General features: G+C 36.9%; 1 protein-coding gene across 2 annotated transcripts; it reads right to left on the reverse strand.

Moving 5' to 3' along the window:
* Positions 1-6,625: 6,625 nt before the first annotated feature.
* On the reverse strand, positions 6,626-232,535 carry LOC108280992 (metabotropic glutamate receptor 7). 2 transcript variants are annotated; one of them, XM_017496509.3, is made up of 10 exons: positions 231,000-232,535; positions 152,278-152,494; positions 104,982-105,117; positions 104,528-104,682; positions 89,980-90,117; positions 73,744-73,944; positions 65,713-65,852; positions 45,793-46,728; positions 19,066-19,312; positions 6,626-7,381 (listed from the first exon to the last, which is right to left on the reverse strand). In XM_017496509.3, exons 1-10 carry the CDS (start codon positions 231,483-231,485, stop codon positions 7,332-7,334), a joined length of 2,706 nt encoding a protein of 901 aa, XP_017351998.1. In that variant the 5' UTR covers positions 231,486-232,535; the 3' UTR covers positions 6,626-7,331. The 2 variants fall into 2 exon arrangements, with proteins under 2 accessions (XP_017351998.1, XP_047005325.1); XM_047149369.2 differs by lacking the exon at positions 6,626-7,381 and adding an exon at positions 18,421-18,636.
* Between the last annotated feature and the right edge of the window lie 55,823 nt (positions 232,536-288,358).

Consider the following 288,358-nt stretch of genomic DNA (forward strand, 5'->3'; position numbering starts at 1 on the left):
CAGACTTTATGAATTTGGATAAATATATAGTCTATAGGTTTCAGATAAACTCCTGCACTCCAACATTAGTACAATACCCATACGCCTTGTCCCGTCCCAGGGAAACTGAGCACTTCAGCCTGCATTGAAGCTAAACTGAAATACATCATGCTGGTTATTACTTGCTAGAAAACAACAAAGCTGTGAGGTGGCAACTTTTTTCAGGACCTTGAATAGAAAAGGCATATGACAATCATATGATATGCATATTTCACAAAAACTTCTGGAGCACCCATGGGTAACAAGTGAGTAACTGCAAAAAGAATTAGCACATTATTGATAATTGTATAACTGCTTTTCATTTCACTGTCGTCTTTTTTTTTTTTAATTCTGTGTTGTAATCCTCTCTTTCTTTGGCTGGATGTGATGGTGTGACAGTGAAATTCAAATGTTTTAGAGGCATAATTTCTAAATATATAAATTAAATTTTGCATCCAAGCCAGATGAATCCCAAGCCAATTAGTCTCACAGAAAGAGAGATTGTGAATTTATCTACATGACTTTATCTGTAGGGAAGGATAAGTGCGAGACACACACACACACACACACACACACACACACACACACAGAGAGAGAGAGAGAGAGAGAGAGAGAGAGAGACAGTGAGTGCGTGGGTGCTGTTTCCTCACAATGACTCGTGACTGCCTCCACTTTTATGCCCCCTACCAGACATTTAAATGCACACAGTCTTTGCCACTGAGGCTATTGCAGCTCCAGTAATGTTTGCTCAGAATTCCACTCGTCCTATACATTTATACTCACAGCTCTTCATTAAAAAGTACTATACCTTAGGAGAGTCTGAGGTCTACTCTACTAGTGGAGAGCCTTGAACATTCCATTTACCAGACGCTAAACTGAGACACCACGGTTGTCCAAACAACTGAAGATTACATTGGATTGTTAGATAATCACCACAGTGCAACAGACAGAGCAAGCAGGGAAATAAAACCCTGTCTCATTATGCAAGGTCAGTTTCTTTCAAATGCAGTGTTAAATCCTCAAATGAAATGTGTTGCACTTTAACAATAATGTTAGATTGAACGTGGCTGACACACAGTTGCAGAGTCCTTCAAAAAAAGATTGTTGAAAGATGTGGCCATAAACAAACCTAGTGTATATTTGACATAACAATGGGACTGAATACAAGAAATGCAAGAAACAGAAAAGCGAGGACAAAATAAATAATTGCACATATTATGTATTTATTATTATTTATACAGCTACCTAGTTGCCTGTTCACAAATGTATGCATTTTGTATACTACTACAACTACTACTACTACTACTACTACTACTACTACTACTACTACTAATAATAATAATAATAATAATAGTAATAACATACTACACTACTTCAGACTGAGTAGAACATTGATAATCACATATGAACGTGATGTTCAGATGCCCACATACTTTGGCTAATTAGTATAACTTCTGTATAGTTTTATTTGATCAAATATACACACACTTACTAAAATATGAATATGAATGAGAAGCTGTTGCTGGAGAAACGTACATGTCTTTAGCAGCAATGACTGGTGAATAGTTGTGAGTATATACTCTGAGAATGTGTTGCATTAAGAATAACACACCATGTTGAAGCAATAAACAAGTTAGTAATGTCAGGTTGCTGCCACTGTTGCTAAGCAACAGTGAACAGACTAGGAGCTAGTGATAAGTGAAATAATTAGTAGTATTTTTGTGTGAGGACTTTAAACACTAGCACTTGCCTTTAAGCCCAAAAGGAAATTGGGGGAAGAAAATGCGGACTTCAGGAATCAAATAGGGTTTTATTTTTCCGTTGCTGTCAGATGTAATGCAACCCCAATTCCAAAAAAGTTGGGACACTGTATAAAATGTAAATAAATGTAAATAAAAACTGAATGCAATGATTTGCAAATCTAATAAGCCCATATGTTATTCACAATAGAACATAGAAAACATACCAAATGTTTAAACGTTGGAAATGTACCCTTTTTAAGGTATAAATAAGATCCTTTTGAATTTTATGGCCACAACACGTTTCAAAAAAGTTGGGATGGGGCAACTAAAGGCTTGAATAGTAAGTGTTACTAAAAAGAAACAGCTGGAGGTAGGGGTGGGATATATTGGTGAACATGTTATTCACTTCACCGGTCAGTCATTTTAATGTTATGGCTGATTGTTGTATTTGCATGACAAGCATTGAAATAAACATCTGATAGGAGTCTACATTATATTATCTATCAACAGTCTAGTATATTGCCAGTACATTGCTGTATGAATAGACTAAGTTGTCATTATCATATTAATCACTGCAAATTTGATTTAAATTAAAAACATGGCTTCCACCCTTATTATTCGATCAACTTACAAAATGGCACTTGATCTAGCACATCCTGTTATTCTGAGTTATGTTTATTTCATATTGATCCTATTTAAATGGTGTACATATGTGCGTTGTTAAGTTACAATGGTGCAGAACATAACTTAAACAAATAGTGACTATTTTTCTATGTGACTGGGTTGATTACTCAACATTTGTCACTTGTTAATGGATTAAAAGTGCACATTCAGGGCGACTACTGGTATTATGGTATGTTTTATGACATTACCTAAAGTCATGACCTTTTCCCACTGGTTGTCCTATATGATGACTGATTTACAATCAACAATCTGTTTTTTGTTTTTTTTTTAACCGCTGTGCAAGGATCCTCAGAGTGTGTTTAGTGACTATTCTCTGAAATTAGTGACCTTATTCTCCTCAATAAGTATGAAGTGATCAATAACACACCTTCATGAATATTCCCTGTCCTTGACATTTCATTTTGGTGATTGTGGATGAATAGAGGTTATGTAATCACCCCATTTTCATCAGTATGATTTTCTGAAGCACAAAAGGGAGACATAGACTTGTTCACCTATAAGTCTGATAGCTACTTACATCCAGGCAGGATGGAGTTAATTTTGTTGTAGTGCTGCCAGAAAAACCTGAGCAGAAATGTCAAATACTTACTTAGCATGCAGGTGAAAGAGATCAATGCACCTTTCATAGGCTCCCCACTATAACCTGAGCCTCCTTCACAAGTTAATGGAAAGGCCAAAACATGAACAAAAATGTCCTGGGCAGGGTTAATAACTTGCTTCCTGTGGATAGAACAAATTGAGGTTTATTGACACCTGCTATTTCTTTTTTGATAGAGGCAAGAGACCTCATCAAATCAGGGGCACAACTATTTGTGACCAACTGTGCAATTTTTCTTATTCATGGACTTTCATAATAGTGTTGTTTCCACTGGGCTGAAATATTGGCTCTCTTCTGACATATGCAGTAATTTTATTGATTTGGTATTGTCTTCAGTCAGTCTCAAACTCAGGCCTGATATGTATAATGCCTGGGTCTAGGGTGGAATTTGCATTTTTAACCAGCACTTTATAATCAGATAGGCCTATTTTACCACTGGAACACTCTGAAAGCCAAACTAATAGTTGTTTTCTCAATCTAGCCAGTATGAGCAATAGTGACATAATACACTATGTATTAAGCAATTTGAACTAGGATTCAAGAAGTTTACCAGGCTTTAGCTTGGTGATCAAATTGGTATTGGTACAGAAGGATGTCCTTTATACCCAACAATGACTTTGCATCTTGCATTTGTACTCACTTTGATTAACTTTATTTGTTTATTTTTTAAATTTACATGAATCTGTGAATAATTGTATACTTTACACATACAGTATACATTTATCCACAAATATACATTACCAGACCTGTGTAAATAATGATATGCTGTGTGAGCTAAGGTATTATTGTAAATGTGTAAGCTAAGGTATGATTTTGATTGTTTAAACAAAAATGAATAGTTAGAACCAAGCTAAGAAATCATATAGTAAAATTTCTGTGCATCCTATGTTCATAATGCTTTATTTATTAATTCGTTTATGAAAAAAAAATAAGAAAAAAACAACAACTGTACAATACTGGCTGGCATAACTGTTCAAAATTAGTTATAGTTAAGTTATATATGTGTGTTTATAACTTTACAAGGGCAGGTTTATATAATTGTATTAAAATTGTAAAAAATAAATAAATAAAATAAAATAAAATAAAATTCTGATTTCAGTTTCCATAACAGCACAACTCAGACATTAGTGCTGGCTGTAAGTTGAATCACAGGTTTATATTAATCTGTTTATTTTATTATGATGTGCTTGTCTTATTACGTTATAGTTTCTATAGTAGAAACTTAAACAAGCACTTATTATGGTGGATGCTCCGCAACATTAAATTGAACTATAAATAGATAAAAAGTATGTCATTCAATATTAAATTCAACAATAAAAATGTAATTATTAGCAACTTGCTGTGGTATAAAAGGAATAAAACATTTCAGGATGTGTTGTTACAGGAAAATGTTATTTTGCTGTAATGTTATGTTATTATATATATGAAAATGTTATTATATAAATAGTTATATAACAGGGACTCATGCTTCATGGGAGGCCTCACTACACCACCCTACTATTGATTATTTTCATATAAAAGCACACCCTAAAATGCATTATTCCTTACATAACAAGGATCCAAACCGCTTATTATCAATTACTGTATACTGGATTTTAAGTATACTGGCAGGCACTGTAAGGTGTTATAGGCACAGTGGTGGGGGGCAGTGGTGGCTTAGTGGTTAAGGCTCTGGGTTACTGATTGGAAGGTTGGGGGTTCATGGCTGACCCTGTGCTCTGACCCCATCCTGACAGGCTGGGGTATGCGAAGAAAACAATTTCACTGTGCTCTACTGTATATGTGACCAATAAAGACTCATTATTAATATAAATCCATCTATAATCAATTATGAATACACATACAATAATGCTCATTTCCTTGAGTGACATTTGTACTCCTGCTTAACAAAAGAACAAAGCCATGGGACATAAAGCCACATGGTTGTTTGGCATCTGGGGGCAAGTCAGCAGTTTTAAAGTTTCTTTTGCAAACTATGCAGGTTTATACAGTATGCATACTATGAAACCTCTGAGATACTTTGTTCCTTCTGACAACATCCCATTGGCCTTGACAGAAAGACAAGCCTGTCATTGTGTGATGAGGGGAGAAGAAGAACCGTATACAGTTTTCTGCCGAGTGTGCATGCTGTCATTCATACACAGGGTCATGCGTGCTAATACCTTGCCAATCAATGACAACTTTGATGGCCTTTATTGTAATGCAGGACACGACTTCTAAGAAATTTGGTGGAAAAGATTTTTTCTGTATTATCTTGAGATAAATGTATAGAAAGAGCTTTTTGAGGCATTAGTTTATATTGAGGCTGAATGTTCTAGTTTATCAAGAGACACCTTTGTGGATTCATTTGATATATATATATATATATATATATATATATATATATATATATATATATATATATATATATATATATATATATATATATATATATATATATATAACAACTATCAAACCTAACTCGGACCTCGAATCCTGGTACATTTCCTCCCTTGGTCCAGCAGGTGAGAACACACCAATAACAACTTTGTGAGGAGCAAATGACCATCTGAGAGTGTCTCAGTGAGGTGGCCGATCTCCAGTTCCAAGCAAGCTCGACTGCAATTAAATTTCAGACTGAAAGCAATTTGAATCCAATTCATCCAGACTCCAGGAAGTGAACCAAAAATGCCATGTATTTTGTGTTGTGGCCTTTTCACCTTTTTTCTAACCAATGAATCAAAGAGTTTGGTGAGTAAGTTTTCAGCCCTTCATGCCCCTACAGCTAACCTGTTTATGATTTTTGGTTTGTTTAATTAATGTACAATATGAAACTAAACAAAGGGTGTGAAACCATTCTTAGAAGTGGCACCATTTGTAAAAATCACCTCTCAAAATACAAATGAAAGTAAATAACCACATTTTTTGTGAATTAAAAAATAAAAATAACCCAACAGTTTTATTTCATGTCAATACATTCTTGGACAACACCACAGTAAAGTTGCATGAGTGGCCAAACTGAAATGTCTCCCACAATATTAGCACATAAGCAGCAAGGGCAACATGAATATACTTAGTACAAACAGTATAAAACATACATGCTTTTTATTTCATTTTAAATCTTTTTTTCTTCATTTTTTAAATATATATTCATGTTCATCTTTTTTTTTTTCCACAATTTCTCCATATATTGCGGGGCAGTTAGAAATTCCCAAACAAATTAAAGCCATATTCTGCCTTGAGTGGGTGGAAGTCTGAGAAAAAAAAATAATTAAAGGAAGGCAAAATAAAAGCAAAAGTAACAGTTTTCTTGAGAGCAGGCCAACACTAATTGCCTTCTTATGGTGAAATATTTAGTTTACTTCAACATCAAACATATCAGGCATGCATTGACATGACAACTGCTACGTAAACACCTTTTGAAACCTGGAACACTTGCAGTCTGTTGAATTTTTCTAACATAAGATCCAATGTGGCATTTATCCTCTCAAAGTCACTGAAAAACACAGTCGATGGTCTACAAACCCTCACAACATACCGTTTATAAAATGTGAAGCAAACAAGGAGAGAGAAACAAAGGGTTCAAGGATCTCACACACAATAATTGGGGAAAATCTCAATGAGAAGAATATGGCTTTAATATAATGTGCATCCAAGAGGCAAGGAAAAAGAAGAAAACTTAAAACTGCAAAACAAAAACGTCCAACATCAAAGGTAAGAGGAATGCTAAAGGACTACACAACCTTGCACGGTGGAAGTTTGCAAAAGTTGCAGTTTGGAAGTCCATTTTAAAGCCCTGGGCCTTGCCATCCTTCACCGTGCTCTCATAGAGTCCTTAAGAGTGCTTATTACAGAAATTATAACAACAAATGCCTTCAGGAAGGTTGTTCAGGTTGTTTAGGGCCAGAGCTCAGAGCTGCCTTGTACAGTACAGATCAACTGAGAGCTGAAATTTGTGCCATTACTTGTTACATCATTCTCTGTCCATTCAATAGGTCTCCTCTGGTGAGAAAAAAGGAAAACAAACAAAAAGAACATTCAAAATAAATAAATGTCAATTTTTTTGTGGGGGAAGAAATCAGCATCTTGATTGTGGTTCTCCATCTTTTACTCTTGTTCACATCCCACGAAATCGTCCATTATCCTGTGCTATGGGTGCAGTACAGTGAAGCTCAGATGTGAGCTCACAGTACGCCAAAGAAACAGAAAAATCCTTCCTCCCTCCAACCCGGGGTCTATTTTTTTTTGCCAAAAAAATGGCAAAAGACCATGTCTTCTCGCTGATTGCTTCCCTCTGGTTATGGAGGTCCTTAGATCACAAGGTCATTGTAGCTCACATACTTTTTCTTTGCAGCCGGACCTGGCAAGGTAGACAGATTAAAAAAGTGAGTTTTCACCTGAGACTTTGAGTTATGTATTTCCCTGCAGAACTTTTACAACGTATTCCATGTTCAGACTTCGACTACAACAGTATCACAACTTCATAACAATTATTAAGAACCTGTATGGAGAGCTATAAATCGTAATGGTTAGAATGAGGGACAAGGTTTGCTCATATGAAGAAAAAAAATCCATTAAAAGCATAGGGACAAATTTCTAAATAAAATTATTATTATTATTATTATTATTATTATTATTATTATTATTATTATTATTATTACCAAGAGTTTTACTGTTACCTCACCCACTACCTTCATAAGGATTTCATAACAAATGAATAAGCACTAAGTACCATCTTTATAAGAAGAGAATGCATGAGAATACATGATCTTATGTTCATATTACCAAGATGACATGCCACCACAATGCTAGTAATACTTTACGAGAAACCTGTGTCATAAGACTGACATAACAATGGCATGAACACCTAATAGCATATACCCAGTAATACAACAGTGTCATGTTTCCATAATCAGTTATGTTTTGATGTTTGATGATCTGACAGTTGTAGGCTACATACTTCATAACATGTCATAACAAAACAATATAACAACTTATGTCAAATAAAAAAATCCCCAATGGCACTCTCAACAGTATATATATAATAAGAAAATTACACGTCATTACAAGTCATCTATGATGCTGCCAAAGGCGTGGCAATAGTATGCATTGAACAAGTCATGATACAATGCATGCCATTTTAAACAAGACCCTTTTTTTAAATTATGCACATTAAGTCATATTTCTTAAAAGATCACTACATCTTATGTTATGACACTTGTCATAATATCTGTCATAAAGCATAGACAAACTAGAGTGCACTAGAGAATGTGATATAAGCTGTCATGCAATCTAACATTGTGCCAGCATAAAATCAAGCAAATACAGCTCAAGAGCTAACTTCAGTTAATGTTCACATCAAACATCAAAATGTGGAAAAAAATGTGATCTCAAAGGCCTTGACCATGTCATGGATGTTGGTGCCAGATGGGCTGGTTTGAGTATTTCATTTGGAATAACTGCTGACCTCCTGGGATTTTCACACACAATAGTCTACACAGAATAGTGCGAAAAACAAACAAACAAAAAAATTCAGCAAGAGGCATTTTTGCTGTTGATGAGAGAGGTCTGAATAGAATGGCCTGATTGTTTCAAGCAGACAGGAATGCTACAACTCAAATAATCACTCTTTACATCCGTACTAAGCAGAAAAGCATCTCAGAATGCACAAAACATCAAACTTTAAGCCGGATGGGCTATAACAGAACCAGACCACATTGGGTTTCCCTCCTATTAACAAATAACCAGATTCTGAGGTTACAGTGGCACAGGATCATCAATGATTGGAAAAAAACGTCACCTGGTCTAGCGGACCTCGATTTCTGTGGTGACATGTAGACAATAGAGTCTGAACATGTGTGTATCCGCTCCCATTCATAACAGGGCATCTTTTAACATGTTATAAAAGATCTCGTGATATGTGGTAAGTATTGACATAAACTGTTCATATAGTCATATGCAATATGGTAATATGGATAGTTGATATTAAGTCTTTTGTCTTTTATCTCCTTTGCTTTTGGATATAAAATGTGCTACATAAATACACTTAACTTCACTATACAACTGTTATATGAAGCTAAATCTAAAAAAAGTACCAGTCAACATTGTGCACAATGCCCTCCTGAACAGTTTAGAAATGCAAAATGGAATCTAATAATATAATTATAAATATTTTTTAGAAAAATAAATAACTGAAGGGTATCCCAAACGTCTCCATAAATTACAAGTTAAGAAATTAATAAAAAATTATTATTTTTTTTTAGCAAAATGTTAGATTTATTTAGAAAACATCATCTATAGGATTGCCATTTCTTTGTAAAGACACACAGAGTCATCTCTCCCAGCTTTGGCAACAATGTCGTGTGATGTGCTCGCCATGTTTCCTGTTAAAATCCATCGCAACCTTGCGACAGCTTCCCGATCCAACCATGAGAATGATTTCAATACGTTATTCTTTTCTCAACAGCATTCTTAAAGGCTATCTAAACAGAAAAAAAAAACATAATATAAATTAACTATGAACAATTTTGGAAGACATTTTGATAAAAAGTGTTAATTTCCCCTATGTATGGAGACTTTTGGGGCAGCCTTGTCGATTTATTTCTGCATTTATATTACACAAGAGAGAATTGTTTTAAAGATCCTTAACAGTCATACCTTTTTTGACTTAGAATTAGTGCATATTTATTAACATCCCATAATAACAGATTTAATTCCAACATCATGTTTATTTTTCCGTGACACTTTTTTTTTTTACTCCTTTGAAAGTCAAAGTAGTTACAAACCTTTCAAATTAAAGGTCAAGCACTGAGGAGATCATAGTGACCTTTAAGATTTGGCTACTCATCATGATTTGAAAATAATGTCACATTCCTAAATACAGGCTTCTGAAAGATGTGTCCATGATGAAGTCTAGGTTTAATAAGGCATTGTCGGTATTAAATACATAAAACACAAGGATTAATTCAAAATTCGGACGAGGTAAGGGCAACTTAACCTAGTCCCTTTTCCTGTGTAAGATTAAAAAAAATAAAAAGTAGAAAGAGTATATGTGCATAATGTTTTGTCCTGTGAACCAAATGTCTGGAAGTGGTTTAGAGTCTTCAGTCTGAAAAAATATGTTCTTATGCTTACACTTCTACTTCTTGTGGCACTCTACTCCTGATTAAGCCTTTAAACATAGCAGTTTTCAGTTGATCTCTTTCAATCACAATGTCTATATCACAGTAGTCCATGGTAGTATGTGTGTGTCTGTGGGGGGGGTAAATAAATAAATAAATAAATGGAAGAGTGGAAAAGAGAGAGTGACCCCTGTTTAAGATCTCATTTTGCCAGACAGCAGCGGCGCCCGACACAATCACAGCATTCCTGGACCTAATGAATGTTCAGCAGGGGAGAAGAAAGCCATTATCTCTTGCTTGACCTAAAGCAGGACATCTGTAAAGTAAGAGGCACTATAAATTTTTTAATGCCTCTCATCTTTTTTCTTCTATCCCCTTAAGTGAGATAGGAAAAGTTCTGGCTAACTAGAGGCAGCTGTGGCTAAATGGGAATAGCTAAACTTGTTTTAATCAATTTTAATCCATTTATTTATTTATTTTAAATGAAATTCTTAACAGCTTGCTACATTACCCATAATGCCATTTGACTATCTTCTGGGATTTAACCCTCGCTTCATTTCTACTTAAAGAGAGTGATGCAGCAGTGCTTTAGTCCTTTAGCTCTCTCACCTGCTCATCTGTACACTCTGCTCAAACATATCAACATTACTGCTTATACCTTCAGGACCATCACTCACATCATCATAGATCACTAACTAGCTGAACACTAGCTGAATTTTTTAATTCAAAATATAGAACCAACCATCAAAATAGCAGCAGAATTACTAAATACATCAAAAATTATTTAAATATAAACATTTTTAATGTGTTTTAGAGTGGCATTTTTTAAACAGTTCATCACAGTTTCACTTTCAGTTTGTGTTTGACCCCTAAAGTGTTTTTTGGGTTGTCCTATTAAAGATTCTATCTCATTTAACCAACTTAAATAACCTTACTGTATTTATAGCCCTGAACTAATCCTTAATGATTAAGCATTAAAAGGTAACTGTTGTCACCATTCAGTCACATTAGTTGTTTATCCAGAACATTTATAAGCAAGCAATTTAATGTTACTGGACTTTCACAGATGCTCTACGTAGAACCCCAAAAACTTACAATAGTGTGTTTCCCTACACACTCCAAAGATGGAGTGTGTTCAAGTAGAGGCCCTTTACGAAGCTAAGAAACCCCAATGATCCAAAATACCCCCCCCCACACACACACCCCACCCACCCAAAAAAAAAAAAACCTTGAAGGTCCAGCTCCATGAGACGTGCAACTAATATGAATACAAACCTAGCACAGTCACTTTTTATACTCTATAGAATATACATATACAAGTTAAATGTTAATGGATTCTAGGAGAGATGACCTTTCAACAAAGTAATCGGACCCCTAATTTAGCTTGATGGTTTATGTCCTAATCATATAAAATTAAACAATACTGTACATCTTGAAACAAATTAAATCTGAAAGAGTAAAAGTTCATTTTAAACTAAATCCAAATTTTAAAAAAAACTCCCTTATACAGAGAAGTAACGAGAACGATGACCGTTTCTTAAAGAAAAAGCTTAAACTTGTTTCTTGCATTAGGCCCGTCATCCCTGTCAGCGTCTGTAATGAAACTTGCATAGTAAATGGCCTTAAATTTGCATGTGCCAGCAGGATTGATGGGAATGATCAGAATAATTATACTATGTACTGACAGCACCATCACTTGTGCTTTTTATCATTACAGCCCATTCACTTAAGTGTCAAAGCATTCCAGGGTTCAGCATATTTGCATACATACAGTACATATCATACTAAATTAAATATAATTTAGACATTGAAGGCCATGTTGACGTGAGAAACGAGGGAGAGGTACAAATGGGGGACATCTTGCATAGATAATTTATGGGTCTAATGGAATTGTGAGAGCTGAGCTTTGGGATACAGTGCTATTCGGAGATGTGCTACATTACAATGCCCCACATCCTGATTTCTTCTGGTTTTGTGTAAATCTCATACTAAATAGTTTCAAAAATGAAAACAAAATCTAAGATAAAACAAAGGAAACCTGAGTAAACACAAATACAGTTTTTAAATGATAATGTTATTTATTGAAGCAAAAAAACTTATCCAATACCAACTGGGCCTGTGTGAAAATGTATTTGTCCCTATAGTTACTATTTTTCCCCAAATCTATGAAGCTTCATAATGGGGTTCAGCTGGACTAGACACAACCAGGCCTGATTACTGCAAGCCCTGTTCAATCAAATCAAAATTTAAATAAAACTTTTTCAGCATCCCGAAGTTGGTTAAAACATTTTACTCAGTAACATACTATGCCAAAGTCGAAAGAAATTCCAAAAATGATGAGGAAGAAGGGAAGGGTTACAAAGCTATTTCAAAGGCTCTGGGACTCCAAAGAACCACAGTGAGAGCCATTATCTCCAAATGGAAAAAAACTTGGTAAACTAGTGAACTCTCCCAGAAGTGGCCGACCTTCTAAAATTCCTCCAAGAATGACATCAAAGGACCTACAGGCCTCTCTTGCATCAGTAAAGGTCACTGTTCATGACTCCACTATCAGAAAGACACTGGGAAAAAATGGCATCCATGGAAGAGTGGTGAAGTGAAAACCACTGCTAACCCAGAAGAACATTAAGCCCCTCAGAATTTTTCCAAACACACCTTTATGATTTTCAAACCTTTTGGGAGAATGTTCTGTGGACTGATGAGTTGAAAGTGGAAGTGTATGGAAGACAGGGGTCCCGCTACAGATGGTGTAAACCAAACGCAGAATTCCACAAATAGAACATCATACCTACAGTCAAGCATGGTGGTGGAAGTGTGATGGTGTGGGGATGCTTTGCTGCTTCAGGGCCGGGGCAACTTGCAATAATTGAGGGAAACATGAATTCTGTTCTCTACCAGAAAATCCTAAAGGAGGATGCCTGGTCTTCAGTCCGTAAGTTGAAACTCAAATGCAAATGGATTATGCAGCAACACAATGATCCAAAGCATAGGAGTGAGTCCTAGTCCTAGAAGTAAGTGAAAGACTGATCTCCAGTTTGGTTACAGTTATTGCTACTAAAGGTGGCACAACCAAATTTTAAGTTTAAGGGGGCAATTAGTTTTTCACCTGGGTAATAAGTGTTGGAGATCTTCTTTTTTTTATTCAATAAAACAACTAACTAAATAAATAAAAACTGTATTGTGTGTTTGCCTTTGTTTTATGTTATATTACGGTTGAAGATTGCCTTTGTTTTATGTTGTATTACGTTTGAAGATCTAAAAGTATTTAGTATGATAGATCTCATAGAAAAAAAAAAAGAAAAAAAAACACAAAAGTCTTTACTTTTTCAAATACTTCCAATACATTCATAGAACTGTACAGTAAATTACCAAAAGTTTGTGGACACCTGATTAACATATCCATATGTGGGTATGCCCTAAACTGTTACTACAAAGTTGGAACAAATAGTTGTCTAGGATGTCTTTGTATAATTTCCTTTCACTGGAACTAAGGGGCACAAACATTTTCCAGCACATATTCCCAGAAAAGTGGAGGTTATTATAACAACAAAGGGAGACTAAATGTGGAATGGCATGTTCAAAAAGCACATATGGGCATGATTGTCAGGTGTTCAAAAACTGTTGGTTATATAGTGTATAACTTGGGATGCAGCAATACCATGTATGAGTACATGTTTTTGGTACTCAGCAGTCCAGATACCAAAATGAGTAACCTACTTCATATTAACCAATCAGGGGCGTCATGGAACATTTTTAGCTCTTTTTATGTTTCACCAGTTTAAATAGTGGCCATGAAATCTCTGAGCATGTTCATGCACTTAGGCTAACAGGCGTTTTTTTTGTTTTTGTTTTTGTTTTTTTAAGTGTTAGCTAATTAACTGAATAAAATGAATTTGCTAGCTACATTAGTTACATATCTAGGGTTGAGAAGTGTTGCAATAGAAAGTGCTTTTTTTTGTTTTTGTTTCACTTCTGTACAACTGTAAGTTAAGGAAGTTTTAATTGTTTTCATTGCTGAGTGTCAAGAACAACATACTGGGTAAGGCTGTTATTTTCACTCACCTAGCACTGTTCGTAGTCTTTTTTCTGACCTAGCTAGCATTTGCTGCGGCATTGGTTGCTGCCTTGTGCTGCTGGCCATGAGCTGAATTTAAGAGGTTGAGTCAGGCTACATGTATTATATTATGATGCTGTAGTTCCTCCCAGTGATATTTTCACAGAGCACAGTTTGCAGTCTGCTTTGCTTTGATCGTCATCATTAATTCTGAAATATGTATGTCCAGATCACTGTCATTTAGTATTATATGTTCATTAGCATGGCTATGCACTCTAGTCTTACATCACATAGTATCACATTATTGAATGCTGGTATCAAAGTATTATTTACGAGTATGAGTGTAAGTAAACGAGCAGCAATTCCTGATACTGATCAGTAGCAATATATCCCTAGCTTACTATAACACATTCATGTAAAATTTTTAGTTCTTAGAACCCATTTTGCTGTAGGTCTTGTACAAAGTATGACCTTGATTTGTACATAATGAGAATTTTGATGTCATTACTTGCAGGCACAACACTAAACATATACACTCCAATCCCCAAGATGTTCCATCAGGTGATTTAATAAATAAATAAATAAATAAATACATAAATAAATAAATAAGCAGCTGTCTGGCCTACAGCTGGGAGTCAGGCTTGGGACTCAGCCTTGTCTTGACCTGCCTATGGCCATAAGTCCCCAAGGATGTAATTGGCCTCATTTCCACTGGAAAAATAGACCCTAAGGTGCCTCTCTCCTTCACAACAAGATGCCAGGTAAGTGGATGTGTGCATTGTTTAGTGGAAAATCAAATCGTTTGCGTCAAGATCCAACTGAAAATGAAAAAAAAAAAAAAATGCTGAAGATGACTTGATTTGTTATCCTAAAGTTAAATGTTTTGTGTACAACACCAGAAAACCAACAATAGATTTCCAGCCCTCTGCACAGAATGTAAAACTTGAATATGATTAATTTTTTTTTTCTCTACTGCTTGAAGGCGCAGGAAGATTGTCATCGGGCCTTGGGGTGAAACTTTTTGAAGGCATGATGAATGACTAGGAAAGTCCTATTAGCACTTCCTTCACGTCCTTTCCTCTAGCTTTTAAAGTGGAGCAAGGTCATAATGAAAAAAAGAGGAGAAGATTAATTTGGTCTTACCTTATAAATTATGAGAATTAGCCTGTTGGGGGAAAAAATGGATTTGGTGAGCTCTCTTACTAAAGGCCTGAGGAAAGCAAGACAAGTGAGTCTAAATGGCCTAACTAGTTATGCCATTTTAAAATTGCATTTTAATTTCAGGCAAGACTTGTAATGGAGGCTTCATTACCTCCAATATACTGTTGTATATGAGTATAATGTAAGAGAAGAAACAAATGCAGTGGGTTAAGCAAGCCATTTTTCTTGATATGGTCAAACAGATACTCACTTGGTCTCCAAAATATGACATGCCTAAGGTATCTAGATTTCAAATAGCAGATCCATTTTTCTTCATAATATTACATTGAGAAAATTACAGTATTTTCAAATGTATTCATGCTCACATATTTTGGTTATTAAAAAGGCTAACTTTGTTATAATTACTACCATCCTAAATATGCAAATTTGCCTAAAAATAAAAGAAGCTTGCCAGAAACCAGTTAGCAATATTATTTGTGTAATGCTAACTAGCACCTATCAGACACACACACACACACACACACACACACACACACACACATTATTATCTTTTATATTTGTTTCAGTCTTGAATGTCTTACTGTTCAGATGTCTGAAAACTTTGGTAACACTTTCTATTTCATTAACACACTGTATTCTGTAACTCGATCATAACACATTATAATGCATTCACAAAGCATTATACACAATGTTATAACTCTATGAAAATGTGTTACTTTGTAGGGATGCTTATTATGCATTATGATTGTTAACATAATGTATTATAAGTAGTGTATCAAACACATAACACTAAAAGCAAATAGGTTTCAGTTTCACAGTCTGTCATTCATTGTTTTTGCTCTATGTCTATTAATCACTGCAGTACAGTCAACTTTATTATTCAATGTTTAAAGTGTCATTTTGGGCTTAATTCAACAGGGAGAAGTGTAATAATGTAAATGGTATAGGTGTATTAATCCTTTTAACAATATGTCTCACTTTACTACTACTACTTTATTACTAAATTTCACAAATAGAACTTACTATAATATTATAAAATGGCTGTCAATAATTTACACATACTGATATTTAATAACAAGTACATAAATTCTGTTAGGTTATGCTTGCAAATACAATGAAAAAAATATAATGCATTCATAACATAATGTATACATGTGTAATGTATAACACATTATACAAAGGTCTGTCTGAAAACTAGATTCTCATTGGCTAAGGTGTACGTTCAAACCATCGAATGCACAGGTAGTTCCAGTCAGTTTAATCAACATTCTAAATTAATGTGCTGCCTATAAACAATTGTAACCATAATAACATACAGTTACAGTTGCATGCAATAGTTAAACTCACAGCTTCATTATTAGTAGAGACCCAGTCCCAAACCACAGACCCAGGTAATTCACAGGTGCACAATCTCTCTCCCTCCCTCTCTAATAACTATTTATCAATTGTGGAATGCACACCTAGCCATGGATTATCCCTTACATGTGTAATAGACATTGCTATAATGTGCATTTTCATAAATAATTATAACAATATGTATAACAATGTATAACACCCTTATACATGCATTATGACATGCTATGTATGTCTTTATAGATAAGACCTTAATGGAAACTGGTACTGAAATTTATTATCGGTTTTTCAGAGGAAACTATCCAGTTTCGCACAACAGATTCTGTTCAGAGTCAGTGGTTGACCAGTTCCAATAGTTTAGGAATGAATTTGCTAAAATGGCTAAGCAGAATGTTTAAATTCCAAGCAGAAAGGTTATATTCAGAAAGATTATGTACAGAAAGATTAAAAAGCGAGAGAAATTGTAGGCTAGTTTGTTCAGGCTATGTCCCAATCTGTATACTTCTATACCAAATAGCATGTCAGAATAGTATGCCATGATAGCTAATGATACTAGTAGGTTTCTCCTTTTTTATATACTAATTGCTACAGTAGTATATGAGAAATAGTATATCCAAAAAGTAGCGTAAGCCACCTCCCAGGATATAGGCCTAGTTATTATAGGCATGGAAACCTTAGGCTGACAAAATATAATTTTTTATGTACTTTTAATTTTTTTAATTTTTTTTTTTACAATAATTACTTGTCATACTGTACAAGATGATCCCAGTATAATCTAACCAAGTTCTATAACATCCTGTATGATACCATGTTCTCTGTGTCAGATTATATGATGAAGATCCTCTGTCAATAGACCTGTGATTAAAAAAAAAAAAAAATGACTACGTTCTGCTTACGTCAGTCTGAATGATCTGGGATTGTCCAGAATATGGGCTTGCATAAATAAACATTCAAGTATATTTTTCTGCCCATTAGCATGTTTTGTTTACATTTCCAATGCCACTACGATATTTGTAGCTGTTCCAGGAGTTGAGTTTTGCATAATCCTGTACGGTCCTCCTATTGGAGGCTTTTGGATGAGTGTCATAGCAGTTTTGAGATTTTAATAAAATCTCACTGCCAGAACTTTGTTGTCAAATGTCTGTGGCTGCAATGAGAGTGAGTATTTATAGATCATAATGTAAACCCAAATTTAGTCCTTGCAAGTTCCTTGTTTTCAAGACGAGAGACAATGAGAAGCATTCTAAAGTCAGCTGTGATTAGTGCTAGTTCACTGTCAGCTTGGTGTGTCACAGCCCAAAGGCTTCATATTCATAAAAAAAATAATAAATCTGGATATGAACATGTAAAAGGCAATATCAGGTTCTCAGTGAATCTCCAAAATGACTCACACCTAACTTCACATCAAATAACAGAGCCATTTTCTTGATAATATACTGAGAAAATTACAGAGGTCCTATCTTCCTAAATGTACGTTTTGTTTTCCAATGGGGTAGTTAAACTTGGGATAATTATTACGAATCCAAATATCAAACATGCCAAATAAAGAATAACAGCTTGCTTGTGTGTGTGTGTGTGTGTGTGTGTGTGTAAAAAAAAATTCACAGGAGAATGGGAATCCTTCATCGGTCACCCTTGGTTCTTTGTGTCGTGACTTTATTGATTCAGAAAAATTAACAACATTCAGTTGGATTCGATTGGGAAAAAAAATCAATTGGAAAATTGGTTTAAGCCTAGACTACTTGTTTAAATGGGAGCACTTGTTTGGAGCCATTTTTGATGTTTCGGTGATCAAGTGGTTCCTCTGCAGGAGAGCAACAGGGGGATGGGGAATCAATTTAGTAACCTTGCTGCTTCAAGTATAGCTGATATACTTAAGAGTCAACCCTGTAGACATAAAGCCCTTCTAGACTGCTGAAAATGCACCTGAAAATGGATAATAAGGAGTCATTATTCAATTAAATAACCTGTTGATTTCAAATATAAGCCAAGAACAGGGGGTGTAGCAGAAGGTGGATTTAATCTCCTTACATTTCTAGCTTTATTGCAGAAATCAGCTGGAGAACAATGTGAGCAATTGCTTATGGAACATAATTTTTATCACTTCATTCTAGACAAGATAGACATACAGTATTTTACTGACACCTACACACGTATGGCAGAAACTCTCAGTAGATCATCATCTGCTTACAACCACACCAAATATCGTGACTTACACCCGACTGACTAGGATTACTCATACCTTTCCTCCCACTATGAACTGGTAAAAATAACAAAGGTTTAACTTTTTGTCATTAGCAAGTGTGCGTCATTGGAGGTAAACTAACGGCACATTTTAAACGGTGTGTTACTTACTGTTTGGGTCGACGCTTTCACACAGCTCTGTCTTGGCCTCGCCATTTGGCCGGTCGCTGGGTTTGTGCGAGAGGCGTGATGACATGGTGGCTGCCGTCACTACTGCTTTGAAGCTGCGCTTGCGTTTCTGGACGTTTAGTTCCGGGTGGAAGATGATCACGTACACCTTGGGCATGTAGAGCATACCCAGAGCCACCGAGGCGCTCAGGTTCATGGAGATGGTCAGTGTGGTGGTCTGGATGTACAGCTGAGGAACAATGTGGGGGGAAAAAACAGGATCTTCAGTATTTATCCATAATACAGTATAGTTAACTAATCTGGTTCTAGTATTGGATGTAGCTTTGTTGTTGTAATATTTACTTTCATGAACATGGAGTGAATGTTTAACAGGAAAATTAACATGGAAAATTTTGCCAAATTTTTTCTTCTGTGGTGTCCAGGTTGGTGTCTAGAGAGGAATCTAGGTTAGGACTTCACAAGTTAGAATACTGTATGCTTCTAATTGACAAAAATGCAACATAACTATAAAGTGCTTACAAAATCAACCAGTCATGTTTTGATTTGCAGTGGGTGAGACAATTTTGTCAGAAAAGCATGTCTGATTGTAATCTTTACATTCAGAAGAATGGAGTATGAATACATTCTTCATAAATGAACAGAAAACGTGTTCTAAACAAAAAACAAATACAGATACAAATTGAAGGTGTATTTTTTTTTCTTTACACAAGGTTCAAAAAGTCATGCAAGTGGGAAGTTTTCCATTTCATGTGGGTGAGCTGTCAGAGATGAAGTTCATTGAGACCAGCGCTGGACAACAAAAGACCGCATTGGCATACACCAATGCATTTGCAGCATTCATTCAATCATCCTTAGTAACTGCCTGGTCAGGGTCAGGGTGGTTTAAATTAGGCTACAGATTGTTTATAATTTGGGAAATTGAACCAAATAAATTAGTTAGGACGTGGGCAGATGCAAACAAAATGAATACATGCATGCAGCTCTCAAAAAACAAAACAAAACCAAACAAAAAACACCTATCCAGTTTAAAATATGCCAACTTCTGGGTTAAATTCAAATACCGAAAAAGATATGAATATTTGGAACACTAAACAGCTACAAATAGTTGCATTGCATTGCACCGCCTTATTCCCCAGTTTTACTTCCCCAGGAATCAAGGGATTTTTTTAAAAGCTCCTTTATTTTTTCACATACTTGTAATATTTATATACTTATCTATTTATATATTTATAGACTTATCTGCAGCAGTAAAATTGCTTACCATGGAAAAAAATACACATTTTTTTCTAAAGCATGACTCATAATGTATCTTAAACAAGATTACTTCCTTCCTCAAGATAAACCATTATCTATCTATGAAGAATTGTCCTCACTGTGGTTTCTTGCTATGTGTCTTAGCCTTACTTAATTAGGCTTAAGCAAATGCTCAAATACTCGAGAAAACCATGGTAATCAACTTTACTGCCTTGAGCTACATGTACAACATGCTGAATGATTAAGGTCAGCTTAAGGAGGACCAATCGCGTGGCTCTAAGCAGTGCAGTGATGCTAATCTAAAGGTATATCTTTCCTCTTCTTTGTTTCATAAAAGATGTGTTTAACCTCTACTTCTGAGTTAAGATACTAAATAGTCAAGTATCTGTGGAGCTTTGTGTCACACCCCATTAGCATGTTAATCACACTACAATCACAGGTTGCATGTAGCATTGTAGAAAACTAGAGCTCTTGGTGAGTAACAAATCACATAGTTCAACCGTGTCTAATTAAAGGGAAAAACTGTGAATATATACATGGGTGTCAGTTTAATTTATCAACGTGCAAATTACAGTAATCTGTTAATATGGGCCTTCTAAGGATTTGTGCAATTTTTAGTTCATTTTTCCCCAACCATATTGTCTGCAAGAGTTGCAGAAATAGCCTCATTTCCTTTTAGAGTTTTAGCTGGAAGCTAAACAGTAATAATTTTGACTTGGCATAAAAGAAAATTAGCCAATTAAGGTTCTTCTTTTATAGTGTCTTTTGGGGTGTAATGTGATGACACTATTTGCATCACTTGAGTGTTCCAAATATCCATACCAACATCTGTATTCAGTTTTAAACCCGTAGTAGGTGTGGCTACACCACTGAAAACGTTTATTTTCACCATAGTGAAATAAACCAATCATGTTTTGATTTCCACTGTGTAAGACAATTTTATTAGGAAAAGTATGACTTACTGTAAAGCTTGAGATCTAGCATAACTATAAGCTAGCCTTCAATTGCACAAACACATATTTTACATATTTGCTGTTACAGTGTGAACTTTTAAAAACATTTTTAAATATGAGAACATCAACAAACTAGCTAACTATATTATCATTGCAGCATTACCATACATCTCATTTCTGTAGTGAGGACAGATAAATTTGGTTGTGATTTGCTGTTGATGGAAAAAAAATCCAGCTAATTATGAATAGCTAATTGGCACCAGGTTTTCTTTTAGTTTTACTAGTGGTTTGTCAGTTATTAGTTAGTGTCTGTTTGTGCGTGGGTTGATTTTGAAGTGGTAGCATATTATATGGAGATGATCCATACTGCAATTCATTTGAAATTGTTTTCTTAGTGGAATATAATGTGATATAATATACCTGGATATTCAGCCAAATTTCGTAAAGGACCAGTTGCATAAAATTTCTTGCTTACAAAGGTCTGGATTAAATGGCAACAGCAGTTAACTTTTAGTGCTTAACCATTAGCCGTTAGTTTATGGTTTGTTTCACACTGGTGCTTCACATTATCACTTTTGACAAGTGCAATGGAATGTGAACATATCCATCCATTTATTTTCTGTACCACTTATCCAAGACAAGGTCGCAGGGGAGCCTGGAGCCTATCTCAGAGGAGTCGGGGCACAAGGCGGGGAATACCCTGGATGGGGTGAAAATCCATCGCAGTGCACAATCGCACATAATCACATACCCATTCACACACTACGGACAATTTAGAGCATATCAGCAATGTATATATATAATACTTGGTCCCCAGATTGATACTGTGCTTGAGTTACTGTCTGTATGAGGTTTCACATGTTCTCCCAATGTCCACATGGGTTTCCTTCAGGTTCTCTGATTTCATCCCACCTCCAAAAAACATGCTGGCTGGGGGATTGGTGACTCTTGTGAACGTGAATGTTTGTACCCTGGGATGGTCCCATCCTGGGTCGATTCTCATCGGGCATAGTGTTCCTAGGATAGACTTGGATTCACCATGACCCTGTCCAGGATAAATTGTTACCTAAATATGAATGAATTAATATTTTATATAGAGAATAAAAGCCACAAGTTATTTTCAGCTGTTAATAAAATGACAATTCCAACACAAAAAGGCATGGCTTGACAAGCAGAAGCTTGATAAGCTTAATTATTCAAGAATGCTTTAATTGAGGGTTGTCAATGTCAAAAAGCTATTTGTCTGATAGGAGTGAAGATGAAGCCTGGTCTTGTGATCCAATTAGATCAAAATATTTTACTACAGCTCAGAGTTCCACTTTCATTTTATACAGAAAGATGAAATTTTGCTGTCATGTTTTTATATTTGCCATAATTTTCCATACCGCTTGTACCACACAGGGTTGTGGGGGAGCCTAGAGCCTATTCCAGGGAACTCGGGGGCACGAGGTGGGGGACACCCTTGATGGGGTGCCTACTCATCACAGGGCACAATCGCACACACATTCACTAACCTTTTCACATAGTATGGATAGTTTACAGATGCCAGTCAGCCTACAATGTATGTGTTTGGACTGGAGGAGAAAACCAGAATACCCAGAGGAAATCCCCAAAGCACAGGGAGAACATGCAAACTCCACACACACAGGGCAGAGGTGGACATTGACATACTTTTTTTTTTTAATCAAAATTACTTAATAGACCGGAAGCATTTATCCCAAGCATACAGCTTATAGTCAAGGGTTAGGAATCTTGCTCAAAAGCCTGACAATGGTTCCCTGAAAGTCTTGTGAGTTGAAGCAACAATCATCTACCAATTTGTTATGTGATGTTGGCTAGAAAATATAGAGAAAAAGCTACAGAGAAACATGGTTAACCATAGAGTATGTGTTTACCAATGACAAATCAAATTGTTTATTCAAATTGTTAGGATCATAGCATAAAAAAGTTTACACATTACCAGTTTAGATTATGGCATGCTGCAATCTGAAGAGTCAACCTGCCATTTCTTTTACATCATGAAGCTTTGATACCTCTGAACAATAAATTGCTTGACTATAAATAACATATCCCAGTTGGCATCCTCAGAATTCTTTGGTTTGTCTATCTGATGGAGCTTAAAAGTTCAATATAGAACCCTTGAATAGAGGGCTTCCCTTTCCTAACCCTAGGTATACTTAAGCAATATTGGAATACTTAGGTATCCTTACGGCTCATGCCTGCAGTGAACTGCAGTCGTGCTGATATTCAGTATAACAATATCAACTGTGATATTGCTTTTATACAGTTCTATAAACAATAAATTAATATTGAGATATTGAGTAAGTGACATTTTGGACACAATATAGCCAAATGTTCTGTTTATTTTTGTTCCCACTAGTGAAAACAGATCCCGTAGACACGACACTCCCTTCATAGCACATCGACTACATGGCTAGCTCATTCACATTGATTTGTACATTCCCATTAAAGGTTCTCCTGCTAAAATTGGCATCCTTTCTTCCTTTTTATCTTCATCTGAAGAGCTTTCATATTTTAAGTCTTATAACTTATATTCCTGAAAAGTATCATTTGCCATGTCTCTGATGATATTACTAACACTACTATAGTAATGGTTTCAATATAGGAAATGGAATTTTACATGGCAAACACAGTAGAGCAGAGTTATACACACAGTGAAATGTCCCAGTGCGGTTACAGGAAATATAGGCACTCTTGGAATGCTGCTCGACCAATCAGATTAGTGGACCGGAATTAACTGTGGTATAAAGGCTCAATAGGTTATTAAGTTTTCCCTATATTGCTGCTGTTCATCCTTTGTTGAGTCTGTTGTCCTGGGCTTTTTTTTTTATTATTTTTTTTATATAGCTTATAGTGTTGATTAATGCAAACACCACATCTTCCTGTTATGTTTGTTTGAAACACTTCAATAAGATATGTGGGCTGGGGGGGAAGACACACTAATAATTAATTAGACAAGTTCCAGCATTAATAAATGTGAGCTGTACTCATAATTCAACTGGCAGTAAGTGTAAGGAAATATGAGAAGATTGAAGTTGTGCATGAGTTAATACCAATTGTAGATGTTAGACTTGCCATCATTAAAATTGGAAGGGATTTTTTGGTGCAATCCAGGTATAATACATTTGCTAGATCCACAATAGGCTTAAGTTTAGGTTAATGCTAATCTGATGCTGATCTGCTGAATAAATTTAAAAGTAAATCAAAAATGTACAGTCTCCCAGTGTATAGCAACATGTAATCACAACCAATCCAAGATTAACAATGAGCCAATGTTCCACTGTCCCTCTAATAACCATATACAATGCCTTGCATAAGTATTAGAATTTTTCCCAATTTTGTAGTGTTACAACCTGTTTAATTGGGAACATGTGAGTGACAGTCGTGCCACATTCTTTTCTTTTTTTTTAAATAATGGATTTACTAGAACTCTGTGAGATATTCAAAGTTTGGGATATATTTTTATAACCAGTACTTGATTGATACTTTTCCAGAACTTTGTCCCTGACTTGTTTTGATAACTCTTTGGTCTTCTTGTCTGCTAGGTATGTTTAACAAATTCTGTGGCCTTCGGGGAACAAGAGCATATACTGAGATCATGTGGCCCTTATAAATTGGCTTCATTCAACTAATAATGCGACTTCTGATGGAACCTGGCTGCATCAAGATTAATTTAGGGATTTTGTAGAAATGTGGGGGTGAATACTTATGCAATCATATAATTTATGATGATTTATTTGCAAATAATTTCCCTAATTATACTGACGCTCCCTCACTTCAATATTATGGGCTGTTTAATCCTATTTCTAGATTGTCTTATTCCATTAGCAAATCATTTTGCTTATTTCAAGAGTTTCGTTCTAGAAAGAAGCAAAATTATCTGCCAATAGTATAAGACAAATCTAAGCTTGGAGTTTGTAAATATGTATAGGAATAGCTTAATACTTTGTTATATACAGTAGTAAACTCATAATGAGGAATATTAGATAACGTTTCATTTATTCAAGATATCTTCACTTGCAAATGTATAATTTTTGCAGTACCTAGTAGCACTACAAAATGTGTTCAAAGCTTAAGCTCAAGCAGGTGAAAACGTACGAAGAACCCCTTAAAGGAATTTTAAAGAACCTTGTTTTTTTTAAGAGTGTACGACCAAAGTCAGGGTAGCATTTCCAACAAAATCTGTCAAGCTATCCTTGAAAATTTGTCGACTGTTGACAGTTTGACAAAATGTGAAATGGCTAGTTTTCTACTGCAATAAACATAAACATTGGTGTTTAAAAATGGGTTTCCCTTCAACGATTTTTGTCATGCAGTATGTGATGCTCTTCAATATCTACATCTAGATGTATAATGCTCAAAGTCTCTCATTTCTTCTCCAAGTTCTGTCAGTTGGACAGATGAGTTAGAATGATATGTGGGCTGAATTTTGTGAAGCGATATCTCCCTTTTCCTCTAACCCACTTTGACTTTGAAACATAAACAAAATACCAGCCTCTTATTATTTTATTTTATTATTTTTTTTGCCAAGCAACACATATGGAAAGCAAACAGAATCTGCTATACACAACACATCTGTACACACACCCACGGCTGAGTCGAGCACCAATCCAAAGAAGGTATGAACACTTAGTGAAAAAAGAAGGAGACGGGAGCTGGCATACAGCTATGTGGTACCTTCAGTCACTCTGGATAAAAGTGACAGCTTTGTCGTTGCTTAGAGAGTACATCTTAATTGGAGGAAGTAGATGAGATATATGCATGAAACTAAAAAAAAAACCCAGCTTGCTTGCAGTAGTATTATGTCAGGCTTTTTCGATTTTCTTTTCTTTTCTGTCAGATATTTTCCCCCAGTGAGCTGACTCTGCATAGAAAAGAATCGACTAGCTAAGATGTAAACTTGTGGTTTTTACATTTATGGCATTGGCCAGATGTCTTATCCAGAGCAACTTATATTTATCTCATTTATACATTTCAGCAGTTGAAGGTTAAGGGCATTGCTCAGGGACCCAGCAGTGGCAGTGCTGGGATTTGAACTCACAACCTTCCGATCAGAAATCCAAGGTCAGAAGGTGTTGATTCATTTTCTATAACAATATCTCAGATCATAGTGCCGGCTGGAATTCAAATCAAAGGTGTGTAGAATTGCGCTTTGACTAATACGTCATCGTTTCTATAGTAACATCTAATGAAGTGGGGCATGTAGAGTGACAATTCACATAATATATAAACCTAAAAATGCATGAAATAAAAATGGGTTAATTAAGAAAAATGTATAATCATTGATACTGAAGGAGTCTCCAGTGTCAGCGTTTTATAACAGCAAGTATTGTGCTGTCTGGTTTCTTGGTTTCTTGACAAGGTGCTTTTTTTGTCTTATTATCTTCAAGACAGAGAGAGAAAAACAGAAAAGCTGTTTATAGCTGCTATAACATCATTTTAAATGATAACTATATAATAGATAAAGTTTTGCTGAGATTCCGCAACATTAAATGTATAGTAAGAATAAATGAATAAAAAGTGTGATGTATCATTTTTTAAAATAAAGTAACAAATACTGTCACTAATGGCAAACTGCTGTGTGTAAGTATATAAAACATGATCAGGAGTTGCTGTTATTGCAAAATGAATATGAGTCATAATGAATTAACTACTTTTATAAGGACTATTTCACCTCATGGTCTTTTCCATTTCCAATCTTTAATGTATTTTATCCAGTAGTTACATGCAAATTAATTAAGATAATACAAGACTGAAGCGTGGAAGCTGTGAGGTTAAGGTTATACCTTCAAAGAACTATTGAAAAATTTAAGCTATATTAAAGCAGGATTCATAGAAAGGTCCACTTCAGAATTCCTTGCTAGTCAAATACTGTATTCAAATATTTAAATCCTTCACAGTAACTGAATCCGTTCTCACTGAGGCACGGCGCATGCCTGAATCCTTCGTGGTTTTGATATAACCCCTAAATGATGCAAATGCAATTAGCAGTAATGCCGTTCCTATCGCTGTGGCTGGATGGATAAAACTCTTATCATGAAAGTACTCATACAATGAGCCAGAACAAATTAAACTTGTGCACTCCGGGACTGCGAGGTCATGCGCTTATGAGGCGTTCGTTTAAGAGTAACTATGCATTATGCTGCATTCACACCAAGAAATATATTCAGTGAAAATTACTCTGCAGAATGAGTTACACAGGTCAGCAAATTGGCTGAGCTGCCACAGCAAGCACGGCTTTCGGTTTTTATTGCAATATCACACATGGGTTATTTTCATTTATTCAGCTTGGTAGGGAGTCACCAAGGCTGTATGACAATGTTATTGCAGGAGGGACTGATCCTGTGCTTATAAACAACATCATCAAACGCTAAACTATCTGTAATGTTCGCTGCGCCATTTCTGAGATGGTAGCCGCATTTATAAGCTGTTTTCCACAGAGAGGTGTTTGTGGAAAAAAAGGTATGTTATCTATAATTGTTGTGGTGTATAAAGAAATTCATCAAAAGAACTCTCCTGTTTTCATCACTCCTACTCCAGCCCAGTTTGGACCACACCCTCTGATTACCATTCGTATTATTTGGTTGTAATTGTTGCACTGAAAACATACTGACTGCATCATGTCTTTGCAATGTGTGTAACAAGCTATTTTAATTAGCATTTCTCCGTGATTAGCTGTCTCTGCTCTTCCTATAACTATCTTGCATTGGTCAACTCTCGGATAAGACATTTTGCAGCATTTGTAGAGTGATAAGTAAGGAATTAAACACTTTGGGGTGTACTTTTATAGGAAAATAATCAACATTATGGTGGTATGATGGCATTTACTGTTACCACCCCAAATTTGAAGTGCATTCTTTTCCTCTTATAATACAGCAATTTGCTAACGATTACATTACTTTTATTATCTTATTATTGTATTAATGACATATCATAAATTGTATCCATTTATAGCTATGTTTAATGTTGTGGAATGTCTAGAAAGCAAATTTGGTCCTGTTATCACTTACATTATACAAGCTATAAACAGTTGTTTACCTCATCAGACTCTTTGTCGTGGCTCTGAGAAACGACAAAACACAGAGTTATCTATTCAGAAGACTTTCCTTTGTTGGAAAATCCAAAGTAATACCTTTACCTCTAACTGAAACTGGAGACCCCTTCAAAAAAATCCTAAATAAACATGTCCACACAGAAAATCTCAATCACTAACTAAAAAAAACCCCCAAAAAACGAGAGCTGGCGGTAAAGAAAACTAATCAGCCCAATCAGAATCAGAAACAAAGTCAACATTGCTGTAATATAAGTGTAGATTATTATCTGCTTGACAACAATAGATGGAAATGGAAATGCTTCAGGTCCATGTTATAATCTGTGTTTTTTTTGTCTTTTTTCTAATTTTAACCTGTTTGGTGTTGCTGCTTTTTTTGTTTAATTTTTTTTTTTTTTTTTTTTCCCTATTATTGGTTTGTGTATTCTAACCCTGTCTGCATACTCTAACCTCTGATAATCCTTGGATAAGATGTAATATATTGACACGACACATATGTCTAGCTGCCTCAGGCTCTCGCATGCAACAGCAGTCTTATTTAATGAAAAGCTGGTGTAGCAAAAACATGTCAGTACACCACAGCACTATAGCATAGCAGCCCAGGAGGGAATACAGCATGCAGACTTCCATGCTTTATTACTGCACACTTTGTGACTGTTTTTTGTTCCTTATGGCCATATGGTGGCATGTGCATCATGTAGATGATGATTCGCTCTGTCTGTGCTTGAGAGTGTGTGCTCTAAGCAGTCTGATAAAAATGCAAGACCTGCAGAAATCATAGCACCTGTGGTCAGTGACCTAAATAAACGCTGTCGACTACAGATGATGACAAACACGTGGCTGAAACGCACAGCTGCACATGCAAATGCACTGAAATGAGCTTTTCATAATAAATACTGTATACGTCTCAATTTGCAAATGGCAGCCGTTCTGTGGTTTACGGTGATTTACTGTGTGTGTGCACTGCAGCCCACCAACATGGAACCAGTCAAATATTCTAAATGGAATATAATTCAGTGCTCAACTTACCAGAAAAAAAAACCCTAAAGAGGAACAGTGCATCGTGAGGGTGGAGTTAGGGGGTATAAATCCTCAATACATTTTCACTTTAGTCTTATCACAAATCCCTAGCATACAGTAGAAACCATAGTGTGTGCATATGTACAGGGTTTTACGGTAGCCACCTGATTATGAACCTGTACCTCTGGAGAATTGGTCAGAAGTACAGAGTTAACTACTAAACTGTCTCCGAATTTCAGTGCATTTAGGATAAAATGAACAAATTAAAAGGGAAAAAAGGCAAAACCAGTAATTTGTATTCATAGACGAACCATTCAGAAGCGGGGGCCGGGATTATGCAAATGAAAGCATAAAAGAAACATAATGAGATTTATGGATACTGCCTGCACCTGCCTAGGGTATGATTGTGCGATTATATCCAAATCGTTCGAAAAGAGGGGGGTAAAAAAAATCTAACATCAAGCACTCACACTGTTTTGAAAGCATATCTGGGAAAAGGCGATGAGCTGATGGAACAGAAGCAAAAACATCTATTTGAGCTTCAAACGACACAGCAGTGGAGTCCATTAGGCGACCTTAGCGGTGCTGAAATGATAACTGTGGAAGCTAACACTTTTCCATCTCCCGTGTAAGAAGTGGAAGAGATCATTTTAGCTTCATTATATTCGCTTTTTATTATCATATAATTTATATCCACCGTAAACCAAAGAGTTGCCCTATGGCTTCAATGGCATTTACTCATAAATATGCCACTAAAATGATAATTGTGGTGATTGGCAAGTAACACTTGCAGGACAAATGTTAATAAACATAGGACTTGTATGTTATTGAAATGTGAAGCTTCATTTGAAAACTTACCAAACATACCACCAGTTGTTTAACAAATAAGTTAGGCACTTTGTGTTCCTTTTGAAATCCCCTTTAGCATCAAATGTTGACTAGCACCACACTATCACCACAGGGTTGGAGAGTAGCTTGCTACAAATAGCAACACTACATGCTCAACTACCATTCAAATTCCAAAGTATCTTCCCAAACACTGCAGATAACTTATGGAGTTAACTTTATAAATACAAAAGAAGTACTTATTTATACAACATATAACTACTAGTTTTTAAGGTGATCAGAAAAATAGTGCTAAATTTAAAGGAATTAAAGGAAAAGGTCAGTCTTATTAAGGTGTTGGGCCACCACGAGCAACTAGAGCAGCATCAGCGAAATGGTGACATTAATTTCATCCCCATCAAACCATTCACTAAAACATTGTGGCCTGTGGATGGGGGTTGGGTCACCATGGAAGACACCACTCCCATCAAGACAGAAATGTTTCATCATAAGATAAAGGCAAATAGTTAGATATGACCTGGTTATGGAATTTCCTATACATTTTAAGGACAAATTCAACATATAATACACTAGACATATATTAACATAGCAGAATCCAGGGTAGTATGCATACTCCGCATGTGATGTCTGGCTATTAAATATGATATTAAAATTATTTAATAAAATTCTAACCTTGGATTTGACTCCATCACGCTCCCTATTTCACTAATAAAAGTGAACTACTTCATGATAATTACTACCACCCAAGACTCAATCAATTCAATTTACAACTGATCCATTACCACTGCATCTTATTTCAGTAACAGGGTTGAACGAAATTTAATTTAAGTCTTTTAAGAGCTTTTTAATATCAGGTGTGATGCAATTGAAGACCATTAGTGAACCAGTGATAAAGTTGGCCATATGTTGCCTGGAGATTATGTCAACAATGGAGATGTGAATCCAAATAGCATTAGTGGCATAGGCACAGGCAAAGTAGCTCATCTTAGCTTCAGTGTTACTTTTACTACCACAAAATGTGCTAATTTGCACAATGTTTTCCACATTTGACAATGTCATTCTAATGCATTATCATTTCAATAGTAACAAGTTAAACAAAACAAAACGTGTGCAATTACTGAATGGTGAGGTTTTCTTTAAGGAAATGTTTATTTAGTGTTTTTTAGAAGGAGTCTCCATTATTGTTGAGAGATTTCAACTGAGAATGTCCAGACTGGTTCGAGCTGACAGAAAGGCTACAGTAACTCAGATAACCACTCTGTAAAATAGTGATGAGTATAAAAAAATATCTCAGAATGCACAACACATCGAACCTTGAGGTGTATGGGCTACAACAGCAGAAGACCATGTCGGGTTCCACTTCTGTCTGCCAAGAACAGAAAGCTGAGGCTGCAGTGGGCACAGGCTTACCAAAACTGGACAGGTGAAGATTTCTGCTGAGGGACACAGATGGTAGGATCAGAATTTGGTGCCAACAGCATGAATCCATGGCCCCAACCTGCCTTGTGTCAACAGTCCAGGCTGGTCGAGATGGTGTAATGGTATGGGGAATGTTTTCTTAGCACACTTTGGGCCTGTTAATACCAATCAATCATTGCTTGAATGCCACTGCCTATTTGAGTATTGTTGCTGACCATGTGTATCCCTTCATCACCACAATTTACCCATTTTCTGATGGCTACTTACAGCATGATAATGCACCACCTCAAAGCAAAATTCATCTCAAACTGGTTTCATGAACATGACAATGAGTTTCATGTTCTTCAGTGGTCTTCCCAGTCACCATATCTGAATTCAATTGAACACCTTTTGGGGTATGGTAGAACAGAAGAAAGTACACAGCTTCTCCTTACAACGTCTGTGACATAACTGCTAAACTATGACATATTTCCATACATGCAATTGGTTAAATAGTGTTCTATTAGTGTTTACAACAGTTAAGGAAAATCAGCTCCAAGTGCAGTTGGGCAAACGCACACACACATTTGCTCTTGAGCTGTATGAAATGTAGGTCACTTTAAGGGAATAAATAGGAAAAGCCCAAAAACAGAGAAACATAAAACAACATGAAACTCAGCTGTTTTTGCAGTACAGTATATTGTCACCGCTCTTCCATTTCCTTTATGCTTCAAGTGACAGCATGAACAACCTAGAAATCCAAGCATAGGCACATCATTTGTTGTGTTCTTGGACATCTGTGTTATTTTAAACTAAAATATGAAGCACTTTTGTCTGAACTCACATCTTCATAAATACAAATAAGCTTGTTTTGTTGGAGAAAATGCAGGTGGAATTTTTTTTTAATGCTTTGACATGCTCGAGCATTTCAGGTGCAGCGGCTTTAACAAAAGAAATGTGGAGCTGATGAATTTGGGTGGTGTTTTCTAAGGTCGCCAGCTTTTTGGTAACAGCAGTGACTTCTGTATTTATCTGGTTCAATAACACATAAATGCAGATGCAAAGAATCAAAAAGAGTATTCATGTAAAGATGATGGGCTTGCTAGAGAAATCCATAAATAAGCTTGGCTTGTGAAAAAGAACTCTGCAGTGAGCAAGCACTGAGTTTAAGCTCTCTAAGATTCATTTCAAATCAGTTCTCTTTCATTTTAAAACACTTGTAAAACATTGTTAACTGTCAGAGAGGTTTGAGACTGCCATTCGTAAACTCACACTATTGAAAACGGGCCACAGATACAACCTTGAAGTAGATCATTACTTGTCGAATATTAGGGCCACTTTTTAAATTGTGTTTTATACCACAGTGCTGCTGAGTTCACAGCTATCAAACAAAATTTATAGTCAAAGAATACAAAATTGCAAGCTTAAAATATGTGCTATATCTTTATAGCACCTGTAAAAGGACTATTTAGGGAATAGACAGAGAGACACTTAAGAAATAATCTCCCCTACCTGATACTGTTAAGTTTATATATATATATATCTATATATATATATATATATATATATATATATATATATATATATATATATATATATATAAACTTAACAGTATCAGGTAGGGGAGATTATTTCTTAAGTGTCTCTCTGTCTATTCCCTAAATAGTATTCCCTCATATATATATATATATATATATATATATATATATATATATATATATATATATATATATATATATATATATATATATGAGGGGTCTCCAGTGTCACTACTTTGTAACAGTCTAAAGTTCTCTGACATGTAAAAGTCTTCAGGCTGCATATTTTGCCTTATTATCTTCAAGATATATATAAAGAAACGCTGGTGAAAGGAATTGCCGTTTCTGGTTAATATAATGCAGGGGTAACAGGAGCTAACTAGTTTTGTGGACATTCTGCAATGATACATATAAACAAATAAAAAGAATGATGTGTCATTACAAAGAACTTTTGACAATTTGCTGTGGTATCTGAGGAATAAAACTCTTCATGATGTACTGTTATTAGAAAATAATCAACTGCAGAAGAAAGCAAATCAGCTTAACAAACCTTAAATGACCAAATTGACCTGCTGTAGTAGGAGCTGAATCGAAAGGTTAGACAGAGAAATCGAACCAGCTTCACAAAACCATGGGAAGTCTTGCCAGAGGCACTTTAACTGTAAGAAGTATAAGTCTGAGGAATTACTGTTTTTTTTCATGAATTATATAGAAGTCAATTATTGTTTTTTTCTAATATTCTTTTAAATAAGGTTTATACATTGTACATTCTATAGTAACAGATCATTCACAAAGACTTGTACAGTGGACGAGCCACATAAATGGATAAAAAATAGTTATGTAATGTTTATGGAAGGAGTCTCCAGTGTCAGCTTTAAAGCTAATCTTTTTTTTAATAGGAAAAGAGGAAGAAAATGCCAATTTTACTGAACCAGTTTTATTAAAACATTTGTATATGAGCGTTTCCTCACACAAGGTATATAAAGGTTAAAGTTGATTTTCTAAACTAAATGTCACACATTTCAGTGTTGTAGTGGTTCCAGAAAGTTCTTATTGAATATCAGAAATCTATAATTAGCACTATAGATGGAGTATGCCATTGTCTGCTTAGCATAATCTCACAACTACCAGTGATAACAGGCATTTTCTGACGGCGAATTAAATCAACAGTATTTATATTGGATTGAGGGAAGTTACAGAGCATTCCAAATTACTCTCGCTTATTTGTCAGTTACACGCCATGTCAAGAAAGTGCCATTTGTGACAGCCTGAGATAGGTATTATTTCATATTAATATCCAAGACAAGCGTCCTTCACCTTACGCAGTGATGTAATATTTGAAACTGGCATTTGGGAAATACATACGTGAAAATGAGCATGCACGCAATTGCATAGTTGAATAGGCTGTCAGAGGAGCTGTCAGTTACTTTAACCTAACACAGGGAGATCGCAGTGGTCTCAGAGCGATCGCAATCATGTTCCCAGTGACATATATTGCTTCTCTGCTTAACTATTATGCAGGACGATACGTGTTTCAGATTTAGAAATGCAGATGGGGCTGAGTCATCACATAGCAGCAAAAACAATTTATTATAAGCTGTCAAGAAAGGAGGCTTGTCAACAATGGTGAAAATTAATTTTGTATTCAGCAGTGCTCTGGTTAAAAAAAATTGGGGGGGACTCATTATATTTAGTGTATTCCTCCGTTAAAGTAATAGTTCAGCCAATTGATACAGACTTTCCCTTAAGACAAAATGTATTTGATTAGATAAGACATGTTTTCTGTACCAATTAAGTAGATTATAGCTACCAGTTCAAACACATGCCTGAATAGACATGATCTGTTGGACAACTCATTAGCCTGGGAGCCCTGGACAAGCATACCTTGTGTTTAGGTTATTGGTTTAATTTGTAGTTCTCAGATGGACAAGTAGGTTCAGCAACCAGACAATGAAAATAAACACCAATTCCTTTCAGACTTTTACAAAACATAAATTTTCATTCCAAATCCCAGAGGCCTGTTTCACGAAGTCCGTCTCGGTAGCTACCCAGGTAAGTTTGTGTTTAGTTTGAGCAAATGCTGTTTAATCTGTATCAACAAGGTGGATTGGTTTTTAGTGGGTTTCATCAACATGGTAACGTACATTACACAGATAATCTGCTCCGGAGTAGGTTTTTTCTCTGTGAGAAAACTCAAACCCAACTTGGACCAATCAGCTGTGAGCAAAGTGATATAAATCTGATGCATCAAAGTTAACCCCTTAGTGTTTGTAGCGAAGGTTTTACTGTTTGTGGGGAATCCTGTGGAGCTCAGAGCGCAAATAATAATAAGGACACTTCGAAGGGAAATCATTTTTAGAGGGACGGACACAATCCCCTGGCTTTCCCCAATAACCATCTGTATGAATTTCGGCAGATGAAAATCAAAAGTTGGGCATCCCAGGCGAATTACACATTTTGTTGAGCTTTGAAGTGAAAAGACCTAAACCGAACCTCTGCAGCAAGCTTTTCATCAAATGCTGCTCCTTTTTTCTCCAAATATACCTTTGCTGATGTTGGCTAGAAAGTTTCCTTTTAACTTCATTAGTCCACAGCACTTGTTTAGCCAAAATGCTTATGCTTATCTAGATGTTGACTGCATCCGAAATCACGTACTGTGACAATACCTACTGTATTCGATTCAGCACCTACTTCTTGTTTATTGACACAGTACGTACTGATCAGTATATGTGTGTAGTATGAATATAATCCGGACATACTATATCCGCCATGTTGGCATTGTCATATGACCCACGACATCATCATAACCCCAAAACTTAAAGAGCCTGCCAAATTAGAGGTTTTTTCTCTTTGATACTTAAACAAGTTAAGTATCAACAATTTACTCAGGTGTTGGTAAACAAGTATGGTTTAACCGCATGGAACAAGGAACAACCTTAACACCTGTAGCACTTACACTTAAAAAGAGCCGACACACTGTCTTCTATCATTTTTTATTCTGACAGCTCTTTCGTGCCAGTCCCTTTGCCTCATGGAATAGTGCAGTGTCCATTGGTTCCATGCTACAGACTCTCTGTGGAAGCAGTAGGTCATCCAGGCATTTCTCACCTATTGTTTTATGAATACTGAGAATTCAGACATACTTCTCCTTTGGCGCACTGCTTTTCACCAACTGTGTAGTAGGGTAGTAGTGATATTAGGATGCAGCCGTTGTTTTTGTGATGAGCTCTCAGGTAAACTGAGCTGATGATTCTTCCATGCAAATTATATTGCTGCAAGCAACACTGCAGAGTAGAATTGTACACCACCACTCCTGTGTGAACTAAATCTTCCTGCAGGTCCTGAGTGTCATTTGGGACTTTTGCTTTACATTTCCTTTCAGCACACAAGCAGTTCTATCTGAAAATTTTCTTGGTTTTCCAGCGCTTGCCTTGATTTCCACAGTTCCCCTTAGCTGCCATTTGTTAGTGACATTTTGGCCAGTGGAAATTGCAAACTGGAAGTGCTTTGCGATCTTTTTATAGGCTTCCTCTGCTTTGTAAGCATCAATTAGCTTCTTTTCAGATCAGTCAGCTGCTTAGGCAAGCCCATGGTTAGCATAAAGTTTGACGAGACAGATAAGTTATTACATCCTGGCAATATTACTCCTGACAATTCTTGATCTGGCTAATGAGTCCTAATGTGTCAGTTAAGGCCTAATGAGTTGATTAATTTCTGAGACTTTACATCTGGAAGGGTGAGCAAACTTTTGCACATGCCACAATTACTATTTTATTTTTTCCTGTTTAAAAAAAAAGTAATTAGATTTGCAATTACATTTACAACAAATATAGTTTGGTGCAGAGGTCGTTTGTGTTTCTTTTCCCTTCAAATATCAAAAACACGTAATTTGGCTAGGGGTGCCCAACCTTTTGCATAAAGCTTTATGTAAATCTCTTTTAGATTACTTGAGTTACTTACTGGTAGATGCTATCTCTTACATGTTAGCAACATTATCTGTGTAGCTAAAAAGGAAAATTAAAGAAACATTGTACACCAAACATGACTTTGCTAATTGATTAATTGACTTGGCAGAATTGAGAAAAATGTATAAAGTTAATATTTTTTGGACGGTCTATCCCTTTAGTGTTAATAGAAGTCCCATGGACTTCTATTAACAATATATATTGTTATACATATAGAATATACATGGATAATATATGTCACTGAAGCTGAATGCTGTTGTATGGTATGCCGTCAGGGTGATGCTTATTTGTGTGCTAAACATATCCAGTATAGTATGCATATGGTACATATCAAATAATCCACATCAGAAATATCAATAATGTACCCTTACTCACAAACACCACTGACATATATTACAGCTCAGTACCTCTGTTGCTATTTGCTCCTATAATATATGTACCAGACAGGTACACTAGGCTTATTGACTTATTAGGTAATGTAAACCTTCTGAGCTGTCAAAAAGAACATCTATAAATTCCCCTGCTGCTGGATTCCCTGCTGAGAGATAAGATAATTTACCATTTAAAGCCTGGGTCCCTACAATATCATCCCTGACTGGTTTAGTGATTAATGGCATGGGCAAATATAGCCAGGCTATTAGTCTCATGTGGGGAAAAAAAATAGGCCCAGGCATGAGATGTCCTCGGGAATAGAGCTATGGAAGGTGAAAAGGAGAAAGGGTTAATATATATCTGTACTCAAATCAGAGCGAGAGGAATACCAGCTGCTTCTATTCCTCCACTGCGATATTACCAAGCGACAGGTGTTCCATATCGAAATGTCTCCGAGCTCACAGTAAATCATGAGAAACCGCCCTGCCTCATCACAATAATGCACATGTACTATATTACCTAATGGATATATTTAACAATTTGTGCTGATGAACGCTTTTCATTAACCAAAAATGACTAGTAAATGCTTTTACTGTATCTACACCTGAACAGCTTTCAAAAACATATACAGTATATCAATTTACTTACAATGTTTAACATCTCCGTATAATATATGTGCGGTTGTCTGAGATGTTACTGTAGCTGAATTTTGGCAGAATTTCATCAAAATCTTTTTGGTTTGTTTTGTTGTTTTATTTTTTGAAAAAAAAAAGTGTTATATTGTTATTTTAACTTAATATAGACCACAATAACAAGATATTAAGCCATGAATATTTAACACCCCACAATCAATTAATGAGACAAACATTAAATAATAGCTTATAAATCTTGCTGCTTGTTTAGTTGAAAATGAATAAAGGTTGAATAAAAGTTGAAATCATGAGATATTATATTGAAATAATGATGTAATTACATTGCACTTCAACCTTTTTCATATCTTGTAGTTCAGACCATCCATATTTTCAGAACTCTACTTATCTTCTAAATATATTTCTTTTTATTTACTTTATAATCTCACCTATGCTTACTGCCTACAGAGGTCACATGATGTAAATAAGAAGTCTACAGACGGTCTGTCTGCCTAATGCAGAGATTTCAAACCCAGTGAATGTCATGTTTTGATCAAGTTTCTTGCTCTGAACCATAGTGCACTTATCCCTAATAGATTCAGCTTGTAAATGGAATAAACACCAGCTATTCATTTTTGTTGAAATGGGGGGGGGGGGGTTAATTTGAAAACAAAAATGGAAATATAACCAACAGAACAAAACTCACTGAGCCAACCAGCAATTATTTCACCACAAAATAGTAATGGTGAACAATGATTATTAAAGTCAAGAGCAATGACTAGCCTCTTGTTTATCAAATGCTTTTTAGATTTTGCTTTATTGCATATCAAATGAACTGCAAATTAACCCTCTACTGCATGAATTATTACATTTACATAAAAAAACAAAGTTTTATGGATTTGTATTACTTGAATTAGTTATAAGTAATATAATTATATTTAAAAATGTGAGAAAAAATTAATGGGGATGGGGGTTAGATGGTAAGTAATGTGCAATGGTGGAAAGTATAATATAGTCAAAAACTATGAGTGTAAATAACACAAAATATATGAGATTACAACTCCAATTACTGCAATTTCCAGATAATAATTGCAGTTGGTTTTTTTTTTTTTTTTCTTTTTTTTTTTTGCTTGTTTTTTTTTTTTTGCCACTTAGTAAGCATGTAAAAATTATATCTTCTAGAAAGGAATTACAGTTGTAAAAAGTATGTGGATGGATTTACTCACTCAAAATACATACAAAATGAGATCCAAACATGTTTTGGGCGTTTGGATCCAATGATCTTTTTAATTCGTTTGCATCTCTTGAATGCTTACTTTAGAAAACAAGGTACAGTTGCAAAATATCTGAAATTACAAGAGTTTTTCTTACTTTGATTAGAGAAGCCTAGTGTCTTTTTTTTTTTATGCTATGTAGGCCTGTTTCAATTCATGAACACACATACCGCAGTTCCATTATCAGATGTTCTTGCCATACGACAATAATTACATTTTACCATTTAACAAAATACTTAATATATATAAAACTGCTTAAATGACAAAAGCTAAATGTTAACTGCTCAGATAGTGTTTCAACATTTTCCATTGAGTAGTTTCCAATTTTGAGAGCCCTCCAATGATGACCTTCACCATCTCATGTGACTGCAGAAAAGGAAGTACAAACAGCACTTCCTGGTCATGTGAAATGGCACTTTTTGTTATGCCAAAGTCCAGTTGCCTAGGAAAATGGTAATTTGCATTATTGCCTATCAAATAAGTTGAGATAAATTAATAGTTTCCATGTGGCAACAACATGCAGTAAAGGGTTAAATGAATAAATAGTGTTTGGTTTTTAACAATCAGTTTGCTGGTGGCTTTCAGTGGAATTGAAATGGAAATGCATTTTTTTTTTTCCTTTTTCAACTTTGAAGGTAAGCATACTTTAAAATGCTACAACTTTACTTGAGGAAAGTCTTTAGTTTTCAGAAATATATATTGTCAATAAGATGTCAACATTTGAACATTTAAAGGGATTTCCTAGACCTCTACACAAATAGTCTCAAATTAGACAAAGGGGTATAAGGGGAGGGATCTCTGAGCTCCGTAGCTTCATCCCATTAAAGCTCATCCAACCTTTACCATCATGTCAATAACACTAGTTTAGTGAATGCAGCTACATTGCTACATATCAGTATCAGTCATGCAACATTAAATAGTTGTAGATAAAAGGGAAACATGTTCCCACTGTACTACAGTCGTCTTTTGCCACATACTGCCACGTCAGCTGCCCTGCTGTTCCTGAACTGAACAGGTGTTGGAAGAGAACTGCAGCAGACTGCAAAGAAGCGCTAGCATACTTTTCACATTCATAATATCAGGGCAGGTGGCAGCGCTTTATGTATTGTTGTAATTATTCAAGCCGGAAAGAATCCACATGCTGCAAATTTCTGTTATGTGCTTAAACATTGGATGGACTTGCAGCCTCAAGCATCCACATACAAATCCTTTGCATCCACAGTGCCTTAATGCAAATATGCAATAAACAGCAAAAACAAATGCACACAACTTTTATTACCAGTGTTCATGTGAAGTACTCCTAAAATGTGGTCAGGAAAGACCTAAGAAATGTTCTGAATTAATCAGACCAATCCCACGCTGTGCATTTTGTATGTAGCCACATTCAAGCTCATTGTTGTTATTGATATCCATCCATCCATCCATTTTCCATACTGCTTATCCTACACAGGGTCGCGGGGAGCCTGGAGCCTATCCTAGGGAACTCATTGCACAAGGCAGGGGACACCCTGGATGGGGAGCCAAGCCATCACAGGCCACACACATTCACACACCCATTTACACTATGGACAATTTGGAAATGACAATCAGCCTACAGTGAATGTCCTTTGAGCACGAAACCAGAGTACCCAGAGGAAACCCAGAAGCACAGGAAGAATATTCCAAGGTGCGAGGCAAACATATTAAACACTCAGCCACTGTGCCCATATACTACTACTTCTTCTTATTGTTGTTGTTCCATGCTGTAATCTCCAGTTCCATCATCATAGTACCTGAGTGCAGCTCCACTTAGTACAGTATCATAAAGTAAAGCTGGAAAAAACTCCACCCACCCAGGCCTGTAATTACAGATTTTGATAGCTGGGTCGATACCACCATTAAAAACATCTCAAATTGCCCTTAATAACAGTCCTCTGAGTTGTGTTCTAGGCTGCACATGGAGCTATTACTTTTTCCATTACATGTTGAGACTGGCTAGGGATAAATTTCTTGTTTATCTTCCCTGACATGTGCTGGGCCTGTGGTGCACAGATATATTGAGGTGAAGTCAATATTTTGTTGATGGAAACTGGTGGGACATGTTGGTGGGACATGGCTAGCCTTGGAGACTGAGAAATCCCTTGTGCTTTTGTGATGACTCACCCTGCCACACACACACACACACACACACACACACACACACACACACACACACACACCCATATACCCACACACACGCACACTCATTACAACCCCTGCAGCCAGTGTGAAACAGTTTAGAATCATTTGTATTCAGGTCTACACTAGCCAGGTAAGGAGTGACACACAGTGCAAACCTGGCTCTAACAATTCCACTCGGCTCGGCTGCTTTGCTGACGTCAGGCCTTCACACACTGCTGCTCTCAGCTACAGATGAGCCTGTGTTCCTCTAATGAGCTTGGCCATCATCTCCCAGGACTCTGTATCATCCTTCCTTCATTTCACTCCATGTTAGCCATACTGTGGATAACAATGCTAGTAACTAATTACTAGTAATGAAAAACATTTATTTATTTATTTTTTCCTGTTATGTTATGTTTTGGTCCCACATGTCGTCCTGGAGGGAACAGTCACTGCAAATCAATCTAAAGATTTTCTGACTGATCACCTTTATTCTAAGATGAAATTTCTATCCTAGTGAGAGTGGCCCACATCCACAGGGCACAAGGGCTCACTGAATGGTGGAATGGTGGAATTTGATGAGGATGAAAATGATGTGAATCATATGCTATGGCCTTCGCACCCAGTCAGGAGCTTTTGGAGAGCTGTGTTAGATATTGTTCTCCAGCACCATCATCATAACACCAACTGAGAGAATGTCTCTTGGAAAAGCAGCGTTCATCGCTCAAATACAGTTCCAGAGACTTGTAGAATCTTTGCTAAATGGCTTTGATGTTGTTTCGGTGCCTTGTGCTGGAAGGCCCAACACCTCATCAAACCATGTTTTATTGTTCTTCTATTCTTAAACATCTACCTCTTTTTTTTTTAGGTTTGACCAAAGCAAATTTAACAAATGGACAAAAATTAAAAAATTACTAAGTAGAGATACAATATAAAGAGTAGTGACAAACTACAAAACCAGTATTATCAGTATTATCAAATCTCCTGAGCTGTGTTTAGCATCAGCTCTGTGCCTTCATTACATTAAAGCTCATCCAGCCTTTACTGTCATCTCAATAATTCTACCTTAGAGAATGCAGCTACAGTAAACATTGCCTTGTAGCAGTACATTAAATAATTGTAGTCAAAAAAAGGAAACAAGATCCCACTGATCCCACAGTTGTGTTTTGCCACCTACAGTCAGTTGACCACATTACCGATGTTCATGCCCCACTGTGTCTGAGCTGAACATGTGTTGGAAGAAAACCACAACAGACTGCAAAGAAATACTGGCATGTGTTTCACATTCAGAATATTAAAGCAGGTGGCAGAGCTTCTGTTTTTGTTCTCATTTTTCAAGCAGGAAAGAATTCACTTGTTTCTAATTTCTTAAACTCAGGGTTGACTAATTAAACCCCTATGCAATCACTTCTATTTCAAGATATTATGTCATTATTTCAACTTACAATCTAATTTTCTGACTTACTTTGTTATAACATGATGGTGTTCTAAGATGAGTTATCTAATTATTTCCAGATTCTATGCAATTATTTAATATCTCATTAATTTGACAGTATGCCATCATTTTAACTTGGTATCTCATTATTCTGAATTAATTGCCTACTTAGCGTGGCTCAAGGTCCCTTTCCGGAACCTTCACACTAACTGTTCCTCAGTGGTGGAATGAACTTCCAACCTCAATCCGGACCGCAGAATCTGTCACTATATTCAAAAAACAGCTAAAGACCCACCTCTTCCGTGAGCACGTAACTAACCCCTAAAACGCCAACCCCACATTATCTTTAAAAAATAAATAAATAAATAAACTTTCTCTGGCTCTTACACCTCTACTCTGCACACTTTGCTTTTCTAGAACTCAGTTATAAATCTATGTAAATGGTAGCACTACTTGTATTGTTCTCCGATTGATATATCGCTTTGCTTATATTTCCTCATTTGTAAGTCGCTTTGGATAAAATTGTCTGCTAAATGAATAAATGTAATGTAATGTAATAACCCATTATTTCAAGATAGCATGTCTTTATTTAACTTAATATCTTATTGTTCTGACATTATAACTTTCTATTTCAAGTTGTGTCATTATTTTGATATAAAATCCCACTATTTTGGCTTTAAATTGTTACGTCAAGTTACTAAATCAAAATAATATGATGGTTTCACGTTATCTTGTTACTTAAAGATATTTTGTTATTAGTTAGTTTTATCGCATTATGTAAAATTAGGAATTCAAGATATTTAGTCCAAATACTAATATATTAAGTGAAAATAACAACATAATTCAGTATTTGAAATAATGAGTCATTACGTTGAAGTAATGAGATAGTAAGTCAAAAAGGACATAACATATCAATATATCTATTTTTTCCACAACTTGGGGCATGTAAAAATAACAGTAAGCAGTCCATTTGTGTTAGTTTGAACTAAATAAACTATTAACTGATTTGTTGTTTTCTGTTATGAGAATATGTTGTAATATTTTTTCAAATGACTTTTACCCCAATCAATTAGCCTACTAGCCCTCCTAGTAACGATAATAGAGAAACAATTATTGTATGTATTATTGTGATTATTATATGATATGCTGTACTGCAGGCATTCATGTTTCCATGAGTGAGTAGAAGCACTAAAATGTATATAGTTCGGAAGTAGTATAATGAAGTACAATGGAATGCAGCATCACTCTCATAAATTATAGTACCAGTATTTCAAGACATGTCCTAAATATTACTCAAAAATATAAAAAAATCCTGAATGTTAGTTCATGGTTTGTCCAGTCCATTATTGTATTCTGGATCACTATTGCATTCAATGTGCCACATGCACTGAAATCATTTCCTTTTCAGCCTGGTACTTTAAGTAATTGCTTTTCATTCTGGCTATCTGCATGATAAAAAACAAAACAAAACAAAAGAGCAAATGTCCTCATGATTATGAAACAGAAAAGGCTGTATGTGTGTGTGTGTGTGTGTGTGTGTGTGTGTGTGTGTGTGTGTGTGTGTGATCCTTTAAACCGAGTCATCATTACCATTCTGCCCTTCCAGCCTACGAGAACGCTACTCTTTCCCATATCCAACAACAATTTATCCTTTCCTATGAAAGGGATGAAAAATGGATGGATGGTTTAGAGGTGCAAATGCCAGAGTCTAGATTGCCCATAGCTAGCAAACAGGTATTACAATACAGAACCATTACAACAACATTCTGCAAATGGATTTGAAATGGAGCTGAACGTGTGATACATGTGGAAGGCTACTTGCCTTAGAGAAAATGACAGCAACGGGGATATTCAGACAAAAATACTTCCATAAGGATGACATAAAGATATGTTGTTGTTTTTTTCCCTTCCATGGTGTAGTACTGTATAAATAAAACAAATCGACTTGGCTGTCTCTGTGAAAGGTGTATGTGTATCACCTGGGAGAAGAAGGCCTTTCATTCTGTCAGGACATCATCAGCTTCAGCCAAAACAAATATCTTACCCAATGTATGAACAAAGCCTTTATCCAAACCTTCTATCTACAGCTTGACTACCTTGGAACATCTAACGTAAATGGAAATGAAATGAAATGAAAGTTTGTGGACAGTAGCTAACAGTATCTCAGTTAATGGACACTAGCTAAGATACTCTCAGGATCTAGCTAACATGATCTTGGTTGCTGGATAGTAGCTAACAGGATCTCAGTTACTGGACACTAGCTAACAGGATCTCAGCATCTAGAACTGAGGAACCATGTTTTAAAAGGATGTGGCTTTGTTAAACTGATGTTGTTCTGAAACTAGATACTGAAAGCATATATAATTTTTGTTTTTTTTCAGGGTGCTGGTGGATCTAGATCTTGGGAGCACTGGTTACAAGGTAGGAATAAACCCTGGATAGGACTCCAGACCACCATGCATACACAGATTTGCCCAGTCATTCACACTAAATGACAATATAGCATAGCTAATCCATTTACCAGCATGTTTTAGGAGGAAACCAGAGAACCCAGAGAAGATCCACATGGACACAGAGACAATATTTAAAACTCCACACTGACAGCAATCCGAAGTCAGGATTGAGCCCTGGATCTAGCTGTAGGACAGCAACGCTATCTCCTGGACCACTATGCCGTGTTTTATTTGTGTTTTTACAATAAAACCTGTCCTGCCAGCTGCATTGATTCCTAGTTGGGACTTTTAAGTGAAATCCTTGTTTGCCTACATCTGTAAGAGTCGTTTAGTAAAATAACAAAAAATATATATGGTTTACCTTCTCTGCAGACTGAGCTGTTCCAAAGAAAATAGGAATGAAGGCCAGCCAAACGATACAGGTGGTGTACATGGTGAAGCCAATGGGCTTGGCCTCATTGAAGTTCTCGGGAACTCCTCGTGTCTTGATGGCATAAACCGTACATGTGACCATGAGCAAAATACTGTATCCCAGTGAGCAAATTATTTGTAAATCTGTGATATCACATTTGAGCACACCCCGAGCCTTGTCTGGATTGATGGTTTTCTGTTCATCATAATCAATTATTGTGTTTGGCGGATCCACTCCAAACCATATGAAGACTCCTAGAAGCTGCACTGAAATTAAGCTTGATGTTATTGCCAACTGGGATGTTGGACTGATCAGTCTAGGTGGTGTCACCGACTTCTTCCCCTCTTCAAAGATGCGGTAAATTCGATTTGTCTTGGTTAGCAGTGCGGCATAGCTGATGCACATCCCCAAGCCTAGGAAGATGCGTCTGAAGGAGCAGACAGCTGCATCAGGTTTTGCAATCATCACAAAGGTTATGATGTAGCAAAGGAAGATCCCTGTCAGGAGCACATAGCTGAGCTCCCGTCCTGAAGCCCGCACGATGGGTGTGTCGTTGTAGCGGATGAATGTAGCCATGACGAAGATGGTGGCCACGATGCCAAGCATTGCCAAGAAGACAGGGATGACTGCCCAGGGAGAGTGCCACTCCAGCTTGACGATGGGGATAGGCTGGCACCCAGTTCGGTTGGCATTGGGCCGCATGTTGTAGGAGCACAGCTTGCACGTTGTTTCATCATATTGGTACTGGTAGCCGTCACAGGGCTCGCAATGCCAGCAGCAAGGCATCCCTTTTACTGTCTTCTTCCTTTGGCCAGTTTTACACGGTAGGCTGCAGATGGACCCAGGAATTTCTACATCACCACTGGGCCACTGCATGTCCTCCATCTGGAAGAGATCAGCAAAAACATGCACTTAATATTGTTTATATGAACTCAATAATGCATATACAACCCGCCTATTTGAACCTGCTTTCTGAGAAAACTCTTTCGTTGAGTGGTTCTACACTGGATCTATGACAATTCCAGCACATGAAACCCTGGAGAATCCTTTTCTAAGAGTGTATGGATATTTGGGCTCCTGGTCAGGGTGTAAATTTTGGAACATCTGCCATTTTATAAACTTAGTTAGAGGTTTTTTTTTTTGTTTGTTTGTTTTTTCAAAACCTGCTTTAGAAGCAACAGCAGGAGCTGGGACTTGTTTCTCACTTGCTGCAACACCTTTTTTCCTCATTTATGCTTACCATTCTGAAATTAGAAGAATGCAAAAATGAGTCTGATCACATAAAAATCATTACAGTAGGGCAAATAATGATGACTGACCAATGTATACCAACACTGCAGATGCACATGAGTTTTATGAAGGTTATTAAAAGACTTTTTTTTCAGATTTGTTTGTTTTCGGTGCACAATTGGAATTTTTTTTTTAGACTCTGTCCTGTCTTTTTCTTTCTAATCTGATTGCAAAGTGATTTTGAAATATTTTCTGCAGTCTTTTCAAGCTCTATCTCCATGGAGAAGGTGCTGATTTTAATTTAACGGTTTTAATTAAAACTTCCAACAATGAGGTGGTGAGAGAAATCAAACGTAGAGAAGTCATTAACTAAATAGTGCTTCTGATTGACTGATAAAGTTTAAGAAAAAAATACATAAGAAATGAGAACGAGGTGCATGGAAAGATGATGTGGCATTTAAGAGAATTTTGTTTTTTTTAAAAAGAAGAAAAAAATAACCAAATCTCCATTCAGATTATGGTTTTGGAGTAAACAACCAAAATAATCTGATCAATATTTGGTTCAATATTAAGCACAATAGCAAATTCATCCTGGTTGTATAAACAGGTGATTGGTACTGGAAGCTAAGCAGTAATAATTACAGCCCTAGAAACCTATTATTGGCCACTTCTATTGTCAGCCAGTGTTTGTTATGGCAAGTTTCTCAGCATTTCCTTGGCAACAGCGTGAATGGAAGAGTGACACCTGGAGCAGGAGGAAAGAAAAGCCAGATCACATGGGCTGACACACACAGTCGGCTGCTTGATTGGATACGGCCAAGCATTCCAGTGTGTGAACAAAAGAAGAGACTCGGTGCACTCTTCTAATCTAGCACAGCCACACATCTGGGATCAGAGGTAGACAGAAATACGGCAAGAGGCTGGACACGTCTTTTATGAGTCACCCAGATCTTACTTGTCTGAAAGGTCCGCTATAGTGCTTCTATTGCTTTTTGGGTATCTGTGTTTCTGGCCGTTTTTCTACAGAAATCAAATCCATTATTCACACAACCTGCAATGCCCATTACACACATAAGCACACACTTGAAAACAAATGCAAAACTGCTTTTAATTATGCATAAACTCACCACATCAATGGTGAACAGAAGAAAAAAAAAATCCAAGCTGGTGATTATAAGGATTTTTGCTAATTGCCTTTGAAACCATATCCACACCATAAGCCTTGGAATTCATAAACACTTAAGACTCTTTTAAATTGATTTTAACTGTCTTTTAAGGTTATTTAAGATTACTTGTTACACTGTACAAGATTATACCAATACAATAAACTAAAAATCTTGGCTAAATTCTAAAACACACTGAAGAATTCCTGATAGTGTCATCAGATTATACAATGAAGATCCTCAAACAATAGACCTGCGATTAAAGAAATTTACTATGTTCTGCTTCCGTCATGAATCTGGGCTTGCATGGAAGATTTGGCTGCATGAACAGAAACAAGCCCTCGATATAATATTACCAATGTTATGCTTAGACAAAGACAATTTAAACAAAACATGAAGAAAAGGAGTTTGGAAAATTTCTTGTAAATTGCACGTGTATGACATCATATTATGCCTTTTAAGACTTTCAGTCTCACCTCACAAAGAGAAGAAGCATTTAATTGTCACATATACATTACAGCACAATTAAATTATTTTCTTTCATATCCCATCTGGTTAGGAAGTTGAGGTCAGAGCCATGATATGGCACCCCTGAAGCAGATAGTATTAAAGACCTTGCTCAAGGGCCCAACAGTGGCAGCTTGGCTGACCTTCTGATCAGTAACCAAGAGACTTATAAAAACAATCTTTGACTAAGAATGAATGAATGAATGATCTGAAAAACAAACAAACAAATGAATAAATAAGCAATCGAAAGGTAAACAAAAATCCATTGGATTCCTTCTGCAACAGTTTCACTTAGGGCACAAGCTCTTGAATGGAACTAAAGTAGCTTGTGCTGTCAAGTGCACAAATTCCACAAAGGCTACAAATCTAGCCTGACCTGACATACACGGAGTGGCATTTGGGGTCAGGGGAAATGGCCAGGAGACTAGACTGAAAACTCTGACTAACTCCTCCATTGCAGACACCACTAGAGCAGGAGTGGATTACTTGTGCTCCAGTAGCAGATTGCTTCTGCTACAGCCAAAAAGTTTAACGATTTTGCAGATTAGTCTTTGGTGCACTATATTTATGAATACAAATGAGACACAGCCTACAATATTCATGCTAGAGGTTCTTACATATTAAATTCTTTATCGTTCCTCATTCACTGGAAAACTGTTCTAATGTGAGTGGTATTACTGTATATTTAACCTTTGTGTTCATATTTTGCATTAAATATGCTGTTTGACACACATGATTTATTTATTTTTTTATTTATTTTTTGACTAGAGGTCAGAGTCAGGAAATTACTCAGAAAAGCACTTCGAGTAAAATGCATAATTTAGGATTGAAAGGAGAGTATGATTATATATATATAATTTTAAAAAATATGTTCTGGTTTTATTGCTGACATAGGTCAATTGGGCATGAGTGTAAGACTGTGCATGACTTTTGTTTCCCCATATGAGTTCCTGCAATTGATGTTCATGCTTCATCAGGTCCAGTTCTGCACCACTGGTGGTGCTCTCTCTGTTTGAAGCAGATGAAAGAGGGCATGGCACTCCATCCTCAATCATTATGCTCACAGCTTCCATCTCTTATCAGGACTGCCCAGGTTTTATGCTTTTATTGGCACCATTTAATGTCAGGTGCTCTTGCCAATAAATTATCTCTCCTGTCTGGCTAGCATCACAGGTGAGGTGGAAATTTAAATGCAATTAATACTGAGGTTAATCCAAGTGGGCCACGCCTAGTCGATTAGCAAATGTATAATTTCCTAGAGAGCATTCAACAAGTAATGTAGAGTTCTAATGGGTACAGAACTGTGCCAGATGTTTTAAATTACAGGCACATTTCACATGGCACTTCTTAATATTTGCTTTTTTTCACATATAGCTTACCACTTGATGTGCACAAACACTTGTCAATCATGATCGTGTGTATTTTAAGAAGCTGCTGCTTATGGAAAGTCACAAATGTTTCACATTTTATATATATATATATATATATATATATATATATATATATATATATATATATATATATATATATATATATAATTTTACTTGCGATTATCTGAGTAATATCTGATAATATAAAGAAAAAAATATGATTACATGCAAAATGTATGTAACTTCCATAAATCCTGTAAATGATATGTGAACAATAAAATCAAATGGCATATATGAACATCAAATAATCTGTCTTTCTCTCTCTCGCTCTCGCTCTCTCTGTCTCTGTCAAGCTACACATGCTACCCCTGAGATACCAGTGATCCTGACCACTGCTGCTCTCCAGACCTGCCTGATCCATCCTGATGCCCTACTTCTGGTTGGAGTTCTCATCACTTGGAAACTACTGGCTGCTGCTGAGGATGGCCACACATGGTCAGCCTAAAGATACACTTAGAAACCATGAAAATGGCTTTGGACTGCAATTGATACAGTTTTGTTACATTGGTTTAAGACTACAATTCCCATGATACCTTTCGGACTGCAACTGCCATGAACAGTTTTGCACTCAAGTCTCTATCAGTGAACAGATGATAATGTCATGAAAATAGACTTTAAGTTAAACCTATAATGAAGTTCCTGGTTACACAATTGTACTTTTTGACTTTATAGAACACAGTTATAAGGGAATTGCACTATCCAGTGTCACCCAGATGAGGATGGATTCCTTTCTGGTTCCTCTCAAGGTTTCTTCCTCATATAGTCTCAGGAAGTTTTTCCTTGTCACCATCACCTCTGGCTTGCTTATTAGGGATACATTTACAAATTAAAAATTGTGTGACGATGTCCATTGGTAAAAGTGCTATACAAAGAAAATTGAATTGAAATTGAACTCAGTACGAAGGATGGAAATATCCAGTATTTCATTAATCCTGCTTGACATCTAAAAGGAATACTGGTACCTCATCTACTGTTGTATAGCAGTTAGTGTTAAACAGTACAGAGCTTTTTATCACTGGACCTTTTCCCAGAATAATCAGGCCCTCGGATACATAGTGTTCCTGCTTTTTATTTATAACTTCTAACAAATATTTGGCCTCTATCACATGGGTTTCTAAAAAGTTATTGGACACACATACAACTTAGCACAACAGTGGCACAGGTGCCAGATGGTGTTCGTTTGATTTAGAGTGTGAATAAATCCTGAAAAACAAAGTGTGCAAAAATAGGGAGGAAAAGGTGGAAGAGATAAAGTACTTGTAACAGACAGGTTCACTAATAACCACCTCAGTCTTTTTGGCAAATTGCTTGCTGTTGTTTATAGCTCTGTAGCTGGCTAAATACTTTTGGAATGAGGCCATATTATTCCAGGTCCATTCACTAGGGCCACTATTTATAGAAAACAATTAACTGCTACATATTTACTTTCTTTCTGCCAGCATTAATCTTACATAATATTGTAATGTTGGTTAAAAAACCCAGGTAATATTTTTCATTAGATAGTTATTATGAAATGGCATTATGCTGATTCCACTTAGACATTTTTCCATTTTTACAAATCATAAGATTACATTTGATGATAAATTTGCTCCTTTCAAGCATTTTTTCTCCAAAGATGTGGAATTATTCGCTACTTAATCTCACACCCAAGGACAAAGGATTGGCCTCTTATTCGAGCTTAGACAAAGCTTCCAGTTTACAGATGTTTCTTTAACACACGTTAATCAATATAATTCACCAATCCATCCATCCATTTTCCATATCACTTATCCTACACAGGGTCGGGAGTCCCAGGAAACTCGGATACAAGGTGGGGGTCACCCTGGGCGGGGTGCCACCCCATCGCAGGGCACAATCACATACATTCATACACTACAGACAATTTGGAAATGCTAATCAGCCTACAATGCCTGTCTTTGGACTGGGGGAAGAAACCAGAGTACTCGGAGGAAACCCCTGAACCACGCTGAGAACTTGCATGTTTTCCACACACACGGGGGATCCGAACCCCCAACCCCAGAGGTGCGAGGCAACCATGCTTACAACTAAACCACCATGCCCCCCAATACAATTCAATCAAGTGAATTCAGATTTTTAAGTATTAGGCATAGCAGGCAAATACAGTGGGGGAAATAAGTATTAAACAAATCAACATTTTTTTCATTGAACATATTTCCAATGAGGGTATTCACATGAAATTTTCACCAGACTTTGGTATTAACTCAAGAAATCTACACATATAAAGAAATCCAAACATTAAAGTCCATAAATGAAGTTGTGTTATAAAATGGAATGACACTGGAAAAAAGTATTGAACCCACTAACTGAAATTTAATTAATATTTAGTGGAGAAGCCTTTGTTTGTAATGACAGCTTTAAGAAGCTTCCTGTATGAAGAAATTAATGGGCCGCAGTATTCAGGTGTGATTTTGACCCATTCTTCTAAACTGTCATGTATCAAAAGAAGGAACTCTGACTACAGTTCCCAGCAGCCACCGCATCAATGGCACATGACCACCTGCACCTGAATCATGTTTCTGTTAACGAGCACTCATGTATATAGCCACTGTTTGCACTGCATTCCTTGTCTTACATTTGTCTTTCTATACCTTTGTCTCTGCTGCTGTGTTTTGGTCTTTGGTCTTTGGTCTTTGGTTTGTGTTTAGTCTTTGCCCCTATGTCATAGTGTCTCTTGTATTTTGTTTGTTTCTTTATACAATGTTTGAAATTCTGCAGCTGCATCTGTCTCAACCTCAATATGTGACATAAACATATTGTCTTTATGTCTTGTTCAATTGGATTCAAGTCGGGTGATTGACTGGGCCATTCTAACACCTTTTTTTTTCTTCTCTGAAACCAATTGAGAGTTTCCTTTGCTGCATGCTTTCGATCGTTGTCCTGCTGGAAGTCCACCCACATCTCATCTTCATCATCCTGGTGGATGACAGCATATTCTTCTCAAGAATCTCCTGGTAAAGGGCTCCATTCATCGTTCCTTCAATTATATGAAGTCTGCCAGTACCATGTGATAAACAGCCCCACACCATGATGCTTCCACCTCCAAACTTCACTGTGGGTGTAGTGTTTTTAGGGTGATGTGCAGTGCCTTTTCTTCTCCAAACATGGTGTGTAGTATGACAGCCCAAAAGTTCAATTTTTCTCTTGTCTGACCAGACTACACTCTCCAAGTATTTCATAGGCTTGTCCAAATGAGTTGTATCAAACTTTAAATAAGCTTCGACATGCCTTTTCTTTAGTAATGGAGTCCTGTGGGGTGAGCAGTGGAGTGCACTGCCTATTGTTTTCTCAGTGACTAAGGCACCTGCTGCCTCCAAGTGTTTCTGGAGCTCTTTCTGAGTGGTCCTTGGCTTCTTGGGCTACTCTTATGACTATTCTTCTGACTCCCTGGTCAGAAAGCTTGTGAGGAGCTGCTGTGCGTGACCAATTGATGCTGGAGTGATGTTGCTTCCACTTGTGGATAATGACCCCAACAATAAGGTTGTGAAGGTCTTGGGAGAGCTCTTTGCTTTAACCCATCAAGATGTTTCTTGTATGACACCTTGGTAATAAAAAGTCTTTTTTATAAACCATCAATTTACTAACCCAGCAGATATTCATTTGCACAGATAGGAGGTATAATTACTTATGGATTTCAGCTGGTTCCTATTTCCCCCAGTGTATGTAGCACCAATTTCTTTGGACTTTTTATTCCTGGCTTTTCAGCCACAAACCCCAAGCCAAATGCACATTTGAATATATAGTTTATCATGTTTACTATAGTATGTGTCCTGGTATGAAAACTGCAAATGGAAATTCATTTATTATTTTTAAGTTACTAAATTTTAGATGAAACTCGATTCATGCAACTGATTAATTAATCTTTAACTATAACATTATACAGTGATAACAGTTTTCAGAAAAGATGACACCAATTCCTGGCTTAACATAATGTATAGTGATAATAAAACCACAGATCTTCAGGCACATATCATGTACCCCTGTTGGTCTGCAGGTCCCTCTTTCAGTATTGGTCCTTGACACAAGCCAGCTGTTGCCTCTTTTAGCGTTATTAACTCCACACTATCAAGGATTTCACAGCTCTGTGCCGTCTGCTGAGTCTAGTTGCTTGGAAACCAAGATTAACCCCCCTTCCCTCCTGACTCATCCATCTCTTATACCACACACACAAATGAACATGCCGTGGTCAGAGTGGTTTTGGGTCAGTAGATAGTAAATCATTTGGCTGCAAAGAGTTGTATTGGTGAACGTGTGACCAAAATTTAGGTGTCTCATGCATGCTGGTGGAAAGAGCTGGGAAAAGAGCCATGCAGATATGCACATTTGAGCTTGATATATGCTCCCTAAAGCAATTTTCCTACCAGCTGTTAAGGTGTGGTTCATTATTTGGATTTTGGAGGCCTCCGTACGCTTGTCCTTAATACTCATCATGAAGCGCAGTGCTGAAATCTGAACAAGATTAACGGCAGTGTTGCTATGGATACCAAGCGAGATCCATCTCTTTGGCCTTGATGGTATTCCTTTACTTTTTTTAAACCTCCTCCACATTTCACATGGTACAGACTGTGGCAAAATTCCATCTGCTGAGCTCCCTTGCAACACTGTACTAGCTTCCCTACTCCTTTTTCTCAGAAATAGATTCTGCACTGCTGACTGCCTTCAGGCCTCCGTGCTAATAAGAGGCGTAGTGATGTATGTCTCTTCTTTTTTCCCCTTCCCTCCTCCCATCAACATGAAGCATAAACATGGTTATTATAGATCGGCAAAGTGATGGGGATGTTCGGAATTGTCAAACACAGTAACTGTCAGGGGCTTGTCACACAGTGAGCATTCAGTCGTCAGTCATGTCATAAATTCAATCTGACACTCAGTACATGCTTGGCTGCTTTCTTGTATGAGTGTTTGCGACAGTAATTAACTATTCAGGGGAAAAAATGCCTCTTTAAGAAGATCCCGTGGAGACTACTGCAATGGAATGTACACAGCAAGCAAATTACTGTCAAACAGGAAGTGACTGACGAGGGTAGATTAGGCGGTAAGGAAATGAACCAGCAATGTTAATGAATGCTTACATGTACATGTCTGAACCTAAGAAACAGCTTTAGCAAAGGTTTTGTGCCTCAAATAATCTTCGTCAGAATTTTGAGAGAACAGGATTCTTTTTTTTTTTTTAGAAGGAAGTCATTTTCTCATGTATAAAACTTGAAATTAGCTTGTCGTCGTCTTGGATCCATGAATACAAAATGTACACCCTGAAACCCTCGGAAACACAGCTTGTCTGCAAACAACTTGTCATAGCTGCAAGCCCAAACAAATAACAGGGGACTGAACTGAAATAAATTTATTCGCTGTTAATGTGACTTCTTTTAGTCACTTTGAAAAGTACTACAACAACAATAACAACAACAAATCTGGGTATGATATGACTTCTGATTGCTTTAATTAGTCATGAAGCACCAGCACAATCTTTAAAAAGTGTTAAATACATGAAATTATCCCGGAAACTCAAGAATTTACAGTCCACTCAAACATTCCAAGAAAGTGAATAATTGCCCCCTAATATGGATTTAGGGAACCACTCGAATGATGTGCTAATTAAAATGAGCAATGGGTGCCTGGTTTTATGTGTTATGTATTATGCTCGATGTTCAATATGTGCAAACACAGCAATGGAGTTATATTAGCTTCATTGAGACCTTTTATATATTACTGCATGTTTTTCTCAGAACACGTGCTCATAGAAAAAGAATAAATATGATGTGTGTGAAGATTATATTCACTGATCAACATTAAAACCACTGACAGGTGACGTGAATAACATTGATTATCGTATTACAATGACACCTGTCAAGGGATGGGATACATTAGGCAGCAAGTGAACAGTCATTTCACAAAGTTGATATGTTGGAAGCAGGAAAAATAGGCAAGCGTAAGGATCTGAGGAACGACAACAGGTGAACCAGTGACAGGATCATGATGCCTAAGACTTATTGATGCACATGGGGAGCGAAGGCTAGCCCGTCTGGTCCGATCCTACAGAAGAACTACTGTAGCACAAATTGCTGAAAAAGTTCATGCTGGCTATGATAGAAAGGTGTCAGCATACACAGCAGACAAGTCAAAATGTCCATGCTGTCTCCTGTCCACCACAGAAAGCACCTACAATAGGCACATGAGCACATGAGCATCAGAACTGGACCATGAAGCAATAGAAGAAGGTGGCTTGGTCTGATGCATCATGTAATCTTTTACATCATGTGAATGGCCTGGTGTGTGTGCGTCGCTTACCTGGGGAAGAGATGGCACCAATATGCACTATGGGAAGAAGGCATGTTCCGTTGGGAAACATTGGGTCCTTGACACGTGCCGCCTAAACATTGTTGCAGATCAAGTACACCCCTTCATGGCAACGGTATTCCCTAATGGCAGTGGCCTCTTTCAGCAGGATAATGTACCCTGACACACTGCAAAAATTGTTCAGGAATGGTTTGAGGAACATAACAAAGAGTTCAAGGTGTTGACTCAGCCTCCACATTCCCCAGATTGCAATCCAATCAAGCATCTGTGGGATGTGCTGGAAAACAAGTCCAAGGATCTGCTGCTAACGTCTTTGTGCCAGATGCCACAGCACACTTTCAGAGGTCTTGTGGAGTCCATGTCTCTAACCAGGCAGTAACTAAGGCTGAATTCTGTTATGTTTATGTTAGTAATTATATATATTAAAAAAAAAAAATCATAATAATAACCCATCTCCTATTCGAATCTGTGTTTGTATTTGTTTAGAAGACATTTTCTGTTTATTCTGAATGATTACGAAGTGTAATCAGTTACAGCCCCGGTGTGCATTCATGGTCAGTCATCTCTTGCTGGTGATAATGATATGACCATCTTAAAGGTCATGTCTCTATAGGTTTCCATTTGACTTCTCATGAGTCTGACATATGATTGAAATAAAGTAAGTAAGTACTGTAGTTGTTAAATATGATCTTGCACACCTGCCTCATTTCATGGATAATTTGCCTGATGTGAAACCAATTAACAAATAAATAAATAAATAAAATAAAAAAGCAGGCATTTTAGTGTTTAGTGTGAGCAATGCTCCCCTATTTTAAATTTCAAGACGTTTCTTTTTATAAAATGCAACTTCTCACGAACTGCGTTAGCTGTTTAATTATTAAAGTCTCTGCAGCAAGATGAAAACACATCAGAACATCTTGCACATCTGCGGCTGCTATTAAGCATCCCAATGAATTCTGTAACAACACAACTCGCCATTAGTCACCGTATATTTCTCAAGGGAATGGATTCACTGCTGGCTTTCATCATGAACCCAGTAAGCAAACGAGAGCAACCCGACAACCATGCAGTTATCTTTGAATGTGCCTAGAGGAGCCAGTAGGGTTGTTTTTATTTATTTATTTATTTATTTTATTCCTCTGTTGCTGACACTCCAAGCACAGCTCATTACAATGTGACCTTCCATGGCTATCTGTGCTCGAGAGTCCAGGGACAATTTTCTGCAGCTGAGGAGAGGCATAAAAATGCCAACACCAAAGTCTGCACACGTTTCGAGCGTTGCCTGAGTGTTGGCTGAACTCTCTTGCCATTTTGTAGATTTACTCGGCAGGGGGAAAAGGAATGCGTGATGCACAAATGACATTTGCTGTGGGAGCTGGGGGCGATCCTTGAACATGCCTCCTCATCTGTGACTCAATAGCATCTAGGAGACGTGAATCTTCTCTCTCCCTCTTTCTCTCTCTATCTCTCTTATGCTACTTACTGTGCCACACAGTGCCTGATTCCCACAAAGCAAACCAAATCAATTTATGATGTTGCCGAGGCCTTGGGAAGATCTAGCTTCTGTCAAATGATACACTTGTGCGAGAGAATGTATTAATTGTGAACCCCGGGTAAAATAGGAGCAGTTTACCTGGGGTTTAGAATGACCCAGGGTTAACTATTTAAAGTGTGAAAAGCCATAAAGGGCCAGAAATGCAGTACAAATTCATAAATGTTAAGTAGTTAACCCTTTAACAGGCACAGAATGAAAGGCTTGTGCAAGCAAGTATTTTTAGGTCATTTCTTACTTATTGGACATAATTTCACAGATTTTTTTTTCTAATTCACCCATAAGTTTAGGAGTTATGGACGTCCCCCAGCTGGTTAAATTGCCTTTTTAAGGTAATAGTGAAAGTGCCTATAGAACACAATATTTTCCTTTTTACAGCTATAAATTGAATGAATTTTGATAGCTTACATATGAAGAAAAAATGTCTCCCACACATGACAATGACAGATGACCATGACTATCACCTTCTATAAGACTATTGCCCTCTAGACAAATACAACAAAATAAGGTCAATGCTTACATGTTTTTTACACGTGCTTTCTGCTTCTTCCTCATCATTTCTGGAGTTTCTTTCAACTTTGGCATAGTGTGTTACTGCGTAAGACCTTTTAACTAAATTCATTTATGTGTTCATTTGATTGAACTGGCTTTTCAGTAATCAGGCCTGGTTGTGTCTAGTCCAGCTGAACCCCATTATGAATGTAGTTTCATGGGCAAATACATTTACACACAGGTACAACTGGTATTGGATATCTATTTTGCTTCAATAAATAACATTATATCATTTAAAAACTATTTTGTGTTTACTCAGGTTGCCTTTGTGTTATCTTAGATTTTGTTTTAATTTCTGAAACAATTTAGCATGAGACATACACAAAAACAGAAGAAATCAGGGTGGGGAAAATACTTTTTCTCATCTCTCTCTCTCACACTAATATATATATATATATATATATATATATATATATATATATATATATATATATATATATATATATATATATATATATGTATGTATGTATGTGTATATGTATGTATGTGTATATGTATGTATGTGTATATATATATATATATATATATATATATATATATATATATATATATATATATATATATATATATATATAACAGTGCAGTATAAAGTCAAATTCGTTTGACATATAATAACCCTTTACAATAGTAACTGTAGTCAAGGCTCAAGGAATCACAATTCCCATAACTGCTAAATCGTTATTATGTAGACAGTGGACCAGCACACAATGAATGAGAATTTACCTTGTTTAAGCTAAAGGTCAATCTATATTGACATGCCTGCTAGTCCAGACAGCAAACATTGGATTTTATTTACTTTCATATCATTTCTTGCAGACAGAATTATGCATCTCTTCATTCTTGCTTTCGAAGGTAGTGCAACACTGATTAAATGCCCAATAACTAAGTCCATGTTATGCACAATGTATGCATTTCAATTTGTATGACTTAGTAAAGCCTCAGTAAAAAGTAATTAGCCAGTGCTTCCTGAGGATATTATAGCTGTCTTGAAATGTTTGCTAACTGAACATAAGTTATGGGTCTACAAAATATAATTCAAATATAATCCAATTCAAATCTAATTCGTTTGTTTATAGAAGATACCAAGGATACAAATCTTTACTGTTATATTATGGAGTAAAACAGGACAATCAGGATGATGTTACAACAACAACAACAAATAAAATCTAGCTTGTCTAAAGAAAATTATACAGTAAAGCATTCATATCCTACAGAGCTCCTGAATTTGTGTAATGGTGAGTCAATAATGTGAACCTTGATTCATATTGTAAATGTGGTTTCAAATTGTAAAATTTGTACAAGTTAATCTCAAATTTAAAATGTGTATTTATTTCAATTACATGCTCAAATGTAATTAAACTGCCGTAAAACTTGGATTATTTCATAGTAATCACTTGAAAGGAAGCAATACACAAGTCAGTGAAATAAGACACATAACACTAGCCATTCAATTTAGGCAAAAGCAGGAAGAGTTTGTGTGTATTTGTGGTAGCTGGTGAGCTGCAGTGGCTGAGCTGTATTACTGGAAGATTTATCACACATGCTTAGAAGGCTCTCTTTCATCACTTAGTCACCATTTTATCCTTTTCAGCTCTGAGTGAGCTGAAGTGAGCTTTGAGTTTTATAGAGTTTTATGGGTGTCTCTAAATATTAATCAGTTGTGCATTGAACACACTTGGTAGTTTATAGTTGATTCCCAGTCATTAATATATGCACAAAAATGAAGAAAATCAACACACTGTATAAGTATGAAGAAATTCAGTTTTACTAAAACATTTGTAAATCCAGTGGGCCTACAAAGACACTACAAAATCACACACAACTTTACTGATTATTGATGCTTGCTAAGTGGGGTATATTGTCTACCTAAAAATACTTATCAGCAATATAATCAGATTGGAGCTGTGATGTAATTTGAATCATAGTTTAATCAAATTCCACTTTCAGATTAGGATACACTTCGTACCTCTTTTATATATGGAGTGACATAAAACTATGTGCTAAGGAAGAAAAGTGAACTTCAAAATGGCTGTTGCTACTACTGCTTTTAGCTCTGTATCATCCTTTTGTCAATCTTTATATCAGTGTATCATACTGTGTCATAAGCCACAAACGCTTAAATCTATTATTTAATCTATTTTAGATGTTTAAACAACTTAATATTGTTTAAAGCAGGATTTTATGATACTAAACTGATATCTAAAAGCTTTTGTTACTTGTTAGCTATAGTACTGCTTAATTAGCTGCAGTACAAAACTAAAGTACCATACTTTAGACAGAAACAACTGAACAAGTAAATTTGTCAACTGAACAAGTAAATTTGTCAACTGAACAAGTAAATTTGGGTTAAAAAATAGTTTTTCAATTTATATTTGTCCTGGCTGTTACTTTAGCAGCAGTATCTGCTACCTTTTTTAGCATATCATTCTTATTTCAACCTTAGCAAAGCAGCAAGTTAGCTGCTAGTGCTTAAGAGACAATCTTAGTGGCCAAGCTCAATATATATAACGTATATTCCCTAATTCTAGCAATATAAATGGATAAAAAGTGGCACTATTAATTCCTCCTGATTGTAAATACCCCAGCTTTCCTGAAAGCTCATATTTGACTGATCTGAGGGAGGAATCCATTGCAGCATCTGTTGATTTGATGACCTAGCTCAACCTGACATGATTTGAGTCATGTTGAAATGCATTACAGTGCACTGTGTTGCACAGGAGATTTACACTCTATTTGTATTTGACAGAGAGGCAAACATGAACCTCTTTCCTGTATCTGTTCTTTGTCAACTGAATGACAGCATTGCCTGGTATTAATCTGGAAGTGTGTATGATCCAGAACATGAGGCAGGGCAGAACTGCGACATGCCTGCTCTCTTAATAATTAGCAATTTGATGCATCTGCTGGTGATTAAAACTCCCAAGGTGTGATGTTCTGCATAAAGATTTCACAAAGATATGGAATTAGCAATAACTCTAAAACTTACAATTATTATAAGATAATGATCAGTGATCTGAATTCTCGATTCCAATTAGCCAGAAGCTGTTGATTAAATTCCTATAATATCAGCTCTGACATTAAATAAAATCTCACATTTATAGTAATGTGCTAGTCATAATACATTGTTGTTTCTATAGCAACGACTCATTAACAGGCACTGTATGTACACAGGTATGGTGGATGATCTACATAATCAAAACCTAGTTATAAATGTTAAAATAAATAAATAAATAAATAAAAACATTGTTATTTAACAAGGAATTATAAAACATATAATTGCTGACATGGTCAAACCTCCTGTAAGAATTTATATAATATTTATGGAAGGAGTCTCCAGCGTCAGCATTTGTAACAATCAGTAAGTTTTCTGGAAGTCTTTCACACTTTTTTGTTTTTCAGTAATATGGCAAGCTGTGTTTTTTTTTCTCTCCTATTAATTTCAAGACACAGAGAAAAGAGAGGCTGGTGGAATGACTCTTTCTAGCTGCTATAATTTAAGTGATGAAACTAGCTTGTTTCATGGATGTTCTACAACATTAGATGTATGTAACTATAAATGGTTAAAAGTATGTCATCCGTTAATAAATTAACAAATTGGGGAGGCTGTGGCTCAGGTGGTAGAGCGGGTTGTCCACTAATCATAGGGTTGACTGTTTGATTCCCGGCCCGCATGAGTCCACATGCTGAAGTGTCCTTGGGCAAGACACTGAACACCAAGTTGCTCACGATAGCAAGTTAGTGCTTTGCATGGCAGCTCTGCTGCCATTGGTGTGTGGGTGAATGAGACACAGTGTAAAGCACTATATAAGTGCACCATTTAAAATGTTAATAGTTGGCAAGTTGCTATGATGTCAAAAACATTTAAAGACATGCTGTAACAGGAATATAATCAACTTCAGGGTGGTCATAGACTTCATTTCATGTCTGGCTGAATCATACCACCCCTTTATTGACAATTTTGGTGATAAATGTTGCAGCACGTGTCTTTGGACTGGGGGAGGAAACCCCCGAAGCACAGAGAGAACATGTAAAATCTACACACACAGGGTGGAGGCAGAATTCAAACCCCCAACCCCAGAGGTGCTTGGCAATAATGCAATAATCAGAAAAATCTATCCTAAATGCATCATCATACTCCATGAAAAAATTGGTAAGATTATTTTGGGCTTCATACAAAAAGGTGTAATCACTAACCCTACTCCTAAGCCAGACCCAACATTCCTTAGACTTGTCACAATTCTGAAATATTGTGAAATGATAAATTACCATGCAAACAATTGTGATAAATGATTTATTTGTCTGTTCTTTTGCCTCTTTTATATGCCAAGTAGTAGTGTAATAACGCACATGCACTTCTTCAACAGCCATTTTCATTGAACATGTACATAAAAATCAATTTGTTTGCATAATTATATAAAACCTATTATTGAAAAACAGTGTATTACTAAACAATAATCCTTGCATTTCAGAAAAAAAACTGTCAATGAATAATGCATTATGGCAAAAACAAGCCATATTTGTGTTATCTCTAAGTTTTAGCAAGAGTGGCCAAAATTTTGCTGAGTTACATGACAAATCATAGCTGCAGTCCATAAATCAAAGCCTTAGCCCAAGAATAATAATAGGATGGTGTTGAAATTTTATTTCATCCATTAAATCATTGCAAATGAACCCTGTTTACTAACACATTCTTTTTGACAGCTAATTGCAGCGAATCTAAATGAAGCAAATCTGCATTCGCGGTTATGCACTTTGGATCTCAATCAGTATGGAAAAGTAATGGCACAGTTCATTATAAAAGATTTGGCTGTGCTTACTGAGGATCTCACAGACCATCTTGAAATGCTTGATGAATTTTAATAGCCAGAGGAGAACGAACACTCATCACTGTATCAAATAAAGACCGCAAAGCTCCCACATATGGTGCATATTATGGGTAATTAAAGTGAATTATTTAGTGCTTGGACCCATCAGGAGAGAGAAATGTCATTGCTTAATTTATGGCTGGTATTGATTTATTTTACTTTAATGCAAATCTGTTCACAGTAATGCAATGAATCCACACACTTAAGACTTAAGAATTCTCGATTCTGATTGGTCAGAAGGTGTTGATTCATTTTCTGTAACAGCATCTCTGGTGGTAATCATGCAGTTGTTATAATAGCATATGTTTTCATTTTTGTAGTAACAAATGATTTGCAGGGTGTTGTTTGTTGAACAAATTAAAAATATACTGATATGCTGAAGCATTCTGTAAGGAGTGTCCAGTGTCAGCACTTAACAGTAACAGTACGTTTTCAGGCATGGAAAAGTCTTTAGGGGGGCATGGTGTCTTAGTGGTTAGCACATTTGCCTTGAACCTCTGGGGCTGGTGGTTCGAATCCCACCTTTTCCCTGTGTGTGTAGAGTTTGCTTATTCTCCCCATGCTTTGGAGGTTTCCTCTGGGTCCTTTGGTTTCCTCCCCCAGTCCAAAGACATGCACTATAGGATGATTTCCAAATTGTCTGTAGTGTGTGAATGTGTGTGATTGTGTGCCCTGCAATGGGCTGGCACCCTGTCCAGGGTGTCCCCCGCCCTGAACCCTGAGTTCCCTGGGATAGGCTCTAGGCTTCCCTGTGACCCTGTGTAGGATAAGCAGTATAGAAAATGGATGTTATAGGTTATAGGTTGTTGATTATTTATTGTGTAACAACACATTCCATTATGTTTTATTCTTTACTTAGCAGTCTATTCACTAAGGTAAAGTCAACTGGGAAACAAATAGCATATTAGCCATATCATATTAATGCTCTCCAACCTGTTTACCTGTTCAAGATATTTATCTCTTTGTTACTGAAATTGCATTTCCTCTTTAATCTTGAGTTTAAAGAGTTTAAACAGCTCGGAGATTAACCATTTCGACTATGTCACGGCGGCTTCTGAAGTGCAGTTTGCTTGTCACCGAGTACATTTAGTAGGCATAGTTTGAACAGTAATTTGAACATTCAAACAGTAAAATGCATTGCAAATACTTTTTGCGACTGCTGCACCTTCTCTGGTTAGCTTTTCTTTTTAAATTAGAATAGAATATAGTAGAATATCTTTATTCTCATTGCTCAAGTACAATGAAATTGAATTGCAACTTACTTACTAGATGCTAGTAGTATACGTTAACAAATCTACAATACAGTGATGAGAGTTGATTTATATATACACACACCAAGCACTTTATAAAGAACACTCATTCATGCATTTATCTAATCTGCCAATCGTGTGGGGGCAATGCATAAAATCTTGTAGATACAGGTCAGCAGCTTTGGGTAATGTTCACAACAACCATCAGACTGGAGAAAAACTGTGATCTCAGTGATTTTGACCTAGGAATGATTATTGGTGCCAGCTGGGCTGGTTTCAGTATTTCTGCTGATATGACTGCTGATCTCGTGTGATTTTAACACACACAACAGTCTTTAGACTTTACTCAGAATGGTGCAATAAAGAAAAAAACATCAGTGGGCAGCAATTCTGCAGACGATTGAATGCTACAGTCTATTGATGATTGTTGATGACCATGTGCATCCCTTCATGGTCACAATTTACCCATCTTCTAATGCCTACTTCCAGAAATGATAATGCACCATGTCACAAAGCATACTGGTTTCATGAACATAACGAGTTCAGTGTTCTTCAGTGGTCTTCCCAGTCACTACTCTGAATCTAATAGATCACCTTTGGGATGTGGTAGAATGTGAGATTCACAGCATGAAAGTGCACCTGAAAATCTGCTGGAACTGAGTGACGCAATCATGTCAACATGGAGAAGAATCTCCAAGGAATGTTTCCAACATCTTGTGGAATCCACGTCATGAAGAATTGAAGCTGTTCTGAGAGCAAAGGGAAGTCCTACTGTACGCAGGGTTAGTATAGTGTTCCTAATAAAGTGCTCTGTCAGTGTATATTCTAACAAATAGTGTGTACTCCTGTATGGCAATGCAAACTGTAGAAGTCTAAGCAGTACTTCTGTTTTTATAATTCTAGTGCAATAGCTTTAGATGTGCAATGTAACAACAGTATCTCTAGCAATACTAGAAGGTTGAGATCATTTTCAAAGTGCAAACTACCTCAATTGAGTGTACTTACGTTAAGCTGGAGCGATTCTGTCCACTGTCCGATCACTCTATAACCCGGAGAGCTGTTATTGTTGATCTGGTATTGAAAGAGATCATAGCGGCCTGGTGCGTCTCCGTTCTGGTTGAAGGTCACAGAAGTTCCAGCACTTCCTGAAGGAAAAAAAAAATCAAAAGGCAACATAGATTCATTTGAATGATAATGATTATCACGGTGTGAATTCAGCACGGAAGATTAGACTTAAATGAGAAAGTATGGAGACCTAATTGAGCAGGAAAATTTATATGTGACCCACGCTGTTCTGTTTTCACATTCCGTCACATCCTTTTACAGAAAATCACAAAAACACTTTTCTCAGCAGAGAAAGGGATAGAGCCGAAATCTGCACTCTTTGATCTTTCCTTGTTCTGTTATTGCTAGGCTATTATACAAGCTACTGCTAGCTCAAAAGACATCCATTGACAATTCTCAATAGAAAAATGTCCTTTTGTTGTGGTTAGGAATAAAAGGAGCATACAGCCCTTGGGTGAGGAGTTTGGGCCTGACACTTATTCAGGTCCCTTGTCTGCTTCTTCGGAAGAGCTGTTGGTTTGGAACAAAATGAATGACAATGATAAGGTCACTCTTTGTTTCTTCAGCTGAATACGGAAGAATGTTTCTCTTTTGCACTCTTTATTAGTTGCACCTGTAGAAGTGTGAACACTGTACAGAGTTTGCAGCTTCCTTGGATGTTAAGTTCACAGCAACAGAGCCTTAGAGGCATTTTTTTATGGACCAAAAAAAGATTAATTTAACTTATCTCTAACTATGAGTGATGCAGCGGTGCTTTAGTCCTTTAGTCTGCCCAGCTACTGTATCTCACCTCTATATCTCTACACTGATCATACTAGCTTCCAATGCTTCGACTTTCATTCTAACACCACCATCAACACTATCGTCATCTTGTACATTGCTAACTACCGAGTCGACTCTTTGCACAACTGCACTCTTTAACTTCATTGCATTCTGAACTACTGAGTAGAACATTTGCATCAACATCTCCACTATGTCTACATTGGATTTCTCATTGATATGAAATTGAAGGTTGCTGGAAAATGGTGAGAAAATGAGAAAAGAAACTCTTGTGCTTTTGTTTTTAGGAGCTAATAGCAAAACCTAATGGCTAGTCCTACGAAACTCCGTTGCAATTGTGCTAGCAATAACATTGTCCCCTGTGATATCAGTGTGACACACAGATACTAAGCTTTCACAAAAATAATGAAAATACAGCCCCAAAAAACAAATTAACACCAGATTTGCTTACCATATCACAAATATTCTCATATAAATATAACGTTTCAAGGTTGCATTTTCCTTTACATTTTACAGCATTACTTATTTAGCGATTAAATTATATAGACTAATAATGAAGTTTATAAAGATTTGGCCATATACTACAAAAGGTTCTTTTGGTTGCCTAAAGAGGTATTTTGGTTTCCTAAGGGGAATTTCTAAAGGGGATTTTTTTTTTTTTTAACAAAGAACATTTTCTGGCACCTTTCTTTTAAAGAATATATTTACAGATACCATTTTGAGTGAGATAGACTTCCACGACTTTTATCTGCATAAGCCTTGTGCAAATTACAAAAGCAAATGTTGGACATCAAACATGTCTTGGCTGTTTGACTACATTTGGGAAAAGTAAGATTTGTGTAAATTTGTTTTTTTCACCAAAGCTTTCCTTTAATGAGCTGTACAAGCTGACAAATCTCTCACTATTCATGCTTCTCCACCTGCTCTGTTAGCCAAAGAATGTGACAGTCTATCCCTGTCTTATCACAGCAGCCACTGTTGGATGTGTCGACCATTTCCCAAAAAGGCAGTGCAGAAAAAGAATGTATAGCAACATTTTTTTTTTCCTCTTTGGAAAATGCTATCAGGGATTACAATAAAAATAAATAAATAAATAAACCCACGAGGGCCAAGAAGTGAGCGATTAAGGCGTGATTCTGAATCGCTACACTAGAATGAAATGGCTGTGCCACACTGAGCCATGAGGGCTGGGCAATCTGCTGCTGAGCTTTTTGCACTTCATTATCCCCGCGCCGTAGTGCCACCTGCTGCAGTTTCGGCTTTTAGTCAGAGAACCTGCGGCAAGAGAAAATGGATGCATAGAGTATCTCGCTCCTCTCAAACACTCAAAAGAGTCAGAGTGACACAGAGTCAGCAAAGAGGTAACTATTCTTCTCAAGAACTCTTTGTCAGCAATCATGCAGCTAAATTGCAGCTTCAAAGCTATTCACGACTTCCCTGTTAACTAGCCTGGTTACGTGGAACATCGCGAACAGTGAAGGTGCAATTTAGCTGCGTGATTGCTGTGAGGGAGAGATATTCATATTACATTAGAACAGGCTCTAAGAGAGAGAGAGAGAGAGAGACCATGAGCCATGAGAAGAGGAATAGTGGAAGCAGTGAGCATTTCTGTCACATAAACTATAGAGCCGAAAGAGAGCAAAGTTCATGCAACTTTATAGTTTGAGAAAGAAAGAAAGAAAAACTATTGAAATAGAGAAATTTTGTGATATTTGATTCTAGAACAGTGAAACTAAGTCATGTTCTTCTTCTTCTCCTGCTTCTTCTTCGTATTATTTCTTCTTCTTCTTCTTCTTCTACTTCTTCTTATTATTATTATTTTTATTAATAATATTATTATTAGGGGCATGGTGGCTGAGTGGTGGGATGTTCGAATACCGCCTCTGCCCTGTGTGTAAGAAGTTTGCATGTTCTCCCTGTGCTTCGGGGGTTTCTTCTGAGTACTCCAGTTTCCTCCACCAGTAGGGTTAGGATTAGGGACAGACAGACAGAGAGATGGGGAGAGAGAGAGAGAGAGAGAGAGTTTCTGTGAGAGTTTCTATGTATTGTTTCTGTGACCACATATTAAGATTTTAAGATGTTAATCTTGCAGTAGATATTTGTTTTAGCGTTGGACCTTCTAGGTTTATTAGTATGCACTGAGTTTCCCCAGTTATTTCATGATCTCGCTCGCGGCTACAGTTTTGAACAACCCTTTGAAAGCTGAGTAAAACCGACAGTAGGCCAACTTCAAGAGAATGATTTTTCTTCACATGTATGTGCTGGAGCATTTCATCACTTAAGAGCAAATAACTCACAGTTATAAATAGAAATGCAGCATTTCAGAAATGAAAGTTGTTGCTAGACAGTTTTTATTTCTGAAACGGTCATTGTCAATGATAAAGAACTGGATGCAGATGTTTGTGAAATTGATCAATTTGACTAGCTAGCTGCATTACTATCGTAGCTCCAATGCAAATTTAGAGAATCCAATAATGGGCACCGAACATTGATTAGTCGATTGACAGCATTTGGTAAAAAAAAAAAATTGTGAATATAAGTTTTCATTTGGTATCTCTTAATTTAATGAAAATGTATCATTGAATTTGCTGAATCAATTGAATCCTCAAATCTAGCAAACATGCATAAGTTATATAGACAGTATTAGCAAAACATCTTTAACAGGTTATATCAGGTCATGTCATTCTTGCATACCGTATGTAAGATGTTATTAATCTGTTATCTAGACAATCTTCACATAAGATGTCACCATGATTTTCTGTCATTTTCAAGATGTTACTGTAATTTTCCAATGTGGTTTATGAGTGATTTGAGTGAATTATTTTATGGGAGCGAAACTTGTGTGCAAAGCAGTCCTGCTCTTGGTTTATGCTATCAGGCAGTACAAAAACTACTATAAAAACTATAAATAACAAAATAAATCATCTGATCGTTACACCTCTATTGCCTATGCTTTGTTTTCCCTCATTAGTTTGTGTATTCACTGCACACCTTCTGTATTTCCATTGCTAAGGGGGAATTGGAGGGAAATGGGCGTGGGGGGTTATGTAGGATAAGTCCCGAGTATGTAGGATAAGTGGGATGGTGTCGACATACTGAATATAGTGGAAATGCATTTGCCAATTCTGAGCTGTGTTATTCCTGTATTTTCTTTTATTAAATTCTGATAAAACAGAGATATTGCTAATTGGCCCAAAACTGTACACAAAAGCTCTTAGAATACAATCTATATTTAGAAGGTTACTTGTAAGGTTACTTCATCCACTACAGTTAAAGACGTGGGTGTTATATTAGACATTTGAAAATCATATTTCCCAGGTAACAAAAACAGTCTTCTTCCACCTGAGAAATATTGCCAAGCTACATAACATCTTATCTGTTTCTGATGCAGAAAAACTAGTTCATGCATTCATGAACTCAAGAGTAGATTATTGTAATGTACTGCTACGTGGTTGTCCTGCATCCTCAGTTAACAAGCTACAGTTAGTCCAATATCCAGCTGCTAGAGTTCTTACCAGATCACAAAAATATGAACACATTACCCCAATTTTATCATCTCTACACTTGTTACCTGTTAAATTCCATATTGATTATAAAATACTGCTACTCACCTATAAAGCCCTAAACGCCCAAGCTCCTTTATATTTAACCAGTCTTCTATCATGTTACAATCATTCACGCTCTTAAAGGTCGCAAAACTCTGGACTTTTGGTAATACCGAGGATATCAAAGTCTACCAAAGGACGTAGAGCTTTTTCAAATTTAGCTCCTAAACCTTCCTGATAATGTTCGGGGTTCAGACACACTCTCTCAGTTTAAATCTGGATTAAAAACACATTTCTTTAACCTAGCCTTCACATAACGCATCAACCTTGTTATGCAGTCATCTCTGATAAACCGATAACAATTGTGCATGGTTATTTCTGCCTGAAATTCAGTGAACAGCAGCCATGCTAATCCTTCTCCATTTGATTCCTGTTCCTACCTCAGGATGCCTATCCTCAGGATGCCTATCCTGAGGTAATCAGTGAATGTGCCAGCTCAGGACCAGCCTCTACGAAGATTCCAGATGACGCCAACGCCTGCGAAGACTTTGGACTATACCAACACTACACGTGTTTATCCTGGGATAGCAGTGGGCCTGAACTGTTCTTCTCTCCGGGCCGGCCTGGTCCATCCTGGTGTCCTGTTTGTGGAGTTCTCATAGCTTGGAGGCCAGTCACTTCTGCTGAGGATGACCCCATATGCACAGCTTAGAGACACTTGGAAGCTGTGGAGATGGCATTGGACTGCTATTGATGCAAGAAGTTTTGGTGTGGTGTCTTTTTGCACCTGGGTCTCCATCAGTGCACAGTGCATGATTTCAGCAGAATAGACTTCATGGTGAGTCTGTGGTGAATCACCTGATTACATAGCTGCACTTTTATTTTATTAAGCATATACATATTATTTTATATGTAGCACACAGTTATAAAAGGGATTTATTTATAATTACACTATCCGTTGTTACCCAGATGAGGATGGGTTCCCTTCTGAGTCTCGTTCCGCTCATGGTTTCTTCTTCATATCATCTCATGGAGTTTTGCCTGTCCACCATCGCTGTCACCTCTGGCTTGCTCATTAGGGAGAAATTTATCGATTTAAAATTTAGTTTGGAAATTTATATATTTCTGTAAAGCTGCTTTGTGACAATGTCAACTGTAAAAAGCGCTATACAAATAAAACTGAATTGAATCGAAGTAGTGTTCCTAGTTCCTATTTACAGTATGAGTATGGATCACCCTAGAATGTATTTTTCTCTGTTATCCAAACTTTGCTTTGGAATATGAATATGATTGTTGCAAATACTCAAATAATTGTTACAGGTCCAAATCATAAGAAAATAAATGCTGAATTACAGTTTGTAGTTTTTCCTCACAACTTTATCCATACATAATTTCTTGCTTGTTTGCGGCCTAATTTTTTGTTAGATGAGATTGTTCATGTGTGTTATTGCGCTCCATTCTGTGTATTTGACACTTACTGCGGTGTTAATTTCTTTTGCTGGTATATACTGCGTTCAAATCCTTTTACAATCCTAATCTATGGGTTAAGATATTCAGTCTAATGTGTTGTTTATACAGGTCTAAAGCCTGCAGTGTTCTTGTATTCCCTCTAGCCCTGGGTAAACCATCACTCATAAAGATCATATGCGTGGTTCAGGAAATGAGACCGGGACGGTCGAGACACAATCAATACATTCGGATTTATTTGTTGGTACAACTAATTGAAGATGTCTGTGCTTAACAGACTGTTGAAAAGCAAATGAACACCATTGAGAATTTGGTGAATTATATTAAAAGATCTGTTCCAGGTAGGAAATCACATGTCATAGCAAAAATAACAATCGTTTACACTTACTTTGATGTATCAGAGTTGTACTTTAATCTGAGCTTTGGTGACAAAATATGAAGTGTTATATTCTAGCAGGATTTTGCTTCATTCTTTATTCGGAACATGAACTATAAGTAACTTAGGCCCATACCACAGTGGAGTTAAGTGCATGTAATCAAGAGTTAATACCAAAATTTAACTACAATATGTGAAATTGTCCTCATTTTTTGCTCTTGTTTATGTTAATCTTCATGCATCGTATTCCTAAATCATGGTTCTGGTCTTTGTAGTGTTTATGTTGTTTGTTTCTTTTTATTAATAATTTAATTGCATTTACATCTGCCTCACTTTGCTCCACCTTAGAATAGCAAATTAAAAGTGTGCTATAATGTGCACTTATTATGATTTAATATTGCCAGGTTTCCACAACATGTTGGCCATGTAGAATATCTAATTCAAGACTTGATATCATCTAATTCATATATCAACATTTTTCATTTTTCATTCTTGTGGTGATCTGGATGGTACTGAAAACCCCCGTCTCAGACACATGTAGTGAACTATACACGACTTTTGGATTGATGTTGCCAATGCTAAATATGGCCTTTACAGTGACTGCTTGAGTGAATAGGTGTGTTCGACTCCATGTGACGCTGAAGCAGTGCTGCCGGTTAGAATTTTTGTCCGACTTGAGACGGCGCTGACTCCACGTCACTGTGACGTATGGCATGAAAGTACTGCGATAGCGAAAGGAGAGCAGCCGGCTCCCTCAGCCAGCGCAGCTTCTCCAGAGCGGCTTCACGATTGGCCAGACTCACATGCTTTTCATGTTTATTCTGACATCTTCAGTTCTGATAAGGCTCACTGATCCGTATTTTTCTAACAGTAAAACCCTTTTCATGTAATCCTAATGCTATATTGTGTCATGTTTATCAAAATAAATCTGATGAAAAATATAGACCCCAATTTATTGCTTTCTAAATAATACAGGCTTATGTTGAACTTTCTTCTTGTACATACAGGCACTGTATTAACTTAACCTATTCAGTGAAAAGTGTTTCTGGTTGCTACATGTAAATTTCGGATGTCTGTTTATCTGAGAAATATTACATCTTATCCACTTCATCTGCAATAAAGAAAGCATCCACCGAACAAGCGTCACTACAGGAAGAAGAAAGTGTCCGACATGTCGGCTCCATTTTCAACTTATCTCCTGACTGCTCCTGACAATTCTCGCCGCTCAGTTATATCCACAGCTGAACAGTATTATCTATTAACTATTATCTATTAACTATTATCTATCTATTCTATTATCTTGTGTAACATGTCACTAAGCAAGAGCAGCGTTCATTGGGCTACATGCCAATTACATAAGCATGTTCTGACAATTGATATGAACCTACATAAACAATTAAGTCTTACTCCAATAGTGGCCAACTGTAACAAAGCGTACTTCCATACAGTGATAACATGATGCTTAATTGAGGCTTCTTATTTTGCTTTAAAGGTTTGTCTATTTTTGCAGGTTACCAGACAAAATATTTTCTATGACAAAAATACTTTATCTACATAGATCTGCTGCCCAACTGTAGCACATCTATGTGCTGTAATAACAGCAGCAAAAAAAAACCGCGGCAATAGCAAAGATAATGCTTCACTGGGCAAATTTGATTCAAAACATTTTGATTCAAAACATGTATTCGAGATTATGAGGCTGACTTGTGATGAACTAAAGCACTCATTAGAGTATCCTCAGCTTTTGTTCCTGTCTCACCACATGAAGTTCCTTGTACCATGGAGATTTTTTAATTCACTTACCGTTGAAGTTGATGTTGCGGATGTATTTGAGTAGCTTCTTGCCACCGGCAGCTTCCATCTCAGAGCAGACGCCCGACTGCTCAGGACACAAATCTTTGTGCATGTTGTGTAGCGCATGTGCCATGGCGTACACCGCATCGATTACAAACTGCACCTTCCCCTCCTGCTCGTACTTGGAGTCGATCCCTATCCGTTCCTGCCCTAAAGGGTAAAAAGAAACAAAAACTTAATTATTCAGATTTCTGTATATTTTTAATATCTGATTTATATATATATATATATATATATATATATATATATATATATATATATATATATATATATATATATTTAACTGTAGTAACAAAAATATAAAGGCTCAACAGATTTCAGTGTTTTTGTCCACTCACAACCACCACATTATCTGAAACTTCAGAATCGTGTCATGTCGTATATCCTTGAAAACCTGTTTCCTGATATACATCAATTTCCTTTTGTAAACCCCACTAATGAGCTTTAACAACAGTTTTATTTTTCCTCAAAAGCAGTTTCTAGATAACCTGCATTCATATTTTTTTATATTATATTTTTATAATAACTATTTAGAAGGATATTGCAGATGAATTTCTGAAAATCTTTCTACTTGTGGATTTATGTTAATTTTACACTATAGATGGCATAAAATATTTTATAACAATGTATATACAGCATTTACTTGGTTACATAATAAAGAAATGATTTGCGAACAAAGTTTTCTGAAATGTTTTTCACAGTGAAATGAATAAAATAATAATTCTGCCAACATCAAAAGACAACATTTTTGGTTTTATTAAGTAGGCAATTGTATGCAAATTTAATTTGACTGAGCCTCAATTACATAAATACATACCAGCAATCAATTGGCAAAGATTAATTGTATTATCTGTTGCTTCAAAAAAAAAAAAAAAAAAAATTCCATAAGCTCTTTGTGCATAAGGCAACATGAAACTTAATATAAATGCCCTTCATAACAACTGACAGAAAAGTACACACATATTTATAATCAAGGTTACGTATTCTTGTTTTCAGTGTCTTCATGTGTCCATTCTCATCAACCCAAGGTAACCCAAGGTGGTCTGTGATCCTGCTATAACAAACTAGCTAACCAAAATCCATAGCATGTCAGCTCCATTGAAGATCTTTTGGGCCAGAAAGTGGGCCATTCGATTAAAATTAGTCATTAACCCATTATATTATAAAGCTTAAATAGAACTTACAGAGAGTGGTGCAAAATAAGTGGTACAGACAGTGGTACAGGAGTGGCAGTCTTGTGGGTTGAAATGCCTTGTTGATGAAACCAGAGGAGAATGGCCAGACTGGTTCAAGCTGACAGGAAGGCTATAGTAACTCAAAATATCCACTCTTTACAACCATGGTAAGCAGAAAAGCATCTCAAAATGCACAGTAACTTTAGGTGGATGGCCCACCACAACAGAAGACCACATCAATTTCCAGTCCTGTCAGCCAACTGGAATCTCAGGCTACAGTGGGCACATGCTCACACACTGTGGTCAGTGCGTGTATAATTGTATTTGATGGCACATAAGCAAAATACCAAAATATGGCAAAAACTGGTCCCTGCTCACCACTCATCAGGAAGTTTTAAATATTCACTAAGATCTGGTTGGTGTATCAGATAAGATCTAAAGTGTTGAGAAGTCTCAGTAGGTTTGGGCTATTATCTATGACACGATCAAAAAGAACCACCAGAAGAACTGAAGCTTATCGGGACTTAATTAAAATGCTTTTAATCTTCCCCAGTTGCACACTTCTCTTCCCCCAGTGTTGCACTGATACCGAGACCGTTATTGTGTTATTCACAAAAGGCTTTTTCAAACAGCACAATTTCTTATCATGATCTATTTATTATTATCATTTTTTGATTTTCTTTTACGTCTGCCTGTACCACGGGGTGCCAGTAACTGAAGGAACGCACACACTAACGCTTGTTAGATTCTATTAACTGATATTTCCTCTAATCTCCAAATATTTCTATGTAGGTCACTTCTATGTGGCATATAAATGAACCACATGTCTAAGGGTAAAGACTTGTGTGTGTGTGTGTGTGTGTGTGTGTGTGTGTGTGTGTGTGTGTGTGTTTTTTAAACTTTTTTTTTTTTCAAAACACGTTTCCTATTGACAGATGAAAAGGAATAGCTATCACTGCAAATTGCACCCTTAGGGAGATTAGAGCAAGAGTGCCCATAGCACAGTCGAGGTATAACACTGCTTCCCAGCACAAAATCGCACCTTTTTATTATTATTTTTTTATTTTATTTTATTTTTTGTAATTTTCTTTCCAAGCTTCTGAAAATTAGTGGCAGTGCAGTCCTGCTTTAACACCGCTTGCCCTCCGAAGTCTCCCTAGCCTCCTAGGGGATTCTTGCCAGCTGGCCTACAGTAAAGAGACTTCCCCTAAGCATATGCCAGGCAACTTAATCACTGCATCTGAACTCCGAATACTGCCGCAGAGATGCTATCATAGGGCAAGGTTAAGTCCTGTGGTGAATCATATGCTGGATCCTGACAGCACCATAAAGCTGAGGACATGCACTTTGATATGGGCTACTCGTCAGGGAAGTTCTGTGGACTAGACATGAAAGATGCCTGCAGAAAACGGATCCAGCAGGTGAGTCACAGGTTACTGGCAGCGAAGGGAAGACTGGAAAATGTCAGTACTTCTCAAATTCCCTTTAAGAAAAGAAAGAAAAAAAAAAAAGGAAATGCCACTCTCATCTGTTGGAGAATTTTCTAATCCAATAAGACCAAATTATTATTGGTATAAACAGATAATATATTCTAAACAGATAGAAATATGGATAAAAATAGGAGGCACACTATGTGTTCTTGTCAGAAAGAATTACAGAGCATCTGGTTGTGACTAGAGGTTGTATTTCTGCTGGGGACCCAACAAAAAAGTAGCACAAGTGGGAGGTTTTCATTTTCATAGAGGTGCAAGCAAGCAGTCAGATATGAGGCCTGCAGGAAAAACAAAATCACACATTTATACCTTTTATCCTTAGTAACTACATGGTCTGGGTTACGGTGGTTTAAATTAGGCTACTATTGTGCTTATATCTTGGGAAATAGTACCAACTAAATTTGTTAGAAAATATCACAGATAGGTTCAAAAAATAATAATTGTGCAAATGAGATTAAAATTCCTGCACATATTTCTGGTTGAGACCAATTATGAACTGGAGTGATGTATCTGAAGTTGAGGAACTGTCAGAGCCTGAATTCAAATACCTTGCTGACAGTTCTGGATTTTTCCAGGGTTTTCAGTGGTATTGTGGTACAGTTTATAAGGTAAATAGTGTAAAAACAAACGAAGAAAAACCCTCTGGTTTAGGCCATGCTCACTAAGGGATTCAATCTGAATACAGATAGGGCTATTTGGAGCTATAAAAAGACACAGATACAGATAGTGACACTGTGTTACACCCTTAATACACAGTATGAGTGTGTCCAGCGCCATACTTCAATTATGCATACATTTGCAAAACAATCCCCTTTCAAGTCCCCATGAAATCAAAATATAAGTTTTGTGGCTTTTAGTATGAATATTTTAGGCTTAAGGTTATCAATAAGCTAGTGTGCACCAAAACAATGACAAAATTTGCATATTTAAGATATATGCATTCAAAATGTACAGTCTCTCTCTACAACCGATGTGAATCATCAGATTTTCTGTCCAATCAAATGCTCTCTATAATCTGAAGTATCCCGCCCTCAACGTTATAAAAATCACCTTACTGAAGTCGCTGTTGTTGAGGAAGAGAAAACATATCAGCAAGCATGGGTCGTAAATGTCTTTGGCTGTTTTTTCATAGTACTAACTTTCAAGAACAGCTTTTGCACAGGCTTTGAGTTAAACTGAACACTATTGGTTATATATGTATATATATATATTGGTTATTGGCTCAATATGTCCTGTTCTGAGCTCCTGTTTCAGTAGAAATCACGTCAACACACGTCAACAAAAAAGGTATAAGATTTTAGAAAGCCACAAGATGGAAATTCAGTAGGACAGAATTTAAATTCAATTGATCCTAAGAAATATAAAAATTATGCTGAATCCACAATAAATCCAGGAGCTGCCAGGAATCCACAAATATCCTTCCATATAATGTTAATACTTACAGTACAGTTTGTTGGGATTAATTTCACCTCTGTGGCCAGGTGCACCGTAATGGGTGTGGGGGGTGGGTGGGGGTAGATGGGGGGTTGATTAGGACGATTCTAAGGGCTCTGGTCAGACAGGGGGCTCAGCAGAACCCTATAATTTCCTGTATGATGTTGGTTTTTAAATGGCCTCTTTGCACAATAATCTATTAAGAAGTACACTACAGTGAATGCTCTGAGACTGTGCCAAGTGTGTGTGTGTGTCCCCTCAAGATGTTCGCGGATTATTCAGAAACGTGGCACTTCACAGTTGTGAGTCGTTACATGCATCAGGTAGATATAAATCTGCTTTAACTATCCCAAGTGAATTTATGTGAGAGGTGTTGTAATGATGTCTGATTCGTGAGTGAATCGTTTGCTTGAATTGGTTCATTTCAATGAACCAATGAAATGAATCATGTGATAAATCATGTTGATAAAAATCATGTTGATAAATCATGTTGATAAATCATGTTGATCAGGTGAATCATGTTGATAAAACCTGTCTGAATGATTCATTCATCAATAGAAACGATTTGATTTTCGAGTGAAAATCACTGATTCAATGGTCCTGTAATTCTTTTAGCTAATTTCTGCATTTCTTTCTGGAGCTGCTGGTGTGCGAAACTTATTATTCACTCAATGTATAATAATAATAATAATAATAATAATAATAATAATAATAATAATAATAATAAAGTTCATTGTTCTTGGTACTTGGGGAATAAGAAATTACAAGTTGACAGCTTACAAAGACATCCAGACAGTTTCTGTAGTGTCTGTGTATGAGAGAGAGAGAGAGAGAGAGAGAGAGAGAGAGAGAGAGAGAGAGAGAGAGAGAGTAAAATGGTGTTAATTACTTGTACTGTATATATATATATTTATTTGTATATAGTTATAAATGCATAATTTCAGTTAATTTAATAAACTGTTCACATTTATTTATTTATAGTCTCTTATTGAATATGCAATAATTGTCATGCTTATTGAAAATGATTGTTTTTACACATGGCAATAAGAAAAGATCATTCGGGGGTGGGGGCTTGGGGCCCAGAGTACAAATTAGCCAGTGGGCCTAGAAACCCTAGCGGTGCCCTGTCTGTGGCATCAACCAAAATTGGTTCTTCTATGGCATCACTACAAAGAACACTTTAAGCATCTCGATTTTGATGAATATGAGTGCTATATTTTCACAATTTTTAAAATTTCTTAAACTTGTAATAGTTCAAGAAGATACCTGTCTCCAAAATATAGGGTGTCTAAATGAATGCGCGTAACTCAACCTGTATCTCTAAAAACATCGATTTTGTCTTGCTTTAATGAGTGTTCTAAATCATGAATGGCTGTGGTGAGGTTATTATTATTGTTGTTGCTGTTATTGTTGTTTATTATAATAGCATGCTAGTTCTAATACATTTTCATTTCCATAGCAACAACTCATCTACATGGACTTAAATTTAATTTAAACATAATTTAAGGCTAATAAGAAACAAATTCTAAAAATAAATAAATAAATAAAATAAAAACCCTGTTGCTATTGCAAAAAGAATTTTCTATTTAGTATAATCATTGTTAATTAATGTTGAATTTTCTGTAAGGACAAGTTTATTTAACATTTCTGGAAGGAGTCTCCAGTGTCAGCACTTTGTAAATAGTCAGTTTTCCACCGCATTAAATTCTTCAGAAAAGATGTTTCCAAAACATTAAATGGCTAAAAAGTATGAATTTTTTAAATAAGTTTAAAAAACGTAATCATTGGCAAATTGCTGTCATATAAAGGGGAATAAATGACTTTGGGATGTGTTGTTATTGGTAAATAATTCCCATAACTTCAGGGCAGGAACAGCATCGCACCATTATTGATTGATTATTAGTGATCACTAGTTTGTTTTACAGGCCTGTCTCTTTAACAGACTGAACTACTATAGAGTCAGAAATAATTCATATATGTTGATTTGCTGCTGAACGCCTGAAGCAAATCTGCCTCCAAATTCTGCTTTTGTTCGGAAACAATTCGATGTGACTGTTTGCAACTATCATGCCGCACTGTCCACAAAACAAAATGTGCATCTGTAGTCAGTTCTCCATTCACCAGTGTTCTATTGATCTCAAAAATACCCGCAAGGCCTGTTAAAGCTAATTAGCAACTACTGCTGTGCTAAGTGGGAAAACTATAAAAGTGAAGAAAATCTCCCTTAAAAGTGGAGTGAAACGTGACTAAGTATCTTTCGTAGATGATATTACATACATGCTGTCAAACATGTAATGATCAAGCTTTGTTCAGTTAACTGTGACTTTGATCTTTGCTTGCTGAGGGGAAAACAAAGCAGGAGAACGGGGGTGTTTTCTTCATAGAAATATACAGAGAAATGTTTGTCATGCTCATTATACTAATTAGATAAAGCAGTACAAGGCGTCAGTGAAAATGGAAGTGATCTTCGTGTCTGGGTTATAAAGATAAACACCATGTAATTATGATGAATAGATGGATTTGAAGACACTGACAAGTAACTGAATGAGGCTCAAAATGGCTGGGGAAAAAGAAGTTTGCTTCATTTTCTACCCAGAATTCCAGGCTAGATCTTTTTTTTTTGTCACTATCTTCAATCTAACAGTTGATGTGATCATGTAAGCTAAGCTTTTCATCCATATGGTTTATAAGACCATACCAACAAGCCATCTGTTACAAAAACTCTTTCTTTCCATCTAAAATGCCACAATCTGAGGCAAACAATGATTTTAATAGAAATGTGCAGAAGCAGATGTTTTTCCACTTGGCTGATGTATAACAGTGACCCCATGAAACAAATGTATGCTACAAAACAAAATATAAAAGTCAGTAGACATACAAGTGTTTATGAATGTTGTTATATTGAATGGCAGACATTACACATATCAATACTCGAGGCCGCCTCACAAAATTGGCTCTCGTAAATCTTAATCCTGAAGTTTTTTTCATAGCAGTGAAATATTGGATGGCAAAGAATAAAAGGCCATTTATACACAGAATGTCGGACAACAAGAGATTCCACAGTAAATAAGTCTCAGGTTATAGTTCTTACATAATTACTGTATATGGTAATGTAGTCTGAGTATATACACAATATAGCTAAAAGTTTGTGGACACATGACCATCACACCCGAATGAATTCCTTCCCCCAGCTGTTACCATAAATTTTGAAGTATTACAATTTCTCTACACTGGAACTAAGAGGCCCAAACCTGTTGCAGCATGACCCCTATGGACAAAGCTCCAGAAGACATGGTTTGCCAAGGTTTGAATAGAAGAACTTGAGCAGCCTCCGCAGAGCCCTGAACTCAACCCCACTGAACACCTTTGGGCTTTCACCTGACATCAGTGCCTGACTTCACTAAGCTCTTACGGCTGAATGAGGGTGAATCCCCACAGCCACGCTCCAAGATCTCGTGGAAAGCCTTCACAGAAGAGTGGATGATATTACAACAGCAAAGTGGGACTAAATAAAAGAGGAAAATGTCCAGGCTGGTTCAAGATGACAGGAGGGATGTTAAGGTAACTGAAATAACCACTCTTTACAACTGTGGTGAGCAGAAAAGCATCTCAGAGCAAACAAAACATAGAAACGTTGAGGTGGATGGGCTCCACTCCAGGTTCCACTTGTGTCAGCCAAGAACAAGACTCTGAGATTACAGTGGGAACAGGCTCACTAAAACTTTACAGAAAAAGGCCAGATGATGTTTTTTCCTATCTTGAACTGTCCAGTTTCAGTAATTCTGTGCCCACTATACTATAACTCTTAGCACTCAGATATTACATGAATATGAAATGGAGTAGGAATAAATAAACAAACACAACTGGCGTTCTTATATGACTCTATTTTATAGTTTATGCAAATGACCCACATAATGAATCTCCTAAGATGCAACTTTCCAGTCTTTGCTTTGAGTTGTATTATTCTGATGTGCATAGCAATAAATTTGCATATATAAATATATATAATAGAGGACAAATGCTAGGATTCAAACAAAAAATAATAATAATAAAATAAAAAGGAGAATAATTAATATAAAATAATGCATATAATGCAATGAAAATAATGAATTCTGTGCCAGTACTTGATGTCTCTAAAATCTCAACATATATAAGTCATGCATGTGGAGTCTTTAAGCTGGTTTTATGAGTATTCTAATTACTGATATAAAATCTGTACTGAGGGAAGGATTATGATTGATGGCTTTAGCACATAAAGATGGGTAGATCAATAAATAAATGTAATCCAGCACTGAATACAAATGACATGCCTAAACTTGCAATCAGGGATGTAATCGTTTATGTTATATACATGCATAATTAATTCTATTTGCAATTAATGTTAGCTTAACTTCTAATCTAACTGATTTATTTGGTTTCCATATACATTGCTATAGATTACAGACTGGCTGTTGGTTAGCAGACATAAATCTTTGTAACAATTGCCAAATTATTATTACATTGTTATCATATTATTATATTATTATTACTACATTACTTTATGTTGGCTATTTCCATGTACAGCAGATATATATATATATATATATATTGTATAAGAAGTCTCCACACCCTTATTATAATTGTAGGTTTTTGTGATGTAAAAAAAATAAATAAATTAAACCATTGTTATTATTATAGCAACCAGTAGGATTGTGAAAAACAAATATAAATATTTTAAGGGAGGTGGGGGACTTTTACAACATCCTGACTGCACACGTGTGTACACCCTACTATAATGGGGCATGTGACTGCGCTCAGAATTAGCCAATAACATTTTAACTCATGTTCAAAAGTAATTAGCATACAGCTATCATCACTGAAGTGATTCTGATTAACCCTAAATAAAATCACACCATGTTTTAATTATCATAATTACACGATTCCAAATTGTAAAAAGCATCCATGTCCTTGTAGAACTCATAATTACAACTCAAAATTACAAATTTTCTGAGGGCTCCAACTTCTACCACCTGACCACTGCAACGTCATGCAGAAACACTCAAAATGGTAACGGCTTCATCAGTAAAATGTAGTTAAGTAGTTATCTCGTAATATTTCTGTGTAATAATACATAAAATGAACTATTATTAATGTCTTAATAACGGAAGATTAATTTGAAAAATAAACAAAAGACATACAATATAATTTAATGTAGCTAGCACAAAGTTGGAGTTGTTGTTAAAGTTTGCAACAACACATTACCAATGCCTGCGTTATTAATAAACAAAATGTTATTATTACCTGATGCGCTTTCTGTGTTCTTCAATATTTAGCAATAGCTTAAAAATGTGATTGAATGTTGTAATTAGGTATTTTGCAGTTGTCCACAACATCATCTCACACAGATACATTTTTGCATATAGAAACGCATAATTCTGAGTCAGAGGATGTGAACAGCTCAGAGTAGAATGTCCGAGTTGTCATCTAGTAATTACGGTATTTCTGACGTGGCGTAAACGCAGAAAAAGACCAGCTGTTTCTGTATGATTTTCTTGACATCTTCATGATTTCATTTGACTGCTGAAGCCATGGTCTGCAAGGAGCTTATAAAGCATGTATGGGATCTCATTTTCAAAAGGTATCGATCTGGAGAATTTCCAAAACATTACCATGGAACACTGTGAAGTTAATTTTAAAAATGAAGAAAATGGGGCACCACACTAACATTACCAAGAACAGGACGTCCCTCCAATATTGATGAAAGGACAAGAAGAAATCTTATCAAGCAAAAGATACAACCAGGTACTCTGTTATTTTTCTTTCTTTCATCACAAAAACCTGATATTTTAACAGAGGTGTGTAGACTTTTTAGATCCATTGTAGCGCTATAAAAATCACCTATAAATATCCTTCATATTCTTGTAGCCTGAGAACTATTTTGCTCATAAAGCTGGCCTTGTACTGCAGTATGTTTTAAATGGGAACACCTAAAAATTGTGAAATGAGTGAATTTCATTGAGCTCAATATCTTTTAATCATACATCCCATTACAATATAGCGTTTCCCCATCAGGACGGGTTCCAAACCAGAACATTTTAAGCCAAGAACTCTTACAGAACCCTTGGAAATCAATTTTTTCTAAAATTGTACGAGTTTGCATCAGACTTCTCTCATCACAGGAACAGAACAGCCTTTCATAAATGTCAAATCTGAACATATTGGGAGGAAAATCATACAGTAGATGAGCAGAAAGCAACCTTCAGTGCCATCCTGATTCCTGAAGCAAAACAAACTACAATATATTCTCCATCAAAACACTTATCTCTGCTGCAGCCCTTTACATCCTCCTAATGTTGACTGCATTAACACAAATTTTACTTGACCTTATTCCTATAATACAAACGACAAAATAAAAATACATCTAAAGATGTTTGCAAAGTTTTTTTTTTCTCCCATTTAATAAACTTTTTGGAATCAAATCGATTCCTCTAAATGCAGCCTGCACAAGTTGTGTTAAACGCAGAGTTCATGTGTATTGACAACTTCCTAATTTTCTCTCTCTGGGATGCTGATAAAAAACAAAACAACCACAGAATGGACAGAAACAATAGACCATGGATCTGTGCACTGATTAAGATCATCCAGTTTCTTATTCATTTGCCACAGCATCCCTGCTACAACAAGAAGTCACATGGAATTACAAGACACAAACCCTTTTAATATATTGTAGATTTACATTAAATAAACACCTCATGTTCTTTTCCATAAACTAATCCAGCTGCACCGATCTGCGAATGCTTATATGAACTTATATCTTATATGATTAGTGGACTTGTTTAAAGTAGAATGTGTCATAATTAAACGGCTTAGTCATTTATATGTAAATATTGCTAATTTATCAATTGATCAAAGTTATTTCCATTGTCTACATTGCCTTTCCATCAGCAAATCAATAAAACTTTTTTGCATTAAGTCCCTCCAATAGAAACCTGGCTATTTTTTTTTTTTTTACTAACACTTCAAGCTTGGTACACTTTGAAATAGTTTATTGGAAAACCTGGGCTGATTTGAAGGGCTCTGTATTCTGATTTCCTCTGATTAAGGTCAAAATTACCGTAACGGCAAACTGGAACAGCAACTTGCCAGCACTGAAGCTGGAGGAAGACACCAGAAGTCTGGAGAGATCAGTCCGTGCAAATTCTCCCTAACAATCTCGTTACCTCTTATTAGCAGGGAGGAGCAGAAAACAATCCAAGCATGCAATCATCCGTGCGCTGGCATGCATCCAACGAGAACAAAACAACAAAGATCATGAATTCAACAGATTTTCCACCCTGGACCTATTAGATACGTTCTAGAACCCCAGGTAGTTTAAAACTTGGAATAAAGTTACATAAAATGCTTAAATGTTGCAAAACAAAAAACAAAAACAAAAACAAAAAAAAAACTTGCAAAGAAAAGTTGGTGTACTGATAAATTTAACTTCAGTCAGGAAGTTTTTAATGAACACTCAGTACACAGACTTTGATACCTTGAAAATAAAAGTTCTGATTTACTAAGATCACAAATAACAAACATAAATTTGTGTATGCAGTGGGATTCTCAAGTTCCCGCTTGCACAAATATTAAAAATGCTCGCTCCCAATAATTTTTTTATTGGGTCCCACAGGACCTCAGTCCTGATCCACACCTCTACTGTGATCTCTGTGAGAAGATGCAATTTAAATGAAGTCTCTACACTGAATAGTTTGTAAATTATTAAGCAATACGTAAGACACGATCTTTCATAATTAATATTTTGTCATAAATTATTAACTTAGTCAATTTCTCAGATCAATGCCAAGTGCCAGATCACCAGTTAGCAAATTCTAACAACTCTTATCGTTTTTGATTAACAGTGTTAAGATTTTAGGGTCAAGTATTCCTTTAAAAATTCCTGTTTCTATGCCCTTTGCTCTACAAGGGCAGCTTATGCCCCTTAACACACCATGTTATCCTCGCGACAGCAGCATGTGCCATCCCTCTTGTCGCACATTCGATCCCTTGATGTGTGGAAATTGGCTCTCACACTGACAGGGTCTCTGGGCAGATCTACAAAGCAGAGGTGCTGATGGCAATGCCAGCTGTTGTGCAGCATGTCACTTCCTCTTCCAATCTTGAAATCAATCTTGCTGACCTCCAGAGTCTCTGCTAATCACAGCGCAGAGATAAATGCATTGTAATGTGGTGTTAGCAATGCAATCAAACACAAGGTTCTGCAGCCTTCTCAGGTTTGAGTAACAATGTGCTGCAATGAAGATGTGGAAAAGGACTTGTGTTGCGTTGAATTGCATATTTAATATCAAAGTATGGTAATGAGGCATTGTAGAGAAGTAAGATTAAGTATTAAGATTTACTGAGAACATCTTCCTTTATAGTTTCCTTTGTCAGTCTTTTTCTGTAGAATAATACTTTCCAGTATTATATAAAATAAGCAGCACTTCTTGGAAAATAAAACCACCCATAAAAAAAAGCAATTTAAGTATCTACTTTTTATCACTATTGGGGAAAAAAGTGCCGTTATCTTAGCACTGCTAAGATATCAACCTGCTTCCTGGATTTAGATACTGAAATACTTGTAAATATAAACTCTAGTTTTATTTAAGTCATGACCCTGATCAGGAGATTGCATGGGAAAAGGAAAAAGAATTCAGTGTTTTCTAGTATTTCTAAGGCTAGTGAACCATCAACACAACCATAATTGACCTCCTTCACAGGGCACGGTATGGACATGTCCAAATTGCTGCAAAATAGAAGGCAATAGAGATTCTTCCTAGAAATTTCCCTCTAGAAGTTTCTTGGCATGACTGTCTATAATTAATATCATTCGTAATATACTGTAATTGCACTTGCTTGCTGAGATTCTAGGTTTCTTTTTGAAACCTAATTTTTGTGTCAAATATGATAGTGTCATTGCATTTTGGACTTACATAACAGTACTGATGCTCATGTGCCCATTGTAGGTGCTTTCGGTGGTAGACAGGGGTTAGCATGGGTACTCTGGCTGTGATGCACTGTGTTTTGACACCTTTCTATCATAGCCAGCATTAACCTTTTCAGCAGTTTGTGCTACAGTAGCTCTTCTGTGGGATAAGACCAGATGGGCAAGCCTTCACTCCCCTCGCGCATCAATGTGCCTTGGGCACCATGTCCACCTGTCGCCGGTTCACCGGTTGTCCTTCATTGGACCACTTTTGGTAGGTACCTTACCTATCCACTGCATACCGGGAACACCCCACAAGATCTGCCGTTTTGGAGATGCTCTGACCCAGTCGTCTAGCCATTACAACTTCTCAAAGTCACTCAGATCCTTATGCTTACCCATTTTTCCTGATTCCAACACATCAACTTTGAGAACTTTTGAGACTGTTCACTTGCTGCCTAATATATCTCACCCCTTGACAGGTGCTACTGTAGCGAGATAATCTATGTTATTCATGTCACATGTCAGTGGTTTTAATGTTATGGCTGTTTTCCCTAGCATTATCTAAAACAGTTACAGAATAATAGCTTAAAAATACTAACAATATATGCTTCTAGCGATAGATGCAATGTGCACTTGACAAAGTCAACTATATCTGCAATTATATGACATATCATTAAATGTGTAGTTCATTCATTCAGTAACCTTCAGAAAGCAATTTTTCCTGGTCAGGTTCATGGCGGATCCAGAGTCTACTCCAGGTTCACTGAGCATGAGACAGGGATACAACATGAATGGGAAGCCAGCCCATCAAAAGGGACCATGCACACATTCATACCTAGGGGCAATTGAGAGTAGCTAATCCACTTATTGGTATGTTTTTGGGAGGCGAGAGAAGACCAGAAGAACCCCATGCAGACACTGGGAGAACTCCACACACGGGAAACGCCACACACATGGTAACCCAAGAGCAGGATCAAACCGGAGACCCTGGAGCTATGAGGAGGCAACACTACACGCCGCACCACCATGCCTTCCTAAAAGTGTAATTTTATTCCAAAATATTTTTGGAAAGCACTTTGTTAGCACTGAACCAAGGCTTTCAACCCAGGTGCACATTACACTGAGCTTGTATTTTTTTCGCGTGCTTAGATTCTTTCAGCCTTCTGATGAATAATCTTGAGTTTCACTTGAGATTCTCGCTGCGTATCGTGCTGTCAGACTCGTCCTACGCTGGGTTTTGTGGAAGTCAGTCAGCCTGAAATAGCAGCAATGGGTTGAGCAGTACTCATTATGTAATTGAGGGCTTTATTTCAAAGATGGAGCTGCTTTGTATTCAAATATGCATCTCTAGCAGGATAAAAGCAACGGGCCTTGCACAGTTTTGATGCTTTTTTGATGGGGAGACAAAAAGCGAGAAACATTCAAGGGCCTTGCATTCTCTTGCGCAATTATCAGGGTTGACAGGCAGGCAAGACATGATGTGAAGCATAGAGTGGATCCTCATGTTGTATACCAGGTTGCTAGTTTCTCATGATGTATTAGGTAGGGTTGACTGTAAAAGTTTTCATATCCTTTAGATAAAAAAGAAATATATCATTTATACTAACAAGAAGATTTTTAATGTTTCGCAGATATTTCATGTTACAAAAACGGTTCAATTTTGTCTGTTAAGATAACAATAGTGTGGGTTAATGTGGGTTTCCTCTGGGTTCTCTAATTTCCTCACAGCTCCCAAGAATATGCCAGTGGATTGTCTGTGCTATATAGGTGTGAATGAGTGTGTGAATGTGTGTGTGTGTGTATACACAGTTCCCGTCAGTGGACTGGTTTTCCAATCAAAGTGTATTCCCACCTCATGCTTAGTGTTTCCAAGATAGGGTCCAGATCCACTCAACTGACCGTCCCCTCTCACCATAGCCCACCACTCCATAAATTGACCAAGACTGAGATGCTGTCTTTATTAATGCACTCCTAATATCACTTTTTAACAATTTGGCAACATGCTTTACTAAACTCCTGGATCTCCTGGATGATAGTCCTTTGTGTACTTGAAAAATCCTAAAAGTACAATAAAAAGTTCCAATAATAACTAAAAATGTGTACTTTAATGAAATATATGCACGTCACACATAGAAATATTTGGTCAGTGATGTGTTAGAATGCTGACTGTTCCTATGTCTAATCCACTACTGTGACAACACAGAGCTCATTTTCTAAACTAAATCTCATCAAGCACTAGGAGCAGCATAGGACAGGAGACACCAATTTTTTTTTTTTGTAAGAGCCAAGAATTTGCACATGAATTTGGCATAATTGAGAGCTGTCAGCCAATAAAACACGAGTGTTTCCACATATATTCCTGTAAACACCTTCTGATTGGTCCCGCCTCCGTTCACTGAAGATATAAAATTAAAACACTGTTGACTTTTTTTACTGACATTCAGTTAAGTAGTGACAAACCGCTCCAAATGGATAATTATTCACGGCTAAATAAAGAAAAAATCTTTTTATGCCAGGTTATGCCCCTGGCAGCTGCGTAAAAAGTGATATATTTTAAAAATACCTTTTACTTAATATTGTTTTCTTAACAATAAATTTGTAGTGCAAGTAATGTAATTTTATTGACATCAATAACTGTAATCAAGTTACATAAATTTAAAATGTAATTTAACAAATAACATTACTGCGATATCAGAAAAAGTAATTTGAATATTGTAACATGTTATACCCAACTCTGGTAATGAAATAATTAATGTTATTCACATCACCTGTCAGTGATTTTAATGTTATGGCTGATCAGTGTATATACATTGCAATGTTATGACATACTAAATAGGTGTATATACATACATGTACAACATTTCCAGAATAATTGCTGTCACAGCAACAACTAGCAATGCTGGAAATGAGAAGTCCCTAAATCTGGTCATAGTGGATCTACTATTATATGAGAAACACATACAAGTGTGGGTCTCTATTTCATTTTGTACCTTAAACACCCTCAGAACTCGAAGGAATGTTGGTTATGAAATGTTATGATCATCAATGAATTTGGAATATCAACTGTTTTCACCTCATACACAATCAATCAGTAGCACCTTAGTCCTACTATATACAGAGTAAGCGATATGTACCATACCTGTGCACTTTCTACTGGTGTCTTCTTTCTTGGAGGAGCTCATGAGCTTGCAGTTGAAGTTCTCTTCCCAGTACTCTGCAAACCACACATTCCTTCTGTTGTTCTCCAGCGTACGGGATGTAAAGTAGGTGTCAAACCCTGAAACACAGCACAGACCTTGGTGATTCCATGATTGGTCCACTGATATTACATTTACAAATATGTATATAAAGTAAAAGGTAAAATACATTTTAAACATAGGAAAAGTGTTCTTCACAGCAACTTGTGGGCATGTTTCAGATAAATAACTTAAAGTATTAATAAAGTAGCATTTGTGCCTGTCCCAGCTCACTATAACCACATATCCATGAAATAAAATACTTGTGTGAATCCATTTAACATTTTATAATTTAGTCATCCTTATCAATAAGTTGTAATAAAAAATAAATAAATAATAATAATAAAATGTTTTAGTGTCCACCAACATTCATTCAACCCTGTTACCTGAACTCATTTACCCTATGACATATTTGGACTATTCCAAGTTCAACAGGAAGTTGATTCATATTTCCTGAAGGTATATTTCACAAGAAAAAGGAAATCCTCAAATTTTTTCTCCCCTGTATTTTCAGAGATATTGCAATGTTTAATGATGACATCAACCATGTTAGAAAAATAGTGATTGAAAATAAATATATGCATGTATTTTGAGTTTTCTAATTCTATAGAAAAAATGGCTAAATGCATACTGTCTTAGATTCAAGGTAAAAAAAAAAAAAGGTACAAAACAAGGTTTAATTTTTAATAAATACAACATCTAAACGGTACTCACCCAATTCTTCACCCATTCTATATTCTGAGTCTACATGTGAACTTCCTATAACCCCTGAGGCAGTTGAATGAAAAATCAAAACTTCTACATTTAAAAAAAAAAAAAAAAAAAAAAAAAAAAAACACCATGACAAGCAGATTGCTAATCCTCATTATGCTTCTGCTCAGGTTTGTTAAAACATTTTACTGATTGCTTACTGTGCTGCACATACTTTTAAATTTATACGATTGCTTACTCATTTGCATGTCAAATAAACCCATTACCAAAAGTTTAAGCCTTCTAACTTTGTGACCGCACTTGTGTGACAGATAGCACTGCAGTATTATTACATCATCAAGAAGCTGAATCTTGTCTCATCAGTTTCGTCACTGTATTGTCTATCAGACCCAAACCACATTTTCTGCACCCTGAGCATAAATTGCAAAGGCAGCAACCTCAGGCCCAGGTTGCTTCAGTTTTGGAAAATAAATGTGGGGGAATTCAAAGCTGATACGGATTATCAGCAACACTGCTGCAACAGCAGTGCCCAGAGCTTGTCTCCAGCTTTAGTGAGGAAAAAAGCATGAGCCTGACCCTGTGCTACAGACTCGGAGCTGCACAATACCAGCGTATCAAGCACACCCACACAACGTGCCCCTAGCAGCTTCTGTTGAGGACATCAAACATCCCTTCCCTAGCAACAGCAAGCCTGTATCACTGAGATGCCTAGGCTTCACCCACACAGGGCAAATATTCAGTTACAAAAAACAACCGAATCATTAAGATACACTGTAAATGGCAATGTTTAGTCAGGTATTACTAGGGCAGTTCACTCTTGACTCATTAAAATGACATTTTCTCTTTTACTTCTCATTGTAGAAGTGTTCTCTGGTGAAGTAACAAAAAAACAAGTGGATGTATTTACTATATTACATGAGAAACTGAGCATGAGATAATTTACTTTTCTAGGTTTACACATGCCGGGGGTTCTTAAACTGTTCATGGCCAGGTACTGTTTTAACTATAAAGTAAATCCCATAGACTCCCTTTCTACATAATACAACTATTCAAATATTAGGCTCATGATTCAAATGTGTGCAATAATATTTTGCCTCTTTATTGGAGGTTTTTATTCCCAAACTTTTCAGTAACACATTAGATCCAAAAGGTGCATGTTTTTGAGTTATTGAAGTTTGGATTAAAACCATTCAATACAAGAACTATAAAAATTAAATCATGTAATATCTTTGATAATGGGGTGTTTTCATTTTGAGTACTATAACAAAATAGTATTGTAAAAAAAAAAAAAGTTAAATTGAGTTATAAATAAATAAAAACATAAATAAATAAATAACAATCATGGACCTCTGGATATGGTCCTGGCATAATCTTAAATAAATAAGTAAGTAAATAAATAGCCCACCTTGCTACCTAATTTACTAACAGCTTCTAGAGGTTTGCGTCTTTCACATGACCTAAATAGATTGGCTTGTCCATTTTGCATGTGTGCTTCAATGAATATGTAATTCGTGGCCTAAAATACAGGTCAGTGCAAGTAGATGAAATTAAATCTGCAATTTGATTTACCAGACCTGAAAGTCATTTCTTTGGGAATGCTGATTGGATGTATGCAAATTAATATGACCCAAAGGCAGTATTTTATAATTATATATATATATATATATATATATATATATATATATATATATATATATATATATATAGTGCATCCGGAAAGTATTCACAGCGCTTCACTTTTCCCACATTTTGTTATGTTACAGCCTTATTCCAAAATGGATTAAATTCATATTTTCCTCAAAATTCTATAAACAATACCCACAATGACAACGTGAAAGAAGTTTGTTTGAAATCTTTGCAAATTTAATTGCAAATTAAAAATAAAAAAATAAAAAAAAAGCACATGTATATAAGTATTCACAGCCTTTGCCATACCACTCAAAATTGAGCTCAGGTGCATCCTGTTTCCATTGATCATCCTTGAGATGTTTCTACAACTTGATTGGAGTCCACCTGTGGTAAATTCAGATGATTGGACATGATTTGGAAAGGCACACACCTGTCTATATACATCATATATATATATCATATAAACTAAGCAAGAAAATCCTGGGAAGAAAACTAAATTTCCCATAGGTATGGAGACTTTTGGGATACCCTGTATTTCAGTATAAAACTGTGAGAGACGATATGGTAGCTACAGACAAATGTATTAATGTTACATTGACTGTATGTCAGGAGAGATCATTGATTTAGACCTCAATTTGGCCATCAGCTAATATTAGAGCTAAAGTATTAGAGTGATGATAAGCTGTGTGAATGCTTAACTCAGTTGCTTTTTTCAAGTGAAAGGCAGCTTGAAGAAATGAGCTGTGTTTAAAAGGGACGATTTTCTCAGCATTTGTCTATTTACAGGCGGAAACAAGGATTCAGATCCTGTGGACTCATTAGATTCATTCATGCACTGCATTTATAGGATTAAACATTTCACTTACAGCTCAGATAGACACTTAAAATAATAATCACTTAACTTCAGAAGATTTTAAGACAATTAAAAGGAAATATGGGCAAATTTTGAATAATTCAATTTCTCATTCAGCAGAAACTCATCCAGCAGAAACTCATCCACTCTCATCCAGTCAGCAGAAACATGGACGGGCAAGACATTAGCTAGCTGAATGCGAAAGACTAGCTTTTTATTTTTGGTAGTCTTTGCCTTATGTGTTAAATATATCTAGGTGCTGCTACAGTTTATAGGTAATGCTAAGTATAATGGATAATGTGTAAGAGGCATCTGATTATTTAGCTAAAACATGCATGATTTAACATGGTTTAGCTAACCACTTGCTCTAGCAAGCTGCTGGAACCTCAACAGCATCTGATTAAGTTAGCAAGTTTAGCTAGCCTGCTAACATTTCCTTGCTTTATACACTGTGGTGGTACTCACTTCAGCATCAGTCACTTGGTTAATTAACATGTCATGTCAAATATCGACACACAAAGTAATTTGTAAAAGTAATTACATGAGTAGATTTTCACCAGATTTATTTACTCTTACTTGATCGCCACTTTAACTCCTATTTACATGAATTATTACTACACTAGCAGTACTTTTAGTCACGTCAGTGTGTTTAGTACTCTTTCCATGACTAGTTTTGAGTGTCAATGTCTGTTCAAAGTCACTTTTTTTGTTGCAGAAAACTAACAGAAAATAACAGAAAATACTGCAGAAAACAGTGAGAGTTTTTTTTTTTTTTGGATGTTTACAGTCATTGCTGCAGCTGTTCCACCATTTGTGAAGCTCAGCAATTAACAGGCGACTCTGTATTTGCTCCAGAATGGCAGCCAAAAGTTGTCCTTGCCACTCAGCAATGACACACACTTATAAATATTAACACTGTATCTAAAATAGGAACCTGACCCCATTTATATTAGTGGAAATGCACGAGGGAGCAGGGTTTAGCCATACAGGCCTGGTTAAAAAAAAAAAAAAGTTATACAAATGGCATGTGAAAAAGATCCATCACTGCTCATGTTCCCATTCATAATTTAGCACCTTAATGTATTTCCATGGCTTTGAGATGTAGTTGATGTATCCCCCCCCCCCCCACACACACACACACACACACACACTCCTATAGAATGGCTCTTGAGTGAAGTGGCTCCTCTCTAATGACAGGCTCTATCATGAAATCTCTTATAAATGAAATTGTTAGCTGTCATGCTAAAAGCTCCAAGCACATAAAAGCTCCTTGGCAAGTAGAGTCTCCTAAAATTTTGAAGCAACAGCCTGACCTGCGATTTACATCCGTCTGAGTCAGTAAACACCTCCGTAAACAGAGCTGCTGTCACGCCAATGTGACTTCATACTCCAGGAACTCCAATATCAAATCGTAGCATTCTGTAAAAGCCTCAGTGACACTTCCTGGTCTTGTCAATCCAGTTCACTCTGTTAATTCAACAAATCTTTTCAGGTTTAATGCACTTACTGTATGAGGCCCAGGAAAGCGCTTGCCATAAAATAAAACCTCAAGAGCAGTATAACAGTCAGGTAAATCGTAGATCAAACAAAGTTGATCTATCATATAATATAACCCACTTCCCTTACCCAGGGTGTCTCCAGATATCCTTAAATAAAATTTAATACATTTTAAGACTCGTTATTTTCAAGTCCACTGACAACCACAGCAGGTTGGTTACATCTGAATATGATTCACAGTTGCTGTGAATCAACCTAAAGCACAGAAGAAGTCTACTGGATGGAGACTGGCAGGAGTCACAGCCAATCTTTAGACTTTTTCTTCCTAAACGATAAATCCAGAGTTTCCCCACTCGTAATGATGACTCTGTGGTGGCGTTCATGTGCATTCAACTTGTAAATATAATTTTTGAACACACCATAATCTCTTAAAATGTAGTTTACATTTTTCTACCAGATGGGACAAAATGTATGTAATTTTTAAACAAGTTAAGACTTTATAAGTACACACAGCCCCCCGTCCTATCATGACTGACAACCCATATAGCAGATGGTTCTGGGTTCATCTGTGGTTTAGCAAATAATGCTGAGTTATACCTATGGCAAGTATATTGTGGGCCAAAAGTGGTTCAGCTATAATCAGCCACATTTGAGTTTTCAGTGCAATTGGAATCTGGACTGAAAATAGCCCAAATCCATCCAACCATATAGATTTTTTAATTTCGGGCTGGAAGTGTATGGACTGCACGTTCTAGTCCATATCATGCCTGAGGTATTTTCTCATTTAGGTTGTTCTGACAGCTGGATCTGGATGTGTTCATCAAAGGCATTCTGTGGTGTTTTGTGGTCCAGATAAAAGTCTGGTTATGGCTCTGTGTGGGAAATGTAGCTATTAATATGGTTCTTAAATATACAGGAAAAAGCTTTAGGATGTGCACCTGAATAATTTCAGGGTATCAGTGGGGTTTCAGTGGTTTAGACTAAATGACTAAAAGGTTATTAGTTCAAATCCCAGGGTTGCCAGAAAACCTGTGGGGGTTCTTGTGCAAGACTCTTAACACTTACTTTGAACTGTATTCTGCCTTATGTTTAAGTCATGTTAATTCATCACTTTCCCAGAAGCATCAGTTGAAAGATCATCATTTCTCTCTCTCTCTCTCTCTCTCTCTCTCTCTCTAATACTCTGGTTAAGTGTGGGAAACCCAAAGTATCCTCACACAAAATTTGTGCAACAGCTTAATTGTTTTCATATGAATGATGTTGTTTGAAAGGATATAGTCTGAAACCTGCCACTCCCAATCAGAGTTCAAAGCTATATGAGCTGAATTCTAAACTGAAACAGTTGAATCGAACTGCAGTGGCAGTTTACATTTTAAAACATAACAAAATCCAGAGAGTTGCATCATTCACTATCCAGCTATTATACCAGTCCATGTATGAAACCTTATGTGACAATGTCTGGGCTTAATGACACTTCAAATAAAGTGACTAAGCCTGCAATGATGCACCGGATTTTTAAAAAATAGCAACAAGCCATGTAATGCCATGATGTGATAGCCTGAAATTAGGCTCATAGCTTCAGGAGGGAAAAGCAAAGCAAACAGGCCATGAAAATGACCAGCACTCATGTGTGTAGGCATCACTCTGGATCTCCGTCTCATTCGACGCACTCATGGCACTCAATTCTTGCAAAGCCAGCTCATAACAGATGGAAAAAGGAACATCACACCTTTAGATTGATCATGCTGAAGCAGTCATCAGAGCAGTACTGATTAGGAAACACACGATGATTAATAACAGCAGGTGAGCTGCTTGTACAATTTCACAGAGGAATCTTTTAAAAACAAATAAGACATTGCTCTTGAGAACACATCAAAACTGGAGAGGGTCATCTCAGATGTGAGAAAGACTGGAAAATATGTTGATTAATGTTACTCTTATGAAGGAGAGAAGGATTTCAAGGAGAAAGGCCTCTCGGTGTAGTTTATTGCTGTCGTTAAAGCATTTCTCTCAGTCTCCTAACTCAAATAGAATGTACGACACAAAATTCTACCTGTTTCCCATTTATACAACCAGACTCAAAGTCCTACAGTACTGTGAAAAAGTATTTGTTTCTGCTTTCTTCGGGTTTTGTGTATATCTCATACAAAATTGTTTCAGAAATAAAACCTAAATCTAAGATAAACAAAAGCAACCTGAGTAAACACAAAATACAATTTTTAAATGATAATGTTATTTATTGAAGCAAAAACGTTATCTAATGCCAACCGGTCCTGTGTCACAATGTATTTGCCCCCATAGTTACTAATTCCCCAAATCTATGAAACTGCATTCATAATAGGGTTCAGCTTGACTAGACGCAACCAGGCCTGATTACTGCCAGCCCTTTTCAATCAAATCAACACTTAAACAGAACTTTTTTAACGCTATGAAGCTTGTCAAAATGTCTTATCCAGTTGCACACTATGCCATAATTAAAAGAAATTCCAGAAATGAGGAGGAAGAACGTGATTGAAATACATCAGTCCGGGAAGGGTTACAAAGCTATTTCAAAGGCTCTGGAACTCCAAAGAACCACAGTGAGAGCCATTATCTCCAAATGGAAAAACTCAGCACAGTAGTGAATCTTCCCAGAAGTGGCCGACCTTCCAAAATTCCTCCAAGAGCACAGTAACTACTGATCTAGGAAGTCACAAAAAAGCCAAGCACAACTTCAAAGTAACCACAGGCCTATTTTGCATCAATAAAGGTCACTGTTCATGATTCCACTATCAGAAAGACACTGGGCAAAAATGACATCTGTGGAAGAGTGGCGAGGTGAAAACCACTGCTAACCCAGAAGAACATTGAGGCTCATCTGAATTTTGCCAAAACACATCTTGATGATCCTCAAACCTTTTGGGAGAATGTTCTGTGGACTGATGAGTCAAAAGTGGAACTGTTTGGAAAACAGGGGTCCCGTCACATCTGGCGTAAACCACACAATTCCACAAAAAAACCCCACAGAATTCCACAAAAAGAACATCAGATCTACAGTCAAGCATGGTGGTGGAAGTGTGATGGTGTGGGGATGCTTTGCTGCTTCAGGGCCTGGGCAACTTGGAATAAATTGAGAGAAACATGAATTCTGTTCTGTACCAAAAAATCCCAAAGGAGAATGTCTGGTCTTCACTCCGTAAGTTGAAACTCAAGTGCAACTGGATTATGCAGCAATGATCCAAAGCATAGGAGTAAATCCTAGTGCTAGAAGTAAGTGAAGGACTGATCTCCAGTTATCAGAAGCATTTGGCTGGAGTTATTGCTGCTTAAGGTGGCACAAACAGATTTTAAGTTTAAGGAGGCAATAATTTTTTCACATGGGTGACAGGCGCTGGATCTCTTTTTTGCTTCAATAAAATAAATAAATAAAACGGTACTGTGTGTTTATTAAGGTTGTCTTTGTTTTATGTTGTACTTTGTTTAAAGATCTAAAACTATTTAGTATGAGATATACACACAATTAAAAGAAATCAGGATGGGGCAAATTCTTTTTCACAGGACTGTATGTAATTTAAAATAGGTTTTACTAGCTTTTTTGTTAGGTTAGATGGGATTTTTCTTCAAGATTTTTAGATGTAGATGTATAATTAAGCAATTAATTACAGCCATAATGTAGCTAGAGGTGAGCTTATGGCACTAAGTCCGGAAGTATGGAAGAAAATGAATAACACCTAGGAAATTTAACACAAAGGAAAATGTTTTAGGCGATAAATTATTAAAGCATTGGGCAATTAATTATTTATTTTCAGCCAAAATATAGCTTACTGCACTTTTGTAAGAGGGAAAACTACATAGCTTGGGGGAGTCGCAATGCAGTAGTTTGGATTAAACTTAAGATACAGTTGCATCTCAAAAAAAATTTATATCATGGACAAATTCATTTAATTCAAAAAGTGGTACTTTCATATATTCTAGATTCATTACACATAAAGTGAACTATTTCATGCCTTTTTTTTGTTTGTTTTAATCTTGATGATCACGGCTTACAGTTCATGGAAATCAAAAATCCAGTATCTCAATATATTAGAATAAAGAATTTATAATACAACTTTCTGAAAAGTATGGTTATGTACTTGGTCGGCTCCTTGGAGGCAATCAGCCTGTGGCACTGCTGAGGTGTTATGGAAGCCCAGGTTGCTTTGATAGCAGCCTTCAGCTCATCTGTATTGTTGGGTCTGGTGTATCTTATTTTCCTCTTGACAATAAATGTCAATATAACAGTCAGGCGATTTGGCTGGCCTATCAAGCACAGTAATATCATGGTCAGCAAACCAGTTACTAGTAGTTTTGTCACTGTGGGCAGGTGCCAAATCCTGCTGGAAAAGGAAATAAGCATCTCCATAAAGCTTCTCAGCAGATGGAAGCATGAAATTTCTCTAAAATCTCCTGGTAGATGCTGCATTGACTCTCGACTTGAGAAAACACAGTGGACCAACACCAGCAGATGACATGGCATCTCAAATCATCACTGACTGTGGAAACTTCACACTGGACTTCAAGGAACTGGGATTCTGTGTCTCTCCACTCTCCTCCAGACTCTGGGACCTTGATTTCCAAATGAAATGCAGCATTTACTTCCATCTTCCCCATGGTTGTGCTTGTGTACTGAACCAGACTGAGAGATTAAAGGCTCAGGAAACCTTTGCAGGTGTTTTGAGTTAATTAGTACTACATTAGTCTACATCATATTCAGCCTTTACCTCATCTTTATCTAAATAGATTGATGCAGCAGACCAGTAGCCTGTCTAGCTCACTTACTTTCTTCAACTTTCATGCTAATACTGTCAAAACCAAATCTTGTTAATTGCTAACACAATCTCAGCCTTAACTCAGCACAGTGATGTCATATATCTGCACTGCGTTCTGTTGAATGTTGCTAGAAAATGGTGTGTGGAAATAAAATGTCTTTTGTTTTTAGCAGCTAACAGCATGTGTATGTTTCTATAAATCGTTGTTCATATGCACAAATTGTGCAATAACAATTCCAGAGCTCTTGCTGTCAAAAAGCCATCCATGACAACACACAATAGGCGCCAAAACAAACAGACCCAGCTGGAGGTCACTGAGGAATACCGAGTCCCTGCTGCTACTTTAATGCCTAGATTAAAACTGATGACTGAAAGGCTACATTATAAGGCTGAAAAGAAACATTTTGGGCTCTATATGAACCAATTAGGAGCCTGGACACAATAGTCAAAACCACAATGATGCCAATAAATGGTCAATCATCAGTGGGTACAAAGTTGTTGTTCTCTCTCTCTCTCTCTCTCTCTCTCTCTCTCTCTCTCTCTCTCTCTATATATATATATATATATATATATATATATATATCCATCCATCTTCTACCGCTTACTCCTTTTCAAGGTCACGGGGAGCCTGGAGCTTATCCCAGGGAGCATTGGGCACAAGGCGGGGTACACCATGGACAGGGTGCCAGTCCATCACAGGGCACAATCACATACACACTCACACACCCATCCATATACTACGGACACTTTAGACACGCCAATCAGCCTACCATGCATATCTTTGGACTGGGGAGGAACCGGAGTACCCGGAGGAAACCCGCGCAGCACAGGGAGAACATGCAAACTCCACACACACATGGCCCCGGCAGGACTCGAACCCCGGACCCTGGAGGCGAACGTGCTACCCACTAAGCCACCATGCGTATCATTAGCTAGTTAATTTATAGAATTATTGCCCAATTAAGGTGTCTATAATGACCTAAAGACCTTTAATTTAAATAAGTTACACAGTCTCAAGTTTGAGAGATTGAATCTTTGGAAGTCATCTCAAGTATAAAATATCGAAACTGTTACCCTTTCATAGAGCTGCATAAAGAGATAAAATGTATCAAAATGTTTAGGGATACAGACACAAGACCGCACCAAAGAGTGGAAGAAAAAAAATATGGAAAAGCCAGAAAAGCTCACAACAACCAAAAACATTTAGCAGGAGACTTCAAATCATAGTTGATTGTTTCACTATTAATATATATATTTTTTTAAAATCTGATTATTTATATTGCTTAGGACTAACTTATGTAGGATTTTTTTTTTGTATAATACAGCCCTGGTGATGTAACATGGTGGGTTGTGGAGATCATGATTAGTTCTCATGTTCCACGATCCCTTCCCGATTCCCTGACTGTTTGTCAGCTCAGCTCACTTAGCGCTCTTCCAGAGAAAGCTATATGTTCTGACAGGCTGCCAGCCAGACTTCAGCATGAGTTAGCTAACTGGGGAATGAGCAGCCATTGTAGTGCTACTACACCACTTCACTTAACACCATGCCTCTTAGCGCTGTAATGGGGCAGACATCAACAGAGCTGTGAAAAATAGGAATGGAGAGTGGTAAAAATGTATAGCCATCATGCAAAGCTTGAATTTCTGTGTTTGAACCATTTAAACCTATGTTGTTATGAAAATGAAGTTATGTTAATGTTTTACAGTGTGACAATACAGTCTGTTGTAAGCATTGGAAGAAATGTAATCTTGTCTGCTTTCATGCACTAAGTAGGCCAAACCCATTAGCTCTGCATAACACGCAGAGCCTGTAGATGGAAAATGCAGACACTGTGAATGAGATGACGTCATTTTTCCCACTTTGTTTGTTCACTCTGTTGGGATACACATATGATGTGTCAGTGCACAAGCTGTTGCATATTCTCGTCAGCACCAGATCAAAGGATAATGTGCTTCTCACTGGTTTGAAGAAGCCTTCCAAATGCAGAAGGGCAGGCGGAAGTAAATAAATGAGCTTACCAAATGGGATGTGAATTGAAAGGTCACAAGGTCTGCTCAGACGTTTCCATTTGCAAGTAATCTTGTTTTGAGAAGGGATGCCCCATAAATTCCAGTTCATCTTTAAAGTTCCCATGAAATCAAAATTGAAGTTTTGTAGCTTTTAGTACAAATACGTTAGCCTTAAGGTTATTTATAAGCGAGTGTGCTCAAAAACAATGACAAAATTTGCATTTAGAATATACACGCATTAAAGATTTACAGTCTCTCTCTACCACCAATACGGATCAGCAATTTTGATGACATCATTCTGCACTTCAGCTTCTCATCAGATTTTCTGTATAATCAAATTCTCTCTAGAATCTGAAGTGTCCCACCCCTAACAGTTGTAAGTTTCCTTGCTGTGAGATAAGCAAAACGCTATTGTCTATTTAAAAAAGGGGGAGGAGCCAGTCAATATGTCCCACCCTGGCTTCCTGTTTCAGTGGAAATCACGTCAACACATCGAATAATGCTACACGTTTCGAGGCACTTTGTGGGGACTTTAACTGCTTTATCCTGATAAGGCTCGCTGTGAATCCAGAGCCAGTGTTCCTAGGAGCTATTCCATCACAGACCACCATGAACATGCATTCACATGCTCAGTCACAACTATGGGCAATTTTGCATAGCCTGTCCTTTTTCTGCATGGTTTTGTGATGTGCAAGGAAACGGGTGGACCCAGAGGAAACCAAACTGGAAATGGGGAGAACATGAAAAACTCTGCACAATCAATAAGCTGAGCTCTGTATCGAATCAGGAACCCTGAAGCTTGGGACAGGTATTACTACCCACTTCAAAAAAACACACTAGTCTATTCCAAAAAGCAAATTTGTCCACCCTGTCACTGTTACACCACATAAAAATAAAAACGTTAATCACTCTCATGGTGTCGCTCCAGGTGACACATTTCTAGATCATATTTGACCACATCTTGTGTGAATAATGTTATTGTTTGTTCTCAAACACCTATTTCACTGGACAAGATCCAGCCTTAAATGTAACATTTTCTTTTTTCACACTCTTTTTCGGAACACTCTGCCAGTATTGAGAAAGGCACGGCTGAAAAAAAAATCAACGTTAGTGCACTTATCAGCACATGGATAGCAGGCACAAGCCACAAGCAGAGAGATTTTATCACTACAAAAAGTGCCATGATATATCACATGACATAAAGCCGTGCTGGAAAAAGGGTCAGTCACAGCGAGAGTCTTTTCTCCATGGCTGGCTTGTTGGATAGCAACACCTGCACAACTCATTCAGACTACAGTGTATGCCTGGAGATTTTAAGGAACGATTGAAACACCTACAAATTCAAAATCAGTTTCAAAGACCCTTTTATCAATAATAGCCATTTAACAATTGACCAACCAACTGCCCGGTCTATTCAAGAGATTTTTTGCAGAAAATGTTATTGACTTCACTACGGATACAATGGCAGATACAATCAGATACAATTGCAGGTGGCTTTTCTCTCTTCACAGGAACCATCTCTAATTTGTAACTTATTCCTTCCTCTTCTTTCCACGGCATCATTTCCATAAACCATTAATCAGTATCTGCCCCTGCACAAGAGGATCACAACAAAACATCAGTGAAGGCAGTTCATTTATTAACCCAGCACTCATGGTCTGGTCGGAATGTCAGGCTGAGCAATTCCTTGGGCCAGGGCTGTTAAAGTTCAGGTCTCTTGGTATGCTTGAGAGCATTGAGCAAACCAGTTTGGCAGTTTTGAGCATGACAGTGTTCCCTTCGGATTCATTGCTGCACCAGGGATTGGCAATTTCCTGTTCCATTCTCAAATGTGATACAGTTTTGTGACCAACAGGGAAACACTATGCCATTCCTAGCCAATATGTCTGACCAGTATGACTAACTGTACTGATGGAGGCAGGAGAGCCAGATCCTTGAGGAACCATCAAGTTTCTGAAGTAAGGAGTAAGACTTGTGCCTTATATAACGATTTAATCGTCTCTACAAAATATTACCCTGCCACAATGTTCACTGATGATTATCCTGATTATATTATATTACCTGACCTACCAACCTTTGCAATTTAAATTGTACCCAACACAAGGACAAGCAGATCACAGGATTCAGTACAAGAAATAGCACCGTTTGGTTGAAAAAGAGTTTATGCTGTATACAGTATGTCCTGGCAGATCTACTGTATCCACTAGCAACACGTGTTTGTTCGAATGAAATATAACTGCCCCCTACTCGTCTTGTTTTCCCTGCACCCGCAGCATGCTCGTGATACCGCATGAAGTAGGATCCCTTTTCCTTTGACGTGCATTCTCAATGGCCACATTTGTATCTACAATCTAGTTGAGTTCTTGTGTTTGCATCTGCCAGCAAGCAATTCCCGACTACACAGCTGGTAATATTATCACACCCTGAAATGGTAGAAATGTTGTTTTTTTAGGCTGTCTATTCTAGATGATGAAATCCAGATAATTCAATCCAGATTAAAAAAAAGGAAAATCACAAAGCAGGGAAAAAGCAATATTGTAGAAATCCTAGATGGACTGTTTTCTGTATTCTTCTCAAACAAGCCATATTACAACCCAGACTTCCTCTTAGATATTAGTGTTTGAATAGCAAAATCTGATTTTTAAGCATGTTAGTGCTTCTGTGTTGTGCAGCTGAGAATATACCATCCAGTCTGTATTTGTAGAAATTAATCGAGATGTTCAAAACCTCTGCATGTACGCTATAAAGACAGGAAAATGATTTTATTAAACTTTGACTCAAATATCTCTGCATCACAAACCTGGATTTTATTTCAGACAGTACAAGGCTTTTCCTTCACAGTTCAGGTTTGCTATAACTTGATTTTAAAATTTTCCAGCAGAAGTAATGTATCAAATTTCATAGTTCTTATGGGATATGGGAACACCTACTGTATGGTAGTAGAACATAACAGAATAATCATACCAGCTATAGTGGCTCGTTTCGGTAGGATGGTGATGGCTCCTACTGCTGCGTCCTCCAGGCCATGAATCGGGCTGTTCTTCGCCCCCCAGCTGTCGGACCCAATCCACAAGAAGTGCCCCACTTGGTCAGCCCTTTTACTGGCATTAAGAATCTCCCTGCAAGAATATCCACACAGTCAGTAGAATGCTGAGGTCCACTATGATTTTTGGAGTGTCAGATAGCATGAAGAATATTGTTCTCCACAAAGGTAGAGATATTGACATGATATTGACATATAGAGATATTGACATGCATAATTCATAGTACAATTATAAACTTTTGTAGTTTGCAAACTAGTTTGACATATTGTCTGTTTACAAGTTTCAGAGTTTGGTCTGGGACTATAAAATCAGTCAAATTATTCCAGTTCTCTGTAAGGAGATGGTAGTGAGGTTGCTAGTAAACAAAGGCTTACCGAATGTCTTCATCATAAGCAAACATAATCACTGCTCGTGCCTGACGGGTCTCAAGAAGCATCCGAATAATCTTGTCGAAATCAGCTTGTTTACGGTCGTGTGGAATTTTCAGGGACTGGGCGATGCATATTCCACCTAGACAGAAAAGAAAGGTCTATTTAGTGAGGGCGCTTAAGCTCTGGAATTTGAATATTGTTTATAGTAAATTTTGCATCAAGTCTCAGAGGAACAGAAGATTAAAGGACATCATAGCTGCTTCATTGCAAAAGCAAAGCCGACAGATCAAGATCTTAAGTCATAAACTGAGTAAGTGTATATGGCTCTGATGCTTGAACTCATCTTTTACTTTAGTAGCATGTAGTAGGGTACGTAATACGTGACAAATATTTACTTAACTACACAGCTATGTGACAGTAGGCAGTAGAATTTACTTGTTGAATTTACTGTTTTATTTCTGTGCAGTTTTCTGTGAATATTTTTTTCTTTAAATCATCTTTTGTGGACTGGCCATAGCTTGGTAACTATCTGACAGATAAAGACCAATGCAGACAAGAACTATCTTTGCCCCTTAATTTGGAAACAAGGAGTTAGTATAAATAAAATTAACATTCATTAACATTCATATATAAAAGCATGTCTTTTATTGGAAACAAAGATGAATATGCTAACACTGAGGTGTTAATAGCACCTGGTGAAAACAGGATTAGCCGCACTGTTCAGTTAGTTGCACCATACAGAATAAAAATAAATAGGTAATTAAGGTAATAAGTAATTAACTAAATTATATATATATATATATATATATATATATATATATATATATATATATATATATATATATATATATATATAATATAACACCACAATGCTTTTCAACCTTTCAACTTGATTAGCATAAAATACTGATATTAATAACACAATATAATAGCTTAATATCATTAGTTAAACTAGCCAGCTACACAGAGCTGTATAAGTTTAATGTTCTTTCGAGCTGCCTTAGGTTAACCTCTAGAGGAGTAGATATCAGTATGTTATATTAGTTGTTAGTAGTTAGCAAAGTCTGCAACCAAGCTAATGTTAGACAGTTATTTTAGTTTGTAATGGGGAAAAAAGCATTAGCCAAGTTCACTAGCAGGCTAGCTGACATTAGGTAATATTAAATATTACTGATCAATTGAAGGGAATAGGGTACAATAATTATTTTTCATCTGACTGTCAAGAAATTCCAGAATCAGATGACTTTTCTGCCAATTCGTTTGCTTCATTGTGTTTCATCCTGTGGCTTGTAGAATCATTGGGAGCCATTGTCAGCTCAAGTCTCCTTCTATCAAGAGATAATAAACCAGGACTGTGTTTGATTCTCAGGCTCTGAGCTGAACTGTTAATGTTAAATACTACTTGGCTTAATTACTTGCTTGCACTTTGATTGTCATTGATTCTAAATTGTCCAGCTGTTTTATATGATTCTGAGCACTGGTATTTGGCACATGAAGATTTTATCTCCTGTCGCAGCAGTAGCACGTTTTCTACAAGCATGGACTCAGAAAATTGGAAATGCAATAAAGCAAAATGCATAAAATAAGTCAGGCCATAATAGTTTGGCCTGGCTCCTGCAGCATCTTGGCTGTTTGGAGGAGTTTGGCAGGACTCCCACACAGTCTTCCCAGCTAAAGTCTTTATTTTACAGGCTCACGTTCCAATCACTCCAAATATTCATGGAGGAACTTCATTCTGCTCCAGTCATTATATAGCGGAAGTGGAGTGTTGAAGCTGAAATGGAGGGGAACTTATGGAAAGTCAGATTAAAGAAACACTAGAACACTGATGTAGAACTAACTGAAATGATTTAATAACTGCTCTATAGAAAACTTCATGTATTACTGGAAAAGAAGCATGGAGGTGGAAGCAGAGATCGTATAGTGTGGTGTTAGGCTAGTAGATTGTAAGTGCAGGAAGTAATATTAAAACAATCAGGTTACCATGACAGGAACTTCCAAAGATACATGACAATAGACATAAATCAGGTGGTAAAATATCAAATCAGGTGGTACAAATCATGTTTAAATACGTGGCAGGTCTAAGGGTCACTGCATGATAACACATTAGCCTTACTGCTCTGAATAAAGACACAAATGTGAGAGGAATTCAATCCCCTCGAACCCCACTATGATTAAATTGATCTGTCAACTAATGTTAACTGGCCAATCACAATCTTCCTGAAGCATGTCAGACAGTACTCTGCTTGACGAAATTGACATCGACAGGCCCTGCAGATAGCAATTATAATTAATCATGCAATGCTGCTGAATTCTTTCCATGACTCACACTTGCAAAGCATTGTGCCTTGACAACATATGAAAAGGTGAGTCATCAAAGCAAATCGAGCGCGATTATCCACACAGGTGTGCAGGAAATAGATTAAAATTATTCTTTCTGTTGCACGTTTTAAAATTAGAGACAGTACAAAAGTTCAACTTTGGGTAGCTTTGAACTTACGGGTGGTGTTCATAGGGCTACATACGCACTGAAAACGGACATAAACGCTTTATCCAACATCTCAGCTGTCTTAAAAACAGTTTTCATAAAATTTGATGCTAACATAACACCTAAAGCAGCTGAATTATTCCATACTGATGTACATTACAGTCTGTACAGGATTTTGTGGTGGGTTTTTTTTTTTTTACACCTTTTGCAATGATGTTTGTTGGTAAATGAGATCTTTTAGCTGTTCGATGCACATGACTCGAAGAGGGCTTTGACTTAATTTGCATTGTGGTGATGTCACATGAAACATCTTATCCCAAATCTGAGAAAAATCTGTGATAATTTTGAAAAATTGCAAGCTCCTCAGTGTACTACTGGTATCTCAAAATTGCATGATGTTGATGATGCATCATGTCAAACATGAAAAGGCAAAGCTCAAATATTCCCTTTTTTCCCTCTCTCATGAAGCTACGAAGACAAAACAAAACAAAACCAAAAAAAAAAAATAAAATAAAAGGTTTTCATGTTACACAGAAATCCCAATTCTAAAAACCCTCCCTGTCCTGAAAAATTCGATGAGTTGGAAAACTTAAAGTTAGAACTTGTTACAAATCTAATTGTTACACAGCTTTGACATCGGAGACTCCTTCTAAAAATTACATATAAACATCTATGTAAGTCTATGTTCCTACTATAAGAAAAATATGTTCCTATTATAGGAAAGATAACATTAACACATCTGACCAATCAGAATCAAACATTTTAAAACGATGCGGTATTTAAAAAAAAAAAAAAATGAATTGACTATAGAGCGATACATAAATGCTAAAAAAGTAGAAACCATTATAGAAATTTTAATATAATATAATATGCTATCGATAGAAGGGAATAAATTGCCAGGTTAAAAGGTTTTTATGTCCATATTTTTTATTTTTTTTTTTAACCTTACTTGACCAGCTATGACTCCTACATACCATAAATAAACTGACCTTGTTATGGTAGAACTACACTACCCATCAGCCCCTGCATGTCACATGATCTGGTCACATGTTCAACCACGCTCACCTGTGTCTTATTATGCCTTGTTAGCACCACTATTTAAGTTCTAGTTGTTCTGTCTCATTGTCAAGCTTTGTTGTAATTGGCATTTGTTGGTACCACAGTCTCACTGTATGGTCTGTATGGTCTGTATGGTCTGTATGGTCTGTATGGTCTGTATGGTCTGTATGGTCTGTATGGTTCGTATGGTTCTTGCCACATATCCATAGTTCCATGTCAGTGCTTCTTGTTTTTTCCTTTTTTGTTTGTACTTTGGTTTAATGTCTTTCTAAATTATGGTACATCGGCCAGGAAAGTGTCACGTCACTACGTCATGTGAACATATAATCTATGTCACTTTACTCAGAGGTTATGTCAACTTAACACCAAATTTCAAGAAGGCATTCTGTTGTCATTTTACTAGAAGCAGCCCATTTTAAGTAGGTTTATGTCAGTTGTTATTAAGGATTAATGCAGGTGTCATGTAGCCCTATGAAAACTACCTGTATGTATCCTCAGTAGTAAGAACCATATAGACATACATGATATATATTTTATGGAAAGACATTACAAAAAGGTTCCCAGGGGTTTTTTATTCCCTCATGAACTGTCCTGTATTGCTATCTTGATAACAACTCTGCCAGCAGATTCAAAACCGAAACATAATTTGTAATACAGGCACATGCATTGAATTAATCTGAAGCTCCTTTGATACAAGAATGAAAGCCATATCCAGTCTTTAGACACTTTCACGGCTATCAATTTCCACTACATAAGAACGTGACCCGACAAAGTTAAAAGCTTTGGAAACAGCCGTCCGATATTTTACAGGGCCATTACCCCTATTTATCTCCTTAATGCAGGGTGTCACCTAAGGGTTCTGGCTATTCATAGCAAGCACAGTGACATGTCCTGGATTTAATTCCCAGTTTTACACTGTCTGAGATGACCACAATGATCCTGTGTTTTAATCCTAGAATAAGAATAATGACTTGCTTTCTTTTCACAAACTCAATTCTCCAATAACATGACATTCATGTTAACATTAAGCATTGACCCCACTTGAATTTTCCACATTTGGTAAGGGAATTGAAATGGACTTATTTGGGATTTTATATGATGAGCCTGCACAATACAACCCATAATATTGCAGTGGAGGAAAAAAAAATCTATATATGTAGCAAAATGATTTACAAATTTTTTTAAAAAAGTGAAAATTATGATTGCATAAGTATTCAGTATATATATGCTTTGAAACCAGTAAATTAGTTCTGGTGCAGCCAGTTATCAGAAGTGACCTGTTTCTAGAAGACCCAAGAGTTTGGACAAAATCCATTATGAAATCCATCTGAACAAAAAACATTATGAAATCCAAATGATGAAACCAAACAAAGCCAAACAAAGAACAATATTCTGGAAAAGTGTCAATCAGGGATTGGTTATTAAATAAAAAATATTCCAAACTTGTAGAGCAACAAACATGCAGAATTATATTAAATCTATTATTAGAAATTGGAAAGAATATGTTTAAAGGAGGCCATCCACCAAAAGTGACCAGCAAAAGATGGGATTAGTCAGAGATGCAATAATAACAATGGGCTATTTTGTGTAGATTCATGACATATAATACCTGTTAAATCCATTCAAGTTATTGTAACACTACAAAATGTAGAAAAGTTCAAGGGGGTGAATACTTATTTAAGCTGCTGTCAATGTTATCTTCTATACAGGCCATATGTACATCTCAAAACAACATCTTTTTGAAGCCCCGTTTACTTCTGGTGTGAAAAATGTGGTTGAATATGGAGATAGGAAGTCACCCGTGGTATAACAGTTCTTAAAGAAAACTGACAAATGTTGTTGGTGTCATTCTTAAAGAATATGTTTTGATAGCAATGCAAAGAAAATGAAAAAAAAAACAGGCTGTAAGGAAAACAAAAAAAGCACCAAAGCCATGTCTGATTAATGGCAAGGCTAAAGTGCTTGTCACTTGCACACCTTTGTGTATTTGTCATATCGGGGTCAGCCATGTGCAAACAGCTTTAGTCTATGAAAGGTTGCTGCCATGCGCTCTTCTGGGAAAAATAACTGATGGGCCTAATTCAATACCGTACTTAGAACAAGCAAAACTGTTTTGCTGGAACACAGTGAAATGTGACTTATTGAGAGACTTAGAATAACTTATGACAATAATCATTAGATATTTAGAAGTTAGCTTAAGTGCTTTGTGTCATTGCTATTTCCTGATTCAATACTATCGTCATCCAGTGATATGAAACATGGTGCAGTCTAATGTACTCCCTTCAAGCTTTACAGAGATTGACACACACATAAAGACCGCTGCTGATAACTCACCATTTGACTGTTTATCGAAATGAGACAGACTCGGCTGCTTCGTAAATGCTATCTCTTCCGTGCAAAGCAATTCAAAGATTGTCAGGATTATCCTACCAAAAGAGATGAGTAGTGGATGGAATGGAAATGGAATGTACTCTAATTCAGACTCATAAAATTGCAATATTTGCATTTTCCCATTAATAAAAGCAGCCCATTTTGCGCAACCACAGATCTGAGGGCAGCTTGGCGCAGTAATGTGAATCCCATCTGCCAAAGCTTGCTCTGTCTCTTTTTCTGCTTTCAGATGTGGTCTCAAAATCTCATATAGAAAAGAGTCAAGCAGGTTTTAATACATAATTATGGAGTGCCTCCTAATTGGCCCTGTAGAGACTGTTGATGTATCGACTTCCCATCACCGGGCTTCGGGAGTGATCAGAGGCACTCAGTGAAATAAATGTTTGAAATCCGAAGTGCTTTCCATTATTATGGAAGTAGTTTATGCTTCGGGATTGTAGAGAGATCACCATGCTCTAATGAAAACATAGGAATGAAGAGATGGCAGATGCATCTCCATGCATCACCAAGTGACATTCAGCTTTGCTATTTCAATACATGAAGAAATTACATTATTCTGTTATTCTTAAAAAAATACGCTAGTCCAGATCAACTAGGCTCAATAAATGCTAATGACATTAGGGATAAATGAAGGCAGTCGAGTTTCACTAACAAAACCTTTCCATAAAAACCAATGTTTCACTTATATTCCTTTCTAATCACAAATAATTTAGCATTTTTAGACAGTACATGTACAGACAGGTGACAAATTAATGGAAAAAACAACATTGTCTTATTAAGGTGATGGGCCACCAGAACATTTTTCTTGTCCCTTGGGATTGATTCTGTAAGTTTCTGGAGCTCTAAAAAGAGGTATTCCCTCAGTTGGTGTTTTGATGATGGCACTGAAGAGCAATGTCTTACAAAAATCTCCAATGTGATTGGGATCTAGTGACTATGAAAGCTATAGCATATGACATACATCCCTTCGCATCCACATCAAATCATTCAGTGAGCCCTCGTGCCCTATAAATGAAGCTGTGGTTATCATGGAAGTGATCACTCCTGTCAGGACAGAAATCTTTCATCATATTATAAAGGTGATGAATCAGAAGACCATTGTATTGATTTGCAGTTCCTTCTAAGTGGACTTGTCCCATTCAGAAAACAGGTGCTCTCTAAGAATGGAGGTACCAATTTGATACTAAGTATCAGTATTTAGGCTGATACTAATCTGAATTACTGGCTAGATCAGATTTGACAAAACTAAGTGACATATTTTACACAGTTGATAAGCGTGATGTTGAGTGACACACACAGATTCTGCGTTTAAACACAGGGCCCAAATTAAAGCATACCAGCATGATGCCTGTGAAGTTTCTCATAACGATATGGAATAAAAGCATTTTAGAGAGAGAGAGAGAGTCTGGCACACCATTTTGATATGTAGTGTAACATGTGGTGACTCCCGCTTGCACGAGATCAGGAGATAAGACGTGGCTTTTGGGCTTTTTTCTTCAAAACCGTCTTGTCTGCCTAGACTTTCCATACTGTATCAATTTCTGGTAAAAAGCCGCTCCTCCGGGAGCCTGTTCAGGGTGCCACTGTTATACAGAAGGAACTGGACGAGCATCATATAAAGAGCCAGAGTTATTACTGCACTCGGCACCTCGCCCACTGACAGCTGCCCAAGGGTGAACCATCCAAATTTATCTGCATTATCCGTGACAAAACATTGATCTAGGCAATCATTTTTAGGTTAATCTGTGGCCATTCCTGGGTCTGGCTAAATGGGCTGAAATACAGCTTCGTTCCCGTGTCTCTAAATCTAAAAATTACACATGCCGCGTCAAAACTTACAAGGTCAGTCCTGAGATACGAGCCATGACTTGTCAGGCATGAACGATCTCAGTGGCTGCGGAAACTAAGTCACTGTTCCAAGGATGTAATTAAAATGACAGGCTTGTTCTGCATGCAGATCAGATAGTGTTTCTCACGTCGGACTTCAAAATCCAGCGCCTTGAAAGCCATTAAGTTAGTTTGAACAAGAACATGCAACTTATAGTATGTAGTACAAGGTAAAACATTTCAGCATATACTTAGAGGAATACATAATATCACAGGCATATAACATACAACTTTATAAAAGTGTAGTCAAACTAATAGTCATAGAGAATTTAATAAAATGGTAAGGGATAAGTAGACAGCTGCACATTTACAGCAAATCAAAATGGGAAAAAAAGCATGATAAAATAGCTTATTTCCCGTGAACACATTACAATTTCATTACTTAAATTTTTATCTGATGGCTTCATTATGTTTGGTGGACTCTATTTTAAAAAAATGCTAAATAGGATGTGCTAGATCAAGTGCTATTTTAAGCTTTCAAATAATGAGTGGAATCCATATTGTTAAATAAAACCAAATTTGCACTGATTAATGTGATGATTACTTCTTGGACTTTTGCAGCAATACATTGGCAATATAGTAGAATTGTGTTAGATTTTTATTTATTTATTAGTATTTCAATGCTTGCCATATGTTTTTTTTTTTAATTATTCATTTTTAAAGCTTGCTTTTATGTTATGTATTACAGCTAACAAAGAGGAAAAAAAAACTTATTTCCTTCTTCAGTCCACATTTTCTATCCCTGATTTTTTTCAACCTTAAAGGCTATTGCTTGTGTTTAAAAGTGTTGATCTTGGTGTTATTTTAAAACCCGACATTGCCAAAAATCATGGAGGCATGATCTACAAACAGGTAATTTGCATAATATCCATGGCACACTCAGATAATCGACTTAAGTAGGTGCTTAACCAATCTCTGAAAACGCATATATGATCCTGTGTATGTACTTTATTACTTTATTCGTCAACCTTGAATACAGCCAATTGAGCATAATGAATGGATCCTGTGCTGGGAATATGGACCGTCACACAGTATATGATCTTGTTGTCAACATGCTTAATATAAAAACAGTAGAACATACTGACATTTGTGCCCTGCCGACTTCATGTAAAAAAAAGCTGATTTTCCTTAAAATAGCCCAACATACGAAGTAAACGTTGCTGCTAAACCTTAAATTTTCTGCCTATAGAGAAGAATGTGGGTGGGTTGAGTCGCATTATGGCATTGCTCTCTCCACAGCTGTTTAAATTACTGATGACGATAGTGGAAAAGCTGACAGGAATGACAAGTAGGAATGTTTTCACAAAATGATTGCTCATACAGAGTAAAAGCAGTATTGTTACTAACCTTAGAGGGCTTCTCTATATAAGTGTTGGATGTTACTAAAGAGATAACGATGATTAACACTGTTTAGAATATTCATATTAACAATAAATAACATTTGCTTGTTGTAAACAATTTTTTAAAAGTTCAATATTGAATGAATATCAACTGAGCAAAAATTAACATTGGGGGAAAAAAAAACAACTACTGATTATTTTCCTACACAGCACATCCTGAAGTGCTGTATTTCTTATAACACTGCAATTTGTCTATGATTAAATTTTAATTAATTAATTAATTAATTAATTAAATGACATACTTTTTATTCATTTAATGACTGGAAAACTCCGTGAAACAAGTTAGTTCCTGCTATCACTTGTGTCATTCCCTCACCAGACTCTCCTGTTTTTCTTATGTGAAGAAAAAAAATGCTTGCCATATTACTGAGAAACCAGAAAGCTGAGGACTTTACCAGGGTTACAAAGCACTGACACTGGAGATTCCTTCAGTAAATGTTAAATGAGTGTCTCACCATTTCAATGATTATACATGTTTCTCTGTTAAATAGCATTTTTTAATGCCTTTATTTTTAATTCAATTCAATTCAATTTTATTTGTATAGCGCTTTTTACAATAGACATTGTCTCAAAGCAGCTTTACAGAAATATCAACATGACATACAGATATTAAAGGTGCCAATTTATCCCAACTGAGCAAGCCACTGAGTGGCGACGGTGGCAAGGAAAAACTCCCTAAGATGTTTTAAGAGGAATAAACCTTGAGAGGAACCCGACTCAGAAGGGAACCCATCCTCATCTGGGTAACAACAATTAGTGTGAAAAAGTTCATTATGGATTTATATGAAGTCTGTATGGCGTTAGGAGCAGCCGTAGTCCCAGCAGTCTGGAATTAAAGAAGATTTGATTTTTAGCCTTAGATTATGTGTGTTCACCATGAATGAGCTGTTACTCTTACACATCATCGTTTCTATAGTGAGTACATTCATTTGAATTGTAATTTGGATGGGATTTGAATTGAGGACAGCACTACTGTCAGAACTGCTGTTATAAGAAATTAATCAACACCTTCTGACCAAGCGAGAATTCAACAGCACTGTGGTATCAATATGTAATAAATCCCTGCATCCTCTGAAATACAGCAGACAACCAATTAGCAGTTAATCCCAGCACTGTCAGATGCACATTGTTGCACTGAACATTATTTAGACTTTTGCCCCTTATAAGAATTTGATTATACAATAAAGTGAACTTCCAGTGCACTTCAAATGTGGTCTCGATGGGCATTGCTGTAACTCCGAGCTTGCTTATTAAAATCACTGAGAAGGGCAAAGCAGGCAGGCATATTTCCATGGAAAAGTCATTATGTGGAAGTGCTTTGTCCTAGTGCTACATTCATACCAGAGGAAATAATCAACACTACGTGTTCTGTTCAGATGTGGGGCTTTGAGAATCTTACCGCTGAGGAAATTCAATTTGTCAATCAAGAGAGAAAATGGAGTAATCTAAAAATATAATAAAAAAGAGCAAGATATGGATTGATGTAATGCTACACAAAGTCAGATCATCATTCAAATCAATATTGTTGTCATCCATATCACCTCTTCGTAAACAAATATATGCTATATACACCATAGAACTTTTGAGCAAGACTCCACAAATAAGTTTTTGCTACATTTGGCAGATTATAGTGATCTTTGACATCCAGTCTGGAAGGATAAAACAAAATATATATATATATATATATATATATATATATATATATATATATATATATACCATATTTTCTACACAATCTGGAGTTTACAATGCATACCACTATATTCTAATATACTATACAACAATCAGCCACAACATTAAAACCACCTGCCTAATATTGTGTCGTCCTTGTGTCGCCAAAACAGCTCTGACTATATAATAATGGATTCCACAAGACCTCTGAAGGTGTGCTGTGATATCTGGCACCAAGACATTAGCGGCAGATCCTTTAAGTCATGTAAGTTGCAAGGTGCTTCATGGAACGCACTTGTTTGTCTAGCACATCCCACAGATGCTCAATTGGATTGAGATATGGGGAATTTGGAGGTCACCACTGCATACAGGGAACACCCTACAAGACCTGCCATTTTGGAGATGCTCTGACCCAGTTGTCTAGCCATCACAATTTGGTCCTTGTCAAAGTCGCTCAGATCCATACGCTTGCCTATTTTTCCTACTTCCAACATTGCAACTTCAAGAACTGACTGTTCATTTACTGCCTAATATGTCCCACCCCTTGACAGATGCCACTGTTACGAGATAATCAATATTATTTACGTCAAATGTCAGTGGTTTTAATGTTATATCGATCGGTGTGTATACTATACTATACTATGTATTGGCCTACAATTTGGCGATTTCTGCCTGCCATTAAATATGGAGTTTGTTTACAAGTGATTCACTTAATGTACAGGGGTAAACTATTTGAAATAGCTACTATAAAGAAAAATGGCCAAAATGCTGATGTTACAATTAGGCTAATGCTATATATATTTCATTTTCAGTAAAAGCCATACAGAGCCCTGAGGTAATGCAGAAAGTGATACTGTCACTGTAAAAACACAGTAATAAAAAGTTAATGTGTAAAACGAAAAAAAAAAAAAGTAGTAAAAGTAATTTTAAAAAAAGCTGCAGATGTGTGAAAACATTCCAAAATAAACTGCAGCACACAGAATGTCACGCAAGTCCACTAATTTGCTACTAAAATCTCAAGGCATGCCTCGAACAGGTTTTTTTTTTTTTTGTGCCCCTGTGTTGTCTTTCTTAACACGAACATTTGCAAACAGCAGACATTTCAATTCGGCAGCCCCGTACAAGCAGAGAATTGCATCAGTCGAGAGAAAGAACAACTGTCTGTGGTGTTAAAAATGAAAAGGAGGTAAAGAGGGATGCCATGCGTGTAGCAAATGAAGTCCGCTAGTGAAAGAGCTCCTGAGGGAAAACATGCATGGTTGGCTTTAAAACAAGATTCCTATACAATTCAACTGCCTTGTTTGGTACTTTTGTGTTTTTCTAAGGAGGTGACTGGAATGCCAAAGACACAGCATCAAGACAAATGTTGCCCAAAGATTAAACTCAATGGGAGGTTTCGGATTCTCTCGAGAATGAGAATCTCTCGATTCCCTCAAAATATTATGAAAATAGGGAAAAGTAAAGGAACATTAATTATATAAAATAATTACTGATGTGCTACAGAGAAAAACTAAACTGAATGTTTGTTCACTATTTCGCTGATATATGTATGTAACATGCTTTATTAGCAGTCGTGCAAAGCCTGTGATGAACAAAATGTAGAAATTATGCTAATTGCTTTATGAATCGATAGGGACTGGTTTAGGAAGTATGTGTGGTGGTTTGGAATAACCCACTGGATGTCATTTCATAACAGCCAAAATTATGAAAAATTGGGTTCTGACTCAAATGCTCTCCAGCCAATAATAATACTTTGAAAACACAAATATATCTTTTATTAAAATGACATGGGAATGTTTTATTTAGTTTTGTTTAGACTGCTATCTTATCTTGCGTTAATGTTTGCATACAATGATCATGTTGAGGAAGAAGTCACTTTAGAAAGTAGTAAAAACAGTCTGGATTTGGAGATATCTATATCCTTATGCAATGAATGAACATCAGGCTTTGCAAGTTGCTGGATGCCATAGCAAAATGGACATAATCCTAATTAATTCAGTTTGCAATCAGATACTGGTTATCAAAATGTCTGCAATGTTCCTGCACCATCACCGCCATCATAAAAACTCAGAAGAGTATGTGTATGTACATTCTGTACACATAACAAAGTTTTAAAATGTAAAATTTAGTCAACAGAACTGAATTAATCAGCGAGTACATCCCCACCAATGATTTGGTGAATAGAGAGATGACCATGAGGCATGTGTTTTCAATGACATGGATGACATTTACCTCGGGTGATGAGACAGACACTGATGTGCATGATGTTGATGATTAATGTAAGATCTCATTTGCCATTGTAAACTTATAATTCTGTTTAATTATAGGTTATAAAAGTAGAGGTAAGCAGGGCATCTTTTCGTCAAATTGAAACTGAATCGTTAAATGCTAGTAAATGCAAATTTATTCCTTTTCACTTTTGAAATACTTTTTAAAAAATGCAAGAACTTTTATTTTGGTTGAGATACATGCAAATACGAATCATATCTTTCTGTTCAGGAAAGCGTGTAGTATAAAAACTAGCAGATAATGTGAAAATGTGACCATGTGAACAGTTTTCCCAAGCTGCCACAGATATGTCATGCCTATCCATCACAATCAGCCATATTCTATTATTGTTGCAATCACAAAAAGGAATATCAAAGTAAGCAGATGTCAAACTCAAAGCTTTAGCTCTGAATACACAACTGACACTCATTATACCCAGTTTCCCATTATCACTGCTGTTGTTTCATTCCACACTGTCCAATATTCTGAAAATAAATTATGCCTTTGCTTTGGCTGTTTGCTGCATTATACTAATGATACCTGCTATCTATTTTTCCAGGGAGGAAACGACAGCGAGCAGGGAATATCAGCAGCGACGGTATGACTCACGGGTTCCTTCTTGCAAAATGTCACATGATAAATAATCCGTTTCATGTCCTAGGACCATTTATTTGTGACAAATACTAGACTGTATGTCTTTGGATTACAGAGCCACTCATTCCCCAGCCTGGCTGTGCCGTTAAATCCCTTCTACGACTGATGTCAGTTTTTTTTTATGACAACAGCACACTGACCTTGGCACAGAGCATCTGAGTCACAGGTCCCAAGGAAAGAGAGAAAAATTAACAGCGTTGGGGGGTGGGAGTGAGGGGTGGTGTTGGTCTGTTTCCAGCAGATGAACATCAGGTCCAAATGGCAAAAGCAGGGCAGGGCAAATGACCAGACACTGGTCAAAGCCAAGGCTTTCCATGAATAGTGTCCTCGATTGCAGATGATGGAGTTTCACATGCAGGAAGGAGAGAAAGCCGATACACAATTACACACAGTCCTTGGCAAAGGACAACTGGCCTCAACACTGAATCGTTCCATAGGGTTGTTCAATATTGGGAGTCTTATTGGAATTGAGTAATTATTTTCCTGTCAAAAATAATGAAATTAAAGAATACACTGCTGAAATTAAAATTTTGTCATTCACGAGTTGATGGAAAACAATAGCTCAATAAATTCCATATAGTATAGACTGTGTGTGGACACTTGGACATCTGCAGAGCCACAGCCTGTCTGCCTGTCCGTCTTAATGAAGGAGGCGTAGCCCATCAGTGCCAACAAAGACAAATGGAGAGCTGTGGCCTCTCTGTTTGTCAGTTCCAGTAAAAGAACTGTTTTTTTGTTGTTGTTGGTTTTTTTGTTTTTTGTTTTTTTTGTGTGTGTGTGTGTGTGTGTGTGTGTGTGTGTGTGCGCCTGTCAGTCCTAATAAAGGAGGTATGGCTTCGGTTCCTGTCAGAAAGAGGAGTGGCCTCTGTGCCTGACAGTCCAAGTTAAAAAGCTCTCTTCTCCTGAAACACAATTTTCACAAGTTTCCACAATAACAAAACATAGTGTATTAAATATTTATACCACAGCACTGTTTAATTCTTATTTATGACTGGTCAGAAGTTGTTGATTAATTTTCTCTAACACTAGCTCTGAAATTAGTACCGGTTTATATTAATATGCTTGTTGTAATATGTTATGTTATCCTTTCTTGTATGGCAGAGACTTTATATTAATCTTAGTCTAATAATAAATGGATATTAATAAAAAGAATAAATACATGTAATCATTGATGTGGTGAAATTTTCTGTATGGAGATGTTTATTTAAATTTTTTGGAAGGAGTCTCCAATGTTAGTATCTTGTAATAGTCAGAGTTAAAGCTGTTCCTTGAAGTTTTCTTCCATGGGCAAGTCTTCAAGACAAAGAGCTTTGCACTTTGTGGTTTTTCGGCAGCAAGATGGATTCATTTCTGTTTTTTTTTAACTTCAAGAGAAAATGAGGGTGATGTTTATAGCTGTTATCACGTACATTATAACATCCACCCATCCATCCATTTTCCGTACCACTTATCCTACACAGGTTCACAGGGGAGCCTTGAGCCTATCCCAAGGAACTTGGGGCACAGGGGTTGGCACCCCTGTATGGGGTGCCAACCCATCTCAGGGCACAATTGCAAACATATTCTCACACTACACTACAGTCTACAAAGCAAGTCTTTGTACTTGGTGGAGCATGAGGAGAACGTGCAAACTCTGTGCATACAGGGCGGAGGTGGGATTCAAATCCCAACCCAGGAGTGAGGCAAACATGCTAAAAAGACTATTATTTTTATATATTGCTGGTATTTGAGCTCACGACCTTCCGATCAGAAGTCCAACATCCTAACCACTGATCTACCAACTTTTTTTTTACATTTGTTCCTTACATATTGCACAACATCGCATAAGCCAACTGCAACAGCTCTACATATGAATCATCATTGAGTGTCTTGCATTGGATCGCTGATTTTATCAACATGCACAGTGTATCACAGAAGACGCTGGTCTGTCATGTTCATTTTCCCAGAACACTCCACAACCTACAAAAATGGCGGCAAGGACCACAACACCCAAATGTCTCATTCAATCTCTGTGTCTGAAATTGCGTAGTGTGACAGTACCTACTGCTCAGCCATTGATACAGTACTTACTGATCAGTATATGTGTGTAGTATGAATACAATCCGGACATATTACAGATGCCAAATTGGCATTGTCATGTGACCTATGATGTTGTAATAACAGCAAAACAATTGTTTTTTTCTTGTTTAAACCTTCAACAAGTTAACAATTTACTCAGGTGTTTTTAAAGAAGTATGGTTAACCGCAAGGAACAACCTTTAATACTTATAGCACTTACACTTAAAAAGAGCTGACGCACAGCTCTTCCGTGTCAGTTGCCTTTTGGGATAGTGTCGATTGGTTCCATACTGCAGAATCTCTGTTGAAGCAGTAGATCATCTGGGTATTTGTTGCTTAGTGTTTTATGAATACTGAGAATTTGGGCATACTACTCCTTTTGGCATACTGCTTTTCACCTACTATATACTGTAGTAGGGTTGTAGGGATATTCAGACGTAGCTAATGTTACCAGATTACTGATTACACACTCACCTGGACTCAATTACCACTCACCTATATACAAGCATATGCCTACATAAGCATACTCTCACTCTTTGCAAAGTATCTGCTCAGCTCGGTGTTTTTTACATCTGATGTACCAATCCTTCCTATCTGTTTTCTCAGCCATGGTTTTTGTTCTGGTCTGTTTTCCTGGTTTTTGTGAATTTGACTTTCCCTCTTGCTAGCCTGTTTGTGAATCGCCTGACCTACTGCCTGTCCTTGACAAAGTTAAATCCAAGTATTTCTTGGATTTGCTTGTTATTTGCCAACTTTAATGAAAGCATTACCCTCAAGTGCAACCCTCTTTGCCACCAGACATGCTCAAGTTATGATATTTCACAGTACTGTTTCTGTAGAGAGTCATGTCCAACTAAAATCCTCTGAAATCAAAAGGTTGATATGAGACAAGATTCAGATGTGTTAAACAACATAAAACATCAAACCTTTTGTATCAGACTACCCAATTTTTAGGTGAACAAAAGTATAGGAACAGATAAGTCTTGAAGTAAATAACACTTAATATTTGGTTTCATATCTCTTGCTTGCAATAACTACAATAAGCCTGCAACTCATTGATATTACCAAATTGTTGGTTTCTTCATTTGTGATGCTTTTCCAGGCTTTTACCGCAGCCTCTTTCAGTTGCTGTTTGTTTTCGGGGATTTCTCCCTTCAGTCTCCTCTACAGGAGGTGAAATGCTGTAATTAAAAAAAAAAAAATTGATAATTGGAAATTTTACACATCAATCATCAAACTAATAGGGAGTGGCACAAAACTGGGTGTTTTGGGATCTCATATTTGACGGTCACACTCAGCTGGGTTTTGCACATCCCCAAATCACCAGAGATGATTTACTTGATTTACATTTTTGACAAAGCTGGTTCTTTTCTCAGAATCAGTCAAGCATGAACAACGCTAACTTAAGTAAAACGGTCTCCTATTATTATGTCTTGCACCATGGGGAGAAAATAATACATTAAAATGACACCAACAATGAGCCTTCAAATGCCGTAGGTTAATTCTGCAATTACGCACTCTGTCAAGCACTCTGGGCATGTCCTGATGGAATGATTATCAGTTTCAGGCATTCGGAGGCTTTAGAGAGCCAGAGGAGGTGTGGAGAGAACTGCAGGCTGATCTCAGGAAGGCCCTACGGTGGGAGTGTCACAAATTGCTAGTTACGTCAGTTCCCTGAGCCTTAACATCGCAATCAGATCCTTGTTGCTTTCATCTGGAACAGTGTGTGTCAGGGAGGAGAAAAAAGGAAAGGAACAAATGTAGCAAGTCTCCACGACTGGCTAATGACTATACGAGACTACAGATCTCCTTTCGTCTCTCGCTTGAAGAAACACATTCGCGAGTATAATGACACTGCTAATTAGCCGACTGTATCAGTGCATTCAAAGCAGGTTCCGGCACATTCGGCGCACCAGCAGGTGATTTCAACTTTGAGTTAAATAGAATAACCAAAAGGCCAATAATAAGAGATGTAAAATACACAGAGAATGTAAAAGGGTTTTTAAGGACTATTTAAAATGGATAAACACACTATAGATGGATATAAGTAGGATAAGGAAATGGATGGATTGATGTGTACCATGAGTGGCAGAGGAAGGTTGTGGGACCCAGAACAGGTCCACTGCTGCACATAATATCGACTGCACATAAGAGCACATAATGCAAAAACAAAAAATATGGTGAGTCACGTTGTGTTCTCTATTTGTGATGACGTAGGATGGGTTCAATACAATCAAGTCAGTCTGAAACCAGTCCAATGCTTCAGGGGGTGCTGGTATCAATTGCAACCGGATTCAGAACTCTGCAAATGTGGCCAGTGCAAAAACCACCTAAGAATTTCTCAGTATCTTCAGTCCATACTTATGTTTTCATTCTCATGACAGTCTTCTCTCTCCTGAGGCTTAAATACTCATTTTCCTACGTAGGGTCACGGAGAGCCTGGACCTTGTCCCTGTTTCGGACTAAACTGCCAGTGTGAACACCCTTTTAGAGAACTATAAATGTTGTGAAAGGTGGCAGTTTCATTTTTGTTGTTTTTGTTTTTAAGGTTTCAGGAAATTTGGTTAGAATATGACTGACTGTCCAAAACTATCAACATGAATTTTCTAGAAGCACATTATAAACTCCCTTCAGAAAGCACTAAACCAATCTGGCTTAACTTGTACAAAGATAATTACCATGAACTGTCATTACTTAATCATTACATTTGTAACACCTATTTAAATATTTAACACTGTATTCACATATTTAATTTTAAATATTTATTTAAAATATTATTTCATCCTTTAAGCCCAGGCTTTTGTCCATTTTTGGTATCAGATCATGTTTACAGCTATTTAATATACTATCACAGACAGTAGATGGTACACCTTATATTAAGCATACTTCAGTGACCATTATGATGATGTTTTTTCATCTATCCAGCTTCTCTGCATTCTTTTCAAACACTGCTTCATTGCTGTATTAGAATTCAATAGGATTCATTTCTGACTGTATGCAGACTGCGTTCAATAAATTGATCTCAGCTCACAACAGATTGTCAGCTTGTTTAGAAAAGACCAAATTTGCAGCCGAAGAATAAACCTATACTGGATTAACAGGCTAACATATTTTGCTAGAATTATTATATCTGACATCAGTAGAGAACATGAAGAAGATTCTAGCATTAATCTCTGACTATGGATACCAGTCAGACAGATTAGGATGCAAATATAGAGCAACAATATGGACTCACGGTTACAAATTTGCACAGAAAAAAACTTTTATGATGGCCTGCCAATGATTGATGTTTATGTGCAGGGGAACTGCTGTTATATTCCTAGTTTGTTAGGAAGCCTTTGAGATAAGTCACCATTTACCACAATGCTGTTGAATTCTTGAATCTGATAGGCCCCAGGCACCCATACGACCCTGTGTAGGTTAAGCCGTATTGAAAATGGATGGGTGGGTGAATGTCTAGAAATTACAGCAGTTCATTTTATAATTGGGAGGAATTTCTTCATCAAATGACTGGCAGACTCTGAGAACGCATAAGTGGAGAGAAGGTGCAGCTAATAAATTAAACCTACATATAATCAAATCCATTAACTTGTTTCTAAATCACATCTTAATGGAACTTGTGGTAAATCTGAATGCTGGTAAAATACAGTTTGAATTTACCGGTATGTCCTGGGTTTCAAGTGTGAAAGAAAGTTAGGGCTTTGACCTGAACTGCCTACTGAACTTGACTGAATGCACTGATTCATGATAAATGATTCTCATTTACAGAAAAGGTCAAAGCAGTCTCTTCCTTTAGGGTTTTTTTTCTATCAGTCTACTATAGTTAGCATTCATTTTTAGGCTATGTGGGGTGCTGATTACGAAAGCCATCTCCATCACAGGACTGACCCTGGATAAACTAGAGAGGTAGTTACAGATAAGAAGATAGAAGAAATCTTAAAATCCTGAAACAGATGTGGTGGCACAGAATTTAAACCTTTGGGTTACTGATTGGTAAGTTGTGAAGAAATGCACGAAGATGCATTGCTAAGTCCTTGTGCAAGCCCTTGACCCACAGTTACTTAATTTTAAATCACTTTAGATAAAAGTGCAATCCAAATTAGAATATGTTAAAAATGTTTAAATGAATAAATAAAAATCTGCTAATCTCAACACATTCATCAGTAACTGTTTACATGTTATGTGTTTTATTTACAATGATATATGCTCATGTTTTGGTCCTAGTCCTTTTTCCGCCCCCTTTTTTTATGCCCATTGGTTTGTTGCCCTATTGTGTTCATCTATTCTGTGTTTACTCCTTGACTAGTTTGTCTATTTATACCCTGTCATGTCTTACCATCATTGTGAAGAATGACTGTGCTTTTTCTTTTTTTGTCTTAATGCATGTTTCTCATGTTTAAGATTATAGATTTCCCAAATAAAACCTACACAGTTTACGTACTTTACAATGGCTCAATATCCATAGTATCTTTTGCTACTGATTCATTACACCAAGTGCTACAGGGGACAATTTTGCCAGTCACCATCGGACTCCACAAAGTCTCCTAATGGCATGCTACATTATCCAAGACCCTTGGTATGAACTACAGGTCCTGCAGGTCCTTCTTCCATGCTGGCTATTTTCTTTTCTCTTCCTTTAATATGCGTTTGTACGCCCAATAATAATTTCCACCCATTCCTTCATCACTGGTCTCATTATGTGTCATCATCCATCATGTACTGTATAAACTGCTATGTGACCGTATAGACAGTGTAGTTTGTGTGTCTTGTCCTGCTCTTCTAAATCTAGTTTTGCCTAGTTTCCTTGGTTTCCTTCTTAACCTAGTCATGCTCACTGATATTTCTTTTAGCAGATGGTTTTATATGACTTCCCAGTCCAAGCATAGAACTGAGCAGCTGAGAGCTCAGGACATTATCCAGCGATGGATTTCTGTCTTGAGATTTGAACTCCAACAGCCCCCATTAGCTACTGTTTTTTTGTTTTTTTCTCCCTAGACTGTCTGTCCAATATATAGGAAATTCCTTCTGGTAAATCTTATTTTCAATGATTTGACCTCTCATATACCATACCCTTTGTATGCACATATACCAACCATGATTCTGGAATCCTATATCATAAAATGTCTGTCTGGTCTATGCTCTACTGCCTCGGGCTCACATCCATTGCAGTATCATGCAGATTCAAAGAAAATGCAGACCAGGAAAGCTAAGTGATAATAATGCAATAGTCCCACAGTGCAAAGAGATCTATGGACTTGACCAATCCAGGAAATATTCAGTCGAATTCAGTTTGCACTGCCAGGGTACAAAGTTCTTCCTAGAGTGGAAAAAAAATGTTAACTTCCCAGCCCAATACCCCTCCCCACCAGCAGAGGGCAATATCTAGTTCCAGCTCTGTTTCTTATTTCCTGTTCTGTTTCGCACTTCCAGCTTATAGACTATAAATGCACACCATACACACGAATCTATGTGAAGTCTTGCCTCTATATCTTTTGTGTAAATTCTGAGCTGTGTTATCCTAATGATAAAGACATGTATGGCTAGTTCTTGTAGTGTCTGTTTTTTTGGGTTTTCTTTTGTTGTTTTTTAATTAAAATCTCACCACATTAGCAAACATTAGGCTAATGTTAGGCTATTGTATAATGCCATTAAAACCAGTAGCCAAGTGTGCTAGCAAGCTTTCTAATCTTTCTAATATTACACTAACTATAGCCTGTATACCAAAATCCACTAGCCATGTTTGATAGAAAATTTGATACGTTTGGTAAAGTAATCAAATATGAGTGTAATGAAAGCCAGTACCCAGATTAGCAAGTAAGCCTGTTAATACTGTAATAGTGTAGTAGTGATATAATTTAAAAAAAAAAAAAAATCAGCTAGACAAGTATCTAAAGTAAGGTGAGCTAATTACTTGTAGTAAAAATCCATACACAAGTTTGTTAGCAAACTAGATAAGTTAGGTACGTTAATTTTCCTGAAAACTAGTACGCAATTTAGCAAGAATGCTAATAAATAATTATTATATTAATTATTATTATATAAATTACTATTATTTAAGCAGTTTCTTCAGAATCCAGGTTTGTTAGCAGCTAGTCTGAAGTAAGGAGAGCTCATTTGTGCGCATTCTTTTGTCTCCCGAATGCCATTTGCTCACAATCCTATGACATCCTGAATACCATGTATGGAGTTGTTCCTCTGTTACATTGATATGTTTCCTGTTTTATGCAAATATGCCCTTCCGCCTAGCCAATCAATAGTGAACACATTGTCTCTGTTGTGTGTCAGGCACAATATATACTCTGTTTTTCTTTGAATTTTGTGTGTCTGGGTGTAAACTGGCAACTCTCCCAAGCACTTGATACAGGAGGTGTGTAGCGGGGCGCCTTCTTTTATCGTGTACTTTTGCAATAGGTGAAATATTTTTGCTAGATTATTAAAACCATTAGCCAGCTTTGTTTTCCAGCTAGTCAAAGTTAGATAAAATGACTGTGGTAATGTCTTGTGAATTTTGAAACTGGTTGATCAAATGTAAAACCACATGGAAATCATCAGAAACTTTAAGGCCAACTAGCCATCAATGCATCTGAATAAAGTTGTACAGTCATGTCAGTACACATTACCCAGCCCATGTTCATGTATTAATAACTGTAATAGTAATTTGATCAGAGAAGGAAATCCTATGAAGTGCAGTCTGGCTTTTGAGCAGCACTTTTCCACAGGACTTTACTGCTGATGTTATTTTGCAATTACTGCCCAGCAGTAATAAATTTCCAGCCACAAACCCCTACGGCTCCCCGTCTCTCCACATGCAGCCTGGCATTAGTGCCATTAGAGCTTCATGGATCTGGCCATAAGAACGCCTGACAGGCTAATCAATTTTACAGGCTCCCATCTTTTATAGGCCTGTCTGCAGGAGAGCAATGTAATGAGTCCACAACGCTGAAGCGTAAGTTTACAGACAAGAGCATCGCAACGGAGGAGCCGTCCCAGCCATCCATTAGCAAATAATGGACTGGGGAGGAGAAAAGCAAGCAGAAACGATGGAATCACCACTGCTGCATGCAATTCACCATGTGTCTACAGATTGGAGAGGGTTGTGTTGAATCCTCTTTGAAGGAAAATGGGGTGAAAGTGTGTCAGGACAAGTCAGAGCTGATAAGTACAAGTAAAAGTGTACACTATTTTTCTCATTAGTAGTGGTCTGTGATACAGACTTTAAAAGTTATGATTTTAATGGATCGATACCTGGTATTAACGGTATGATGTGTATTCTAGCTAGCTTTATGAGGTAAAATTAATGTGTGTAAACTACTTATGGGTAATCAATGCTACATTTTTACCCCACCTATAAAATTGAAAAAAATAATTATAATGATTAAAACAAAGACTGTGCACAATGAACATCTATCAAAAGGCATTGTTTACGAGCCATTATTTTTCTTCAGAATTCTCAATTCTGGGGGCACGATGGCTTAGTGGCTAACACCTCCGGGGTTGAGGGTTCGAATCCTGCCTCCACCCTGAGTTTGCATGTTCTCCCTGTGCTTTGGGGGTTTCCTTCGGGTACTTCGGTTTCCTCCCCCAATCCAAAGCCATGCATTGTTGGCTGACTGGCGTCTCCAAAAAACTGTCCGCAGTGTATGAACGGGTGTGTGAATGTGTATGTGATCGTGCGCTGCAATAGGTTGTCACCCCGTGCACGGTTTGTGCCCTGAGTTCCCTGGGATAGGCTTCAGGCTCCCTGCAACGCTGTGTAGGATAAGCGGTACAGAAACTGGATGGATGAATGGATGGGTGTCTTTACCTTATAATGCTAGGATAAATATAAAACTTCTTCAACCTTGATCCAAGATCCAAGCCTACCTTCGAAGAAGTGCACGTAATCTGGTGTAGCAAAAAACACAAAGCAAAAGACACACAAAGATCCAGAGAAACTTTGCAAGCATGAAACCCTTCACCTGTACAAACAACCTTCTGAGACCGTAGGAGGTGTAATAGCTGTAGTCAAAACGTTTATTTCATGGGGTTTCAACATTCTGGACCAAGGCCAGAAAGATAGTATAGGACCTCAGCCATCTGAACAATGGACACTTCTGTCTCTTGCAGCCTGAGAAGAACTTCTGCTCTCTGAAGGCCAACACAGAGAGATTGAGGAGGAGCTTCATCCCACAGGCCATCTGTACCCTCAACCAGGACAACACCCAGGACTAGAGCTTTTAACTTGCTTCCACAACACCCACACCACCTACATTCCTTTAATACAACTTTATCCTGTATTACCTTTTATTTATAAATATTTATTATATATGTGAGCAATTTCAATAATTACCTCAGTTTAATGTTGCACAGCATTCTATTGCACAACTGCACATCCCAATTATAGCCTGTTAACTGTAGACTGTTACTCCCACCAATCTTTAAATCCTTACATTATATTTTTATAACTTTTAAAAATATTATTTCTTTTTTAACTGTATACAAATAATTTTTGGTCTATTTTATGTCACGGACAGTCGTGAAAAGCATTTCACTAAACATTGTACTGTGTATGGTTGTGTGTGTGTCACTTCATTGCTGTTAAACTGTCTCGCTGCTGGAAACCACTCTGATGGTATGAAGGTGCTTTATAAAACGATCAGCCAGTCTCCTCTTGGTTGCCTCTCATATATTCTAACTCACTAATTTGCGATTCTATATGTTGGCCTCATGAAGACATGATTCCTTAGTTCATCAATGGAGCCATTAATTTTGCAAGGATTTTTAATAGACATGAATATACAGTAGTCCCTTTTCCATGGCTCATTTGACAAGCTGTATCATTAATGTATTATTAATGTTACTCTTTGCCAAAAAACATAAACATGGCTTTTTTATTGCCATTTTTCCACATTCACCATTCACACCCCACTGATATCTAATTTACACACATGCAGTACACTGGCATCCCATTCTACTGGTGAAGTGAAAATTGACTTATTGGACATTTTCAATCAGTATAAACAAATGAATTTAATTATCTCCCTATGCCTGTTATGCAATTAGTATGGACACTGTTGGGTTTCTGTGTGTAGAGTACCATGACTCATATTGTGTGTTTAGCTGCTGCTGAGCAGTGTGATGGGAAAGGTTTGCAAGATTGCAAGCTCCTCCCAATATCGCATAGTTTCCTTGATTTTGCGTTAACTTCTGTGATCGCAAAATCCTGGAGGGACTGCTTAGTAAAAGAAGTCTTTAATACAGTTGGAGTCAGTTGGAGAAAAAAGCCTTTACAGAAGTTTATATAGCTTTATGTCACTTGTCATAAATGATTACGATAGTTGTAATGAATACCGAATTCGTAATTGTTACAATCCCAAAATATTGGTTGCAATGTGTAGAGCACATTTGGTCCAATATGCTATAGTATTTGTTATTTAAAAAAAAAATACGATGGCTTTTATAAGATCTTATAAAATAAATGTAATTTCTACCAGCTTTTTGTAAGTTTGTGTTAAATCAAGAACACGGTTTAGCCCGGCACTTTATTTCCGTGATGTACATGCTCTAAATAGCTTGAAAACTGGAACACACGGAGAGTGTGATATTACAAATTTCTCTTCAGCATATTCTAAAATCAGCCACATAATGGAGCAGTGGGGGGAAGGTGGCCCGGAATCGTCCCATGGTATTATCGCACATCTTTTAAGAATTCTATTTGAGCCGGTGAAGAGCTCCTCTCAGGGCCTCAGCATGTGGTCGGATTTGAAGCGTTTCTGTTACAGCGGTCTCTCTCTCTCTTTCTCTCTCTCTCTCTCTCTCTCTCTCTCTCTGTGTGTCTGTCAGTTGAATCATGGAAGCGTGGCAGAAAATGCAGTTTACAGAGGTTCCAGCATTGCTAACGAGAAAATCCTAGCAGGCAGAGAGACAAAAAACAGAATTTAACCTCCACATAAAACCCTAGTGCATGTCAGTGGATGGGCCAGCTCCATGTTAACAGAATAAATGATAAATCATGTATTGATCAAACTGATCTTAAACTGTGGTATGACAAAATGTTTGTATTTCTAAGCAAGCATGCAGAGCGTATGTGTTTAATGTATACGATTATTACAAAATGAACATATGTACATGTCTAGATTCTATAGCACTTAATAATAAACCTTAGATACAACTGCAGTAGAGGTGTGTATCTAGACTAGGATCCTCTGGGAACCAATTTGCATGAGTAAGTGAATTTTACTTTCATACTACTTTCTCTGAAATAAAGTGGCAGCCTAAAACATGCTCTTGATTTAACAAAGGCTTACAACCTAGTAAAGCTGGTCGTTAAAATATGAAGCTTGCAGGACAAAAAAAGGCCATGTTCATTAACATGAGAGTGTATTATATGCTTGTATGGAGTGTTTTATCTTTCTTATACCACAGCCAATGCTATCAAATTCTTTATTTTTACTTACACATTGTACTTTGTATCTCTTTTGTGGAAAATCCATGAAACAAGAGAGTTCCTGTTCTAAGCAGTCCCTTACCTGTCTGTTTGTCTTCTTTCTCTCTTTTTAAGTTCATAAGGCAAAAAATGCAGTCTCATATTACAGTACTAAGCAACCACAAAGCGCTCTGTCCTGAAGAATTTCCCATGTCTGAAAACTTAATAGGAACCTCTTTTTTTTTATTATTCTCTAAATTGTTTTTTCAAATCCTTTCAGTTATAGCTGCCAGATCACATTGTTGCTGACATCTCTTCTCTCACTTGGACAAAATGTTTCTTTTTCTGCTTCTTCTTATTTGACATAGTGTAGCCTGTATCTTCCTACATGACCTTTTTACAAGTATTTGTGTAGATTTTACCTTCTATCATGGATTTTATTTATTTTTTTATCCATTCAAAACCAAAATTCTGTGCTCACATGTAGATGAATTGGTCATTTAAAAAAGTAATGCAATGCTTGTCATTTGTCATGAGTTTCTGAATTATTCAGCAAGAAGAGCACTAAGATAGCAACTCATGCCTTTATTTCATAAATTACAAAAAAATAAATGCCATTGATAATTTAATGAAAATAAGTTTAAATGCTGATTCATTTGAATTGTCCAGCCCAAAAAGATTTGAGAATTTGTCAGTGAATACATTTTTAAATACAAGGTTTTTGTGGAACTGCAATACAATTTGCAATATTACAATTTGCATAGTGTGGGATTGGGCCGCAAGTTCCCTGGCATAGGCTTCAGGTTCCCCATGACCCTGTGTAGGATAAGTGGTAGAGAAAATGGATGGATGGATGGTTTGATGGACCAAAAGTCACCAAAATAATTCAAACTAATCCAAACTAATCCAAAAGTCACCAAAGCTAACCGGGCGCACAGTGGCTTAGTGGTTAGCCTCACACCGCCAGGGTCGGGGTTCGATTCCTGTGGCTCTGTGTGTGCTCCCCGTGCTGCAGGGGTTTCCTCCCCCAGTCCAAAGCATGGTAGGCTGATTATTGTGTCTAAAGTGTCCGTGTGTGTGTGATTGTGTGCCTTGCGATGGACTGGCACCCTGCCCAGGGTGTACCCTGTGCCCAATGCTCCCTGGGATAGGCTCCAGGTTCCCCCGTGACCCTGAAAAGCGGTTGAAGATGGATGGATGGACCAAAAGAAATTTCACATTCCCTTAAACCATGAGGAAGAAACACAAAAATCTACAAACTCACCAATCACCCGAAACAAGTGAGCAGCTTTGCTAGCTGAGCATGCCTGAATGTTGTCAGAACTGCTGCTTTTTTGACGACTGCTCAACCAGGCTGCCACATAGTGATTATGCTAGAACTGATGAATTATTGAGGGAACACAGAAGGAGAGGAGAGAAGGAGAGTATTTTTTTTATCCCTTTATCCCTTTTTTTTTTGCAACAGGCCTCACTGTGCCTGCGGGGTTTTCTATTGCAGAAAAGCCTGGTGTATCTCTGTTATCTCCCTGTGGCTTGCTCCTAAGCATCTAGACCTGAAGTCCACAAACCTAATGGGCAGAAGCCAAGAAAAGCAATAAATCTGTTGGCACTTCATCCGGAGAAAGATTGCTCTCTGAGGACGGATTGCGTCAAGCTTGTCTGATCACCTCTTTTGCTCTTGTTTTATTTCCTCAACTTTTTTTTTTTAAAGGAAGCTAAATTGTGTTTGCGCTATGGCGCATCCTGCAACTTGAAATATAAATATGGAAGACAGGGTTTTAAATGTAAAGTTTTAGAATATCCACAAAACATATCAGTGCCCACTTTGAGATGGACGAATAAGACAGATTACCCTGGAAGTATAAACTCACTGCTATTCAAATCACAGATCTTTAATTTGCAGCAACTTTCATTTTGGTAGTTTGCATGTTTTCTTCATCAAACACACAAAATCAAATACTTGTCAAGTGCATGTTCTGGGATTTGCCTTGCATGAGGCATATTCACTCAGAGGGAAATTTTATATCGTGCTCCACTGAGCTTATTGGGCTCCTTTACAATGTTGTGTAGCTGTAAAAACAATAAAAAAAAAATAATGATGATAACATTAAGGAAAATTGCCTATAAAATCATAAACCGTTCAATTAAATTTACCAGATTGGATTTTTGAAGTGATATAAATCATCCAGTGGGTAGCGTTTCCATCTGACAGCTCCAAGGTCCCCGGTTTCCAGACTCAGCTTACTCTATGTGGGTTTGCCCTGGGTTCTCATATACCAGTAGGTGGACTGGTGATTTTAAATTGCTCATCTGTGTTAATGTGAAGTCCTGTGATGGACTGGCATCCCATCTATGGTGTACACCCTCAATATCACGCCTGTATATCACACCCAGTGTTCCCAGTATAGACTCTGGATCCACAGTTATGCTGAATTGAAATTAATTAATTCATTTTCAAGTTTGTATATCTATGGCCATGTGTTTATTACCACAATGTATGCACATGGTGCAGCACCAACATAAATGCTGTGGGGCATTATAGAGATGTCCACAACGTGACAAGATGTCCACAAGTTGTATTCTTGTGTATTATTCTAGATAAGACGCATTCAAACTTCTGAGAAATTGCAGGCAGGGCATCGGATTTTTGGTAAAATACAAAAAAATACAAATAAAAGCATACATTTTAACAAGAGAACGCAAAATTACACCAAGAGTAGTGTTTTTCCCTTATAAAAACATCAGATGAGCCAATCGAATAGAATGATTGACAATTGCACAGGTTTTTTCTAGATTTAAAGTTTAAAAAAAAGAAAAGAAAAGTGAGACTAAAAAGTTTGAATACATACTGACTACATGTTCTAGACAGCTTTAACCAATTCAACCCTAACCAATTTTCCTATTGCAATAAAAAAATCTCTCATTGGTCTTCCATAGCAATATTCTGGATCTTATAGATTAGTAAATACTCATAGTTTTCAATTTAAGATGCAGCTCATGACAACAACCACGATGACAACAGAGACAGAGAAACGAATGGTGCTTATCAATGTGTTTAGCATTTCCATGCTGCTGCACAGTGATAAATCTGTGACCCAGAACAGTTGGCATAAAATCGTTAAACATTTTCAACAAGGAAACCTGACGATCGGATGTTTCAGGTCTGACGTGCTATAAAGTGAGTGTCTCATTTAATCCTCCAGATGTATAAAAAGGACACAGGGGAGTATGTGAACAATTGTGCCTGTATCTACATACATGGTCACACGTCATGTATAAACCAGGCCTACAATGTTCTCCCATGTGTGGCTATTCATCGACACTATATCACCCCTTTTGTTAATTTATTACTGATCCCAGTTGTTGCGACTCCAAACCCGAACACCTATTGATTAGGGTGGAGCGTTAAGATAACACTTTTGGCCTAAGGTAGTTCATATCTCATTAACCTGTCATTATCTACTGCCACTGAAGAGATTAGGGCCACCATCTCTGCAGGAAGTGAAATGTGCATACACAACCTCCTCCAGCTTGCGCATGTTCACCAGCAGGAAAGTCACAGATGGCAACATATTAGATCTCTTAATAGGGCACAGTGGCAGTGAATTCCCTCTGTGTGTACAATGTCTCTGACACTGGCAGTGACAACTGGGGGAAAAGGTTATAAAAGCAGATGAATAATGTATCAAGCGAGGCTTGGCCCTCGGCTGATGTGTTGATGCCCTGCTTCCTTGTGAAGATCTGGGAGAAAAGATAGCATAATTTTCCTGTTCATCACTGGGCTCAACAGGACATTAAACTGTTACTTGAGCCCGACTCATGACCACATGAATGACTTGCTAAACCTAACAACCATCTGCAGCCATTTTACTTCGATCTGCTGTGAAATGTTTGTCATTCAGAGGAATTCATCAATACTATATTTGGCAGATAGAGCACTTAGAAGCCTTGAATGTTGCTTGATTTGAGGTTTGAGACTTCAAGTTGACTACAGATCATAAAGCACCCCCTTTCCCTGAGTATTTGAGGAGATTTGAAGCAAAAGAGCTGTGAAATTAAAACGGCGACCTTCCATTCAGAGAAATTGTCTCAAATGGGAGGGGTGGGTGACACTAATTGTAGAAATGATTCATATGAAGCAATGAACTTTCTCAAATGTAACCCACTTAATCTGTCTTCAAAAGGAGAGGCATTAATCCAGCACTGATGGAGTACCACTCTTAATTATTTATATGAAAAGTAAAAAAAAAAAACAACTAGAGGTTATTTCAAGGCACAGAATAAAGCCTTTCATTTATTTGGGCAACCTTAGTGAGAGCTGAATGAAATACAAGTATGTTACGATAAGTCCTGACCTCAAATGAGGTAACAGCTGATTCATTTAAACACCTGAGGACAAAAAGCTCTCTGACAGCAACCACCCCCAACATTAAAAGAATTTTCCAACAGCTGAGCTTTGTTCTGTAGTGATAAAAAAAATAAGCAGCCGGAGGTGATGCAGACTTAGAAGAGACATTAAAAAGATACCAAATGTGAGTTCATGCATCCCTTTAAGTAGTATTTGCGTATATCAGCAGTTCCTGGCTCGATGGTAAACAACATAACCAAAGGCATTATCATTCCAAATAACCTTATTTAAAAGCCACTAGATAATTGCTGATTCATGTGGCTTGTGTAAAAACGATGTAAAGTGCATAGCGATGATTGATAGATATACAGCATATTATATGGCTTTAAGCATGTGGACACCTGACAATCATACCGTTATGTGGGCCTTCCCCAGACTGCTCCTACAAAGTTGTCTAGAATGTCTTTGTATGTTTTAGCATTAAGATTTCTCTTCAGTGGAGCCCATGTTCCAGTATCACAAAGCCACATGCACAAGACCATGTAAGACCTCGAGTGGCTTGCAAGAAACCCTGACCTCAAGTTCACTGAATGCCCTCAGGTTGAAATCCACCAAGCCTTCTTGCACAACATCAATTCTCGGCCTCACTAATGCTCTTGTTGCTGAATGAGTACAAATCGTGATAGCCATGCTCCAAAATTACTTTATGGCAGACTTTATGACAGGAAACAGAGAATCAACTCCATGTGAATGCCCATGGTTTTGGACTGGGATGTTCAACAAGTATATAGGGGTACAATGGTCAGGTGCACACATTCTTTTTGGCCATATAGTGTAGATACTACCAATGACGTCTGTATTCTACTAGCTATCCGTTACTCTGAGGACTTGAGTCACCCACACCACAGTCTGCAAAATGCTATTGTAGCATGAGAGCAACCACAGAGCAATTTGGGAAAGACGACTTCCTACCGAGCATCCAGTTCCACAATGAGGACACAATATAGGTACGGATTACACATGTGCATATCGCATTTTATGGCCATCTGTCACTTATTTTTGAAAACCCACACAAACAGGCCTACCTACACACACCTAAGACAAGTGTGTGTACCATTGTCTTTTGCAGTTTTGGTTGCACTGTCGAATATCATCCCTCATGTCTTACTGCATTATGCAAATTTCCAGAATCATGCCTCTTTACACCATGTACACTCACTATGGACACATTCACTACAATTTGCACATATTAGACATGGCTATGCATGCATACTCTTCTGTATATTGTATAGTCTATTCATATTGCTCCATAGATACTGTTTAGCCTTGACTTCCATGACTTCTTGGTATTATCTGTATGTGCATTTCTGGAATAGCTCTTTGGATGTGACAAATAATTGAAACATGAAATTTTAACTTGAAACATTGCAATACTATTATGAAACCATTGAGTCTCGTGTACATAGCAGCTGCACTTGCTGTTAGCCATCTATTTCATTCAAAAAGCTGTGTAGTTTTTACCTAGATTGGATAATGTTTGTTTAGTCCATGTCTAGTTTGCCTCCAAAGGTATTTGGAGAAATCACTAATCTACCTCATTCATGTTTATTACATAAGATAGTATAATCAATTGACATGACTCACTGTGTGAATCTACAGTCTGGGCTAAAAAAAAAAAAAAAAATCAGCCCCAGCCTCTACTCCATACCACTCTGTGTTTTTGCTTTTTGCTTACTGTTGATGGTTCTACTGTTTTTGGTTTATCAATAGTGTGTATGTGGATGGTAAAAATTGAGCTGCCTTTTTTTTTTTTTTTTTGGGGGGGGAGATGGATATTGGATATTACCTTAAACAACCGTTTCCTTCTTTTCATACCATTTGTAATATATACTGTAATTGAATTAAATTTTATGATCTTTGCTTGTGAGGATTGTGAGTCTCATACAAAGCTGACCAACACAGTGATATACTGTATATCATGATGATCTATATACACAGTAAAATCCCTAGTGTTGAATTCACACCCAGAGTGTTTGAGTCCAATGGACTCATGTAAACACTGTAGGGTGTGAATTCAACACTGTGAGTGTTAAATCAACACTGGTGATTTTGCTGTGTACTACTTCACAATGTTATTATGAATGGTATTGTTAATGTCAACTATTTTCTCACACATAGATACGTAAGTGACCCAATCCACATCAGACGACCCTAACTATTTTGTTTTGTCTGGACTCTGTAACCAAATCAGGCCAAAAGATTATTAGAGCATGAGTAGTGACATTTATAGGCAGGCTATCAAGGCTTTTGATTCCACAGAGTCACAAAGACTCCTACAAATAATTATGGTAGTTTAAAAAGAAAAAGCTTCAAAGTACCTCAGTAATTTAGAGACACAGTCTGTGTTAAAATAGTCACAGTGCCAGAAACCTTTGTTCTGTCATTTGGTATAAAATTAAAAGAAAGGCAAAAAGAATAAAACAAAGCTGTTATCTGAGACTATGAGGACATGACTGAAGAAGCAGATTCAGAGAAGACGTGTGATTACTCCCTGTGTGACCCTTATTTAAAACTTTAGCTTTGAAGTAACTCGTAATGGAGATCCATCAACTTTGACTTTGGAGATTAATAAAGGTCTTGGGTAAGCTTAAATGTTACAATGAATTTATATCATGTCACTTTGGAATTCTGGATTTTGATTAATTCAAATGATGCGCTCATTCTAATACCATTCATTAATGCATTTTATATAACATTTTGTATAACAGCATGGCTCAGACAGTAGTTCCATGTAACATGAGTGATATTAATATGAATATTAATGAGCTTGTTATAATATGTTATTGTTTCTATAGAATGGCAGACACTCCACATAATCTAAGACTAATAATAAACTGAGTTTTTAAAAAAATGTGTTCTTTAACAAAGTAAAACATATAAACGCTGATGTGCTGATATATATATATATATATATATATATATATATATATATATATATATATATATATATATATATATAAATATATATATATATATATATATATATAAATATATATATATATATATATATATATATATATATATAAATATATATATATATATATATATATATATATATATATATATATATTTTTTTTTTTATGAGACATTTACTTAACATTTATTGTTGGGAGTCTTGTTTGTAAGACCCAGTGCATTGCAAATTTTATCAGCACAGGAATAGATCTTCAGGATAGAGGAGTTTTCTGGTTTCTCTGTAAAATGACAAGCTGGGGTTTTTTTTTATGAGAGAGTGAGAGAGAGGGAGAGAGAATGGTAAGCGAATGACTGTTTATCACTGCTATAACATAAGTGATAACAGGTACTAACTTGTCTCTCAGATGTTCCACAAGGTGAAATCTAACAATAAACTATCAAAATGCATGATATTTCAAATTATATATTGTCACCATTGACAAATCGCTGTGGTATAAGCGGAATAACACATTCCAGACTGTGCTGTTACAAAAAAACAATGAACTTGGTGCTTGTACATTGTGCCATATGACGCCCCGGCATGCATTCATATCATATAACAGCATGGCCTGTTGTGTGTTATTTCTTTTAAAAATAAAAGACATTGTTATTAGAAAATGGTGGTAACAGTAACATGGTTCACATTTGCAGTGGGTCACATTGCACTATTTGTTTTATTTCTTAATCTGTTCCAATCATTTGTGACAAATCTTCCTTTATAGGCCTTATACACATTGGAATTTCCAGTTTACCCAGAAGCAACCTTAATAAAATGTTGATGGTGATTTATGCAAGAGAGGACTCTTGGGTAGGCATGTGAATATACATAGCAATAATTAATGAACTATAACTACTTGTTAATTATTCAAATCATTTTCAAAAGAGATAGATCTGAGGGGTAGAGATGGATAATAAATTTTCTCGGCTACAGTGCAATCTGAAAACTGACTAAGAATGTAGTGGATTGGAATCTTCATCCCTTTCAGTTTGAGTTTAGGGCGTACTATTCTACAGAAACTGCTAATGAAGTCTAAGATGGACAGGGTGGGTGTGGTTAGTGCTAAATCCGTGGACAAAGGTGGACAGAGGGACTGTGGTTGGTACCATATTCCTGGATCTCAACAGATTCTGTTAAATGGATTAAGTCTTATCTAAAGACTAGAAAACATTATGTATGGATATGCAATTCATATTCAAAATTATAAGACTGGAGTGTAATAAGGGTCTATTTTGGGTGCATTGTAATGTAGTATATATGTTCTATGTATGTATGTATGTCTGGATGTCCTCCTAGTGTGGTTTGTCAAATGTATGCAGATTACATAGTTATCTATGCGCATGCAAACAAGAAACAGGCTGATTAAAAGCTTTTGCATTCCAATGATGTATATTGCAGAATGGTTGATCAAATCCTGCTTACATCTTAATTCTGGGGGGCGGTACTTGAATGTGTCCTGTCATGCCAGAACTGAGATATGACATCCAGTTCAATATAGAGAAAAGGCATGGACAGTTTTGCTGAGGTTTACTGTTATACTGAATGCTATAATATAGGAACATAGGGTGTTACCAGCTATTTTTTTCTGTCGGGGGAAAAAAACTGTATGTGTCAAAGCTTTGTATAAGTAACCTACAAATATAATAAATGGCATGTTTGTTATTACAAAACTAGTTGAAAGAAAACTCTAATTTCTTCCCTCAGGAGATATAAGAAACTGGTCCAAGTCACAGAATTAAAACCAAAAGAAGGCTAAATACATTAGTCGTAAACAAGCAAAGAGACAGGAACAACATCAGATAGCAAGGTCCTGTTGATGCTTCCATCACTGAGGGAAATAAGCCAGCAAATAATGTGATAAACTTACCGGTAAGATCTATAGGTCCTAAGAGAGCTTATCTCATTGTTATCCGTACAAGGCTAATTACCATAAATAAGCTTTCACAAGATATGTGCCAAGACCCACCCTCTGACCACCTTGCTTTTCTCTTTGTACAGAGTTTTCAACATACTGTACATACAGTACTTCCATTAATTCACATAAACACTGCTCCAGCTATCTATCATTCAAACACCCACAATCACAATGCTTATAAAGTCAAAACCCTGCAACATTAGTAAAGACTGGAATCATTAGCCCTTGGGAAGTCATTAACTTTGACAATTTGCACAATATCGAAACCTTTTCACATTTTAGTTACAGCCAGTGTTGGAGGTATGAAAAATCTCTAAAGTCCCATGCTTTGCTGATTGCATCAGTGCATTTGCAGAAGATTGCTAAGTGCATGACTGCCATCCATTCATATACAGTAGATACCCAACTGACTTACAAATCGCTGTGCATTAGTGGCCATTCAAATGTCATCCTTCCTTTGCAAAGAGAGGGGTGGCATTTGAACGACCTTTGAACGAGTTTACTCAAGGTCACAATCAAAGTTTCTCATATATAACCAAGCGATGTTTTGAAGAAAAAATGCCTCTGAATGAATAATTTAGACTTTCAGGAACATTTTCACATTCTACATCAACAGACAAATAACATTTTAAAACTAAATTAAAGAGACATGTAAGACATTATAGAGATGGCTCCATTTGGCTAGACAGGCAAAAATGCAAGCAATGTAATGTAATTATTTTGAGTGCAAAATCTCAAAATACATTTAAATCATAAAGTGTCTTCCTTATACCAGCAAGATGTATCCCAAAACCAGAAGTTTCTGTAAAGCTGGATAAGATGAGAATGGTCCCTTATAAAACCCAAGGGAACCCTTGAGACCCCAAGATAACAAGTGGTGTGGGACATGGGTCTCATTGCATGAACTTGTATGGGGCCCAAAATTTGTACTGGTGCACATGTCCCACAAAAACTCAAAAGACCTTACAATCAGTAAGTGAGTGCCTCGCATGTACCGCATGATGTATTTCCAAACCAGGAGTTGCTTAAGGATCAGGATGATTACTTAAGGGGCTCAAGGGATGAAAACTCTAGGGACAAGAAAGTCCAAGAAAGCAAGAAGTCATGGGCATACAGCCATGTTCATTGATTTATCTAGGTGCCCAAAATATGTTGTGGTGCACCTGCCCTACAGGACCTCATCTTTCATTAATCAAATCAGTGCATCGCATATGCCACCAAGATGTGCCATCAAATTATGGGTTGCCATAAGGCTGTACAAGGCTGTACTAAGGGGCCCAAAACTTTAGGGAACCAAACAGAATAATAATTCTGGGGCAGGGGACCCAGTGCATTAATTTGTCTGGGGGCCCAAACTTTATACTGATGAACCGACCACAACCATAGTGAGTGCCTTATTACCAACCTGAACCTGTTAAAATTAAGAACCTTTCCACTTCACTTGAGTTATTTGTGATCACACCTGATGATGAAGATAATTCAATATCAAAAGCTATCTTCAAATCAACAGGTATAGATGGGTTCAAGAGTACTGAAGGGCACAATGGTATTATATTGAACCAAAAATGTCCAGGAGCATGATAATTTTCAAAGGGACAAATATTTGTACCTTTACTCCTGTTCTAACAATAAGACAAGGCTTATACAGTACTTATCCAATAAGTGGAGTGTCTTGTCACTAACCTGAACATGTAAAATCAATGAGAGCAGTAAACAGATGAGGATTTGGCATTCGCATGTAGGATAATGCAATCAGCAAATTAAGGTCCTCAATATCAGGCACATCTGTTTAATCCGGATGAGGCCATAATGACTCAATAAACAAATATACTAATATTGGTTCCACAGTAGGAGCCAAGCCTTTCTCTGGCAAGCAAAGTTAAGATGACAAATACTGGCTGACAAATACCTGGATGCAATGCTAGGTATGGATAATATGTCGGGGACGACAGACTTGGCATGCCACAACAGATAACATGCTTGTCAAATTTATCACTGAAAATGACATTGTGGATAAACCTGGAGTCAACGATCTCATTTGGAATCTGCAAGTTTGAAGCTGTAGCATAATATTCACAGGTGAAGTTCCAACCAAGATAAAGAGCTGTAAATTAAGTCATATACTGTATGTTTGGTTTTATTTTGAGTACACTCAAATTTGGTCCATTTCTGCATAGGTAAATGAACTCCTGTTTGAATTACAGTGCAACATAGTCCAGCTTGAATTTAGCCCAGGGATCTGGTACACATGCATCACAACTATGAGCTATGATTCAGGTGTCAAAGTGATATTGCATCTCTTCACTTCACTAGGTATCCTCTTATGTTGTTGAATGACTGGAAAATGTCTTCTGGCAGTTCTTCTCAGAGTTTTTCCACCCACAGTGGCTGCTCTGTCAGTCCATTTGAAAGTGCACAATGTCTGCTTAATACTGCCCCTCAGAGCTAACTGCCACCTCTGACACTTTAGTTGTTAAAAGTAAGAGAAAGACCAACAGAAATCCAAACAGCCAATGGGAACAATTTAAAGTGATAAAAAGGCCTCATGACTTGGAAAAAGGTAGGATAAAAAATTTGCCTAAGGTAAGCTCCCTACTGTAATGATAATCAGTATATACACACATTCTTCCTCATTCGTAAGTTAAACAGAGTAGATCTAATTAAGAAAATATGCTGAGCATTGAAGATTGTCAAACTTAAGAGGAACAGAGTAGATGAGCAATATGCCCCCAAAGAATTCATTAAAATTGCTCTAACTACTATATTTTCAACAGAGGAAAAAAAAAATGCATTACCAGTGTATTGACTGTAAAAACTTTGGCTGGAGATTTAATTGAAGGCCATTTTGTCTGTGCAGCCATCTCAATTGATTAAATATGGGCATAAGACTTCCCAAAATATGCTTATTAGGGTTTTATTAAAAGTCCTTCCACATATGGTTTCTATATTAATGTGGAGTTTTAAAGAACCACTCATGGAAGCTCAATTTTGGAAAGACATCACTGCTTTATAACATACTTCACTAACTTACATATTCTTATTGGTTGTTGTAATTTGGGAATGAAATGAGTTTGACAGCACCATTGTGGATAATTTGTGCTGAATATAGTATAGCTTCATGTTTGCCTAATTTGACTACTCTTTAATAATGTAAACGTTACTAATTGATCCAGCTTCTATGAAGAAATGTGAACAAATCATTAACTTGCCTTTTTATTAGGGCTGGGCGATACAGCTAAAAAAATGTATCACGATATAATATAGCATAGCATTTGGTATCAATAAATATTGATAAATTTGAATCTTTTTTTAAACAAAGACCAGTAGAAAAAAAAGATTTGAATTTAACCACTGTATTTTTAATTTACCCACTTTATTAAGGCAATCAACAAATAATTTTAGTTTTAACAGTCAAAAACAAAATGAAATTTAAACAAATATCTTCTTTTACATATTTAAGAAGATTAAATAAATGTGTTAAAGAAACTCTTGAACTTCATAAATAAAATGTTGCAAAATGTTTGCAACGTAAAAGTGTAAACATAGAACAATCAAGGCAAACTTTGAGGTAAATCAATATCGCATTATAGCGCAGAATGTGACTCATGGTGGTTTGTTTTGTGCTCAGCCTATTAGCATAGTTACAGATGTGGCCTTTAAGAATATGCATTTTTTTCATGCGGTTTCACACAATTCCGTCACCTGTGATCACATGGTACACGGTTCTAAGAATTTAAATTAGTATGTTGTGTTTTCCACAATAACCACCAGGTGGCGCATGGAACAATATACTGTAGCTGAACAAAGTACAATAAAAAATTGACTGTGGTCGAATGGTTCGCATAAATATATTATGTTTCTCATCAAAACTTATGATAAACCTAATTTAAACAAGTTTCTAATTACAAGATTTAAGTATATAAAGTGAGTGTGATCAAGTCTTGTAGTACAGGTACAATAACTATAGTATTTACTCCAGCGACCGGGGTTCAAGCCTCAGCTCAGTTTAGTGTTTGTTTTTTTTGCTTTTTTTTTTTAAATGAGCAGGTGGACTTCTATGTTCACTTTAAACCAGTTTTTAAATTGTAAAACATTTAATCTAGGAAAAGAACAAAAGTTTCCATTGGCAAGAAAGGAGAAGATGGCATTCATGCAACGTTGAGGAATTTTCTACAGTGAAAAAAAAAACCCCACTAAACTCTCATTTAAAAACACTAAACTTAGCTGAGGCTCAAACCCTGGTCACTGGTGTACTAAAAGCTGTATGTTACCACTGTACTATTCTAGTACACATACTAGAGTGACATTAATTTAAATACTACAGTTACCTATTCTATGTGATATGACCACGCTCACTCTTTTAATTAGAAACTTGTTTAAATTAGGTTTATCATAAGTGTTGATGAGAAACTGAATATTTTTTTTATGGAAACCATGCGTAATATTTTTTCTTAAATATAACTGACCACACATTCCATTTTTTTCAGGCTCGACAACGTTTAATGTGCTCTACTGCTTGTTGCAAAATGGTTCTGAGAGAGGTTCACAGATCCGGGGGCCAAGCACAAGCAGATCATAGGCTTCAGTACAAGAAACAGCATCGTTTGGTTGGTAAAAGAATATGTGTATAGAGTATATGCCCAGGCCGAACTACTGTATCTACTAGCAAGCCACATTTATTCAATTGAAACATGACTGCCCCCTACTGGTCTTCTATTTCCTGTGCCCGCAGCATGCGTGTGGTTCCGGCCGATACCGCATGAAATCGTAGGATCCCGTTTCCTTTGGGTTCATTTATTAATGGCCACATCTGTAGCCTAGCCTCGTATAAAACTTCCACTTTAACACTTCCTTCCGGAGAACACTGTGCTGAGGTTTGTGTCTGACGTATCGAGCTCCTGCTCTGAGGACACTCACTGTCCTCCCCGGAGCCGACATTTTAACAGAAAACACAAAAAGCGTCAAAACGTCACTTTCTTCCTTGCGCACTGTTCAGAGTCACACACACTTCACATGTGTGGAGCACTGCGCATGCACACTACACGTCTCTCGCAGCTTGTTTCTCCGTACTTGGCCGGTCGTTTTTTTGCAAAGCTTACACACAATGGTGTTCTGATGTTGGCAGACAAAAAGAAACCAAAAAACTGCCAAACTGGCAAGCTGACATGTCCTTTTTTATTCACAATCCTCGCAGCAGGCACAGCACTCATTTTTGCATGTTTGTGTGCTCTGATGTCACATGGTGACGGCACAACCGAATCCCACAGATACGCAACTTGTTATTGGAAGTTTTGTTTGTCACTAGTAGCACACTACTTTATCAAAGCATACAATAGGCTGTTTATGATCCATGGATTGTGCACACTTGAGGGTTGTTCATTCAACCAAACTTCATGTCTGTTTACATTTTATCAAGCGTTATATCGAAAAAAATTTCTATCGTTACTGATAAAGGTGTACCATCAATAAATACAGATACCGTCTTATCGCCCAGCCCTACTTTTTATTGGCTTTAATTCTAATTTCTCTTCACTTTAATACATTCATTTATTTCATTACTGGCAGGGCGTCAATTCTGCAAACATGCTACAGCCTTGTTAAAATCTAAACTTTATTTGAAGTATCCAAATGAATTTGTTCTTATGTTGGCCCTGATCAGGGGCTGTGAAATCTTACTGAATCCATCAGATGCAATGTGTTGTATATTTTTAATGCTCTGGCTCTGTTTCTGGTGGTCAGCACTGCTGTAGCCAAGACAGTAAGATGCTCAAGAATAACAGCCTTAATAATACACTCCATATGGTTGCAATCACAATGAGGTTCAATATAGCCATAGTAGGTTGGGGAGCAAAAGAAGAAAAGAAATACTGTAAGGTTATAATGATCTGCCTTATGGGAGATGAAGATGTATGTATGCATGTATGGTGAATATAAAAACACAGCACACTTCTTGGAGTAAGCATAATATTAACAATAACAACTATTATTATTTCTATTCATGAGCATTATGGATTAATTCAAAGGACAGCTTGCATGCTGTCAAATATAAAATTGATTTATTTCACTTGCAAAGAGTCCTGCAGTCTCTGTCCTCCAAACATAATAGGGATAATCAGAAGGTAATTTCATCTTACTCGTTTCTCCACACAAGTTGTTGACGTTTTTGTTGCCCACGGCTGTTGCAGTGAACATCATTCAAAAGAAATGTTTGCCTCCACTAATGATTTATGCTTCAGGTTTTGATTACATGGCAGAAAATAAAGTGTGGTAGCATACTGTAGACAAAAAAGAAAAGAATGCACCTTAGATTGTCGGTGGAGTATCACTCATTTAAGACCAATAAAATGTGCCAAAACAGCTCAGTCTTACAAGCAAGGAAGCTGATATGGCACTGTTGCCAATAAATGCTAGTTCCAATCCAACAAAAGAATCTCTATGGGTGCATTACAAATCATTTGGTGAGAAAAACAACTAGCAGGAATATCTGATCCATGTGATGTCTGTGAAAATTAAATTAAGGTCAGGGATAGACTAATTGGCAACTGGTACAAGCACAACAGCCCATGACGACACCTCTCTTTTATTTTTTGCTCTCTATTTAAGGACATGTACAGTTGCAATCAAAATTATTCAACCCCCATTGCAAATCAGGTTTATTGTCAAAATTTATAGACTTTCAGCTGTTGGCAATTAACAAATCAGAGAAAGGCAATTGAAATAGTTCAACACAATGAATGCTTCAAGTGGTTTCCCAAAATTCAACTGAAAATGCAACTTATACAATGATGATTTCTCCAGTTTCAAAATTATTCAACCCCCTGAATAGAATCCTTCACAACAGAAGAAATGTGTAAAACAGGTGTTATATCAAGCACACCTGATGCAACTAATCAAGGGCTTCATAAGTTGCACCAGGTGTGCATGAGCTGGAACACATGAAATAGCTAGGGGTAGAAAACATATGAAATACCGGGATGTGGCAGAAAAAGGAAACTATCAATGGCTGCAATCAGATTTCTGAGAAGGCAGGTTGTGAAAAACCCTCGAGTGAATGCAGAAGACCTGCAGCAAGACTTGGTGGAAACAGGCAGTGGGGTTTGCACAGTAAAGCGCGTACTAAACGTAGAAGGTTTCCATGCCAGAACTCCAAGAATTCAGCTCCAAATCTTATGTATAATCCACATAAGTTTTGGGATTCTGTTCTGTGGAGCGATTAAAAAAAATGAAACTTTTCGGGCATGAGGGATCGGCGGTATGTCTGGAGGGACAAGAATGAAGAAAGAACATTCTATCCACAGTCAAGCATGGTGGTGGCTCGGTGATGCTCTGGCAATGCTTTGCATCCTCTGGCACTAGAAACCTGCAGCGTGTGGAAGGCAAGATGGCTTCATTGAAGTATCAGAATATCCTAGGAGAAAACGTCATGCCTTCTGTGAGGAAGCTGAAGCTTGGGCATCATTGGACCTTCCAACATGACAATGATCCCAAGCATACCTCAAATTCCACCAAGGCTTGGTTGCAGAAGAAGTCCTGAAAGGCCGTCACAGTCACCTGACTTGAACCCCATAGAAAATCTCCGGTGGGATTTGAAGAAGGCTGTTGCAGCACACAAACCCAAAAATATTACTGAACTGAAGGCCATTGCTCATGAGGAACGGGCTAAGATTCCTCAGGAACGCTGCAAGACGCTACGCCTCTCGTTTGCAGCAGGTTATAACAGCAAAAGGGTGCTTTACTAAGTACTAAAGATGCTTGCCATGAAGTGGTTCGATAATTTTGAGACTGGAGAAATCATTATAAGTTGCATTTTCAGCAGAATTTTGGGAAACCACCTGAAGCATAGTGTTTAGCTATTTCAGTTGCTTTTGTTTGATTTGTTCATTGCAAATAGCTGAAAGTCTGTAAATTTTGACAATAAACCTGATTTGCAATGGGGGTTGAATTTTGATTGCAAGTATATTTCAGCTATTCCTTCAGAAGTCTTGTCATTCATTTGAGTTGTGTATGTTTCCCTGATTGGCTACTATTCTGTGTTTTGACTATTTTTGCTATGCCATTTTTCTTTCTTTGGATTATTATTCTTTTATATGATTTATATATATATATATATATATATATATATATATATATATATATATATATATATATATATATATATATAGTGTTTAAACAAGTTTGATTTTGGATTGTGATGTTCAGAGCCACTCTTCTACCAAGTTTGGTTTGTTCGAGTTCATAATGGCAGACAAGTATGTTCAACAACCAAAAAAAAAAAGAAAAAACAGAACTTTCTACTTACTGACATTTGCAAACCAAACATTTTCTTTGGTATATAACTACACTATGTATAATGCAAAGCTTCTTGTTTCATGTCCTACCACCTGATGCAACACATACATCTGGTTGATGATTAGAACAGGTTTTATTATTTATTAGTTTGAAGAATGATAGACAATCTTCTCTGAATCAGGAACACACAGGTAAGTAAGAAAAAAAAATCCAGTGTCATGCCATCATATAACTCTTCTGCTAGTACAACACGTAGTTGCCTCAAGTTAAAGATATCAAGAAATAAACATGCTAGCCAGACTGAAATGTCATTTAGGTGCCATATAGGCAAAACTTGCTGACTTTTTGTTGAGGAAGTAAAAATTATGTCAGAAACTTTGTTACAGGCGGATAATCAGATTTTGTTTTTGTTTTTTTCCCCTTTATACATTTAAAGATAACTAGCTCACCATGCGTTAGGTATCACTGTCATGAATTGGCGGAGGGAGCACTGGACTTCAGTTCCCTGCAGCCACTGCGCTGCTGCATCACAGTCACATGACCACCTGCACTTGATCCTTATTCTTGTTTATGAACACGTGTGTGTGTGTGTGTGTGTGTGTGTGTGTGTGTGTGTGTGTGTGTGTGTGTGTAATCAGTGTTTGCACCACACTCTTGGTCTTGCTGTGTTTCTCCTCTGTTGTCAGGTTATGCTCTCTCACCTCATACGTATTGTCTTTTATGTTTTGACCTCATGTTTATTAAAACTTTAAATCTACACATACATCTGTCTCCGACTCTCCATAGCCGCAACAAGCACATGTTAGTCTTCCACTTTATGTGATAATACACATTATTTGAATTATTATAGAAACTCTAGAAAAAATATCTGATTTGAATCTCCTATTAACAAGAACCATTGTCTGGGTTAATTTTAATAAAAAATTCTTCTCAAACCATTTTATTTTATTGCAAGCTTAACTAAAAGCTTTTTTTCTTCTTGTTTACACAATTAAATTACTTAACAACGATCACAAACAGCCATTATTAAACAATGTTTATTATTCTATAATTATATTGTCCTTCTTGAGCTCTACATCTATCTATCTTTAGAGAGAGAGAGAGAGAGAGATGTAGATATATAGAGAGATATATACAGTAGCTCACAAATGTGAGTACACCCCTCAAATTTTTGTAAATATTTGATTATATCTTTTAATGTGACAACACTGAAGAAAGGACACTTTGCTACAATGTAAAGTAGTGAGTGTACAGCTTGTGTAACGGTGTAAATTTGCTGTCCCCTCAAAATAACTCAACACACAGCCATTAATGTCTAAACCGCTGGCAACAAAAGTGAGTACACCCCTAGATAGATAGATAGATAGATAGATAGATAGATGCTGAATTTTTTTTTTTTGCTTTTGTGTTTTTGTACTTTTTAATTACTTTTCATATATTTTATGATTTTTTAAATAACTTTTTATGACTTTTATAAAACTGTATAATGGACAGGTATGGAACATGAATGATCAAAAATGTTTCTGAACACTGTAACTACTTTGAACAAGAGAACTAGGCTGTAATAACGTGGACTATTTTACATGTAAAACATGTTGCATTCCATTCGTCTTGCATTCTAAAAACATTCGCACATGAATGATGTAAATTGGGACGAAGGCACGTCTCGTTATCCATGACATTGTTAAATCTCTCGCGCTCAGCCTCTCACTGAACAGAGCAGATGCAGAGAAAGGTGTGAGTGCAGCGGGAAAGCAAGACCTCGTGCTTGCAGGACAGTACTTGCGACATTTGGAAAGTTGCTGAGGTTTGTCCAAAAAGTCGCAAGATTTGTGCTAGGCGCTTTTTTATTCTTTTAAAGTCACTAAAGGGGTCTGAAAAGTTGGTAAGTTGGCAACACTGGTCTGCACTGACAGCTAGATGAAAGGCAGGCTAAGCACCACCCCTCCCCAGTAAAAAGAAAAAACAGAGGGAGAGGGAATGCGGGGTTTTTCTTTTTTTTTTTTCCTTGAAAACAATTTGGGCCCCCTTCCAATCTCTCCCCCCTGGCTGAAAACCACTGCTCTAAGAAATTTAAATTGTCACAGTATAGCCGTGGCTTGCCTGTATCTCAGGGGGTAGTGTGTGTGTGTGTGTGTGTGTGTGTGTGTGTGTGTGTGTGTGAATGAGTAAAGTGCTCATTCAAAGTTCTCAGACAAAGGTAATGAGAGAAAAAACAAAAAACAAAAAAAACAGAACTAAACCAGAACTAGAGCAATACCATTTACAATATAGGCAAAGTAATCAACTCATTTCAATGTTTTGTAATTACTATTAGAGATTTGCCTTTGCCACTTCAATGTCTTCATGGCATTTAGAAGCTTGGAATGTAATTTATGACCTAAAAGCAGCATGTTAAGTCTCAACCATTAGCTGTCTTCACTAATGATGGTGTGGGGTGAAATTATCCCTGGGGTGTGTAGCACTTTGTTTGGTATGACATTTGAGTGACTGAACACATTACATCCAAGACCTTTCAGACAAAGCTTTATCTCAATTACTGACATCAGTGACACTTAAATCCACTCCCATATTTTTGTATCTGACAGTCACATTTCTGGAAAAGCAGCAATAACACCCAGTATTATAAAGTTACACATAATATTGTGATTAAAAAAATAAATAAATAAATACCCTGTGTGATTAATACAGACTAAACTAATAACTTCCCATACTGTATTGTAAATTTTACTGCAGAGCTATGAAGTTTATTTTATATATCTCTCCCTCTCTATATATATATTCTGTATCCTAATACTAGCTGAAGTAAGGTTAGATATGAGGTGAATCTACAATATGTTACCAAATCTCTTACAAGAGCTGGTGTTCACTGTAATTTAATTCGGAATCTTTTTTTGTTTTTGCTTTTTTTGTTCTGTTGTTTATTTGTGTGCAATGTGTCTAAATTGTTATTTAATGATATCTAAAAAAAAAATTTTAAAGGGAAAGCGGCTAGATTCTGTCGAGACTGGTATGTATTTATTAGGGGATTTTATTCTTTATATACAGTAGAAACTCTTATTTTAGAGTAATTTAGTAGTTATGATGATTACAGCAAGGATAGCACAAATGAAAGATAATCTGAATCATATTCCAGATGTTTTAATAGCCTTTATTTCATGGCTTTAGTGTTGTTTGAATTTAAATGACCTGTTTGTTTGTTTGTTTTCTATGCAATATAATGGAAAATTATTGTTTTTTTCCTATATTACCTCAATTTTTTTGAGTGTACTTTTCTACTAAATGTTCATCATTCAAAGTATATTACTGAGATAAAGATAAGATATTGGGTGCTTTAAAACAAAATTCCCACTGCATTTCTAGAAAATGAAAACACATAGACTTTGTCAATAGAGCATCATTTCCTGGTAAGAAAGGGCAAGTGGTAGGAAAACATATGCTTAGGTGGCTCACCGGCTTCTCGTGAGATCTGCATGAAGGCCTCAACTCCCTTCTCTCCATAGCTGCCTTCTGAGGCTATAGTCGAGACATAATTCCATCCCATAGCCTTCACAATGTCCACCATGGCCTGGGCCTGGAACGAGTCTGGTGGAACCACACGTGAGAAGAAGTCATAGCGGCGATCATCACTCAACTCTGGAGCTGTGGAGGCATAGCTGATCTGAGGAATCTAAAAAAGTAAACACACACATGGAGGACAAAGGAAATGAGAAAAAAAAAAACAGAACTAAAAAAGAACTAGAGCAGGCCTACGAATAAAATTTCATCCCAGTAACCAAGTCAAATTTACTCCAATGAGCAAGGCTATTGTTTCTATGCCCACCAATAATATAGTACCCAAGAATGCAAGAATGTGTAATTGTCAACTATTAAAAAGAATCTATTTTCAATAATATTTTTCAATCAACTTGCTCACTGTTAACACTGTCATTTCTGACCATTTCTCTACAGCTGAACATTCACTGTAGATAGCCAGTCATTAGCCAACCAGCTAAGCTCATAATGCTACTAACCTAGCTCATATCTATCACAGACCAACACGCACAGTATTTTCAGCTTGGCTTGATTCGAGCTGTCATATGCTCAATGATTCTCGGTAGCCAAAATTGTCAACATATACCCTATGTTTAACAACAGTTTTGTTAATTAACATTAGTTACTGTTACTGATTAGAAGATGGGTTCTCTAGGTATTTATTTCTGTTTACTACAGGATCCTTTCATAAATTGCCTGTCAAATGTTCGATCATTCATTCATTCATCCATTCATTCATTAATTTATTCTTTCATTCTTTCATCTTCAGTAACTACTTATTTTGGTCACATGGGTTCAAAGTCATTGAGCCTATTTTGTGACATTTCAACCTGTTGGGTTGTTTAAAGTTTTGTTCAGCAAACCATGTTGTAATAACTCCTGAGAAGCATTCGTCTTAATTTTTCTGACTTCCTGAAATGTTGTATCAGATTCTGGGTTTTCCCTGCTTCAACAGAAATTCAAAAATAGCTTTTTTTTAATGAAAAATGTCAAGGAGAATACAAATTGTATGGGCCAGAGAATATATAGGGTACGGATGATGAAAAAAGAAAAGTAGACGATAGATTCAGACCTGGGCCACAACATGGTCGAAATGTGGCAGAAGCAAGAGCACTAGTATTGTATGTAATCACAGGAATGCATGTATTATGTGGGAAAGGCTGCTTAATGCACCATTGTTTTGTGAGTTAGATAATGAAATTGTGAGTGATGTATTTAAGTGTGTCATCTCAGCAGGAGCCATGCTGCAATGTGAACACACAGCCTCCAAACGTTCACAAAATATTGCATAACTCTGCTTTATTCATATTCTGCACACAGAGTTTGAAGCATAGCAGCAGGTCTGCTCTGCGTGTCTCCGGCTTTACGTCAAAGAGGGACAGAAGGCCACAGAAGCCTGAACCTCATCACAAAAGCTTTCAAATGAAGTTTTAATAACGTGGCTGGTAGAAATGTAAGATGTCTAATCAATGCAGAAGTATCCCCTGGCTATTCTTTCCTAATGTGTTCAATAATTACTCGCCTTGAGCTATATATTCAATATAGGGGTGACACAGGGATGCATTCTGTCAGATGTAATAATTCCAAGTTGAGAAAGGAAATGAAAGAGGTTAAGAGTCATGGCACTCCAGAAGACAGGGTAGCAAACGACACCAACAATATATAAGGAGCTTTGGGAATGTGATTTTGTTTTTTAAATAAAAAATTTAAACTTTTAGAAGTTAGTTGCGTCTTGACATCAGAAAGTCTTCAAAACTACAATCTGAAGTCCCCTACATCACCACAAGTTGTTTGGAAGGGTTTCAAGAAAAATGCCTCTACTCTCATCCAAAAACAAACTCGAGCATCTTCAGTTTTCCAGACGCTACTGGAACTTCAAATGGGATCGGGTTCTATGGTCAGATGAAACCAAAATATAGCTTTCTGGCAATAAACACCAGAGAGGTAGCCATATGGAAAAGTACCTCATGCCCGCAGTTAAATATGGTGGTGGCTCTTTAATGTTTTGGGGCAGTTTTTCTGCCAGAGGACCTGGACATTTTTTTAGGATACATGGCATTATGGACTCTATCAAATATCAACAGATATTAAATGAAAATCTGACTGCCTCTGCCAGAAAGCTTAAAATGGGCCGTAGTTAGATCTTCCAGCAGGACAATGATCCAAAACATACAACAAAAACAACACAAAAATGGCTTACTGACCACAAAATCAAGGTCCTGCCATGGCCATCCCAGTCCCCTGACCCCATAGAAAACCTGTGGGGTGAACTGAAGAGGAGAGTCCACCAGCATGGACCTTGAAATTTCAAGGATCTGGAGAGATTCTGTGTGGAGAAATGGTCTCAAAACCCTTGTCATATATTCTCCAACCTCATCAGGCATTATAGAAGAAGTCTCAGAGCTGTTATCTGGGCAAAGGGAGATTGACTGGGCAAATTATTGACTAAAAGGGTGCCAATCATTGTTGAACACCTATATTTAACAAATATATATATATATATATATATATATATATATATATATATATATATATATATATATATATATATATATATATATATATAAAACTGTGTTGTTTGCAATTATTTGATATCCATGAGAGCATGGAAATTTTTGGATGAGAGAGTATTTTTGTGAATTTTTTTAACAAAAGATCAAAAGGTTAAAAAATAAAGACATTTTTCACAACCTTCTTTGCTCATATTTAGTTGAGGGCACTGTAGACTGTATTTAAAATTACTTTTTAAAAAAGTGGCACTTTGGGGATGTTTGGTGAGTTTGTTTTGTAGCACACATGGGGTGTATGTAGTGTGCCTCCAATTTTTAGTGTAACAATGTAATGTGTACATTGAGAAATCAGTACCCTCATGAGATTGCTTAGCTATGTGAACTGATCAGAATCATTACATACTCCAGCAACATTACTTAACAGGAACACTAACACTATGTCTGGAAATCCTGTCCCATCAGAGTAGTACTTTTGGTTCTTTAGTGTCTGTTCAGCTGAACCTGATCTCATGTGATAGTTCGGACAACCAGAGGCAATGTGGCCATAGAATTAGTTCTGGCAATATGGCAGTTGTTTGCGTGACTACATCTACTTTTACTTATCTTTAACAGTACTTGCTAAGGTTTTTAGGAACATGTCCTGAAAAAAAAAAATCAACATTGTAGGATCTACAAACTTGTGCACGCAAAGCACAAGTTATTACCCAGACTGTATCATGTGACACAGAACAGAGATATGCTTGATCTTTGACTGCAACAAACTGATCTTCCAACTCCCATTCAATCTTTTCCCTCTGGAGGGATCTAAGGCCAGTGAATTTCAATGAGGCGTTATTATTTTTAATTAGCTTTTGGATCTGTCATACCTTAAAGGCAAGCCGAGCGCGTTTCCTAAATTCTGTGACTTTGCGACTCGAGTGCATCTGTGGGTGTGGAAACTGTGTGCAGTACTCGGCAGAGCAAACATCACCATATAAGGCCACATGCTTGGAGAGTAAACAACAATAATGAGTGTGTCACACTGAGAGCTGTGCCTCTAAATTACTGTGATGGAAGACCTCCATGGTGTGTTGAGCACTGCATTTTTCTCCAAACTCTTCAACTTGCTGTCACTTTCTATGCTAATTCGTCGCCTTGTCATACAATTTCACCGTATTCCAGAGCACATGTTTGATTTCACAAAAATTATCCATCAAAGAGATTTGAAAGCCTAGGAAAGGGCTTGATGTCAGTTGACAATATGTGTTAAAGGGGTTGACTGCTAAACTAACAGGCTATTTGTGAAATACAGTGATGTATTATGCTCTGTAAGAGCAATACAACACTGGCAAGCAGTCATTTAAACCTCTACATGAAGCTGAAATGTAGTTAAAAAATATTGTCGGGTACACCTTGTCAGGGAATAAAACACAAAAGGGTTATATGCTGCTATAGGAAAATTATTAGCCTGACACAAAGCAAAGTTAATGTTACCACCCAAAAGTGATTATTTTCCTGTAACAGCACACCCCGAAATGTTTTATTCTTCTTACAGCACAGCAAATTGCCAACTAATTAATATTGCACATTTATTAAAAAAGAAAGTCATACGCATTTATATTTATAGTTGCATTTAATGTTCTGAACCTTCCGTAAAAACAAGTTAGTTAGTGTTATTTCTTACATTATCAGTCATTAACAGTCATCCCAATCTCTTTTTTCTCTCTTGAAGTCAATAAGACAAAAAAATAAAAATAAAAAAAAAAAACACACAGCTAATAATGTTACTTAGAAAACAGGAAAGTTTAAGGAAAGTCCTCTGTCTTTCAAATTTTCTCATAAAGCAAAGCTGTTATTGACTGTTACAAAGTGCTGACACTGGAGACTCCTTCCATAAACTAACCTACCCATCTCCTTACAGAAAGCTTGACCATCATCAATCATCTTTGTTAAACAGCAGCACATATATATAAAACAAGCACATTAATATAAACCTGTGACTTGAATTACAGCTGGCACTACTGCCAGAGCTGCTGTTATAGAAAATTAATCAACACGTTTTTGACTAATAAGATTAGAGAATTCAACACTACTTTGGTATATGTACTGTACGTACTGCATTATGCATTAGTTTTTCATTTAATTTTCTGTTGATATAACAGTCACCACTTGTCCAACAACCAGAAAACATTTCATTTGGAATGTTAATGCAAGTCACCTAAACTGGTTTATATATTTCTTGGTGGTATGAAGCACCTCAATGCTGTGGTGCTCACAATTCTTTTCCAAATCCTGCTCCACTACACACATGTATAGGTATGTGGTGTGGCTGTTTGGAAGGAACTATCTTTACTACACATTTTAATTACTAGACAATTGGTAGATTGTCTTTCCAGAATCAGAGTTAAGAAAGAGTGACTAATCTGAGCAAAATACAGTATAGTGTACCACAGAAACACTGACTACTTTTACACACACATCAATATTCTGATATTAATAGGAATTTGTCAATATTCTAATTAGTATTGAATCATGTAATTGCCAGATTCAGATTAAGACAATATTCTGATTCCTCAACTTCTGTTTTCCACCCCTGGAATATGCCTGATTTATTGGGTTGCATGTAAACACCACATTCAGCAAATCCACTGAAAGGAGGTATGCTTGCTCTTTTCGCAAGGGATTGTGGGTGCTAAAAAATGCTTAGCTGTAGGCTAGCTATTTAGGCCAAATTTTATGGAAAGCTATACTAACAACAACCATGTATACAGGAATATTCCGATGCTTGTATGCAAATAAACATCATATTAGGAATATGGCTGTAACCCGAATATAAACCTTAAACAGAATTTGATGTGCATGTAAACATAGGTGTTGTTCTATAAGTGTTCAATGTTGCTAACAGAACTGTTCCATGTTGCTAGCCAGACTCAAGTAACATCTTTAAGTCAGACGAGTACACCACACCTCATAACCAAAATGCTCTCTGAATACCTTTTGTCAAGCACAGCCATTAACAGGAGCGGATAAAAACTTTGGCATTCAGGCATTCAAGTACTGACTTATTTTCCATAGTCTGTATTAATGCAGGTAATTAAGTTGTCATATTTTTAAGTTAAATCAAAATAGTTGCTGCTATTTAGCCTAATTCATTGGGCTGATCAATGCTAATGGGAATTTTGTCAAAAGCAGGAAACCATCCGTTTGTTCTAAAGCTTTGCTGACATGGAACTGCAATATGCTACATACTGTGACCAAGACACATCAATGTCATTGACTGCTAGGCTTCTGTTTCATTCATCCTACAGGAAATCTCAATTTCATTAAGATCTCCACATGGTAAATCCTGTGCTTGAAATGGACTTCTCTTTGCTTTTTCTCAACCTCATGTATCAAATGTGATGACTGTCTACCTCTCTAATGTTACTGCAGATGGAGAACAAAGCTTCTTTATCAACTGAAAAGGAATGTCAATTCAGCATTGTAGAAGAAATGGTGTCTTTATTAAATGTTTATAAATTCTGACATTTTGATGATGTCTAACTGATCTACCAACCCTCACAACACTTTCCAATCACTCATGTACTGCAAAGTTGAATATATAATTCAGAAATAACAGAGAATGTGTTCAAACAGATACAAATACAGATATGAATAGCAGATAGACTATATATACTCAGAAAAAAAGAAACACACCTTTTTCAGGAGACTGTATTTTAAAGATAATTTTGTAAAATCCAAATAAGATGTACAGATCTTTATTGGAAAGGGTTTAAACAATGTTTTTCATGCTTGTTCAATGAACCATAAACAATTATTGCACATGCACCTGTGGAACAGTCCTTAAGACACGAACAGTTTACATGTGGCAGGCCATTAAGGTCACATCTATAATAACTTAGAACACTAAAGAGACCTTTCTGTTGACTCTGAAAAACACCAGAACATGCCTGCAGGGAGGCATGAGGACTGCAGATGTGGCCAGAACAATAAACTACAATCTTTGTAATGTAAGACGTCTTAAATAGTGGTACAGGGAGACAGGAAGGACAATCGATCGTGTTTGTAGTGGCAAATTACATGTAACCATGACATAAATGGCGCACTTATATAGCGCTTTTATCCAAAGCACTTTACACTGTGTCTCATTCACCCATTCACACACACGCACACCAATGGTAGCAGGAGCTGCCATGCAAGGTGCTAGCTTACCATCAGGAGCAACTTGGGGTACAGTGTCTTGCCCAAGGACACTTCAAAATGTGGAGTCACCCGGGCCAGGAATGGAACTGCCAACCCTATGATTAGGGGGCAACCCGCTCTACCACCTGAGCCCCAGCCACCCCATGGCTTGGGAACTCGAGAACGTGATCGAGAACTTGCAAATGTCTTGGTGCAAGAGTGGAGTAACATCTCACAGCACGAACTGACCAATCTGGTGCAGTTCATGAGGACGAGATGCACTGTAGTACTTAAAGCAGCTGGAGGCCACCAGATACTGACTGTTACTTTTAATATTGACCCCCGCCCCCAATTTGTTCAGGGACTCATTATTCCATTTCTGTTCATCAATTGTTTGTGAAACTTGTTCAGTTTATGTCTCAGCTGTTGGAAGTTTTTATGTTAATACAAATATTTACAAATGTTACGAAATTTGCTGGAAATAAAAGCAGTTATATGTGAAAGGACATTTCTTTTTTTGTGTGTATTATATATATTTTTTTTTCTTTTTAAATCTATCATTATCTATTTCTACCAGTAGCCTGACCTAAAAAATGCCTAACTGAGTTCCAAAATAAAAATATATCACATTTCTATTCAAACTGGCCCAAAATTCACAAAAGAAATCTGCTTTTATTTATAGAGCCACATCTCCACATAGCCCACACAGAGCATGCTGAACACTGGGAAGCTTCCAAAAAAGTATTTAAGCATTTTAAAAATATTAACTTGTACATTTGTTGTTATTTTTTTGTCATTCTTAATCATTAACTGATATTAATTGAAAAGGCCCCCATTTTGACTCGCAGTGGCACTGTGCCCCAGCTTCATAGTAGACAGCATCTGATAACATGTCCAATGTATATCTCTGATCTTTCTGAAATGTAACAAACCAAAACCCCCAAAAAGTAAATGTGATAAAATATTATTAGGCAGTTCATACAGGATTTTGTGGAGTTTTGTTTTTTTTTTGTGATTGTTGTGGCCAAAAATGCTTCATTTTGTTTTTTGTTTTTTTGTTTTTTTTTACATTTGCAATGCAATAAGTGGAGATTTTTGTGCTTTTTTGCGGAAAACGAATTGAATTGGCGAAATTACAATTGCGCAAAATTGTTTTGCACGTGATGTTTCTTTGTAAATGAACTCTTTTATCTGAACTCATGTTCGCCGCATGTGAATCAAAGAGGACTATGACTGAATGTACGTTGTGATGACATCATATGACACGTCTTGGCCCAAATCTGCACAAAATCTGCGGAAATATAATTGCAAGCTCCTGGGAATTTTGCAGAGTGTCCTTGATTTTGTGTTAATTGCAAAATTGCAAAATCCTAGAGGGACTTATTAGGTTGCTGTTGTTGTCATCTATAAACAATAAGTAACTGCTTTTGGAAAGACGTGATTTTTTGTATTTATTATTTTTTTTTTAATAATACTAGCTTACGCTGTCACATTAGACAGAACGGTTGCTGAAAAGCAACAAGGAGCTTTCCACAATTATTAAGTCAAGTTAAGTGGCTGAAGTTGAATAACTGTAGATGTTCAGGAGTGGAATAAAGTTATGTAAATTGACATTTGTTATTATCATTTTGATTATTTCTCCTAAAGCGCTGGGTTTTGTGTGTGTTTTTTTTTTTTTTTTTTTTTTTTTTTAGTTTTTTTTCCAAAAGTTTTTTATAGGGGCATAGTCATAGTGTTCAAATCCAAATACAGATCCGGATACCTATTCTGATATTTGGAGCACTAAAAAGATATAGATACAGATAGTGACACAGTGTTATACCACTACTTCAAAGAATCATGCTCTGACAGCCATCTTGGGGGAACATATTCCTAATATAGTTCCACCACTACAAAGTGTTAAGTGTCATCCATAGCTCTGCTCTTCTCTTTGCTTCAAACCTCTCAAAACCCTTTTTGTCACTTAGGAAAGGAATGATGAAACATACAACGTGTGCTTCCTTTCCAATCCTTGAAAGGCTCAATCATGCACTATTTTCAAAACAATACCTCAGAAATTCAAATTCTAGACGATACAGAATGTTCGGCATGAGTTTATTTTACACATAAACATGTTTCTTAGACAAAATAAAGAAATAGAAATAAACATTTCGCTTGTGACCTTTAACATGTGTAACATTTTTCAAAGTATGAGTTTGCTCTTGGAGAAAGAAGGTTATATATATATATATATATATATATATATATATATATATATATATATATATATATATATATATACATATATAACGTCCTGTTGTCTATGAACTGAAACCTTTTATAATTTTTGTAAACTATCAATTCCCCAAAAGCAGTCATGAGCACTATTTGGACGGGACAAGTTTTCCTGGGGGACGTTAGAGAAATTCATGTTAGACAGACATACTTCGCAATTTTAATCCCATCCGAATCTGCCAAGTCTGTGTTTTTTCTCACACAACCTCTGTAAAAATTCCAGAGCAATTTACCTACTGTTTTTCAGTGATCCTCTGAGAAATCTAATCCCATCCGAATGCGAATGTCTGTGACTGCGATAATATTTTTTCACAAAGCATTTCCTTGTGACCAACATGAACTACCATAGAAATGGGCATTTTCTGCTTGCTGCATGCAATTCAGTATGGATGTACATGTTTTTGCTACCCGGTGAAGAAATAAAAAATGAAATCAACAAGAAGAACCAAATCACGGAAATTGTTAAGACTGGCCACTGTAATATCAGTGTCAGGTGATTGCTCACCTTACTTTCTGCACTCAATTATATAATGTTTTAATTATATAAGTAATTACATCTTTACTTCAGTGGGTTTATTACTGTATAAGCAGCCAGTTCTATAAAATCATGTAAAGTTTATTTTAGTAAGTTTTTTTTTTAGTAACTAATTTTAATAAATTAAAATTAAATCAATCCAGAGAACATGATCTTCTGCAATGCCCAGATGTACAAAACAGACACTCCCACCTCTGCAATAAATATGGAGATGTTAGTCCCGTCCGAATCGGTACATGGAATCACACACATTGGGTGATGAGAATTGTAATGCAAGCTACGTTTAGAAACTAGTCCTGTACAAATAGTGCTATGCTATTAGTTTTTGGACAGCCAATGTCTAAAAATGATCTTTATAACACAGCACTACTGAATATTCAAATCTGATTGGTCAGAAGGTGTTGATTAACTTTATATAACAGCAGTCTATAATAACTGTTGTAATATGTTATTGTTTAGTAAAAAGTAGTTTACAGGGAGTTGTATGATGGACTCTAAAGCCTAGTTCACACTGCACCAACAGACACTGACCAACAACGACAATCACCAACTTTTAAAGTTGGCCGTTGGATTTAGAATGTTGAGAAACACAACTATCAGGTTCACACTGCACCAACAGACATGAACAAATTTGTTTACGGACAGTCAGACTGGTTTAAAAATGGATGATCTTTTAGCACAATCAAAATTTTACTATTACTAGTATCTTTATATGTCATTTGCGGTTGTTGCGACGTGAGAGACAGGACGCTTACTTATATTTATGCAACGAATTGCAAACAGAGGATGTGCAGGGCTTTCAAAAGTTTGCTCGGTTTGCCCACAAGCAGTTTCAACAACTCCAAGAAAGGAATCTTATGGTAGGCTATGTGGTAAACTATGACTATTAGAACAATATTTTTACACAAATGTAACCTTTCTTGCAATTGTGCTACTTCATGAAACAGAATAAGGAAAATAGCATATGGTTAGCAGATGATCTTGATTAAAATCAAAACAAAAGTGTATATGATCCTCACCAAGGGTCAAAATAAACAATTTTATTTGAATTACTCATCAATACATAATTTGTCCTTTTCTTTCTGATTTGTCCAGACATCTGCCATTTTACCCACAACAACAATTTAGCATGCCTAGAACCTAGTGCATGGCCTTTCATTTCTAAGGAGTTTTCAGGGACCCTTGCCTCATCATCAGGACAATGATTTGTACCCAGGTAGGATCACGTCAGAGTTTGTTGGAAAATCATACCACACTCCTCAGACATTCCACGACTTGACAAACATGACTGAACATGTTCAGTCAGTGAAAACAAACACTGAACAACGGCAACAGATGCCGACAGGGTTAACACACTGATCTGACAAAACCCGACAAACGTGTCTGCTGCCGTTGGTCATTGTCTGTCGGTGCAGTGTGAACTAGGCTTAAGAAGCCTTTCTTCATTGGAAAGAAATTCCTGCTCATATAGGAAAAGAATCAAGTTCGGGGTGGAAACATAAACTCTGCTTCACATCAGGCTGCATAATTGCCCCACTGTGTTTTATTCTTTACATAGCAAGGCCAATGCTCTTTTAAACACGTTTTAAACACTATAGTAAGTATTCACATTCTAGTGAGCTCTTGAAGAAGACTTGTGACTCATTATAGTTTTGCACTTGTTCCTTGAAATTAAATAGGCTACCTGCTAAACCTATAATCCTCTCGTCTTTGTCCTTGGTATCACATTGTGAATTTCATAAGGCTAAGTGTAAATATAAATAATCCTAGTACTGAGGCAGCAGCACATTCTGTATTCAGACATCCAAATTCATTTTTCTTTGCAATATAAGCCTGGAATCAGATTTGCCTGCAGAACCCTGTAGCCTTTATGAAAAAAAAAATCTATTGAAAGCTAAGACACCCTGAGGTAATCTCTAAACCTGTACAAACAACAATGTCATGATCTTTATGTCCCTATGTCTGTCTGTCTCTAAAACATACAGGGGTGGCAGAAATAATATCAGGGTCTGGTATCACAGCCTTGGCCCCTCTCCACCCGTCACCTGTGTATTTATGTGTCTGTACTGATGACAGGGAGGGCAGTGATGAACACTGAGCGTCTGGAGGCCTCTGGATGGAGCACCATTATTGCACTCCATTATCTTGTCCATCAGGGTGAGTGGGCAGTGGGCAGCTGTTCATTGTGTCCCTGCTGTCAGGTGAGGTGCTGTAGGAATGGGTTTCATGTCCACTCGTTTGTCAGGTGAGTGTTTTCTCTTTTCACCCCACCACATAAACGTAAACTCAAACTATTGCATTGTTCAATTCTTTTGTTCCATTCCTTTTTGGGAGGTTTATAAGTCTCATCCTGAAAGTTTGAAAGAATAGTGTTCGGGCTGATTTCTTATTAGGACCATTGTGGCCATTGGATTGAATGTTGGATTTGACTGCTGTTTAGCTAAACAAATTCCTTTTTGTTTTTTTTTACTTTTTACAGTGGTCTGTATGTACAAAACACATTAACAAACCAAAAAAGGCAATCGAGCCCCCCCACCCTGGCGTTGTGTGAGGCGAACATACTAACCACTAAGCCACCGTGCACCCTGGAGCATGTTTATAATAAGAGGAAGTATAATATGAGCTTAAATGAATCTACTGTTACTGTTGTGCTTTTATTTATGATTATTTATGATTATGTTTATCAAGGGCACTCGTATGATGTTCTTTTAGATCTGATGTCAGCTTTGAATGGCATTAATATGAGTAGGTGAATACTGGAAGGCCACCTAAAGGAAAGAAATATTCACTCCTCACTGAATAGCATTCTTTTCCCTTCTTTTCATTCTTGTCCAATCAGCAACAAAGATGCAATCTTCAATCAGGACTTCAGTTTTCAGTAAATGTGTTTCTGATTTGCTGCCACGTTTTTTGCATGTTAACACGTTCTGCACTTACGGGCCACCATACTTTTTGCATCTTGGCAAGGAAAGGATTCTTGTTTTTGGCCTAAATCACTGTTTATCCCAATGGTGCTCAAGTTAACACAACCCAGATTAGTTTATAAAGTCTCTCAGGGCTTGTGCCAAGTGGCCAACCTGAATGAGTTGCCAGTACAGACCCAGAGTTACTATCCACCTGTATTTTTATCAAACATAATTTTCTTTAATATGTTAATGGATTAGTAAACTATGATTAATAATGTACAGAATCACTGTAATGCTTTAGCTGTTGTATTCTGCTGGTTTTATTGGTGATCTGCTATACCAGCGGCATGGCCGAATGGGCCTAAACCGCTGGTATGGGCTGAATTTATTTACTTTGTTGTTTTGTTTTATTTGGTTGTTTTGTTAGTTAGTTAGTTAGTTAGTTAGTTCGATTTGTGTGTGGTTAATTATTTATTTATTTGTTTATTTGCATCCTATGTTACACATGGCAGAAAAATACACTGGAAATTTGACTCATACTTTATTTAAAATTTTTCTTTATTATTATTATTATTATTATTATTATTATTATTATTATTATTACTATTATTATTATTATTATTATTATTATTATTATTGTTATTATTATTGTTATTATTTATTTGGCTTATCTTCCAGGGCTTTTGTACTCTCCACTTCTACTTATAATTTTAATAAGGAGATTTCTTCTCTTTTATTATTATTATTATTATTATTATTATTATTATTATTATTATTATTATTATTATTATTATTACAACTTTCTGAAGGTTCATAGGACACTTCCAAAAATAAAAAAATCTGGATCAAGCCATAACAATCTGCAACACTTTCACTTCTGTCTACAGGATACAATTACCAGGATCAATCCTGCCTTTCCACAGATTCCATAAAGCTTCCAAAATGGATGCCACACACTGTCATTTCCTCTAGTTTCCTGCAAAAGATAATAAACACCACCCCAGGGCTTTCACAGCTCTTGAGCCACCTGCTTTTGTAACATAAAATCTGACAAATAGAAACACCTTTCCATCCCATCACCACCCATCCACCCTCCACCCTTAGTGTTTAATGCTGACCATTGACCTCACTGGCCTAAAGGGATAAGCACTTAGACAATAGATCAGGCTTATGACCCACGGGGTCATCTTCAATGCCGGGCAGAAAGGTCGGCCAGGTTGACAGCAGCAATAAAAAGTAACAGATGAGGTTCAGGCTGCCATTGATCTGAAGGAGAGCGTCACTATCTGAGGTGAATAGAAAGTCCAGTGACCGATACTGAACATGGGCCGTGATCGCTGACATTTACAGAGACATTCTCTTCACTTGCATTTCCTGTACAACAAGAGGAGGCTGTGAATATATAAATTTTTACCTTTGCAGATAATGGCATCAGTATTAAAATCCTATACTTCTAAACGTCAACCACTGTTGTGCGTTGTTGTTGTTGTTGTTTTCAGTTGTCATGGAGTGGAACATTTCAATAGAATCAATTACCTACTAACATTATTATTATTATTATTATTATTATTATTATTATTATTATTATTATTCAGTGGGGCAGGGCATGCTGTTATAGAAAAATAATTAACAAATGAATGGGGTGATGTGGCCTTTAATAAACTGAACAAAGACACAACACGTACAAGTTAAACACAAGTGTTTATTCCTCTTATAAAACTGAAACTTGCCAATGCTAACAATTTTTATTAAGTAAAAAATGGCACATTTTGTATCTGTTTATAGCTACATTCTAATGTACAATGCAAGTAAATTCCTGTTATCACTTACATTATGGCAGTTATAAACAGTTCCCTTCCAATCTTCTCTTTTTTCTTTCTCTTAAAGTTAATAAGACAACAAAATTCAGCTTGTCAGGTTACTGAAAAACTTAAAACAACAAATCCCTCGATCGATGTTGCATGTCGTAAACCTTAAAGTTTACGCAAACCTGTAAACCTATGTTGTAAGGCTTAAAGAACTTTACCTTTGACTGTTAGACTGGAGATTACTTCCATAAACGTTAAATAAACAGCTCCTCAATTCAAAGTCCTTGTTTAAGTTGTTGCTATAGAATTGATAATATATTAAAACAAGTTAATTATTATAAATTTTGCAGCCAGAGCTGCTGTTGTAGAAAATGTATCAATCAATAAATCTTCTGACCAACCAGATTTGAGACTTCAAAGGCGCAGTGATATTCACACACAGTGGGTCTCATTCATGAATCTTTGATTAAAGTTGGGTGTGAAATGTTTGCATAAGCCAAACCAAACTACAAATTCATGTTGGATTTACAAAAGTTTTGTAAATGCTGATTTTCTTCATATTTGCATTTGTCTGTAGATAAATAGTAATCACTCATGAATTACTAGGCACGTGTACGGCACAGCCGAGTTGCATTTGGTAACTCCATAAAAAGGACAAGTTCACTGAGCAGAAAAAGCGCAAAATGGCCAAAATAACTGAAGAACTTCTATGAGCCACAAGTTGAAGTACTTTAGATTCATGTCTACAAGAATAAAAAAAAAGCATATCCAGTGAAGTCACAGCACCTGAAAAGACCAAAATATGAAGAAACATTATGGAGTTGAATTTGGTGTCATCCATTCAGTGCAATATGAGTGAGGGTAAAAGAAAATGATTTGGCACAAAAACGGAGAAAAACAAAGTATTACTGGTGATCATCAGATTCTCTTCTACTGGCAGAGGCCAAACCATGACAAAGCTTTTTAAAACTGACCAAATGCCGTGGCAAACGGAACTTACTTATAAGTCAGCTTTCATCCTCCAAAATAAAAAAAAAATCATAAAAAATCATACCGGTCAATTTACATTAGGTAGTCTTCTTATGCATAAATTTACACACTTACAGTAGTAGTAGTAGTAATAGGATACCAAAGTTCTTCTGAATTTACCGGATTTTCATGAATACAAATTTTTTGTATAAATGCTCATATGTACGATTTACGCATAAATCCCTTCGTATCCAGTTTGATAACCGAAGAAAAATCAGCCTTCAAAATGAATATACCTCCACTAAAATGTGATTAGGAACAAAAAAAGGTATGATGGAGAGGTCTATCTAAAGTCGGGGATTATCTGCATGCAGCCCAACATTAATTGGCACTCTTGTCTTCCCCAGACTTGCCTCCCCTTGACCCTTAATTAGGAGAACCAGCCGAACAAAAGCAACGTGATTCTTATGCAAGGGCCTCATTCTCATTGGGCGTGGAGGCCAGGAATCTTAAGCAGGTATATCTAATTGCACAGATCTTTGGTGACCTTTCTGCATACTTTTTTCCCATTAAATAAAGGGCAGGCTGCAAAAAAAGTGACTAAAGAACAGAAGACCTGTGGGAGCTGAGTATTACTGGACGGAAGGTGAACTTTGGTTTGAGTGATTTGTACAACAGGTAGCGCTTGTTTCTGTCTCAAGGAGTAATACAATGTTAAGGTCTTCCTTGAGTTCTGTTAAGCAAATCTGAAAAACAACTGTCTGTGCGATGAATGGAAGCTTATTTTATTGTAGGGGTGTAACACAATGCCTGTGAAAATCTATATCTGTTTACTGCTCCAAATATCTGCATCTGTATAAAATTAAAACCCAAAGTGGGTGTGGCCTGTCATCAGTGTTTTTTTTGTTTGTTTTGTATTTTCCTTAGTTGAGTTACATATGAACCCTATCACCATGTCCTGGAAACACTGGGAAAAAGACACAGAGGTTGAAATGCCAGATTGTCAGTATGGTGTATGACTTCTGGCTCTGACTGATCCTCAACCTCAGCTACTTCACTCCAGTTCATAATTGGTCTCAATTAGAGATTTGTGGGACTGTTTTTGTAATCATGTTCACACAATTAATATTTTGTACGGATATGTTCTATCCTTTCTGACAAACTTTCTAAAAAAAACTTTCATATCTGTAATTGATCCATTTAAGAATGCATTATCAGTTCATTCTGAAAAATGACATGAGCTGTGTCCAAATATATCCCTACTACCACACTATACTGTAGGCAAAAAACAGTATACCAAAGGAGTAGTACATTTGAATTCTCAGTATTCATAAAACAGTAGGCAAGGAATACCCAGCTTCCCTACTGCTTCCACCGAGATTCTGCAGTATGGACAGTGCACTATCCCATAAGACAACAGGACTGGCACAGAAGAGCTGTCAGAATCAAAAATGGCGGAAGGCATGCTGTCTCTTTTTAAGTTGTAGGTCACATGAGAATTTTAACATGGCAGATGTAGTACGTCCGGATTGTTTTCATACTACACACACATACTGATCAGTACGTACTGTATCAATGGTTGAGCAGTAGGTACTTCATCGAATACATGGGTACTGTCAAAGTACACAATTTCATCACAGCCCTGGTGTCATTACTATTAAGGATGTAAACCTCAGGCTTCCACACAATATGATGCATTTTCAATTCGATATTTGGCGATATCACTGGATTTGCAATGAAGTGAAGTGATATTATTTAGTAGCTGATGAACAGCTTGTGACCAAGTTGTTCAGAATCTGGGGTAGGCCTACCATTAATTCACCAATACCAATGACGTACAGAACGACAAATTCAAGTATTAAAATATTAAGTATTAAGTAAGTGTTATAGGAAAATCACCTTACTACCATATTCAGACATCAGTTTAAAAATATCAATTATTTTTACACACCAGTTTTCTGTTCTTTTTTTTTATATAAAAATCTCATTCTAATTGATTATAACCAAAAATAACTGATTTATGATTGTTGTGTTGATTTATTTGTCATCGCCTTTTAAATCATTGATCCAAACTGTCTTTAACCGCCGTAAAGCATTGATCCAAATTGTGGTTAATCAATCGTTGTATAATCGTTATATATCAATCTAATTACATTTTTGCCACAAAAGCCCTACAACTGGAGGTTTATGAGATGGAAATTATTATTATTATTATTATTATTATTATTATTATTATTATTATTATTTGTTTATGTCTGCATGCCATGCAACAGTAAGAAAGCAGTGAGGCAAAAAAAAGTCCAGTGTGACCACTACTTAATCATTAGCATCTGCTCCATGTTCTTTTACCGACCAAAAATACCACAGCCCCACCCAGTTATTGGCTCATAAGACCAAAGGCTCAGAAATCCATGGGTCAAAGTTCAACAAAATAAGCTGATACAACATTTTGTGTCCTTTTTCCCCTCAGTGAATTTACTTTTTTATGCTAGGTGTATTTTATTCATGTTTGGTCTAACTGCTGCTTTTTTCAGATGGCTCCCAAATTTCCAAAGGATCAAAAATCTGAAATTTTTTTTAGCTAAACTGTGCATGCTGGAAGCTTTATGCAGAAGGTGCTGGTTGGACCTTCAGCAGCAGCGGATTTTAATTTTCCTGACCTGTTGTCAGGCAGTGCTGCAAATCACCGATTTCATTACAAGTGCCCATTCTGTCCCCCTCATGCGTCTGCCATTTTTCACACAAAGAATAGCAGCATGTTTTCAATTTATCCTTTCGTTTTCCACAGAGATGAAAGGGGAGGGAAAATATATTACCACTACAATGACAATACTTTAGCTACATAATTAAATTAGCATTGATGTCGTATTGATGCACAGACCCCATTTAATTCAGATGTCCAGCATGTCCAATATTTGAAACTCACAAGCAAAAGAAAAGAAGGGGTGTGTGAGTCAATTCCAACAGGTCAGTCATTGTTTTTAGCACTCATGGGGGGTGGTGTGTTGGCATAGCGCAGGAGTAGATGTTTTCTCAAAAACAGAATGATTCAGACATTGGAGGAGTCCCGCATCTTGTAATATTCTAGGAAACTGAAATATGTCAGCATGTGATGATGAATTGCAGCAACGGATAGCCACGCATGTAGGTCAAAGTTTACCTGCATTTTCAGCTACTGCTGAATGTTAAAATATGAAATCATAATGAAATAATGAAAAAAATACCTTAGAGTTAATTAGCTAAGGGCTAAGGGTTCTTTTTGGCAAGTGTCTCTGGGGTAAATCTATAAAGATTGCATTACATATAGGCACAGAACCTCATTCTCAAATCACCATAATAGTTTGTTTTGTTCTGGTAACAGTTTAAAAAAATCCTGACTTAGCATGCTGGCTTAAAATGGTACTTTACGCACAAAATGTTGATATTTCTAAAAACATTCAATGCTATCCTGATGCTTTTCAAACAAATATATTTGGCAATATTTCCTGTGATATGCTGCTAAACATCAGCATACAGTAGCTAGCACGGCACACACTTAATCATGCTAACTAGACAGCTCTCTTTTAAACTTTATTGAGGTGTTCCTTTAAACATCACAACCCTAAATTTAGGTTTTTAAAACTACAAATGTTTTCTCTGAGTCTGTAATGTCTCTCCCCTTAGCTTCAACATCTTTTTACAAACATGAAAACAAACAAAAGGTGTTTCACACTTAGAAAGAGTATCAACATTGTGCCAGCTAAATGCTACATTCCCTAAATGCTGCTGTTTACTCTGCTTGATGTACCAGTCTTATTCAAATGTGCAATTATGTTGTTAAGTACATCCTCTGCCACACTCAAGCACTATACACAAAACCCAAACGAAATGCTTGACTTATTCAGCTCCTTTCCCCCCCTGTGCCATGATGTCTCATAAAAAAAGCAGCCAGCAGCCATGTTCCATGGTGATAACACCCCACACAGTATCCACAATAGTGCATTTTCCAGTGATTAATTCTAAAGAGTCAAATCACGCCATAAAGCCGGGCTGAAATGGAGCGCTGCCTCTCGGGGAGAGCCATGCAGAGGGTGAGAGTATAGGTTTCACTCATCTTCTCCATTCCTCTATGAGAGCAAAATACCTAGCAGCTTCCCAAGGATGTGTATCAAAACCTGCGTCTTAACTAGCTAAAGCAGAGAGGACTAGGCCAAACCTTTTGAACCAAACACAGGACCAGAGTGACTGAGCCAAACACAGGACCAGAGTGTTAGCAAAAATCTGAATTCTACAGGTATTTATATGAAGTCAAATTGTTTGTTTTCCTGTTCTAAAGGTTGACAGGACAGGTGCGGGTTACGAATGAGTATAGAATACATTGTACAGTAACGCTGTTGACAAGTCAGTAATATGTGCTAAGGATAAATCTGACTCTGTTTGTCTCATTACTGATGCAGAAGAAGAGCTTTATTTTTCACTCCATCCCCTCGGGAATGATTGTCTTCCTCACATAATTCCATAAAGGCCTGTTATATTAGCATACCACAATAGCAAATGTAAAAAAAAACACGTGCATTTATGTGAGTATCTACCCCCTGCAATGCACAAGCTACTGTATAAGAAAAAATCACTATATTTTTGCCCCTATTTTCCCCTGTTTGATTAATATAGCTGCAGTATTTTCCTGTAAAATAACGAGGAACTAAATAAAGGCCATGTTTAGATTCAATGACTGTTTGTTGCCAGCCTGTGCTCCCTTCTCTGTGTGCATGGAACGATTCCTTGCCAACAAAAGAAAGTGACAGCTGGTCCTATCCCCATGTATTGTAGTACGCATTAAAACACATAGAAGTCCTGCAGTTCTGCTCGGAGTAAATAAGGTTGTGCGCTCCTATTTGTCTCATAATAACACCTATACAGAACAGAATCAGTTTTAGGTTAATTGTGAATACTGAGCATGTCTGAAGTCCCCATGAAATCAAAATGGAAGTTTTGTGACTTTTAGTATATGTTATCCTTAATGTTATCTATGAGTTGCTGTGCGTCAAATCAATGACAAAATTCGCATTTAGAAGATATATGCATTCAAAATTTACAACAATTTTGATCATTTGATCATGCTGCAGATTTTCTGTCCAATCAAATGCTCTCTAGAAAGTGGTGTTCCGCCCCCAACAGTTGTAGGTTTTCTCGGCTGTGAGGTAATCTAAACTATTGGCTATTTAAAAAGGGGGAAGAGCCATTTGATATGCCCTGCCCTGATTTCCTGATTCAGTGGAAATTACATCAACACATCGAATAACACTGCGCATTTCAAGGCACTTCACAAAGCTGCTTACGGCAAAATTGGCGTCCCTTCTTCCTTTTCAGCTTTAGCTGACAAGCTTTCATATTTTAAGCCAAAAGTTATGTTCCTGCAAAATATCGTTTGCAATGTCTCATGATGATGTTGCTAACACTACTGTAGTAACCAAACTAGGAAGTGGAATTTTACTTGGCAAACAAAAATGGGCGGAGTAATGTATGTGTACTATTTTTACATAATATTGCATGGATTGTATAGACGATTTAAATCAGAAGTGGGTCATGTGTTTTTTTTCCCCATATCTGACATTATTTAACACTTGAACAAACCATGATCTTCAGCATTAATACACTGAAGTATATTAATAAAGTAACTGACACTTGTATTCATTAATGTTTTTCCCTATAAATGATAAACCAAATAATCAACAGTTATATTAAACAGTGTTCATCTTCAGTGAACACTGAAACCAATAATGAGCAATATAAACAACACCTTAATGAACATTTTAATTAAAATTCCGAACTAAGGGTGAAAAACAAGTTTTTACCTGGAACTGAGCCACAGCATGTTCCATGTTTTCCAAAGTGACTTGCATGTCACTTTGAGTTCTGTTAGTCATTTTGAATAAAAATCTTTCCTGATCAACAATTTTCTGCAATGTCAAGAACCAAAGTATACTATATGGCCAAATGTGCAGTACTGTACAGACCTGACCAGTATGTGGTTCTTCCCCAAACTGTTACCACAAAGTTGGAAGCACACAATTGTCTAGAATATCTGTATGCTGTAGCATTACTAATTCGCTTTAATGGAACTAAGAGGCCCAAGCTTGTTCCAGTATGACAATGTCCCTGTATAGGTCTATAAAGATATTTTGGCCATTGGTTTTTGGCCAATCACTTTTTGAATAGGCCTGTTGTATATCATGTAGTGGTGATAGCAGGTACTAGGTACTTACTGATTATTTGGGCTGAGAAATCCATTAAAGATACTGGATTTAAGCCCTATTTGAATTGGATTAGTTTTACATGGCTGGGGTAATGCAGCTATTATTGCACTCCTAATCTGGTCCTAATCTGTTATATCAGATTAAATCCGTAGAAATAACCACAGGTTATTTTCCAATGTTTACCTTCAGAGAACAGAACAATAAAATATAGACGATGTTTAAAAAGGCATGCCAGAGAAGCAATTTTGGGAGGAGCGGGGGATGATGGGGTGGAGATTAGGCTAGACTCACTAATGATCAAGCACAATGTACATGGTCTGATATCTTACAAGTGCTTATAGGTCAAAAAATGAGGATTCTTTGTGGCACAGCTATGAGTAAAGACAATCCTATCTCTACAGAGATTGCTTATCATGTGCAAAATCAATCACACATCCCCCAGTGACATTATAGGCATATGTTCAGAAATTTAATCCCATCTAAATTGTACTTTATGATAGAAATAAAGTCTCCTAAAAAAAAAGAAAGCCTCAAACATTCACTCATCTTAAACTTGTTCCTGATCAGCAGAATCAACCGCCAGTGACGTCAGCCTGGACTGAGCTATGGAGAGGACCTACAATCTGTTCTCTGTGCCTACAAAATGAGTTTGCACTACATAAATATATTTTCCATTCTGTGCGATCCTCAATGGCATCCATAGTGTGGGAGTGCCAAGCAGACCAGACACTTCAAAGGTCCTCGACTTCTGGGATTCACACTAAGGGCTGAAGTGAAATGCGAGCAGATTGGTGAGAAAAGAGGAAAGAGACAGAACCTGGGCATCATTCCCATCAGCTTCTTCTGCATGAGTGGGCTGCAGTGAGCAAACTGTGCAGGCAGAACCAACATGGCCTCAGTTGGAAATTTGTAAAAATTTCATATCAGCCAACTCATGAATCGTTAAGGTATGTAAGGGTTAGAAGTAAAAGCTTGTCTTATGACTTCAGGTGTCTGAAGGTATGCGTTTTTGTTTGTTTGTTTGTTTTTTTCAGTCCACCAAAATCAGTCCCTTTGAATACAATTTCAGTTTTTTATTCATGTGGGATCAGGTTGGCAGAGTCAGAGCCTGAAATATGTTGCAGAACCATTGGGGGAGTATAAGGAGCAGTGCATATGATGGTTTCCCTCCTCTGCTCAGGCAACCTTTGGCATTATGCAGGATACACGCTGTGCATGAATGCATGTTTGAAATGTACATGGCCTTTTGAATTAACCAATCCTGGTGGGCTTTTTTTTTCTTTCTTTCAAGCATATTTTATTTCCGTGTCTTTTAATCCAGCTCTGAAACTCCCATTCCCCTTATTGTCATTAAACATCACTACAATTAACATTTTAGTTCCATGCAAATTAGGAAATTACACACTATGCTTCCATGCATAAGTGATGATTTCTTAATGTCAAGCCGATAAATTTAGGAATTAGGATCAGTGTAAAATATGGACGTAATGAGAGATGAATGATTCAGTATGGACAGTTAATGTGTTCTAAACAGGTACAAATACAAACACTAATAAGAGCCAGTGTATTCTTTTGTTTTTCAGAAAGGCTCAGACATGATGTGTTTTCGGACTGGGATCCTGAAGCACAGGACTAAACAAAAAGTTTATGCAGGCAAGAATGTGTGGTCAGATACAGTATGAAGCTCATGGGACAGAGACCATGTTATTTAACATAACACCATTTGTTCAACTAGTTTGGTTAGTTTTTGGAAATAGAATGTTGTTAATAATTCATTACTGGAAAAAAAACTTCCTGTTTAGACCACACCCACTTTAGCTATTTTTAATCTAATAACACTTTAAACCCTTCACAATTAAGTAAAAAAACAAACAAACAAAAAAAAACAACAACAACAACACAAAATCTCAAATTGTGTTTAAAACAAAAATATATCTATCAGCATCACATTATTTGTGTCTAAACAACTGGGATTGTTCCAACATGTGAGACATCACCTGGCAACTCCGGTAGAAATATACACTTAGCTGTAGGTAATGGACTGCTTAAAGATGTAGTGGCAGCACTTCAGGAAAAAATAAAATAAAATAAATTGTGATAACAAGATTTATGGACTCTCTTAAAGAATAAAAAGATTAGAGATAATAACCAGTGAAATGTGTCCTGTTACATGGTGTATTGTTCACTCTATTCTTTGTTATACCATATTTAGCTTTACCATAGTAACTTTTTTTTATTGTTTTTTTGTTTTTGTTTATTTTACTGATGGCCTATTTGTAGCACAGCACATAGTGTTACTGAGAAGTCTAAAAAGCACATTTTATTGCCACTGGATGGTGGATCACAGTAAATCTGTGCATTATTTTTATTGCAGATCTGTTAGGGTAATATATTGCTATGCCTATATCTAGAGCTAATGCTACCATTAACTTCAGAAGCTAAAAACAATCTTTTGTAGTCTCTTGTTAAAAGTTAAAGCAATGTTCTTCTTCATAGAACACATCTCACAACAACTCCTGATTAATGAAATGATTCAATTGACTTTATGATGTATTTGACTATTTGGAATGCTGATTAACCCAAGGACAACCACTGCATCCAAGGCCATCCTAACAAGTTAATAACTTTTGCCAATCAAACATTAATGTGTTTTGTTTTTTTTCAACTGTTATTGATTTCATTGTCCTCATTTTTTCAATGCACTTTTTCTTTCTTATAAGTCAGTCATATGACAACTACTATGGCACATCAACGATACTTACTAATCATTTTAATTCGTATGTTATTACAAAATTTCACCCAAAAACACACCAGATGCGATTTTATTCAATTTGGCTCAATTAATTTCAGTTTCATTTATATGAAATAAGAGTTTGTTCATTTGTTCAGGATGGAAACTTGGCACACCAATATGTACAAATGAAGCTTTTAATTAAATGTGCATTCAGCTAAATCTGACTTATTCGTGTGTTAAAATGTTAACCTAAAAACAAATTATAACTTATAATGGTACAATATGGCTACATGATGCAATTAATTTCAGTAAAAACAAAGGGTTTTAAAAGTCAAATGCATTGGACCATCCCTTAATATGCTGAAACATTGTTTATTTCATATTATTTCATGTTTTTGAAGCTTGTGTGGAACATTTTTTATTTGCAATAATCTCTAATTTAGCTTCACTGAAGTGTATTTTACCCTGCTCAGTTTACTTCTTTCCTAGAATCTCGGACAAATAGATTATGCTAAATGCTTTTCTTTTACTGGCCCACTGCCACAACACCTGCATACAGTAAATAAGGCAGCATTTCATGTAAATTAGATGTGTATGAGGGGAAATTGGTGCAAATATGTAATTAAGAGACTAGTGTGAAGGAGCCTGTGCCCACACAGGACCCTTTTTACTAAAATGCACACAAATGGACTCAATTCCACTAATTATGTGATGTTCAATAGCAACTGGTTGCACCATAACTAATTTAGGAGTTTCACAGCAATGGAGGTAAATATGTATGTAATCACAGATTTTTAATTTGTAAATATTTTTACAAACTGTATTGATTTTCCCATTATTTGAATATTATGGGCTATTTTGTCTAGATTAATGACATCTAATCCCAAACAAGTCCATTTTAGTTCCAAGCTATAACACTCCAACAGGTTTTTTTTTTTTTTTTTTTTTCTTTTTTTTGGTGGTGGTGGTGGGGGGGTTGCAAGGCATTGTATTTGTATGGTAATTAATCCCATGTTTAATAGAATATGATTAAGTGATTAAATACTGTCATGGCAATCGGGTCATAGCGGTCACTTGCTGCAATGTGTATAACTGGCATTTTAACAGAGTGCCTGTTGTGCCTTGACCACTGAAGTTTATTCATTTTCTGAAAGCCTGAAAGCTGCCATTGCCAAATCCGCCACTTTTCACAAGCTATCTCCGCTCTCCTGCTGTGCACTGACAACACAAAAGACTTCGCATCATTTCTTTATGGAGTGTGTCTAAGTCTCAAAGTGTCTGTTAAATGGAATAATTTTCAAGGACTTTCTTCAAGTAGGCCAGGACTTGAAGAAAATCACAAAAAAAGAGGACATGTAATTTGTATTATATATCTAAAATATCACTGTGCATTCTAGGGATTGACCAGTCTAATCTGCATTTCAATACTTAAAGCAAAAACTGATTCAGGACATCGCTATGTTTGGGCAGACTTATTTGTGCAGTAAAATGCTGATAAACAGCAGCACTTCAATTAACAGCAATAATACAAGTGAAAATAAATAAATTAGTGCAATAAATGTGTACAATAATAAATCTGTGTATCATATTTCAATATTTAATTATATCAAAAAATCCTCATGTGGATGAATTGGCTCAAATTGAAATCTTGAATGGAGGATGCTGTCAACAACAGGGTCCTGTGCACCCACAGAACATGATGCTGCCACCTCCATGCTTCACACTTCGGATGGTGTTCTTCAGATTAAAAACCTCACCCTGTTTCCTCCAGACATATCGCTGATCACTGTGGCCAAACAGATTACTTTTTGTTTCATCTGACCTTCTTTTTGTTGAACACTACTGAATAGTCATCAATCTGTGTTAATAATAATAACTGGATACTTGTAATAACATGCCACTTATCTAACTGCAGATATGTTCAAGTGTAACACAAGAAAACATCTCCTCACTGTAAAAACTTCAAAGTGTGATCAAGTATCTGTTGTCTGTTTTTTCAGTAACACCATTTTGAGTGCAAATGAGCTTTCAAAACCTTTAATACAATCAGTTCTTGTCAGACAATTCTACCGATTAACCTTTGGATTAAAACACTGATGAATAATATACTGTATGTTATGCATCATTCACTGAATAAGAAGGTTCTGTATGTTTAATTTGACAAAAAGTGCAGCTCTAGGGAAGACTTTTCAGAGCGCTTTTAGCAAAGCCAGGTCGTTGGCTGACATATGAAGATGATGTGAACCCCGGGGTGAAGTTGCCATCTGTATTGTGCTCATTACACCAAGAAACCATATTGTGTAGATGAACCATGGATTGTAATCTAGCAAGTGAGCGATGCTAATACTTTTTGGGTTCTAACTGCGACTTTTATACCCAAGCATTACTTATAGCTTCTCTAAATAGTGTATTTACAACATCTATGTCATTGAGTGTAGTATGTTTCTGTATTTTGCACTCATTCTAGCACTATTGATCTGCTACTCTGCTGTGAGATGACCGAGACACATTAGCATTCCACCCAAACTTACCAAAAAGATCAAGAGAGCCTGCTAGCCCCTGCAGAGGCCAATTCAGCCCCCATTGATACAGGTGGCAAACAATAAAGAGAGAGCACTCCATGCATCTACACATGCATTTGATCTAGTGAGAGGATGAGCAATAAATTTTACATTAGGTTGAATACTGGAGCATTGATGCCGCGAATCAGTGGCACCTCATCTGAATGTAAATGCAGAATGCCCAGCTTCTATTTTATTGGCACTCTAGACCTGTGGGGAATTAAATTTGTCAGAGCACACTCATTCTGAGCTCAGCCTTGAAAGGCCATGTGAGAAAATTATTTTACATTTACATTACATTACATTACATTTTAAAAAACAAAAAACAAGAAGCATGAGAATGAAGTGTGCTATGAACTAAATTCCACTCGCTTGCCAATTAAAGCCAATTGGGAAATGAACCAAAATACAGCTGTGTGTGTCACCTTGCAGCTTCCTGTTTCTCAACTCATGCTATTTTAAGTCCCATTTGTATTCAAGACTGCACACGTTTGTCAGTGCATAGTATGGTTGAAAAGTGCCAAAATAAAGCTTCGATATCATTTTTCACCATCTTAAGCCACCTTGAGAGTAAGATGTGAACAAAAGGCTTATAACTTTCAGAGCTTATCTTAAAAACCTTAAAAAAGCTGATTAGCGTATAGCATTTAGTGTAGAACCTAATACTTTTAATGAAGCCCACATTCATACAGTCAGTGAAAAAGTATTTTCCCCATCGTGATTTCTTCTGGTTTTGTGTATATTTCAAAATAAATTGTTTCAGAAATTGAAACTAAATCTAAGATAAAACAAAGTCAACCTGAGTAAACACAAAATACAGTTTTTAAATGATAATGTTATTTATTGAAGCAAAAAAAGTTATCCAATACCAACTGGGCCTGTGTGAAAATGTGTTTGTCACGATAGTTACTAATTCCCCAAATCTATGAAACTGCATTCATAATGGGGTTCAGCTTGACTAAACGCAACCAGGCCTGATTACTGCAAACCCTGTTCAATCACATCAACACTTAAATAGAACTTTTTCAACAGCATTAAGTTGGTTAAAAGGTCTTACCCAGTAACACACTATACCAAAGTTCAAAGAAATTCCAGAAATTATGAGGAAGAAGGTGATGGAAATACATCAGTCTGGGAAGGGTTACAAAACTATTTCAAAGGCTCTGTGACTCCAAAGAACCACAGTGACAGCCATTATCTTTAAATGGAAAAACTCTGCACAGTAGTGAACCTACCCAGTAGTGGCTAACCTTCCAAAATTCCTCCAAGAGCACAGAACTACTCATCTAGGAAGTCACAAAAGACGCAAGGACAACATCAAAAAACCTACAGGCCTCTCTTGCATCAGTAAAGGTCACTGTTCATGATTCCACTATCAGAAAGATGTAGTGGGGTGTGTGTCGTGGTTAAAATGTCACCCTTATTAACTACGTGGCCAATGGGCTCTCTCCCTACCACAGTATATAAGTGGTTGTTTAGGCCTCCCAGAATGCGTCATGGTCAAAAACCTGCCCCTTCCTTTCATTGCTACGGACTGCAAAGTGTGACGTTGGGCTACCGAGACTGTGCATGTGTAGTGTGCTGCTTGCTCTCAGTGCGGTGTGCCGTCAGGGCTCTCATCTGTGTAGCATGGCAGTTCAACGTAGCCCCGGTCGGAGCGCCAGCTGTTGCTGTCACAACTATTAAAGAAGCTATCATATAATTTTCGTATGTGCCGTCGTGAGTATTATGTCATCGGATTACGGGTCCTTGATTTTGCATGCGTTAAGGCAGGCTGAGTGAGTGCAGTCGTTTTGGTATAGCTCCTCCCCCTCACTCTTGGAGCCACGTTGCTGCTTTGGGGCTGCGTGATTCTGCTTTATTTTGTTTTATTTTGTTCTGCTTTGTTTTGTTATTTTGCTTTGTGTTGGTTACTGTCACTGAGATCAGCGTTCTTTAATTCAACTGTGTTGTAACAGTCTTTATCAATTATTCTGATACTGCTATATGGTAGTAGTGGTTTTGGTCAGTCTTGGTAAACTTGCTACCTGTAATCAGTTTGAGCTCGGGGTTATCTCTGTGTTTTTATGACAGTGAGTTTGTCCTTGTTTTGTTTTGTTCTCTTGTTTGTCTGCTTTGAGCATATTGTGATTATTTTTTCTTGTGTCTTTGTTTTCTTGTAGGAGCTGAGTGCTTTCTGAGGCTGAGGGGAGTTCTTTGCTGCATCTTAGGCTTTACTTAATTAAGGGTCATTATTATTTCTACGTTTATTTGCAGTGAATTTTGTATGATTCTGATTAGTGGGGTGTTTTTCCCTTTGGTATAGCTGGTGCTGTCGTACTAGCCTGCCCTTCATACAGGAAGCCTCAGTTCTCCTATGATTGTTATCCTCTTTTGGCTGTTTTATTTAACCAATGTCTGATTGTGTTGGTTGCTGTTTTTTTAAAAAAAAATAATAATAATTCTTGGTCAGTCTTTTTAACTTCAAAATAAAGTGCATTTTTGTATGGAAACTCATGCCTCTCGCCTGTTCTAAGTGGAACGTATTTGTGTGTCTTTATTTGGGTTATTTTCCCCATTTTCTAGGGGTGGGGTAGTTGTTGCAAAACGAGCCACATTGCTACAAAGACACTGGGCAAAAATGGCATCCATGGAAGTGTGGTGAGTTGAAAACCACTACTAACCCAGAAGCACATTAAGGCTCATTTGAATTTTGCCAAAACACTCCTTGATGATCCTCAAACCTTTTGGGAAAATGTTCTGTAGACTGATAAGTCGAAAGTGGAACTGTTTGGAAGATCGGGGTCCTGTTACATCTGGCGTGAACCAAACACTGAATTCCACAAAAAGATCATCATACCTACAGTCAAGCATGGTGGTGGTAGTGTGATGGTGTGGGGATGCTTTGCTGCTTCAGGGCCTGGGCAACTTGCAATAATTGAGGGAAACATGAATTCTGTTCTCTACCAGAAAATCCTAAAGGAGAATGGTCTTCGGTCCATAAACTGAAACTCAAGAGCAACTGGATTATGCAATGAAATAATCAGCCAAAGCATAGGGGTAAGTCCTAGTCCTAGAAGAGAGTGAAAGACTGATCTCCAGTTTTGGAAGTGTTTGGTTGTAGTTATTGCTGCTAAAGTTGGCACAACCAGATTTTAAGTTTAAGGGAGCAATTATTCTTTCACAGGGGTGATAGGAGTTGGATAACTTTTTTCGCTTCAATGAAAAAATAAAAACTGTACTGCGGGTTTACTCAGGTTGCCTTTGTATTGTGTTGTATTTCGTTTGAAGATCTAAAACTTGTTATGAGATGTACACAAAAACAGAAGAAATCAAATACTTTTTCACAGCACTGTAAATCATTATAAATGTGCTTATAAATAAACTCTAATAATTCCTTATAAATCTCTAATAATGTGCTATAAATAATTCCTTGAATTATTTTTAGTCATACGATAATTTAAGTCTGTGCTACAAGTCACTTTTGGATGTCTAAAAAAAAACCCATAATGTGTTGCAATAGTAATGCGCGTTTATTATTTTTTCTCTATTTTCTCCCCAATTTCATTGTCTGTCAATTCACACCCACCAGTCAGTTCTCCCCTATAATTTGACAGCTACCAGTTGAGGAGAATGAAGGTTAACACATGCTTCCTATGAGAAACTTGAAACCAGTCCCTCACCTTTTCAAACTGTTGCTCGTGTTACATCACATGCCAGCATAATACACTCAGATGAAACTGTTATCCACCCGCTATCAACCCTCTTCAGCATGCATGAACTCATGAAAGAAGCCCATGAAAGGCTAGTGTCACTGTGATTGTCAGGGTAGATCTCTTATTGACAGGGTAAACACTTTTCTGTTGTGCTACTTGTCTTTACTATTTCAAGTATTTCAATAATACACAAAATCAAAGTTAGCTTACTCATAATGAGGAATATTTTAACATATCACTCACTTTATCTTAAGTTCTTAATGATGACATTTTGAATGATAATAATGTTTTATAATTGTTAATATATATTACAGTTGCTTTATAATTATTTACACACGACATACATAGTTATAAAGTTTGTGTTGTACACAACATGGGATTATAATAACTAGTGACACTTTCAGTACAACATGATGCTTTATGAGGCATTATTAAAGAAGATAAATTTGCTTACTAGGAATTATTAACTTACAATACATACTAAGCACAGTTATAATGACCTATGAAGCTAACATAATGGCACCCCAGATCTGATCTATCAAGCTTTTACTATCTTTTTTGTTTGTTTTTTTGTTTGTTTGTTTTTTTAATGTTTGTCATAGCTAGACCCATTTCTGAGCTTATTTCATTTCATTTGAAGATCTGGGATATGGACCAGCCCATTGCGTAACTCATCAAATGTGACATTTAACATATAATTCAACATTATAACTAAAACCCCACAAACCATGCTTGGCAGGCTTAATCGCATGTATCCTTTTCTCTGCCAACAACACTTTTGTTTCCCTCTATTTCCTGTGCCACAGAAAAGCAGTTTATTTCTCCCAGCTTAGCTCTTAGCTCCCCAAGGCACCATTTCAATGGCCTCCTACGAACACCAAGCCTCACACTTAGGAATAAAAGCTCATCACGGTTTGACTTCCACCGGCAGTGCTTTTTGGTTAATCTAAGCCTACACATGCCCCGAATCAAGCAAAATCTATAGGGATAAAATGCAAATGGATTCTATTCTAATAAACAAACCCACTACTATGTAATTGTCAATGGGGACATTTGTTACTGAGTCATCATTATAAATCTTCAATGGCTCTAATCTTTCTCTTGAGAACAGAAGACAAAGTTGGTGTTTAGCTGACAGAGGAAGGGAGCCATAACCTAGACTTTTGACAAGCTAGGGGAATCTGGGTTAATTATGTTTCCATAACTGAGGTTTCTCCTGCAAAGCTTAATGCCAAGCCAAGTTGATGCAAAGTAGCTGTACATAATTTTTATTCAGTTGTCACAGATCACTAACACCTTTAATGGGGTGACTGCAAATCTTAAAATTTTATTTAGTAAGACTTCCCTTAAACTGGCACCCTGTCCAGGGTGTACCCTGCCTTGTGCCCCATGCTCCCTGGGATAGGCTTCAGGTTCCCTGTGACCCTGAAGAAAAGGATAAGCGGTACAGAAGATGGATGGATGGATGGATGAACTTCCCTTAAGAAGCATGTACATACTGCTACAAGAACTATATACAATCCCTTTATGACAACTTACATAAAATAATATGAAGGCTTAATCCAACAAGGTGTGATCTGTCATTAAGGCTGCATTCAGGAATCAGCTGAGTAAAATGACATAGACTTTGTTGACCAAATGTTTTATAGTGATACTTTATATTAGACTTGCATTACGACGTCATGGCAATTGACTGGGTTGTGTATTTTTGGGGGGGATTTTTTGGTTCCTATGTACAATGTCAGATTCCTAACAACTTACATGAAGTTACATAAACATTTACAAACGCATGATATCATAACGACATAGTTATATCCTTCTTATACCACAAGCTCTTGAATTCTCAATTCTGATTGGTCAGAAGTTGTTGATTAATTTAGAACTGTAGCTCTCCTCCTCTGCCTTGTGCATCGAGTCTTCTGGGATAGGCTCCAGGCTTTCCGTGACCCTGCGTAGGAAGTGGGATGGATAGATGAATGGATGGATGGATGGATATTTATATGGTAATGTTTAAGGAAGGAGTCTCCAGTTTCAGTCAGTTTTCTGCTAGCGTGTAACAATCTATTTTCTTAAGAAGCTGTCTTTTGTCTTATTACTTTCAAGAGAAAGAAAGAAAGAATATAGAACAATACAAATGCTAAATACCTTGTTAACTGCAAATAAATGAAGGAATTGTGAACAGCATTTTGCACATATTTAATTTACATAGCCCTACAGCATGCGGCGCTGCACTAGATACAACAGTTATTACCTCAGACCCTCAAGGACAAAATTATGTTCAAATCTGCTGAGAGGAATGGGATGGATTTGCAGTCAAGAACTGCTCTAAAAACACATTATTTCTGTGAAATACACACCCCTGGGTATTCTCAACTGCAACAAATTAACAGTAATGAGTGTGAAACATTTGGATAATATTAACAGAGACACTACATCTAGTTTAAGATGTGACAAAAGGTGGAGTCTTTATACCTGCAACATTAAATATATTTTCTGTATTGGTGTACAACCAACACAAGCCTTTAATACAAACATTATTTCTGTCCTATAATATGATTTGTAGTGATTAATTTATATTTAGGGACACATTTATATATCCCCACGTTTTCAGTTGTTCTGTCACAGATGCTATTAATTGTATTATAAAGGGAAATGAGTGGGGTCAACCTCCATATTAAGTTGGAAATTAGATTGATTAAAATGAATGTGTTACCATATGGAAGTATGAATGAACTACTGAAGTAATACATGTATAATTGCTATGCAGCAAAGCAATATTTATACAACCGTGTTGCTTATAATTGTGTTAAAAACTTCATGTTGTGTCTTTGATCAATGGTGAATGTTTATAATGAGTATAAAAACTCATGAATCAATAACACTACATATGAAATAGACAGGGGCATTAGCTGGACTATTAATCATCCGGGGCTGAACCCAGATTCTTCTCCATGCATTTCTTCCAGCTCCGCTAGTAGTCTAAATTTTGTTTTATGGAAGCTGAGGTAATTTAGCTGTCAATGTAGGACATGATCAGAAAAAGTTGGATTTGCCTCAGGTGTTGTTACTGTTTGTAGGACTACCAGACCAATAAAACTTTTCTAACTATGCTAGTTTGGTGTCGCTACCCAGGGGGAGGCACAAGTAAGCTATGGATTTAGCCGTTACAATGCTAAGCAAAGCATATTATCTGTCCTTATGCTCTGCTAATGACATGTTCCCGTAAACTGGAACTAGATATAAACATTTACACACCTTGTTTTCCTGCTCAGCATCAGAGGATGTCACTGTTTCAGTTTCAACCCCTTTACTGGTTTAAAAAAATTACATATTTCCATTTTTCCTCACACTGGCTGTGTGAGCTAGTGTTTGGCAGAATTGAGAGCTGTCACACAGTAAGACACAAATATTTCCAGAAGAATTCAACAACCAAAGCGCACCAAAGATCAGTACATTTTTACAGGGTGGTAAAAAAATAAATAAATAACCCTCTTGGACAGATTGCTTCGGCTGGCTTGGATGGTGTACTGCTAACCAGATGGTAACAGGCAGATGAGACTATGGTTGAGGTCGGTAGGCTCTTTGATTATTCTGTATGCACTTCTTTTACAGTGCTGGGGGTAGATCTCTGATAAAAGAGGATGGCAGTGCTTCAATAATATTCTGAGCATGCTTGATGATTCAGTGCAGGGCCGTTTAATCTGAAGAGTTGCTGTTATTTGGTGCAGTGCAGTTGTAGAGTTTTTTTGTGTATCCCTAGTGATGGCTTAGACATTTTCAACCTCCTGAGATAGTGTAGGTGTTGCTGGACTTTCCTGACCTGGAAGGATGTATGTATATGTGGTCCATGTATATGAGGTCTTCAGAGACTTGAATGCCAGGCATTCGAAGGCAGCCTATAGCTGCGTTTCAAAAAAAAAAAAAAAAAAAAAAAAAAAACAACTGGAGATGGTAAGTGGAACAGCTTCTATTTTCTACCTTGTGAAGTCAACAATAAGTTCCTTCATATTGCTTTTGGCAGGTTGCAAAGCAAGGTGGCAAGGTCCACCTCCTCTTTGTAAGCTATTTCATCTCTACCAGAGCACAACTTGCTTTCAACCTTCCCAAGTTCCCTCCACTGGCTACCTGTAGCTGCCTACATCAGATTTAAAACACTGAAAGCCAACCTACCTGGACCCTACACCTACTTGAAGGTAGTTCTCAAACCCCTGCTCAGCACTACTTCTTTGCACTTCAAGCCTCTAGAATGGATTGACTCAACCTCCTATCCAGCAAGGCACAACTCTGATCCTGGAGAACCCCCTGTCCTACACATTTTAGTGTTTTCCCTGTTCTACTACACTTACTTCAACTTAGGAAGGGCTGCTAGGTAGCTGATTAATTCAATCAATTGTGTTGGGAGCAGAGAAAACAGTAAATGTGCAGGACAGGGGGTAGTATAGGATCAGGGTTGGGAACCTGTGCCTCAAATTACAAGATATACATCAGGACTTTTTCATTTTGGCACTCAGTTGGTGGAATGAACTTCCCCTAGCTGTCTGAACAGCTCAGTACAAGAGAACGCTGAGGGTACAGCCCTGTAGAGCTCCAGTACTGGTGATGGTGGGCTGAGACCTCATCTCAACAAGCCTGATAGTTTGCGGTGGACTGTGAGAAAGTCTGGCATCCATTTTTAACCCTTTCATGCATAGTGGCCACTACAGTGGTCAGCTATTCAAAAGCTATTTTATGGCTATTGCAAGGATTTCAATAGAACAAGTACATAACAGCCACTAGAGTGGACACTAATTCTTCGTTTGAACGGATACAGTCCACTGGAGTGGACACTTCAATAACTTTTTGGAAAATGTATGTAAAAGTAAAATATATGTTTTATGCCTAAAGAAGAGTAAAAACACATAAAAAAAATCATTGATAAGGATTTCATAATTCATGCATGAAAGGGTTAAATTGCTCCTACTTATATTCTGTAGTCTGCTGTATAGTTAATCCCACATTCTGTCATAAATTTATAATCCCCAGTTTGTCAATATAGACTAGCCACTTACACCATCTAATTATTATGTTGTCTAGAGGCAGTGGTGATTCAGAGTTTAGGACTCTGGACTATTGATAGGAAGATTATGGATTTGAATCCTGGTTCTGCCAAGCTATCACTTTAGTATCCCTCTTAACCTTCATCTGATTTGCTCAGTTTCTTTAGTTAAAAGCATCTGCCAAATGAGTAAATGTTATTGAAAAAATGAATAGCTCTGATTCTTTGTGCATTGCTTATGTTTTGTTTAGTAAATTGAGAATTGGAACAAAGTATGGAGCAATGATTTAGATATTTTGGAATCTGTTGGCTTTGGTTAGTGAGAGCCAATCTGAGAATCTTACTTAGAAGTTTGTTTGTTTGTTTGTTTGTTTTAATTGGCTCAGGTCATTGCAATACACTAAGACTGGTTGGTTCTGTGGTAATATGGCCTAGAATACTCTAGTTTTATTCAAGTAAATCTCTATCTATTTATCATCTGTAAAATAGTATGTTTAGTTACTAAAGTGAAGCACTTTGAAATAATTCCCTGTTTTGAGAACTCAACATTCATTATAATGAACGTCTAAGGACAGTCATTGAATTCCATCAAATAAGCTCAAATGAACAGCATTTACACTTCTGCAGTTTCTTCAGTTTTGCAAGCACTGAGCACTACGACATATCAAGATGCAATTGCCCTCATTTTTGAATAACATGATGTCCCTGGTACTATATACTAACTAGAGTACTCTTTTCGGGTATCTTTGTGTAACAAAAACCATGCACCCATTCTTTGTCTGAAAATGAAATGGTATCGCTGCATCTATGTGTATTTGAATAAAATGATGTTTAGTCAGTTGTTTTTAGGTCTAGAATAGTCACAATTCTTTCCTCTGGCATTTATGCTATAGACTTCATAATTAGAGATTAAAAATTCTAGAGTTTTCTTTCAAACTTTTTTCGATAAATGTTTACTCAATTGCTCTTTTTATGAATTTACCCTCATCAGTCAATGAGATGAGTCAATTACAGACCTGCATTTATCCACATTTCCAGCTTCAAAAAATCAATCAGCTTTTACATCTCATCCTCATTCACAAGACCCTGCAAAGTTGATCTCCTCCCTGTATTTTTTATTAAACGCTACAGTAGAGTTGATCTCACTTTTTTTCAAATGTGCATGTGGATGTCAAGGAGATTGCCAAGTGTGTGTGCTTGAAACACGCTATTTTATAGTCCACCAGCAACCTGTCAGCTAGGTGTTTGATGTACAAGAGATGAAAGTGTTTCTTCTTTTTTTAAGGAAAGGTAGTTAGTAGATGTGTGCACTCAGACACTAGCCTGTCATCCTCACAAATTCAAAATTAAGGATGTGTCATGGTTTTGAAAAAAGGCTCACAGAAAGCTATACTATATGACCAATGATTTGTGGACACCTAACTATTACACCTATATGTGATTCTTCTCCAAACTGTTAGCGCAAAGTTGGAAGCATACAACTGTATAGAATGTCTTTGTATGCTGTAGCATTACAATTTCCTTTTACTGGAACTAAGAAGCCCAAACATAAGGTTAGGTGGTTCCGGTACCTTAATCCTTGTGGAAAGCCTTCTCAGAAGATTGGAGGTTATTATAACGGCAAAGGGGCACTAAATATGGAATGGGGTGATCAAAAAAACATATATGGGTGTGATGGTGAGGTGTCCACATACTTTTGTCCATATGGTGTACTTGTGGCCTAGCTGCATTTCCAATCTGTGATTTAACCTGCAGCAATGGATCAAAGCTTGATCCACAGATTCTCTGCTTGGAGTCATTGCGGTACTTTTAGTAAGAAAATGTGATCAGGAGCTTTAGTTTTTATAAGAGCTTCTAAAGTTATGGCACTTGATGGAGATAGTCACATTATTATACCACTGTACTGCTCCTGTACTTTATAAAATTATACTACAAAAAAGAGAGTGAGAGAATTTCTTCAGTCTACTTTTGAGAGAATATTGTTTACAAAATCATGTTTCATCGCACGAACACTAGTCATGGAGGCAACAAAACCTTACTCTGCATATTTAATATAATAGTCGAGGGAACTTTGGATAAATTGCAAACCACCATCTTAAATTTCAGGGGTTTTTTCCCATATGAAATTTTCCTGAAATCCAACCACATCACTCTCACTCACACGGAGCCACACAAACAATAAACATTTAGTCCTGACACTGTTACACAATTGGTGGTGTAGATTACTATTTTTTCATAATATTTGGTGCACTGTGAATGCTGATAACTTACTGGACATCTTGAGGTGTAAATATTAACATTAGCTTCAGCCTCCACACTAACTTTGTCAATTAACAGCCATAAACATTCGTCAACCAATTTATATTGGTCATTGTGGATTTAATTTTGCTCACTGGTAGTATGAACATTTAATTAATGCAGGTGTTGATTATTTGCCTTATTTATTATTTGATTATTTATTTATTTTTAAATATGTTTGTTAGTTAATGTTGTTAATGTTAATGATTCATGGTAAAACCATACCATGAATCAGGAAACTGGAATTTGACTTTGATTACCAGGTTCCACTGTCTCTGAGCTATAACTACAGCCACCAAATTTGTAGTGACAAGCTTTCCAATAGTGCACACAGTCACTATACACTCACAGTGATTACAATTAGTCTTAATAAATCAGAATAGGTGGTTTATTATAATAATCTCCACCCAGTAATTTGCGCTTTGAGAAGGATACTCATAATCACACATGAATTAAGATGAATATACGAAACAATATGTTTGACCTAAAAGCCCCTAACTAAATTGTGACAATTTTTAGGGCTTGGCAATGGTACATTACTAATAAATATACCTCTTAATCTATAATAGCAGTAACATTTCAGATTTCCGCACTAAAATGTCACATGGATAAAATGTCACCTGTATAATAAGCGTTCTCTAATGTGCAATTTTCCTAAATCCACCCCATGCCTGGTTTCGCATCGTGACTACAAGAATTGAATGTAATAAATGGATTATATCGCTGTGTGTAATTAGTCAGAATGATCGATAAATATCGCCTGACGAGAATCCCGTCATTAATACGGCTTTAATTCAAGACAGTGTAATACACAGAGATAAGCGGCTGAAGATGTGGTTCGATTCCTGGCCCACGTGACTCCACATGCCGAAATGTGCTTGGGCAAGACACTGAACCCCAAGTTGGGGTTTCTCCATTGGTGTGTGAGTGTGTGTACGAATGGGTGAATGAGAAACAGTGTAAAGTGCATTGTAGAACCACTTAAAAAAGTGCTATATAAGTGCAGACCGTTTACACAGAGATAAGAAAAGCAATATGAAAGTGCACTGTGCAGCCGGTGTTATGTATCAAGATGGAGCATGACAAAGTAAATATGTGCTTGATGTTTGTAACTTGCACCGAATGAGGCCAGGATGGTCCTGTGGTACAAAATCTATACATCACAGGCCATTTTTTTTCATTCCCTGTGGACTTTCTTTTGTGCTGTCATATCAACAGATACCCCTTTGAACATGAACGTGGATGAGTCTTTCATATTTTGCCAGTGTATCTACTGAAGGTTTCATGCACTGATCCTGGCAAGTCAAAATTCAGACATATATATATATATATATATATATATATATATATATATATATATATATATATATATATATGTCTTTGTCATGTTAACATTTTAATCCTATGTTCACAATAGCAAGGGAAAAGTCACTTGTGTCACTTAAAGTCTCTTCTGGTTGTGTACCGTCCACTACTGCTGTCACTTGTGGCTGTCCAGCTTTTTTTTCAGTTCAGATGAGAAACAGTTTAGGCTTCATTGGCAGCAAAGCAAAGCTCACTATCCTAGCTATGTACACCTAACAGAGGCACTAAAAATGTCATGCTACTGTACCTCATTCCAAACTTCCAAACTATTAGAGTGCTGCAGGAATGAGTCCTAAAGCCCAGAAATGCGTTAGCATTTTAGCACTTCCTGTTCCATCATCCAAAAGTGAATGTATTTTATTTATTTATTTTTTTAATGGGTTTTTGATTAAATGTCTGAAATAAGGTTAATACAAACTCAAGATATTTTCATGTTCTATTCTATGACATAAAATACATCAGTAATACCCCACTTGTGATTTTTTTTTAAAAAAGCTTTTACATATCTTTCAAAAAAGGTGATTGCTAACAAGTGGCTAAAGGGGACTACAGAGGACATTAAACATCATCATGCCAATTTATAGAATTTCCCAATTGTAGAAAGTGATTTACCAGAACAGAAGCTCCAAGAAGAATGTGATCATCAGGGTGAATCAAGAATGTCCAGCGGGGTTGCCTGTTTGTATAAGTTAGGGCTCTTGCATTCCTAAAAGAGCTGTACTTTGAACCTTTACTGTTGTAGGGTTCCCCCAGAAGTACAATGGAAGAGTACTTAAGAGTCTATACTTGACTTTTCAAAAACAAAACAGTTATATGGTATTACATAGCAGTTCAACTGGATTCTGAATGGTAAAAAGTGATGATTCGGTGGTAGCAGATACATTTCTGATTTCTGGTTCAGTAACTGAAAGTGTGTGAGTTAAAATTTCAGACGTCAGACAGACAGGGTCTTTGAGCGAGATCTTTAAACCTGTTTTATGATTCGATTCTGGCTCACTTTTCAGTAGTATACACGCATCAAACTTGTCATCTACACAAAAGGCAGAGGTCAGGAAGAAGTGAGAGAGTAGGCTGAGAGCAAAACCAGGAAAAAAAAAAACTACACAGCTCAGACTTCTAGACCTCACTGATTCAGGAGAGCAAAATGTTTAATCACTTTCTAAAAAATGGTAAAATGGTGCATTTGGCATTTAATTGTAGACCCAGTTAATAATTATGTTTATTTTATTTATTTTTTCAAAAATCTTGAAAATGAACATACTGTATATTTCAACTGGTTTTATCTTCTACAGCTTAAGAAGCAAGACCCTTCACTTTGTCTGCACAGATGATGATGAAGGATTTTTTTTTCCTTTCATGAAAATAATATAAAGTTAATTGAAACCAATTAAATTGTGTGTGCATACAAAGAACAAAAACTGGTGCAGGTTCTGCTGGAAAAGCTTGCAAATAACTAAGCTGAAATTAATACACAAACTAGTATAAATATATTTTAAAAAATGAACTGCCTTTAGCTCAATAGGCAAAATTAAATAAATAAATTGTGACCAGGCGTAATTGAACCTCAAAATTCATGGCACAATAATAAAGTGCGAGCACTGGGCTGACTGAAAGGCTAATTATACTTTGTCAGGAGAAGAAGAAGCAGGCCAAGAAGTGCCAAGTCCACAGGGTCGTGACACACATTAGGATGAAATGTGCTGCCTTCATTACTTCATGATAAGGAAAGCTGAAATAATTGAAATAGTGTTGCTACACTGCCGATCCTAGTTTAGACAATGATACAACAATCTTTTCAAATATTCTTTAAAATAAAAAAAAATAAAAAAAAAAATAACAATCTTCCTCAATCAGGTTATCCTGAGAATGAACACATCATGTAAAATATTCTAGAAGTCTGTAGTAATTTTTAAAAAATTGCAAGCTTCTCCGAATACTGTGGAGTTTGCTTGTTTTTTGTGTTAATTTCTGTGATCACAAAAATCACCAAATCTTGGAGGATATAAATTAAACATTTACAAAAATGACGTATTTCATTTCGTGACACTGAACATGCTCTGGCAGTGATGAGTGAAATTGGGGTTTTGGGTGTGTGACTCATCTGGGCCCTTGAGGAGGGGCATTTTTTTTTTCTTTTTGGAAAAAGTTCTGTGAGTTCTGCTTTCACATATGCAGCTTTTAGTCTGTTTGAATTGAACCATGATGTGTTTTTATCTTCGGCTTGATTTGTTTATTCTGGTAAGAACACAGCAGTCATGCTCAGGTGACGAACAAAACACCCTGAGAGAGGTGGTCTCGGTCTGTTTCTTAGAGAACTCTCGATTCATTTGGTTGCAGTGAGGAAGCGATTTAACCCTGAATCGATTCCTGACTGCAGGAAGTGAACCAAGCATTTTGTGCATTTTTCTTTTTTCTTTATTTTCTTTATTTTATAGATAGTTGCTAAGCTGAGTCAAAGGATAGAGCTGTAGTACTACATAAATGCCAGGTGTTCTGGATATTTGAGCCAAGGAACAAAAAAAGAAAATAAAAACTGCATTTAAATGAAAAAAGTTAGAACATTTATTTATACGATTATTTAATAATTTATTAACTGAATGCTCCTGTTCCCTGGGATCGAATTTTCAGCCATACATAACCCTCAGCCAATGCATTTTTGTGACAGTGCCGTAAGTTGTAAATAAACCAGTGTAGGATCAAGCAAACAAGCAGCCCGAAATCCCACAAAATAGAATCATAAAACAATGGTTTTATGGAGTTAATTACCATCCACCTAATTTCAGCTATCCTGAGAACCTCACTTAGTTTGTCACAGAAACCTTTGTCAAACTCATTCATTTAGGCCACTGGCCAAGACCAGATGGCTGGCCTATAGGATAAAACTCCAGACCCTCAGCCATAAAACTGCATGACTCACCCAGAGAAGCCCTGTGATCTTTCCAGCAGATAATTGATTATTGGTAGAGTGTTAACAGCAGCCAATAAATGTCTTGTTTGGTATGTGTGTGTTATGTATATTAACAGTTGGGACTAAAAGTTTGATTCACACTCTAACAAAGAAGAAAGAAAAGGTGAACATTACATGACTACAAAGACAATGGACTCAGTAAAGTTATGAGTGGAGAATGTAGCTACACCCCACCTTAACATCATGCTGATTGGAGCAAACACTTCAGTGTCAGCCCAGCTTGAAAGGGTTAAACCCATGGGCACAAAGAAAACTGAGAGTCCTCATCAACTAACAGCAAGAGTTCTTGTCAACCAAGAGCTTCAAACGTTCTAGCCCATCTTCATCCAAGTAATGATCGGTTCCTGCAAAGCCTCCCGACTCCAGTCACAACTGCTCCCTTCTAGAACGGTATAACAAGCAGAATCCCCAACTAGAACAACAACTCAAACGCCAGATTCTCGTTGAACTGGTGCCTTTTATACAACGTTTAAAGCCCTTCTAAATGAAGTGTTAGAAACTTGGAACTTCATTCACTCTCTGTTCAAAGCCATTTTCACCCCAGTTTCTGAATGTGTATGTGTTTTAGAATAGTTAACAAAGTCTCGTCTGTTTTTAAAAGCACATTTCTTGTGTCCCTGTTTATGATTTATTGTCTTGAACTTCCGATCTCGTTACTATGCTGTTTATAGGGTTTCAACTTCAACTTATAGCTTGAAGAATAGTTGATCAGAAATATTAAGTTTTTTAAATTTCCCCTTCTGAGCTGACCTGCTAGTCTGTCTTACATATAATGTTGGAGAATACAGGTAATGTAATCTAAAATAGCTAATTCCCTTTCACATTATTTTAAAAAGTGACACTTAATTTTTTCTACTTAAGCAAACTGCACTTTTCCTTTAGCAATATTACAGCTAGTGAGTCTTATTTCATGTAACAGTCAATGCAATATCAGGTATACAGTACAGTCTCCTACCTGCTTCATCAAACAGTTTGACATGTACTTCTGTTTCAATCACAAAAAGCAATAAAATCGATTTTTGAAAGCTGTAAAACTGAATGCCGGTGATAAAAATGAATTACCTGCATTCGACATTGAAGTATCATGAAAGATAAGCGTTTCAACTCCCACCACAAGTGTGCATGCTCTCCCTGCTGGGCCATTTACTCTCATTTCCATTTACAAAAGCATCCATTTACGACCCAGTGCCCCAAAATCGAATCATGCGAGCACTCGACATGCTAAAACACAGTGTGTCATCCCTTCTCGCTTTTAAAAAGTATGGAGGCTTTTTTTTTTTTTGGTTTCTCTCAATGAGAAAACTTCCAAAGTTAAATCACATTAATCACCAGTTTTAGCTGAAAATGGGATTTACATAATGAGTAGTGTCACAAACAGGTGGGACAGTAATGGAGTAATCATGATTGTAGTGCAAATGAAGGTGTGTGTGTGTGTGTGTGTGTGTGTGTCAGTGTAGCTACAATGTGATTGACTGAACCAATCTACAAAATATACGAAGTGAAATCACTAGTTAATCTGTAGAATTAATAACCACGCCCTTAAGCACGGCTTAAAGCACAGCTGTCACGGCTAGCAGAAATCACCAAATTGTATTTAGGGATGTTTTAATTACCATGATGTATACCGCAAGATGCAGTCATTAATACAATTAATACAAAGCAACACATTTAGTCTGCTTTCACACTATCTATTTTTATCTCAGCCTCAAGCACAAGTTTTATATGTAATCCTATGGGAAGGGGATGCAAGACTAGCGGAATGAGGACGCTTAAAAAAAAAAAAGTGCTGCTGTCTGCATTTTGTTCGTCACAGCAGAGTGCTTTCAAAAGTTTCAAAAGTTAAACTTTTAAAAGAAAAAAATAAAACTTGTCCCCAAGAACACACAGAGTACCAGTAAAATGATGTATAGTCATTGGGAGATTGTTGAGTTGAGTTGCCACAACCTGATGATGCCACAGGCTAGAGAGCAAAAATTGGCCTCTCTGGGTGCGACAGATATTATACTTTCTCTCGCCTGTCAATCAAAGCCACAATAGCCAATCGTGGGCATCTGTGAGGTCATGTAGTGTATGTGGAAGAGGGCAGACAGTGGTCTCCTCTGAGTGTGTGTTTTTTAACACTGTTTTTATTACCTAATTAACACAAGCTAAATAGTGATACTTCAAATATAAAAATAGCAATGCATCAGATATGATCAGATTTAGATTGACAGTGAAGGCTAAACAGATGTAAGCAGATTAAGATGTGTTTCAATAAGATTGTTATAGTATTATGTGAAGCCCTGTGTTATGTCCCAGATAGTAATTTCTAGCTTATAGAATTAATGGTTATTACAGGATATACAGGGATAGGAAGTACATAGCATCCTGTGTGACTGAGACTAATTGGCACTGGAACAAATTAAGGCTTGCGTAATCATATTTTAATGTTATAGCCACTGGACTTTGCGGTGACGTTCAATTGAATTTATATTTCGATTCGTTTGTGTTCGCTCGCAAAACTTTTGCGTTACCCTGAGGAATTTTATTTTCGCTCGCAACTTTTGTGTTCCCTCGTAAAACATTTGTGACCTCCTATGTTTGTCCAAAGAATACTTCTTTAATAACCACTGACAGCAGGGCAGTGGTTCAGACATACAGTAACATGTTCACAATGGAGCAGTTCATATAGTTTTATTTTGAGGTTGATCTCAAGTATCTTCAAAAAAATAAAGTCAGTTCCACATTTTCTTGAAGTGAGACACTATGCTGTTATTTCTTTTATTTCCCCTTTTATATAACATTTATATACCACAGGATTTGATAAAATATTAATATACATTATAATATATACATGATATATATACACATTATATACATTATATACAGTATATTACCTGGGGTTATTTCTACGAGTGTATTTATTTCAGACTAGTTCTATTTCAGACTGATGTCATGCCACTTTAGAGATCACACCACGGCCTACAAACATTGCCGTCATGGACTACAATCCCAGTGCATCACTCCAGCAATCACACACACCCTATATATACACACAGGCTCTCACTAAGGCTATGTGTGAAGTAACACTCAGTGTTTACCTGACTTACCAAGTCTTGCATATTGTGTCTCATTATTCTAGTTATTATTATATATTATTATATCTTGCCTTGTTGCAAAGTTTTTGGATTTGCCTACGTTATTCTGTTTGCTCATTGCCTGACTTTCTGCCTATCGCTGTTGATGGTTTTTGCTTTACATTTTGGAATTGTGCGCCAGTGCCTTTTAAATAAAAAAGCGAATCTGCAACTGCATCCGTCTAGGAGTCGGTCACATGACAGCGGGACTAAAATCCCCAAAGATACTCTGGTAATAATTACTTTACCCCATCGCCAAATGTTCAACTAATCCAATCCAAATAGGACTTTACTAAACTGTTTGTATTGCTGTCCAGATTTGGAATATTATACTGAAGTTAAAATAATTTTATAAAAGTGTTAGGGTTTGTTTAGATTGTACATTCGGTCACCTGGTGTCTTCTAACTTTCTTTTTTTTTTATTTGTTATTGGTCCATTAGGTACTGTAATTCCTTTTTGCTCTTTATTTTGGTTTTGGTTCCTGATATATATTATGTGATTATGAGGCCCACAAGGCTGTATAATTAGGGCCTTGTGGTGGGTAGGTTGCACTCCACAGACTGTCCCAGTTTATTGTAATGTATTTGCCAATATTGGTGTGATTGTATTTTCTGGTTGTTGATGATTATGAGATTTATAAATAATAAAATGTTTGTTTTTTTTTATGTTCTGTTCTTATTAGTTCCTGCAGGATCAAGTGGTGGCAGATTTACAGCCTGGGTGCTGGATAGTAGTTCCCTTCATTGTGCTGCATGTGTAGTGGTAGATCTGGACACTTTTACACTTTCTCGTGTTAATAAGAAATAAAGCAGGTTGTTGTTTTTTGAAAAAGTTTTTTTAAAGTCCATTCATTACAAAATTGTCTGTATTTATGGAAACTGTTTAGTAATATGGTAATCTGAGTGCTAATATTTAAAACCATTTCTTAGTCCCTAGGTGGCATAGTCCTGCACATTAGGTCTATGCAGTGTATCCATAGCAACATCATTACATAACATAACAGTTTTACTTAGGTGTAAATTTGTATGTTATCACATTCTTGCTAGTGCTGTTACCCACTGTGAATGACGATGAATGAAATGAAATGCATTAATGCACCAATGAAGTGGCTGCAATGTACAAAAATAATTAAATGTGAGAAGAACAGAGCTAAATATCACCTTTGTACGCATACTGTAGCATCAATTGTATAATAGTAGCTTATTGCTATGTGAAGCATTGTTTGCTAAATGCAATAACATAAATGTGTCTGTCAAGATGTCATCATTCAGTCATGAGTGATATCATGCAAAACATATTGTAACATTGCTAGGTAGCCATAGTATAAGCGATAAGTGTTGTTAGTGGAGTTCTGCATACTTTTATAGGGCATTTGATATTGTTCTGATGAATAACGTTACACAGAACACATTAGATAGATATTCTGGGAATTTTTAGAAATGTTACACAGTACTCTAGACTGTACATTTTGAGATGAGGTTGCAATTATGACAATAAAAACACGTTCTAAGTCTAAACACATTATAAGTCCTATGTGAGCTTTTCTATAGTAGCGGGAGATTCATCTGGACACTGCAAAATAATGTTTTTCATTATTAAAGCCGAACATTTTTAAAGCCATGCTCTGTGTGTTTGTGCATTATTTACTGATATTAATTAATTTACTTGTTCCAATTTGTATAGGGCATCATTTAATTCAGTACCGTCTCATTTAGAATTCAGCTTCATCAATTCATAGTCAAATTAGTCAGAAAGATAAGTAAAGGTAGTTAGCAAGGTACATACACTGACTGGCCACCTGCTCATTCATGCTATTATTCAATCAGCCTGTCGTGTTGCAGCAGTGCAATGCACAAAATCATGCAGATACAGCGCATGAGTTTCAGAGAATGTTGATATCAAATATCAGAATAGGGAAAAAAGTGAGTACAGTGGGGCTACAGTGTACAGTATATAGCCTGTCCAATCAAATGCAGGGCCAACAATATGGTAACAACAACAAAAGCAATTCATGGATTTATTGAGATTCCTATGAATTATGAATGAGCCACTTGACGGGAGACAATACACATTGTGCATAAATACCTCTCAAAACAAAGAAAGTGCCAAAAAAATGTTTGAACCGTCTGAATGTGTATTTGCATTCCTATACACACATAAACGCATATTGACTGGCACATGATAAGGCCACTGGTGAACAACTCCCTAAAATGAGGATGCACGCTCCAGTAAAAAGGGGTCAAGGCAACAGGACAAACAGATGAGCGGTGCAATGCATTTTCTATTGGCTGATCAAGCATGAAGGGCCTCTGGAAAACACAGAAATGTCAAGACTAGCTTGTCAATCCAGAGGCCATTCCTTAGCCAAGTCAAAAAAAAAAAAAAGGACACGTTACCTTGACACAATATCAACATGGCCACTTCAGACATCAAAACAGAGCTATGAATAGGGAACACTGTGTTTATTACCCCCAAGCTCTGATAATACATTCATGCTAAGGCTTTTGCAGACACGTTATCTGAATAAATATTGGGAAAGCAAAAAAGGAAGGAAGATAATGCCTTGCAGTTTTGCATGAATAGACAGCAGATGTTTGAATATGCCAACCTTCTCATCTTACCAAACAAATAGGTGTATGATTGCATTGTTGGATTGTTGCTACAAAACCCTGGTGTTGCTGCAAGCTTTAGAAATTAATTACTTTGAAAATTAATTACTTTTCAGAAGAAAGAAAAGTAATAGTTTTTTTTTCTTTTCTTTTTTTTTTAAGAAATACAGAGCTGCCTACATTGTTAACATGAAAATCCCGACAGGCAATGAGACAAAAACAAGATTTTACTGCAAAAACCCTAGCATGTTGAGCAAGCCAACTAATTTTGTCCTGCCTTCTTGTTTTCTTTTGGCTCATGAGATCGAGGCTCATGAATTCACACAAAATTCACCTAGATAAAGCCAGAACAAAGCGAACGTAACCGCTACCAGAAGCACATGTATCTTCCACATCCCGTGTCCTTTCCCCTTCATTGTCCTGTCCCCTTCAGTGAACTGCCTTTTTTCTGCCACCTGAGACGTTTGGTCTGGCAGCTTTTTATCTAATGAAACTATAAATAGCAATGCAGAGGCAGTCCTTTCCATTAAATGCCAAATGAAAGAAACAATTTCAAATGCTTTTAATGATGAGTTCTGTTTTGAATCATACTGTATTCCCTTATTGAACTGAACTATGCTTAATCTATTGAAACAAAATGTATGACCAAACTCACCTGGACTTCCTTTGCCACTGCAGCACTATAACAGATTTAATTTCTGTTTTAATGAACACATGATACCATGGTTATACATGCTAATTCACTGACATTTTGTCAATATAAAATAATTGATCAGTTGTACATAAAATTCCTCGTTGTGTAACTTACAGCCAGCTAATAATTAGGCTGCACTCTTGCTCACTCAGTGATGTAAAGTATTTTGACCTTTCAGAAGTACTGAAGTGAGATTTCTGAAACAAAATAGAAATCAGTATTTGATAACGTTGGTGATTAACAATCAGAGGTGTCTAGCCTAATGTTCAGTTCTGGAAAGCATGGGTGGGCTAGCTGAAATGTAATGAAATTAAATAAACATTAATTAATAAAATTAACCAATTTATTTCCAAACAAAAATATAACACCAAAATTACACTATTATCACAATACTCTTGAAGATTGAATACAAGCCCTATTCATCCATCAATCCATCTCAAAGAACTCACGTCCACCCTAGATGGGGCGCCAACCCATCGCAAGGCACAATCGCACAAACATTCATAAAATGCCAATCAGCCTAAAGTATATGTCTTTGGACTTTGGGAGGAAACTGGAGTATCTGGAGGAAACCCCCAAAGCACAGGGAGAACATGCAAACTCCACACACATAAGGCGGAGACGGGAATCAAACCCCCAACTCCGATGGTGAAAGGCAAACATGCTAACCACTAAGTCACCATGCCAAAATAACATTTCCACACAGGGATTAGAAATGTTACAAGGAATGAAAACAAAAACATAATAAATTTTCACTGAACTTTATCCGAAATGAGAATAAAATCACCTTAATTTGTTCCAGAGTGAAAACATTATTTTAAAAGTGCTTAACCGGTAAATAATGTTATTTTTCTGTTCCAGTGTGATTTCAAGAATCAGAAAGAAAAGTAAAGCTTAAGCCTAAATAATTTCCAATAGCCATAAATTCCTGTCCAGAATCCGTCACTTCCTGTCCGGCTACTGCAATACATGGTGTATAGAAAGTTGTGGGAATTTTTTTAGTTTTCGACAATTCTGAAAGCAACTAAGCAAATAAGAGGCAAATCAAATAAGGGGCCCAATGACTGTAGTCTACACAACACTTGCATAATAACTGTGTAAAATGTCTCTTTAATCAAGCTACATTTTGGAGATTATGATGGTTAATCGCAGTGGTGTACTGCATGTGATAACAGCTCAAATCGAGTGGACTGTGGGATGCGAAGCTAAAAGAGAATCATGATCATTTTAAGCTCCTCATACATCTCATTCAGCTCATTTTAGTTTGCCGGGAAAATGAAGATCTCCCACTCTCCCCATTCAAATCTGGCATTGCCATGGAAACACATCTTCATGTCCAATGTTAATCGCAGCGTGTGACCACACTGCAGGTGTGTAGGCATAACAACATGACTTTACCTTCGTTAAATGTGTCACATGGGAAAAGCTGTGATCCCGTGTCCTGCCAAGCTTGCATAAAATTATCACTTTTGTTAAAATATCACAAAATATTGCTGTCATGTAACATAGTTTCTTGAATATAGGTATGTATGTTGGGATAATGACATCTTGATAATTGGGGAGAGAATTCACTATACAAAATATGATATCGTTACACATATTCCACTTAGGAATTACGAAATGATGAGTTCAACTGTTCAAATATAATAAGTAAGCAATATATTAAGTATAAACATAATAAGTACATACATACATACATACATACATACATACATACATTTTTTTGCTTTTGTGTTTTTGTACTTTTTTAATTACTTTTCATAACTTGTGATTTTTTAAAATAACTTTTATGACTTTTATAAAACTATATAACGGACAGGTATGGAACATGAATGATCAAAAATGTTTCTGAACACTATAAGTACTTTGAGCAATAGAACTGGGCTGTAATAACATGGACTATTTTACATGTAAAACATGTTGCATTCCATTCGTCTTGCATTCTAAAAACATTCGCACGCGAATGATGTAAATTGGGACGAAGGCACGTTTCGTTATCCATGACATTGTTAAATCTCTGGCTCTCAGCCTCTCACTGAACAGAGCAGATGCGGAGAAAGGTGTGAGTGCAGCGGGAAAGCAGGACCTCGCACTTCCAGGACAATACTGGTGATATTTGGAAAGTTGCTAAGGTTTGTCCAAAAAGTTACTAGGCGCTTTTTTTTGGGCAAAAAAAGCCGCTAAAGGGGTCTGAACAGTCGCTACACTGATCTGCAACACTGATCTGCAATTACAGCTACATAAAAGGCAGGCTAAGCACCGCCTCTCCCCAGCAAAAAGAAAATACAGAACGAGAGGGAACGCAGAGTTTTTCAATTTATGCACATTCTATTTGAAAAGCAATAAAATACACCGAGGACCCAAATGATGCAATGTCTGTGAATTCTAAAAAAAATATTTGCCATTATCCCATTAGGGAATACTGTTGACATGAAGGGGTGTACTTGGTCTGTAACAATGTATCGGTAGGTGGTACGTGTCAAAGTAATATCCAAATGTATGAAAGAACCCAAGGTTTCCCAGCAGAACATTCTCTTCCCCAGGTAAGTGACACACACGCACCTAGCCATCCATATGATGTAAAAGTAAACGTGAATCATCAGACCAGGCCACCTTCATCCATTGCTCCATAGTCCAGTTCTGAAACCTACATGCCCATTGTAGGTGCTTTCAGTGATGGACTTGGATCAGCATGGGCACTCTGACCGGTCTGCAGCTATGCAGCCCCATACGTAGCAAGCTGTGATGCACTGTGTGTTATGACACATTTCTATCATAGCCAGCATTAACTTTTTTCAGTAATTTGTTCTGCAGTAGCTCTTCTAAGGAATCAGACCAGACAGGCTAGCCTTCACTCCACACACGCATCAGTGAGCCTTGGATGAGTAGCCATGACCCTGTCGCTACTTCACCATTTTTCCTTTCTTGGACCGCTTTCGGTAGATACAGACCACTGCATACTGGGAACACCCCACAAGACCAGCAATTCAGAAAGAAGAGTTCAGCTCATTACATGTGTCTCAGAGGAAGCACGTGTTAGCTCTCACCCACCCTGTTTGGTAGCTGGTGTATAATGGGGAGAGCTGGCTGGTGGGTGTGAATTGGCAGGTGGCCAAATTGAGAAGAAAATTGGAAGAAAATAATAAATGGTGAATGACAAGCTCTTTAGGGGAGCATTGAAGACTAACAAATTGTGGCAGCTAGTTCAACTGCTGAACTCACTGAATCCTGCAGTGTTTGGGGAAATCTGTACGAACCACTCAATTGCCTCAAGTGACTCCAAGTATTAAAGTTGCATTCAAGTGTCATTCCGTATACAGTACAGGTTCCACAGAATCCACAAAGGCACATTAAGACCAAGTATGGCCATGTGAAGGCACACGTTATTGGGTGAATATCTCATTTAAATACACTCATGGCTGACATTTGTTACCCATGGGTTCAGATTAATAAATTATTCCTTGCGCATCATGTGCTTGCACAATATTAGCTGTATTATTATATCAACCCCCTGTATATAGGATGTTTTTACTTTCATTACTCAAAATAATAAATATTCCATGCAACACACATAAAGAAATAAAAAAAGATCCAGTCTATAGGACATTGCATGGCTGAGGCACAACATGATTGCCCATGCAAAGTGCTCATCTAGATTAGACATCTCATCTTGATGTTGCAGACCTAGAACACCTAGGGATGTAGCAATCTGCTCGCCTCGGCCTTGGCCTGTCATACCGCGCTTTCCGCTCGACTTCCTCACCCTCAGATATCAAATTCTCATGAAAGGAACTTCCTCCTATCCACCTGAGGCAACTTCACTGCCTCAGCTACACCATGTACAGTTTAAAAATGCCTGTGATTTCTATATCTCCACCTTTCACTATGTTAATTCTGCTTGCAAATAAATTTATTTCTAGAGCTATTGATTGTAGACACAGTAAAGCAAATATATATATATATATATATATATATATATATATATATATATATATATATATATAATGTCTTACTAATTTTGATCCTAAGAATGTAGACATTTGCAGCATAATCTTTAGCAAAAGTACAAGACAAGAATGCTGACAAAAGGTGCATTATCAAGCTAGCAAGCAAACAAATACATTAATTAATGTATTACATGCTGATTAAGTCATTATGATGTTATGTTAAACAATGATATGTTACAGTGGTGGCTTAGCGGTTAAGGCTCTGGGTTACTGGTCGGAAGGTTGGGGGTTCAAGCCCCAGCACTTCCAAGCTACTGCTGTTGGGCCCTTGAGCAAGGCCCTTAACACTCTCTGCTCCAGGGGTGCTGTATCATGGCCAGACCCTGTGCTCTGACACCAGCTTCCTGACAGGCTGGGGTATGTGAAGAAAACAATTTCACTGTGCTTTACTGTATATGTGACCAATAAAGATTCATTATATGTTTATTTTTTTCTCTCTCTTTTGAGATTTCATGATAGCTAAGTTTAGCTAGGACCTGCCTGAGAACTTACCTAAAAAAAACTACCAACAATGGCATATGCTAGCTCTTCCCAATTAAGAAGGTGTGGATTATTATTTTATTTTATATATATTGGTCCACCAACAAGGTTTGTATGAATGCAGACTTTTAATATGCTATCATAGCTAAAGTAACAGCTTACACAAGATCTTATATAATAGTATCTGCACAAAAACATATCAAAGCATACACCAAAGTGTTTTATTCCTTACAGAGTATATACATTTCCAATTTTGTACAGGTACAAATAGCATCTCTCACAATGTAAAGTTTATGTCCTGATAATGAGTGTGAGCTTAATGCAAATGAACAGATGCAACATATTCAGACATCTGACCTCAGTTGTGCTCACCACGCTAATACAGAAAGGAAACTAATTAGCTAAATCTGCTGTTTTAATACTCAGGTTTTCAAACACTGGACATAAATAGATATGAAAGAAAAGATGGGAAGCAAGAAGATAGGATGCATGACTTACAAGAAAGGAATCTCCATCTGCCTAGGCTGATACTAGATTGATACTTGGCTTATGAATATCTAAGGGAGAGCAAAATCTCTATCTGAAACAGAGACATGTATGAAGTTGCTGTTTTTTAATAGACAAAAGGACATTATGATAATAGGAGACCTTTGGATGTTCCAGTAAAACCGTACACTGAAAAAGATGGAATATGTGGTTGGTCAGATTTAAGCATATTACATATAGTTTATTAAAAATATTACGCTTCTTGTTACAATTTGATTTCTGTACTTATACTAAACTTAATTTAAACAAGTTTCCAATCACTAGATTGAATTATGTAGAGTGGGAATGATCAATTCACATAGTATTAACATAACTATAGCATGAAATTAACTTGAAAAAGTGTGTAGCAAAATATATCAGATACACCGTCAATCAAGTGCTCAAAAAGAAGACAAAGCTCATGAATGTTTCACAGTGGGAAGACTCTAAGGAAGATCTGCTGTATTCTGATTATCAGAGTTGAGTAATCTGCAAACATAACATAAGAACAGTGTGCACTGAGAGCAAACTGAGAGCAGAATGTATCATGGTTCATAAACTGCTTAAAGATACTCAAGGTGTGATCACTCCCTTCTCCCTTCATGTAAATACTGTTTCATGAAAGTATGAAACAGCAAGCAGGATTTCAGGTAAGGATGAAATCCTGACGTCCTGACGTATTCTTTTTCCCCCAGACATTCCTCTTTCCTCACACCCACCTCCCCCCACACCAAAAACAAAAAAGGTGTCCTCTTTTTGGAAAACCAGAATATGGTCACCCTAAGCGGGGGTGACCGTGTTCTAGACTGAACCAAGCACTAAAATGTTTTTAGTTCAACAACTGTAGTTCAGCTTCTGTAGCAGATTCTTTTGCAGTTCTGCAGATTCTGTGATTGCAGTATCCTATCAGATGCATTTATTTACACAAATTATTTAAATGAATGAATCTCTAGCTACAGGAAGAGGTTTTTGTTTTTTATTTACCCATTCTGGTCTGATTAGTCACATGATGACTTGTCAAGAATCAAAACAAAATGGACAGATAAATGTGTGTTGGTTCTCTGCTTCAAGCTCAAAACAGACATGGGACGTTGGGTAAAAAAAGTAGTGAGAGTGGATAGTTTTTACTTCAATAGAGGAAGTTAAAAATGAAGCTTCTGGGACAAAGAAAGGCCACATTCATGAACTCAAATAGAATAATTGCAGGATTGAGGGCGATTGGTTAAATTTTGGCTTAAAATGGGATGAAAAAAGAACAGTCACAGTATCTACATTTACACACTCATCCTGTAGGTGTTACGACACAAGACTCAGGATTGGAAGCAAGTGCAGATGAAAGTCTTTATTTACAAACAAAAGTCAATAAACATGAAACGCAGTCTAAACTGAATGATATAATCGAGATCTAAACATGAAACTAGATTCGAGGCATGGAACAAGAACAGGATCTGAAAACACGACCTCTTAGCATCAAGGTAGCTAACACCTACATGGCATACTAAACCGTATCTACATCTAATACTGCGCAAAGTGCACAGCAACAAAAACAAACATAATCATGCTCGAATACAGACAGCTGGAACCAATAATGACACACCGTCAAACATCAACCAATACCTGAACAGGAGGAGAACAAAAACCAAACAGTCTTCATTACGTAATCTCGTGCACGCGCGCGCCCTCCGGCTCTCCGTGCACGTCGCAGCCGCAGCGCCATCTGCAGGGGAGATCGTGACAGTAGGGGCTATTAGCATAGCCAATCCACCTACCATCATGTTTTTTGCTGGTGGGAAGAAATCAGAGAACATGCAAAACTCTACACAGACAGCATGCCAAGCTCAGGATCAAACCCGGGACCCTGAAGCTTTGAGGAGGCAATACTAACCACTGCGCTACAAATCATTCAGTCATGTTAGTTGTTTACCCACACCTTTTTTACATAAAAAGGAATGTTATGTAACTGGACCTTTACACATTTTATTCAAATGCCCCTTTAGAAATTTTTTTGTTAAATACCTTTACAAAATTTAGTTAAGTACCATTCTATTCATTTGTACTGGATCTAGGGCTCATATTTGGAAACCCCAAATTGGGTGAAAAAAATATATGAATACTTGGCGCTAGCACCTCTTTTTCAAGGCTGATAGACTTTCTGCAAATGAGTTTTTAAAGGTGTAATCAGTAGCATTTGGTTGGTTTCTGGGCCCCATATTACTCGAGAATTGCTGGCACCATGTCTTGTGATGGCAGTAGAAAGTGCCATCTGCTACCAAATCAGCCTGAGCTAGAAAAAAAACAAAGAAAGATTCTCTTGATTGCTCCAGTCCGGTAACTCTATTACAGTACTATTAAAGGAACAGAATACTATTAAATTAGAGTAACATCACATCATAACATATTGTATGAATTTCTGGCTACAACCGCAATTACACATAAAATGTAGCATATACTGTCGGTATAGTGTGAGTGTTTACGAAGGGTATGTTGAGATTTTTCATCATGAAAATGGCTTGAGTGGGAGCAAATGTTATATTAACAGTACTCTCATATACTGTTTAGTGTAGTGATGTGCAATTTGGGATTAGTGCCTCTGTACAGTACCTACTGAGAGTAATGGGTTTGTTTGTACATTTAGAAGTAGGCTATTGCCCTATAAATTCTTCTCTCCCTAAACCTGATCAGGTTTCATGGGAAATTGTTGTTATTGCCCCCTTTAAAGCCAGCTGTGATATAATTGGTACTACAAAGTGTTCGCTTTATCCCCTACAAATAAATGAGATACCTAGCAGAGAGGAGAATGATTGCACTTAAGGGAAAGAAGGAAATGCTTTTTGCCATGCCTCAGAAATCAAGGTAATAGATATGAAAATGAAATATATAAATGTATAATATCACCCCTCTCTCTCGTTTCCTCTGCTTATTACTACGAGTCAAACACAGGATATAGGAGACTGGGTGCAGAAAGCAGCTAGATGACACATGGACCGTTTTTGTGCAGTCTCTGTTGTTGTTTTATATTCTGTGTTCGTTTGGGAATGTGAAAATAGACTGTCTGGGGTGATCCAACTTTAAATAAGTGAAAAATGTCAGCTAATGGCTCTCGAAACTACTGCAGATTATTTATTATAAGCATCTGTTTTGGAATATAAATCTTCCGACCTGTAAAAGTTCAATGTAAATTATCTTTGCTAAATTTTTCATTGCAAAATGACTAGAATATATTATAATTGGAATATGTTGTGGCTTTATAATATAACAAATTGCCATTTTATACAGTAAACGCTCTCGCAAATGTGCACATTGTACAGTGACAGTGCAAAAATAACATACTGTTAGTACAGTGCCCTCCTCTAATATTGGCACCCTTGGTAAATGTGAGCATGTGAGGCTGTGAAAATTTGTCTTTATTGTTTAAAATTTTGATATTTTGTTAAAAAAAATTCACAAAAGTACTCTATGCTCATGGATCTCAAACAACACAACACAGGTTTATTTAAAAAATGTTAAATACACGTGTGCAACAATTATTGGAACCCCTATGAATTCATATGAGAAAAATATATTTGAAGTATATTCCCATTCATATTTTACATTTTTTTAGTACACCTGGGTGAGTAAGGACCAAGAAATATAGCTGTGATGTGTGGCAAAAGGTTGTTGGGATTTCAGAAAATGTGAAGTGGCTATAAGAAAATAGCACAAGGATTGAAAATGCCCATTTCCACCATCAGGGCAATAATTAAAAAGTTCCAGTCAACTGGAAATGTTATGAGTCAACCTGGAATTGGACATGTGTCCAAATTGTCTCAATGCACTGTAAACAGGATGGTTCAAGTGGCGAAAAAATCTCCAAGGATCACAGCTGGAGAAATGCAGAAGTTAGTTGCATCTTGGGGTCAGAAAGTCTCCAAAACTACAATCCGAAGTCACCTACATCACCACAAGTTGTTTGGAAGAGTTTCAAGAAAAAAGCCTCTACTCTCATCCAAAACCAAACTCAAGCGTCTTCAGTTTGCCAGATGCTACTGGAACTTCAAATGGGATCGGGTTCTATGGTCAGATGAAACTAAAATAGAGCTTTTTGGCATTAAACACCAGAGGTGGTTTTGGCTCACATTGAGAGGTAGCCATATGGAAAAGTACCTCATGCCCACGGTTAAATATGGTGGTGGCTCTTTAATGTTTTGGGGCTGTTTTTCTGCCAGAGGACCTGGACATTTTGTTATGATACATGGCATCATGGACTCTATCAAATATCAACAGATATTAAATGAAAACCTGACTGCCTCTGCCAGAAAGCTTAAACTGGCTGTGTTTGGAACTTCCAGCTGGACAATGATCCAAAACATACATCAAAATCAACACAAAAATGGTTTACTGATCACAAAATCAAGGTCCTGCCATGGCCATCCCAGTCCCCTGACTTGAAACCCATAGAAAACCTGTGGGGTGAACTGAAGAGGAGCGTCTACCGGTGTGGATCTCAAAATCGGAAGAGATTTTGTATGAAGGAATGGTCTCAGATCCCTTGCCATGTATTCTCCAACCTCATCAGGCATTATAAGAGAAGACTCAGAGCTGTTATATTGGCAAAGGGAGGTAGCACAAAGTATTCACTAAAAGGGTGCCAATAATTGTTGCACACCTATATTTAACAAAGATTTTTTTTTTTTGATAAACCTGTTTTTTTTTTTTTTTTAATTGTTTGATATCCATGAGAGCAGAGAATTTTTGTGAATTTTTTGAACAAACGATCAAAATTTTAACCAATAAAGACAAATTTTCACTGCCTTCTTTGCTCATATTTACCAAGGGTGCCAATATTCATCTCACACAATTATTTATTCTCTTGCTTTCAACCAGTGATATTAGATTGGAAACTAAAATGCATTATCTATCAGTAGCTCAACAATGAAACTATTAGGGTCGGGTAATGCATTATATCAAGTCTCATTGATGTTATAATAGTAATGATGTCAGGAAAACTCTTACACACAATTAAAAAGACCAATAGGCAGCTGCAGTCATGTAATATTTTTAAGTGTTTTAAGTTTCTGAGTTCATACTATGTTTCCACTATAGTCTATTGCGACGTGTTACTGATGTCTCAAGGTGGAAAAAATATCAGCCCAAATGGAGATCAATTCTAAGAGGTGTTTCACTCTGGAATCATTTGCCAAGGCTGTCACTGACAGGCTGTATGAATCTACAGTCTGGGCTAGAAAGAAATCAGCCCCAGCCTCGCTTCTCACTTCTTCATATCATTTTATGTGTTTTTCTTACAACCGTTGGTAGTGCTTGGTAAATAATCTGCCTTGGTTCTAGCAAATAATCTCATGTGGATTCCAAAAACAAAATCTTAAGAGTATATTGAAGTATTTTTGTGTCTGAGTAATTATGGTTGAAAAGCCCTAGCCAATTTAAACCAACTGTCCACTTTGACTAAGTGTGTACACTACTACAGTATGTGACTTTAGGGTGTACACTATATAGCCAAAAGTTTATGGACACGTCACCAATCACACTCATACAGTATGTGCTAGATTTTGGAGTGTGGCTGTGGGGACTTGAGCTCATTCAGCCAGAAGAGCATGAGTGAGGTCAGGCACTGATGTTGAACGAAGAGGCCTGGTACACAGGCTCCAGTTCTTCCACACCAACCTTGGAAAACCTTCTTCATGGACCTTGTGCACAGGACTGTTGTCAAGCTGGAATATGTTTGAGGGCCTCTTAATTCCAGTGAATGGAAATTGTAATGCTACAGCATACAAAGACACAAAGACATTCTAGACAATTGTGCGTTTCCAACAGTTTGGGGACGAACCACATATAATCAGGTGTGCATATACCTTTGCCCATATAGCGTACCATAATCTAAGAAAAAAAACAACATCCATTCTTTACTTTGCTAAAACTACTTCAGAGTTTATCCCAGGCCCAATTTGTACTCTTTCTTTTTCTCAATCAATGAGCATCCTCAGTCTAATTACACTCTTCCGTCTAATTTAGCCAGTTGCTATTACAAAACATGCTCCTGGCAATCTCATCTTATTCTTTTGTTGAATCCCAGTTAGTTATGTTACACCACTGGATCGCTCCACTGGAAAGCTGTTTAAATTTGCTGCTTACAAACCCTTGGCCTGTCACTTCATCCTCATTATAAACACTTAAATCAAGCCGAGCATGACCCACTACTCATAACTGCCTTCATGAATGAATTACCCGTGTGTTTATAAGCACAGATTTAGCTTTGATGGGGCTAAACTAATTAGCTTCTGGTTTAAATGTGCAACTTAATTACAGTCTACCTAATATTCCAGCCAAACCCATGGCTATAAACGGATGAATCTGCACCATAATTAACGATAAACTGAAGGAAAATGGTATGTATGAAACTAAGTATGAAATTTGCAGCTAATGATATGAAATGTCCGGAGTCTCAAACAAAACAGAGTAAAGACATTGTAGTAACATTTTCTATGAAATCCACAAGTATGATAATCAATGAATATGTTCATAACATATTATAATGGATTTATAAGCCATTTTGTACCATGTTACCAGTCAAGCTGTAAGTAAGTTGTTTATTATTATTATTATTAGTAGTAGTAGTAGTAGTAGTAGTAGTATTGTTGTTATTGTTGTTGCTGTTGCATTTCCAATGTTATTTTCATTTATAATGCTTTATGTTGAAAATGTTGCTAAAAAGTGTAGCATATTTTTTATAAATAACAATAACAATGTGTAAATGTATTTATAAATGCATTTTAACATGTTGTGAATGTGTTAATTATTCTCCTACTATGCTAAGAATGAATAACTCTGGTCAACATATTCAGACCTGGCAAAATGCGACACCATATGGTTACCTTCTAAATATAACCTTAACAATTTTCCATCCATCCATTGATCCATTTTTCAAACCGCTTATCCTACTTAGGGTCATGGGGGAGCCTGGAGCCACTCCCAGGGAACTCACAGGGCACAATCGCACACAGATCCACACACCCATTCACACACTATGGACAATCTGGAAATGCCAATCAGCCTACAACACATGTCTTTGATCAGGTTATGTTGCCTAGCTATATAGCACAATTTGCAATTAAAGGAAATGACTTTCTGTTTATGTTACCAATCAGTGTGATTTGGGCTTGTGAAGAAAATGGGCAAAATTAGCTGTTTTCTATCCATGAACATTTATTTTATGTTTTGCAATTGCTACTACCATATTTCGAGATGTCCTGTGAGTTTTGGTAGCCTTGGATAAATTTATACGAGCATCATAGCAATGATCAGAAATTTTAATTATAATTTGTTGACACTACCTGACATTTTTCATCAGCTGTATTTGGCTGTAATGGCACTAAAGATCATGTATTAAGGCTACTGATCTCAACTCAAAAATAATTATTCAGCATTTTATTTTGCAACAGAAAATTTGGGCTAAAAATTATGCAGTGTAATGCCACCTTAAATAGTAAAGACAAAAGTTAGCTGTGGTACATGCCACATTTTGCCTTCTATACAGAATCAAGATTTAAGACACAAATTATTGCTAGCAGCCAGAATAGAATATTTGAGCAAGTGATGTGTCTTTACTAATCGACTGCTTAATCTCAAATCAGGGGAAAATAGTGAACCAGCCATTTAAAATACACTTTTATATATATATATATATATATATATATATATATATATATATATATATATATATATATATATATAGCTCCTCTCTGAAATTGTGGATAATAACACCTTTGACTTCATGACTTCAAGGTACATGGGTCTACTGATGGATTAAAATAGCTGGAGTGCATAATTGCTATTAGTGCTGCAATAATAATGTATAAATTACAAGATTACTGCTATTATTACAACACCTCATACTATATTATAATAATATGCTTTGGTACATGGACTTTGGAACACTGTCTTTGAACCGAATGGCTTAATTTAGAAATATTCTCCTAATAATTGGGAGAGGGTTTTACTAGTGAGTTAATTACAGTTAAATTTATATAACGGTTTTCTAGACACTCAAAGTGCTTTACAATGTATGGGGGGAATCTCCACAACCACCACCAGTGTGTAGCATCCACCTTGATGATAGCCATAGTGCGCCAGAATGCCCACCATACACCAGCTATTAGTGGAGAGGAGAGTGATGTAGCCAATTCAGGGATGGAGATTATTAGGGGGCCATGATAGATAAGGGCCAATGGGGGAATTTCACCAGGACACCAGGGTTATACCCCTACTCTTAGATGTGTCCAGGGATTTTTACTGACCACAGAGAGTCAGGACAGAGAGTCAGTTTAACATCTCATCCTAAAGACGCTGCTGTTTTTACAGTATAGTGTTCCTGTCACTATATTGGGGCATTAGGCCCCACACAAACCACAGGCTGAGCAGACCCTGCTGGCCTCCCTAATACCACTTCCAGCAAAAGCCTTAGTTTTCTCCAGGAGGCCTCCGATTCAGGTACTGGACAGGCTCAACCCTGCTTAGCATCAGTGGGACACCAGGCAAGAACTGTAGCTTGATATGGCTCTGGCAAAGGAAGCAGACTTTCAAGTGAAGAATGCTAGACTAGATTCCTTCTGAGGTCTTGATGGACAAGTGCTGGAGAACATTGAAAGATCTTGGGCTCGGCTTAAATGCCTCAGGCAAACCCAATAAAACATACATTACAGGGCTAATGAACAGTGAGTGCAAGTGAGTGAGTGGATAGAGTGAGTGAATGAGGAAGGGAGGAAAGGAGTGAGTAAATATATGACTGAGGGGGACAGAAAGGGAGGCAGGAAGTACATGGGTTAGAAAAGCGAGGAAATTAGTTCATAAATTTAAGACGGGGTAATGAATAAGTAAGTGAGGGAGTGACTAAATGAATTAGAAATAGTCAGTGAGTAAGGCAGAGGGAGTGGGAGTGACTCATCAATACACCATCTGTACTGCCCTCATCAATACAGCAATGTGATTGGCCCTTCAAACTCGTCCTTTTGTAATTCAAAGCAACCAAAAACTGTTTAATATCATTCTCTACTTTTTTGTGTGTTTGCTAGCTAAGGATATATAACCTGTTGTTTCATGCCTTTATCTCATTATCTGGTGATACCCAGAAGAGCATGGGTTCCATTTTGAGTTGAGGCCGCTTCCTGATGTAGTCTCAAGGAGTATTTTCTTGCCACTGACTTGCTCATTAGGAATCTAGATCTACATCCAGATTTCTAAAGCTGCTTAGAGACAATTCTTTTGTTCCTTATGGTAAGCTTTCATTTAAATACCTTAATCATCGTAAGACTGATGTAAATGCAGCTGGCCTCCAAGGCTGTTTAGGCTAAATAACTTTTATTTAAGTATTACAGACATGACAAAATGTGAATGTGTCTGGGTTCACTGGTTTGTTACCAAATGTCTTGGGAACTGAGAAAATATTATAATCTTTTTTTCAGCCATGAGTCAAATTGTGAGCTTTTATAGATAAAGATGGAGCGTAAATAGGTTTGGTCTTGGCGGACTAGATTTGCTACGCTGTTGCTGTGCGAGTACGAATACTTGTTCTGATAGACACAGACAGTCAGGATTATAAAGGGTTACATGGATGGGGAAGCGTGGCTGATAGGCTGTTGCTCGGCATTGATGGAACCTATCAGTACTCATGGCTGAACTGGGCATTAGTAGTTGCCTATTTGCCTATTTCTAAAGACCACTGTCACATGTAGGTATGCACTTTTTTTTAGTGTAGATGAGAAACAGTAGTATTGCCTACAGCCCAATGCAATTTTTACACGCCACTTTTGTATAAGCTAACTGTACTACCTGTCTACACTCACCAACGATCTCTGCTACATCTCCAAGGAAAATGTATACAAGGTCTACATTTTCTTCTTAATATCTCTATACACATTTAATGAGGTCATATATGATAGGATAAGATAAAACCATGGTTATATGTTTGGGTGAATTTGGTGTATCAAATTAGGGCCACTTAACAGCAAATTCCCAGGATGCTTTTTGTTGCCAGTCCACCCCTGGAGGATAGAATGAAAAACAGACCCCCAAAAAAGTCTATACTCAATGGATCACCATATTCACCAATTTAAAAAAAATTCAGTGGGTCTGATGTGCTTTTCAGCATTACAATGCTCCAAAAATAGAAACACAAATGAAATATTTCTGCAAAGTATTCAAATCATCAGAATTATGCAATATTCACCCACTAAAAAAGGAATGCAGGGTGAAAAAAAGGATGAAGGACCCAATGACCTTAATCTTTTCTCTCATTTATTTGGAGTGGACAGTAAAATCGTTTCAGCCTCGGGAATTTGTCAGTGTGCAGCTCTTTTAGAAGACCTAGGAAGACTGCTTTCACACACCTGGGCTGATGAAAGAAATATTACTCAAGTTGGTGAGCAGCATGTGTCCTACTTTTTGTTTCCTTTTTTACCACCTGTGACGAAAGGGGTGCAACGGAAACAAACAATATTAATGGAACTGTACCTGGGGATGGGGATGTGGCAGTAACTGTATCAACAGTAACTCCAAAGTCTTATACCAAGCTGTAGATTTATTAATTACTGAAAAGGGAAATGTAGGTGTATTTATAATGTATATCTTAATAAAAGAATGAAAGAAAGTACAAAAGAAAGCCATAAAAATATTTTATGAATAAACAATATATAAAATATTTTTTTAAAAAGAAAATCACTGAACATACAGTACAGTACTGTGCAAATGTCTTGCACATGCAAAGAAATGCTGTAGAGCAAAGATGCCTTCAAAAAGAATTAAATTAAACATTTCAAAATGATTTTTTTTGTATAAAGAACAGTAAACAGTAATAAATGAACAAAGTGATGTGATGACTCTTCTAAAAAATAAATAAATACAAATAGTCTCTGGTGCAATTTGCGCAGTTTTATAAGTTTTACTGAGCACCTTCCCGAACCAGTCACACTTCTTCTGGAGACTGTTGCATTTTCTTTATATTTTTGCAGCAAAACCCAGCAGCCATATGTTCTTTTTGTCTGAAAAAAAAAAAATTGATTTTGCACTGAAAAAATAATGTTTGGAAATCAAAAATGTTTTTGTACTGACTCGATAATGTAGATGTCATAAAATACTATATATATATATATATATATATGTATGTATGTATAGTATTGTAGCACCTCTCCGGGAACCGTAACCGTCACCTTATCGTGGTGGAGAGGTTTGTGTGTCCCTATGAACCTGAGGGCTGTGTTGTCTGGAGCCTTGTGCTCCTGGTAGGGCCTCCCAAGGCAAAGTGGTCTCAGGGGAGGGGCCAGACTAAGAATGGTTCAAAGAAACCCTCATGAAGAAAGCAAAGATAGGGGGAGTTACCCTGCCTGGAGGAAGCCGGGGCCCCCGTCTGGAGCCAGGCCCAGACGGAGGGCCCAACTACGAGCGCCTGGTGGCTGGGTTTGCCACGGAGCCCAGCCTGGCAAAGCCCAAAAGAAGCAACGTGGCACCCCCCTCTCCATCCTATGGGCCCACCACTCGTGGGGTGAACTGTGGGGGTCGGGTGCGCTGCTACACGGGTGGCAGTGAAGGTCAGGGGCCTAGATGGACCAGACTCGGGTGGCAGAGGCTGGCTCTGGGGACGTGGAACATCACCTCTCTGTGGGGGAAGGAATTGGAACTTGTGCAGGAGGTGGAGCGCTACCAGTTAGACCTGGTGGGGCTTACCTCTACGCACAGTCTCGGTTCTGGAACCGTACTCCTGGATAGGGGATGGACTCTATTCTCCTCTGGAGTTGACCAGGGTGTGAAGCGCCGGGTGGGTGTGGGGATACTCACAAGTCCCCGTTACGTTGGAGTTTACCGCGGTGGACAAGAGGGTTGCCACCTTATGCCTACGGGTTGTGGGGGGGGAACTCTGACTGTTGTCTGTGCATATGCACTGAACACCAGTTCAGAGTACTCAGCCTTCTTGGAGACCCTGAATGGAGTACTGTATGGGGCACCAGTAGGGGACTCCATAGTTCTGCTGGGAGACTTCAACGTGCATGTGGGCAATGATGGCGATACCTGGATAGGCGTGATTGGGAGGAAAGGCCTCCCTGATATAAACATGAGTGAGCTTTTGCTGTTGGACTTCTGTGCTAGTCATGGACTGTCTATAATGAATACCATGTTCGAACATAAGGAGGCTCATAAATGTATGCGGTAACAGAGCACCCTAGGCCGAAGGTCGATGATCGATTTTGTAATCGTATTATCTGATCATCTGATCTGAGGCCACATGTTCTGGACACTCGGCTGAAGAGGGGGCAGAGCTGTCAACTGATCACCATCTGGTGGTGAGTTGGGTCAAGGGGTGTGGGAAGACTCTGGACAGACCTGGAAAGCCCAAATGGGTAGTGCAGGTGAACTGGGAATGTCTGGAGGAGGCCCCTGTCCGTGAGATCTTCAACTCATACCTCCGGCAGAGTTTTTCTGGCACCCCTGAGGAGATGGGGCATTGAGCCTGAGTGGGCAATGTTCAAAGCCTCTATTGGAATTGCTTTACCGCACCGTTGTGACGAAAAGAGAGCTGAGCCGGAAGGCAAAGCTCTCGATCTACGAGGTAATTTTCGTTCCTACCCTCACCTATGAATCATGAAGGCTGGGTAGTGACCGAAAGAACTAGATCGCGGGTACAAGCGGCCAAAATGGGTTTTCTCAGGAGGGTGGCTGGCTTCTCCCTTTAAGATAGGATGAGAAGCTCGGCTATACGAGAGGAACTCAGATGAGAGCTGCTTCTCCTTTGCGTTGAAAGAAGCCAGTTGAGGTGGTTCGGGCACCTGATAAGGATGCCCCCTGGGCGCCTCCCTAGGGAGGTGCTCCAGGCATGTCCAGCTGCGAGGAGACCTCGGGGAAGACCCAGGACTAGGTGGAGAGATTATATCTCCACACTGGCCTGGGAAGGCCTCGGGATCCCCCAGTCAGAGCTGGTTAATGTGGCTCGGGAAAGGGAAGTTTGGGGTCCCCTGCTGGAGCTGCTTCCCCCCGCGACCTGATAATAGATAAGCGGTTGAGGATGGATGGATGTATTGTAGCAAGCTTATGATGAACTATAACGCACATGTTAGATGTCTGAATAAAACAGTCGGGACTGCAACTAACATGAAATATACCAGGTTTCACACTACATAATAAACAGTGCTCAAGAGTGTGAGGCTTAATCTGTCATACTCTGCACAATTTTGTGTCTGATGGATCATTCCGGCAAATTAGACCTTCTTGTGTTGAAATTAATGGAAGTGCAAATTAATTGGCTGCACTTAACATGATAAATGTCAGCTGGGTGAACGAGGGGCTCAGGCAGAAGCTAAAGCTCATATTGATTACAATTATTTCATTAATTACTGGTATGTATATCAGTGATGGTTAACATAGTGAGGCTTTTATAATGCATAATACTGTATAGAGTAGTGGTTAAAGATATGTGATAAGATATGTATAAAGAACTAGGGCACAAGTAGACATCTGTGCTAATTCTGAAGTATAAAAATAGCATTTCACAAAACACTGGCTTGGATTAAACATTAATTAAGTATATGTCAGCTTTGGATTTGTTGGAATCACACCAGACACTAGGTAAAGAAATGTTTAGTGTATACAGAGGAAAAAATAAGCCCTGCATTTGCATAATTATTTGGGACACGAAAAAAATGCTTGAGAATTCTCAAGAATACACCAGTTTCACACTTTAAAAAAAAAAAATTAACTACTACATTTTCGATGATTGAAAAGATCTTCTGGGAGAATAAATATAAATATGAATTAGACAGCCTAATCAATATTACAAGACATTATGTCATCTTAATGATTATAATATGCACAGTATGAGAATATGATCATCATATTGTGCATAAATAAGCAAAATGTCTTAACTTCTAGAGGTTTTACCATGTAACTTTGTTTTATAGAAGCAACATCAAGTCAGTTCTATGAAGGTTTTGGGAATGATACTGTTACATCTAATGTTGTGTAGTTCTCTAAAGAATATCCTTATTCACAAGAAATCCATCAAAAGTTCTTAATACAAGAGTAAATTCTACATAATTATATGTAATAAGGCAACATTTCAATTTAGACACTCTCTAAGCCATCCAACAAAGCCATCTATATTTCATCTCGCTTCCTTTCATTTTCTTATCTGTAACAATTTAACACTGAAAAATCATACGTATCATTACATTTCATTGTGGCATTATTTATATATCCAACAAAGGTGCCAACATCTACAGTTTAAACATAGCATTTTATGTTTTTTGGCCCTTTGCTACAGCACTAAGCTTGAATACTTTTCTGCTTTTACAGCTAAAGTGGCCGTCAGATCAAAAGTGAATAAAATCAACCTGGTGGAAAAAGCCAACTTGCCGAAGGAGAAAGTACACTGAATTTGTGGTTACTTTTACTTTACCCTGAGCTTTGACCTTTCAAAATCCGCAAACCTAAGACTTGCAAGAGAACTAGAGCTAATAGAAGAAAAAGTCTAGAAAAAAGCATTTCTGTGTTGATAAACAGGTTGATTATTAATTAAAGTGTAAGGAAGAATGTGCTTTGAATCACCATTTAATAGTTGTTGTTTTTTTCAGTATGCATTATTATGTATTGTGGTATTTGAGCAGATTTGAATTGTCTGATATTTTTGGTTTACTGTATGTCAGTAATAAAAGTGTAAATAAAAAAGTTTTATATTATATTTATTATTATATTATATATTATGTTTTAGTAGTATGGGCATGGACTGGGCTTTAGGACCTGACATGCACTTGTGTTTATTTTATAAGAATTCTAACTGGTTGATTATAAATCCAAACATTTTTTTGCAAATGGTGATTCAATATCAGTTCAACCACTACACTTATTTTATTTTATTTTAGTTTATTTATTTTATCATTTTATCATTTATCCTTCTAACATGGAGCCATTCTGTCCACTGACGTAATATACTAAAGTTTTCTTTTTCTTTTTGTTATGAAATTTTTTTTATGAAAACTTTTTTTTTTTGAGAATCTCTTATTTTCTGGCTATTTGAATTTTCATGTAAGCAACCCCTAATGCAAATAATCCAATAGAGGCGCATTTGAGATTTGGCTGTTGTTTCGGTTTGTTTGGACAAACAACTTAGTCTCACACTTGCAAATGTGTAACTGTTTGCATGTTGTAAAAGGGTGGGGTTACCATTCTATACTATGTACTACACAGTAAAATCCCTAGTGTTGAATTAACACCCAGAGTGTTCATTTGAGTCCAGTGGACTTATATACACACTGTAGGGTGTAAATTCAACACTGTTGGTGTTAAATCAACACTGGTAATGTCGCTGTATACATGCTACATGTGTATAGAATTGAACAAATGTAATCCAAAAATCCAATCCTCCATTGTTTGAATTTTGATGAATTGCTCATGAAATCAGCTCAGATCAAAATTTAGTGTGAACTGTCAACAATAATCTATAAAATAGAATAATAGTGTAATAGTTGAACTAAAAAGTGTAGTTGTATAATAATAGCAAACCTAAAAACTATAGTATATCTATACAAATAAGATAGTAATATCAAACACCTTTAGGATTTGCTACCCTAAAACCCTAAAATACAAATATAGGTATAAATTTCCAGAATTTTTACCAACACATTTACCAACACTGCAGTGAATAAATTCGCTCAACAGACATCATTCCACATTACATAACACAACTTCCCACTTAAGCAATGTCACAATTGTTGTTTTTTTTTTTTTTTTTTCTGGTGGCATGCTAGTGCTACACATACAGCCAGCACTGATAAATGAGTTTGGGATTCCTAGCAGCGAAATCGGGCTCAGAGCTACAGCTGAGATAAAGAGGAGGTTATCAGAACAGCACTGACCTGAGGGAGAGCCAGACTCTTCATCATAAAAAGGCCAATATACAAAGCCCTATTTGGACACTTATCGCTAGGGAGATGCCAAAAGGTTTCCTTAAAGATCAGTGAGTTTGGCCACCACTCATGAGCACCACGAGCCCAAAGTGTGTATAACAAAACCTAAAAAAGGTTAAAGCAAGCATATCTGTATATTATACATACTTTGTATAGATTATGGCTAAGACAAGATTCTCGATTTAATTTTTGATTCCTTTGTCTTTTGTTTTGGTAGCTCATTTGCCTCCATGTGTGACATGTTGTGCATTTTGAGATGCTTTTCTGCTCACCACGATTGTAAAGAGTGATTATGCTTGTTACAGTAGGCTTCCTGTCTGCTGAAGCCAGTCTGGCCATTCTCTTCTGAACTATTTGATCAGCAAGCTGTTTCTACCCACAGACCTGCAGAATGTTTTTTGTTTGTTTGTTTGTTTTTCTCATGATTCTCTGGGGGAAAAAATCCTACACATGAAAATCCTAGGAGATCAGCAGTTTCTGAAAAGCTCCCACCAGCTCATATGTACTCAACCCCCATATTGTGTTGTATTTCACAGCATGGTTCTCGAGTCACAGGATCTCACTGAACACAGGTAGGACTAAAATGGAATGCAAAATTCACACTATGACACCTGTAAGACTATATTTAACTATACCATGTTAGAAGTAATCCTCAACCCTTAATCATGTGACTAGCTCAATAATCCAACCCAAATTGAGTACTAATTGAGGAATATTTGTATTTCTCACTTATCATAAACAGCTGCATAAATAGCATGATGTCATGGCTGGTGATGGTTTTATATCTAATCAACCGATGGATGCTGAAACTTTTATCACAAGGTCTCATTGATGGTATAATAAGAATGATGTGTGGCAAACTATTACACACACACAAACGCACACACACTTAAAGACTCGATAGGTAGCTGCATTCGTGATTTCTTGTAATCTCCGCAATGTTCTACTGCAGATGTATTGTACGCAGTTCCACAAAATTCCAGAATAATACACTTTATACTTGTGATAATATTTGTTAACAGCAAATGATCTGATGTGGCTCCCAACAATAATGAAACATTACATTGTTGTCATTTGATCTTTATAAAAAAAGACAGGGCGTCCATAGCGTATGGACATGTAATCAGACCTGAGAAATTGCCAGCAGGCCAATACTAAAAACAACAGCATCACTCTTGTCATTACAACGTTTTAGACAGGTGTTGAATTAACAGAGTGACAGAACACTGTTTTTTTTTTAGAGTTTGTATACCAAGGCTGTTGTCAGTTCCATCTTGGTGGCCTGACAGTGAATGATAGCTAGCATATACAGTACTTAACCGAGGCTTTAAACAGTGGCTTGTTTAGGCCTGCGCAAAATATATGAAGTGTATCAGAAATCAATAGTCACTGACAGACTATGATGGAATCATGAGAATACGTTTTTTTGTTTGTTTGTTTTTTGGTTTATTTTAGATCTGACCTACACGGTGGTGGCAAGGTATTGATGCTTTTTTGTGCGAAATCGATAGAAAAGAGAGTCTGTTTGCATGGGACATGGCCTGAGAGTCAACCAGTTGGCACTTATCTGAAATGTCACTGGGATTTTAAACAATCTTTTTAAAATGAATTACAGGAAGCTATTAAAGCTTGTTTAATCCCGCTCTCCAAAAATACAAAATCAAAACCAGGATACAAAGAAATGTGGCACGGAATCAATGGCATTGCCATGACAAATTTCATTTGTCACAACGATGGCAGAAATCTGTCTATAAGCAAAGTAATTTGCCCCTATCAATATTCATGTGTTTTGGATCATTGTCTAGCTGCATGGTAAAGTTCCTCCTGATTAATTTGGATGCATTTCTCTTTAAATTAATAGGCAAAAATATTCCTATAAACTTCTGAATTCATTCTGCTACTACCATAATGAGTTACATGAGCAATAAAGAATAGTGAGCCTGTTCCAGAAGCAGCCATGCAAGCCTAAGGCATGACACTACCTCCACCAAATTGGGTGATCTAATACAAAATATACTATGTTCTATGTCGTTTAACACATTTACATATAAATACCAGGAAATAAAAGCTGAAATTCTAAACTCTCTTCTCATATTCAGCTTTGGATCTCAAACCCAAATGTCTTCAGTCTACTGCAAAAACAAAAAAGTGTCCTTGTCGTTCTAATAGTTTCGGTGGGCACTGTATGTATGTTACCAACAGACATTATTTTGGAGGTGGGAGGAAATCTAAGAACCCGGACGAACCCTACATCAGGAGAACATGGGAAACTTGATACAAACAGTAACCTAAGCTCAGGGTTGAACCAGGATTGAACCCTGCTGCTCCACTTCTGTGTATATTAACAAACATTCATTTACCAAATTATAGCACTAGGATTTTGTTGGGTTTGGCTACATTCAAAAGCAGTAACTACCCTTCTGTCTATAAAGCAACATAACTAACGATGATTATTTGGGTATGATTAGCTATTTAGATCCATCAAACACTCATAGTCTCATGAGCTTTTGGTTCATTAGCGGATATAGTCTAGTTTAATGAATACAATACAATTCAATGCCATTTTGTTTTATTGTTAGCTAAGCCTGACATTGTACAATTAAATCAATTTATTTATTTAACATTAATTGCACTACATGGGTAGACAAATCGCTAGCAAGCTGATTACACATCCAGGATCATTTAGTCCAAGTTTAGTAGCATGTTGAGATAACTTCACCTTCAAACATTCAAGAACCATCCCTCTATCCATCCATCTTCTGTACCACTCATCGTACACAGGGTTGCGGGGGAGCCTGGAGCCAATCCCAGGGGACTCAGGGCACAAGGTGGGGGATACCCTGAATTAGGTTGCGAACCCATTACAGGGCATAGTCACATTTACATACTACGGAAAATTTGGAAATGCCAATAAGCCAACAATGCATGTCTTTGGAATGGGGGAGGAAACCAGAATACCCAGAGGAAACCCCTGAAGCACAGGGAGAACATGCAAACTCCATGTACAAAGGGCAGAGGCGGGAATCGAACCCCCAACCCCAGAGGTGCAATGGTAAACGTGCCCTATCCATCCAAGAACCAGAGGGGGAAAAAACCTCTAATCCCCTCTGACTATGTCAAAAAGAAAACTTTGGTCTTTAATGTTTGTTTGAACACAATATGCTCATATATATATATATATATATATATATATATATATATATATATATATATATATATATATATATATATATACACACACACACACACACACGCACAGTATCTCACAAAAGTGAATACACCCCTCACATTTTTGCACATATTTGATTATATATTTTCATCTGACAACACAGAGGAAATGACACTTTGCTACAATGTAAAGTAGTGAGTGTACAGCTTGTGTAACAGTGTAAATTTGCTGTCCCCTCAAAATAACTCAACACACAGCTATTAATGTCTAAACCACTAGCAACAAAAGTGAGTACACCCCTAAGTGAAAATGTCCAAATTGGGCCCAAAGTGTCAACATTTTGTGTGGCCACCATTATTTTCCAGCACTGCCTTAACAATCTTGTGCATGGAGTTCACCAGAGCTTCACAGGTTGCCACTGGAGTCCTCTTCCAGTCCTCAATGACGATATCATGGAGCTGGTGGATGTTAGAGACCTTGTGCTCCTCCACCTATATATATATATATATATATATATATATATATATATATATATATATATATATATATATATATCGTTATAATATATATGGTTCATATATTTCTATTGATCTTGTTGTGCACGATGCTCTTTTCCAAATCTCGTAAACTGATAATATGAAATGGCTGTTGGTAGGAACTATTTTTACTAGGCATATATAGTGCCCTCCACTAATATTGGCATCCTTGGAAAATATGATCAAAGAAGGCTGTAATAATTGTTGCACACCTATATTTAATTTATTTTTATTTTTTTTGATAAACCTGTGATTTGTTTGCAATTGTTAGATATCCATGAGAGCTGAATATTCACATTTGTGTGATTTTTTTTAAGAAAATAACAAAAGGTTAATCAATAAGGACAATTTTTCACAGCCTTCTTTGTTCATATTTACCAAGGGTGCTAATATTAGTGGAAGACACTGTAAATTAGTTTGAATGAATGCTAGGCAATATTTCCAGAATGAGGAATACAAAGGGAAACTGTGACAAACCTGAGTAAAGTACAGCAGAGCAGAAAAATAACGTTCGATAAGACTGATACTAGCACAACATGTACTCAACTCACATTTCATAGCTTTATCAAGGGAAAATAAAGGTGCTAATATGATTTAAATAGCATCTTTACCTGTGAAGAGAAGACACCACAGCTTGTAGCCGAAACTCGGGCTACATGAAGTCATCCTCTCAGAGATTTACGTAGTCGCTTATTTTACACAGTGTATCAATGCGCATAGTTAGCTCTTTGAGTTAAATTACGTTAGCTCACACTTTTTAGCCTAGTTAATTGAATTTATAGACATGCACAACAAGGGACTTGGCAGCACACTGGACATTTCACTTGTATGGTGGTCTAACTAATGAATTTCTCATATATCCACCTCTGTGTTTGTAATAAATTATATTCAGTCCCATTCAGTCTACAAATGCACCAACAATATCATAATTCCCAGGAAGGAATCAAAACCAACCATAGATTAGTACTCCTACTCTGAGTTTAATGCATACAACCTCGAGTCCCAGTGCTCCAAATCCATTTATCATGCCTGAACAAAGTTCTAAAGGTGAAACTGAAATGTGGGTTATGTTCTCAGAAATGGAGGCAAATGATTTTTGCGCCCTCTCTATTCCCACTAAAACAGCCACGCACCACACAGGAAGCTGGCCAACTAAAGGCACCAAGCTAAAAATATCAACCCAGATGTTCATAAACAACCTATTTCATGGCGGTTTAATGGAATGGTGGGTTGTAGCTTTCTAAATGACAGAAAGAGTGCACTCTAGTTTATAATTTTGAGTAATTAGTGTCTGAGGCACCTGAACTAATCAACAGTGAGATCGCATTAGAAAATTGACTTTTTCATCCTTTTGTCTGTTTTTCAAAGGTATTTTATTGACTGAGTCAACATCCACATTCATCTCACATGCTTCATAAAGCACATATCCAGCACTAGACTATTGGTAAATCAATGTTTCACCACATCTTGTAAAGAATATGTGTTGTCAATATCCTCATTATTGTTGTCTAATTCATGTTAAGCCCTGAAACCAAAATGTCCATCTTGTATCAGCACCATTAAATGTAGCTATTTACATGCAATAACAAATGCTTCTTACTGAAACAATTGTTAATGCTAAAAAGAAATGATCCAGTGGTCTAAATCGAGAAATGTAGAAACCCTTTTGGAATTAGACATTCTCTTTCCTGAAGTGCAGCTTATCACAGTAATGGCAGAAATGTACAAGCCGCCAACGGATGACCTTTTTACTCGTGAAATAAATCTTCAGCAGCAAAGAATTAACCCTTCCCCTTCTGCCCGTTCTGCTTTTTAAAGAAAGTAAGATTGCAAAGTGGAGTGTTGACCATTTCTTAGCTGATTTCATTTCTAAAAATAAAAATAAAATAAAAATACATAACCAAATAAGCTTGAGAATAATTGAAGTTAATTGTTTAGAATATGGAATAAGAATTCTAAGCTAATATTGAATAACTTACTCCTGTTGATCAAAAATAATGAGATAATCATTCAAAATAAGCTCAAAATATTAGAAGTTAAGTTAAAATTATGACATGCTATCATGAATTTTAAATATTATGACAAAAATAATGACAATAAATTGAGTTAATGAGGTATATAAAAAGACTGAGACATGGGGAGGTGAGGGGCTGTGGGGGATAGCAGGTGCTTCAGCATCCCCATGAAAGTCCACAGCATCCCCATAGCACCCCTCAGTTATTTTTATCTGGAAGCAATCATATACAAGATGCATTCTAATTAATAAAAGAGTTAATAATTTAAAACAGCAAATAAAATAAAATAAAATAAATTTGAATCATTACGCGTGTATGACTCATGCAATATCACGTGATTTGAATTGCAGCTACGACTGTCGCACTTTTCATACTGTCGTAACGGTCTTAGTTAAGTGGGTCTTTATTATGATTCATCCATATTTCTATTTGGTAAACATGTTATCTTCCTAGAAAAGACACATTATAGCACAATATTTAGCATTTAGTACTGATTCTACAGTATGCCACTTGGTGCAACTTAGTCTGTCAATGTCTTTCCCTGTTGTAAAATTATTTCTACTTTATTTATTTTAGATATCCAGAAGACAAAAGAGTTTGCCTGGATTTTATCGCGTATCCTTTATTCATCCTGTACAACATAGTGGGCTATATGTTAGTATGTTAGTAGCCAGAGTAATTAGCTAACAGCTTCTTGCTTGAAACTGAGAATAGCTATTTTAATTGAAAGTAAACTGATTTGGTAAACATCTCATTTGAGCTCTTCTCAGAAATCCTGTCAAGTCAGACAGAGTTGACCAATTGGCAAAGCAAGCTAAGACAGTATAAGAGTTTGCTATACTACAATTCCAGTCTACTGTTTATTATTTGAATGGCACAGCTCACAGCTTCAGGGTCCACGTTTCCAGCCTGAGTTTTGGTTACTGGCACATTTGGCACATTTGCTTCGCACCTCCGGGGTTGGGGGTTCAATACCTGCCTCCACCTTGATTGCATGGCATTTGCATGTTCTCGACGTCTTTCCAGGGTTTTCTCCAGGTACTCCAGCTTCCTCCCCAGTCCAAAGACATGTGTTGTACGGTGATTTGTATCTCTAAAATTGTCCATGGTGTGCAACTGTGCCCTGCAATGGGTTGGTACCCTGTCCAGGGTGTCCCCTGCCTTGTCCCACAAGTCCCCTGGGACAGGCTCCAGGCTCCACACAACCCTGTATAGGATAAGTGCTACAGAAAATGGATGGATAGATGAATTTTTGTGAACCATTATCCTGGAAATGACCAATTGCAAATTAGAAAAATAAAGCACTACAGTTTTAATCTCCTGCATCTTTCATGGACCTCAGTCTATACTGCACATTCTCAAAAACAGACATACTGTTTCTCTAGCTGATACTTGAACAAAATGCCCAGAATGCTCATGTTTAGCCTGTCAAATTTTAACCTGTAAAATATCCAAACAGCAAGCTTTACTTGGCCAAGTAGAAAATCTGCCAAAGTGCATTTAGGCCACTGATTCTGAGCAGACCTGCAGCCCGAAATGAATATTCATTATGAATCAAATATTCATATGCAGAAACCACAAACATATCTAAGAACCTCAGCCAGGAGTTCAAAGAAAGTTACAGACCTAGGACAGGAAAAAATGGAAAGTCAAATCTTGAAACATTGACATTACTGTTTCTTTCAGTAAGCTTTAACACGCTATGTGATACAATTCATTCCTTCCAGTAGCTCAGAAATCTTCATGCAATCTCGTGCAAATCCTTAAAATAAGAAAATAAGAAGTGTCCTCTCAGTATGTTTTGTTATGAACAAGGTGTGGGCTTTGAGACAGAAGCATATGAATGTCACAGCATCTGACTGGACCAGTGGGACATCATTAGCTTTATTTACTTCCAATGTAGGGTAGGGATAATGCTGGATAATCCACTCGCATCATTATCAGAAACTACATAGGGGAGTTGCCATTTTATTTGTGTCATGTGACTGAACAAAGACTGGAGAAAAAGCAACAGGCTGCAATTATTGCTGATGCTAAATGTCAGCATGCATATTAGCATACACTGGCTGGCAGCTAGACTCTACTGCCTGTACTTCATGCCACGCAAAAGTGCTTGGAGCTGAAAATAATGTAAACAAATATAATAAATGTGCCTTATGTATTATGTATCTTGTACATGCGCTAACATATTGCAAAGCATTGTAAGATATTGTAAGAAGCTACAAAATGTGAATCCCCCCACCAAAAAAAAGCACAATATGGCGAATGAGCTGTGATTTTGGATATACTGTAGGAAAGGAACTGATGCTAGATAATCAATAGAAAGCATGTCTATATGACAATAAGTCATTTCTTAACCTCTTATTAAAACATAGTTTTAACCCAGTATTCCTACTGATATAGTAAATACCATTAAATACACTTTGCTAATTCGTTTAACATTAGAATTCTCTTTGATTTCATGAGAAGCTTCTGTGAGACCAATACAGTCCCAGTGAAGTGAACAACTGTTCCTTGAGATCGACCTTCCTGGTCGATCTCCAACCAAAATCTAACACGACTGTTTTAGTTTATCAATTACAATAAATGATTAGATGGTCAGGTGGGTACAATTATGGCTGGAGCTAAAGTCTTCGGAAAGGTAGATCTCCCGGAACAGGGTTGGTGACCACTGATATAGGGGAACACGTTAGAGGTTCTACCACATGAAGGACTAAAAGTAAGATCCTTTCAGAAAGGACCTAGAACTGGTAAGCCTTTGATGAACACTTGAGGTACTTTTTTTTTTTTCTCTGGATGTACTAACATGTCAAATACTAAGCAGCCACAGAAATAAAGGTACCAAACTGTACTGTCAATATTTCTTATGTGTGTGTAAAGTGCATATCTTTGACCAGGGGGTACCTTTAATTAGCTTTATGAATAAAGCTTAGAAGTTAATGATGTGTCTTAAATTATTTTAAGGTGAGGGGTAGGGAACCTTAGCTGAACCAAATAAATAAATAAATAAATAAATAAATAAATATATATAAATAAACTCCTCCTGGAGGCGCGAGCGCTCGGTGCGCGATTGATCAGCAGGGTGCAGCTCGGTCACATCACATTAGGAACGCGACTTGAAATGTATGCCACGTGTCAAGTCTTAAACCGCTGAGTGCCATGGGTATTGCAATTACGCAATGCATACATAATCGTGGTGCTGGATGGCCAAAGATCAGTACTGTTTGGTGATTTGCATGGATAACATAAACACACCTGTTTCAACTGGTGAGGTTTGGCAGGTGTGTGTGTGTGTGTGTGTGTGTGGGGGGGGGGGGGGGGGGGGGGGGGTGATGATTCTGGACTTCAAACATAATACAGGACCACAGGTGTCGAGCATAAATTGAACAATGCATGATTAGTATGTGTAGTAGGTTGTAGTAGGTTTGATTGTACTTAACAGCTAAAATCACGTGCATAACCACCTTATACACCAAGGCGGCGCGCGCTTTACCTGGAAAAGGCGCAGTATGTTGGCCACCATGATGGACACGGAGCTCGCTGAAGCTCCGATGACCCCGACCACTTTCTCAGGCTTGACGAACACCGGCGGCTCGCCGTTCGTGCACCGGACGTCCGACGTGTCCTTTTGTACGAGGGCCTGCACGAACGTCAGCGACTGCTCCAGCGCGTAGGTGTCGCGCGAGCACGTGTCCAAAACGCGCGCGCCCAGCGTGATGTTGGGCAGCAGCTCTTCATCGCTGTTGATCTGGTCCAGCGCGTAGAGCATGGCCTCAAGGCGGTGGATGCCGTTCTCCTTCTTGACGTCGCCGCACGGTTCGCCGGCAACTCCGCGCGCGTGCACCGGGAAGAGGCCGCCAAGGGTCAGGTCTCCCTCGAGTCGGATCGAGTGCGGCGCGTAGGTTTCCTGGGACAGCGCCAGTTCCGTCAGGGCGCTCATCATCCACAACATTTTCCAGGGAAAGTAACGCCCGCTCATGATCTCCCTCTCAACTTCGGTTTTAGGTTGAAAGAAAAAAAAAGAACGCACAAACGTACTTATGAAACGACTTTCGTGCCAGGGAAGTTAAAACGCGTCGAAGTCATAGGCATCACAGGCATTTCCATGTTTAAAGAAAGGGCTGTTTTTAAGAATTTCGGCGCGCAAACGGACGGAGGCGTCGCTCACGCGGAATGTGCGCGCGAACAGCCTCTCAGCATCTCACCGCGTCGCTTGTTGCTTGTTCACATCACCATTCTCTCACCAGATCTCCACTCTTCTCGAATACAAAGCAGCTTTCGGTACCTTTTTTGTTTTTTCCACCACGGCGTGTTCGGGAAAGCAACGCACAAGCGCGCATCCAATAAATGCACAAAAGCGCGCGGTTGTTCCACACGGAGCTGAATCCTCAACTGCGCTGCTGTCACGCTGACGCATAGAAACGGCTTACGGAATTAATTATGCACCTGCGTAATCCCAGTAAACGCAATCATAAAAAAAAAAATCATTCAGGAAAAAAAAAGAAATAATAAAAAAAAACTAAATACTACCACGAGAGCGACGCGTCACAGATCGCGGTTAAGACCCCAGCGGGACACGGAACCCTGGCATCCGCGCGGCTGCACCTCTTCACTGTGGCAGGCTGCATCAAGTGCTACATCCCACTGAAAGAACGGTTCGTGCCTCCCGATTTCGCAACAAAAAAAAATAATAAATAAAATAGAAAATCCCGAGAAGGAGGAGGAGTAGCGAAGACAGTGAGAGCGAGCGTCTCTCCGCCAGCTCGGATTGTCGGAATGACGCCTCCTCTCCCACCCAGCATCAAATATGCATCATGCACACAACCGGAGGCGTGATCGATCCGCTCGTGAGGAATTCTAACGATTTCGGTGTCTGTGCGATTTCAACGTTTGGCCTCAATCGAGCTATGAGCTATTCTCATGCGCGGCGTCACGCATTAGAAAGTCGTCCCATAAGTTGGTCCTCTTCTTCTTCTTCTCTAAAACTAAAACAAAAAAATTATGAGCGCTCAAAATGAGCTACTTATTTGTTCTTCTTTGTCATCTCCTCCTTCCTCCTATTATTATAATTATTATTTGTTTTTATTATTATTGGTTGTCTTCTTCTTCTTCTTCTTCTTCTTCTTCTTCTTTCCACTCTTAAATAACTAAACATGATCTGCTTGTGTCCTCTCTCTCTCTCTCTCTCTCTCTCTCTCTCTCTCTCTCATCAAAATTTCTAAACCAAAATATTATTAATAGAGAACTACAAATGGTCTGTTTTTGCTTCTTCTTCTTCTTCTTCTTCTTCTTCTTCTTCTTCTTCTACTGCTTCTTCTTCTTCTTCTTCGTCTTTCTATAATGATTATAATTGTGGTGATTATTGTTGCTGTTGTTGTGTTGAGAGTTTTACATCCATTTTTTTAATGATTTTTTTTTGAAAATGCCTATTGAAAACACAAATGTCTTGAATATATATATTTTTTTTAATTGGAGAAAAAAAAAGTTTTTATACTTGAAAGAATCGATCTATGAAAAGCGACATATGGAAGTTAAAGGTATGAAGCAGCATATGGTGTATGTATGTGTAATTTCATTTGCAAGCATTAAGTCAGATTACTCTCATTTTAATGTAGTCTACTGCATGCAATATTCATTCATTCATTCATTCATTCATTCATTCATTCATTCATCGTCAGGAAGAGCTTTATCCAGGTCAGGTCACAGTGAATACAGAGACCATATCAGAGACAATAGGCACAAGGCAGGAGTACACCATGAATGAGACCAGTTGTCCCTGAGCCTCATGTACACAAAGGTTCACACACTCATTCACAAATACGGGAAATTTACCAGCAAGTTTTCGGGAGGTAGGAGGAAAGCAGCGCATGATCTGTAACAATTCATATGATTTGTTGTATGAAAATGGCATTACTATGAACAGAGACTGCTTTCCTTACTAGTCATGGCCGAGCAAATACAATTCGTTAGCAAGAAAAAAAAAAGAGAGCACTCTTTATTAGGTCATTCCAAGTCAATTCAAATGTGTTCTTGTTACAGAAATGGTTAAATAATCCATGTAAAAGATTAGCTGGCTCCAAAAAATAACTAAATGCATAAATCTAGTTACATCACACATCTTATATATTTGAATATGTATGGGGAGTGCTTTCTCTTTTCATTCTTTTATATTCTACCCCTTAGTCCTGTTCTGTGTGGGCTATTCAGCATCAGGATGTTTGTACAGCTAAATTACATGCGAATTAACATGCAGTATTACATAACTCCTTATATAACTGAATATAATTACATTATTCAAAATAAACAGATACAAACACAGATATGTATAGGCAGTGCACTATTCTTTTTTGTTTTTACAAAGTTCACAAGAAATGTTCACAGGGTATCCGGTTGAGACTTGCGACGTTCACTGGGACTGGGATCCCACCATACGAAACAATGAAAGTTAGCAGTCAGATTTGAAACTTGTTAAACAAAGACAGTGTTAATTAACATGAACATGCAACATTCAATCATTTATGAATTCTTAGTAACTGCTTGGACAGGGACAGGGTGGTTTAAATTAGGCTATTAGTTTGTTTATATTTTGGGACATATAAGCATTTAAATTTGTTAGAACATACTGCAGGAAGGTACAAAAATAAATGACACAAACAACAACAACAACAACAACAACAATAATAATAATAATAGTAATAATAATAATAATGATAATAATAATTATAAACTACCAGGGATAGGGGTTCGAATCCCACCTCCAAACTGCGTGTGCAGAGTTTGCATGTTCTCCCATGCTTTGGGAGTTTCCTCCGGGTACTCCGGTTTCCTCCCCTAGTCCAAAGACATGCACTCTAGTCTGCCTGGTATTTCCAAATTATCCGTAGTGTGTGAATGTGTATGCAATTGTGCCCTGCAATGGGTTAGTGATTGGTATCCCCTGCCTTGTGCCCCGAGTTCTCTGGGATAGACTCCAGGCTCCTCCATGATCCTGTGTAGGATAAGGGGTATGGAAAATGGATGGATAAAAACCCTTCCAGTTTATGTCATACCAACTTTGGATTTAAATCTAAATACAGATATAAATACTTTGCGCACTAAACAGCAACAGATAGTATTATAGCCCAAATTTAGAAACAAAATGTAGATTAAAATATGGCATACCACAAGAATATGTTCAGAATTATCAAGCTATTTCCCAGTATATTCCGTGTTATCTCCATCACTCAGTCCAGTAATCATGACACAAATTGTACACACTCTCCTATACTGCAGAGATGTTTAGGAATGTAGGAAAGAATGAATCACCCATTTACACTTTACTGACATGTTTATATATCTAATTTTTCATCTTGAATGGTGCTGCAAGTTCTGCAGCTCCTTCTTGAATGCTAATGTGATTAATATTACACATTTAAATTCCTTTGAGCACGTTTATTCATAACAGGCGTTTATTCATAACAAAAGCCTATACTTAATTGTAATATGATATAGTAATTAATCACAGCAGATTTTATGGAAAATGTTCGTCTTTGGCAGCCTGCTTTCACTTTATCGCTTGGAGTATTACAGACTAATTGCTGGATGTTTGCCACCTTTTCACTGGAACTGGATATTTCAGAGCTAACATATTACTGTATGTAGTGCAAGATAGTGCAAAGAAAAATAAGGAGTGGATTCAGAAGAATGACTCAGTGCACCTGCGTGTCCTTTGTGCAGCCAGAGTTCATGGTTATGGTATTCATAGCACATACAGTACAAGGACAATATGGAACAGTGAAAGCTAAGCAGGAAAAGCATTACAGATTTTTTTTTCAACCTAGGGGTATACACTTTCGACTTCCACATGATGTAATACAATTACGATTCACAAGGAAACAATTCAGAATTTGACAATACATCGGAATCTGCTATGATATGATTTTATTCAATTTAGTAGGCTCAAGGTAAGTTCATTCAGAATCTGAGATAGGCCTATCGTTAATTTGGGAATTATGATGAAATTAAATGACTTGCATGTCACCTTAAAAATAGGAAATATTTTTACACACTAGTTGTCTGTTCTTTCGATTATAATTGATTTGTAATTAATTATAATAATAAAAAGGCATCAGTGCATTCAAGTCATCATTCAATCCCTATTATCTATCATATCAGTAGTGTATACTGGTGTAATGCAATGTCACCTGTAACTGTATCTGTCTCAACCTGAAGTGGGTATTGGCTAAACTTGAAGGTTTTCTTTTTTTTTCTTTCATATTAAATATGAACCCTGTCACTATGCCCCCTGGAAACACTGGAAAACACTAGACAAAAGGTAGAGGTAGAAATGCCAGCAGTGTCAGCATGATGTGTGGATTCTGGCTCTGACAGTTCCTCAACCTCAGCTACATCTCTCCAGTTCATCATTGGTCTTAACTAGTGATGGGCGCAGTACTGCTCACACAATTATTTTTGCTTATATGTGGACTTAATATTTTCTAATGAAAGTAGTTTTTTTTTTTTTTATTATTCTTCCCCAAATGCAAACTAGTGGCTTTATTTAAATCACCACAACCCTGACCTTGCAGTAACTGTTACGTAATCCACTTAATGAAGTACAGAAAAGAGTTTTTAATAAAGAGAAGCAGGAAGACAAATCTAAATCATGAGACAATAGTGTGGTCAAAAACAGGCAATGGGTCAGGCGATCAGCAAACAGGCATAAACGAGGCAAGGCAAGAATCAAGACGAGAAACAAGATCAAGGACCATGGAAAAAAAAATGAGGAACAGGTTATAAACACTTGGTACGGTTACAACACTAATACTTCGCAAAGAGGGAATGCCTAGAAAGTCCTTTTAAACTGTGGTGTGATTGTGTGTGAGATTGGATGCAGGTGTGCGTGATTACAATGAATGAGTGTTCTGGGTATTGCAGTCCATGGTGGCTATGTTTGTAGGCCGCAGTGCAGGATGGGAAATGTAGTCACTGGTTTGCTGTGATATGACAGTAAATAAGGATGCTGCAGTGCATGCTTATGTAATGCAATGCTAATTTACTTAATCAGTGTTTGTACCGTGAGCTCTTTATCTGCCTATCTAGGGATCTGGTCTCAACCTGATGCACTGTGGAAGGAAAAAAACTGTGTCGTACTCATATCTATTTACTCCATCTGTTCAATCCAAATAATATATTCATGTTCTGTTACATCCCTAATAGTGTAGGGGAGAGCGGGGCACAATGTAATGCGGGGCACGTTCTAGCAGACTTTATTTAGTAGTTTCCACGTACACTGGTATGATGAAACTTACTGTCTTTACTGGTTACCATACTAATACTGTGTGTGTAAAACAAATCATACTAAAAGTCTAACGACTTTGGAAGATATCAATAGACGATCATTTCACCATAACGTAAGTAAAATTTCACACAGATGTTAAAATTCAGCTCTGTGTTCAGCAGTAATTTAAAACGAGGCAAATTTAGTATCATTTTAATCTTTAATCTCTCAGTTATAATCCTACATACTGTAGTCTCTAAATGCTTACATAGACTGTGTGACGGTTAGCAAGGAGGAGATGCAGGATACATGTGCAGATAAGAGTTTTATTAAGGAAACAGGCAGATGAATCCAAAACATGAAATAATAGCATGGTCAAAACAGGCGAATGGTCAGGTGAATGGCAAACAGGATAAACTAGGCAGGAATCAAATACCAAGGATGAGAACCGGATCAAATCCATGAAACACAAAACTAGAAACAAACGGCTTGGTATTTACTTGACAGTTACAATACTTCGCACCAAACATGGACACATGAGGGGTTGAAATAACAAATGTAATCAAGGGGGAAACATGAACACCTGAAACACATTAAGAGATAACCAATGACATAACAGGGGCAGAGACATGACATAAACCATAACAAACACATGTGTCTAAAGTAAACAAAGTCAATGTCACTGAACCCGGAAATGCACCCAAGGAAATGCCTTGGTATTCAGAGCGCGCTGCGTGCTCCAACGCTCTGCGTGAGGGGAAATCTCTGACAGCCTGCAGCATTGAGCAGTCAGGTTGCACACAGGGGGCACATTGTAAGTTTTAAGTGTTAAAACTTGCCCTGTTATTTCAAGAAACTATGCTATTCCATGCAGTTACCTATGTAAATTCACACAATTCCAGTTTATGATTTAATTTACTATAGCATGAGAAACACGCCGAGGAAGACAGAAAGGAGTGTACCTGTGTGTGACATCTCTTTGCCTTCATTATGTTGGCTTTGGCTTCGTTCTTTGCTCATTGTCAATCATTAAAATTTGTACTTGTACATTATTTCATATAACTTTATGATTTTATAAGTTAATACATTTTTTTACTGACATAATATCGTAGTTTATCTTGTACATGTTTTAATTAAATCAGATTATATTGTTAGAGGTGGGTTTTAAGCTGTCATATGGTCATGTTACAACGTACCCCTCACATGTTACAATGTGCCCCACCTATGGGGCACATTCTAACATTTCACTTTTCCTCTTTCTGGTAAAATAGTAAAAAAATAAAAAATAAATAAATAAAAAATAAATACAAAAAAATTTTTGCATTTTTTTTTTAAAAAAAGGACATGTTTTATTCATAAAACAAGACCAAATATTTGTACCACACATTTGTAAAATTAATGTGAAAAAGGAAAATGCGTTGAACCCTAAGTAGTTTTCCACAAACTTAAAAAAGCAAAAAGTGTTAGGTTGTGCCCCGCTCTCCCCTATGTGTATTTACAATACATTTACATTCCACAGCATTTAGCAGATGCTCTTATCCAGAGAGACTTACAGAAGTGCCTTGTACTCTGTATTGAAAACATATCCTCATGTTGGTACAAATAGTTCAGGGTCTACAAGTATCATAAAGCTGAAATCCTCTAAGTGTGTTAGTATCGCAACAAAATTAGTATTTTTCTTTTTTAAATGAGTGCTTATTTAAGTGCTTAGTAAAGAGGCAGATCTTCAGTCCCCCTCCCATTAAATCCCTGTTTGAAGTCCTTTCAGCTTCTTTTCATTTTTACCCATTGCATAAATGAAGCAAAGATATGAATGCACACTAGATTTATTTATATCAAATACACACTTCATATCCAGGTCCAAAATTACTCATTACACTTTGCAGCAATGAGGCAGTTAGGGTTTTTCTTTTCATTTTTTTTTTAGAACAGCCATGAATAAGTAGCAAGTACTTAATAAAGTGTTAACAAGCCATCTTGGAATGTGCATTTAATTTTGAGTAAAGCGGTACAATCAGGTACATCAGTGTAATACAAGGACAGCAACCTGCTGCTAAAGACAGGGGGGGAAAAACTCAGGTTTGGGTCTTACAAAAAATATAAACTGCAAATTTGACTTTTAAAAAGTAACTGAAGTGAAATAAAGTATCATTGCCAGTGACAGCTCATCCATAGGAGCAGGTCAGGTAGAGCCCCTCCATTTATATCAGTCATTCAACAAATATTTATCTCCATAAAGTCCTCATACACAACTTAATACATTATAAATTCTAATGAGCTCTTTTGAGGGACCAACAATTTAAAAGATGTTCCTATTGACAGATACACTGATTAAACATAACATTAAAACCACTGAAAGGTGATGTGGATAATACTGATTATCTTGTGTAAATGACACCTGTCTAGGAGTGGGATATATTAGGCAGCAATTGAACAGCCAGTTCTCGAAGTGTATTTGTTGGAATCAAGAAAAATTGGAAAGTGTAAGGGTCTGAGCAACTTTGACAAAGGCCAAATTGTGATGGCTATATTACTTGGTCAGAGCATCTCCAAAATGGCAGGTCTTGTGGGGTGTTCCCGGTATGCAGTGGTTAGTACCTACCCAAAGTGGTCCAAGGAAGGACCTAAGCATTGTTGCAAACCAAGTACAGTACACACCCTCATAGCAACATTATTCCCTAAAGGCAATGGCTTCTTTCAGTAGGATAATGTGCCCTGCAACACTACAAAAAAACTGTTCAGGAATGGTTTGAGGAAAGAGGAAGAGTTCAAGTTGTTGACTTTGCCTCCTAATTTCCCAGATCGTTATCTGATCATGCATCTGTGGGATGCTGCTAACATCTTGGTGCCAGATAGCACAGCACACCTTCAGAGGTCTTGTGGAGTTCATGCCTCGATGGGTCGGAGCTGTTTTGGCAGCACAAGGGGGACCTACACAATATTAGGCAAGTGTTTTTAATGTTATGGCTGATCGTGTCTGTGTCCCACTTACCCTCCACAGAGTTATTATTACATCTACATATTTAGGTGAAAATGGGAATTTTAAAAATTACTAATAGAGGTCCAAGATCTTGTTTCATGGCAAATTATCGGAATTAACTCAATTAATAATCAATTTCCACAAGAAGGCAAATTTGAGACAAAGGCCATGTACAATGTGTGTGTGTTTACGATGTCCAGACAGACAGAACATTTCTACAGTAAGATATATTGCAAAGGTTGGGAGGAGGAAAGGGGGATTGTAGAGTCTATAATGTCTGTATATTTTATACACAAACACTGAGAAAACAAGAACAATGTCTCTCCTTTTCCAATTTATTGGGGCTAGTTTCAGGTCTTTTGTATGCCTTTTGAACTATAGCTGTACTAGAATATTTGCTGAAACTGTTCAATCCTGGCTAATCATATAACCTAAAAGATAACTGAACAAAGGTTCGCTTCCTATATGTTGTCAACTATAGGGTTACTCTAGAGATTCAGTAGATAGTAGCCTTTAGAAAAAGTCTACTGAGAAATTTTCTCGATTTCATTTAGTTTGGGTCTGTGTTGTTATTATTAATGTTGTCTTGCGCCACCAAAATGTGCAGTATGGTCATGAAGCACTTCTGCCACCTCTAAACACTTAGGGACCACTGCAAAGAAATCACAACACTATACGTGGCAACCTATAAAAAAAAAAGCAATTCAGTGAGTGTCATTATCCTTAGATGTGATCTCCCCCATGAGCCACACATGAATGTGACTCCCTTTAATATGAAGCAACATGTGGTACCACTTATCACATACCCAGCAGCTTCCCAATTTATGTCCAACTAATGAAACTTGGGGGTATTTCTCTCTTTTTTTTCCCCCATCTTTAATTCAAATACTAAAAGAAAGACATAATTTTCTTCATGTTGGCTGTCTCTACAGCATGGATCATGCTGTAGTAAATGGAAAAGGGTTATGAAATTGAGATTATGAGATTTTGGCCACTCCATGGCAGGATGCTCTGAAATCCTGGTGTGACTTTAATAAGTTGTGAGCTAGGTGGTGTTGATGAAGGAAACACTGCTGAGGAGAGAGTCTAGAGAGAGTGCAATAAGTGATAATGCATATTGTATGGTGCAAGGTCAAAGCTATATGGTGGATGTCAGGGTTTTGACTCACCAGTTTGTCATGATTTGTACCTTATCTTGTTTTAGGAGGAATTTCACAAAAAGAAAGAGGAAAAAAAAAACACTACAATTACACTACATAAAAATCACACCATTGACATTTTGTCAGGACCAATTTAAAGTTGAAGCTTTATAGAAAGAAAGAAAACTTATTTGGAAATATATTATTATTGTGAGCTATAATTATTTTATACTGCAAAGTGCTGTTAAAAGCTGGATTCTGGTGGATCACGTGTTGAAAAGTAGCTCCAACTGGTTTATATTAATGTGCTTGTTTTAACACGTTATAGTTTCTATATAGTAACAACTATCACATGGATTTGTATGGTGGACGCTCCTCATCAACATCGTTGATATGTTGAATTTTATTCTAAGGAGATGTTTATTTAACATTTTTAGTGACAGTTCCTCAACCCCATCGCTACAGTTCATAATTGGTCTTAACTAGAACGTAGTTGGTTCCATTTTTCCCAAAAAGCAAAATAGTAGCTTCATTTAAATCACCACAACCCTGGCCAGGCAGTAACTAAGGATGCTGTAATGCATTCTTAAGTAATGTAATGTTAATGAACCTAGTGTTTTTACCATGAGCTTTATATTTGAATAAAAAAAAACTTTCATTAGTGTGTCTGCTATTCATATCCATTTACAACACATTATCTGTTCAATCCAAATGAGATATTCATATTCAGTTACAGTGCCCTCCACTAATATTGGCACCCTTGGTAAATAAGAAGGCTGTGAAAAATTGTCTTTATTGTTTTACCTTTTGGTCTTTTGTTAAAAAAATTCACAAAAATACTCCAAGAAGTTCCAAACACAGCCAGTTTAAGCTTTCTGGCAGAGGCAGTCAGGTTTTCATTTAATATCTGTTGATATTTGATAGAGTCCATGATGCCATGTATCATAACAAAATGTCCAGGTCCTCTGGCAGAAAAACAGCCCCAAAACATTATAGAGCCACCAGCTTATTTAACCATGGGCATGAGGTACTTTTCCATGTGGCTACCTTTCTGTGTGTGTACCAAAACCACCTCTGGTGTTTATTGCCAAAAAGCTCTATTTTGGTTTCATCTGACCATAGAACCCGATCCCATTTGAAGGTCCAGTAGTGTCTGGCAAACTGAAGACGCTTGAGTTGGTTTCTGGATGAGAGTAGAGGCTTTTTTCTTGAAACCCTTCCAAACAATTTGTGGTGATGTAGGTGACTTCGGATTGTAGTTTTGGAGACTTTCTGACCCCGAGATGCTGTGATCCTTGGATATTTTTTGGCCAATCGAGTCATCCTCTTCACAGTGCGTTAAGACAATATAGACACACGTCCAATTCCAGGTTGATTCATAACATTTCCAGTTGACTGGAACTTCTTAATTATTGCCCTGATGGTGGAAAAGGGCATTTTCAATGCTTGTGATATTTTCTTATTACCACTTCCTATTTTGTGAAGCTCAACAACCTTTTGCCGCACATCACAGCTATATTCCTTGGTCTAACCCATTGTTATGAATGACTAAGAGAATTTAGCCTATGTGCTACATCATATTTATACCACTGTGGAACATGGTTGAACAATTTCCTGTTTCTAGTCACCCAGGTATAATTAAAAAAAGAAGTAAAATATCAATGGGAATATACTTCAAATATATTTTTCTCATATTAATTCATAGGTGTGCCAATAATTGTTGCACACCTATACTTAACAAAGATTTTTTATTTTTTTTTGAAAACTTGTCTTGTGTTTGCAGTTGTTTAGCCATGAGAGCAGAGCATTTTTGTGATTATTTTTCAGAGCCTACTTTGCTCATAATTACCAAGGGTGCAAATATTAGTGGAGCGCACTGTATGTGTATTTATATTACATTTGTTATGGACTTGTATGGTGGATGCTCCACATTAATGATATGAGGAATTTTCCTCTAAGGAGACGTTTATTTGACATTTTTAGATGGAATCTTCAGTGTCAGAGGTAAAGGTGCAACTTTAGGTTTTCTGACACTGGAAAGTCTCCAGGATGTTTTTTTGTTTGTTTGTTTTAGTAACTTCAAGAGATATAAAAACAAAGAGAAGCTATTGTGTGAACTGTTTATAGCTGTTATAACGTGAGTGATAACAAGAATTTCATTTACAGATGTTCCCCAACATTAAATATAACTATGAATTGATAAAATTTGCAATGTGTTTTTTGTAAATAAAAAATGGTGTTAACTGTTATGGTATAAGAGGAATAAAACATTTCAGGATCTGCTCTTATTGGAAAATAATCTATTCAAGAGTTGTAACTAACTTTGCTTCAAATCAGATTCCATCACACCACCCTTTCACTATAGCAACATGCCATGTCATGTTGTATCCATTAATTAGCATAATGTCACCAGTATAACATATTTTATCAACCTGGCAATCCATCAAACCTTCAAATACCCCATATGCCATTCAGATGTGGAAATGATGATGGCCTGCTTATAATAAAGATGATTATTTAAGAGGTGTTTACACTAAAAGGCTTGATTTAGGTCTACTTCTATATTAACTTCCACTTCCAAGTGGAAGTAGAAGTTCCACAGCTGCTGAAGTATTCTGAGGCATTTCCCCTCTCATCTGGATTACTATTTGTCAAGAAATACCCTTCTAATAACACTTTTTTTACAGGACCTCACTTCTGTTATATACACAGGAAATTATGGTAGCTCCAACCTTTGCGTTTTATCAATTCCACTACACAACATTATCCTTATTGATCTTTCATCCCAGCATAGACCAAATATCACAATATTTTTAATTAATGGTTGTTAGCTACAAGCAAGGCATGGCCCTTTATTCACTGATGATTCATAATTGCTTATTATGCCATTTATGGAGTCCCAAATGTTGGATTAGCATAAAGTGATACCAACGTGTTAATGGAAGTGAAGTCTCCGGTGACGACTTGGGAGGGAACAGAGCAAGCTCTGAAACATTAGGTTTCATTTACTTAATTAGATCCATACAGTATATGAATGGATAAATGCAAATACAATGCCAAAGCCCTGCTACTAATCCTCCCTTGAAATGTATCACACATCCAGGAGTGAACATTCTAGAGCTAGTTTGGTTACGAGGTCCATTCTTTCTTTTCAGTATGTTGGTATTTACTAGAATAAAGATTAATTATTTAGAGTTGTGTCAGTGTTTGAAACATAGTCACTTGAATAGCTGAATTATTTAATCCTCCGCTTCAAAAGCTCCCAATGTTGTAATGGTTAAACAGGCCTCAGGAAAAATCAGTTTAGGTTTGTATGGTGCAGAAACGCACAACTTTAAAATAATGAGCAATGTCAGCACAGCAGACTAGCAATAATTAGTATCACTGACCACCTCACAAATATTTCAATATAAGCATATTTAGTGTGTGGGGTTTTACCTTAAGCAGGAATCTCTGGGTCTGCTCCCCCTTTCACATCATTTAATGTGAGGTATCATACAGCTGTTACGACATTACAGGCTTTGTTACCACAATTCTTCCTGTTCTGTTCTCCTAGAGACAGATCATCTCATACATTTTATATAATTAGGCCCTAACCACCCACACAACTGGGGAAAAAAAAAAAAAACAACACGCTAATTTGAAAGCTTTCTGGTGTCTAAAATCCTGTCTTTCTTTCACAGTACAAAAAAATAGCACCATCACATTCATTGTCTCCAGACTTGTCATTGTAAAGAATGAGCCACGTCTAGAGGATTGGTGACAAATTTCCTGTAAATACAGCCTACTGGGAGCAAAGCAGTGGTTGAGCATGTCAGTCATCTTCAGACGGCATCTCTTAATTACTGTTTATACAACGTCATAACTAACCTCCATTGTCAGTGCTGAGTGGTTTCTTCAGTTGTACCCACACTGACATCTTTCTCTGCTGTTTCCCAGAGAGACACACTATTTGGACCTACTTGATGAACCACTTCATTTTTAGTCTTGCAGCCACAATTATACTTTTGAATTAGACTCAGGAGCTGCTAAAAAAAAAAGTGAATAGGTGCCAATTATCATCTGTCTCTATTTGTTTTGGGTTTTTTTTTTTTTTTTGTGTAATTATGGTTTGATTGTTCAACCGTGCCTTGCTGAATGATAAATCCTCCGTTGGAATCTTTCCTAAGGGACAGGGATGTTGATTATGTGTGAGGTTTTGGCAAGAGTATTAATTTGATTAAAACCAACACTCCAACCATGTGTCCCTCACTGAGTGATAGCACAGCTGGGCTGGGGGTGTATTGAAGCTTTAAACAGTAGATGGAGGTAGTTGAAGTTGTTCACTCATTTTCCTTGAAAACTTTACCCACAGTATTAATATAATTATAGGAATAGCTATTAATGTCAATCCCGCTAATAACAAATGTCAATAGCTACAGATGAATAAATTTATTTGTAAAGAAGAGTTTAGGCAAAAATGTGGTATTCATAAAAATCTAGCAAGTTTGGGTGGGGGAAAAAGTTTGTATGTTACAGGCGCTCCTGAGTTTGTGTAAATCTATTTATAATGAGACGCACTAATGTAAACCTTAATTAAAATTACTAAGTAGGCAGAGTACTAAGTAGGTAAACTGGGACACAGCATTCATTTTCAAATGGCTGAGCTGTGTTACTGGAAGATTTAGTGCACACTACTGTTTACTGCACACTTTACTTTTTATAAAATGTTTCCGCTTTTGTGGAGTTTTGTGGGCGTCTGTCAAGAATTTCCCGTCTAAGTGTGTGGCTACTGTGAGGCGAGCACTGAATGCTTTTTTTTTTTACTTGTGATACATGTCCACTACATACAGTATGAATATCGACTTTCACTCCTTTCACCAGTGGGTGAGGGACGTGTCTGCTAACACTGCAAATCAATGAACCGGTCAATCATGAAATCACTCACATTATCTTATTATCTTATATCTTCTTCTAAGTAGGTTACTCTCGTAACAAAATTTAACAAAGCATTCTGAGTTAAATATATTTGTGAAGTATGATAGACTTTGAAAGTTAAAACTATTCCTTTTTTTGTCTATTAACAGCGACAGCCAATGACATGCCGCACCGCTCAAATGGGCTACTATTAAAAAAAAAAAAAAACAACTGTTCTACCATCTTTAAATACAAAGATGTAACACTCAAAATTAGCTGTAACAGGCATCAGAGAAAGAAGAGGGCTTGTGGCAGTTGCTGTTAGTAATTTTTCATCCAGATGGAACTATATGTGGACAGTACAATTTGAACGGACGCAATGGACAATGAAAAGATTTTCCATTGTGAAATGCAGAATGGAAAGTCTTTTGTCTGATCAGTCACTGCTACACAGCTGCCAGTTGTAATTTGCATAAAGTTGAAACCAGCTAAATGACTGAAGTTCTCGTCTCGTCTTTTTTAGCTACTCCCCTTTTGAAATGAATGTGAGCAAAATTTCAGGTGATGAAATCACTTTCCTTGGACATGTACCTTTAGCGCTCCATTTATCTTTTGTTTATTTTGCCATGTGGCTTTGTTTTGGTTTTGATCCTGCCTCTGCCCATGTCATGTCATTGGTCTATTACCCATTGTGTTCACCTATTTGGTGTTAACTCTTTATTTGTTTACTTATGCACTGGTGTGTCTATGTCTCATTACAAAGTCTGACTGAATGTTCCATACTTTACCAAGCTGTAGTTTCATGTGCTCCATGTTGTTCTGACCCTGTTAATTTGGCCTATGGATTTGGACATGCATGTGATAACTCCATCTAAGTGTACCTCGACCCCTGTTATGTTTCATGACCATGATTCCTGAACTCCATGAAATTAAAAGGCCATCAGGTTTATACACTTGCACCCTGTCTCCCACTAACATACATTACAGCATCACTAAATACATATAAGCAATGCCGTAAATGTGCTTGGTACTGTGATTGGCATTTATCAACATACAAATAAAACCAGCGTTACCAAAACCTTGTCAAATCTGATTTAGAATAAGTACACATTTTGAAAATTTTACCAATGAGGTCCATTGTTGTACTGGAGCTTGACTACATACTATAAAGAGCTGAGCTATTTGGATACAGTAATTGCCGGCAAAATAACTTCTAACAAGAAAGCTAATGTTGAAGATTAATGTTTGTGCTCTTAGTTGAGCCCCAATTCCTCTAGATGTTGAGCTGCCAAAAATGACGTTATGGTACTTGTTAGATGTACTGATTGGTAAGTACTCTTTATTGTTTACCTGAACTTTTCCCCCAATATTTGACATTTCCTATGACTGAAGTAATCATCCTTCAGACTCAGGGAACCGTAGTCAATTTCCACCAAAGCATGCTAGAGCTCAGCAAAGCTTTGTAAAATTGTATTTACTGCACGAAATCACTTTTTCAGAGGTGAGTTCATCAAAATGAGATACTAACATAGTGGGTGGACATCTTGACTTTACATTGGGCAGCATTCCAAGACAAGTCTACATCTTGGCTCATAGTAAATACTGGCTGGCTTTGTCAACTTTTGTTGTTTAGACTGTTTATATTTGCATTTGTCAAAGCCAGCATTAGATCAGTAAGATCCATAACTGGCTGTTTTTATTTACTACAAAGCAGTTACATGCTTTTAAGATTCTGCTCACTAGCACCAGCTGTTCACCAATATGTTCCTTTTTCCAGCAAAGCCGCTGTTGTATTTATTTATTTATCTGCTGACAAAATGTAGGACTATGTGGTCTGCTTAGAAACCCAGCCTTTGGTGGTATTGGGTAATCCCGTTTCTATGGCGAAGCAAGTCTGGGTTTGAAAGTGATTCATCACTGCCAATTGTATTAGCATTGACAGGATTCTATTAATGGATAGAAACTGTAGATTTAAATTAGTTTAAGGTCGTAGGGCTCGACAATGAATGAACTGTGAGCCAAGCAATGAGTGCAATGATACAATTACACTTTGCTAGAAATCAAGTGGTTCCTAGAGAATAGAAGCACCACTCAGTCATGTGTGGAGAGAACATGTGAAGTTACCCAAATAATACAATCCTCTGATCACATTACAAATGAAACATATTCTAGTTATGCAACACAATCCTATAATGTAACACAATAGAAAATTTTGAGGGATTTTGGTATTTAGTAACCATTCAGGCAGTTATATCTTTATTGCATTAAACATTGTCGAACTTGTGATGAATTGTTCTTTTTAAAAGCTTCTACATTTACTTGTTGAGAATAAATTGCAATGTTGTTGTGTGGACCTCAGTGGAGCATTCAGATTCATTATGTGTACAGTGTACTACTCTGCAGGGGCTTGATGAAATGCACTTTTAAAATTAGGCCACTCATTTCGTGGGTCCTAAAATTGCTATTGTGGCTTTGCAAATGTGTCAGAATCTTATATTTGGTCGTATTAAGAAATGTTGTTGTCAGAATAAGGAAAAGATGTGCTTTGGAACGATAATTTTGTAAAATAAATAAATAAATAAATAAATAAATAAATAAATAAATAAATAAATAAAAATACTATCCACAAAGGACTTTTAAATAAAGGGTATTTTCATATTTTTAATCTCGACATACACAGAAAAACACTATTATTGTTCTTCCAACTGAACACTCGAAACTCTTTCCAACATGTTTTTTGACCAATTCCAACCAGGATTTCATGCAGTTTAATTTGGTTCTGTGACTAATGCCCTTTACCTGGTCACGGAACTTTGGTGGACGGCCTCCTCTAGGCAGAGTTGCGGATGCACAATGTTGTATCCATTTTCTAAATAATGGATTCAATGGTGGGGTGCACGGTGGGTTAGTGGTTAGCAAGTTCGCCTCATACCTCCGGCGTCCGGGGTTTGAGTCCCACTGGGGCCCTGTGTGTGGAGTTTGCATGTTCTCCCCCTGCTGCGTGGGTTTCCTCCGGGTTTCCTCCCTCAGTCCAAAGACATGCATGGTAGGCTGATTGGTGTGTCCAAAGTGTCCGTAGTGTGTGTGAGTGTGTATGTGATTGTGCCCTGTGATGGATTGGCAACCTGTCCAGGGTGTACCCTGCCTTGTGCCCGATGCCTATCCGTGGGATAGGCTCCAGGTTTCCCCATGACCCTGAAAAGGAGTAAGCGGTAGAAGATGGATGCATTCAATGGTGCTCTGTGGGTTCTTGAATGTTTTGGCCAAACCCGGATTGAAACCAAAGAGCTTTGTCTCTGTCTTATTTTGATAGCTCCTTGGTCTTCATAATGCTGTTTATTCTGAGATCATGTGACACTTTACCTGCATACAGGTCAACTCTATTAATCTAATTACATCACTTCAGATGGCACCTAGTTGTGCCAGAACTAATTAATGGTTTCCTAAGATAATTATATTGATAATTTTCACCTCACTTCACTATCTTATGCTACACTATATGGCCAAAGGTTTGTGGAGCAGACTGTTGCCACAAAGTTGAAAGTATACAATTGTATGCTGTAGAATTACAATTTCTCTTCACTGGAACTAAAAGGGCCAAATATGTCCCAGCTTGGCAATGAAGCTCCATAAAGTGGAAAGTGCAAAGTTTGGAGTAGATGAACTTGAGTGACCTGCACAGATCTTCATAGATCCTCAACCCCACCTTTGGGATGAATTGGAACACCAACCATATCACACCAACATGGGTGTGATATGAGTCCAATAGGACAAGAAAGCTAACAGTTATAATGCATGGAGCTGAACTTTATTTGTATGAGATTATATTCCATACCGTTTATCCTACACAGAGTCACAGGGAGTCTATCCCATCACAGAGCACAATCGCATACACACTCACACCATTTGGAAATCCCAATCAGCCTACAAAGCATGTCTTCAGACTGGGGGAGGACACAGAGTACCTGTAGCACAGGGAGAACATGCAAGCTCCGTGCACACAGGGCAGAGGCGGGAATCGAACCCGCAACCCTGGAGGTGCGAGGCAAACATGCTAAATACTGAGCCACATGTATGTGATGTATGTGATTACAGAATGTAGGTTTATGTCAAGTTATGTAGGGGTTATGTAGGTGCCATGTACCCCGTGAGACCCTCCAGTATGAAAAGTGTTCCTAAATTATTATTATAATAATGCATAATAATGTGTTAATTCTTATAATTAATGCAACATGTACAACTCTTGTCACCACCTGATTACCCCATTAAAGTCCTAGTTTATTATTCAGTTAATCATCTAAAAGCATATTATACAGGAACTATGAATTATTCAGTAACTAGTAACTCAGTGAAGCTAATAGCAAAGGCTATGCAGTTGCAAATGTGAGGAATGTTCACTGAATCCTTCATGGACCCAGTGTTTGCACAGACTAATTAGACATTTTATCACTTCAGCACTGTTCATGTATTCCCCATGTTGCCAGATTACCCACTTTTAGCGCTGATTTACTGAGAACTGGGATGATCTTTAAGCAGTGAATTAGACTGGAAAAAGTAAGTCCAATATTGCAGCTCTTCTTCTACCACCACCACCACATACACTATCCCACGCAATAAGTTGCACTGATTTCTGCTAAGGTCAGACGTCAGCTGAAATGATTTTCAGCCACAGAGAAGCAGATAAAACTTTTAATGCAACCTTGATAAAATTTAAGTGCTTTACTTTTGTCTGTGCCTCTATCAGTCTGCTTTTTGAAGATGGTTGCCATATTATTCCTGTCAAGGCTATCGACTTCTAAAAGCAGGAACACACACACCATTCATCAAACCCGTAGGCAAAGTTCTAAAAGTTGGGATAAAGTGTGGGTTGTATTGGGTCTAGGTTCATTTGTAATTCGATGTATGAAATCTGAGAACATTGATATTGGGCACAAAAAAAAAAAAAAGAAAAGACAAGCCTTGGTATAGCTTCCAAAAGAATTGTACTGGAGCGATGAGAACCTTTCTTTCAAAAGATTTTCTCTCAGTTGTTTTTTGATGTCGACACGCTGTCTAAGGGCTACGTCTGCGTGCTACTTTGCATTGCTCCTGGTGAAGTATTTATTTCTTACACGCAATGCAAGCCTGTCCTCTAGGAGGCGCTGTTGCATGTACCACACCAGACTTTATTGAATTATACAGTGAAGAAGGACCAAAACAATGCGAGTTCTGTGTTTGACTGTAGAAATAATAAATAGATGATAAGACAGACATAATGTTGTTTTGTAAAGTTTGGATCTCATGTGGTAAATTATAAACCAAGTGAATTTTCACTGAAAGAATTTCTGAAGTGTTTTAACTCTACTGTGTTAAAATAAGGGACACAGTCTGTGAAATTTTTGCACAGTCATTTTAATCCATTTCTGTCATGAGTTGTTTTAAGGTTTTAAATGGACTACAATTTCAAAAGCAGTTTCGAAACACGAGCTCGTCCGTAGAATGGAAGGTTCTGGATGTGACGAGGGAAAACCATTTTTACCATTTTTGTGAGTGAGTGCGACCCCAGGTTAAGAACCACTGCCTCAAACTATTCAGTAGGCCTTCATGGTCTGTGCATAGGGCAGAGTCATCCTAGAAGAGACCACTCCCATCAGGATAGAAATGCGAGTCGTGGTTCCTAGCGCAGCCAGAGATGTTTCTATTTGTTTTTACATTCTGCACTTGTTTTTGACATGTGCATTTGTTTTGGTGTTGGTTCTTTTTTTTGCAGTGGTTGATTACTTTGTGTTCACCTGCTTGGTGTTTCATCTTAATTAGTTCTTTATGGTTCTTTATTCTCTGTCATTTTTCTTCCTCCTTGCAAAGTCTTGTCAATCATATTTTGCATTTCTAAATGTTGTTTTTGTCTTTTGCTTTCCAGTTCTCTGACTGGTGCCTGTGTTACCAATTTTTAGTATGGTTTATCACTGTTTGACGTAGGGATGTCACAAGATTTTTCTGCAGTACGTAGGTACTGTTGGTAATGAAGGTACCGTGGTTGCAATTCTTCCGCACCTGATGGTGTGCCACCGATGTGCAACCGATGCTATCGTTCATTTCAAACAAAGCGAGGAATTTGGCGAAGCACGTGAAGGACGGCCCTATATTATGTTTGTTTGAGAGAGCTGGCAGCCATGAAACCAGCTAATGTTATGCTTCATGTAGTGTTTGCAATAGCCAGTTATTTGTCAACGACACTAATACATTGCAGCTTTATAAACTACCTCCGAATGGGCCAGCATGCATTGTCATTCAGCCTGTGTCCTGTCAGCTAAATGTAGCCTAATGTCACTAATAATTATTTATTATTAAAGATTTAATAAATCTTTTTGGCCTGCCACCATATCAGTGAATTTAAACTAATACTTGCATTCAGAGTATAGGGGGTGTGTGTGGTTGTGTGTGCTTGCGCGCGTGCATGCATTTAGGAGTGCACCTTAGCACTTGTTATTAGCACTTAGCACTGTTTTATTAGTCATCGTCAGACAGTGTTTGATAACTAAACCCCCCCCCCCCTCTCTTTTTGCCAGTATTAGCCAGAGAAGGATGTCCTACAGGTGTTTTTAATTTTATTTTAAAAATATATATATATCTTTTTTTTTATACCACACCATGGTATCGACTTTGGTATCGAGTATCGTGTACTTTTGGTGGTATCAGTACCAACTACTAGATTTTTGGTATCGTGAAATCCCTAGTTTGATGTTGCCTACATGAGTATTGACCCCCATGTGAATATTATGACTAACATTCTTGGATTGCACACAATAAAGCCCAGAGAAATAGGGGAAGAGAAAAAAAAACTTCAACAAAGAATGAATTAAGTACAATGCAGAAATAAACAACAACAACAAACACTCAAAAATGCATGGAGCTAAACATCTGGCTGGAGCTTTGACAGAGTAATTCATATAATGATAAAGTGGAGGCGTTGCTGAGTGTACGAGAGCATGCTAATGTTCGGAGTGAACATTAACACAGCACTGCCCCCTGTATCATAGTGGGTATGCGGTATATGTGATGAACCCAGCTTATGAGAAATATAATGTAATATAATTTTGCAATAGAAAGATATCTAGTGCTTAACGGAGACATGTGCATCTCTCCTTGTGCACCTCCTATACAGTTGCGATCAAAATTATTCAACCCCAATTGAAAAACAGGTTTATTGTGAAAATTTACCAACTTTCAGCTGTTTGCAATGAACAAATAAAAAAAAAGTAATTGAAATAGTTCAACACCACAAATGCTTCAAGTGGTTTCCCCAAATTCAACTGAAAATGCAACTTGTAATGATTTCTCCAGTCTCAAAATTATTCAGCATCTTCATGGCAAGCATCTTTAGTACTTAGTAGAGCACCGTTTTACATTTCAAATCCCATCAGAGATTTTCTATGGAGTTCAAGTCAGGTGACTGTGATGGCCCTGTAGAATCTTCCAGGACTTCTTCTGTAACCAAGTCTTGGTGGAATTTGAGGTATACTTGGGATCATTCTCCTGTTGGAAGGTCCAATGATTCCCAAGCTTCAGCTTCCTCACAGACGGCATGATGTTTTCTCCTAGGATTTCCTGATGCTTCAATGAATCCATCTTACCTTCCACACGTTGCAGGTTTCCAGTGCCATCGGATGCAAAGCAGCCCCAGAGCATCACCGAGCCTCCACCATGCTTGACTATGGACAGAGTGTTCTTTCTTCGTTCTTCTTCTTCCTACAGACACACCGCTGATCCATCGTGCCAAAAAGTTCCAAAAAGTTTTGTTTCATCACTCCACAGAACAGAATCCCAAAACTTCTGTGGCTTATTTATATGATTTTGAGCTGAATTTTCTTGTGCTTTTGGGTCAATAGCGGTGTATGTCTTGGAAATGATACTCCTATAAACACATGAAACAAAACTGGTGAATTCACAGGTGTTAAGATTTTTTTTATTATTAAAATCAGTTTAAATGTTTACAATCTTCTTTGTCAGTGTGATATACAGTAAACCTGCATGTCCAGCAGATGCCTTTATAACTGCCCCAAACTACTTTTTTTTATTCTTTTATTTAGTTCTCTCCAAACTACTTTGATGGTTTTTTTTTTTCTATAGGTAATTTTTCCCCCTCTGAAACCATGTAGGGTATAAAGGTACACTACATTAACTCTCCAAAATAACTGATACATCATAAAGATGAAAACTATATATATATTTTTTTTTCCTGAGCTAATTATTGTTATTATTTACTATATTTGGACAAACAGATTGTTTGCATAACAACATTTTTAACATTTTTTATGATCACCTTGATAGTGTTTTTCCCCATTTGCAATTGTAAATGTTAATAAAATGTTAATTTATTTTCTGCATTAGGACTTCTTGATTGTCTGCATAATACATCCATCCATTTTCCATAGTTCTTGTCCTACACCGGATTGCAGGGGAGCCTGGAGTCTATCCCAGGAAACTCAGGTCACAAGGTGCGGGGCACCCTGTACAGGGTGCCAACCCATTGCAGAGCATAATCGCACACTACAGACAATTTGGAAATGCCAATCAGCCTACAAAGCATGTCTTTGGACTCTTGGAGGAAACCGGAGTACCCGGAGGAAACCCCATATTCTACTGCCCAAGATCACTTTACGAAGAATACAAATGAAGAATACAAATGAAGTAGTAGTAGCAGTAGTAATAACAATAATAATAAGCTGATAATTGGTTGTGTTTGTTTATCTATCTATCTATCTATCTATCTATCTATCTATCTATCTATCTATCTATCTATCTATCTATCTATCTGTCTATTATTTATCTGTTTCTTTGTTCAATTTCTAGCACCCAAGGTTGCTTAACATAGAATGTAACCAAAACTAGGTTAATTAAATCATTTTGATGCATAATTGGCAATAATAATAACACTACTACTACTACTGCTAATAATGATAATGATAATAATAATAATAATAATAATAATACTAATAATAATAATAATAATATGATAATCAGTTGTGTCTTTGTTTATTTGTTTATTTCATTTTTAGTTTATTTGTTAATTTATTTGTTATCTTATTTGTTAGTTTATTTGTTTATCTATCTATCTATTTTTATTTATTTGCTTCTTTGTTCAATTTCTAGAACCCAAGGTTGCTTAACATAGAATGCAACCCAAACTAAGTTAATGAATCATTTTGATTCACAAAAGGTAATAATAATAATAATAATAATAATAATAATAATAATTTTTGTTTTTCTGTTGTTGTTGTGTTGTTGTTGTTTTCGCCAGAGCTATCTGTGAAAATTTATTGGAGTAAAAATCTTAAATGTAGTTGGGTGGTATAATACAATCCAGGTCATTAATCACTGTTAAGTAGGCTTCATTAATAAGATTAATAACATGGCATCAGCATAAATGCAGACATCCCTGCAGGCCATGTTAACTATTATATTACTTACACACTAATCTGGTGTGGTGCATTTGTGAAAACAGCTGTAGGCAATTTTAGGCCTCATTTTACAGTAAATGTAAAAATCAAGTACAAGTGAAGTAGCATTTAAATTACTACACCATATGGTTGCAAATAATAATTAAAGGTCGAATGCATGTGCTTTGCTGAACAATGCTGCATGGCAATATTGTGCACTCTTGGGCTCTTCACAAGCAAATGTTTGTAGACACATGAGCTTAGACTGTCTTTAATTACATCCCTATTAAACCTGCTGCTTTTTCAAGGGGGCTGCAGCTCTTCCCTCCGAGTTTCACCAAAAAAACTGACACAGCCAATAAAGGCATCCACTGAGCAACTGAATGCATCCTGTTGTGTCAGGTTGATTCGAAATGCCACTGAAGAACCATTTCCACCTGCTAAAAAAACTACTGAGGTATTCAGAGAACACAGGCTTTGAGAAAACCATATTCAACATGACAAAAAATAAAATGGAACAGAAATGAAATGTTATTTCTGCATCATGAAAACGACTTGATTAGAGACCAAGGCGATTTTTAAAATAAATGTTAGCTGAGTACAAACAGATATTTACATGGTGGGTGTTTAGAGCCATATTGTTGTATCTTTTCAGATCATTTCAGTGCAAAATCTGCATCTCTTCCAAACTCTATTGTAATCTGTGGGTTTGATACTTGTTTTATTACAATAATGCGGTGGACTTATTTATACAATAAGGGTTCTTATAGTAGCTTGCAATAAGAATTCAACTTTGAATCCTTTCTGAAAGGGAAACTTTTTTGTACAGTTAAACAGTGTGGGCTAGAAAGAAATCATCCCCATGCAACACTCTTTCATACCATTCTGTGTATTTTATGTTAGGGTTCAATGAAAATTCAAAATAATCCTTAAAACATTTGTTAGCAAATAATCTGATGTGGAGGATATATTTTCATCTTTTTTTTTTTTTATCATAACCCTGTTAATCTGTTCATAAAAGCATACCCATTCTAAAAAGGGTTCTACATTTAGAAAAAAAAAATCTATATCATTTTGGGGCTATTAATAACAAGAAAAATAAGAAAAAGTGAATGCAAATGTGATTGTACTATTACTATTATGGTGGAAATAATACAATTAATCATAAAGCTTCGTAACTGTGTATATCCTAATACTGTGCATATCCAATTATTTTTTAAGCTTCCAAACACAAAGAGTTCTCCACAACAAAATTTGTTATGTCTGGAATAATTCTGTTTAATATTCGCCAAAGATGGCTAATAAAGGGGTGGATAGCTTTGTCGTCTCATAGCTCTGCTTCAAACCTGAGCTCAGGTTATGGTGCTGTATGGAGTTTTCCTCATAGACACATGGGTTTCCATCTGGTTCTGTGGTTTCCTCCCACCTTCAAAAAAACATGCCAGTAAGTGGATGGACAGTAAATTGCACCTAGGTGTTAATGAGAGTGTGAATGTGTGTGTATGGTGCCATGGGATAGAGTGATATCCCATCAATGGTGCATTCTCAGGTCATGTGCAGTATTCCCGGGATAGACTCTGGATTCGCTGAAATCCTGACCAGGATAAAGCTGAATGAAGATGAATGAATGAAAAAACATACCATTTACAAACTGTTTCCTTCTATACCAAATCTAGAGCGCTGTACTAAACAAAAACAATTAAGTAGCCTTTTATGAGGTCTTGTTGTCATCAGAGCAATTCCAGAAACAGTAGTTATTAAGAAGTAGCTTAAACCTATAAGGTACGTATATGAGAAACCTTAAATAAAGAATTATTAAGCTGTGTTTATTTTTTAGAGGTGACATGAATCTGATATCCAAAATTGGTATCCAGCTGGTACCAGCAAAAAAATAAAATAAAATAAAATGGTGGATCAGATACTGGAGAAAAAATAAGGACCCCATTCTGATCCTGTAACAAACTTAACCTGATTAGAGAATTGCTTGTATCATTGTTGCCTCACACTTCAGAGGTTGGGGTTTTGAACACTGTCTCGGTCCTGTGTGTATGGAGTTGGCATGTTCTCCCTGTGGTTTGGGGGTTTCTTCTAGGTACTTTGGTTTCTGCCCCCGTTCAAAGACTGCAGGCTGATTGACATGTCCAAATTGTCCGCAGTGTGTGTGCGATTGTGCCTTGCGATGGGTTGGCACCAGGCTCATAACCCAACAGGAGTTGATATCCTGTGAGCTGTGTGGACAAACTTCTTACTATAGGACTGCTTTTTTTGGAATTTTATGTATTTATTTTGGGAACTATATATTTATAACTATATTTATATGTCACAATCAAAGTTCCAGTATCAGTAACAAAAATGAAATAATTATATTGTTTAATACATTATCTGTAATGATATAATTAGTGGTTATTAGTGCTTAATTTGTAAATCTGCAGGTCCTGGAATAATCTGGGTAGTGATCTGGCAGCTAAAAAGGGTATTGATCTGACAGATTGGGAGGCACACGAAAGCTCCCAGTCCCTGAACTTACAGACACATAAAAGTGCTTCTATAATCTCATGTAGCTAACGACATTCAATGCTGATAGGTAGGCCTATGTAATTGATCCCACTGGTACAAGCGATGTAACAAATTTATAGTAGTATTCTCAGAAACATTTATGGATTGCACATTCTATCACACTTGCCCAAGTAGGCCTACTTACAATCAACTAACATTAACTGCACAATATAATCAATAAAAAAACATCTTAGCTCATAGAAAATATTCCACAAAGCTGTCATGTCAGTGTCATCCAACTCTTCCCAATGTCCCTTACGTATCCATAATCACACAAATTGATTGGGATTGAACTGTGTAAGAGGTGGACCCGAGATGTTCAAAAACATCAGAAGAGATGGTGGGAATAGAAAAGAATTCACGCTGCGAGCTACAAATGAGATTCATTTTGGAGAAACCTTGCTTGATCTCCACTCGAGATTGGTATGGTATTCACAGAAGCAAAGAACTGGCTCAATTCTTCTGGATCTTTTATGTATTTAAGTCCCTGTACTTCCTAAAAACCCAAATGATTGCTTGTGGTCTGTTAACTCCATTTAATTCCCGGCAGTCAATATCACTTTCAAAGCCATGTGCAGGTTGACAACATTTAGCCTTGTGAGCGATTCTAAAAACCTTCCACAATCAGGCTAGCATTATGACTGCTAGTCATGGGAACGTTCGCCAAACTGCTTCATCACTGTCAATGCTCAAGCTTGGTTTCTATCATATCTCACAGATTGTAAATATTTTGTTTCTATTAAAGGCTTCAAATCCCCCACTATCCCCCTCATCTGAGGCGTTCCCAGGGCTCCGTTCTTGGCCATCTCCTTTTAATAATTTATATCATTCCCATTGGTCACATCATTCATCGTCACAATTTCCAATACAACTGCTATGCTGATGACACACAGATGTATCCAACCGCCCGGTCTGACATATCCATCTCAAACAGTGTACTAACAGCCTGTATTCATTATTAATATCTTTCTCTAATTCAATGCTCAAAAAACTGACATTTCTTTTGAGATTTTTGGCTAACAAGCTCACAGACAAAATGCTGAAATAAGCCTGGATATTGACGGCTTCCTCACAAAACCCTCTGAAACTATAAAAAAAATCTTGGTATTACATTTGACCCATCACTGACTTTTGAAGCGCACAACAAATCTGTCAGCAAAACTGCCTTTTTTCACCTCAAATTGTCAGATTGCGTCCCATTCTTAGCATGAAAGATGCTGAGTCACTGATTCATGCATACATTACATCACGACTTGATAAGTGCAATTGTCTGATTTTTTGGCCTCCCATATAAGTTGATTACCAAATTACAATACATTCAAAACTCTGCAGCATGTGTTATTAGCCATACAAAACACTTCAAACATATTACTCCCACTTTGACTGGTTTGCACTGGTTTCAGACTGGTCAGACTGGTCTCCTCTCACGTTAAAGGGAACCTAGATTATGAAGACTTGTATGGCGTATTAGATTAATCCTGACATCTGCTATTTAAATCCGCTACAGAAAAACATTCTAGATGTCAGGGGTTTTTTAAATAATAAAAATCCTTGCACTTGGATCCTTGCCAAAAAACTTGCCACCATTGCTGTTTACGTCGAAATGAATTCTGGGTAGTGACGTCAAATGCTTACAATGGTCTTGATTCTCCAGTGACCCTACAGCGATATAAACATGTCTTCAGCCTTTTCAATTTGAACCCGAGCATAACATAAATGAGGAGGCTAATATAGAAGACATTACTCAAAATGTACATCAAAATGAAGACAATCAGAAAGGTGAGGAGGCGAGAGTGGGGCAAAATCCATGGTGTCTGTGCAGCAACTGCATGTCTATGCCAACCAAGGGCGTTTGTTGTTCAAGGTAAGCATATGGATTAAACTATCATTTTATGAGGAAACATATTCGAATATCAATAATTTTAGAGATTATCCACCATCTCGCCATCGTATACTTCATCCTGTTAAAATTCTGATGGCCCACTAGCACACTGTAGCCATGTTATGAGCAAATCTATGCTATCTACACAGTTTCTATATGTAAAATCATATCTTTGGAAAGCTAAAATTCTTGTGATTCAATTGATATAAACCGTTTTGAGATACAATCACAAAAGCAGCTACAATCAATGTCTCTGTCAGACCACCAACATACAAACACACACTTACGAAATGGAGGCAACTCCCCTCATATGAAGCCTCATAGTAATCCACTGATCCATAACATCCTGACAAAAACAGTCTTGTTACACTGGCATAGGTCCAAACAATGCAATTATGTAAAAAATATTTGGCCAGCTTTCAAAAGAGACTAAAACCATGCATGTACTCCAAATGGTTCAAAAACAGTTTTAATTTTACTTTGGGTATGCCTTGACATAATTCTTTTGAGTGTTCAAGTGCAACCATTTTACTGAACATCATCAACTCAGAGTGCATTGTGCATGTCACGTAATGGCGGCCTTCGTAGGATAAAATATGTATTAAATATTAAGGAATTTTAAAGTAATTAACATATTTCATGTGTTCCTAACAACATATTTTAGTAGGAGAGGGCAATTAATGAGAGTGTGTTAATGCCTACAAGTCTTCATAGTCGGGGTTCCTTTTATATTCAAACTTATACTACTCACCTTCAAAACCTTAAATGTTCTAGCATCTCAATACCTTTGTGACTCACTGCACATTTACACACCTGCATGCTCCCTTTGCTCATCAAACTTAGGGCTTCTCTGTGTCCCTAAATTCCATCTCTCCACTGCCGGTGGCTGATCCTTCAGCGTAGCTTCCGTTAAGTTATGGAACTCACTCCTCCAAAATCTCCTTACATATCCTCCATTTCCTTGTTTAAATCACAGTTAAAATCCTTTCTCTTTTCTCAACACTACCTCTCTATTTCTGGTGCCTGACTTACTGGAATTTTTTCACAACAATTGTTGTTTGTTCCTGATTGTAAAGTGTCCTTGAGCTATGGAAAGGCACTATATAAATAAAACTTACTATTATCATTATTATTATTATTATTCATCAGTGACCTGCTGCCGCTCAATCTCTTGGACTCTTGCTTTTTTAGTATTATACTAAATGTCATTGTTTGTGTCCTTAAACAATGCTGTTAATGATAATTGCTTTCTTTTCACCATGACACACTCTACAACATATGCTACGTGATTGTAGACTTTGCTTCGTGACAACGAATTCAGGCAAACTTTGAACTTGAAATGATTATGTTATGTGAAAGAGACTATTGATTGGCTATTAGCAATATTTGAGTACCGGTAATATAAGATTAGCATTTTTATTGCAGTTTTTTGTTGTTGTTGTTGTACTATTTTACTTTTGGTGGATTAAAAACTAAAACTATTTGTTTTGATAATATGGCTGTATGAGACTTTAAACACCCAGTTGCAGATGTGCCGGATCCACATAAAAAGGTTCCAGAATACAAGTGTGCTACAATTAAGCTCTGGTGGTTATGAATGAATGTCCAATGTGTGATCCACTATACCGAATCCTTACCAATACACCTGTTGTCTCTGGAGAATTCTGAGGATGAAGATATCACTTATTCTACACCACAGCCCACAGACCTCTCTGTTAATGCTCAGCCTACTCGATATCAGTCAAATTGACATTTTTCCTTTTTCTGTGTAGGATTAGTGATTCTGGTCTAGTGATTTCTGCATCACAGTAGATCGATGGCACAGGATATCTCTTAGACCTTCACACCACATTCCGTCTCACGGGATTTACAGCTCAGGTTGCTCCAAATGACCAGGCAGCCACATGAGCCAAAAAAGTTGCTGAATGATGCGTAAAGGACTGGTGTTGATTCCATGGACTTTTATGTAGAGTCAGCATATCCTGCTGAAAATTTCAGCCGTGAAGACACGGTCCAAGGTTACAGTTATGTAACATTATTGAGCATTTATTGATTAGGAGATGAATCAGTATCCGAGGTCTCTATATGATGCATTTTGCTCCTTCTCTAGTATATCTCTTATAACTGTTTAGTAACAGTGGTGGGGCACCTGAAGAGGAAAACGATATGAAAAACAAACAGACTGAAAAATGAGTTGAAACAAGAGGAACATTCTTATTTTCTTACTAGAAGTGAGCCAAGTTGCAAATGTTTCTTTCATTCATTTGATTTATTGATTGGCTTGTTTAATTGAATTGTCTGAATGGATTCTCATGCAGAACTAAATTGGAATCACTCTTAATATTTATACTTAATAAATACTTAATATTTAAATTTATTTAAAAGTTATCAGAATAGCAAACAACATGGTCACGAATTGAAATATAATAAGCGTGAATCAAAAATTTAAAAATGCATTTACAATTATATTGCACAAAATGTTTTTTGTACACCACTTGTAAACAATTTTTTAAAAACCATTGACACTTTTGAGAAGTGTAAACATTATTGTGCTTTTTATTCAGAAAAAGTGCAGCTCCCCCATTTACTTCTATTCGCTTATAGGGCAGTCTTGTCCAGATCAATATGGCGGTGACGTTGACCTGTGATCCAACCATGAGTTGCCATGAGAACAGTCATGAGTCGCAGTGGAGTGACGTCAACTCCCCTCTTCGACTGATTGGCTAGGAGTGGAGCTGTAGTGGACCAATGGTAAAGCTAAGGCCTACACTGATTTACATGAAACTCGAGCTGCAACATTTGGTAAACCAAGCGGAGAATGTGGAAACAAGCGTGAAGGGAAAAACAGCATAAGCGTTCAAAAAAAGAAAACATGAGCAGAAAATGTCAGAGAGCACAAAAAAACAGAGTAATATAACCAAGAAAACATGATTTTGTGTGCGATTCAGAAAACTTTGAATTCATGTTTCAGTTTTGTGCGAAATAATTGTAAATGCGTTTTTAAATGTCTGATTCACTCTTATTATTTTTTGATCTCTGACCGCAATACTTCTGACTGTGTGTGTGTGTGTGTGTGTATGTGTGTGTGTGTGTGAAATATCAGGATACTATTTGAAGAGGGTCTGGGGTCATATAGACCCCAAACAGCACATAAGGGCTATCAGACAAATTCAATCCATTTCAATCCAGTTTTCCTTATACACTGCTTTTAATAATAAACCCTAGATTTAAAATTAAATTCCTAATGAGAAAACCAGAGGTGACAGTGGCAAGAAAAAACTCCCTGATGTGATCAATTCTCCCTCTCAGCACACAGCTGTTCTCATGTTTCGATTTTCCTTTTCCAGGTTTTTTTTTTTTTTTTTTTTTTTTTAAACTGAAATTGCCTTTGATTTATCTCCACCTCTGTCCTGTCATTTCTAGGTCTGTTTCCTGATTGTGTTCAGGTGTTCTCCGGTAAGTCCTTGATTAGTTTGCCTTTGTTGTGTTCTTGTCTGCATCCGAATATCCCTACTACCCTACTACTGCCTACTACAGTAGACGAAAAAAACAGTACGCCAACAGAGTAGTATGTCTGAATTCTCAATATTTATAAAAGAGTAGATGAGAAATACCTGGATGACCCATTGCTTCCGGATCCTGCAGTCCGGAACCAGTGGACACTGCGCTATCCCATAAGACAATGGGACTAGCACGGTAGAGCTGTCAGAATAAAAAATGGCGGAAGGCAGTGCATCAGCTCTTTTTAAGTCGTAGGTCACATGACAAGGCAGATATAGAATGTCCAGATTGAATCCATGCTGCTCTACACACTTATACTGATCAGTACGTATTGTATCAAACTCAGCTCTAGTCTCGTGAATTGAATTTATCAAGTGTTGGTACCTCCCATGTTTCCTGGCCTTTATTTCTCATGTGACTTCCTGGTTGTTACCCTTGCTCATATGTATGCCCTTGATTCATTATTATCCTAGTTTAATGTTGCCTGCCCATGATTTGACCCCTTGTATAGAATATTACCAATGGTCAATTACTGGATTATTCCTAATAAGCATCATGCTGAGGAACCAGACTCCATTAAAAGAACCCATACTTCTCTTAGTGGCATCTTCTGGGTGAAGAGTTGAATCAAATAGTGTTACAGTAAGTGTGTTGAAAGGATGTTCAGTATGAGTATATTGTGAATAAGAGTCTTGGGATGAGCACAAGACAGTCTATATGATTACAACAGCAGCTCTTTAGTATAAATCTACAGGATCCTGTTGAAATCATAGACTGAAGCAAGGGTGAGAAATACAAATCATATGTTGCTTAGATGCTAAATTAGAAATATAATATTTATTGGCTTTTTTTTCACCATGTCTTCATTGTTGATGTGTACAGCACTGATTATCATGGACAATGGCAAAGATCAGCAAATTCCAAATAAACCATCTATATGAATCCCACATTGGGACTTTAGAGAGTCTTCATTTACATGCAAGTTTTATAATCCAAGACAAACTTGTGTCTGTTTTTTAAAGTGAGTGTCAGTGCTGCCATAGCAAAGAGAAGCACATGAGTCTGGTCAGCACATTCAGCTATTTAATTGTGCTGATTGTGTTGTTAATGATTTATTTTATTTTATTTTATTTTTTTTATTTCCATCTCAGCAAAACATCATCTAAGTATGATTTTTAAACAGACTGTGAGAAGAAGAGTTTGTGACCACAGAAAAGATGTTCACCATTTCATATTTGCATGACATCCAGGAGCATGGACACTATAGTTGTTGAAAATAACAAAATGCACACACATTATCTACCAGTATAATGACTTGACTGATATTCTAATGTTACTGGCATTAAAGCTCATTGTTTGAGAATAAATACACAAGAAATGTAGGTTTTATTATTATTATTAAAATATTTTCTTTCACGGTTTTTTTTTTTTTTTTTTTTTTTTTTTTAACCAAATGGTCTGCATGGTCCAAATATTAAACACTGAGCCAACTATATTAAGGTGAATTGAATCTGCCTCAAAATGTTAGTTTGTTGCCTGTCCAACCTCACAATTTATTGAAGCCAATGAGTGTAAATTTCTGTTAAGCCCCGCCCACGTTTGTGCCAGAATGGCGAACGTAAACCTGCGGAGCGCAAACGAAAAGGTTGAAAGCGTAAACGAAACTTTGGTAGTGCATTCATAAACCATAATTAGCAAAAAGGAAGCATAGAAAACTGTTAACAAAGAATGCTGTGTATTTGAAGACCATGTTACATTTCACTGTTTTCAGTTTCAGTGTGTTTTTCTTCTTTCTCATTGCATTCTTTTTTGTTTGTTTGTTTGTTTCTTGAAAAGATATGTTCAATACTTTTGACAAAAACTTTTATCCATAACAATAATTTTTCATAGATTCAAATCTGTAACATGCACTGTGATTTTCTTACATGACAATTTTATGGCACAAGGAGCACATCATCACTTGAAAGTACATGTGCAACATGTACACATAGATTCTAAGAGCGAAAATACAAACACATATGTTTACATGGCTATGAATCTGCTTTTTAATAGATTAATAAAAGGAATATTGTTGATTGGATAGGAATTTCATTCCTATTCATTACATACTAGACTGTATGTAAATGTAGCTAATGTGTTTTGAGGATGGGTCTCTTCGATGGATATCACCACAATCATAGAACCAGGGCCACTAATTCAGCATCAAGGACAGCAACATAAACTATATAAATGCATGGTCATGTACGGTGGAGCAAGTTCAAATAGAACATATCTGGATGAAGCTGATTTCCCCAACTTGCAGAGATACAACCAATGGCTCAGTGGAAAAGCTTCTGAGCTAATGATTGAAAAGAAATTCAGATCCCAAGAATGTCAGGAAACCACTGTAGAGTGCTTGAATGAAACCCTTATCGCTCAACTATTTAACGTGCTTGTTTCACTTACAAGTGAATAAAAGCATACACTAAATGGATAAATCTCAAATGAATCTCAGTTACTAGAGAGACTGATGTTACAAATGCGAACAATCCACCATTATATAGACCATTACCATGATACTGGATTAAAACAAGTCCACGTCTCAATTTGATCATTTACTGCACATCTCTATAACAACCAAAAATAATTGCATATAGAAATTCAAGAATTCACAGCACCATGTATTTAAATAAATGTTGTTGCCATTTGATTTTAGTGTCTAAAATGGAGGATTTTATTTCCTAAATCAATTCTTCCTTCTGCACACTGCCCATCTTTTGTCTCTCAAGAGTGAAACTGACCTTTTGATTGAACTTTGATTGGCTCCTTTGAAGAGCAAACAGAACCATTAAAGTCTTGGTGAAGAAAAAATAAAAGAGATGGACATCTTCTGTAATGTAAACCTACTGATGAAGACACTGCAAGAGATTCATGAAGAAGACTTCTTGTTTCAATCTGCTTGTTTGGTTTGGCTGAATATTTTTTTCTTTCCCCAAACGTGTTAAACATTTATTTTCTTGAAGAAATTTTATGTGCACCTGACAGACCTGAATGGTTAGGTTAAAAAAATCTAGATTGCAGGAATGTTTTTTTTTTTTTTTTAGATGCTTTGTGTTACAGAAACAAAACAGCCTTTAAAACAGCCTAGGGCCTTTAAAAGAGGCCCTAGAAAATATGTCCGGTATTCTTTAACAGTTTTATATATCAACAATATATTTACATTTACATTACATTTACATTTATTCATTTAGCAGACGCTTTTATCCAAAGCGACTTACAACTGAGGAAATACATGCAAAGTGATATATCAAGCAGAGAACAAAACAAGTAGTGCTAACATACAAGATCTTTTAAATGAGTTCTAGAATATATATTGTTATACCAAACTTTATTAGACTTACAGACTAGAAATGAAGGAATGAACAAATAAATGGATGAATGAACAACAACAACAAAAAAACTACTAACATTTTATAATGTTTTGCCCCCCCACCCACCCCTTTTTATTAGGGTATCCATCTTAGGGTATGAAGATGGAAATTATTCATCAGTTATGATTATTTTTGTTTTATTTATTTTTATATATTTTATTTTAGTTTTGATTCATTCATTTATATATTTTTTAAACCCATTTGTTTTTATAGTATTTGGCTAAATTTCTTGGAAGTGCAAAGACTTCCTCTTTATATTACATTGATAATGTTAAGGTTAGGTTAGCATTCACAATATGAAGTTAAAGTGCTAAACACTTGGCACTTAAAAACGGGTATGAACAAAAAAGTGCTTTCATTTAAGCTTTTGTACTACAGTTTGGTCATAATGTGTTTTTTTTTAATGTGCTTTACAAATAAACTTGCATTGATTTAAATGCTAATTTGTGTACACCTTTAAGTTAAAATGAACTGTAAACGTCTTATAGCCAATAGAGGTGCACTGGGTCAATGGGACAGCCATTACTAAGCAGCAAATGAAACATAAGGATTTAAAATATTTTCCTGTAGAGCCCAACATATTTAATAAGATTTGGGAGAATTACAGTGGTGAATAAATGTGCAACTGTCATGCTGTTGATATCCCACAATATTCCACAGTTTCTCCTAATAACCTCATTCTCATTCTGTTCATCGGCTCAATGGCTGCATTTTCCTTTCCTGAGACTCTGAAATATTGTAATATTTCAACAACAAATTCCAGCATATTATGTGCACCTTGTAAAATACAGAATAAGAGCCTGATTAAAAAGGGAAATAAACATTTCTAAAACCCCAGTGGCAACATGCTCTAGTGAACCATTTGCTAAATGCAGTCCTGACACTCTCTGCCTGCCTCTTGTCATCTAAATTTGTCGGAGCTGTTTTGGCCATCTGTCGTGTAGCCCTGTTTCAACCCCACCGTGTTCTGGACACTGAGCCTGTAATCAGTGCTGTTCCCCAAAGGACAAGGTTTGACCCAATCACGTCTTCTACTGGAAGCATAATAACACTGATGTTAAGGCAGGGATAGAGCAGGGACTGATTCTTCTTGTGGGTCTTGCCACAGCAGCTCAGACAAAAACATTGTACTGCTGTGATTATTTATTTATTTATTTATTTCAAACTAAAAAAGTTATCAAAATAATTGCAGTCACAGACCCATTAGCTGAAAAATATTCCATAGACCCCCTCAATACAAAAGTATTTTCTGAAGTATTCAAATATTTGGCTCATTATTCAAATATGTTATATTCTGCCTTTTTTTTTTTTTGGAGCCATATGGTCATTTATTATTGAACTTTCCAGCAATAGAATGTTAACTAATGTTTTTGTATCCTACTTCTTTATTCTTAATTTGTTAAGGTTTATGTTAAACCAGTAATTCAAGTGCCAAGGCAAAATAAATAAATAAATAAATAAATAAATAACTCGATAACAAATACAACTGCTGTAACTAAATGAAAAACTTCATATTATTGTTTTGTTTTGCCTTTTGGCAAGGTAAGTCATTTGAATCATATCCATCTTGAGGTTTTTTTTAAAGATCTTTTATTTATAAGCATAAAAAAAATACTTTGTTGATATGTTAAAAAAATAATTATCACCTTAAGGTTGGCTGTTCTCCATTAGCATCATTTCCCAAAGTCTTTTATTCCTCTCATACCACAGGAAATTGCCAACAATTACAATTTTCTTATTAATGTAATACTTTTTTTATCTGCTTACAGTTGCATGTAATGTTTTGGGATGTCCATGGCACAAGTTATTTCCTGTTAATACAGTGGTGCTTGAAAGTTTGAATTTAGTCCTTTAGAATTTCCTATGAATTTGCATGAACAGAAACATCATCAGATTTTCACACAAGTCCTAAAAATAGATAAAGAGAACTCAATTAAACAAATGGAACAAAAAAAATATATATTTGGTCATTTATTTATTGAGGAAGAATTGTTGATGCTCATCAGGCTGGAAAAGGTTGCAGAGTTTGGACTCTACCAATCCACTGTCAGACAGATTGTATACAAGTGGAGTAAATTCACGACCATTGTTACCTTGGTCGAACAACAAAGATCACTCCAAAAGCAAGACATGTAATAGTTTGTGAGGTTGCAAAGGAGCCAGGTTACTTTCTTAAGCAATTAAAGACCTCTCTCACTCTGACTAATGTTAATGTTCATGAGTCCACGATTAGGAGAACACTGAACAACAATGGTGTGCATGGCAGAGTTGCTAGGAGAAAGCCACTGCTTTCCAAAAAGAACATTTCTGCCCATCTGCAGTTTTCTGTTGATCACATGGACAAGCCAGAAGACTACTGCTAAAATGTTTTGTGGATGAATGAGACCAAAATCCAATTTTTGGTTTAAATGAGAAACATTAAGTTTGGAGAAAGGGAAATACTACATTCCAGCATAAGAATCTTATCCCATCTGTGAAACATGGTGGTGGTAGTATCATGGTTTGGGCCTGTTTTGCTGCATCTGGGCCAGGACAGCTTGCCATAATTGATTAAACAACGAATTCTGAATTATACCATCAAATTCTAAAGGAAAATGCCTGGACATCTGTGTATGAGCTGAATCTCAAGAGAAACTTTCAAGCACCACTGTAAGTTTATGCAACAGAGAAATGGCAATTCAACTGTGCTGTGAAATAAAATGTTTTATATTGTTTTGTCTTTGTTCCAGATAATGTGTTTGAGATAATACACAATGTCCACTGTACAATGCAATATTCCCACTATAGTATACAGTTCCTTTAAGTTTACACACCAAACATGAATAGTTTGTGGACTGGAAACAAGCACATACTTTAGCCACAGGTAAACCTGTGCAAACTCAGGCCTATCCAGATCCATCACAGGGCTACCCAATTAAAATGTGGTTTTGTGTTGTTGGTTGGGTTTATGTGAATAAACTGCATTCTTGTTGATTCAACCTATACAGTCTTGTGCATTTGGCAGGAACACCCACATAGGGTTCTGGGTGCAGAAAGGTTTAGCCACACGTAAATGCATATTCTTGTTATTGTTTGTACCTCTATGGTAAAGGTGTAACACAGTGGTGTAGTCCCAACAAAAAAGGTGGTTCAGTAACTAGTTTTACTGTTTAAATATAATAAAAATAAAATTGCAAATTTATTAAAATGACAATTGTCACCAATTAAGGAAAAGTATAAGCCAGTAATTCCAATACAGATTTTTAATATTTATTTGTAAATTTACCTATATAGTATTTCAGTGTGAATATTTAGCTCTCGATTACTAGAGGAAATATTTAAATATAGAGTAAAATTAATGAAAGACATTACAAAACACACAAGCTAACATAAGAGAAGATTAGGGACTTCAGAAACAGCAAAACAAGTGGGTATACTGAGTGTATACACTAACATTGATCCTTAGAAGCCATTATATGCAAACAGCCCTGGGGAAAAAGTAAGCATACGGCATATATGTGCATATGGCCCTGAATACACCACTGGTGCAATGTAATGCCACTATTTATACCTGTTTGTGCTCCAAATATTCATATCTGTATCTGTGCTCACATTTAAACCCAAAGTGGGTGTGGCATAAACCAAAGTTCCCAAAATATAAACAAACTTGTAGCTTAATTTAAACTATAATGAATCTGACAGATTTGCATCTGTTTAGAACACATTATCTGTTAATTCCGGATAGGGTGGTAGAGTTGGAATAGAAATCAAGACTATAAACTGATGTCAACACTTGCCAAGTGAGGTTAATTGAAAAAAATTAAACAAGCTCAAGTCCTTCCAAATCAAGCTGTGCAGTGGCTCGTGAACTTGGCACTTGGCAGAAACATTGACATAAAAACCTGCTGTATAACTCTGATACATGGTGAAGATTTTGACAGTGGCATCACATAAATATGTTGATTATGATGATTTATCGTCTAAACTTTATCCTAAATCAATGTAAGATATTTTTGCAGCATTACCAACAGCCAAGAAGTCTATTCTTAAAATGTGGTTTGAATTGATATATATATGTCGTAATATGTATATCTGATCCGTAATTGTTGGCATATGATTTCAAAAAAATCACAAAATATAATCACATAAATAAGTAAATTAATGAATGAAAGAACAAACAAACATCTTGGTGGTGGGTGAACAAACAAACAAACAAATCAAAAATAAAATGAAAATAAAAATTACCTGGGTGGCCTAGTCACTTTTTAACAAACCTGCCAATAAATTACTTTCTGCCGTCACCACTGGTAGATGTTTAAAGTAACAACTGCACGTAATTAAGCCAAGAACATTTACCAAAAAATAATAATAATAATTACTACAAAAGTGCTGAATATGACTCAAAATCGAATAATCCCCTGAAACCGAAAAACTCCTGCACTGTTGAGTGCTTTTGTTAGTTAATTTAAAGTTGGTTATGTAATAGGAAATGCCATTTGGGATTGTATTCAGGTAATACATTCAATTATAAAATAAAAAGGTTTTAGAGGCGTTGAATGTTATTTTATAGCCCTATCGGCTAGGCAAAAAATTTGACTGCACTTTCTGATCCAGGTTGATGAACTCTACAGACAGCAACTGTTCAGTTCTCAACAGGGAATCACCTCCTCCAGCCACTCTAACAGCAATCAGTCGAGCTCTGCTGACGTACTGTACTCAGCTCAGTTCCCTTTCATAATTAAGTCCTTGTGGCAGTCATTCAAAGGAAAAGCCTTCCAGAATCTCGTCAAAATACAGATAAGCATTTTTTTTGTAAATCTGAGCAAATCTAAATAAAGATATAAATGACTTTGACCAGTCTTGAAACATGACATCATTGGACTTAAGTAGATAAAATAAAATAAAATAATTCCTTAGTCCATGACATTAGAGCCCATTGAATGATCAGTATCCTCAGCTGGAGTGGTTTGAAACCGATTTCACGCGTAAGTGAACTGCTGTGAATTCACAATGGAGTAACCAGACATGACTGTGGACTCAAGGGATCCAAACAAATACATATTCAAATACGGTGTGCCACAATGTATACAAGTAGCACACTAAGAAGGGTTTGGGCACTATTGATAGTAACTCAAAACACATATATAAGGCATAAGATGGTGGAAGAATGCACTATATTCCTGGGATTTTGGTGACCATGGGTGTAGAAGGTAACCTAACCAGGATTGCAGAAGTTGTAAAATAGTGAGTGGTGTTATAATGAATAGGTGCCACGAAGCATCTTTACAGAAATTCTGATGGAGATTTAGATCCCTTAGGAGAAAACCAGAGGCAAGTGTGGCAAAGGAAAACAACATGAAGAAACCTTGGGCCATATTCAGAGTTGGCCACAGAAGTCTAAAGGTTATGTGAATATGAGGACATTTTTGTGTATGCAGACTTCAGATGTGCACATGCTATAGTCAATTTTCTCACTGCACCATTCAGATTATGCAATACACTTTGGTGTTGTTCACGCCTCCAATATCGACATATTTTTCTTGAGTAGAAGCACCTGAGTCTGGGTTTTTCAACAGTGTCTAGACCATAACTTAGAAACATAAACACTTAGATTTAAGCATGAGGACGTCATGTCAATGCTGGAATTGTCATCCCACTACAACTCCCAGAACACAATGCGGCCTCCCACCAACTACAATTCTCAACAAATGGACTCTGGGGGTGCTTCTCATTTCTTATTTGTGCATCCTCATTTCCTTTCTTTGCTTCCTTTCTTTGCATCTTAGCTCCACCCCCTTAGGATGCGAGAGAAGGATACTAGGATGATATGCGAGAAGAGAGGAATCGAAGCAAGTCGAATGGAATATCCTCACTCTCTCAAGCCTCACTTCAAAGCGACACCAATTAATGATGACTGTGTTCAGCTCGATTGCCTCACTGCGCTTGTTGGAGTTTGGTTAATAACGTTCTTGCTAAATCAAAATGCACTGATAGTATGTGAAATGTCTGGGTTATTCAACAATGAATTAATGAACAATACATAATTTATCACATCTTTTGTGCAGCTTTGCATATCTATACATGCAAGGATCACTTAATTACAATACGTTTTGTACTCAAATGAGTTTTTGTTTGAGATTATGGGAAGCACCCTGGGTGCTTTTCAGCACTCAAATTGATGCTTCCGTGTTTCCTCGCTCCTCTGCCCTCCAACCCGTGAACCGGAAATTGATCAAAGTCAACCAATTTGAAGGACATATCGATTCTCACCGTGAGGAACAAGGAGTGGGAAATCTGCCAGAGGAGATAGGAGTGAGGATACACAAGTGTATCCTATGCGGAAGTGTTTCTTGTCAAAAAACCTGACATACATGTAAATTCCTCTCCTCCTTTACATCTGCCACAATCTCAAACAAAAATTCCTTTGATGATCTGATGTGATTTTGTGAGAAATATAATTAAATATGCTTACAATGACTATTGTAATTAATTGAGCCTTGCATGTTTAGATATGCAAAGCTGCACAAAAGATGCAATAAATTATGCATTGTTCATTAATTCATTGTTGAATAACCCAGAGATTACACATACTATCCGTGCATTTTGATTTATTAAAGATGTTGTTATTAACCAAGCACAAACAACATAATGGCAGATCTCTGAAGTGCAGTCAGGTAATCCAGCTGAGCACAGTCATCATTAATTGGCATAACCCTGAAGTGACGCTTGAGAGAGTGAGGATATTCCATTCAACTTGCTTCCATTCATTTCTCCTTGCAGGTCATCCTTTCATCCTTCCCTTGCATCCTAAGGGGGTGGATCTAAGACGCAAGGAAAGGAAATGAGAATGCTGAGAAGTACCTTCAGTCATGTTCTCGCTCACCATACTGATCACCTCTAACTATACACAGTGGAACATGATGTAACAAAAAAGCAAGAGATAATCTAAAAATAAAATATAAATAGATACATGATGATAAATGATACAATTGATGAAAAAAATAAGCCTAGTTGTAACAATTACATTAATCACTGTAAATTTAAACATATTAAATATTTTTTAAATAGCACATGATCCAGCACATACTACAGTTTAGCTTTTTATTGTAGTTTTATATTATGCTGACACTTTGAAGGATAAGCTGACTGTCACGGTTCAAAGATGGATGCGGAAGCAATCGCAGATTTCAAACATTTAATAAACAAACAGACAAAAACAACAAAGACACAAAAACACAAGGCAAAATACTAGGCCCAAACCAAACATCGACGCATGGACAAAAGCATGGAAAGACAATTACGTGAGACAGAGAAGCAGTGCAAACATTAGCTATAGATAGGAGTGCTCGTTAAACAAAAACATGATACAGGTGCAGGTGGTCATGTGACAGTAATATGGTGCAGTGGCTGCTGGGAAATGAAGTCCAGAGTTAGCTCCTTGATATATGACACTGACCACGTGCTCATATGTCATACTTACAGCTCATTTTAAGTTAATTTTTCTCATTAAAAAAACAAAAACATTCTTAGTAGATACATAATGTCCACTGAAGCAAGAGTGAGACTTGAACTAAACTCTGTGTAATCTTTTAGAGGCCATATGCAGAGTTGAGTTAGGTGAATACCAAAATTGCACACATTGACCTAAGACAAAACTATGGATTTAAGTGCTACTTGGATTGTTTATTATTATTATTATTATTATTATTATTATTATTATTATTATTATTATTATTATTATTATTATTATTATTACAGCTACTACTACTACTACTACTACTAATAATAATAATAATAATAATAATAATAATAATAATAATAATAATAATAATATGCACAATTCTGGCCTTGAATTTAAGCCATTTTCCTCTTTTCCTCAGACTACAAGTAATAGAAGGTTGCATAATTGAAGGTTTCATACATTGTTTTATACAATAGCCAGGACTGCTTCATATTATTCTTCCTCTGAAATTCTGATTTCATCTCGTAGAGCAATGAATCAGAAACACGATTTATACACCTCCAAGTAGCAAGAAGGATTTCATACAAATTAAGTAATATGAAAAGCCATGACTACTAAACAAGCTCATTTCTGTAACTTTAAATGTTTATACATTTTCACTAGAGGCTGCTTTCTTATAAATTTGAAGAGTGCTTTCATATATGAAATTGTGTCCTGGTGCAGTTCAGTGCACGGTATTTGCATTTCCCAATACAGATTTTTTTTTTTTTATTTTGGAGGCGAAGATGGTGAGATGGCTTGTTCAGAGCACTAAGGCCAACATTTCAAGCTGTTGTGTTAAAATGCCTTTCACTCTAAATATCCTGGACCTTTTAGGAGACCTATGGAATTGGACGGACCAAAATCCCGACGTCTCCAAGAAACCGATTAAAGAATTGATAGTGAAAGCAAAGAAGGTCTCTTGATATGTAGGTAACTTGTTGGGGTTGTCTGCAACATGTAGATCATGATTGATGAGCAAGGTGTCGAACCAGAATGTACCAGCACACCTGTGACAGCTTTCCAAATCATGTGTGGTATTAATGGTCCCTAACAGCACATTGTAAATCATCATGTTTTGCCTGATCTATGTGTCTGTCCATTCCATAATATTCCTCTAATATTAATGACCATTAGCAGGATATTTGGGATGGTGGTTTGGGGGAATGGCTTCCTTTCCACTGACACTAATGGCAATTGATCCTAAAATCCTGTAGGGATGTAAATGCATCCATCTTCTTCCAAATGGTTTCTCTTTGGCTGCCATTAGATTAGACTCAAAACATCAAACCCTTGCACTTCTTTAAAAATAAATAAATATTTATTTATTTATTAATTATGCTCCAGTTCTGAAGTATCTGTTCTGTCACACAGATATTAAAATGCAATGGTTTGAAAAGACTAGGATAAGATGAGAAGCCAGAGGGTACTTATCAGCAGCCAAGAGCTTGGTTATGAGCTGTCAGAATGGGAACACAGAGCAGTGAAAACAGCAGTGCTTTTTGCGTCTAAATGAGAACCAGGTGTGTACTTGAGCACCAAAAAAAAAGGTCCATCGAAAAAGAAAATGGATGGATTTTACTGGGGTTTCTGCTATTCACTATGAACCTTTGAATGTTATAAGATCTCAAAGATATGGATCAGTATATTTAGGAACAAATAAATATAACAGGGTGTGCTGTTATATAAGAAAATAATCAATGACAGGTGGTGTGATGTGGCCTGACATGAAGCGAAATTGATTATTTTCCTATAACTATATTTTCATTGTTTAGTGTTATCCCACAGCAATTTGCTAATTATTATTTCTTTTTATTTATTACTGTATGACATGTACTTTTAAACCAATTATAGTCATTCCCTGACCAGCCTTTTGCTTTTCTTTCATGAAGTTAACAACACAAAAAGTGCAACGTGTCATGCTACTGAGAAAGTGGAACGCACAACATGCTCTGTCATGAAGACGTTCTTGTTGCAGAAAACTTACTGACTGACACTGGAGACTCCTTCCCTAAATGTTAAACACTTCTTTAAAGAAAGTTTCACCATATCAATGATTATACATTTTTCCTTTTTAAATAACATGTTTTAAATCCGTTTATTATTATCCTTATAATAAACGTTATGCAGAGCATCCATCATAAAGTCCCTGCAAATGAGCTATAGAAATGATAACATACAAGAGTTCATATAAATATAAATCTGTGATTTTAACTCTCCATTCACCAACATATGATTGTTAAAAACTTAGACACTTCACTAGAGATCAGTTTCCTCCAGAAAATGCAAAGTCAATTACAATTCCTTTTTTTTACAGCCTACCAAAGTTAATGAAAAGTCATTTTAGAAAAATATACTGTATTTCATGGTGTTCTGGCCAATGTGCATATGCAGTGCTGTGCGCAAAGGTCACAACACCAATCAACAGCAAACTGCTTACGTTTCTATGGTAACCTTTCACACTCAAATTCAAGCTATCTAGCTAATTTGTGATGGCGTAAAGAAAAAATTCAGAGGAGCATTGAAAATTTCAAAGCGACTGGACTGAAACATGTGCTTTTATTGAAAGCTCTGGTGCTCTGCTGTGTCTGATTTGCACATTGCCTCATTTAAAAAGAAAAATCAAATGTTAAGCGGAATTTCGAAACCCACCACGCAGCTTTGGCAGCAAATTACCCAGTGCACGAAAAGCCGAAGGAAGGCGTGCACGGAGCTCCAACATAAACTGCAGGCTGGCCAGCAGCAGTTGCAAGCATGAATAGGAGCAACTGGAAGCCTGAATGCTGTCAGCTTTGCTGGCGCATTGGAGATTGTAAGAAAAGGAAAACTGATGGAGGATATGTAAAGTCATGCATGTTGAGTATGGCAACTGAACTGATTTCCCAAACAAGGAGAAAATCATTCAGAAAATAAAAGACGTGCCCCTGTCAGCTCGAACAGTGAATGACCGTGCTGTCATGATGGCACATGAGATAGAGGGTACAGATCAAGGATATCATTTCGGCAGATTTGTTTCCTCTTGAGCTGGATGAGTTTACAGACACTCATATATATATATATATATATATATATATATATATATATATATATATATATATATATATATATATATATATACACACACACACACACACACACACACACACACACACACACACACAAAAGAGGTTTTATGCTGCTCAGGTGGAAACTCAAACTCAAAGTGAAAGCCCTTCACAATGATTTCCATATTGCAATGTTACCTAATGTTTTTGCGTTCTGGTTTGTTTTTGAGTTGTCTATGGACAACAACTATTAAGTTGTTGTTATTGAAAAGTCATTGGAAAAACTATGTTTTTTATAATAATAAAATGAGTATTTTTGCAATGGCTCTTTTGAAAAAATGCATTAACCAAAACTGAAAAAATGACTCTTTGGTGAAAAAAGGTTCCTGACCCATGCTATAGAAAATTACATATGACTTAATCATTAATCATATTCAAGAATTCAACTGCACTGTAATACAAAACGTAGGTAGGAACTTTTATTGCTACTTAGAAGAACTCATATTGTGGTTTGATTTTTTTTTTTTTTTTAATTCTTAGAATTAGAAGAGAGTGAGAAAACAAGTCATACCCTGCAAAACTACTGTGTTCAGATTTTCACAGACAAAAACGCCACAGACAAAAAAGCAAAAGAGTGAAAAACAAGATATGCACAGTGAGCCACTGACATTTTTACAGCACCTCTGAGGCTGGCAGGAGATATTAGATAGTAATTCGGAAAAGGACAAGCTGTACCCTGTGTGAAAGGGTTTGAATATAATGATTCAAAGCTCAGTGAATGAAGCCTGAATGAGGTTCTTCCTGTTGTTTTCTCCAATCTCCAGTGCATTGTTGTCTTCCTTCGGCTCTTTTATTTTGGCCGGGAAGATTACGAAAGAACAGCGGCCACCCAACCACTCGAAGTGACAACAAAGACACAGTGTTCCATTAGGAGCAGGCCTACAGCAATACGATCACTCACAAAGTTTATCTCCACTATATCTCAATACAATGTTGGGTGAATTAACAGAGGAATACAGAGTGGCAAGAAAAACAACCAAGTCAACCAAGATGGTGTCAATTATATAATATATACGACATTATGTTAATTATTTAATATTAGTTAATATAGTTATACATAATAGTCCAAATTATTTTCAACAACCCACTTAAGCTAACATATATATAAAATGTTATGAGGTTAGATGAGGATAAATGCCATCTACACATTCTTAGTCAGATAACAATTTTCAGTACACTTCTTATTACACATCTATAGCATGTTATTAATGCTTTATTATACCTTGTAATGCTTGACATGCTACTAATATGACATAAGTGCACATTTTCATCCTATTATTACAATGAAAGCAGCATCTCTAAGGGATGAGGTTATAAAGTAATGAAAACTTGTCATGGGTGTTCTGAGATGGAGTATGCACCAAGGCTTCTCACACTATATGCCAGTGATGATAGACAATCTTGTACAGTATGCTACAGATCTCATAATCATAAATCATCCTGAACTATAATCATACTGGATACGCTTATCACTTAGGCTTCAGAAGTAAAACAGATGTTCATTGATGTTGGCTCTGAACTATTGATATTTGCATATGTTACATCCATTTCATCCATCATTTGGCAGACACTTTTTTACACAGTGACTTGCGTGTGAAGGGTACAACTGCAATACAGGTACAGATCCGAGCAGTGGAGTGTTAACTGGACTCAACTGTGGTTCTTTGGCAGTCCTGGGGTTTAAATTTTAGCCACTTAGGCATGACTGCTTTGAACAAAATGTGTTTTTCACTGGTTGGGAATCAAACCATATCTTTTGTATGGCAAATTAAAGATCTATCACTGAACCACTGCTGTTATTAAAAAAAAAAGCTTTTGTGAGGTCTGTATAAGCTTATACTAGCATGATTTCTTCTGGAAATAAACTGGTTCTCGTAGTGAATTTAATATTGCAAACCAGCCTAGAGCCCAAACCAGTGATGTGAACCATAACGTCCTTTCTTAAGTGGGAGGAAAGAAAATGCCAGTTTGTGCTACACCTTAGAGAAAAGACATGAAATTGACATTTGAATAATCATGAGTCACGTATTTTCATTTATTATTTTTTTTTCCATATTTGTTTTTCACATGCATTTTTTTCATGATTCATTTATTGTTTCATGTGATTTTTTTTGCACACAATTCATTTATTTTATACATGATCCCCTGATTATTAAATTTATTTTCATATCAAAAATAACACCTGATTCAAATATTCATGTTATTTTTTTTTTCACCATACTTGTTTATTTGCAAGATTCAAGATTCAATGTTTTCGTTATTATCAGTGCAAAACAGATAAAGAATGATTTCTTTATGATTTTTATCAAATGGAAAAAAAAAAAAACACTCATGTATCTAGGTTGTTTTTTTTTCATAAGGGACACCTAGGCCTCCTCAGCACTGTACTCTGCTCTATGCAACCCTTCCCAGTAGCCATCCTGCAAATGTAATTTTCACTTCCCCATGAAACAGATAGAGCTGTGAGAGAGACAGAACTCCTGGCCCTCTTGTTTGTTGAAATAACGTCATCGCTCCTCTAGGGAGGCTGTATGCCTCTCACAGGAGGTCTGGAGTTGCCGCTTGCATTGAGCTCCCGGTCCTCTCATCCATCCTCCAGCAGTGACACAGGAGCAGATGGCGCGAGCCTTGGATGCCCAGCGCCACACACTCTGAATAATGTTCCCTCACACCACCCATGATAATAGCATTGCTTTGTCTTTCTCAGGCAGATCGGAGGAGCTGTCTGTGGGGGAATTTACAGGCTCAGATTAGCACAACATTTAGTGATGTGTTTAGGATTGTGAGCCAGGTGTACAGCTTTTTTGAGAGCCATGATTTTTTTCCCCTCTGCAACACAGCCAAGAATTGAATTATATATGGGTTTCAAGGCAGGGACCTTGATTTTGTGGTCAGTAAACCACTTTTGTATTGATGTTGATGTATGTTTTGGATCATTGTCCTGCTGGAAGATCCAACCATGGCCCATTTTAAGCTTTCTGACAGAGGCAGTCAGGTTTTCATTTAATATGTTTTGATGTTTGATACAACCATGATGATGTATATTAACAAAATGTCCAGGTCCTCTGGCAGCAAAACAGCCCCAAAACATTAAAGATCCTTGAAGAAGCTTGAATTTGTTTTTGGATGAGAGTAGAGGCTTTTTTCTTGAAACCCTTTCAAACAACTTGTGGTGATGTAGGGGACTTCAGATTGTAGTTTTGGAGAATTTCTGACCCCAAGATGCAACTAAATACTGCAATTCTCCAGCTGTGATCCTTAGAGATTTTTTGGCCACTCAAACCATTCACTTCACACACGTCCAATTCCAGGTTGATTCATAACATTCCCAGTTGACTGGAACACCTTAATTATTGCCCTGATGGTGGAAATGGGCATTTTCAATGCTTGTGATATTTTCTTATAGCCACTTCCCATTTTGTGAAGCTCAACAACCCTTTGCTGCACATCACAGCTAAATTCCTTGGTATTACCCATTGGTATGAATGGTTAAGGGAATTTGGCATATGTGTTACCTCATATTTATACCCTTATGAAACAGGAAGTCATGGTTGAGCAATTTCCTGTTCCTGGTCACCCACGTGTACTAAAAAAATATTATTTTCTCATATCAATTCATTGGGTATTGCTCTAGTCACGAGTGAACAAAAACAGTGTAATAAATACATATTATATTTCTATCACTACAGTTTAAAAGTAAACACATTTATTTGAACTCTAACGAACAGTATGAGAAACTATTGATGTAACCACAGAAACAATGTTACAATGTGACAACAGCATACATTTTTGTTTGTACCTGAGGATTAATTAAGAGGTCTTGTAGTGTATGTAAAAATCCTCTAAAATTAAACTTAAGTAAAGTAGTGAAGTGTTTTCCCTCTCTGGCTATTTCTGGTGTATTTTTATAAGATGCACGATTACGAGTCGTATGCTTGAAAAGTATAGAATCGTGTCAACAGATTAAAAGAAAAATTTTTAAAGATGTTTAATTTCTAAGGAAAGAAAAACATTCTGCATAATGTAATATAAAAATCATTAAATCTCCACCAACAAATATATGCATAAAAAAAAACAAAGAACACCTACATAATGCTGTATTATGTGAAATTGCTTTAGTACATTTTTTTAAACAGAAGGAGAATATCAGCCCCACACGCCAGACTGTCTCAGCAAAATCTGATGTAAATAATGTGAAATTACATCCTGTGTCATAAGCTGAAAGCAAACAGCCTGGAGATTCTTCAGTAAGACCTTTTGAGTCAGAAATGGAAATCTCATTCCTGACTCACCAGGTCTTAGTCTGTCCATGCAAAGCACTCAATAAACTCTCTCTTGGAGAGGTTTAGCAAACAGTCTTTATTAAAATGAGACGTGATAGGTAGGATTCCCTTGTAAACAGCCTCCTCCAGTCGGCAAAAAGGCACAGACCCTTCATTATCCATAACTCTGCCAATGACGTCAAACTGATTCCCCAGACTGTGTTTGATCTGATTGCTGCAGCTTATTATCCAATGGGGGAAACTCTAGACATCCTGCAAATAAGGTCGAAGTGACTGCACAGCAAACCAGGGTGCCACTCGGAAGGACGCAAACACAATAAAAGGTCATGTTGTAATTGATGGCACAGGTACTTTATTCTTAACAGTGAGACCATCATTTGCAATGCAGTGTTGTAAAATAAAACCTATCCGACCTGACATTTACAAGCAGCAACGTGTCAAAATAACAGGCAAGGACATTCTGTTAATAAATTGTGAGCAGATCAACAGTGTTAGCTAAGCTCATTGGTTCAAAGGTAAAATATACCACATACACATTCTGGATTCTTCCAAATGAAACACTGATGATTCTGATGAACATAAACTGAAACAAAAAATGGTATTTATTACCTCCTGCAGCTCTAGTTTCCCAAATTGTTCCCCAGGGAGCCACAGATGTCCTACAGTCCTCCTAAACTAAACATTCAAGAAAATAACATGGATATAAAAAGTACACACCCCTGTTAAAATGACAATTGTTTTGATGAAAAAAGGGAAAAAAAAGGATGGGGGGGGTGATAAGCATATCTTTTGGTACTATGGGCAAAATGTTCATCAGACCATAACACATTATTCCACATGGTTTTGAGAGATTGGATGCATTGTTTATTAAATTTTTTGTTAAAAAAGGCTTCTATCTCGCAACCCAACCCTACCCCATATGAGGAATTTTGGAGATTTTTGTCACATGTTAGGAGCACCCAGCACTTGCCAGAAATTGCTACAATTCTTTTAATGTTGCTGTAGGCCTCTTGGCAGCCTCCCTGATCAGTTTTCACCTGATTTTCTCATCAAATTTGGAGGGACTTCCTGTTCTTAGTATTGTCACTGTCGTGCTATATTTTGTCCACTTGTTGATTATTGTCTTTACAGTGTTCCATGGTATATCCAATGCCTTGGAATTTTTTTTAAACCCTCTCCTGATTGATGTTTTTCAACAGTGATATCCAGTACCTGCTTTGTAAGCTCTTTGCAGCCCATGGCTTTTCAGTTGAATGTTACTATAGGGACAGCTCTACTTTATTTTGGGGTAATCAGTCACTTTAATTGATGGCAGGTGTATAGTATTTAATATGAGTTTGAATGTGATTGGTTTATTCTGAACACTGCCACATTCCCAATTATAAAAGGGTGTGCATACTTATGCAAGCTGAGTATTCAAAGTTTAAATTCAAAGTTTGGCTTTCAAGTCTTATTTTGTTGCTAAGGAAACAAATGTTTCCAAAACTGCTCCTCAGGTATTCCCAGATGGTCCTCAGATTCTCAGTCCTCTTGAACCAAATGATGTGGACCATCTGGAAGTAAAAACCACATTGCTGCTGGTAACTACTTTGGCACTATTACCATAGTGTTGATTGAACCCCTGCAAAAAGTGTAGTAGCTTAGTATTCTTGTGTTTTACCTGAAAATTTGTGGAGTTTTACTATCAATATAGATGCAAATGCTGATGCTGAACAGCCTGGCTTTTTAAATATAAATTAATTGAGTTGCTTGAATTCAGAAGAGTGGCTTTTATGTCTTTCTTTGTTGCTCAGAAATTAATTAGTTCCAAAAGTGGTCCTCAATATCACCAGATGATCCACAGATCCACAGTCCCCCCAAACGAAAAAATCAAGAACATGAGTACCTAGCACAGGTGTGGGAGCCATGAAGAAGGAACAACTTGGACCATCTGGGAGGAGAAACAGTCCTGCTGGAACCCCTGGAGATATTGCAGCAGTTTAATAATGTCGCATCTTGCCTACCAATGTAGCAAATATTTATTTGTGGACATTTGTGATGCAATACAGATGGGCCAATAATGAAATCTGATGCTGTACAGTCTGTTTTTTTTTTTTTTTTCAATGTAAGTAAATATCAATTAAATGAGTATTGCTTGAATTCTGGAAAAGATTTTATGTCTCGCATTGTTGTTCAGAAAAAGTGTTGGCAAACATGGTCTTTAGATATTCCCATATGATCCACAGATCCATGATCCACCTGAACCAAACAATGAAGGACAAATATACCTGGTACAAGTGTGGTGGGCATGAGGAAGGAAAAATTTGGACCATCTGGAAAGAACGCATTACCACCCCAGTGCTACTAGCAATTAGTTTTTAACATTAACCCAGTGTTGGGGAACTCCTAGAGATAGTCTATGGTAGTATCTTAAAAGTCTTGCATCTTGCCTACCAGTATGGCAAATATTCATTTGTGGACTTTTAGGATGCAATACAGATAGGCCAAATGTGCATTCTGATGCTTTGCAGTCTACCTTTTCCAGTGTGAGTAAATATCAATAAACTGAGTATTGCTTGAACTCTTACCTTGGAACAGTGTCTTTTAAGTGTTTTATTTTTGCTCAGAAAACAGGTTTTTCCAAAACCAGGCCTCAGGTTTCCCCAGATAACACACTGTCCACCTGGTGCAGGTGTGGGAGCTAGAAAATGTGGATCCTTTAGGTTTCCTGAAGGAATGGCTTAGGAAATACTGTCCTAGCCTCTAATTTGGCAACATTAAACCAACATAGCTGGAAACCCTTGAGATATTAGTTCAGTAATGACTAATGGATTTTTCTGACCAAGCATGTAATCCTATTTAATGATAATTATGCATAACATGAGAATCTTTCACAACCTGCCACTGTGGGAAATATGCATCCTCATTACATGCATCAGGATTAAAGCGAATTCTTCAAATACTCTCTTTGGTAACAGTAGCCTCAAAGAAAGATTATAAAAGGGTGTAGGAAGACTACTGTAGAGTCTTCATCTTAATGTGAGTTAACGACAACGAACTGGGTAAAGCTTAGATTCTAACCACAGAGAGGCAGGTCTGTGCCTCAAATCATTGTTACATACATTACATATAAATTCATCAAAAAAAAACAGACAAACTTTTTTATTTTACCTACACATTATATATTTTACAGTAATGCAAAGTCAGTCACAGATTCTTAACCAAGGGCATTTCCTAGCCAATACTACTGTCGAAATTTCATGAAACATTCATGACTTGGTAAATGATTTTATTATTCCTTCAAGTGGATGAAATAGGTTTCCATAGAGAAAGAATTTTTTTTTAAACTTCATCAACACTTTTGAAATGCTCTATTCAAGGCACTTCTTTTATGTTACAGTAGTTGTATATGCTAATATATTGAAAGTATTTTATTATGCAAATTATTCTTTAGTTCCTCTTTATATATCCTCTCTTTACCTTTTTCTTTTTTTTGTTTTTGAGATCTTTGAGAACTCATGATGGTTATTCAGAAGAATTAGCACATGCAAATCCCTCATTGTCTTCTCCCTCTAACTTGCAGCTAATCTTTCTAAATCACCCACAAGACGCCCACTTACTATATGTGCAATTTATCAGATTGCACAAGCAAATTAGCACTCTAGATTTGGGACCGTAGTAAATCACAGCCTTAGACTTTTATGATGCATGAAGGGAAATTAGATTAATGACCCACATGACGACTGATACAAATGATGAAACATCTGAAAAAAGCAATGGTCTGTATGGTAGTCATGAGAATATTCAGTAGCATGCTTGCATGAAAATATGAAACGATTTGAAAAATGATTAATGGTCGCATTTATTGGTCATAGCTGGCACAGACATTTTAGCAATTCCTACTGGGGGGTTTGGGGCAAGATGGCTTAGTGGTTAGCATGTTTGGGGGTTTGAATTCAACCTCGGCCCTGGAGTTTGCATGCTCTCCCTGCTCCTATGGGATTTTTTCCCCTAATCCAAAGACATGCGTTGTAGGTTGATTGACATTTCCAAATTGTCCAGACTAACATCACAAAGTTTCACTCTGCACAGAGGCACTAGATAAGGATGCCCACTCTCTCCCTGCCTATTTGCCATTTTTATAGAACCATTAGCTGCAGCAATAAGACAAAATGTAAATATCAATGGGATCCAGACAGCAAACATAGAACACAAAATCATCTTATATTCTGATGATACCATACTCTTCTTACAAAAGCCTATAGAATCAATGCAAGAAACTATTCACACAATTGAAAAATATCCCAAACTTTCAAATTACTCAATCAACTGGAAGAAATCATCTATGCTCGATCTTAACATGAGACTTCCTGAAACTACGGTACAATCTGTACCTATCCCCATAAGTACTGACTACAAACGCTTATCTTGGTGTCAAAATATCCACCAAGCTGTCAGACTTGCATAAATTCAACACTGGATAAACCTCCATCTCTCTCTCATGGGCAAAATAACATCCATAAAAATGAAGATACTACCGAAAAGTAATTACCCCCCCACCCCCCATCCCCCATTACTATCATACCTACTAAATATATCACCACCAACTAAAGTCTTATCCAAAATATATTAAATAATATTCAAATTCAACCTTGTAAAAATGGGAAGCTGACTTAGCAATCACACCTGGAGAAGACTTTTGGTGACAGATATTACAGAACATGTCCCTCATAGCTAATAACACTAGTTTACAACTGATACAATACAAAATAATCCATAGAACTCATTACACAAGTAATAGGATATATAGAATGGGCTTCAGGGAATCAGACATCTGCATACAGTGCACACAAAATAAATCAGATGATTACATACATGCCATATGGGACTGCACACCAGTTAACCACTTCTGGAAACAAATCACTGAGGAAATATCTTGTTTTCTAAATAGCACCATCCCACTTTCCCCTTCACTTTGCCTACTTGGATACATCTGGGATCAACATTACAAAGGAAAACACAATAGTTCTTCTTACAGTGCTAATCATCGCCAAGATAACCATACTAACAAATTGGAAATCAAAGAACAATACTGATATCACACATTAGAAAAACCTAATAATCAACTACATAACAATGGAAAATCAGGAACATCACTGAACATCATATTTAGCTCTATTTATGTTGCTGCAGTTTACATAGTGGCCATGAAAGCGCACACATACATGTTCACACAACTCATTCTTTATAACATTTGATAGTTGATTTTAAATGAAGTAAATTAGCTAGCTATATTACTTACCTTGGATGGAGTACAGCAGGTTTTGTTCCACTTCTGTAAGTAAAGTGCATTTTTGTTTTCATTACATCAGAATGTGCTGAATGTTACACTATGTGCAAGATATTTTTTCAGATTACTTGTATTGTAGGAAATTGCTGTAGTTCCTCCTCTTGATATTTTCATACAACACTGTTTGCAGTCTGATTTTCGTTGATTGCTGTCATTAATTGTGAAATATTATGTCCAAATCACTGCAATTTCATGTCATCTGTTTATTAGCGTGACAGTGTACATTAGACTTACCTCACATAGTATTACATGGTATTGAAAGTTGGTATCAGAGTATTATTTACATATACAAGTCAAAGAGCTTGGTACCAATACCCAGCACAAGCATGGGTATTGATGCATCCATAGTTTTAATATTACTTCTCTTGATTTTTCATTAACCTTTGCTATTATTGTAGGCAAAATCAACCATCTAAAAATGATCCAGTTTAATTGCATGCTTTTATATTAAATAAAATATTCTGCACAGGAATCGTTTCATTGGGGTAAAGCCAATTAGCATTTATTCTGACACAAGTGTCTTGATTTATTAATAAGTACTTAGTACATAGTGCAGTACATAGTCCTAGGGTTAGATGCTGTATTGCTGACTTTCATTTTATCAAGGCTTTTAAAATACCACCTCATGTCATAGGAAGTCAAGGGTGCAGTTTCCATGATGAGCTACAGCCTTAGTAGATTAAACATTAATGTCACATTTGCAAGCATATTTTGCAGTCTCATCAATCATGGTTTGCACTGCATTTTCTTTTGTACATACATATAAACACATCCACAGTCTTTTATTTATCATTCGCACAGTATTGTAACATCATCTCAGGGTGTTACCCAGCCCCACCAGCAAAGGCTGTGCTCTTCAAGTTCTAGTGTAACCAATGATCCCAACTTCATCATTTCCTGTATAGAACCTTTTAAGAGTTTTCAGTAGTTCATTGCGAAGTCTTGCCCATTCTCGAGCTGCAAACATTCTGAGCCTTGTTTATCCTTGTTAGTCTTGAACGTATCTAGACCGTTTGTCTGTTCATCTGTCCACTCTGGATTATCCTCTGGTTTGATGCCTAATTATGGCTATGCCTAATTACGGTGTTTTGGTTTGTAAAAGCATATGCTTGTATTGGGATTCAGGTAAATTGCATAATAACATAATAAGGAACAGAATATACAACCAATCAAATGATATAAACAGTTATGAATAAAAAGAAATAAATTAATAACAAACATAAAATCAAATGAGGGTTGCTCATGGGTAGATAGATTATGGTAAAGTATCCTTTTACTATACTAACAAAATTGACAATTTTGTGACACTTCCTCAATTATGGGACCACTTAAAATCCTGTGTTGTGGATTATGACGCTGCTCTGTGAGACATGTTGCAGTCCGATTGGCTGATAATAAATTGCCCCCTGGCCTTGTGGCACATCATTAACTGACTCACTTTGCCAGGTCACCACAACAGCAAACAACATTTTGAATCATTGGTTGCTAAGCATCCCGCGTGTGGGCTGGTTGCTAAGCACTGTGGAGACAGCCAAGTTCGCAGCATTTCAAAGAAAATGAGAGAAAGTTCAAGGTTGATGGCCTAGTGGCCCACAAATGGAGTATAATTAGGTA

The sequence above is a fragment of the Ictalurus punctatus genome, chromosome 21 (genome assembly GCF_001660625.3).
Source record: "Ictalurus punctatus breed USDA103 chromosome 21, Coco_2.0, whole genome shotgun sequence".
In the NCBI taxonomy this organism is placed as follows: Eukaryota; Metazoa; Chordata; class Actinopteri; order Siluriformes; family Ictaluridae; genus Ictalurus; species Ictalurus punctatus.

Coding starts and splice junctions, on each gene's coding strand:
- LOC108280992 (XM_017496509.3), bottom strand. CDS start 231,485: ATGAGCGGGCGTTACTTTCCCTGGAAAATGTTGTGGATGATGAGCGCC. Junction 104,683..104,981: donor GCTTATGATGAAGACATTCG/GTAAGCCTTTGT, acceptor ATATTCTTGCAG/GGAGATTCTTAATGCCAGTA. Junction 7,382..19,065: donor TGAAAGCGTCGACCCAAACA/GTAAGTAACACA, acceptor CTACCTTGCCAG/GTCCGGCTGCAAAGAAAAAG.